At 41.5% G+C, this 275,462-nt stretch overlaps 1 protein-coding gene and 2 non-coding genes across 3 annotated transcripts; 1 reads left to right on the plus strand and 2 right to left on the minus strand.

The window, feature by feature from the left end:
• Positions 1–9,795: 9,795 nt before the first annotated feature.
• Positions 9,796–237,834, minus strand: LOC125004483 (voltage-dependent T-type calcium channel subunit alpha-1I-like). Its single transcript, XM_047579108.1, has 38 exons — positions 236,570–237,834; positions 177,422–177,836; positions 148,433–148,544; positions 143,171–143,304; positions 122,884–122,981; positions 109,634–109,793; positions 100,622–100,964; positions 99,495–99,587; positions 89,808–90,147; positions 89,309–89,715; positions 81,377–81,528; positions 78,780–78,965; positions 77,549–77,666; positions 77,152–77,307; positions 74,330–74,417; positions 71,344–71,510; positions 67,035–67,105; positions 66,306–66,807; positions 65,763–65,863; positions 62,818–62,941; positions 61,540–61,608; positions 54,388–54,566; positions 52,441–52,567; positions 51,390–51,515; positions 50,778–50,867; positions 47,770–47,962; positions 46,640–46,791; positions 44,746–44,855; positions 41,535–41,668; positions 39,153–39,223; positions 34,508–34,586; positions 34,011–34,132; positions 32,259–32,711; positions 21,753–21,893; positions 19,528–19,659; positions 17,410–17,554; positions 14,337–14,563; positions 9,796–13,016 (listed from the first exon to the last, which is right to left on the minus strand). Exons 2-38 carry the CDS (start codon positions 177,820–177,822, stop codon positions 12,360–12,362), a joined length of 6,960 nt encoding a protein of 2,319 aa, XP_047435064.1. The 5' UTR covers positions 177,823–177,836; positions 236,570–237,834; the 3' UTR covers positions 9,796–12,359.
• Positions 237,835–262,745: 24,911 nt separating this feature from the next.
• On the plus strand, positions 262,746–262,817 carry trnap-ugg. Its single transcript has one exon. It is a non-coding gene; the product is annotated as a tRNA-Pro (tRNA).
• Positions 262,818–274,524: 11,707 nt separating this feature from the next.
• Positions 274,525–274,596, minus strand: trnap-ugg. The gene has a single exon. It is a non-coding gene; the product is annotated as a tRNA-Pro (tRNA).
• Positions 274,597–275,462: the final 866 nt, after the last annotated feature.

Below are 275,462 nucleotides of genomic sequence, written 5' to 3' on the forward strand. Positions count from 1 at the left end.
TGTTTGGAGCGAGCCATGAATTGTGCTCTAGAGCCAATAAGGGCCGCTCCCTACAGGCTACTTGAACGCTGTTAATGTGAACTAGCGACACTTTTGGGGCTGACACTAATTCTGATATGGCTTTAGCAGAGCATGAAAATAATTTGAATTCACAGTGGGAGCATAAAATTAAAAAAGAAAATCTGACCATGACGAGCATGCTGAAGATCTAAGCTTCCACTAATTTTGACTTCTCATGGGATATACACCAATCCGCCACAACATTATAACCACTGTCAGGAGACGTAAGTAACACTGACCGTCAACACACTAGAAAAAGTGTAAGCTGACATTTCTTATAGGCCTTAAGCAATGAGAGCTGTTGCGATACACCAATCAGCCACAACATGATGACCACTGACAGGACCTGGCATTCATGTTACTTAGACATGTTGATTGACACACACATGAAAATGGTATAAGAACAACTAAAAATAAAAACAACAACAAAAAAAAAAAAACAACCTAAAAACCTAAATTCACTAAATGTCAACTGATCCGTGGGATGATCCACAGGGCCCCCCTACTAACAACATTTTATTGCCAGGACACCCTCAGAAGACCCATGTCTATTCTTTGATGAGTCACAATTGGACATTTGAATCAATTTAAGTGTTAATTTCTTGATTAAATCTTCATTTCATTTATTGAGCTCTATATGGCAGGACATATTGCACATGCTACATTCATATTGATAATTCCTACGTGACTTTATTTCATGCCTGATCCCATTAAACTGATCAGACTCTCATTATAGGTGTGCTAAATTAGATTGTGTGCCTTCGGTTCATTTACAAGCAGCCTTCGATAGAGTGTAGCTGTCCCTGGAAACATCCAGGTGCGTGAGAAAAATCCTATAGCCTGGCAGAGGTGTGTGTGTGTGTATGTGTTTTATCAGATGGACTTCAAATTATTAAGTCTTTTCATCTTCTGTGCCTGTAATAGGAATGAAAAATGTTAAACCTAATATTTAATGGAAATATATATATAAGATCATAACCTAAATCCTAGTTGAAAAGTGTTGTTAGTGGGGGCCTTTGGGATCCTAAGGATTGAGGGGAGGGGCCTCTGTGGATCATCCCACAGATACTTGATCTAGTGAATTTGAAGGCCAGGTCCTGTTTTACAAACGTTTCCCATCAGAACACTGGATTGTCACAAGATGGTGTCATTTACTACTCCAGTCAGTGGTCATAATGTTGCGGCTGATCGGTGTATTCCCTAGGTCCCTAGATTCTCATAAGTCTAAGCTTTACATGGAGTTTAGCTGTAGCGTGCTAACATGCCAAATCAAAAATTAACCTTGTAAAAATATCAATCTGCTTAACTGGGAATAGCATTGACACTGTTTGTCTGAAGAAGCCTTGTCGTGGTGCGGTGCTGATGTGAGGACTGATGTGTTTGAAGCCTTGGCAGTGGACCTTATAGGTGCATGTTTTCGGTCACGCTTTGCAGTTTGTTTTACTTCCTCCACTTGTGTTTTTCCATCATTGGGATTATATTCACTTGTCACCATCTCCTTCCTTGTGCATTTTGTTTGAGTGGTCCTCCCTCATTAGGCTCACATGTCTTGTTATCCTGCCCAGCTCAGCCCTTTGTCTATGTAGCCTTGTCTCTGTCTTGTCAGTTTGTTTTCCTGTTTCCCCTTGATGTCTACCTGCCTGTCAGTCTACTCGGGTCTGTGTTTGGTGCCTGAGGCTTCCGATAATCAAACTATTTTGCAGGATATTCATTATTTTACAGTTTTTTTTCCCCACCATGCTTTTCAACCCTTAGATGGCATTAGAATTAATGCGTTTTATGCTATAAACTTAAAAAATCTCTTTCATGTTTTTATTGCATTTCAGTCAATTATTTGACATGTTCATTTATCACTTTTTATTCACATTTTTATCATAAAACACCTTTTAGAAAGGTAAATAAGGTCATCCGATAACGATCCCAACACGAGAATTATTTCACATTTTACCAAATAATAATGATAATAATCATGTTATATAGCACTTCTCTAAATACCCAAAGACTACTGAGGTAGTTCACCACCACCAGTCACAGCTGCCCTCCATCCATTCCGGTGGTGGTAGTATTTTGATGATGATAACACATCACTATCACACAACATTCACGGATGTGAATAATAAGTTCATATTTTATAACGACACATATATTATGAGGTATGGCACGTTGAATGTTGCTGTGTAAAAAAATAATCTTCAGAGTGCCGAGACTGCTGGCATTAGATGTGTAGATCGACAATAAATGTACCGCACAATCACAGCTGATAAAAATCAAAAGATTGTGCAATTAGTTTAAATAATTATAACCATTACATCCAAATCCTCTATCTGAAGAGGTCATGAAGATTAAACCAGTCAAAGATCAACCAGTGGACAGAAGCTTGATCAAATCTCAGCTGCTCTGCAATGCACATATGCATGTTTGGACAGTTTTCTTAGTTTATTTGCTCATTTAAATACAATGTATTTTATTTTTTTTTTAAATAATGCAAGCATGCGCAGCCTTCCCTGAAGCCTAAAGTATACACCGCTAAGAGGAAAGAAGTCGGCGAAACTTTCAAGTGAATGATCGACTATGGTTTCTGGAGCTGGATGCCAAAATGTAATTAAGCTATGCTCTCCGGTGCTGCTGTGTCCTGTATTTGATGGGTACTTGAAGGAGACATGAATCATTTATGATGCACAGAGAACAGAGGGAGGAGATGAGAGCACGGTTTTTGTCCTCACACCCCCCTAGTGGTTTAATCCAGGCATGTTTAGAAATGTAAATATTCTTATTCTGACCGACATTATGTATGGATGTGCTGCAGGATGTAGTCTGATTCATCCTCACCCTTCTTGATGAGAAAAGTTTATTTATTTATTTATTTGCTTATTTATCTGCTTTGTTCAAGGTAAATTTTTAAAAAATATATATAGTTAGTTTCTGTTGGGACTTGTGAGATTTTTGAGCAAAACCGTATAAAATATATTTCACTAATTACGTTTCTTTCAGAGTTGGCAGCTCCTCACCGTAATGGCCCAAGCCTGGGTGAGATCAGAGAGGGGGAAGGATGAAAGGGGAGAACAGTGGCATCAGAGGGATGAGTGGAGGCACTTAATGGGGATATTAATGGAGCTGAAGATGGAAAGATGAGGCGTTAAAGTATATACATAAAAAACACGTATACAGAGGTAAGACAATACAAGGAGCTGGTTTAGTTTTATATAAAATTTGCAGCAAAAGGTGACAACAACTCCTGCATCGAACACATTCCCCTTGGCCAAATCATTCAAAAATACAATATCTCTTTCCACTGCTATGTTGATGACACCCAGCTTTATCTCCCCCTCAATCCTAACGATCAACTCAAAATTCATCAACATCTGCAATTGCATAAATGAAATAAAGTCCTGGATGGCAGAAAATTTCCTTCAACTAAACAAATACAAAGCCAAAATCATTCCCTTTGCCCCCCCTGATAACATAACATCTGATTTCCAACAGTCTCAGCAACCTTTCCAACCTCATCAAACACCATGTGAAGAACCTCGGTGCCACCAAATTTGATAAACAGGTCAAGTAAGTAGTCAAACCTTTCCTCACCTTCCCAGACCTAGAAAAGGTCATCCATGCATTCATTACCACCCGCGTGGACTACTGCAACTCTCTCCGCGCCTTTGTGATTGCTGCCCCCAGAGCGTGGAAGAGCATCACCCTCTCTGTCAGACTAACCCTCTCCATTGACTTTTAAATCCAGGCTCAAAACTTACTTTTCACCTTAGCTTAAGTCATATTTATCTTTGTTTTATTGCTGAATTTGTTGTTTGTTGCCGTTTTTGTTTTGTTTTTTCACTTAATTTTTGTACATTAGTTTGGTCAACCTCGGTTGTTTTTAAATGTGCTTTATAAATAAATTGATTGATTGAAAAACCTCTGACATTTTGAACAATGTGAATTGTATTTTTTCCTTTTCCTTACACAACACTTTTTGTGTCGAAAGTAAATGATTTAAAATGGAGCAGAAACAGCAGGGTGATGTTCATAGCCGCTGGGTTGAGGAATTTGCACCAAAGTGCCAAGAGTTTGTTTGATATATTCTTTTAAACATGCAAACTGAGCCTGAGAAGTAACTGGAATATAGATGTGAAAAGTCAGAGTGGATACTTTGCTCTTGTACTCTCAACTGTGACTGCAGGGAAGGAACAGCTGCTGCCCAATTACTAAACTGGGTCACACAGGTGTATCTCATTATCAATACTGCCATACAGAGCAACACTAAAAAAAAACAAAACAAAAAAAACAAAAAAAACCTGAAATTTGTCATGATAATTTCAAAGGAAAGGGTCCAACACAAGTTAATAAAAGTAACTACTACAGACTACACAATGTAGCTGATGGCGAGATGAAGCTTCTTGACGCCTTCCAGCCAAATGGTTCAGATAATATTGTTCATTTCTCAAGGTGCACATTCCCTCTGTGGTCAAACACTATTAGACAGCCTAGATGGATTTATTGTTAATTTTATGAATTTGTAGTACACTCAGGGCATCCTGCAACAGTGCATCCACGGGAAAGACTGCAAAGTAAAAAGAAATCAATTCATCTTTATAAATGCATTTCATGTATCTTTCATGTCCTCATTCACATTATATATATATTCAAACTGCTGCATGGGTTCAGCCTAGGTAAGGGGCAGTGGATTTGCTTGTGCAACTTAAGGGCTTCATTCATTTTTTATTCAGAAACCCAACATGTTCCACTGTGCTCGGGTTCAGACCATTCCTATTTTAGAAACCCTTGCTTTGGAGAAAAGTTATTTTGAAAGGTGCAGATGAGGCCGAGGTGCACGAAAACTACCACAGCAAGTTCGCACAAGTTGGGACGAATGATCTGAAGCCTCTCCCAGAACTGAACGGGAATGATGGAGCCTACCAAATATATTTTGACTGTGGCTTCAGGTGTCCCAGTGAATTCTGAAGTACAAACAGATCATGTAAGTGAGAGTCATAATTAATCCATACAATAAATGCAGATTTTTCATCATCACAACATGGTGTGATCCTTGTTTTGGTAGGGTTTTTTTTTTTTTTTTTTTTTTTTTTTTTAATATAGTATTAGTTCTGTCAATTTCATTATTATAGTTGAGAAGATGTGAAATTATGTTCCTGCAGTGGATATTTGTGAATTATTTACTTGGACTGGATCCAACCTAATTCACTTCTGATTATTTTCACACAGTGCATGAAAATGCCTCAGCATGTATGAGGGGTTGTTGTTGTACCTCAATTATTTGGCACACGACGAACCCTTCACCCTTAGATTAAAAGAAAAGACGGTGAAATCATACACTGTGTTGAATGAGAAACATAAGACACGTGTAATAAGGTAACTGAGAGACAACTTTATTGAGAGAGATCAGGTCAAAATGTTCCCATGCAGGAGAAAACTTTCTCCTTCTTAATAAGCAGCAGCATAACAAAATGCACTTCTGTGTCACACACAAACCAACAGCAACACTGAGAGGCAGTTCAGGCACCATGACAGCTCCACACAGTTGCTGCAGATTTGTTGGCTGAATATCTATGATGAGAATCTCCCGTTCCACCACATCCCAATGGTGCTCTCTCTATTGGATTGAGACCTGGTGACTATGGAGACCATTGGAGTACAGTGAACTCATTGTCATGTTCAAGAAACCAGTTTGAGATGATATGAGCTTTGTGACATGGTGCATTATCCTGCTGGAAGTAGCCATCAGAAGATGGGTACACTGTGGTCATAAAGGGATGGACATGGTCAGTAACAATACTCAGGTAGGCTGTGGCCCACCATGCTCAGTTTGTATTAAGGGGGCCAAAGTGTGGCAAGAAAATATCCCCCACATCACACCACCAGTCTAAACCACTGATACAAGGCAGGATGGACCCATGCTTTCATGTTGTTTACGCCAAATTCTGACCCTGCCATCTGAATGATGCAGCTGAAATCGAGACTCCTCAGACCAGGCAACGTTTTCCAATCTTCTGTTGTCCAGTTTTGGTGAGACTGTGTGATTCCTGTTCTTAGCTGACAGGAGTGGCACCCGGTGTGGTCTTCTGCTACTGTAGCCCATCTTCTTCAAGGTTCAATGTGTTGTGCGTTCAGAGATGGTATTCTGCATTCGGTGGTTGTAATGAGTGATTATTTGAGTTACTGTTGCCTTTCTATCATCTCCAACCAATCTGTCCATTCTCCTCTGACCTATCCCAGTAGATCAGCAGTTTCTGAAATACTCAGACAGCCAACAACCATACCACCTTCTAAGTCACTTGAATCCCCTTTCTTCCCCATACTGATGCTCAGTTTGAACTTCAACAAGTTTTCTCGATCACCTCTACATGACTAAATGCATTGAATTGGAGCTTTGTGACTGTCTGATTAGCTATTTCTGTTAAGAAGCACTAAAGTGAGTGTATATTTATGTGATTATTGCATTTTCCCATCTGTTTCCATGCCACTGCACACTGAAATTCCCAAGGGATAAATAAAGTATCTACCCATCCATCTATCTATCTATTAACATTAATGACTTGGAGTCATCTGCTACAGAAAGGTGAGTTGCTGTACAGCTGGATTAAGCGTAGCATGAACAAAGTCCTGTAGTGTTCACTGTGTGTGGAGCTGAATCAGTCAAAGAACTGCCCCCCTCTTCTCGGTTTTTATGCTCTTCTTCACATGACGAGCCGAGTGAAACCAGGTTTGCTTAATCAATCTGCTGCTGCTGCAGAATGACAGGATGTCACCTGGAAGAACGCAAAAGACACAACGAGCATGCGCTCCAACACATGCTTTTTTTGTGTGTGTGTTAGGGAGAACATTTTTATATGGTACCTCATAAAGGACCTGAACTCAAATCACACTGTTACATACATTTCTTTGCATATCACTGCGTTTCCATTTCCCCTAGAAATGCACAAAACTCAAGCATTGCAATAAAAAACTGGTAATGGAAACTCCTACTTTTCGAAAAAAAAACAAAAAACTCTCAAATATCTAAAGCTAAAACACTTTTACGGTCTTATGAGGTGGGTTTTCAGATGTGCCGATATAAAAGTTTATCGCAAAAAAGGTGCAATTCCCTGTAACTGGCATCACTGGAGATGACAAGACGCTTTATTTTGCAAAAAAGTGTAATGGAAACGCAGCCAGTGACGATCCACTAAGAAGGAAAATATTGATATAACTTATCTGACACGCACAGAGTGGCTCTGCCTGCGGTGGGGTCTCTGCCAGAAATCTAACAGAAGAACGAAACCATTTTCTTCCAGCTCCATTGACGACATTGATTTATTTAAAGGAAGACAATGACAGGCCTCATTTTCAGCGGCGTCGCCCCGATTGATTTCGCTTTCTCTTCCACTTTTTCTCTTTCTTCACATTACCAGATGACCACCCCATGTGCACCGCAAAAAAAATTAAAAATTAAAAATTCAAGCAAAAAGAAATGATTTGATCGAGCATAATGAATTAACACTAATATTTTCTATCTTGAACAGATCAGTCTACTGAACATTCCTGTACTAGTGTCTTGTGAACTCAGCGAGTGAGTCTGATGAGCATTATGTGTGTTTTATTGCTTACCTTTTATGGAGAAAGAGGTATTCCTAATATTCCAACAGTTAGTCAGAATGGATCAAAGTGTCAAAAGTTTTTGTATGCACACTGGAACATCTTACATATAAAATACAATAGTTTTACTTCTCATAGATTTGTTTTTAAATGTTATTTTACATTAAGAACATTTTTCTTTTTGTTGGCGCGATAAATTAATGTGGTTTAAATATATAAAATTCATTATATATGTTGTTTACACTAATTAAGCTGAGCAGAAAAATATCAAAATAATACTATAATGCTATAGCGTAACATAATTGTTAAAATGTGTTCACTTCTGATTTAGAAATTAACACTATATTTGAATAATGTTTGAAGGTATCATTTAGTTGCATTTATTTGTTTCTCCGAAGAAAATGAAGCTTTGAATTTTGACATGATATCAACCTAATGACAGCACGTACTTACCCTCAACACAGCTGTCGAACTAGCGAATCAGGGAAATACCCTTTTTAAATGTGTGCTCACGTTTAACTTAATGTGTCTTTTCTTAGAGGTCTTATTTGACCTACAAATATGTGTCACTACAAATAATTCTGGACACTGGTATTGACCACGGACGCAACCTTGAGCAACAACAACAAAAAAAAGAGAAATAAGAAAAAATAGCAAATGACATTTTGAAAGAACAACTTCAGGAGCCAGACGTTGTTGAAAAGCTATCTCACGTTTATATGACACTAGAATGACATTTAAGAAAACAGAGAAAAAAGAAAGAAAAAAACACATGCATCTTGGAGAAAAGAAAACTGTTTTGGAGGAGATGGAGGAAGTTGGGAGGGGCGGGGGTTAAGAGGGGGGAGAAAAGAGAACACACACACTCTGGAATACATGAATACATCATCATCCTTTCAGTGACCTTTTGAATCTCGGTGACATTTTATTTTAATACATGGATTCATAAATATAATCTTCTCTCAGCATATTGCCTATCTATACGAGTCTCATACATCTAACTGTACATCTACGGGAGCATATTGCATATCTTGAATAGAGGTGGGGTAGTCAATAGTCATTTAATGCTCCGGCTTCCCTGTGGAACGGAGATAACTGATGTGAACGAGCGTTGAGGAGGAGGAATGAAGACAAAGCAGGGAAAGAGATAAACACTGAGGTTTCTTCTGTCTCGTCTCAAACAACCACAGAAACATCCTGCAGCGTTTTGACATTGACATCTTTGTATGATACGTGTGGCTGGATGTGTGTGCTTCAGTGTGTGTGATGTGTTACGTGTTATGTGATGTTGTGAGTGAGTGCATATACTGTAGGTCCACCTGAGGTCTACCTTGTTGGGATTTCAAAGATTGTGACACAACTGTATGATGGGTCATCACAATTTGTCAAAAAAGGACAAACAATGTGCTCAGAGTTACAAACTACATCAATTTGTACCACATTGCTTGCTATATCATAGGCTATTTTTTATTTTATTATCATTATTTTTTTATTTTATTTTATTTTATTTTTTTAAATATCTTGCTACACTCAAGCAGACCTGAGTCAAATCATTTGGGTTAAAAAGCAACACACACAACTCCAGGTAATATGAATTCTTAACATAGATACACAGGACTCTTTAGACTAATAACTTTATTTTATGGCCAGTTCATTTAGGTTAGCTTCAGAGGAACCATGCTTTATGGATCTTTAAAGGAAGCTGCGTCTTGTAGACACATTCCTTGCAAAGAGTCTTTTAAAAGACTGGCTCATTTGGATTTTTTTGTTTTTTGTTGTTGTTTTAGATGCTAGTCTGGGTGTGACTCATTTTATCTGAGAAATAATCACTGGGAGGAATTAACGTAGGATTAATCACATTTTAGTTGTGATAATGATTTTGGCTGCTACGATTAAATGAATCTGATCGTCTGTGATATTTACATTTAAAATGCGGGTTCTGCTGCAGTTTCTCACCAAGTAGTCAGCCAACCACCAGGGGGCGAATGCAAGGTTCAGGCTGATGTACTAAGAAGGGCAAGTCATCATGTGACTTGTTTTGAGTGACGTGAAACAAGAACAAGTTATATGCAAAGAGTGCAACTGTTCAATCATCTAAAGAAATACACAATCCAAAGTATGAGGAATGCACGGAGGCCGAAGGTGTCCATCTGACACCCCGGCAACCAAATGTGTAAATTTTATTTTTCATTATTAAGCATTTATCCTAATTAAAAGTTTCATTTCACATTGACAACTGTTCTAATATTTTTTTGTTTAAAAGTAGTGCAATAAAAATATGGATGTTTTCCCTAACAGGATGAATAATCGTGATTAATAATCGTGATTAATAATCATGATTACAGTATTAATCAAAATAATCGTGACTATCATTTTGACCGTAATTGTGCATCTCTAAATGGTAGGGTGAGATCTGATTAAACTCAGACTTGGGATAGCCGAGTGTTTATTATTCTGAACTATTGATTCTAGATAAATTTTGTGGGAAAACATGGACATGGACCGTTTTAAAGAGTTGGTCAATGGATCCGATTGATTCGCGAACGTCACGATTCTAATTGTTTTGTCTATTTTAGAAGGGTGGCCAGCTCGAAACAATCCAATGTTAAAGTCTGATTCGTGAGGGCAGTAGATTAGGAGAGGAAAGAGAAAAAGCAATCAGCCGGCAAACCACTAAAAAATGTTAATTTAATTAGCTACTTGGTAGCATGTCGACAGAAGTTTACTTTCTGAAACACTTAATGAGAGGCTATTTTAGGAGCATTACTGAGCCACTTAACGAAGGAAACAAATCTAATTCTGTTCATGCCTATGAGAGTTGATTAAAAAAGTCAAATATATGTAACATTTGGACTGGTGCTAACCTTTGCCTTTAACATTTTTGTCATGAGGGAGGACATATTGATCCAATAAGCCTTGGCCACAAATTAAATTCAATTCTTTGGATGAAAAACACTTATATATATATATTAACACACCCAAACGTTAAAATTATTGTAGAAGTATTTCAACTGGCATTAACCTTTGCCTGTACCACATGTATAAAAGTGCGTATTTCAACTGATCTTCTCCTAACCTAACCTAGTGTTTTGTTCATATGAGCCACCATCGCCCTCCAACCTCCTTCTGCAGACGTTTATTGGTGTCTCGACCTCTCTGCTGGTGGCAACACCTTCATATAAGTCATGACGATTGTCACAACCAAAAAAAGGAAATGTGTGTCCTTGTACATGAGTCAATTGATGAAAATGCCCAATACCTTTGCAGTCTGTGAAGTAAAGACGTGTCGCTAACGATAAAGATACGTTATCTTCTTAACCATAACATGATTGGTGTCCATGACGTTAATCAGCTGATTAAATATGATGACACTGTGCTGTTTCTTCATCTGCTCCAAGACTCATCAACTCAGATTGTTTGACCATTTCATTTGCAGGCTAAGCTACATAATCTAAACTGTCCATCTTGAGACACTGTGTTTAACACAGATGTTGAAATTGGGAGAAATGGCTGAAAAACAGACCGCACACACACATATATACTGTATATGTATATATTTATATGTAGAATATGATCCCAGAATAAGCTTTTTTCCCTCATTTTGTTTTCAAACTTGCTTGTACCTTTAGAAAACTGTGTGCGTGTTTTATGTGTGGAAACCTTATTTCAGGTGTTTGAACTGATTAAGGTCTGTCTTTCATTTTATAATTAGCATCAGTAGACATGTTTTAAAGGAACACACTCCTCTACAGAGAGATTTTCTGACACTCTGGGAGGTGGGAACAGTTTTTTTTTTTTTTTCCCAGTAGTATTTGACCCAGGTCTGCGCTCAATACATTTTAGCCCTTTCATGGGTATGTAGAAAGCAAGTAAAAGATTCCACTCTAAAAATGGCCAAGTGCTTCCACTAACTACCCCTCATGTATTCTCAGCAGCGGTCAAATAACCATTCTTCTTTTCAAAGAGGCTCTTTGTTAGTTTTCAAACTAGCCAGGCTTCATGCTTTGTCTTTCACTTTCTCACGTGTCTACATTCATAAAAACACCCTACGGAATATACAACCTTTCAGTTTTCCAATACCCATCAAATGTGCTAAAGAGGAAAACGGCTGATGCTACTGTTACTGATGGATATTACAAAAAAACTGTACAAAGTTCAGTTGTTCCTCATATGAAGCCTTGGTAAAGTACCCTCTGTCCACTATTGACAACACTGTTTTTGCACAAGGGTTGAGGGCACATTAGGTCAAGCGAGCCCTGTTCCTTAGAGAAAACTGAATTTCTTTGCAGTTCCATCTAAATAACACCGTCTTAGCAATGTTCACAAATCACCGCAATTGTCAGACCTGTCCCTCTAATGGCTTTCTGAGTATTTTGTCCACATGGCGCAAACGTAAGCCCAGGAATGCCACATCTTTAAAGGCTGAATCCTGGTAATGCTAAAAGGCTAAACCGCTTTGCCATTATTCTTAAGACCTGTCAAAGGGCGATCACGCATCCTACGGGAAGAAAGGACGTCAAGACTCTTTTGAGAAATGACTTATCCCAAGCATCCAACTCTGAGGAGGAAACAGAGAGAACGGACGATTCAAAGACGAGAACATTTCAGCATCGGGTTCACAGGACATGTAATAAAAGTCTCTACCTGTTCTGTTCAAGGTTCAGAAATGCAAATGTTTCAAAGAGTTCCACTACAGAGAGGCAACAAGTGTTTCATCTTTTTTTCCTGGAGCCTTCATCTGTGGGCTGACTGGTGCTTTTCATGCTGAAGCCCGTCAGGTCCTCCTTCTCACCTCTTGCCATTCCCTCTCTCCAGGGATTGGACAAGAAACCATGGGCATCTATGGCGTATGAGTGATGGGCATCTTTGCTCCGTGCAGATAGATTGGTTTGGTCCAGAGAGCCTGTGCTGTTGCTTTTCTTCACCAGCGGGGGTGCAAGAGTGTCCGGAGTGAGTAGCGACGTCAGGGAGAGGCTGTTCAGTGTTTCTGACAAGTGTTCAGTATAGAAGGTCTGGCGGCAGCCTTCCTTGCCCGTCCCCACGTCCTCATCTGAAGGGTCCATGGAATCCTGTCGCTGGCAGCCGGGGCTGGTGCTGCCGCCGCCGCTGCTACTCTGGCTCCTCTGGTGCCGCCGGGTGGCTTGGAGATTAAAAGTAGTGCTGCGCCTCTTTAGTGAAGAGGGGTGCTGGTCTCCTGTTTTTTGTCCCTGTTGGTGTGATGGGTGGCTGGGGAGAGGGCAGAGGAGAGGCACGGGGAGATCCGGATGTTGAGGCGGGGAGATGCTGAAGCTGAGGCCTTCTTCCAGTGTGGTTTGGAGGCTGCTCTCCGAACTCCCCGTGGCAAGGGAAGAGTCACTGTGGGACGGGTGCTGGAAAGAGAAGAGATAATCATTTTTATTTTACCATCTAATCATGTTGGTTTGTGATTTAAACTCTTACAGTTCCTCGTGACCTTTGCAGAACAGTTCTTTGATAGGTTATTAGATGAGTGGAGGTCTGCTGGTCAAAATGGGAGAAGTGTTTTATATTCTTCAATTTAAAGGTAGGTATACACTGATCAGACATAACATTATGTCCACCTTCCTAATATTATGTAGGCCTCCCTTGTGATAATAATAACAGCTACAAGTCTGTCAGTGTTGGACTAAGTTGCGTCGGAACTGGTTGGAATGGGCACTGGCTGTGTGTATAACATGGAAATGGGTGAAGCAAGACATGTCTTTTTTTGAAGACACAACGCTATGTGTTGGGCAAGACGTACGACACATAGCATTGTGTTGGACGTCAGCTTGTTTCTTAATTTTGCCGTCTTCCAATAAAAACGCATCACACTCCTGGCACCACTACTCTTTTTCTCAGAATTCGAGACAGCCGGGAAGAATAAAAGATTACAGCAATAAAGAGAACGAGAGGGACTAGCAGATAAAGACGCAAAAGACAGACAAAGTAAAAAGAGATGCATAGAGCTGGAGCAAAACAAACACAGAGAGTTGAATGGCCAAAAAAAGAAAACAACATGAGAGCATGTGAAAAGCGTGAGCCAAGAACAACAGTGGCGGGCTCAGGGCCGGTTGGGATAATTAGCTGAGTGCCACAGAGCTTCACTGTAGCAGCTGAGGATCACAGAGGCACTGAGGCATGCACTAAACAAACAAAACAGGTAGAGGAGGAAGAAAGAATAATCCATCTCCATGGTTACAAAGTAGCACAAACTAAAATAAGTGTCTTTTCATTATTTGTTTCATGCAGAAGCCAAATGAGAGGAGGTGTTAGTTTTTTTCGGTTTGGTGTATTATCGAGCTTCAACTATGACTAAATAACTTCTTCGGAGTTTCACACTACAGACGGAGGGTAGAGGGTGGGGGAGCGTGGTGAGCAATGCACCTTACTGCACTTTCAGCAGCATCAGTAAAAGCAATACTGTGTTAGTAATTAGTGTCTGTGTTAATGTTTTAGCCATATGGTAAGTTATGTTTCGGTAGCAGGCTTCCAGATCACCAAACTTGGCCTCACAAGCTTACTCTACATTATCTGTAATTTGGTAAGTCCCATCTGATGGTCTGATGTGTGTTTTAAGCATGACAACAGTGGATAACAAAATATCCGCTGGGACTGTTCCTTCATGTATTTGTACAGCACCATTCATTCGACCAACCATCAACACAAACCCATTCATTTACTCATAATACCTGAGAACTCAGGGGCCTGCTGTTGGCTCCAGGTGAACGGAGAGAGGCCCAGGAGGCTGGGGAGGCCAACCTGGATGGCCCTCTCTCCCCCGGGCTGACACCTTTCCCAGGACTCTCGGGATGAGCAGCGGCTGCAGGGTGGAAGAAGTCCGCTGGCAGGTGGAATATGGGTAAAGACTCATGATCACGCTCAATTTCCTCCACCTCACATCTTCCCCCATTACCATCTGAAAAGATACAGTTGGATTTTAATATAACTTTATTAGTGGGAAAGTTCATATATGTCTGTATTTCCATTTTTTTGCCCTGGGATATCTTTAGCAAGGAGACAATCAATGACACTCAAACGTTAAAGCTTGAAAAACATTTGCTTGGGGGTTTTAGATTGTTATACCCCTCTGCACTTCTACTGACTTTGCAGCGGAAGTGCAAGTGTCTCTGGCTTCTGTTTAATTGCCTTAATCAGCCACAGCGGAGAAGATGCGAGTAAAAGGCATTGTTGAATCTTTGCAGCTGCAGAGAGTCACCACATCTCACCTGCTACATTTTTGTTGTTCATTTTAATGCAATTGACCTTTTTTTTTCTTTTTTTCTTTTTTTTTTAAACTCGTGTCCACTTTATATTGTGACCCTCAAGCCAGGTTGTAACGTCACCTCCAAAAGTTAGGCATAAATTATTGTCTTCTGTGTATCTGTGCTGAGAATGCTTTAGGCCTACTCCACCACTACACAGATGACACACTACTCTATATATCATCTTTATGGAAAGATCGATCTTTAGTTGAAGTTATTCTGTCAACTTTGTTTGGGAAGTTAGACACTTGATATGGCCCAAATGTGCCTTTCAGGACTAAGAGGGAACATGTCTCTGGCTGTCTCAAAGATTTAAAATGTAATTTAAGGTGATCCTCTGCAGAAGGGTGAGCACAAAATAACAGATCTCTATGACTTACAAAGCAGCATTTTATTTAGGCATCAATACAGTGAAAACACAAAATTAGAGCTTGAGGGTTTTAATGTCTGATTAAAACATCAAAACTTAATTAACTATGCGCCAGACTATAAAGGTGACAACTTAAAAGTGATAACACCACTTGGATTTAAAACATTTCATGAAACTTAGCATTTAGGTACTCGTGTAACAAAAATGATACTGTTTGTATTTCTCTTTGCTGGCACCAAGCATGCCTTGTAAAGAGCTGATGTTAAGTTCTTCATTGACATTGTGCCTATTTTACAGACTGTGAAATAGTATTTGCCAGTCCCCCTGAACTGACTTTGTATTGCTCGATCCGCTCTGGTGATAACGGTCATGCTGCAGGGATCGCTGAGCGGTCAGGATACGACAACGTGTCATTCATTACCATCTCTGTGTGTTTGACTTCCATTACAATTAAAGGAGGGATATATGAGGCAGTCATCTGTGTGGAATGTGGAACATGACCTTGTGTGTCTGTGCTGATACGAATCCTCTTTTTATTTGTAAATGTTGAGACAGAGTGGCGGCTTAGTGAAGTGGTGGTTAAATATTGTGTCAGTGAGTGGTCATAAGGGACTCTGTTAAAGATAACAGAGGAAGTTTGTAAAACATAATCATGGGAAGATATTTTAATGTAATTATAATTAAAAATTTGACTTTAGTTGAATGAAGAACGGCAAACAGTTGTAATGGAAATATTGGAATATATATATTATAGGAATTTGTTCAAGAAAAATTACTTTAGACTCAAACAACTATAACTACAATGACAACTTTAATTTGTAACGATATCATTCATTATTACACAGGATGGGATATTAAAATCCCAAGATAAGAGGCACAATTACACACACATTTAGAAGCCCAGTCCAGCTGAAAAACCAACCAGCAGGCTAACCATGTGACTTTAAACCGAGAGATTAGCTTAGCCCTACAGCTAACTACTAAAATACTCCTAGATTTACTCGGCTTCACTTTCATTCTAGCCCACTGCTCATTAGTTGTGTTATACTAAATCCACCCTGGGGTACCTCATGTGAAAGAGAATAGTACATTCTCCCACAGTCAAAAGACATGTTAGTGACCATGATTCTAAAACTGGATTTAATTGGGTAGGACTGTGAATGGTCGTTGGTGTGTTTGTGTTACCACTTCATGTTGCCACCCCTCACCCAGTGGCTCCTCTAAGGGGTAAGTGCTAATAGATGATGATACATTATTGACTGGCATGTTGTCAGTCTGAGTGTAGTGATGAGAAGAAATGAGGAACCCATTGCTCTATTGTGGTCACAGACTCCACCAGGTTTTGTTAGCATATTTGGATCATAAAAAATATAAAGTTTCCCTCTCGGTTTCTTTAGCATTAACTCATGCTTTAACTGAAAACATTAAAAGAATGAAAAAGAAATAAAGGTGTATAAAAGTTCCATATTATTTTATGATAATATTAATAATATTATATTATATTTTCTTTATTGGTTAGTATATATTTTTTTTTATTTTTTATTTTTTTTATATTTATTTTCAAGTCATTTCTTTCAACATCAGCTGTTTTATTTTCTGGTATTTCCTGCTACTTTTAAACCTAGTCTACAGAAATGAAGGCAAATGTTTACTAAGCTTTGTTCAGCTTCTTCTACAATACATGTTAAAAAAAATTATGTAATGAAGAGATATTGAACTTTAAGACAGGGGTCTTCAGCCTGGTGTTACTTATAAATATACAATATTATTATTTAATATTGCACTATCCCTTATCCCTTTACCAATATATATTGGATTCATGTTAATCTCTGTTGAAAGAAATTTAAATTTGTAAATAAAAAATATATAAAAAATGCCTAATCAACCAAAGATTTTGCGGCCCCCTCTGCAGTGCTGCCGCAGACCTTCTAGGGGTCACAGACCCCCCATTGAAGACCTGTGCTTTAAGGGGTATATACTGATGTTTAGGTACAAAGCACTGAGCACACTCCCCTACTGTTTGTTTTTGAGTATTACCTAATGTGTTATTAAGAATAAATTAGTTTATTCCAGGACCTAGTAGCTCACAGATTCATTCAGTACAGGATAATCGTTACATTTACTCTGTACCTGTGCAGCGTGCCAAGCTCTGCTGTTCCTGCGAGGGAGGATTCAACTGTGGATGGATGCCCACCTCCAACAACTCCTGGGCGCCCTCCTCGCTCCCTGAGCTGGAGGGCAGCTCCTCCGAACTGTGGGAGTCACTGCTGCCCCTCTGAGAGAAAGATGAGAGGTGTAAGAGAGAAAATTGAAGACAGAGCAGCGAGTAATGGAGGCGGAGGGGAAGAGACACGGAGACGCAGAGAGAACAAACATGATAACCAGGTGCGCCGATGTTCACTGGAGCAAGAACGATATCGAGCTGAAGCCTTTCATTTCCCTTTGTCATAATGGAAATCTGAGCACAATTTGTTTCCAATTTCAAAAAGCTCCCTTTTCATGTCCCTTCCTTTATCGGTCTATACGAGTCTGATTAAAATTGGATGTGGTAAAAAAAAAAAAAAAAAAAAGAAAGTGACGGCGGGCTTCAAAGCTTCAAATTGCTTGGCTGCTGTTGTTGGTTTGTAAACTGGATCAAATGAACTGCTGTTCAATGTCGCGGCGATGAAACGGGCCAGGTGGAAACAACTGTGAGTGGGGGGGCAAAGTGTTCACGGGGAGATGGAGATATAAAAGACACATTCTCTTTCTCTGTTTCATATGCACGCACATATACAAGTACATCTAAGTATGTCCACGTCAAGAACACACTGGGAGACAGGTGTTTTAATTAGCAGGTAAAGGGTGTAAATAGTAGTTATTGATGATAGGGAGAAGGAAGAGGAGCCGTGACATGAGCAGTTACTCCCTGAAGACTGAAAGACATCTACCTTTGTGTGTGCCTGAATAAAAAAAAAGCTACATTTATCAGCGTATAATATAAGAAAGGCATCGTTAACACATAGCCATTTTATGTACATTTGTTTAAAGTAAGTGGTGATGATACATATTACCAGTTCGTAGCACACATACTGTAAGTAGAGCTGAACCTGTGGTACATGAGGTCATGAGACCATGACCACTAATCTGCTTTTGACAAGATTTTGTAAATCTGGCCACAGGGGCTGTTTCCATAGACAGTATAAAGATGGAGGCTGAACTGTTCCTCAAAAGTGAAATCAAAGCAAGTGGAGAGCCCTTACCTGCTATATATGTTCTATATTAAACTCAGCCTAGTGATGTTTCTAAATATACATTATTGTTATCATTTTGCATTCAATATTAAGGTGCTCAAACAATACACAGGTTCACATATTATTATTATTTTTATTCCAATAAGTGCAACAGTAGTGTGGCCGTAATATTGTGGCATGTATCTAGGATTTCACTTGGGGACTGAACAGGCTCTTCACCGATTGTGGGGAACCTGACAGAGTCAGCGCGTAACATGCGGCCTCGTGATTGGCTCAGCAGCGATAGGGGTGGGGCCTACTGTTTACAGGGGGCTTAGATTATCTTGTGTGGAGCTCTGTGTGAAATGATAGACATTGTCATCTGCCTCCATTTATCCTTTCAAAAATATATTGGATTCATTTTAATTTATATGTAAAGAAATTTAAAATTCTGGGGGAAAATAATAATAAAAAAAAATTGTCTAATCAACCAAATAATAATCAACCCCCGTATAATACACGTCAGATACTTTTTTTTTTTCAAGGGTTATATTCCGGTCATTTCTGGATAAGTTTCATTTTAGTTCCTCATTTGACTCTAGAGAAACAGGATGTGACATAATGGCCACTACCAGTTGCCATGGCAACCGCTCCATAAAACGTGAAAGTTATCAACAACCTGAAATTACCAAAGAAAACGAAATGCAAATTAGGTGCATCGCTGCCATCTGGTGTTTAGTTCTGGGTCTCAGTCGTTACGTTACGTCTAAGTGAAACAGCTCGACCCCTAGTGGACAAATTAGGAATAAGTGCCAATTTTATTTATACAGTTTATGTCGTGCAGTTTGTGATGTGCAAACAAGAAGAATCCAGCAGACACTCTTCGTGCAGGACAGGTAAGAAGTCATTTTGATTGTGACTTAATCAGAAACTATAAATCTGCAGGCAGTATAAATTTGGTCTGGTTTCCAGGCTAGAACTGCCTGATGTTTTGGCATGTGAGTTGAGACTGTTTTGTGTGCACGTGCGAGCAGACCTGGCTGTCCCTGACCAGCTGGTAGCCGCTCGGTTCATCCAGGCTGAGGTCATCGGGCAGAGCCGGAGATGAAGACTTGTCTGACAGCTGCTCCGACATCAGCGATACCTGCTCCACCTCTGCCAGTCGGATCTGCCCCACAAACGCAAACACACACAGCAGCCACAGTCACGTCAGAGCCGTAATTTGACATCGAGATGTGAGAAGAAGGAGGAGGAGGAGGAGGAGGAAGCAGAAACTTGGTCTGGGTGATGGTGACGGGAGATTTTATGGAATGTGGAATTATATGAATACGTCCTTTATTTATTTTCTAATGACATTTCTAACGAAAACAAGCAAAAGGTTTGTTATTTTGTAATACATTTGAGAAAAAGCACATTTTTGCCTTTGCAATGTTTGCGGTACTTTTGTCGGACAGAATTAAAAGGAAATGAATCACATAAGTCACACAAACGATCATGAGAATTGCTTTTTCAGCAAGAAAAAAACAACTTCTCAAAGGTCTCAGATTTTACAAGTGAAACATGCATTGCAAAAAAAGTTTTCAGTGTGTGTTATTATGTTAAATATTTAATTTGACAAAATACATTCACCCCAGTGTGGAGAGGTTAGCTCATATTATGATATAACATGAGGCTCAGCTTTAATATTTAGGAACAAAGAAAGGAGAGAAGACAGGAGGAGGATTTAAAGCTAATCTCCCTGCGTGTACTTCATCTGAACACTATATATCTCAGTACAGATGTGAAGCATCATTACATTTATGTCAAAGCCTCTCGAGTTGTGTCACGCTTGCATCATAACAGCTAAAGTACACACTGTAGTCCACAAGCTGCCATGACTCATGCGGTGACTCATGCAGCCGATGCCGCTCTGCAATATTTATTTATTTTTTCCACCTTTATCTATCCAGGTTAGTCAATTGAGAACAAGTTCTCAATTTGCAATGACGACCTGGGCCAGAGGCGACAAACACAGAGAAATACCTATACACATAGGCTGCACAAGTCGTTACAAGATACAAGAAAAAAAAAAAAAGTATAGTGTGTAAGAACATTAAGGCAATTAGAAACGTAAAAGTGGTCATGGACAGTTGAATGCAGCAAATTTGTGAATGGAAAGAGAGATCTGAGTTGTAGGCCCTATTGCAAATGGCTCCAATCATTAGAAGCTGCAAACTGAAATGAGAAACGACCAAAAGAGGTGCGGGGTCTGGGGCTGATTAAGTTAATGTAGTTACTGGAACGTAGGTTGTGTAGAGTTTAAGTCGGGAGCGGAGGTAGACTGGAGGGTTTTGACAGTTATTAACTGAACTGGTATCAGTGAATCCATCTGTGACATTGGAGTACAAGAGTATGAGTTGTAATTATGGGTACCCGGGTACTTCTTCAGAAACAGTTCTGTGTCTCTTACATGAACATCAACATTACATCATCATAATCCAAACTGCTGTTGGAAATCTTAATAACCTTGTACAGGTAAACAATGTTTTTAGCAAACGGAGTCATGCACAAACGACCCGGGGGACTGGAAGTGATGCGGATCCACTGCAATGTTTGATCTGGTATTTAACTGTTTTGGAGACCTACACAATATTAGGAAAGTGGTCTTAATGTTATGCCTGATCGGTGTCATGGCAACAGATGTTCAGATTTGGAACGAACATATAACTGAGTTAACACCTGTGGGCTATGGTTAGTTCTGATGTTGTTTAAGTGTTGTTAAAAAGAAAACATGGAGATGTAGGAGAGAGAAGAAGGAGAAAGAAAGAAAGAAAGAAAGAAAGAAAGAAAGAAAGAAAGAAAGAAAGAAAGAAAGAAAGAAAGCGTTATATAACTTGACAGAGGCACGGCTGCAATGTAATATATCACTGCCTCAGGGTCCTGCGAGCGTTTTTGAGGATGACCCCCTTGACCTTTTGGATACAAAATATTACCACTTCACTGTTTTATCTGTTCATTTTGGACCTGAAATCATGTGATAATTAGTGAATTTATTCTAGAGCTGCAGCAGAGCTTCTCAGACAACTCGAAAACCTCACGCCTCGGGCCAAAGCTGTCCACAGCGCGCAGGGATAAAAATGGAAAATTAAAGTACATGGCTTTCTGGTGGGGGACCAGAAAGGATCTTTATTAATATGCCTATATGATCTCAGGTAAAATCCAAACCCGGCTAGTTATTTATAGCTTGGAAGGAGAGAGTGTGTGTGTGTGTCCCTCACTCACCTCTTCCGGATGACTCTTGCAGTCCTTGCAGACAGGAGGAGAGCAGTAGTGGTGAAACACCGAACCAGAGAGGTTGTCAATCATGTCCCCCTCCAACGAGTCTTTAATCAGCAGTGACACGCTGTCCAACCACTGGCTCTCCTGCAACACAGACACAGCGTTGACCTTTTGTCCTGCACCGTAACTCCGGCCGTGCACTGAGCATCTGCTGTGTGATAATGAGGAAGAATAAGAAACGGACATAATTCAGGAATCAGAAGCATTTAGTTGTAAACCCACTTAACGGCATGTCGCTGCATACAGCCCACGCAAATTTATTTATTTGTTTTTTAATTCCACTTTAGTTTACATAGTTAATTTACATGTCATTTCTACAGTGCACAAGTGTTGTATCACCCAGTGTTACCGTCCCTAAAAGAAAATACAAATAGATAAATAAACAATAAAAAATGAACAAAAAATTACAATAAAAAAAACGTGAACAAATTGAGAAAAACAATGTATGTACAAATAAATAAACAACAACAATAATAATAATAATAATTCATAACTTAGTTTGTGTATGTGAATGAAGATCACACATATATACAGCGACAAATGTACAGGCTTTAAAAAAATAAATTATAGATGTAGTAACACACAGGTGCCACAGGTGGTGGTAGATCTGAAGTGCCACATGAACCCGGCTTATCAATGAAACACTGTCAACAACAGAGAGCTTTAGCAGCACGGGGCAACGAAAAGAATTTACACGAGAACTTCAAAAAGAAGGTTTTGAAATTTCAATATTAACCCGCGAAGATGGCCGACAGCCATTTAAATTGCGTAACTGTTTAAAACCCTGTTTATGCTAAACCCTGCTTATTTTTGAGAGTTCAAACTGATACAACGGTGTCGTTTATTGATCCGTTCTGACCACTCGTGCTTAAGCATTTACTGATTGTGCCCAGCTGTTGTTGTGCGTTTAGTGAACCTGCTAAAGCGAAAAAAAAAAAAAAAAAAAACTACTTTGAGCACATACAGTGGGGGAAATAACTATTTGATCCCCTGCTGAATTTGTAAGTTTGCCCACTTCCATAGAAATGATCAGACTCTGGTTTTTATGGTTGTTTACTGGTTATGGGTATAGACAGAATATCAGTCGAAAATGCATAAAAAACACACAATCTAAAAGTTATAAATTGTTATGTATTTTATTAAGGGAAATAAGTATTTGATCCCCAACAATTCACTTAGAATTCAGGCTCCTACAGATTGGCTGGTGCGCATGTGGCACACAGCTGTGCTCAGTCAACTAATTACCAATACTCCTGATCTTAACTCGTCATGTATATAAAGCACACCTGCTCTAAGAATCAGTTTCTTACATTCCAACTTCTACAGCATCATGGGCAAGACCAAAGAGCTGTCAAAAGATGTCAGGGACAAGATTGTAGACCTGCACAAGGCTGGTATAGGTTACAAAACCATCAGCAAAAGGCTTGGTGAGAAGGTGACAACTATTGGTGCCATTATTCGCAAGTGGAAGACCCATAAAAGGACCATCAACTGTCCTCGGTCTGGAGCTCCCCGCAAAATCTCGCCTCATGGAGTGAGGATGATGATGAGAAAGGTGAGGGAGCAGCCTAAAACAACACGGCAGGAGCTTGTTAATGATCTGGAAGCAGTTGGGACCTCTGTCACCAAGAAAACAGTTGGCAACACACTGCGCCGTTATGGATTGAACTCTTGCAGTGCCCGCAAGGTCCCCCTGCTCAAGAAGGCACATGTACAGGCCCGCCTTAAGTTTTCGTGTGAAGATCTAAATGACTCAGAGAAGGCTTGGGAGAAAGTGCTGTGGTCTGACGAAACCAAAGTTGAGCTATTTGGCATTAACTCGACCCGCCGTGTTTGGAGGATGAAAAAACGTGAGTATGACCCAAAGAACACCATACCCACGGTTAAGCATGGAGGTGGAAACATCATGTTTTGGGGCTGTTTTTCAGCAAAGGGTACAGGGCAACTTCACCGCATTATGGGGCCAATGAATGCAGCCATGTACTGTAACATCTTGGACAAAAACCTTCTTTCCTCAGCAAGAACACTGAAGATGCCTCGTGGGTGGGTTTTCCAACATGACAATGACCCAAAACATACTGCCAGGACAACAAAGGAGTGGCTCAAGAAGAAGCATATTAAGGTCATGGAGTGGCCTAGTCAGTCTCCAGACCTTAACCCGATCGAAAACCTGTGGAGGGAGCTGAAGCTCCGAGTTTCCAAGAGGCAGCCAAGAAACTTGAAGGATTTAGAGACTGTCTGTAAAGATGAATGGGCCAAAATCCCTCCTGCGCTGTGTGCAAACCTGGTGAACAACTACAAGAAACGTCTCATCGCTGTGCTTGCCAACAAAGGTTTCTCTACAAAGTACTGACTTGTGTTGTGCTTGGGGATCAAATACTTATTTCCCTTAATAAAATACATAACAATTTATAACTTTTAGATTGTGTGTTTTTTATGCATTTTCGACTGATATTCTGTCTATACCCATAACCAGTAAACAACCATAAAAACCAGAGTCTGATCATTTCTATGGAAGTGGGCAAACTTACAAATTCAGCAGGGGATCAAATACTTATTTCCCCCACTGTATATCTGTATGTACCGGTATGAAACAAATAGGAACTAGAAATAAAGGCCTCCCTGTAACAAAAGCCTGCCCCCAATACTGGCTGGGTGCTCTGGACAGCTAAAAATTAAGGCCCTGGCCACTATTAGAGGAAATACTGTATCTGAGCGGCAGATCTTTGCCAGAACATAATCAACGTTCTTGTGGACGGCTTCCAGGATATAATATAATTAGGAATCTCATTAAAGTCTGTGTCTTCTACAACGTTTCATTTGTTTCCTACGTTATTTCAGAGTTGCACTGATCTTCTCGTCTCACTTCAGCAAGATCATTTAATTAGTTTCTCAAAAGACTCAGCGAGTACCTACGCCTGTCACTGCTACCGTCACTCTCCGTACAGGAACAGGAACAGGAAAGGAACATCTGTTATTGTTAACGTGGGAAAGGAACCATCAGTCTCATGATAACACGCAGCATCCGTACGCTACATCTGTCTGGTACAAGTAGCATCTGACCACTGGCTCTTTTCTATCACTGTATCAGTTTCCCATTGAAGTTTCTCCAGTTTTCTCAGGATTTGTCACAGGCTCTCGTGTGAATTTACCCCTTTCTCTCACACTGGACACATTTATTATTTTATACAGTAGCTACGTTGCGTGGCAGCACGTGTCGTCCATCTTTGTAACCTGCTGGACACAGATACCGAGATGCGTTGTTTAATTAAGTATCACGCGTCGGAGCTGGTGTTATTTTAAGCTCCTGCTGACAGGTGCTAGACAGAGAATGGTGGCTTTTGCCTGCTTTAAGCTGAGCAAAAGGGTAAGGCAAATGTCGAGGCTGTGAGGCTAATTGTTCACTGATCCCGTTAACAGAACGACGTTAGCCCACGTCTGGTGACCGGTAGGAGCCGAGGCGGCTGTGGCTCAGAACCAGAACCAGAGGGATAGTGGTTGAACTCCGTTACATGCGAAGGTGTCTTCAAGCAAGACACTGAACCCTAGGTCGCTCCCAGAAAGGGCTTTGAGTAGCAATATAGGCCATTTAGTGGCACTGGAGCATCGGTTAAGATTTTAGCATCAGGATCTGATAGGATACCCATGGTTTAAACGTGAAAAATAAATTAAATGTTAATTAACTGCTTTTTTTTTGACGAGTCTTTTAACAACTGCTTCTGAGAAGCAAAGGCAAAATAATGATAATTTCCTCAAGAAGAGAAGTACACATAAATCCATTCTGCAAATCATTAACCAAATAGCGTAATTGCCAAAGTCATGTCTGAACGTTTTTCCCGAAATCAAGAAAAACATAATTTTTAGCAAGCACATTGTTATTTTTATTGATATTGGAACAGTTGTAGGCAAGTATGCTATTAGGATAATGAAATATTTCATCATCAATGTGAACACAAGCCTCAGGTGAATGTTTCGAATTTGACAAGCATCAGGTGTAACTATGATACTAAATGACATTACTTGCTATGGTCGAGACATTACCAATAAGAATGATTAGATGAATGGATGATGGCATACAGTAGACAGACCGAGAGATAGATAGGATCATAATTAAGGAAATTGCGAAGTGGCTCCAAGTGTTATCTTAGCTGTAAGAATATCAGTGGCCAAGATGAGTCAAAGTGGACTCAGGGGACGTAGTTCACTTCATTAGTCTGGTGTGTGTTTGTCACACGATGATGCATCACCAGCAATTAATAAATTTGTGAAGGACTGCCAGAGGAGCAGGGGGCTTTGACCCCAAAATATAAAATACAACGTATCAGGCATAACATTATGATCACCTTCCTAATATCATGTAGGTCTCCCTTGTACCTCCAAGAAAGTGTGTGTGTTTGTGTGCTACAGTATTGCAGAGGCTCTATTTAAATTATAATACCACTATCAGTCCCCTTCTTGCTCAAGTTGCATCTTTTCACTCTGCTCGTCTCCTGCAGCCGTATCTAAAGTCCAGAAGTACTCTTTCCTACTATTTATCTCCATACAAGAGTGACTGCTAAAGGGTGTGAGCTGAAGAGGGCAACTCCAGCCAAACAGCCCGTCCTTGACAGCATCCACCCATGTACTGTGAGCACACACGGTGCGCATTGTTTCAAGTGCTTAGAGACGCACAGCGAGGGGTGAGGCAGCCTGATTGATTGGCCAGGCTGGGGGCCTTGGTTGCGGTAAATAGTGCCCATGACCCTGTTTGATTCGTTGTAGTGCTATCTGGTTTCTCCAACCAAAAGAATTCACTCAGTACCTATTTCACAGACACGCTTTTCACTCAGATCCAATAAACAGATGCAGTTTGAGGTTGTTTCTATTTTCTCAAGTGCTTGCTCAAGGCACCTACGCCACGGACATGAGAGTGGATTCAAACCAGTGATCTTATAACGTCTAAGACTGAAATCCACCTCCCCAGAAATGTTACTGTGCACCATCACCGGCAAGAGCAGTGATTGATCCGCTTGGTACTAGCGTTTTTCCGCTTTAGTATTTCTGGCTACTTCTACATCTCTGCATTTTTTGAATTGATTGTTTTGGATTAATGAAGATAGAACACATCAAGGAAACGTTCACTGAGGTGGTTTGAAGGTACAAGCATTTGTTCGACTCATATTTCGGTAAATGTTTCAATCCAGGGATATCTGTGCTGGAGGGTTTTGATGACTCCTAGTTTGTGTTCCAGGGGGTGTTGGGAATCAAATAATAAATGCCGGTCAGTGTCAGCGGGTTTTCATATATACTTCACTGCTGAGGCTTCAGTCTTCTTCTACGTGCACCAGACAATCCAAGAAGGCTAAACTATGCCCGCTAATGTCCTCCTGAGTGAACTTGATGTTGCTGTCCACTGCATTGACGTGTTGTGTGCAATATTCCACCTCCTCTGTGTTGATCTTAAGACAGAGGAGGAGGAGGAGGAGGAGGATGAGGTGATCTCAGAACTGATGAAGCTACTTGGGTGAGCGGCGAAATGTCTTCAAGGGCCCATGGGACTGTCGGTACGGTGACCAACAGGACCGGGACCCAATCCTCGAGGTTGAGGACATCGGAGTTATTGCGTAGCTGGATGTCGATTGGTAGAGATGTATGGTCCCCACATGAGAACCAACAGCGAACCAGGGCCGACTAGGATGGAGTGGAGTTGACTAGGACCTTAGGTCTGGCTCCAAGCCTTGCCCAGGCTTCATGGGTCGGGACCGCCCGGGAGTCCGGCTGTGCAACGTTGAAGATGATGCTATCCAACAAGCTCTCATCCTCCCGGATCTGGTAGAGCTCGGATATTCTCCTCTCCAGTTCCAATATTTTTTTCACATAGCCGAGACAGCCAGGCGGGGATGGAGAGGTAAGTGGAGCCATTTCTATCCAGTGATGGTGACGACACAGTTAGCTGGAGGACAAGAGTAGCTTATGCTCCGGTTGACAAGCAAGCAACTAAAACTTGGTTAAAAAAACAACAATCTCTCCAAGTCCAGCAGAGCTGCAACAGTAATTCATAGGCACTGGAAATTCTGAATCTTGTTGGTGAGCATAAACTGCACTTTACAGACACTGTAAGACTAACTACTGTCTGTTTTTTGTAATTACAAAACTAATACTGTCTTTCCAGGACAGACAGAAAAGGTAAAATTTGTTCAGCTGGTTACCATTAACTTCCATCCATAAAACCCTTTTCTCTCTTTATGTTGTTTTCTCATTCTCTGAGAACGTGCAATCTTCACGGTAACTAACTAACATAATGTTTGATTAACAAATCCCCTTGATCATCTAGAGCTGGAGTCATTAGCAAAGAGAGTCTGTCTGGGAGCATGAATAATTCAAAGGTGATCTAAATAATGTGTACAGTATTTTGTTGTGAGTTAACAAATACTGCACCTGAATTTATGCAAATATTTTATGAAACTGTTTTCATCATTAGTATAACACCCCAGAGATAGAAGGAAGGAACATTTAGACACTGCATGGTCCCTCTTATGGACTCTGGACCTCCTCGCAGGAGTTGTACATCGATTTTTTATAAAACACCAGACCACTCTCCACAGGGAGCCTCAGAAAATTCTGATCAACTAAATCCAAATGGGATTCTCTGGCTATTTAGTATATTCACAGTAATAAGACTGAACTAAGTTGGTGTTTTTAATGAGAATTGGGTGTCCCTAGGCTTGTTTGCCTTTTTTTTTCATTAGCTCCATCTGTAGGGGAACATGCAGTGAGTTGGTAGGGACTCTACTTTATATCCTCAACATATTTGATTATTATTTGCCAGAACCAAGAAATAAATAGATGTGAATCACTCTGCTACCTCTTCATTGATCAGGTTGATTAAATAAGACTGTTTTTACACTTCTTCACATTTGTTGTGATTGTATTTTTGGATTGAAATAAAACCGTACATAATTAGAGGCCCTGCACTGGGCTTTTATTCTGAAAAGCCCGCTTGCTTGCTCGCTTGCAGATCGGAGCAGAAATTTAAAAATTCTGTGAAACTAGACAGGCACTTTGAAAAGAGTTCCTCCCCTTTCCCGTTCCATCGCTCTCTTCTTTTTCTCTCTCTCTTCCCGGGTTAAAAATAGCCCACCAGTAGGCTGACAGACAATGAGCTACAAGCACAATGAGACTGGTGCTGGTGACTTCCACCCACTCACAATCTCACTGTGTCTTTGGACCGTTCTGCAGTCAGCCTCCCTCGCCGATCCCTGGTTCCTGCTTGCTCATTCAAAGTCATTCTTTAAGATGGGTGACAAAGCTAATTTTCTTGCCTGTTAACCAAAGTACAAAAGATCGCTTAAGCTAATTAAGTTCACACATTGACTGTGTATGGAAGAACCAAGTGGAAGTGAGGATGGTTATTGGCATAATTTATTATTGTCGTTCATTTATCTCATCCGCTGATTCATAAAAAGTCCAATGTTTGTTAAGTAGTGAAAACAATTATACACACATATAGTATACTGTATACATGAATATACAATCAGGCATAACATTATGACCACCTTCCTAATAATGTGCAGGTCTCCGTTGGAAAATGGGCCTTTAGCGTTGCTTATGGGGGCCTTTGGTTCCTATGGGTTGAGTGGAGGGTTCTCTGTGGATCATCCTACAGATGCTTGATCAGTATTGGATCTAGTGAATTTGGAGGGCTGCTCCTGTTGTTCCCGTTAAGGACTGTCATTGCTATGGGGTAGAGGTGACTGTTTTGGTCTAGGTGGGTGGTACATGTCTAAGTAACATGTACCACCCGGAGCCTTCTCCGAGCTTTGCTAACTACATCAGCACATTTTTTTTTTTAGCTCACTGTTAGCCCAAATTTTCTAACTCCTCCTGACAGTGGAGGTGGAGGCCAAAACTGAGCTAAAAGGAGAATGAACATGTATAAAAATGTAACTGTGTAAGACTGTTGTTCTTTTAGATTCTTTATGCTTCTCTTGAGGAGCCAAAAAATCACAGATTAGAAACATTATTCTATTGTTCCTTTTAGTTTTATTACAGGACACAGTCAAAGATTGAACATCAGTAGCGGGTTACCGTTGGAGGGAACTCCTGGTCTTTTCCCAGCTTTGTTTTCATGAATGTATCTGCTGTAAATTCCAAACCACTAAACAGAAATCAACACAAACAATATGTGAGAACAGCTTTGGCTTTGTAGGTTTAGAGCTTAGCCGGCACTCAGAGGCAAACAACCATCTCCTAATCAGTGTTTGTGTTTACGGGTCATTTCTAATGAGCCACAGTGGGGTAAACACTCCACCGTAGACTAGTTTGGTGCAAACACACCTTTAGTCATTCGGGGAGTGAACACAGTCACTGGCTCATTGCGACAACCTCGCATTTTTCCAAACTGCTAAGTGACTGCCTCCTTTCACGCTCTCTGCCTCTTTGGATTGCTCTCAGTTTTTATTTGTTCTATTTTTCTGTTTTCATACTTCCTGATTTCTTTTGTTTTCCTCTCCCCTCTCCTTTGTCCCTACCTTTGGTACATTCTTTCTGCCTCTGCAACTAAAAATACCTCTTCTCATGCGCTATAATTTCACGTTCCTGTGATTATAAATGTAGCTTGTACTCACCTGCTGCGCAGCAATCAGAGACCCAAAGAGTGAGAGCCAGCACAGCCACTGACCCCACTGATGGGATTTTTAGAACAGCGACGCAGGCCATTTAGTATCTTTGGCCGCAAGTGCACGGAGGTCCGCTGCATGTGGCGGCTCGTTGTCTTTTAGCCGCTATTTAGCATGGTCTTTTGCATATGTGTGAAATTCCCCGTGTTTTGCACAAGTAAGGCAGCGGTGTGATCGTGATTAAAAACCAACTCCAGATGCTGTTCAGTCCCACCAAGCCCGGGCTGGATGAGCAGCAGCAACTGTTGCAGCAGGTGAAGTTAATTAAGTCTTAAAATAACCAGAATAAAGTGTCAGTCTTGTACAGGTTAGTTCACAGCCTGTTTAGACAATGCTTTGTAATATGTGTGGTTGCAAATAGGGAAACCAGCAATTTGAAATTATTTTTGTTTTTGTGTGCATGTTTGCTATTTTTAAGTTTAAAGGGATATGTCACCCCTATGTGAATTTTGATCACCCATTTATTCCCCTGAGTCAGATAGTCCCAACAAACAACCAACAAGAAAACACCAGCTAACTAGCCTAGCCAACAGCAGCAGGTAAGAAGTGATGGGATATGCGACTACACTTTCAACCAGCACTCCCCCCTAGGAAGGAAAATACATAATACATAATCTATAACCGTAGAGAAATGGTTATGTAAAATGTTCAGAAGAAAAATAAAATGATTGAATATTAAAAATAAAATGAAATCAGTGTTTCAAATTACATGTCTGATTATTTCTGAAATTCCAGTTACTAAATAGTCACCTTGGTGCTCTGGGAAATGTTACATTGTTTTCTTATGTTTTTTAAACCAACAATTATTCTATTTAACACAATGAAAATATTCAATATATTAACTAACAATAACAAATCTGTATCATCAACCCAGTCTCTATAATTAATTACCTATTCTTTACTCCATATTAATCAAGTGGTTTTTCATCTTTTAGATATTGAAAAACATCTGCACAGAATATTTCACAATTTCGATTAGCCAAGACAAACCGATTAATCTTCAGTGAACCAAGGAACTGGTTTGTTCATTAATTATTTCAGCACCCAGATGCTGTTTTTTTTTTCATTATCTGGGTGAGACAACGAACTATTGGGGGACAAAACAACACACATGGGTTGTCACTATCTGAAGTGGCACTACAGTGTTTTTTATAAAAACGCACCGTCGCAACCTGAAATTAGAGTGGTCATCCTGTAGGTGACTGATGACTCTTCTGCTTGGCACTACTCTATGAAATCAGAAATTAGGGTATCGTTAACCACAACTTAAGCTCCAGGTGAGAAGAGGCCATGACGTGGAATGCCATGCTGCAAACAAATATATCGCCATGCTAATCAGTCTAGCAAGTATTTCTAGGCATCTTGAATATACACTGACCAGCCACAACATCATGACCATTGACCATCTTCTGACAATCCAATGTTCTGCTGGGAAACTTTTGAACCTGGCATTCGTTGTTGGATGTTACTTGTACCACCCACCTAGACCAGACTAGGCACCCCAACCCAGTAGCAATGACACTCCTGAATGGCAGCCGCCATCCCACAAAAGGAAGCCACAAAAACAACTTACAAAACATGAAAAACAGCACAAGGTGTTGACCTGGTATCCAGATTCACTAGATCCCAAACTAACCAAATCAATAATAATAATCCACAGAGGACCCGGCCCTCAACCCAAAGGACCCAAAAGACAAAACAGGACACCCTCAGAAGGCCCATGTCCATTATCTGATGAGTCACAACTGTTTCAGAAGCTGTTACTCTCTTGAATGTCTCCGGTTCACTTTACCTGAGCAGGAGAGTAGAGTCGACATCTGTGGTGTGTGTGTCCTTCATGAGCTGCACTGCCTCCCCCACCGTCTCTCAGAGGCGCCATCAGCCCTCCGCCCTGGCCTCCAACCGTCCCACCCGTGATCACACCGGATGCCCCAGCGCCTACACCCGCCCCGCCCGCAGCTGCCGCGGTGGTGGCCCCGGCAATGGCCCCGATGCCCCCCATCATGCAGCAGAGGCCTCCCTGAGCCAGCTCCAGCTCGATCTCAGCGTCCATCTCTGCGTCCTCCTGGGCCTCCTTGTTGGAGTCGTCCAGATGCTTCATGAGCACTGCGACCACCACGTTTATCAGGACAAACTGAGCCGTGAGCACGAAGGACACGAAATACATCGGGGAGATGAACTGCAGACCGGCGTGGCAGCCGTAGTCACCGCCCGGACGATCTGGTGGGCACTCCCTTAGCGTGTCCTGGTGGATGGAGAGGAAAGCAAATAAAGAAGGGGTTGAAGAGAAACGAAGACGATGAAGACGAGTTGATGGAGAAAATGGAAGAAGGGCATAAGAGATATTGAGAAGTTAGAAGGAAGGGGTGAAAGAGATGGAAGAGATGGGAAGTTGATCTATCAGATGTAGAAGTAGAAGAAACAATTATTCCCTTTGTAATAGAATCCATTGATTATTGACCTGAATGTAATGTCTTTGAATCTCTTGCTATGTCTGACCAATGGCCTAAACACTCGAAACTTGGTTTATAATGATATAAAAAGAAAGAAAAGCACTTTTTTTTAATTGTTTGAAAATTCAACCAATAAACCAAATGATGAACTAATGGTCTGTGGATTATTAAGATAAAATCATGACTTGGTTAAGAATTAAACTTTATTCATCCACAAGGGAAATTGCTTGGTCACAGTGGCTCAGTCGCACATTAAAAACTAGTGGTACTCTTGAAAACCACTAGTTTAATAATAGAAATATACATGATATAAAAATCATAAAAAAACATATAAAAATCATGATAAAAGAATCATAAAAAAACAAATATAAAAATAAAAATTGAGTCAAATAAAATAAAATAAAATCGTATAAGGAAAAAAACAAAAACAAAAAAAAGTACAAATTTCACCTTAAACCGAGCAGGACTAAACCAGTATTGGACTTGCATGTGCACATTACTTTACTGGAACTATTTAATGGAAAAACATGTTTAAGGAGATTAATGTCAGTGCTGAGCACACTGTCAAACTTCCACAGAAAATCAGTTTTATTTTCTTAACAAGTCAGTCATACTTTCTAAGAACCTAATCAGCACTGATTAATGGTCGAGTACGAGCCGTGATAAAATTTTTAACAGCTCCAGGTACTTGGGTGTGTGATTGAAGAGCGAGAGACTTGATTGAGGTGTTAGAGGGAGAATGAAGAAAAAGATCAAATACACACATTTTCAGAATGTAAATTGAAATCTTTATTCATGCTCCGCAGGACTCGAGTGCACATTTACTCTTTCGGTTTCCTCTTTCCTAAAGGACATGGTCATTACTCGCTAATTTCCACCGCCTAAATACGGCCTGGATAAGAGATTGAACTGAAGACCTTCAATTTTCTCTGATTCTTTCTGTGGTGTAACATTGTACAGCTCCTCTCTATTTTTTGGGGATAAAGTTGCAGAGGAAAGTGAAAACCAAAGATCTTCCCAATCTAAATGACCGCCACGGACATCTCAATGCGGCAAAACCGCAATCTGAACTAGTAGAAGAAAGAAAGTACCTTCATGATGCCATTCCAGTTGTCCCCAGTGGAAACCTGGAAGAGCGTAAGGAAGGCCATCCCAAAGTTTTCAAAGGTTGCATGGCGACTCATTCCTTCACAGGGGTAGTCAGCATTGCACACTGGGAAGAAGGATCGTAAGGAAAAAAACAAAAGGGTAAAAATGCTCTTTGGTCAAAATGCTTTTTTGTTGCACCTTTCTGTGTCTGCCCATTAAGCAAGAAATTAGAAAAAGGAGACAGTTTGTTCAGATTAAAAGACTTCAGGGCCAAGGAGGAATCCAAGCAAATCCCTGTACTCTTTTTTTTATCTGGTTCTCCATTGTCATTACAATTTAATTGTGTACTGTAGAGCTGTAGCAAAGCTAAATTTACAGTTTGGACTCATGGCAGAAGGGTTGCCCTGGTGGCTTCTACAAAATACACAAAGGTAAACCCCACCCCGAGTATTTACTGTTGACAACATCTCAAGGGGAATATACTGTCTGACAGACTTACCTAGCTCTCCAAACAGTTCAACCCCAAGGGCGGCATAGATGAAAAACAGCAACATGAAGAGTAGGCCCAAGTTTCCCACCTGTCACACCAAAAGGAAAGATTAGATGTTATATACCGGGATTAAATCATGTGTTATCTCTAGAGTTAGGTGAGGGGATTTCTACTCCTACTGCTGTATAGGGTGTAAATCAAAATGCTGGATAAACAGTGCCTTCGGTGCAACTACAACACATCGGAATACACTGATCAGGCATAACATTATGACCATCTTCCTAATATTGTGTAGGTCTCTGTTGTGCCTCCAAAACAGTTTTGAGGCTCTAGAGGCCATGGGCCTTCTGAGGGTGTCTGGTAACACAATGTTGTTGGTGTGTTGATGGGTGGATGTGAGGGGCCTAGGTGGATACCGGTGGATACTTGCTCAGTTTGGGATCTAGTAAAATTTGTTTTTCGTGTCTTTTTGAGTTGTTTCTAAACCGTTTGGCTGCTGCCATCAAGGAGTGTCATTGCTTTGGGGTTGGGGTGCCTGGTCTGGTCTAGGTGGGTGCTACATGTCTAAGTAACATCCACGCGAATGCCAGGTCCGCAGGTTATTTCTCCTGTCAGTTACTCTTGTTTCTGTACTTAAGATTCAACAGCAAAGCTGATATATGTCAGGATTTCTGCACACACGACTATTCCTCACAAAACAGGACTGGCATCTTGTAAACGAAACCCATACATTTCATAATATATATCTGAAAGGGGGCTTCATTTACTGATAGTTTGTGCATTTTGTGAATGCAGCACGCTCTGGAAATGTCATTAAACCAAACAGGCACATCCTGGAGAGTCATTCTGTTCCACAGTCGTCGGAAATCTTCTGTGCTGACTTCTCTTAAAAGGCGAGAATGCGCGCGTCTTAAAGCGTCCGCAAATGGTGAGGCAATGCAAATGTGTAAGGAACCCCCAGGGGTGTAACGGCAGATGCTAGCAGCATACCATTAACTAAGTCACTGCACGGTGGAAGGCAGTGGGGTGCTTTCAAATATGTGATTGTAGAGATTTATTAGAAAGGCAAATAAACTGAGACCGTCCGCAGACAGAATAAGATGTATAGTTTTTTATGGGAGGAGAAGGCGACTGGAGGAAGGAAGTCGAGAAATAATGAGGGCAGTAGCTGGTGAGGTTAGGCGAAGCCTGGGGAGAGCTCTCTTTGCCTCCCCAGTTGTGCATGTTGATGTTGCTGGTGGATATTAAAAGCCGTGACTTGGCCCGAGGCGGCTTGCAGCATGTAACTAAAACCCATTCGATGTCTTTAGATCCCTCGAGCTGAGAATGAAAGTGCACCGCTGGGATGAGGACGCCGCGCTGTGTGGAACAGATTGCATGAATCATTGAAGCATTAAAGATTGCTACCAGGTAGCCGAAGGTCATGAGAAACACATAGAGCAAACTTAGTTACTTTTTGGTTTCCATAGCAAACGGATCTCATCTGCAAACTTTTGAAACTGTTTACTGAAAATGCTTTTAGTTACACATTTAGATTCGTTAGATCTGACTCAGACATCTGCGCCATGCTGGGACATGTGTTCTGTTGCTACTGAGTGAAGGTTTTGTGCCTAATGTCAAACATGTCACGCTGACATACTTGAATAAAACGCAATTTAACCCACTTCGAACTCAAGAGAAAGAACGCCTCTCAGATAAAATAGTTAAAATGTTCTGTAAAAAAAAAAAAAGTTCAGTGGAAAAGGTTTTTAATTGATTATATTTATTTAGAAACAGATCCATCACAACAGACACACCATGACATTTGTTAATTATCCAGCCGAGAAGGGAGCAAGAAAGAGAAAATACAACAGTGGATGTGTGGATGTGTGGATGTCATTTAGACCACCTACTTAGACCAGAGCAGGCACCCCCACCCCACAAAAATTACACTCCTTGATGGCGGCAGCCATCCTCAGCAGGATGCAGCCTCACGCTGACACACACATGGTTTATAAGCAACTAAAGAATATGCGTAAAACAGCACAAGTTGTTGACCTGGCCCCTACCCCTTCAACCCATAGCACCCAAAGACCCCCAGTAACAACATCCTATTACCAGACACCACAGGACACCTTCAGAAGGCCCATGTCCATTCTCTGATGAGTCTCAACTTGTTTTGGAAGCACAAGGTATACCTACACAATATTAGGAAGGTGGTCATAATGTTATGCCGGATAGGTGTACTCAACTTACTCTAACATCAGTGTGACACAAAACCTCCCCGTAGGGTTCAGACAGAGCACTGATTAGGCAGCAGTGAACAAAATAAAAGCATCCTTTACAAATACATCTAATAAGGAGCCATTTAGAAGAGAGCAGACAGTCCACATCCATTAGTGCAAGAGCTGAGTGTGAGAGCTTCATGAAGTGAGAAATGTCAAACAGTGACTGAACTTTCGTTGCCCCCCCACCCCCCCTCTCCATCTCTTTCTTTTTGAGACGGCAAAAGACGAATTACACCCTCGAGAAGATGCAGAAGGTGAATAATGACATGTCAGTTTATCTTGGCGCTGTGAGATGAAAAGAAGTAACTTTTTTGTACATTTGGTTCTGTGACCTTGTGAGCTCATTTTGAAAATCTAATATATTTCAACTCTGCATGCATCGGGTTTGAACACTCACTCCACTGTCAGAATACATACAGAATTAATAAAGCTTTCCTGGTTACACCTCTGCTTAGATGTTGACAAGCACAATGGAAAGATTCATTTTTTCATGACTCCTGGTGTCAGATTTCATACCTTGTTCCTTACGTGTGTGAACAATATTCAACTGAAGTGATCATAGGGTCCAAGTAACCAGCAACAATGCGGCACAGAAGTGACGCATAAACAGCCTCCTGTTTGAGAGCTGCTCTTTCAATTGTACCTTTTTTTTGCGAACATAGACTGTATATAAACATGGAAAAAACGCATCCCCACTTCCTTGCATTGGCAAAGCAGAGTCTACGGGCGGCGCCATCCTGTGAATTTGCAGCCAGGATCTGCGCAGAGCAGAGCCAAACGGAGCTGCGTTATCGATGACCCGCCCACACTTCCTCCAGACTCACTCGCGTTTCCGTTTCAATTAACACTACGCTCTGCTCTACTTCCGCCACTTACAAGAAAATGTTGGGTTAAACACTGTGCTTATTTAATTATCTAATTTTTTCTCTCACGTTCCCATTTTCCGATGGGTATGCTTCACGGAGTGGTTGGCATGGCAACTTGTAATGATCTTGATGTCACGCCCTGTTTCTATAGCATCAAATAATTATCTAAAACTAAACTTATTGCAAAAATTAAATGCTTGAGTACACATCAGTATTATAGTAACTACCTAACTAATGACTGAAATCATCCTTGAAATACATTTATTTGAGTGTATTTTAGTGTTTTAGTTTGCCCCAAGTCCCATTCACTAAATGGAGGGGGGGGAGCTTATATGACCTATACTGCAGCCTGTCACCAGGGGGAGCTCTACTTGGTTTGGCTTCACATATGAGGAGCTTTTACCAATTCCCCTTCATTGTCTTTGTTTTCATGCTGACTTACGTTTTATTTATTGTTACAAGCCTTCACTACTATCTATGGCACTTTCGGGCAACATTTGCTGTTTTTAAATGTGGGAATAAATTGACACTGACAAATTCAGTGTATACACAAAATACAGGACAGATGACACATTTTTGGCTTGTGATGCCAGACTGTGCCCTCCAATTTTGTGTAGTGGAGGACATGTTCAAAATAGTGTTGGTGCTAACCCTGGAAACAGAAGCTTTTACACTTAAACACACAATTACTCTCGTAGTACTGAGGAACAGAGGCTTGAAAATGGCTTTATTGTTACAGTGTGTCTGTTTTATATGCTTGTGATATGGATTTAGCTTAAAAACAGTGCAGAATGGATTCTTTTTGAGAATGCCAAAGGAAACCTGCACTGTGTAAACTCCTGCGTAGGTGTGAACTTGGCAGAAGTTTGTGATCTTCTCTTTCAGATACCATTTCATTCACATCTGTAAAATCCTTCTGCATCTATCTAATGGAGGTAAAGATTATAACCGGCCATAGAAGGTATTGTGGTGCTCCTGCTCCACAGAGCGTGTCCATATTTGAAAAATCTTGCGGCATTTCCCCCGAGTTCCTCTAGAGAGTTATTAAACTTTCTTGAATCCCCTGGACATAAAAGCAGTTCTGAAAAAAAATCCCAGGTATTCCACAAATTAGAGGGGAGGCAAAAACTTTATTAAACATTAATTTAAGCAAAGACTTCAGACCAGAAGACCAGAAAGTCTTCGGTGTACCAAGGGAGCCAAACATTTTAGCTGCTCTTGTCTCATTAACAGTTTTGGGAATAAAAAAAAAAAAGAAAAAACTTAAAGCAGTAAAGGTCCTTTTCTGAATTAATGAGTAGGGGCAGCACAAAGTTAGCGAGGTTCTGTGACATTGGCGGCAAAAACTTAGTCCAGCCTCGACTCCCTTAAAAAGGTCGTAATTCTCAGGGAGCGATTACTGACGCCGGTCGTTTATCATCCCACAAGTGTTAATTAACTCCTGGGTGATAAGCCTGGGGAGGACGCATGTGCATGTGTGTGTGTTTGTGTGTGTGTGTGTGTGTGTGTGATGGTACATACCTGAGGCAGCGCCTGAACCACCGTGTCAAGTAGGGCTCTCATCCCGGTTGCCATTTTCAACAACTTCAAAACTGGAGAGAGATAACAGAGGGTGAGACAGCTGCACACAGATTATATACTTGGAAATACACGAGTGTGCGATGATGTGGACGTGTGTGTTGGGGGTGATAAACAAACACACACACCCTACACATAGTGAGAACATAAGGGACAGAAAACACAAGCGACACCTCGGGGGAAAGGGCGGAACACTAGGGTACGAGATAAGAGGTACGCGACTGAAAGATAAGAGACGATCAATAGATGGAATGGATTTCCAAACCCTTCATAAGTGACCCCCACCCACAGTTCCCAGCGGTTCGATATCTGGAGGACCAAGGCTGAGGATGCGGACGGTTACACGGAAAAGAAAGAAAACATAAGCTTTTTTTCTGATATAACCTCCTGGGAGGGGAATTTTTCAGACGACTGATTGTAGGAGTACGTGTTTGTGGGAAAAAGAGAAGGTTGGAGCAGCCCTTAACCAACACTAGAGCCTTAGAAATCATACTATCTGTCCAAAACACCAGGAGAAAGTCAGCACAGTATCTGTATTTTCCTGGAACCATTTAGAGAACTTTCTGATGACACCATCTGGTTGCATTTAAGTTTCTGGCTTGTACTTAAGCATTCACTTTACGTGGCCTTAACATCTGTTTGCTGCTACCCATTTACTGTTGCTACACCCGTGAGTCTTTTCGATTTGAAACGGCATTTGAGGCAGATTAAAGGGCAGCAAAGTGGAAAATCAGTGGATTTTTGAATATGTAATTGACGTCTGAAGTAAAAACCAAGCTCCTTATCTGATCTGGATCAGGGTTAGGGATGTAGATGGCCTACCCTATGAGGTGATAAAGACATTGTCCTATAACTGTTTAATGTGTATTAGGGAAGGGTTAGGGTTAGGGTTAGGGATCAGCAAGAAGACAAGTTCTTAAATATGCCCTTGATGGCTACACAGATGAAAATCCTCCGAAGCTAATGATCCAAGCAGAAGACAGTTCATTGTATTTTTCGGGGGGAGAGTATTGCACTACTTTAACAATATCCGACCGGCATGTCCGAGTCGATCGCTTTGTTAAAGGTATGTTTAAAATTCAAGCTACACTGAGGAAGATCGGATGATGCAACGCTTTTTAATTTTTCTTTTGACATTCATAACATCCGTACAGAGTGGCAAAAAGTGTCACGAGAGGGGAGCGAAACCAAAAAGCGAACAGTAGCCTTCACACTCGTCATCAGATGCCTCACTTGATTCCTAATTACCACTAGCTGCCTTTTAATTAGCATATTACCCATGGGTCCACTCAGCGGTCCCTGAGAGGTGTTACAGAGGGCACAGGGTGATGGTATGAAGGTGAGGATTAAGTGAGATTGATGTAATTAGCCTTTATCCTCCTCAGTGTGAAGTTAAGAGGAATCGGTGCGACCCAAAGAGCCAGTCCTGTAATTTTTCTATGAATAACAAGAACCTGGGTGCCATTTGAGAAGCATATTCACAGGGCGAGCAACAGGAATGTTTTAAAAAGATGTGTGTGAGGGTTATAGAAAAGCTGCTCCAAAACAAATTATCACTACTAATACTACATCTAACAGAAAATACAAACATTATGATTAAAGTTAATGCTAAAGGCCAACAGTAAAGCTCCTGCATAGTCTCAAATAAAATCAGGAGTCTCTGTTAAATGTCAGCTCACATTGAAGCTAAAATGTCCCCAATTTTAGCTTTTTATGAGTGGGAAAAAAAAATGTTGCAGACTACAGTTATTATGGTAGCCAGTAGCGCTGCTATTGACATTACAGACATAGCAGTTTAAATATGTTTAAATGTGAATTAATATGTCAAAATAAACGCAACAGTTATTGTCCCTGTTCTTCATTTCATCTTGACAACATTTATGTTTTATTTTTTGTCTCTGAGCTGTAAATGTCCCCAGATTTCCACATCAGTAGGCAGTCCGTACCCGGGGTCATGCAAACCCGTTTTACTACTAGTGTGGGATTATTCCACAATATTTACTCATCATCACAGTAAAATAGTCCATCCTTAACATTAATTCCAATAAACTTTGTTCTTGTTCACCTCGAGAACACATTTCTCCCGGAATATGTAACAAACTTCCTGCTTGCGCTAGAACTGCAAATTAATCATCTACAGCAAATTAAAACATCATCAGGTTAGAGGATAAAGATTCAAATTTAGAAGAAAATCTATCATGCATGTTTAAATACAATCCTGGATGCATCTGCATATGAGGCTATTAAATAATTAAAAATGTGCTACATATAATCTTGATTGGACCTCCCTTCTCTCAGAAAATGTGTACATGTGTGTGTGTGCACCTCGTGCTATCCTGAGCACCCTCATGATCCTGATGATGGTGGGGTTGATGGGGAGGGAGGCGTTGATCTCGATCTCCTCCAGGGTGATGCCCATCACCGACAGCAGCACAATGGCCAAGTCCAGCTGATTCCACCTACGAACACACACAGAGTCAGGTGCAATGAATTTTCAATGTGCAAGAATCTATGGAAGTTTGCCACAGTGATGAAGGATGATCATGAATTTGGAGTTTCAACTGGAAGTGTGGCTCTGGGCTTGGTGGCTGCACACACCAGGGTCTGTGTTATGTTAATTTTCCAATGAATATTAATGGTCTACATCAACTTGGTGCATAATTTGCCTCAGTCTCCCACAACTGACTTGGCAGGAGAATGGGTAACTGCCCACCATTACCTGGAGGTCTGCTTCTGTCATGAATATTTATATCAACACTAGAATAAGCGTTTGAGTAGCATGTAAAAAAAATAACAGTCTCAGTTTTATGGCTTGCTGTATGTGTTATGTTGTCGTCTTAGCGGTGATTTGCAAGCTGTTTGTTGAATGTGACCTTGGCACCAGAGGCATGCATTGATCAGTGTCAAGTCATTGTAAACCACAAGTTTTACTTAACTGTTGAAGTGTTTAAGATCAACAAGAAGCTAGGTCGAGGGTGAGATTTATTTGTGACTCATTAGAAAATTGACATGGACCTTCTGAGGGTGTCTTGCGGTGTCTGGTAACACAATGTTGTTAGTGGAAGCCTTGGTTTGAGGGAAGAGGCCTTGATCAGTTCAGGATCTAGTGAATTTAGAGGCCAGGTCAACAGCTTGTGCTGTTTTTCATGTTTGTTAGAGATGTTTCTTAACCCTAACCCTAATCCTAATCCCGGGCATCAAGCTGACTTAAACCCTCCATACAACCACACACACACACACCACCACCACACACAACCCTCACCCATCACCAGATCTAGTTCCATTCATCTCCACATTCTCATACCACATTACAGGTATCCATCGCACCATCAAACACAACCCACCAGTTTTCGGCCCCAACACCCAGCCTTCGAACACCATAGAATCATTTCAGCCTACAGAAGAAACAAGAACCTGAAATCCATCCTCATCTTTACTTTAACACAGACATCGTTACAAAAAATATGCTCTCCTTCCACCCTTCCAGCCTCCCACTTTCATTTGCAGATCAGTAGGCCTGTGCACAATCATTTTCATCAAAAACCCATAACCTCAACCCTAACCCTAACCGCCTGTTGGGAATAGCTGTTACCATCAAGGAATGTCATTACTATGGGGTGGGGGTGGTACATGTCTAAGTACCATCCACACCAATGCCAGGTCCAAGGTTTCCCAGCAGAACATTGAATTATCACAAGATGGTCAATAATGTTATGGCTACCCTCTTTTGATTTCAATTCATTAAATACACATTCTCCATTGTTTTAGTTTTGCAGACTTTCTTTAATATTAAGTAATTTCATTGTAGAAATCCCAGTCTGGGACGCGCTCCTCCACAGCGTCTCGTCCTAGATAATATCAGAGCCCCAGAATAACGAGAACTGGCACACACCAGGCTCACAGTGTAAACACACTCAAAGCGGAGTTCCCTAATAAAGCCAGCGGTTTCCAAAAACACACAAGAGGATGAAGAAAGGAAATGACAAAGGAGAGAGAGAGAGACAAAGAGAGAGATTAATTCAAATGCAGGATAGAAGGAACGGAAAGACTAAACACGTTTGTGTTTACAGAAAAAAAAAATACAAAGAGGACGAGACAGACGGACACGGGAATTAAAATAGGCTGGAAGAAGTCATTTTGAGAAGAAAGGGGCAGAAATAACCAACAGCTATTTCCTCCGGCACTCCTGTAATTCTGGGATCGGAAGCTGCAATAATAAATCTTACATAGTACAGTCAAATAATATTTCCCTGTCACCCTCCCAGCTGCTCCACAGGCTTGTATAAACAGCTGAGAGAAGAGTTGCTGCTGGGTTGTTAAGGTGTTGGGTGTAGATACTGAAATCTGTTGAAATTCAAAGGAGGACCTGAGAACCCTTAAAAGGAGTCACTTACTTACACAACATCATGACCACTGACAGGACTGACGTTGATCATCTTGTGACAGACAATGTCCTCAGAAGGTCCATGTCCATTCTCTGATGAGTCACAACTGTTTTATTGATGAGACTCTAAGGAGACTTATACAATATTTGGCAAGTGGTCATAATGTTATGCATGATGGGGATATATTTCAATGATTCAACAGTTTGCTTATGGATGTCTTTTGTAATCACTTACTTGACTATAGTTTTGCATTCATGTCATAAATCGTCCATTGACTTAAGCGATACAATTCGTCCAGCAATATAATATTTGCTCATGGTGACTGAAGCACGACTGAACAGTGGACAAGTCACCAATGAATGAATGAAAGCTTGGAACAAGACCTGCTTTTGTCACTAAACTCATAAATTCAAATGCTTTCAACTTCACACAAAAATACATCCTTGCTCGGTTGTATCCAGGGAGTCCTGTGCTTTATAGGCCCACCATCCACCCTGACAGCCTCCCTAGAATATCAATGTTACATACATGCGGGAGGAAAATAGGCCTGTAAGCATAATCCAGCCAGCAATTACTTTTTTTTTCTCCCCAAAAAGAAACGGCCATAAAAGTCATTAGAAACATAATTTCTTGGAGACAAGGCTGAAGGAACAGCAGTTCTACTCGAGCGGTTGGACGTCTTTACTCACCCTAAAGAGCCGGGACGGATTTAAGTTTTGCCCTTGAATCTCAAATCTTATAGATATGGAGGCTGTAACATACATCTGAAATAACCATTCAATGTAATGTTTAAAGGTTGCAAACCTTACACTCAAAAAAGGTGTGACTCACTTTTATTTACTTTGTTTACTCATGTCACATGACAGGATGTGTTAGTATTGAATTTAGGAGTCCCCCTTTTCTGGAAAAATGTATTACCTTTCATAGGGGTTTAACATTTACTGTTATTTTTCTTTGCCAATTAAAGATCTGTATTCAAAGCAGGTGTGATTTGCGATCCAGTGATGGAGATGTTATCCAGTGAGTGTACTGCAGTTTAAAGCATAAAGCAAGCAATTACAGCCCCATTAGGAAAACCTAACCACTGCTACTGTATTAGAAATAAAACTGCATTAAATGTAAATACTATCGAAAACGCAGCCTGTCCATACCTGTCCTTGAAGAAGCGCCGAAAGCCAAAGGCGACCAGCTTGAGAGAGGCCTCGATCACAAAGGTGGACGTGAAGAAGTAGTTGCAGTACTTCAGAGCGGTCTCCAGAGACTGAGTGTAAGAGGAGGTTAAAGAGGGACACGGGTGAGAAAGACAAGACTGGAGGCACTAACGGACACTGGGGTCCTTATTTTAACAACTATAAATGAAATATGTTCCCTATGTTCTGCAGTTCACAGCCAAAAGAAAAAAAGTAAACAGTAAGATATTGCAAACACATTTATTACTTTTCATTTTAAAACGTAACCTTTCTATTAGATTAGAAGAGTTCAATTGAGACATATAACTAAATTATGTCAGACTCTAGGGAACATTTGTTTTTCTACTAGACTGGCAATAATGAGTTTGATAAAACTGGGGCGACCTCCTTATTTTATTTCTTCTACATCTTCATCCCTTTCTCTCAGTCGACCAATATTCTACTATATTTTATTTAATTACTTATTTATTATCTGTCATAGCCACACTGATGACAACCCACACTGTTTTACCTTTCCCCTACCATAAAAAAGGGACCACATGACTCATGATCTTGTCACATTGAACATAAATACAGCTATTCTCTTAGCCATGTACAAAAGAACTTTAAATGTATATGTCATGAATGAGCCCTCGCTGTCCCATCGCTGCTTTGTAAAGGTATCTTAGAAGCTGTTTGGTATTCAAATAGTTTCACAATCTTGCACAGGCTCGTTATTAGAGCCATCTAGTATCTGAAGACAATCTGAAGACTTTCAAAAACCCCAGTCAAGTAACACTGACAGGCATTTTGAAGAAGGCCATTATCTCAGAAATGGGTTGAGGCGTCAATATTACATATGTTAAATATAATCATAATAACATTCATGGTGGATAATCCAAAGTATTTACGCAGTATATAAATAATTTGGGGAATTTTTATATTTTTTTTACAAAATTTCAGTAGGCTACTGAGAAGGACTTTCAACGTCTGTGACATGAGCCTCTATCAGTTCCATCAGGTCAGCAGACAGCTAGTTGAAAAGATCTTATTCTTAGATACAAGCTTCAAAGAAAAAAGGTTGAGAGCCCCTGACATAGATTATTCTATTTCATCTGGCGATCATCTGCTTTTGTTGGGGGGTGAGGGGGGTACATTTGTCATAAGCTAATGAAATCTGCCATAGCAAGGGATAGAAGGGGCGGCTGAGAGGGATTTTGTGTAGTATCGTCAATGCACTTTCAGAGGGTTTGAGGCTGTTACATACTCCCCTAGAAGACTGCGAGAAACAAAATGACGTCCCTCGTTTGGGAGTTCTTGCAGCTTGTTCTTCAGCCTTTCTTTGGCACTTGAGTTTCTCGCAAAGTATAAATTACCTGGTTAGAACTAACGATTTTTCTTGTTCTCGCAGTCCTAGGAGCAAGAACAAATTTCTTGCTTCTTGCAGAGTATGTAACTAGCTTTTTTGTTGTCATTGCCAAAAACGCCAAAAGGTGAGCAATGTCTGGGATGCCTTCCCATTTTTCCTCCCGGGGAACCCCTAAAAGTTCTTAGGTTTGCATGCTCCAGTGATGCACCGGTGCAGGAGGGGAACAAGAAATTTATCCAGCACAGGAGTACAATTCACGAAGTAGCTGAGCAGACTTTCAACAAAGGTCTAATGAATGAAAGAATTAATGAATAAAGGCACTCGATTTGTTTCCACTCCTTCTGAGGATCACTTAAACATTTCAGACGTCGGATAAATGTTTAGGTGTTTGCTGAACATTTTGTTGCTGATTCAGAGCAGCAACTTTTAACCACCACAGCCACCGATGCCTCTGCCTCAATCCCTCCATCCTTCCATCCCTCCATCCTCATCAATAAGCATGATCACCTGCGGCTGGCTGTAGTGCTCCAGGGACATGGTGATGACATTGATGCAGATAATAAAGGTGATGACCAGGTCCAGGTAGTGGCTGGTACACAGAGTGTGGATTGCCAGGCGGGCACGGCCGTAGGACGAATAGTACGGCAGCTTCTGGGCCTCTGGGCAGAGGAAAAAAAGGGACATAAGGAAGTAGAAAAACAGTAACAGGAGGAGTTTAGGATCAGTCAGAGAACAGGAAAAATGACTGATGCAGAGGAGAGGCATGAGTTCGATGAAGAAAGAATCCAAAAGGCATTGAATAAAGGCACTTGTATAATTTCTTGAAGATGTTTCACCACTCATCCGTGTAGCTTCTTCAGTTCTGAGAGACTAGTGGGAAATTGAGGTTTAAATGGGAAAACTCTGTGGGTAAAACCCACCAGAAACTTGCTTGACCAGAAACTCTCAGAACTGAAGAGGCTTTTCGGATGAGCAGCGAAACGTCTTCAAGAAATTCTACATGTCCAGTTGCCTTTATTAAACGCCTTTTGGATCACCACGACCTGGGTGACTGAGAACCTTCACAGACATGATTAAGAAAAAAGAGAAGGAGTATGGGAAAACGTGACGCAAGGTGCAAACAGAATGATTTATTTATGTCACCGGGGGTGAAATGTGACGGGTGAAATTAAGAAGAAGGCAGAGAGTGAGATAGAACTGCTGGCTGATATGAAGAGAAAGTTTGATAAGTGCCCAAGAGAGGTTAAGTAGGTTTAAATGAGTTGAAATAATGACTCATCCAAAGGCTTATTATTACGTGTAATAAAATATGTCATATTTGAAGCCATTTGGATCATACCCAAAGAGGCGCAGTCTGTCAAAGAAATGTCAAACTCCAGTTTATTAACTTAATATTATCTTACATCTCAGTGAGGCACTTTTTAAGAGCGGACGTTAGTAATTTAGGTTAGTAATCTTTATTGTGACATTTGCTCCCTTGAATTATTGTTCCTCTTTTCTAATATTACTCCGGTGATCCCTCTATCATCTGTACTTCTGTCCACTTCCCGGGAGGATTAAATGCCCCTTCCTCCTCCCTCACATCTATTCCACAGTCCCATGACTCCCACTTTCTTACTCCTCCCCAGTGCCCTTACTTCTCCTCTTCTTCTCCATGCGACGCTGGCGTTTTTCCTCCCGCCGCCTGGCCTCCTCCACCTCCTGGTGCTGCCGGCATTTGTGGAAGTTCTCCACCACCACGCCCACGAACATGTTGAGGACGAAGAAGCTGACGATCAAGAGGAAGGAGATGAAGTAGAGCAGCATCCACGGGTTGTTGTTTGTTGTCGGCTGGGCGGGGAAGAGGAAGGGAGGAGAGGGGAGGGAAAAGAGGAAGTGAGGAAAGGCAGGAGTTGTTCTGAAAGTAAAATGAAGATAGATCCAGGAATTCCAGGAACAGAACAGTAGAGTACAGGGAGTACAGTACAGAAGAGTGTTAGGGCCACCTTTCATGCACTTTGAGAAAAAGTTGAAATTTCAAGTAAAAAGTCAAAATTTAGAGAAAGTGGAAATTTTGAGAATAAAAAAAGTCCAAATTCTGAGAAAAAAATTTGAAATACAATTTCGAGACAAATTTTGAAATGTTGAGAAAAAAAGTTGAAGTATGTTGTCATGAAGTAGATCTTCAAACTACCAGTACCATATTTTGGCGTATTTTTTAAATTTAGCCTTTTTGGTCAAAATTGTATTTCAACTTTTTTTTTTGCAAATTTTCATCTTTTTTTCCCCCACAAATTTTCATCTTCTTTTCTAGAAATTTCGACTTATTTCTCGACATTTCTATTGTTTTCTCAAAGTGCATGATGGAAATAAAATCCTCCTCATTTCAAATTTCTCATGGGTCTAATACGGCCCTAATACTCTTCAGTAATTATGAGACAAGATACTGAGTGAAACATCGGCTAAAAAGAGGTTAGCCGAGGTCCCAGAGGCCCTCACTAACAACATTGTGTTTCCAGACACCACAGGACGCCCTCATTTAAAAAATAAATGTAATAAGCAGTGAATGATGTCTTCTCGGCTACGTTGTCCATTCTGAGAAACATTAGACACTTGCTTCCAACCATGTCACTACAGACAGGTCTCCAATTACTCCAGCCGCTCCACACCACAGCTCCCAAAACTCCTGGAGCTGCCACCACTCAGGAAAGATGACAGAAAATAAAAGAATAGTCAGAGCGGGGAGACAATGTTCGTGATGACTGGGTATGGAGGTAGGTATTGTTGGGGTTGTCGTTTATAAAACAAAACAAACAAAAAAAAAAAAATCGAGTTCAGGTGCAATAAAACCGGAGATGAGAGTCAGATTTTCAATTTGGAGGAGTGTTGAAAGTGCCGGCTGGAGTGTAGATGGGATTAGTCATTCAGCGTGTTGGACTGCAGCGAGGCTTCTCCCTGAGGCAGTGAATCTGAATCATCCAGAATAATGCCCACTCTTTAGCAGAGTCTCTAATAGATTTTCAAATAAACTAATCTAAACGTACCGTGTTCACAGAAGACTAATCCACATTATGCTAGTGGGCTTCCACGTCGTGTGTAGATCACACAACCCATTCATTTTTCCCCACACGTTATGGGTAAGTTAATGCTTGGCAGTACAACCATCAGCCAGGCAGACTGCAGTATCTGTAGTGGTGTCAGAACTGCTCCAAGAAAAGGAATCTAAAGATATGTATCCATATTTCTTTAGATATAAAATGTGATGGCACACGTTTTGCATTGAACCCCAATGACAAAGCTTTTGATTTAAGTGCCACTTTATTACGGACTACGTTTAAGAATTGATGTTAAGTGCAAGCAGCAAACAGAAAGTTCCTTGAAGGGAGGCTGGGTTTCTTCTTTTTCTTTATATAATTATACATATTGTATAGATATAGTGTTTATTTAGTTCTATTTACATTCCTGATAGATTCGATTCAAATCTGCTGATATTATTGTACTGTATTTCATAATACTTTTACTACTATTATCATTACTACTACTATTATTATTAACAATTTATTTATTTAACTGTTATTTAACTGCAACTAAGCACAGTGACCAAGTCATTTCCCTTATGGATCAATAAGTTTAAGTCTAAAATCTTATATTCAATTGCTGAGAGAAAGCATAGAAAATAAAAGTTAAACCCTTAAAGCCAAGGCCTTTTACCTGGAATTACATGTTATGTGTTTTACTAGCTAATCTCGTTTTAACGATGAACTGAGAGGGTGGCTATGTCGGAGAAAGCTCCAGGAGAAGGTAGTGCTCCTGTGCTGCCATGGGAGACGTCTGAAGCGATTCTGTCATCTGTTCAGGATGCCTCCAAGATGTGTCACTGCGTAGGAGTTCTGGGGACGTCCAAACTGACAGACATTCAGAGGAGCAGAAGGAGGGGTTTTATGTCCCATCTGGCATAAGAAAGCGTGGGATTCCCCGAAAGGAGCCAGAGGATGAGCTGGAAGTTTTTCTGCAGGCATGGAGCTACAATCTGCTCGGTCTGCTGCCACAGCTAGGTGGACCCAGATAAGTGTTTGGATAAATAGATATAAATTATAAATTAAATGGCGAGATGGACATCAAAGAAGACTGTACTACTTCACAAACTGCACAAAAAAATACCACTGGGCAGAAGAAGAGTTGGGTCTGATTGAGGTTGCATTACATTCCAGTGTTTGTTTGAACTAGCCTTGATTAGGGTTAGGGTTACTGTTAGGGTTAGGGTTGGGGTTAGGGTTGTGCATGCCATCGGATACTCCTACAACCTATCAGAGCCATTTTGTTGTAAACAAACTGAACCTCATGGTGCTCAGACAAGGTGAATGACTGCATTGATGTTACCCTTTTGTCTATAACCGTATAAAGCCAGCTCAAAATATTTGGTTGGCGGCAATCCTTTGCCAGACCAAGGTGTCGCCCTTTCCCTGTTTTGTGGGAGGGTGACGTTAGGATGGTTCTACGCTAGCTTGGAACCAGAACAAGACAGTCCCTTCTTGGTGTTTTGGTCCACACCAGAGTGTGACAACTTCATTCGCATCTTCTCAAATGTGATCAAACACACGGGACCAAACGCTCCACAGGTTAGAACTGGAGTCCGTCTATGTCTGCAGTATGTATTTGTTATTACCTGCTGGTCAATTCCCACTGCGTCCAGTCCATGGTACATGATGTTGACCCAGCCATCTTTGGACGCCAGCACAAACAGGGACATCAGAGCCTAGAGGGATTCAAAGGTTAACCATTAGCTTACTTACTCGGTTTTGTTTTTTATGTTCCTGTTGTTGCGTGTGCTGTTAATATGACACATTATGTGGTGTTATACCAATCAGCCACAACATTATGACAGGGGAAGTAAATAACATTTGCCATCTTGTGATAATAAAATGTTCTGCCGGGACACTTTTGGTGATCAACTGTATCCATTGTATCCATTGGAGCAGGCCTGATAAACAGAGGTCCCTACTTTTAATCCATAGGAACTGACAAGTAGCTATATTAAAAGATATGGATACTAATGTGTCAAGTTTTATTGTTGTGATGTTGTGGTAATTAACACTCTGCTTTGATTAGGACTCCTTTTTCTAATAGCCTATACATGCAATGTACAGAAGCAATAGAGATTGTCATATACCCAGTACTGATTACCATTGTGTGTGCATGCATCCAGATTAATATGTTGAAAACAACACTGACGGGATGCCATGTGTTGTTGTTATTTTTTTTTCAATCTCTCCTGTACCTGCCCAAGGTTGTCAAAGTTGTATTTGTGGTGAACCCATCGATAGTTGGCAGCCAGACAGTCAGATTTATTCGTGATGTTCTTCACGTCGAAACCCACACAGTAGTAGAATTTGCCTTTGAAGAGCTAGGAAAGAAAACATGCACACACACATAGAGGAAAATGAGAGACTGAGGCACACAAAGATGAATTCTGATGAATCTAAGACAAGCCATTGTGCGCACAGCCGTTGCTTACCCGCTGCTTTTGAAGTAATTTCATAATTAGTGTCTGCGACTGGTGTGTCGATGAAGCTTAACTGAGCACTCAAAGAGCACTTGATCTCAACAGTGTGGTTTCTCCGGAGAAAAGATCTTTTTAATTCTCAGTCGCATCAAAGATAAGATAGGAGTGAGTGAAGTGTTGCAATGCAGCAACAGTGGATCCAGAGGCAGTAACAACATGAAATGTAGTTAGGAAGAACAAGGAGGGATTGAGTGACAGCTGTGCAGTGATATAGCTCTATATGATGTAGCCCTGATATAATGGTTTGATAAAAAAAAAAAAAATGTAAATATCCCTACAATGCATTGTGAGAATTGGTTTATCTTTTTCTTTATTTTTGTGTACAATACAATGAACACTTTACCCTCTTTGTTTGGATCCGTCATGCAAAAGTGATTTTTTTTCTGGTACAGGACTGATATTGTGGTGAATCATTTTATGACGATGTGTGCACAAGGATATGTGGAGAGCAACACTCTGAGTCTGGTCATAGTTTTATCCCCAAATTAAAGTGAGCTGTAAGGTTTATGCTTAAGGACATGATATATTTTTACTTCTGCCTTTACTATTTGGCTTTCCCCTTCCAACACTCCCTGTGATTTGAGAACATGGAATCAATGGAGTCCTCATTGTCGAGAGCATTACTGGTGCCCAAGAAGCCCCCTCTGACCATCACGTCATCCGTCAGGTCATATTATGCTTGTATTACTTCCAGGGCCAGTTACTTAAAAGAAAAAAAAAAAAAGAAGAGCGGGAATTAGATTGGGAGTACACTGAAGATTTTTACCTGAACACCAAGAATGCCAAAGATGATGAAAAAAGCGCAGCAGATCAGGACGATGTTTCCGATGGGTTTGAGGGATGTGATGAGGGTCTCTACCACCAGCTTCAGCCCTGGAGCTCGACTGATGACCCTGGAAAACAGAGACAGAGAAAGACAAGGTGAAGTGGGACGGAGAGTACTACAAGTTTGTCACAAACTCCGCAAAGACAGAAATCTTTCTCACTCCACAGACTGGTATCGGCAATACCGATCCAATACCGATACTTTGTGTAAATACATCCTAATGTGTCCGGTTAATCTAAAAAAAGTATTGTATTTCAATTCATAGTTTCATAAAGAATATAAGACATCAGAGTAATTTATTTATGTATTTTAAACTCGCATTTAATATATAGCCGAGCTAATATAGCAACAGAAAAAACTTATATGCGAAAATGGTGTTTCAAAGACTAAAAAAAAAAAAAAAAACGATAAGTAAACGATAAGTAAAATAATACCATCATTAAAATAAATTATTGTGTTGCCACAACTCAATAGTTTAGTTACTTTCCACTGTGTTCCTACATCACCTGAGATGACTGAAGTATCGAAAAGACCTGGTATCGGAAGTATCGATATTTCAGTATCAACATTTCAGAACAAAGTTCTTTCTGACCAAGTTATTTATACTCAAATGTCGAACTCTGGAGAAGTCCTCATAGGGCCCTTCCACTGCAGCATACGCCGCACGTGCTAAGCATTGTGGGAGATGGTGGAGGTTTACGACAAGAGGCACTTTTCTTATTATTTTCAGACGTCATTTTGACGGCCGCGTTCATCAGATCACGCTGCTCATCCAGCATGCACCGACACACAGTATGCAGATCTCTACCCAGGAGAGATTAGCAGTCACCCTGTTTATATTAGCATCCGGGCGCTCGCAGAGTGGCTGCTAGCATATGCAGTCTGCTTTTCTGCATTAACCGCACCCACTTCCAATTTCTGACCAATCTGTGTATCCTAGTGCATCTACCACTCAGTGAGGTAATGTCAAACCAGAGGACTGAGGGCACCCAATCGATGTTGTGAGATAAATTTTAATGACAAGTAAAATGAAATTAATCCACTTCACACAAATTGTGTTTATTTTTTCCATACATATCTCTTCCTCCTCCAGTTGATGGAATGTAAATTCATGACTGGAAATCCACATTGTAGTTGAGAACTCATTAACAGTCGCCGTTAGTTCTGAGCCAGTGACCTCGGGGAGCACTTGTACTGAGCGCCAATTAAACATATAGAATACCGTTATTAAATCAAAACAAATGACTGTGAAAGAAATATGTACATTTCCTCACTACAAAGTAATTAGGAGGTTTTTGCTCTCCTCAATTCACTAAGCAGAAGACTGGGGCTCTTTAGAGAAACTACATTTTGACAGTTTTGAAAATAATAAGTGTAATTGCTTTCTGGGGTAGTCTATAATTAGAAGATCAGTTGCACTCACACAAAGCTGGAGCAACCAGCCGTTTAGCTTAGCAGAGCAAACATGACTTGAATCTAATGCAGCGAAATCTAAAGCTCACTAATTAATGTGTTATGTCTTGCTGTTGTGAAATGTAAAAGTATAAATTCCCTGTCTGACTGTGGGTTATGTCCCAGACTATTTCTTGCTTGGCTGGGACCAGTAGCTGTGGACTCAGCATGTTGCCTGGCAACTGCTCAGAGAGCCGGGGTGCAGTTTTGATGTTTTTTTGTTGTATTAACTTTGAATAGAGTCAGGTTAGGTGTCATGCTAAGCTGACTTTCTTCTTGTTGTAGCCTTGTATTTAACGGAGATATGAGAGAGTTCATTGATCTTCTGATCCAACCCTGTGGTGAATATTACCCAGATTACTCAGCTATTCATTTAGGAAATGATCCACAGTGATGTGCTGGAAACAAATTAAGTCAGGTCGTCCATCGTCTCACCTGAGAGGGCGCAGCGTCCTGAGCAACCTGAGAACCCGAAGAACCCCCAGGATCTTGGCCCCCCCTGCCATGGACACCACAATGTCGATCAGAGACACAAAGACCAGGAAGCCATCTAGGATGTTCCAGCTGCTCCTCAGGTAGGCCGTCTCCCCCAGGTACAGACCCATCGACACCACCTGGGGGATGAAGGGGAAAAGACGTTAGAGACGGGATTTTAGGCTCTTTTGAAGGGACGTTATGGGTCCGTTGCTTTCGACGAGCCATACAGAAGCTGATTTTTAAATTTGTTTATTTTTTAAGATGCCAGGCTGGGGTTAGGGTTGGGGTTGGGGTTGGTAAAAAAATCATTGGGAGGACTGTTTGGGTAAGATTTGAGTCAGAATAACTCAAAGTTAGACGTCTCACAATATATTTGTGGGTACATCTGAGCTTGACTTATTGATTCTAGCTAGATACTTTATTGTGTTTGTTCTGCTTTTTGGCTGCCTGCTCTCTGTGTCTGTATCTACTTCATGGGTAATTCGGTAAAAACCGCCTCCTTCCCCTTCTTGAGGCTGATGCGTACTGAGGTACTCATGCAAAGACAATGTGGAAATCTCAGACAGCGTCATGTGATATTTTGATGTCAAATAAGCACCAATGGAAATGAGGATACTGTGTGTGCATGTGACTCGTTTCCAATCGTTCGTTTTGAAGAGCCGGTTGGTAAATGCGGTTCATTCACGAACCTCACAACTCTGACGCACTGAATCCCACACATGCAATGCAGCAATGGCCAGATGCGCACATGCACACGCACACACGCAAGTATACTTTGATATTCAGATTCTCATTTAGCCTCCCGAACGGGTATTTTCATTTGATAGCGGATACTTTCTAGCAGAGGGGAGAGGAGAGAGGATGAAAGGGATGGAAGGACGGTTAGGATGACACGGGATTAGAACCAAATTACGTCTACTACAACTCAGCAGTGGGAGTCTACACCCTAGGACTGTGTTGTAATGCATCCTGTGGTCAAAATACCAAGGTATTATCATTTGAAAGACGGTGGAATCAAACCCGTACTGGTTTATTTGTATAGTTACTTTGAGCATTGAGTTTTGTTTTGCAGAATATACTGTAACTAAAGTTCAGAAGGAGTATTTTGGACTGCTGGGAAATGCACCACTTCAGCTGTCTTCCCAAAAATCCTCTTACATCAGGCCCTTCTAAACTGTGAACTCGCAAGAGACGGAGGCCAAACTATTAATACGGAGCGCATTGTGACTGGAGCTGCAAACTCTGAAGGCATCGCGTATTTTTCATTTCTCCGCTTTAATGGTCCGTCATCTTCTAGTTGCAGCAGGATGGGAGGTGCCACTCACTAGGCGAGCTCCAGCGGGGAGCGAGTAAGAGAGGAACAAGCAGAAATTTCTATGAGCAAAGAAGGGTACGGTGGGAAGAGGGGCGGCAGATGTGGTAGATAAACTAATTTGAGGAAATGGTGAGAAAAGAAATCAAAAGTTGGAGGAGGCTCAAAGGGGAAAAATAAACCGAAAGTTTTTGAGATCAAAAAGGGTTGGAGAAGAAGGAAACACTCGCTTGACAGATGTTTGTGGCCGCGGCATCATTTGACACCTGCTGGGTGCTTTCATGGCGCGAACGAGCTGGAGGGGCTGTCGTGTCGCAACAGAACTTTGCCGCGGAGTCGGCTCATCTGTCTTGTTTTGCAACAACATGAGAGAAAGAGAGAGAGATGGGGCCATTCAAGAAAACTTGTGTAAATGCAGGTGGATGCTTTTAGGAAGGCAGCGCTTTAGGTGACACGCTTTTGAAAAATCCATTCGTGCTTAGTTGTGGCTGGCTTTAGCTGAATTGTGAAAAAATGTAAGAAACACATATTAAAAAAAAATATTAAAAATTAAAAAAAAAATAAAAAATTCTTCAGCAGGGACGTTTAGGCTTTCTGGTAACCTCGTACAGTGGCTGACACCTCACAGCAAGAAGGGTTCTAGGTTCAAAACTGTCGGCCAAATGGGGCTTTCATTGGTTTGCATGTTTTTCTGAGCTTGCATGTTCTTCCTGTAGGTTTTCTGCAGGTGCTCCAGGGATTTTAATTGACCATAGGTTTGCATGTGAGTGTACTACGCCTTTAAACCAATGATGACCGGAAAGGCTCTACAGGCTTCTCTAGGGAATAATAGGTAAAAAAAAAAAGAAAAAAAGAAAAAAGAAAAGCACAATATTAATTTTGCAATTCAAAACTATGCAGCAGATGAGACTAAAAGTGGAAAAGGCTATGAACAGTTTTCAGGTGTCTATTCCTTTAATGGACTGAGTGAAGTCTGTGACCTATGGCTATGATCTGTTCATACACCGACCAGGCATAACATTATGACCAATACCTAATATTGTGTAGGTCTTCAAAACTGTTGTGACTCATCAGAGAGTGGACATGGGCTTTATTACCCTGTGGTGTCTGGCAACAGAAAGTTGTTAGTTGGGGGTCTTTGGGTCCTATAGGTTGAGGGGAGTGGCCTCTGTGGATCATCCTGCAGATATGTGATCGGTCTGGGAGGCCAGGTCAATGCCTTGTGCTGTTTTTCATGTCATGCCTGCATCTAGCTGGGGATGACTGCTGCCATCAAGGAGTGTCATTGCTCTGGGGTGGGGGTGCCTGGTCTGGTCTAGATGGGTGGCACATGCCTAAGTAACATCCATATGAATGCCTGGTTGGTGTAAATTACTGTGAGATAACATATTTGCAACATGTTTCTTATGAGACTACAAACGACTAAAGACTTTGTCCCTGCCACCAGGGAATGCTTTGTTGTTTATGAAACTCCTGTGTGCAGTACTGACAGTACGTCCCACCCCTTAACAATCACCAGCACCGTCATCACAGTAACGCAAAGATAGTGACGCCAGCAGCACGGTACCAGACACTTCCATGTCAGCTGTTGCCACGGCGTCCTAACTCTGCAGGAATAATGCATAGAGAAGCTGGGAGTCAAATGGTGACAGAAGAAACATACATTTAAACAATGCATTAAAGAAAATGTGGAATAAACACAAAGTGGCAAAGGCTTCTATCAGAACAGTGACTGAAGTAATCCCTACGGTGTTCTACGTGTTTGACGGCTAACAAAAAAAACTCAGTGAGAAGACATTTCAACTGTCACACTCCATACGGCAGACCTTTTGTCATCTTTTGGCAAACCGGTTATAATAGGTCACTTCTGTTATTAATAGCAGCTGCCTCTCCTGCAGCTCCCCTCAGGACTACCGGAATGCCGTGAGGCATCCATTAAGCAGATCAAATATCACCATGAGAAAACATGATGCATGGGAAATCTATAACACGTCCGTGTCGCCGCTATTGTCAGAGCCGGCCTTTCTCCCCTCCCACTACCAGCTTTCACTTGGCTGAAAGGAATGCTATGTAATGAGAAATGGAAATTTAAATTACTCCCACCACAAAAACATGGGTGCTGAGCGCCGGGTCAGGTTGGCCCACAGCGGTGACGGTTCTGTTGTACAGTAATGTGTAAAGACAAATAAAGCACTTTACTTTACAGTCAATTTGATCGTAATTTGATTTTGCAGGTGGGACAGTAATTATAGTTTCTGTTGCTGCAGGTTTTTTTTTTTTTTTTTTTTTGAGGAAATTTGGATTTTAGAAGCACAGCCGCACTTTAAAAAAGGAAATGAAGAACCTACAATGTAAGAATGGTGCAGTGCATGCCACTTTATGCATTCACAATGACCGATTTATGCAAATTTATGTACAATTATTTTAAAAGTCCAGAACAAAGACAAATGCTCCTGTCCTGGTCTCCAGCCTGGAATATTCTCCAGAATTGCTACAAAGGTACCGCAGGCCCAGAGGACTTGCTGCATCTGCAATGCAGGTTGTCTTGTGGCGAGTGGTGGAGGAGGAGGAGAAGGAGGAGGAGGCTCTCTTCACTGGATGTCGGGGCAGCAGGTAGGTGGCGTTTGTTACTTGAGCGCTCTGAGATGTTCCTGATTTCCCAAACTGTGAGTGGTGCTTAAAGTCATGCATATATGCATGTGCTAATCTCGCCTCCAAAAAAAAAAAGGTAACTTTAACTCTGACTGCAATAATACTGATACATTAAAGCTTTTTCAAACACTGGTAAGTCCTCCCATAAAATCTGACCCGAAATGTGTGCGTTTGTGGACAAAGCTTATTGCTTCATTTAATTGTCTTAATGGTTGTAGTAATTATACTGTGAGCAAAGGAGTTATAATGACACTAATTCTACATTGGTTGGAGGTTGGAGTGAATGCATGTAGAGGTGCATTAATGCACCAACATAATCATGGTCTCAACAGGCACATTTGAGTGTTGGAGTATGTACGTTGATGAAGTTCATCCCTGGCTGTGCTGCTATTACTCTTGTTCCTGTCTAAGGCTTCTTCTTTTTTACCTTTGGAACTACCTCACAAGCACTTACCGATAGCATCTACTCGGTGCATTTGGTGCGAGCGAGTCTGGCACCTTGCTTTCGAGCTCTGAGTACCATTACTCCTCACCATGCACCATGTGTGCCTCTGTAACAAGTGTAGCGACTATGAAGGCCACTTACTAAAGTGCACACCAGAACTCTCACGGCCAGTGTTACTTTGATAGATTTTATTTATTTATTTCTTCCCATTAAGACCGCATTTAGACCTTTCCAGTAGCAGCAGACTAATACCAGACGTCCCTCAAAGTTTGACAGATGGACTGTGAAAAATACAGACACGGAAACATGAATTAATACCTTTCAGCCAGATGCACTATTTTCTAACTTTTCCATCTGGAGCAAGTATTTAAATTATTGATGCTTGATAATTAATTAGTAAGTCTAAAGGTGAAGTACTCTGGTTTATATTAAAGAGGTGCAACACTTTATACCTACTGTAGCGATTAGTCAAAAACAGTTTGAGCAAACGGTGGCCTAAATCCTGCTTCCCTGTATTCAGACAAATGATGGATGATGACCATAATAGCTCCAATTACATGTTTTTGTAGACTAATCTGCAATGGAAAAATGGATTTTTTTAATTTTTTTTTATTCTTGTCTGGCCTCGTTACAGCCAATATAATGTGGGTAGACTTTTAAAGAGACATTCAGTTTTCATACATCATGTCTATTTACATCTTATTTGAATTTCAAGGTAAGAGATAATGCGAGATAAGTTTCGGCGATGCGTGTTCATCGATCGGGCGTAGCATTACGACCACTTTCCTAACATCGTGTAGGTTTCCCTTGCGCCAACAAAACAGATGTGACTCATTAGAAAAAGGACACGGACTCTCCGAGGGTGTGTGGCGGGTCTTTGGGTCCTGCATGTTGAGGGAGGGTGACTCCGGGGACTCTGTGGATCAGGCTTGTTTCGCAGATGCTTTATCAGTTTGGGATGTGGGGAATTTTGGAGGCCAGGTCAACACCTTGTGCTGTTTTTCACATTTATTTGAGGCGTTCCTAAACCATTTTGGTGTCAGGCTGCACCCTGCTGTGGATGGCTGCTGCCGTCAAGGAGTGTCATTGCTATGGGGTGAGGGGTGCCTGGTCTGGTCTAGGTGGGTGCTACATGTCTAAGAAACATCCACACAAATGCGAGGTTTAAACGTTTCCCAGCAGGACACTGAATGATTATGTACTTCCAGTGTCAATGTTCATAATGTTATGCCTGATTGGTGTATATGTTTCTGTTATTTACACAGTGCAACGGTGGAACACGACACAAGACCATAGTGCTACAAACCACATGCCACAAATGCTGAAAACCATGACCTTTATGAGGCTAAGATTTGGTGCAGGGCTGTTTTATTAGAATGCATTCTTTTCCATTAGTGTGCCTAATGAACTGGAACGCGTGAGCACTGACATTACGTCAATGTGTGTAAGTGTGATAAGCGATAAGATCGTCCTTATCAATTTATTTAACATGCTCCCCCTTTTGTTATCTCTGGCGCCACCCTGAGGACTCGGAGGTCAGGTTAGAAACCACGGGGCTACGGGATATAATGTAGAAGCACCTTAAGACCCATCTTTAGTGCTTGGCTTTCAGTAGCATTAGATCTGTTTGCATCATCCTTAATAATGGACGATGCATGGTCACCATGGGTGTTAATGGCTTGTCATTTGTTGATACGTTGATGTTGATCTGTATTTTCTGTTTTATATGACATGTTGAATGTGAAGCACTTTGGTGCAAAGGTTCCTTAGAGAGCTACATGAATGAAATAAACTTCAGCTTAATGCATGCTGCCACAAGTACATTAAGATAGATACGTGTGCCAGTTCATGTAGAACTGAAGGCGTGCAAATCTACAAAAGCTAAGTTTACTGATAAGTGACGGTTCCGTGAACAGTCGGACCTTTTGGTTTGACGGCGGAGGCCGGTCGGCAGCAGAACAGCCACTGATTCATCTACGAGTGACTGAATGACTGATCGGAGGGAAAGCGAGTAAATAAAGACTGAAAGAGAACGGATAGAGATGTAAAGGAAATTAATAAAGTCAAGTTCAACCTGGGGCCAGCTGCGTACTTGCAGCATGTGAACTGTGCACCACCGCAGCAGCCGAGGCGATCTACATATCACTGCCTTCATTATCTCTAGGTCATAAATAAATCACTATAGGATTTCCACCAATGCGGAAAAAGGCCTGAAGACACAAGGGCCTTAATAATGGATGATGCATGTCTTGTGGGTAGCAGATTAGTGGATTAGAGAAAGGGACGTGTGTGTTTGTGTGCACGCGCGTTCGACGATGGGAAGTCCAGGAGTAGCTAAAGGCCAGCCGAAGAGTGATAGCCTTCTAATTAACTCCATTATCTGGCCGCCCATCGCTAATGGGACACATGCGGCTGATTAAGCTGCCGACAAGTTGCAAACTTGTGGAGAAAAAGGACAGAACTCAGATGAGAAATGGGAAGAAAAAATGGCGAAAATGGAGAAAAGGAACGGACTGTTAATGTGCAAGAGATCGACAAAAGTTTTAAAGTGTGGGGGGGAGCGACACTGCGGGGCTGAGGAACGAAGAGTAGATATTGAGGTGAAGATGGGAAGAGACGCGGGGTCAAGGCGAGACTGACGGGGGAACGAGGAGCGGAACAATAAAGAGGAGAGATGGATGTGAGAGGGAAAGGGTTTTACCTTGACGGTCATCTCTGCAACGAAGATGGCAGTAAAGATGTAGTTGGAAATGGTGAGAAACACTCTCTCCTGTAACAAAGGGGCAGAGGGACGCAAGCGGTTAATGACTAATTTAGCTTAACAGTGGCAAAAGAGGAAGGAGACAAAGGGCCGAAAGAGAGAAAGTTTTAACGGCACTTGAGGGCTGTGACAATCAAATTTAATCAGCTGCGCAAAAAAGTTGGCCGACCACAGTTCTTAGTGTTTTGCTGTTAAATTACAATTAGCTGCTAAATTAAAATCCTCAAAAGAACGACTTGCTGCGCTTTAATTTGAACTAATTCATTTTACTCGATCACTTGCTTTGAAAAGCGCTTAGCATTCAGAATTTTGGGTGCAGCAAGATCGCAGGGATTTGGCTTAAGGCCAGAACACAGTGAAAACATGAAGCAAACAGGATTCATAAAGTTTGCATTGACTGTGTCCGGGATGAGGAATGCATCTGATTCTGCGTTAACAACAGTAAATATAAGTGAAATGAACATTTAATTGACAGCACAGTGTGTCCAACACATGCAAGTAGTAACTATGGGCAGTGCATGCTCTAAGTGATCAGTGTCTTTTATTTATTTATTTAATTAATTAATTAGTTAACTATCTTACACCTATTTTTTTTTTTTTTTTTTTTTTTTACTAGTGGTTTTCAGGAGTCAACAGTACATGCTCTAAGTGATACGTGTCTGTATTTTATTTTATTTGTTCCATTATTCTGTTCTATTATGCTATACTCTTTTTTTATTTATATGTTTTTGTGCTTAGTGTCTTTATTTTATTTTATTTTATTTTATTTCATTTGACTTTTATTCTATTCTATACTTCTTTTTTATTGATGTTTTTCTGTTTTAAAAATTTATTTATTTATTTTTTATTTAACTAGTTCCTTTTATTCCACTATTTTTTTGCTCATGTTTTTATTTAATTACTTTTACATTTTATTTAATTAATTAATTTATTTTGAACTATTCTACACCTTTCTCCACTTTACACGATTTTTTACTAGTGGTTTTCAATACTCAACAATACATGATCTAAGTGCTCACTGTCTTTTAATTATTTTATTTACTTCTTCATATTAATTTTCTATTTTTATTTATTTAATTAATTTTTATAAGTCTCACACATATTTTTATTTTTACTAGTGGTCTTCTGAATTTTTTCGTATGTGCAAATGAGCTAATGTGACCAAGCCGTCTAAGTCTACTGAATGATTTCCTAACATGGGGCGATACTTCTTCTTACCAGGCTGCCTTGCAGGATCTTCGGCCTCTCCAGGGCCACTGTGATGCAGTTGAGGAAGATGAAGACCAGGACCACGTAGTCAAAGAGTTTATGAGCGATAATGGACTGGCAGAGCAGCCTGAACCTGACGGGAGACAAACAAAAGAGGAAGAGACATACGTGAGGAAAACCAGTTCAACAACTGTCTTTAAGCGTGTGTCTTCATACCCTCAAAGTTCTTGCTCAGAACAAGAACAAATGTCTTGCTTCTCACAGATGATGTAACAAGCTTCAGAATCCATGCAGGTAGGAACAGGACTGTATTTTGACTGGCACTGAATGTGAAATTGCTTACCAACACACAAACCGTTCATCATGGCTAAATTAGGGTAAAATAGAAGATTACAGTGAAACGAAATGAAGAGCAACTTGGGAGCAGTTTGGAAGCCAAACGAGCTAAGTAACTGTAAAAGACTCTTCCCATTGCCAGTGGAAAGCCTTCTCCTTTAAAACAACCCCAACACATGGCCTCACATGTTCTCTGTTGAGATTAGATATTCTGCTGTAATTCTTTGGTTCAATTAATTAATTGGTGGTCACATATGGGATGCGTACAGTACTCCATTACACTTAGCAAACATTTTGTCTCATTGGTAGTCAATGGAGGGCCACAAATAGCTTGAACCGTGCAGAACTTAAAATAAATAAATGAAAATCTGCCCAATTATCAGGCATCTTGTTAGGCAGAGTAGCTTCTGTCTATGTGATGTAATGAACTTATAATTAGGAAACTTGGAATAAAAATGCTAAATCCTTTCAACCAAAGTACATGATCTGTGGAGGGGAAAAGAAAATATATGAACGGCTTTCCAAATTTGCTCTGGCTGGTTTGCTCTCTGCTCGTTTATTTTTTATTTACTTTGGCCTTCTCTCTTGATATTGCCTTCCTTGGCGAAAACTGTTGCTCAAATTAAGCAGCCGGAAAAGTTTCGCCGCTGCGTTTCGCTCACACTGCGCAGACCTTCGCAGCCAAGGGGTCACTAATAGAGATTTTGTCACAGAGAGCAGTTTCACAACAACAACAACAACGACGACAACGACGGCAAAATAACTGGGAATGGGCCAGTGTGTGCGCACTCTCTGAATAGACTTTAACACCCATTGGCATCTGCAGTGTTGTCAAATTGTCAGCTCCAGAGACAGCGGAGACAGCGAGCAGCTTCCCTCGCACATCTCATCTCATCTACAAAGGCAGCCGAATATACCTACTGCAGCACCTGCTCTCCGGGTGAGGAAATCAATTCGCTAATCCGACTGCTTTTCCTTCCAGACCTGGCAACTCGGCACCTTTTATCTATCGATTCAAATCTGGCAAACCCTGTCCCCCGATATTGATCGTGGCCGGCGGCGGTGCCACTTATCCCACATGAGACACAACTTCTGATGTTGGCGCGTATCTCCTTCGGTTTGTTTGCCTGCCTTCCTTTCCCTCGCTTTAGTGCACTTGCGAGAGCGAACGCCAGCTAACACATACCCAGGCGTACGTAGCAGGCCGAGGCATAAACAAGGCAAAGATGGGCATATGCTCACACACACCCACTCACACGCGGGCACATATGCAAAGTCATCCAAACACATGTACGAGCGAGCGACATGATATTGCCAGGGATAAGGCCTAAAACTAGTATGCACACTTGCGCATACAGACACAGGCACAGCCCTGGCTTGACAGATGGCACCTGCCAGGATGCCAAAACACAGCCCTGGGGCCTGGCTTCCCTTAAGTGGCTATGAGCACACAGAGAGTTGGGTGAGTGAGCGAGCGGATGACTGAGTGATTTTTCTTCCAGAGGCGTCTTCTACAAGCAATGAATTTAAGGCTGCCGGAAAACATAACAAGGGCTCGGTGGCTCTGTCCGGAGAGAAGAAGTGCCACGCAAGAAACTTCACTTTGCTGAACAAAGATTAACCGTGGAAACAGTTTCAGAAACACATTGAGATGCTTCTGGCTGAAACGTTACGTTATATACTACATTTAGAGATGTAAGACCTCCAGAGAACAGGGAGAATCATACATTTTCTGTGACCACTTGTCCTCTGGAGGGTTGAGGGAGGGGGTTGGCAAACTGTAACCCTAACTGTAACCCTAACCCTAACCCTAACCCTAACCATACCTCTCGCAGGGCTAACACAAAGAGACAGACAACCATTCACACTCACACCTACAGCCAATTTAGCATCACCAGTAAACCTAACGAACATCTTTGGACAGTGGGAGGAAGCCGGAGTATTCAAACGGAACCCACGCAGACCCAGAAAGGCCCCTGTCGGCTGATGGATTCGTACCGAGAATCGTGTTACTGTGAGGCATCAGTGTGAACCACCACCACATCGCTGTGCTGCCCAATTTGCCGGATCATACCGTGTAAAATTGAACCACACAGTGTGAATATGCTGCAATGAAGACTGAGGGCATCGACATTTGCATATCTTACCCAAGAAATGCTACTGAAAAGTCTATTTTGTTTCACTATTTTCACTATAAGTCTCACTATTAAATTAGCCACAAATTAAGTTAAAACATACTTGTGTTTTATTTGCCAGTAAAAACTCAACTACTATTCTTCATGCCGTCATTAGTGCTTTTTGATCAGATTTGACTTAATATAGTCTGACAACATGCCGACATGCTGATCGGGCATAACATTAAACCACAGACGGGAGAAGTAATACCATTCACCGTCTTCTGACACTTCAAGATGGCTGCCGCTGCTTTTGCCTCCTTTGGGCCCATCTGCAATCCTTCTAAAATCACCAAAATGTTGTTTTCTAAAACATTATTAGCTTGGTGATTTTGAATAAGGACATGCAATTCATTTTTTGGTTTGCGATGTTATTTTTGAGAGCTACAAATGTGAATGATTTATTTATTTGAAAGGTTATCTTAAAGTGTTGCGGTCACTCACTTGTTCTGAGGGGAGAACATGTAGACAGACCACTCCTCTCTGGATTCACACCAGTCGGGCTTGTAGACCTCCATCATCTTCTGGATACGGAAGCACAAACTCTTCATGGGGGAAAATGGAAAAGGTGTGAGAAGAAGGAGCAGCATCCAAACTACTTTATTTCATTTTCTTCAAGTAAAAAATATACTTGAGCCCTTTTCCACATAAACCCTAAAATAACTGAGTATGTTGACTACGACGGATTCGCAGGGATCTCTGGAGTTGACAGGGTAGAAAGCAGCTGTATTTCTACTCCCATAACAATAATGATTTTATTTTATTGATTTATTTTTTATTTTTTATTTATTTGAGAAAGAAGAATTCCGACTAGCTGTATCCCTGACTGAATCCCTAAAGCTCCTCTCTCATTTTCTGACAGAACATTCAGTTTCTCCTCTAAACCTTTATTTTCAGAATGGAGTGCCATCACATCAACTCCGTTCGTGACCAGAGTCTAGAAGTGACGATAACTGACCTACAGAAAGCTACAAGTGCACCACTCACATAGTCTGTTTCTTCATCAAGGTCGGCTCGGTCCTTGCGTGCGTTGACTTGTGGGAAAACCTCAGCCATCAGCTGAGCGTGGTGAACCGGTGCCTTGCCGTTGCAGTCTCGGTGGCCCGTTCCTAAACCGCTACCGGCCCCAGACCCTCCTGTGAGGGACCCCGCCGCCCCTGACCCGCTCCTCCTCCCCCCAGGATCTGGGTGGCTAGGGGGCGGGTACTGGGGCTGTCCACCAGCCTGAAACAGCTCCGGGAGCTCCAAGGAGAGCGCCCGGCGATCCCTCCGTGCACCGAAATGCCTGGAGAGCAGCAGCGGGGGCGGAGGCGGATGATGAGGGGGCAGAGGGTGATGGGAGTGGTGTTGGTGAGACAGGAGGGACTCCTGCTCTGCAGCGTAAGTGTAGGAATGTGGGGAGCGGGTGCTGCGCACACGGAGGCTGCCTCCCACTGGAGGGGCCCCGCCGTACCCGTAGCTCCTCCGACCCAGACTGTTTGAGCTAGACCTGCAGAGCACAAGAGATTAAAGATACAAAAGGCGATGAATATTCATGGGCAATTAAAAGCAGACTCAACGCTGTCCTTTATATAAAGAATTTAGGCGTGAAACTAATGAGAGCATGAAACAACAGCAGAGGCCTGATGTTTCCGTGGCGATAATTCTGGCTTAATGAAGGTATTAAATATTCATTACGGCTGAAATCAATAGCTGAAAGTAAATCTAATTCCCTACCTGCGACTCCACGCAGACTGTGGGTGGAAAGGGCGCCCCCAGTTGTGGTAGTGGGAACTGCGTCCGTGGCGCTAGAATAGGAGGAGTGATTACTGAACCACGGCCGAGCATCAGGAACCCAGGGAACCAAAATCAGTACTTAACACAGTAAATAAATAAGTAAAAAGTAAAATCATGGAAGCTGCGGAAATGCCACCAGCATCTTTACTGAAAATGCAGCACAGAAACCTTTTTATTACACAGACTTGTTTTTTTTTTTTAATTATTATTAAATTGTTCAATCAATGTAATACAATTGTGTCTTGTTTTGTGACTCTTATACATTACTGGGTTTTAAAAACAAGTTCCAGTTTTGCAGTTATTTCTACTGCCCATAAAGCTAAAGCAAAGGAAAAACACAGTGATTCTGGACAATTGATGACCATTGTCTGTATATATTATGGATAAACCTATTGTGATGTCATCTATTGGATTCTGAACCTCAAAAATGAAGCCTGAAGTGGGTGGATCCCACGGTCGCCATATTGGATGAGCGTCACTCCGCCCACACTCAAATACTCCAAATATGGACATCACGTTGGGGTGGAGCTAAAGCAAGTTGGTTGTTGAGACCCACCCATTGAACTCTCTGCTAACTGTTAGCTCAGGCTACCACCTGTCACTCAAAGCAGGAACGCCCTTAATTATGCAGAATTTTAAACCTTAAAAAATAAACAAATGAGTCAGAAAAAAATAAAAAATTCCCACCCCCATGCAGTTGTCATGAGGTTTGAAATAATCTACTGAGACCAGTAGTTTGGAGCCTCAAGTGGCTACTCGATGAACTGCAGTTTTTTGCACGTCCACATGGGCTTCATTGCTCAGACCTGGAGGTTTCCGCCTGGTGATGACACATATGCATCTGACACATTGACGTTGTGGTCTAAAATTGGTACAGTGTGTTAATGTGTTGCTATACGGTTCTGAAACTGGAACTGCTACCGTATGCCACTCGTTAACAACAACATATGAGAGCATGTCTGAACGAATAGTATACTGAATCTGTAGTGCATTGTTAGGTTTGATATGCAGCCCTGCGAGTGTCAGTTCCACTTCCAGCTCTGTTTGTTTCCGTGTGTCTAAACCCCCTGAGCCCGACAGACCTAATTATATATTTTACTCATGAAAACGTTGAAATGTCTTGAAGTGTCACCTGTTAAAGCTTAAAGTCGTGCCATGTACAGGAGAATTTATGGATCCGTTTCTATAGAAACTGCAGGGGAGCGTGTAAGCTTAATGTTAAATAGCACTTGAGTCAACGCAGCACTGCCCTGCAGATCACTCAGCAGGAAAGAAGAGTGTTCGTGCGCCTGTTTTCAGCAAATGTTACTGTCGGTTCAGATGTGTTCTTCATCATAGAGTGTAAATGAATTAGTTAATTCAAGTAATTTGAATTGAAGCTGCGGTGTAGTGGTTAGAGAGGCTGAAGACACCCACCACCCCCCGTATTCCATGACTGAGGAGAACTTAACCCACAAATTGCTCCTCAGGCACTACCCAAGTGCCAGTCCACTGCTCTAAGTAGACTTTGTGGATGAATGAATGGGCCAAATCCCTGAGGGATCAATAAAGGAGTACTTTTATTCCATTTCTATTTTATATACCCCGATCAGCCACAACATTAAGACCACTGACAGCAGATGCAACCATCTGGTGACTATCCAATTTCCTCCTGGGAAATTCTTATACCTGGCGTTCGTGTGGATGATACTTAGACATGTACCACCGACCTAGACCAGGCCAGGCACCCCCACCCCATAGCAATGACCCTCCTTGATGCCAGCAGCTGTATCCAGCAGGAGGCAGCCTGACACAGAAGCACACACAAAAACAGTTTAGCAACAACTCAAAAAAATGGCACAAGGTGTTGACCTGACCTCCAAATTCACTAGATCCCAACCTGATCAAGTATCAGTGGGATGTTCCACAGAGGCCCCTCCCCTCAACTCATACGACCCAAAGACCCCCAATAACAACCTCCTGTCCTCACAGGACACCCTCAGAAGGTCCATGTCCATTCTCTGATGAGTCAGAACTGTTAAGGAGACACAAGGGCGACCTACTCAGTATTACGAAGGTGGTCATAATGTTATGCCTGATTGGTGAGCTCACAGTATTTATCCAAAATGCGCAAACTGTGAGTGATAAAAATGTATATGAATAATTTTGAAAGAAAAACAGGGGGACTGGTTGGTTGAGCCGTGAATGTCTTCTCAAAAAGTTTCTCTCCTGTTGACAGCTTGAGTCTAGTAAGGATTGTTTCTGGCCATTAATGGTACATTAAAGAAACATTACACGTGGAAAAACAGGATGTCGGCCAGTTTATGCCAAACTGTCTATTTCGTATTTGACCGACCTTAGTCTGTGTTTCATTTAGAACTTAAGATCTTACCTAAATGAGTGGTGAAAGTACAGTTACCTTTTGTTTTAAATGTGATGAATGTCGTCTATGGTAAGCTTATCAATGAATGCTTGGTTTATGACTATAATCTAAATATTAGCATACTTCTTTTTCTGTCTGACCAACCAGACCCATGGACAAATAACCCCAACAGAGAAGCACCATCCAGTAGACTGATGAGTGCTGATTGTACTGCGGCAATCTAGAGCAATGCATCAAATCCCAATTTGCAGCTGCGTCCAACTAACAGCGTCTGAGTGAAACTGAATGAAAAACCTATTAAAATGAAATAACACACCCGGCAAACAGATGGAACGGAATCAGAGCCTGAAATATGATTTCAGACAGAGAAAAGGGCTGCTCACGGTCCAAACAAAATACACGTGAATCATGAAATACTTCCTAAACGGCTCTCTTGAATGGTTATTACTGCAGTGCTTTAGTTGAGTGAGTGATGTAACTGGTGCCTTCTCATATCAGTAAACTTGTCCAAGTGCTCAGAGAGAAGAGGATGAGGCTTCACGGTGAAGCGGATCCCCTACACCCACTGCATGTAACACTGTAACCTCAGCGCTTCACCTCTCCACCGTTTTCACTCTCCTCCTGTCGTCCTGTTGCTGCCTCTCTCCATCAGCAACTTTCTCCGTTCAGTTCTCCTTCTCCCTCAGCTTTTCTATGAAATTAATAGAAGTTGCCATGGCAACTGTATGCCAAGCCAAAGGCTCGCAGAACTGTTTTAGTTTCTCTCCCTCCCATGGTCTTGGTTTAATTTAAAACCTGCACATATACTGCATGTATTTGTTATGGCGACTCCAGGGTGCAATTATCTGATTTGAATATGGAAGTGAGGGGTTCGCTGTGCGGCAGTTGTAATAAATGGAACATATGCAAGAAAAAAGTGCTCTTTAAGAGCGATCAGTGCAGCTGAGTTCTGTGCCACCCTCTGGTTTCCAGGAATAAACCTCCTGTTAGCCATAGGGGAGAAGCTACAGGTCAATAGGACGTATAGATGCATTCATTTCAAGTATGGTACAACATGTATCGTCCAAGTATCTTTGGTCATGAGAGGTACTTTGCAGGTTTTGCTTTTCTACTTCTACTGCATCTTTAGTACATACATGCAATGATGCTGGATGCTTTGGTGGCTACTAAAAAACGTCAGCCACAACATTAAAACCACTGACAGGCGAAGTAAATACCATGACCATGTGACAATCCAACGTAGCACCCACCTAGACCAGACCAGGCCCTAGATCCCAAACCAATCAAGTATCGATGGGATGCACAGAGGCCTCTTTCCTCAACCCATAGGACCCAAAGGCCCCCAACTAACAACATCCTGTTAGCAGACACCACAGAACCCCCTCAGAAGACCCATGTCCATTCTCTGATGAGTCCCAAATGTTTTGGAGGAACAAGGGAGACCTACACAATATTAGGAAGGTGGTCATAATGTTATGCCAGATCAGTGTAATCAGCTGTTGGTACAGTATCCATTAAGTAATTAGAATCATTTTATTTATGATCCTAATATGTTTTATTACCCTTCAGTCCATTATTTGTCTCTGTGTAAATATGGAGCCACATTTTAAATCAAAACCTTAATCACATCATCTCATTTATCCGTCCTCTGTGCTTGTTTTTGTTTATCTCCTGGGTTGGGTTTTTTTTTCTTCGTGTTATCAAATTAAGTGAATGTAAAACACATTACGCTTTCATCTGACAAACATAATTGCACTGAATTAAATTGCACTTCCACCGCGGCAGGATACACATCTCGAGCCGGTTTATTTATAGTCAATGCACACGTGTGTGTGTGTGTGTGTGTGTGTTTGAGTGGCTGCGAACGATTCCGGTGCGTCGACGTACCAGGGAGAGGGAGCGTCTTTCCAGGCTGTTCTTGCCCAGACTCATCACGCTGCTCTTTCTGGACTCGAAGGTGAAGCTCCGTCTCTCTGAGGAGTAGGATCCCCTGGGCCCAGAAAGGGCGCCAAGCTCCAGGTGTCCATTTGGTGTCAGGGTGCAGATCCTCGGGTCTGGAGGGAATTGAGCAGAGTGACTTGTCAAAAGTATGTTTGTTCTCCTCGTTTTTTCTTCATGTCATCTATTCAGCATATCATAACCTCCCATCAAGTCACTGGGGAGGTACTCCTGTCACAAGATGGCAATTCTTTATAACTCACAGATTATCTATCAAGCTCTCTTGTCTATCTCTATATTTTTATCCAATGACAACCATTGGAACCATTGACAACCTCCAGGTAACCGGCTTCAATCTGCTATGAGTTACGTAAGGTGGAGACAGCCGTCATGGCAGTAACCAGGCGAGATCTCCTTATTAAACTGAGAAAAGGAGGAAAAATGTCAACAGAAATACATTTAGAAACCTCAGAAAGCTTAAGACGAGCTTTAGATATTGAGGGTTAAACAAAAAAGTGCCTTTGTACCTTCTAAAGGGATCACAAGAGGATGATGACAACTTTTGCATCATGTACAAATGTATTCTTTTGTAACATTTTCCTAACATTCATAATACTGTACATGACAATCATTATCTGTGTGATTTAATATTTTAATACTTTTAATACTTTTATTTACTATTTTTCATCCTCATTATTTTTCTGCCCCATACAGTGAGCTCAATCCAAACAGCTTTTGGACGCTACACGTTAGGGGTGGGTATTGGCAAGGACTTCGCGATATGATACATATCACGATACTTCAGTCCAGAACCGATACATTATTGCGATATATTGCGATATTCTACACAGTTCACAGAGAAACTTCAAATGCAGCTAAAAACACAAAACAAGTGAGTCGAAAAGTGAGTGAGTCAAAAAACAACATTAATCCAAATGATCCATTTCCAATTTATTGCACTTGTACAGAAAAAGCAGTGGTGGAGGTGCGGAAGTCGTTCACGATCGGCCCAAAATATGACTTCGGTATCAGTAGAAACAATATTGTGATAAATTGCCATGGCGCTATTTTGTCACATATGTTTTTTCCACCCCTACTACACGTATCATCATCAAAATGGGTCTCGCTAACAGCCACCAATGGCCATAAACAGCAGCGCTGCTAGAGATGCAATGCATGACAGGATAACACCACCCATTGAGTGACCATCAGATGGTCACTACTTTTGCATTTTATGGGAAATTTTGAGTCCCCTGTGTAGGGCACAGAATTTGATTTATGGTTCCCTATATAGTGGTGTAGGGGTTATATATATATATATATATATGTATATACATATATATGTGTGTGTGTGTGTGTGTGTGTGTATATATATGGGTATAAGGGTATAGGGGTATAGGGGTATACAGTATACAGCACTATATACAGTATATAACACCTATATAGTGCCATATATTGTGGGGTTATAAGGCACACAGCCTTTGACTCTTATTCTCCCCAAAACAAGAGAGATGAATAAAAGAAATGCACAAAGAGCAGAAGCAAACATCCAGGGGGTTTGTCGACGCTGTGTAAGGAGGCAGATTGGACCTTGTTGTCTTTGCATACCAACAAACAGGCTGCTGGGTTTCATCTTCTGCTGACACTGCACTGCAGGGATCACTCAGACTGTTTTCAAGTGATTCCTCCAGTCTCTGAACTCGTGTTTAATCCTATCTGAGCCGCTTCGACTGCTCGGTCTATTGAGGAAGACTACTGTATGTGGCCAGAGCAGTTCATTGCAGGCTCTGGTTAAAGAGAGAGTTGATCACTGATGTTTGAAGACTGCTCGCTGACACCACTCGGGTGTTTGTGAGTTTATGAGATTCTGACATGTACTCCTGTCCCACTTTGAATTTTAGCTTTTGAGTACATCAGTTCTGCCTTTGAATAAGCCTCGGGGGAACACGGAGACTTCTGGCTGAGATGTGAATCTTGAGAATGTCTTTCTGCTTTGAAATAAATGGGAAAAATCACGGCAAAAATATAACAGGAATTTATGGGATTGGATGACCAGCCCATTTCTGTTCTAGAGAACACAAGAGCTTCTGGAGCCAAGGAACAAGCCACCCTCTCAATGAAAATGAATCTCCTGGGGAGGAAATTTGTTCAACCTAAGATCAGAGCAGTACTCGTATTTGGCCAATACTGAATATGAAAAGATCAGATCAGATAATACACTGATCAGGCATAACATTATGACCACCCACCAAAGAGTTGTGTAGGTCTCCCTTGTGCCTAATCAGAGAACAAACATTGACCTTCTCAGGGTGTCCTTTGGTGTCTGGCAACAGGATATGGTTAGTGGGGGTCCTATGGGTTGAGGGGAGAGGCCTCTGTGGATCATCCCACAAAAACCTTGTGAATTTGGACACCAGGTCGATACTGTGTGTCCCCCAGCTGGGGATGGCTGCTGCCATCGAGGAGTGTCATTTCTATAGGGTGGGGTGATCGGCCTGGTTTAGGTGGGTGCTACATGTCTAAGTAACGTCCACATTAATGCAAGGTCTAAAAGAACACTGAATTGTCACAAGATGGTGAAGTTATTTACTTCATCTGTCAGTGGTCATAATGTTATGCCTGATCGGGGAGAGGTGAGCGTGGTCAAAGACAGCTTTTCAATGAATCTCACCTTCATGATGGCTACGCTTTTTCTATCATTAGAGGTTAAAGTAGTCGACCATCCACCTTTGGATTTAACAGTGGCACATCCAAGCACCCAAACTGACAATAAAGTTAAATCAGCACCTAAAACATTCGCTGTCTATTATACATTTCACAAAAACTGAAACATGCTGCTCTCGTGAAATTTTATGGAGGACCTGTTGCGACTGCTTTGTTTCAGCGACTGTAAGTGAAGCAAATAAACTGAGTGTTGTTATAACGTCGTCCTTACCAGACAGCTTTATGGAGTCGTGTTTCTCGCTCTCGTCAAAGTTGGAAGAGGAGTGGTCTTCGTCGGAATAGGAACAATTTGCATCACCCTGGAGACGAGGAAAAGAAAAAGGCCTATGACAGATGACACTGTAAGTGTTACACTTAAGTCTCTGAATTGACCAGTCCAATAATGCACTTCCTCCCACCATCTATCAACTATATTTGATATTATATTTATTATATGCGTCCTGTCTGCAGAGCAAATCAGTAGAACCTTAAAACAACAAACTACTCCAGAAACCCCTCACGGCTTAAAATTGGCTTCAACTATCCCTCTTGTGAAGCTGTAGACGGCCCCGAGAAAGGAAAGACACCGAGAGGTAAGGAGGCAGACTGAAAGACTGATGGCTGTGTTTTCCTTTGGCATTTCCGAAAGATCAATCAAAGGCCTTTGCGATGTGTGTCAGTGCTTCCCCTCCAACTCCCCTCCAACATATCATAGCGACGTGCCACAAATATGGTAATGCTTTGATCCGTGCATGAAAACACAAACGGGTTAGTGAGCCACTCGACAATTTTCCCAATGATGTCGTCTGTGTGTCTGACAGATTGACAGCATAATTTCTGCACATTTGCCCACTGAGAGTGATGGCTTCAGAAATTATTCTGTATTTATTACAGCATTATTATGTTTGGACTGCCGCTGATAAATATAATAATCCTCGGCTGTTTTTGCAGGGGTTTTTCTTTCGGTGACAGTATTCAGGGACTTAGAGTCATAGTCATTACATGTCAGGCCTGACACGCAATTTATTATTTACACAAAAACAGGTTAAGTAGCAATAACCACACATCCACAGCCTTTTTTTTGACACATTTCTTTATTTTATTTCTATTAAAGTGGATTTGGGTTGCTGTACACAACTACACCGATCAGGCATAACATTATGACCACCTTCCTAATATTGTGTCTGTGGTGTTAGTGGCCTTCGGGTCCTATGGGTTGAGGGGAGGTGGCTGCTGCCATCCATTGTATATATCTACTTCTGCCCTTCCTCTAAATTCTTTATTCTGATAGTCTAATGTTATACAGTTTTGTTATACAGTTTTTCTGTTCTTTACACTTTTATTTTTATGTGCTTTATCACTGAGTCCTGTATCAATGAGCAAAATGACCATAGTAAAATTCCTTGTACGTGCACTCATACTTGGTCAATAAAGCTGATTCTGATCAAGGAAATTCATTGTTATAAGGTGGAGGTGCCTGGTCTGTTCTAGCTGGGTGCTACATGAATGAATGCCAGGTCAAAGAGTTTCCAGGCAGAACATTGTATTGTCACAGGATGTTATTTACTTCTCCTGTCAGTGGTCGTAATGTTATGCCTGGTTTAAATTACTGTGAAATAACGTATATGCAACATGTTTCTTACTACATTAATGTCTAAAGACTATGTCCCCGCCAGCTTTTATAAAATCCTTCTGTTGTATTATATTGTCAGAAGATGGTCAGTGTTACTTTACTTCTCCCGTCATAATGTTATGGCGAATTGGTTTACGGCCTATTTCTTTCTTGATTTAGCCTAAATGTTGTATTGCTGCATGTTGTTTTCTGTTATGCAAAACAAAAGGACCAATTATTCCAATGGCCAGCAAGCTATTACCTCTGTAGAGGGGTCCTATTAGAGGTGCCAGTGCAAACAGGGGAAAAAAAACCTCTGCTGTATTCTAGATCACCCTGAGTGTGTAGTCCCCAAACCATTTACTCTGAAAGCACATACTTCTCTCTCTCTCTCTCTCTCTCTCTCTGATATATTGCCAGTTTCACTGTAACCATGAAATTACAAATTGTGAAATAAGCTTCAAATGTAAGTTTAATTATCAATACCATCACTTTATTGGTGTGGGAGGCACATGTTACGAAAAAAGAAAAAGATCACCGTGTAACAGAAGAACAGTGCTGTACTACATTTAAGGCTTAGTTAGAGGTTTGGTTTGTCACATCAGCGTGGGCAGTACGTTAGGAGAGCCGTGATGGCAGTTTCCTTCTCTTTCAAAACAGGATGCTTTCAGGCACGTAATTTTAACAGGAGGCAGAGAATTGACTTGAAGCATAAACATGGGCTGTGTTTAAATGCACACGGTGTAAAATGTGAGACATTATGCAGCCCACGTAGAAGGCTGGACTGATTAAAAATGGTAGCGCAACCATTTCTTTTAGATGCCATGAGACGGCAGACCAAAAATGCAGTTCAAAGCGTGTCAATCTGCTTGGTTCCGTCATTATAAAAATCAGCAGGCGCAAATGAAGCTGGGGCTTATTTCAGTTGAAAAGGTCTCCGTCAAAGGTTAAAGTCTACATTTTGAGAGCCACTGACAGATGGACGTCAGCTGCTCATAGGAGAGGAACGAGAAGACGCCATGCGGGGAATGACAGGAAGACAAACTAAAGATGGAAGAACTGCCAGAGCACACCAACATTTTCCATTTTACAGCCCTTGTCAAGTAATTATTCAGTTTCTAAAGTGCACATGTAGTGAATAACTAACTGCAGGCCAAAATCTTTGGCTGATTATACATTTTTATATATTTTAAAGTTTTTCCCCTACAAATTTAAATTTCTTTGAATACACATTAACAAGAATCCAATATATTTTAGTAAAGGGATAGGGGATATCTTAATACTGAATGCAAAATGACAATAATAATGTATATTTATAAATAGCACTAGGTCGAGTTTAATATAGAATACATATAATAGGTAGGGGGTCCGTGGATCCGTGGCCAGAAAAACGACCAGAAAGACCGCTATACTAAATTACTGTGTGGAATGACTTTCCTTACCTCTGCCTGAAAGCCTTCAACCAAAATGGCAACCAGCAGGTTGAAGAGGACATAGTTTCCAAAGGTCATGAGGGCAACAAAGTAAAGAGCGGCAAGTGGAGAGGTGGCTGCCATACCATTGTATAAAACCACATTCCAGTCCTCCTGGGTTAGAATCTAAGATAATTAAATACAAAAGAAAAATTAACAGCACAATTGAGTGAATATGCCTACAGATTATTACTAAGTTTCATTGTATTTGTATTTGTTGTTGAATACAGCTTTTACTACCAGAGTTGTGTTTTGGTCAAAATTTTGATTCAAGCAACAAAAATTCATCATTATCAGTCATCGATTCCCAACAGATATGACTGTGTCATCTGCGTATGTATAGAGAAATGTACACCATGATAACTACCTGGAAAACTGTGACAATGGCCCAGAGCAGTGAATCAAAGTTTTTCCTGTCTGGTACTGTGTCTCCGGTCTCCGTCTTAAGGCTGAATTTGCAGCCAAAGATGTGCATCCCAAGGATACTGCAAAACAATATAAAATATAAAATAAATGAATCATCTGCTGTGTGCCTCTGTGTGTCTGTGTGTTATTTTTGTTTCAGAAACCATGATTATAACTCCTTGTTTTGGGAGTTTTTCATAGAGAGGCATTGGATAATTAAGACTTTTTCTCTCAGCCACCTTTATATGCAGCTCTTTGTGCAATTGTTGCTACTGTAACAGTTTCTTGGCATCTTAACTAAAGATAAATTTAAATGTCTAAATGCAATGGAACCCTGGAAACTGTTACATAAGATTGCACCTGCACCTGCTTGTCATTGTACAGCACCACACTCAACATTTACAAGCAAAGGCACAATTGCACACAATTACCTTTCGCAATTACTATTTCAAGAAGCAGTAGTAACTGCCAGAAAACAACATCGGCATAAAAATGGTGTCTAAAGGTTATCAACATGAAAATAAATTAAATTACCAAAGCGAAGGCACATATGTCATCCCTGAACATACGTAGGTTTATTATAACTTTGACTTGACATATACAGTAGATTCACTAACTACTTCCTTTTTTCATCAAAACGGATTAACACAATACATTGTGCAAACCTATAGTGGAAATTGGGAATGGAAAGTGTATGTGTATGTATGTGTTTGAACACACAGACTCCAGTTCGGAGTATGTATTGGGATTAACTCAGGGACATCTTTCTTCGCCTTACGAAACAAAATTACAAGAATTGCCTCGAGTGGCAAGTGAAGCAAAGACAAAGACACCAAGCGCCATGGACATTGATCATCCACGAAAAGACCTTTTAGACTTTCAAAGTGTTTCTGTGTCAGTGCTTGAGCGTTTACAGACGTGCCCTTGTTACGTTGCTCTACGTCTTTAAGTGTGTGCTTGTTAAAATCTAACCAATTTGTCAAGTATCCGCTTGTTATTTTGCACTCAGGGTTAATAGCTGCTCCGGAATACTGTGACCTTTTGCAAATCAATGGCAGCTCTTAAGCAGGTGTACATAACTTAAAAGACAGAAAAACAGAATCCGGCACGTACGAACAGTTAAAAACATTAGCATAAGAAAGAGACATGTACAATGGAAGGTGTGGCACACATAAATGTTTGTGCCACCTTACCTAAAGATGAAGATGAAGAGCATGAGCAGCATGCAGAAGGTGGCCACGTTGTCCATGGTCTTCATTAGAACCACCAGCTGCCTCCTGAGAGCTGGCATGAACCTCACCAACTTCAGTACCCTGAGCAGCCTGAAGGTCCTCAACACGGACAAGCCGCCGTCGGACTGGCCGACAATCTCACATACACTGAGGGGAAAAACAGAGACCAAAGGGAACTTTAGAGGAGCATGACTAAATTCTGACTACACGATTTACATCAAATAGTGAATCAAAAGAGGTTTTCATCTGCCGTCCTAAATCCCAGGTGGAAGTTAAGCCCGGAAATATACCAGTACCAGTACTAATATTTCTGAGAATGGGAAGAAAATGTGTGAATGGAAGCTGTTGCACATTATACTGTATGTAGATAAGGCAAGGACAAGAACCAGTGTATAACTCTGTGACGGTTCTATCATAGTAATCTAAAAGGTGTTTGAAGAAAGGCATCTGGACGTGCAGAGTTTCTTGAAGACGATTCGCCACTCATTCGAGTAGCTTCTTCAGTTCTTCCCACCAATCACTCAGAACTGAAGAAGCTATTTGAATGAGTGGCAAAACGTCTTCAAGAAAGTCTACAAGTCGAGCTGCTTTTCTTTAACCAAGTTTTGGACTGGTGTATGAAATTTAGATATCTGAAATAGACTTTTTGTTTACTGTAACTTCAAATGTCAGTGTTTCTGCTTAGAATTAGCCCTTTATATCTCCACAGGGACTGTGTCCTAGCTCATTGAGACTGCTGTGTTGCTCTCCCGTGTTTCTGCAGAAGCCCATAATAGATAAACCCAACACTTGTTCAAGTCAAGGCTGTGTCATAGGTTATACTACATCTTAAAGATTTGAGACTTGCAGTAGGGGTATTCAGGAGGTTTTCAATTAAAAAAAAAAATGCAAAAAACTGTAGACAGTTATGTGGGTAGATTGAACCAGAATGAAAGAAAGAGTACCGTCAATCAAAAATTTCAACATACACCAATCAAGCATAACATTATGACCACTGATAGGAGAAGTAAATATCAAATCATCAAACTTTGGACCTGGCATTTGTGACATTCCAGAGCAGGCGCCCCCCACCCCATAGCAATGACGAGCAACCCTTGATGGCAGCAATCATCCCCAGCTGGATGCAGCCAGACACAGGCACACACACAAAAAGTGTTTAGGAACAACTAAAAAAAAACGAAAGGAAAAAAAACCACAAAGAACAGCACAAGGTGTTGTCCTGGCTAGATCCCAAACTGATCAAGTATCTGTGGGATGATCCACAGATGCCCTGCCCCTCAGCCAATAGGACCCCAATATGTCCCCCATTGTGGTGTCTGTCAAACACCACAAGACACCTTCAGGAGACTCGTGTCCATTATCTAATGAGTGACAATTGCTTTGAAGCAGCAAGAGATACCTACATAATATTAGGAAGGTGGTCATAATGTTATGCCAGATTAGTGTGCAATCAAACACAACAGCAAATTCACAAAAACATCCTAAGTAAAATGTATTTATACTGTAATTGCTTGTCATGGCACTCATTCAAATACATACTGGAAGGTCAATATGTATTCATGTTCACTCAGACTTTATTGAGTCAACCTGTTTCAACACTGAACAATGCAAGATGTATATATTAATAAATCTGGGGAAATACTTGGATTAATTAATGCATCCAGTTAGTAGCCTCGTTTGGGCATTGAAAAACCTGAAATGAAATGTTTAAATTTAATTGCCGTTTGCTGCAGCAGTGCAACCACAGAAAGTTTCACCTTATGGTTGCTTTGTGTTTTCGTGGGTGTTTATCATGAAGGCTTTAAAGAAATTTGTCTTCTAATGGTGGTAGCCATCAAAGGCTCCACTCGGCAGATCAAAATAGCGTCGGCTCCGAATTGGCAAAGACTGAATAGGGGCACTTTTACCTTGCAGCCCTGTATGAATAGCTGAGGACATTCAGATAGATGAAGAGAGGGAAATTGGTAGGGGAGTAAGAGATAAGAAGACAGATGTAGATATGTTCAATCAACATGTATCTTCTGTGATGGGCTGTACATTTGATCTTGTTCAGTTTCAGCTGCTTTGATGTGTATTTGATCTCTGGGTTATAATGGGGATCACAGACAAAGGCGCCTAACCAGATGAATTGGGGAGAAAAAAACAGCAGCAGATCAAAGGCATAACCACTCACCTGAAGCTCCAGGCAAACACAACAAAAGACAAAATCTGTTTTCTACTGTCTGACGCTTTGGCATCCAAATCCATACAGGTAGTACATTTCACCCAGGTAGACCGCAGATGACAATCTGACAAAGCATGAATTATTTATCAGGAGGATCTCTTTCCATAACTGTCGGGCAAAACCAAAAAAAATGGTATGATAGCCGAATTACACCAGTCAATATTTGAGAGAATAATACCTCTGTCCTCCAAAAGCCACTTCCCTTTTGTTGATTTTCTTTTCCAAAGCACACACTGCATACCCATAATATCAAATTCAGATTGTATCAACTCATACTGCACATTTAGGCCTACAAATATAAGAACTATACATATGTAATCCGTTTCAGTTGTACCTTATGATTACGATGACTCCATCAAAGACGTTGTAGGGGTTTCTCAGGTAGTTGAACGAGCCGAAAGCTGTGAGCTTGAGGATCATCTCCAAGGAGAACATGCTGGTGAAGACGATGTTGCAGATCTCCAGAACGTTAGTGAGCTCGTCTGGCTGGCGGAGACAAATAAAAACAGACAAGTACAAGAAGAGAACAAACACAGGAAAAGATGAGAAGTGAAACATAGTGAGTCGATAGTCTAACATAGGCACAGTGGCACAAAATCAAATGTTGCAGGTGGATCATGTGACAGAAATACCAGTATATCTGCTAATTTTACTATTTCCAGTAAAAGTAAAGTTCTTTTATTACTTTCACTAATCCTTTAGGTCCAATTGAAGTTTAAAGAGAAATTCAACACAGCTGCTGAGACTCCAACTCCAATGGTGCCTTTCCAGAACAGCGCCACTACACCACCAGCACACAGGTATAAATGCTTGGTTGGTTACGACATGGGCCCCAGGTAGACCAGGTGAAAGGGCTATCAATCTAACTTAAGTTTAATGAAGAGCTTTTTGAATTGTGGTGATTCTGTAGATTTTCATCTCGGAAGATTATGACTCTGCCCAGCTGTCAACTACTCAAAGATAGGCAAAGAGGTAGATGCTGAGGTTGGCACTAAAAGCTGTAGCACACTTAGCTACAAGTCCATTTGCCTTTCTTTGGCCCTTTTGGAAACACCCTTAACTATAACTTAATATCCAGGGTTCTAAATTAACCTTTTTAATCACCAGCCAAACAGAATTTCCACTAGCCATTTTTTTATTACTTTACTTACTTTACTGTTTAGTTAGTGTCAAAGAGTCCATTTTCTTTTTTTTTTGTTTGTTTGTTTGTTTTTTCTTCTTTGTGTTTTCTGGTGGACACTGTTCATTTCCATGGTTTCTTGAACTGGTTGCACTGCAGACTGTAATGTGCGCTCAGCCACTGGGTGTCTAATACGTCATTAAGTAGTATTACGGCAGTGTTCATGGGAAATGTAGGAAGTACTGCCAAGGGGACGTATAAACGACCGAGAACAGTAGAGAGGCTCTGATAGACATGATTGCCTCATGCAACACTATCCAAACTGGCTAGTACGCTTTTATTAACACCTGCCAAAATGAATTTTAACCCGCAATTTTAACCCATAATATCAATGGGTGAGTTATCTCAAGATTCACCCCATGCTTACAACAGAGGAAATCATATATAGAGAGAAAAACTGTTTTGATATCAAACTTGTACACTTGGTTGTTCAGGTTGTTCATGGTTGTAAAATATAGATTTATTGTTGCAAAGCATTACTTTTTATTGTGTTATTAGTTACAATACTCAATACTACTCAGTACATGCAACACAGAAAAAGTCTAGCTCATTTTTTCTACATTTGTGGAAACAAATGGGGGAAAAAAGACCACCCTGCTTTTATGGCATCTTGCTCTTTCTCCATTGTTCCAACCTTTCATCTTTCTTTTGTCTATTTGTGAATCATTTTTGCTCATAGTCATACGCCATCCTCAAATGCACAAATCCGATTGGCAAAGAGAAATTATTTTTTTTTAACAATTTGAGTAATTTATCCTCACAGCTGCTCCAATTCAACACAGCAGCAGGTATTGAACTAACACAATTTGTCCTCACCGGTCCACCTTGAAAACAAGCTGGAGGAATAGATTTCTGTTCTTTTGTCTAGGAGAGCCGGTTTTAATGTAGCCATTTAGCCCTGGAAGTTACACCATCAAACTGGCTGGTAATTAACCGTGAGAGCAATAATTAGCACTTGATCACGCTGCCAGTCCACTCAATCTTGTTAACACTTGAAAAGTTGGCAGGGACGTTTGGTAGTATTTAAGAGTATTTAAGCCTTTGCAGTATTTCGGGTAATTTCGCATGCTGTCGTGTTGCTAATATGCATCTGTCTTTCCTTTTCAGTTGGCAAAATTTGAGTTGATCTCTCTGGCTTTGCTCAATATGTGAAAGAACACACACACATACCAAAGGGCTAGGTTTGGCAGAGTCGTGATTTCCAGCGCATCACTGTTCCACAGAGTTCCTCTGTAACTTCTGTAGCGACAATTCTGACATTTTCCCCGTCCCAGAATCAATAAGCACTGTGTGTGTGTTGCGTTTACATGTCTATGTGCGTATGTCTGTTTGTAATGCTACATTGTAATGTGTGTGTGTTTTGTCTCTCCTAATGAGTGTTTAGCAGTGTGAAAACATGGGCTAATGATGCGTGCCCACCACTGTCCAGACCAGCCAAACAGTGTCGGCAGCCCCTGGAGATCCATTACTGCTCTCATTACTGCAGACCTGGGAACAGATCTAAAGGCTGGTGTTTTCCGCTCGGCTGATGTTTGGGATAAAATGAGAAATTTAAATCTCACTGAAGACGTGAAGTTGACTAACAAGAGAACAGTACAGTGATTTTTTGTTTTTGTTTTGTTTTTAAAAAAGGTACGATATCAAGAAAATAACAGGGAACATCAGATACATTTTAGATTATAATGAAAAAATAATTTAGTAAAAAAGAAAAGTATATAGGAGGTCACATGTGTTGCTTGTTTATTTTAGACGTCTGTTTCTTTCAGTTGAACACCAACCAAATTGTTGATTTTTGAGTCACCACCAGAAAAATAACGACATTCATCTTATTTTCAGTGCATTTCAGGTTATCTAGTGTATGGCAGTTCCAATTACACAGCGATCGCACATATGCAAGTCTGAAGTTTTTGTACCTGGTATTTATAAAAGTCCAATGAAAAACAACCATCCACCCAGGTTGATGCCATCACACCTGCAGAGTTTAAAAGGCTGCAGACATGACTAATCTAAGGACATGACTTCCCAACTGTCAGAAAAACACGAGTATTTTATTTCTTGTTCTATCAGTCTAAGTGGAAAGTAATGAGAAACCTTTTATTAATGCTTTTAGCAGTCAATACACAGTGACTATCATCCCTGTTGTGCAACACCTTTTTATCTGTTCCATGCAGTATTCCTGTCATAGTATTTAATCAAAACCACCTGCAGAGGTTGCAGCTGCTTTGTGAAGGCCACATTACCAAGGAGTTTAACCCTGTAGGGATTTCCAACAATCCTCAGGTAACAGAGGAATGATATATTTATTAACAACTTCTATATTCGCTGCAGATGCTTAGGAACTGACAAATCTAGATCTTGTGTATAGTTCAGATTTGCTATTCTTGATTTCTTGTCTTCCACAACCTAGTTAACTGATTCTGTAATTGTGAGGCCTATGAACGCCAAATATAACTGGGATCTGCCTCTAAATCATTTCATTTTGAACATGAGCCAAATTGTATCCGAGTATCAGATGAGACAGTGACGACGTCGGCTCTCATCAGTTCGGTCATTTCCTTTCGTGTTTCAGTCTTGACATCATGGCACAGAGACACAAGCGTTTAGCCGTGTTGTTTGATCTCCATCCAGCCCTGTCTAATCTCCAAAGTTCCCGTCATGCTGTTTGCATTATTAATTCCCAAACAGCTGTTGAATTCTCTGGAGAGTCTTCTCAGTTGAGCAGTTCATCACATCCAACGGGAGATGCGATGTGGGAAGAAATCTACAGAATCTGTAAAATCTCACATTACCCGATAGTTTGGGCTGAACATTAATGCAGAGGAAGGTCAAGGCCAGTTATTGAGAGGGATATATTAAAGTACAAGCCAAAGAGCTATTCTTCATTTCAAAAATAAAATAAAGTCATCAGATGTATCTGTGAACCTTGCCTTCCCATAAAGATTTTTTTTTTTTTTTTTTTTTTTTTTTAAATTGCATACATTTAGAAAAGATAATAAGATTATAAAATAGCCATTAAAACTCTCATCTAGTTTGAGGCTATTGTTCCCAAATGGGTCTGATCATTTTCCTTGCCAGGTTATGAAAAAACAGAAGTAATACATATGCTAATATTTGGCCTGTCTCTAATTGGGCCACTGATAACACATGTATTTGCTTGATGAAGGTAAAAAAAAAAAAAATTCCCACCTGCAGCTGGTGTTCAGGAAAAAAAAAGCTCAAAAAGGTTTCACTCTGTAATGGAAGTGAAAGGGAATCAATGTGTCAAGAGTACAGTATTTGTTCACTAAATACTGTTTCCGATACATAATTTATCCAGAATGATGTAAGTATTATATTATGACCACCTTCCTAATATTGTGTAGGTCTCCCTTGTGCCTTCAAAACAGTTATGACTCATCACAGAATGGACATGGGTCTTCTGAGGGTGTCCTGTGGGGTCTGGTAACAGGATGTTGTTAGTTGGGGCCTTTGGGTCTTTTTGAGGGGAGGAGCCTCTGTGTGATCATTCCACAGATACTTGATCAGTTTGGGACCAATTTGGAAGCCAGGCCAACACTTTTTACTGTTCTTAATGTTTTTCTTTTTTTGTTGTTGTTGTTGTTCCTAACCACTTTTTGTGTGTGTCTGTTTTTCATGTTTTGGCTGCAACCCGCTGGGGATGGCTGCTGCCATCAAGGAGGTGGTGGTGTCTGGTCTGGTCTGGTCTAGGTGGGTGTCTAAGTAACATTCAAGTGAATGCCAGGTCGAAAAGTTTCCCAGCAGAACACTGAATTGTCAAAATGGCCAATGTTATTCATTTCTCCATAAAGTTGTGGCTGATTGGTGTAGAGGCGTGTTTCTAATACTCTAGCCCTGCGAAAATGGACATTAAAAATCCATGTGCTTGTGTTCATTTTATTTATTCACTCTCCAAATTATGTCTGCTTGGCTGCCAATGTAGCTGGAAGCTGAAATCATACATGCTGATACTCTGAAAGCTAAAGAATCCTAAAGTGTCAAAGGTTATGTGTAAGCACTTCTCTCCAGGAAGAGGATCACAGCGCTGAGCCAGATTAAGTCTCTGATACCGCTGTTCAAACAGAGGGAGGCATTATTCCAGTTTGCTAAACAGGCAGTGGATCCACAGACATTGCAGCTCACTAGTTCCTCCCCATTAAGGCAGCAAAGTTTCTCTCTCTTGTTCTGTCTCCCTCTATTTTTAGCCACCCCTGAGATGAGAGACGACCCACCACTGCGGCGGTGGCAGGCGTGAGTGGGCGATGGTATAGCGAGAGCAAGAAATATTGATAGAAAGACAAAGAGTTCACAAAGCAGAGTGGCAGAAAGAGACAGGAAACAGGAAGAACAAAAAAGGGGGAAAAAATGAGAAAAATTAAAGGAGGACACGGAGGATCACTTTTATTGCTTGGAAAGCTTGAGGAAAATGATCTGAACCAAAGTTCACATTCACAAAATGGATTCATTTTCTCATCACCCAGCTTACAACATGCCTCCTAGCCGGGGTGCAGACATGCTGTCCTCTAGGCTACGGAATAACACTTTACAGGCATTATAAAGGCAAAAGGTGGAAAAGGAACTTGAGGAAGAGAACATAGAGAGCTTTAGTCTGCGGAGGAGTGTGGACATAGAGTGACAGGGAGAGAAACTCAAAGAGACTGTGGATGTACACTGCAAGCATCATGGTTGTCGCTTCACTCCATAAAAACTGCAGGCACAGAGAGAGGTGGCAGCTCATTCGTCCAATCCTTCATTTTTAACTGCGATGGATGGCCTCATTCATAAATGTAGATGGAGAGTTTCCTAATAGACGTAAGTAGACTGATCAGTCACAACATCAAAAACCAAATAACACTGACCATCTTGTGACAATACAATGTTCTGCTGGCAAATGTTTGGACCTGGCATTCATTTGGATGTTACCAGACCCCACCACCACCTCATAGCAATGTCACTCCTTGATGGCAGCCGTCATCCCCAGCAGGAGGCAGCCTGACACAGGCAGACACAAAAACGGTTTAGAAATGACTCATGAAAAAACACGAAGAACGGCACAAGGTGTTGACCTGCCTCAAAATTCACTTGATCCCAAACTGACAAAGTAAAGGTTGTATAACCATTTATAAAGCTTTGGGATTCCAAACCACTGCAAGACCCATTATCCACAATTGGCCAACAGTGGTGAACCTTCTCGGGAGTGGCTGGCCGACCAAAATTACCCCAAGAGTGCAGTGATGTGTCATCCAAGAGGTCACAAAAGATCCCACAACAACATCCAAAGTACTGCAGGCCTCACTTGCCTCAGTTAAGGTCAGTGTTCGTGGCCATAAGAAAGAGACTGGTAGCAAAAAGAACATAAAGGCTCATCTCAGTTTTACCAGAAAACATCCTGATGATCGCCAAGACTTTTTCGAAAATACTCTGTGGACGGACTTTACATCTGGTGTAAAAGTGTTTTGCCCGGCCTAGGGATACCTAAACATAACATAAAAAACAACTCTCCCTCTTCCACTCTTATGAAAAGGAAACAAAGAACACGGAGTGATGCAGTCCAAAATGAAGGGATTTATTTATCCAAGCGAACATAAAGTCTTTGGGGTGAGCATTACCTAAAACAATAAACAAAACAAGCTGGATTGAAAACTGACTTGCCTAAACCAAAAGAAAAAAGGAGTCAACACAAAAACAGGTTTCTAACCTCACTCTCTACCAACAAAACAAGAGAAAAGAAGGACCAAAGTAAAAAGGCTATTCACCCCTACTAATATGGGACTGCGAACTATTACTACTATTTACAATATTTACAGGACAGATAAAACATCTAATCTGTACATAACCGAGTCAACACGGGTAACAAGAAGGCCAGATCGGGTTGGCGTCGGAGAAGATCGCGATGCGGGGGATGCAAGGCAGCCAAGGCGAGCAAGCGAGAGAGACCTGTGTCTGTTGCCAGCTCCACTTTTGAAACCGCAGCCACAGCATTTCAGAAAAAGAACATCATAGCAAATCTGGTGGTGGTAACGTGATAGTCTGTGCTGTTTTGCTGCTTCAGGACCTGGAAGACATTTTTTTTTAAATGGAACCATAAAATCTTCTGTCTACCAAAAATTCCTGAAAGAGAATGTTGGTCCATCAGCTGAAGAGAACTTGGGTTCTGTAGCAGAACAATTATTCAAAACACACCAGCCAGTCCACCTCTGAATGGATGGAGAAATCCAAATGAAGACTTTGGAGTGACCTAGTGACAGTCCTGACCTGAATCCTATTGAGATGCTGTGGCATGACCTTAAAAAGGAGGTTCATACTCGCAAACCCTCCAATGTGACTGGATTACAATGAGTGGGTCAAAATTCCTCCACAGCACTTTAAAAAGACTCATTGAAAGTTAACACAAATGTTTGATTGCAGTTGTTGCTGCCAATCGTGGCCCAACCAGTTATTAGATGTAAGGGTTTGGATTTTGTTTTCCTTTTATTATGAAATTCTTAATTTAAAAACTGCATTTAAAAACTTTGTATTTTCCATTGACTAACATAAACATTTAGGTGTGACACACTTGCACAAAAAAAAGACAGAAAAAGAAATCAGGAAGGGAGCCGACACTTTTTCACACTGCTGTATTCAGTTTGAGAACCTTCTCTTATAGGATACCTTATGATTGTTTGTTCAAGTCATTTTCTCACCATGTAACCATAGAAACAACTGAAAAATAATTTCCTAAAAGAAGATACATGAGGATAGGTTCTGAAACTGAAAATTGAGTTCTCCATTAATTAATAAATATGAAGTTGTTTCCATCGAAGTGAGTGCACAAAATATGAAAAAATGTAACGTTCTGAGTCTCATGTTTAAGGCCACTCACGCATTACATGGGGCAATGAGTTAGCATGGTGAACAACAGCTGCTGAGGTCTTGTACAGTTTTAAAAAGACCAACACTAAGACAAGAGACAATATATAGAGAGAGACGATATAGAGATATACAGTTCATAGAGTCACACAAATACAGATAGAAGATGGTTAGGGAGGCTAAGGTTGGTGACAGAAGCATTTGAAACAGAATAAATTTAACATTTAAGTCTAGCTGTACCTGCTCGTGGTGCTCGATGCCCATGCTGACGGTGTTGATGAGGATGGCGATCATGATGCCTCGGTTGAAGTACTTGCTCTCCACGATGCTCCATAACTTCATCCTAATCTCATACCATAGGTCCTTGCATCGCTTCTTGGGATTACAACCCACATGGTTCCCTGAACTATGGCGGCCTTTATTCGCCTTCTCTTTATCACCAGACTGTACGCCCTCCCGGTCTGTTTCCTCCAAGGCTCCCTCTTCTGTTTCATCATTGGCTGCACTGTGAACTGGTCCCATACCGTCACTGAGCATCAGTGCCGCGGCACACTGAGGGCAACCATCTGTGGCAGAGGCAGCGGTCAGGGCCACAGGCCCAGCGGGCGAGGAGTTCTCTGGTTTATTGTGATGCCGACAGGGAGGACCTGATGGGATGCAAAAAGATGGATGGTGTTAAAGAGTGAGCGTGTGAAGCATCTGTATACTACTTTCTTTAAAGATCTTTACAGCTACACACCGTGTCTCAACACTGCTCTCCTCTCACGCCCTCCACGTCCATTGGCTTTCCTCTCCCTGCCTTCCCGCCCCCCTCTCCCTCTACCGACACCCCGAAAGCCACGAGGTTTCCCCCGCAGAGTGTTAAAAAGGGCAACAGTCTGTCTCCGGGCCTTGCGGAGGATGTGGCAGACCAGCTGGAAGAGCTCTTCGTAGCAGTCCCCGGGTTCACTGGCCAGAGTGGAGGAGGACGAACACCGAGCTCGCTGCTCCTGCATCAGCTGATGCTCCCGCTGCTTGGTCTCTGAGAACTGGGTGGCGATGACCACGAGGCACAGGTTGATCATGAAGAAGGAACCGATCTGGAGAGACGAGAGCATGAATACAATATAAAGGGTCTACAGGTCGAAGTAGACTACTCCATGCAATGATCACTTCTAAGCAAGTGCTTCTGACTATTCTCTGAAATTACAGACTGATTAGATTTATTTGTTTATCCAGAGCAGTTAGGCTACTGCTACCGCTCCACTGTTGGTCTACTGGGCTGAACAGTTACACACATAATACAATCCACTCAAGAATTTGAAGACATTGAACTGGGGCTCTTGTCCAGTTTCTTGTGAGTATATTCCAGAAATGTCACATTACAACCTGCAAATACTGATCTGAACTACCGGGAGAGACGACCTCTTCTTTCATGATGGTGTTGTAAGTCCAACAGTTTCTCTTCCTTTATAACCTGATGCCAGGAAGTCATCAGGGGATTCAGTTTGAAAAGGACACCTTCACAAAAATACTTGGGAGGTGAATGAACGAACCAGGACAGCAACAGGTTTAACCATTGTCACTGGGTGTCATTGCAAGTGCAGTGTTTGGACTTTGACAAGATGTATTCTCCTAAGTGTTGCAGGGATGTACCTGCCTCACAATCTTTTTGACGTCATGAGTGATAAGTCTTTAAGTCACATAAAACTTGATAGAGACATGATGAAGTATCATTGATACTTAATATACTGAAATCAAGTGTAAAGCCATTAACAGCCAAAGTTAAGTATCGTAATGTAAAAGTTTGCAATTGCTTTCCATGGACAACGATCAGTGACTTCCATTTGTAGTATCAGTACATAGTGCAGTACATATGTGTCCTGTGATAGAAAGCTGAGAAGCTGAAGACCTGTTAACTCAACATGAAGCTTGGAGTCAGTCAGGCTTTTGGTCTAGTGAACTTTCAGCCTGTTCGTGCACACAAAAGAAAATTAAAAGTTATGTAGTTGTTCTAAATGTTTTCTTTCACGTTGCCCTTCTTTGACATGGGCACGAACGTCAAACAATCCATGCCAAAAACCAAACCAATGCACCGCTGAGCTCATGCATTATTTAAAATGCTTGAGGGTAGGACTGGGTCTGTTTGAATAAGACTGAGAGACGATAACATGAGCAACCAGAAAACTGGACTTGCGCACTGCTATCAACCCCCTCATGATTAATCAAGGATAACAAAGAAAATGGTGAGATCTAAGTATAGACTGAGAAATAAAGACAGATGCAAGTGTCAGAAGAAGAAAAAGAATATATCACAGTCTCCCATTTCTTAAGTCATGAAATAATCACACTTAATGGCTAGTTGGAAAAAAAAAAAGTTTTGAAGCAACCATTGCTTAAACATTTGGTTACATTATTTCAGATGTACACCAATCAGGCGTAACATTATGACCACTTTCTAATATTATGTCGGTCTCGCCTGTGTCTCTAAAAATGTTGTGACTCATCAGGGAATGGACATGGGTCTATTTGATCTTGTGGGTTGAGGGGAGGGGCCTCTGTGAATCAACCTACAGATATTTAATCAGTTTGGGATCTAGTGAATTTGGAGGTCAGGGGTCTGTTTCACAAAGCAGTTTTAACAAACTCTGACAACTATAAAAAGGCAGCATCAATGGAGCCCCGATTCAACAAATCCCCATGGCAACAGGGAAGCGGAGGGCTATGTTTTTCACCAACCTCGAAGTGGAAATCCTAATGCGCTCATATGGTGACTTTCAACACGTTTTTAGAAAGAAGTCTAACACCGCTCCAACTGTAAAAAAGAGGGAGACGGCGTGGGAGAACCTTGCTGCTCGGTTCAGTGTGTAAGTTTAAATGTGGTCCTTTACAATCACAATAATATTACAGGGGAAAACTGCTTGAATTGTAGCCTATTCATTTATTTTATGGGTGCAATCCCGAGGGGGAGAAGTGCACTTGGCAGCAGCTTAAGATGAACTATAAAAGCATTGTTCAAACAGGTCAGACCTCGGCATGGAGGTACCTCATTCTGATCGTGTTTTACACTGTACAGTAAATATTAAGTGGCTATGTGACCGCGCAGCTTTATCCCCAACATAATGCTGTTTTCACACACATAAATGTCTTCTCATCTATATCATGTTCTGTTAAATACTTAAGCCTGTTTAAACTAACACAGACTTCTACTCAGTTTAACAGAAAGAAGGCAGGTGCCCGTAGTGTGCCTAATGGACGCCTGAGTCATTTCAGGGTTAATGAACTCAGAGTTTTCACTAAACCTGCTTTGTGAAACAGACCTCAGGTCAAGACCTTGTGTTGTTCTTCATGTTTTTTTGAGTTGTTCCTAAACCTGTGTGTGTGTCAGTCTGCATTCTGCTTTGGATGGTTGCTGCCATCAAGGTGTGTCATTGCTATGGGGTCTGGGTGTCTGGTCTGGTCTAGGTGGGTGCTACATATCTTAGTAATATCTACATGAATGATTACCAGGTCCAAAAGTCTCCCAGCAGAACACTGTGTTGTCACAAGATGGCCAATGTTATTTACTTCTCCTGTGAGGGGTTTTTATGTTGTGGCTGATCAGCGTATGTGAGGAAACTGTAATGCAGACTTGCAGTTCTACATGTTTTAAGCTCCATTCTTGCGAGAGTCAGCAGGTGAAACATTAAAAAGGAGAGAAGGAAAAAACGAAGAAAAAGGGCAAGGCCACCCAGAGAAGCCAAGACGATGTGGAAGAAAGGGGAGAGAGAGGCGAAGGGATTTGGAGGGTAAAATCTATGACTCTCTAGGCCGTGATCAATGGTCGTGAGCCTGATAACCCCATTCTGCTCCGTCTGAACCACTGGGGCAGAGCCGATGTGTGTGTGTCTGTGTATGCCAGTGTGTATAAGAGTGTGACTCGTGTGTGTGTGTGTGTGAGACTGATCTTCATCGATTGATGATTGAGATTTGCGGTCAGAGCGACTAGATGAATTTTTTTTCTTTTTTGTTATGACAGCTCACAGGACTCGTGGACAGAACGGGAAGCATTGGGTCCCAGCACCCGTTGGACATCTTCACTGATCCCATCAAATATTTATACTCACACTCTACTGGAGCTGCTGCAATACAATTAGATTAGCGTGTGTGTTAGTGTTAGTGCAGCAGTGACTATGTGTTGGAAACCCCCGGTACGTGTGAATGACAGTGAAGGCATGTACTGCATGATTGTGACTGAGCCACAATGTGAATGAGTGGCAGAGATTTATGAGCCTAAAACCATTAAAGCTGCATTGATTGGTATATTTATAAAGAAGCAGGCTCATTTAAGGTGGCAGCTGAGCGAGAAATCGAGAGATATAATACCTGCACTGCTATTCCACAGAGACTTTAAGACTCTGTTAGCTCATTGTTGCGACTGCATGACACATTTAGTGTTTGCTTTTTTAACAAATACTGTAGGTCCAAAGTACACAAAGCAGAAACCATAACCACAACCCAAGACATGTACATGTTGGTATATTCAGTAATGTACCAAATGAATCTGAATCTGTCAAGACCATAGACTGTATATAAAAACTGGCGTGAAGCCAAAGCAAGTAGAGCTCCTCCTTGTGACCATCTGCGTATAGGTTATAAGCTCCACCACCTCCATGTTAGTGGATGGGACTTGGGACAATGCTGGTACATACTTGAGTAACTAAAATGCAACTTCTCAGAAAAAATGTGCACTTATTTAACGCAGCAAACTCGCAAACTCAGTTTGGCCGATGCAATGAAGTGGGTAGTAGTAGTAAAAAGTTAATTACTCAGCACAGCCACGAAATAATAAGTAGAATAATGAACTGACATGTGTACACTAGAATTCAAAACTAAGACAAGCTAGCTAGGGTAACTATAGACTAGTGATGGGCACGAAAAGATTTAATTGATACCGATGCCATTGTTGATTCTGCTTATCGATCCGATTCTCTTATCAATTCCTGCTGGGAATTTTTGGTCTAGAGAAGATAGGAGTTTGTGGTTTTGTGTAAACAACAGAAATTTTATCGCATTTCTAAACAAGAGATAAGAGCTTGTGTAAGAAAACAAATTGGTCACTGGATCTTCACTAGCACTGCTCTGCTGAGACTTAGCGATAGCTGCACTCATTGACCAGAGACTGTCGAAAACATGGCACTCTCGGTATTTAATGCCATATATTGTCATCAAATGAAGTGAAGCCACACTTTTAGCAGTTTCAGTCTCTCCACCATTCCATCTTTCTTGTCGTCATGTGAGCGTCGCTTGATGTGAATGACGTGCTTCGACATAAAGAGGATTCTTCTTCTTCTTCTTACATTTTATGGTGGTTAGTGAACAACTTTTAGGTGCATTACTGCCACCATCTGGGCTGGGATCTTTTTATAAAGATTCATAAACAGAATCACTAAGGGGGATCGATGAACATGAAGGCTAATGATATCGATGAACTGAACCAGTTGGAACCGGTTCTTTTACAGAATCGAGGTGTAAGGAGCAGTCAGGTCAATGTCTGGAAACATTCCTGTTGTTGTTCTCACTACTCTACCAGCGTTTCTGTAATTGCTGGTGTTGTATGTTGAGTATTCACAGCGAATGTGTCAAACTCAAGCAGACATTTTCTTCCCTTGTGTTTTGTCTATTTGCATGTTGCGGTGAGTTGAGCTCTCTTGGCAAACAAACAAATCAGCGCATGGGCTGCACCCTGATACCAGGTATGAGCGAGTTCATGGGGAAGATTAAATGGTGGCAAATCTGGAGGCTGGCTACTCTGACCGTGCAACTAAACAGGCCCAGGGTGGCATTTCTGAGAGCTACACTCCACATGGCTGAGCCATTTCCTGCACAAAGCCTTTAATTCCGCTGATTGTTTTTGGATAAACCGCTGTACATGATGGTAATCACCATCTCCAACTCTCTCCATCTTTATCTCGCTTTTTTTCATCTGTCTCTCCATCTGTCACTTCTATCTCCCTCTCCAAAAGCTTTCGTCCCTGTTTTCATCTAGGTCCCTTCTAGCAGCCAGCCACTCACTCTTCATCCCACTCTGCCTCCGTCAGTCTCAATTCAACACACTTAATCTGCATGGAAGTCGTGTGAGTAAATTGCCAACGCATCTCCCTCTTGGTTCTGCTTGCCGCCTTCCATCTTTGAGTACTCGGCGTCACGCAGCATTAAAGAAAACATAATTAAAAGTCTCCTCATCAGTCAGTGAGACGAGGACAAGCTGAGATATATTCGCAGAAGTTTTTACCCAGAGAACAGCGGCGGTTAAATCACTTTCCTCCACCGAGTCTCTTTGTGAGACAAGCCTTGAAATGTGCCGTAACGAAGACGACAAGAGCATGACTGTGAAATCTTTCTGCTGTGGGGAAACAAAGACAGGCAAGCAACAACTGCAGGGAACAAAATCCAGCTATACGGCTTGGTCTATCACATGGTGAATTACTGTATAACAGATTAATCTTTTATTAGTGTAGATTTGCCTCCTCCTTTAGATAATGTGTCAGACATTTCTGCTTGGGGATACAAGAGGGACCATTTCTGTTTGAGTTCCACCGTAATGGAGGTGAAATTGATACAGAAATTGATGGATGGTTCAAGTTATAAGACGCTGAGACAAAGCTAAAACCAAGTGAACTTGTTCTTGCTCTTCATTCATTGATATACTTCATGTGTTGAAGCAAACATGAAGACAGACCATACAACCTTCGTGAAGGAGGGAAGGTTACTGGACTGGGCTGCATTTGTTTTAACCAGCGTAGTCTGATTATCTGGAAACACTTAAAGACTGGTGGAAAGTTAAGGTTTATTTTAGGAAGATAAGTCTGTGAAAGTTCTCAGTCATCCAGGTCAATATATCTCCTAAAACACTGGTCTTGTAGAGTTTCTTGAAGAAGCATCTAAGAAGCATCTTCAGCTCTAAAGAACTGGTGGGGAGTTGAGTTTTAAAAAATCAGACACTGACAGTTTTTGGACATTAACAGACAGTGGTTAAGCAAGTTTCGCATGGGCTACACCCACAGAAGCTAGTTAGATGAAACATTTTCAAGAAACTCTCGAGATAGTCCACTTGCCTTTCTCAAAGGTTTTGGGATATTCATTTTAGGAACATCTGTGGGTGGTGGCCACCTGAAACTATCATGACTAGGGTCTGTGGATGGCACAATGTCTGGATTTATGGGATATTGTCCAAATTAATTTAGGTTGTATCGTCTTTTCCTTATTAGTGGTTCTTTAATGCCCCATTCACGGCCGGAAAGACTCCAGACTTAAGGTTCAGTTCAGACTGATGCCTCCCAACGAGAAGGTCCGGGTTCGAGTCAGGCTCGGGCCTTTCTTGGTGGAGTGTCCATGTTCTCCCTATGTCTGCATGGGTTTTCTCCGGCTACTCTGGTTTCCTCCCTCCAAAGACATGCTTGTTAGGTGATTGTATATTGACTCGAGCCATGACTGTGAATGGTTGTTTGTCTCTGTGTTAAAACTTTGGTAGGCTGGAGACCTGTCCAGGGTGTACCCCATCTCTCGCCTAATGACAGCAGCAACCCCCTGTGACCCTAGTGAAGATAAGGTAGTAGAAGATGTGCCTGTCTTGTCCTGTTTAGTACTTTCTGCATAAGCTTGCACACTTTATGCACAGTCTCTTGTACGCTTTCACACTCTAATGTCACTATGTACTGCACCTATTTGACCCCTTTGTAAAGTAGCTAAAACTGTGTCACAATCCACCTCTCCAATTTAGAGAAGGGGTTTCTGATTTAATTGTGATTTTAATACTCTTATGTACATATTTCATAGCCTGGAAGTTTGACCAATTTCTGTGTAAATGGCTATTAATGTGGCGGAAAACTGGTCTGGAATCACTGCTTTCCACAATGACACCTACGCAGTGATACATGTCATCTGAGCTCTATTTAGTTGCATTTATATACAACAAAATGGCTCCGATTGGTTGTAGGACTATCCAGTTACATGCAGAAGTTATTTTGTTCTCAGTATTGGCTGAAACACGCCCCATAATGGGAGGATGTGTTACCATACTCATATTCTAATAAACACTGAGCTCTGCTACATAAGGTTAGATATTTTACAGTTAACCAGATCTCCTTTGACCTGTTGTTTTTTTTTTTATTAAATACATTATTTTTTTTATCAGTGTTGTTTTTGCTTTAATTTAATTTAATTTGCACTGCAGTCCATCACCACCTCCTGGTTTCTCCTTTTTCATCGATCCATCCCTTTCATATCACTACTTTCTCTTTCTCACTCTTTTAAGATCACTCATCTTTTCCCACTTTACACATCTCATTTCCATATATAAATCTCCCCATTCCCTCCTTTTTTCCCCTCCAATTTCATCTTCTTGATTCAATTTATTCAATAGTCCCCACCAACCCTTACTCTTGCCTTCAGTTATTCCCCCCCATTTTATTCTCCTGTCTCCATCCTTCCTCAGCGATGCTTTCACATCAAAAGGCGACACCATTATATCCCAAATTGTCTGCAGCGAAGCAGTTTTAGGGGCTTGATGAGGAAGATAATGTCCAACAAAAGCAAATTTGGTATGGATGTGCCCTTCAATGTGTGTGCGGAAAAAGAAGTGTGAACGCGTGTGCGGGTTTCTGCGTGACTGAGAATAATGAGCAGAGTGACAGATACATGAATGATGCTCAGTGTACGGCTCAGCGAGAAGGAGGAGATGAAATGAAGGCAGCAGGGGAGGGCACAAGGGGGGGCCGGGAGGTGGCAGAGATAAAGGGAAAGGAGGGACGGGAGAAGGTTTAGGAAAAGAGGGTGAGACTCGGAGGGGAACGGGTGAGGCGAAAGATGAAGGAGGGGGAGTTTGGAGGGTGGAAACGTAGATTTAGCTGAGAGTCGAAGATTGATCGACGGTGGGAAAGAGTGAGGAAAGCATGGTGCAGAGAGTGATGGATTCGAGGAGATATGAGGATGTTGTGAAAGATGACGGGGTAAAGGATGAAAGAAGTGTTCTTGGGGAAAGAGTAAAAGAGGCAAAGCTCGTGTCTGAATCTGAAGGCAGGCAATTAAAAGCGTAATAAAAAAAAAAAGACAAGACAGCCCCTGGGTTGGTGAAGAAGCTGGGACCGGCAGTCACGGCGCGTTATGAGAACACTTTTACACACATATGCATGCGCTCAGTGACAGTGACGGGCTAAAAGAGAAATATATTGAGGAAAACATGCGCCAGTGCTCACGCACAATAGCATATATGCATACATCCACTGAGGCGCACATACATATAGAGAGAAGCTAAAGGAGTGGAATTAAAAAGTGTTTCATCAGAACAAAGGGGGATTCTTCAGGGACTTCTGCTCAGATTTCATTGTGACACTGACAGATGAGTGTGTGTCTAAGGGGTATGTGTGTGCATGCATAGGTCCACTTGTGGGTGACAGAGAGAGAGTAATTGTGCATCATTATTCTTTCTTTGTCTGTTTTCCAGCTTTGAAAGGCATTCCATCAAGCTCGTGTGTCTTAAACCACCTCTTTACCACTAAACCACCATCTTAAAATGTTAAAATTTAAGATTTTACTCTTAGTAAACTTCACACATATAGTTTAACAAAATAAAATGTTATCCGAGATTTGGTTCGCATTGACCTCCTGAGACCTGAGTTTTGTTTGGTATGCATTTTCTTCTTCATCATGTCATTAAGAACTATAAAAACTAAGCATCGTCTTTGAACCAGAAGTCGTTTTCAGAAATAAAAATTATGTCCTCATGTGTGGACACGAGGATTATTTCACTGAGTATTAGAATATAGTCACCGATATGTAACAAAATATAGAAGCAGCTTTCCTGGCCAAGTGTGTTTGCACATACAAGGAATTTGATTCACTTTGCTCAGTGTTACAAAAAAAAAAGAAAAAAAAAACACTTAAATAAGCATAACAATAAAAGTGTAAGAAAAACTGTACAACATAAATTGCACTTTCAGAATAAATTTCATGTCTGAACTCAGCTGTGCAAAAGCTAAAGGCTAAAAGCTAAAAGCTTAAGTTCCAATGTCCTCAATCGAGTAATTGCTAATTAGCAACGTTATGGATTCTCACTACTATTGATAGAAATTGCATATTAAACTAGAAAAGTTTCAACTGTAACATTGGATGAGGTTTTGTTCCTTGTCCACTTTTGTTACGTGATCAGCTGCAGAATGAATCCACTGAAATGTCCGCTATCGTGTTATTACACACACTAGTATCTAGTTATGACCATAAAAGTTTTAAAGAAGCAGAATAAGCTGCTACAAATCTTAAAATTCAATGTACCCATATGAGGACGCAGGGTCCCAGGGAGGTTAGGTATCTACTTGATTTTCTTCATTTACCATATGCTGTTAAACTGAGATGATACTCAGGGGCATGTGTAAATGTGTACGTTCCAGTGGAACCACGTGTAACTCACAATTATAAGCAGGATGAAGTAGATGAAGTTATAGAAGGAGTGAGCATCCATCACATAGTACATGATCTCCACCCAGCCCTCCAGAGTGATCACCTAAAGGCAGGGGAACAAGTGACAGTAAGTTAAATTTCACAGGAAATCTGTTCTGAGGGTTGAAAGCACAAGTGTTCAATGAATACTTTCCATTCATGGATATTAGCTTAGTCACTTTTTGCCAAACAGTCAGATGAGAAGAGTTTACTAAAAGGCTACAGCCGCAGCTTTGCTTGCGATCGCACTGAAAACTATTGGAAACGGCTCTCCTTTCTCCAATCTCCAAAGTTATACCGATACTATATGTCATGTTTGTAATTCCTATTAAAGAAAACTAAGGTGTAACAATTATTATTTGCGAGGCGTCAAGACTGGAAATAGCAACTTGGTGGAGCGCGCGCTGGTTGCCTAGCAACTGTCTCTGGCTAGTAACAAGGTGTCAAGGTGCACAACCTGCTGTAAAACGTCAAAGTTAAATATATTTTTTATACGTAAAGTCTGTTCGGGTGAGCTCTGATTATGTGTTGCTATCTTTGGAAGGAGCCATACTAGGCATTTGCCTTTGTTTCCCAACTTTTGTGCTAAGCTAAGCTGTGGCTAGCTGCAGGCGGAAAAATTTAAATGGAAAATTATTCCATTCAGGACTATTGAATGGACTCCTTTTTAACGAGCTAATGAAAATCTCACATGTTCACGGAATGTCCTTTCACGATTTAGACCGTAATACAGCGCATATTGTTCTTTGCTATTGTGCGGGTATCTTCCAGGTTTAAGCCATGTCCCAAATGCATTCAGTGTTGACAGCACTGACAAAGACATGAATGGGTGTGGGAGAGACGCCGAACTTTATCTCTGAAGGATTATTTCACTTGTAAATCCAGGAAGAACTACAGCACAGATACCGTCTTAGCTATGTGTATGATCATATTTGAAACAGTTCTTCTAATGCTTGAGCCCATTTGAAGCATTGAAATCTAATTTATACCTTATTAGCTGCCCCGAGATTGAACAGAATATAAACCAGCAGGTGGATAAAAAGTCAGGTCAGGATAATGCTTTGCTTCTAAGTTAATAAAAAAAAAAATAATACCCACCTGAAAAATGACAATCCAGGCATACGCGATGTTGTCGAAGTTGATGGCACCTTTGTGGGGGTTGCTGTACCCAGTATGACACCTGGTGTAGTACTGGTTCCAGTTGACACACAGCCCCGCTACACTGACGCTACCGTTGGCCAGAGGCTCGGGGCTCAGGCCGAGCGACTGACGGTACAGGACGTCCTCTTTGTCCAGGCAGCACGTCCTGCCTCCCTCGCGGCGGGCCGGGACATCGGAGCAGGACATGATGCCGTTGTCGATGGGCAGGGAGCAGATGAAGGGACGCTCGTCATCCTCATCAGCCATGTAGTAGGGCCGAGGAAGACTCATACCGGCAGTGCTGGAAACATTGCGGAAGATGACAATGAGTACAACACTTGTTATCGAGTTTGGGATGTAGTGAATCATGGGTTGTTGAATCTTCTTCATGGGTTCTTTCTGAACTGTGTCTGTGTTAGGCTGCATCCTGCTGGGGATGGCTGCTGCCAACAAGGAGTGTCTGGTCTGGCCTATGTGGGTGCTACGAATCAATGCCGTGTCCAAAAGTTTCCCAGAAGAACACTGTATTGCTGTATTATTGGTCATAATCTTATGCCTGACCAGTACATATTGTGATTAGGAATAGTCTCTGACTGTGCTTCATCTGAAAATCAGTTTCGCTTTTATTATGTTTAACAGACGTCAGGGCATTGGAAGTGATAGTTTACAGGCATTAACATGATTATCAAATAGATCCATATACAGTAATTTCCTTGGGAATTTCCCATACGTGGCAGTCTAACATAGACATACTACACTCTAGAAACAAACCAGACCAGACAAATGTATCTGTACATGTTTAAGTACGCATCTAAGCCACTATGCCACCGAGCAAAACTGACTGACCTTCACGGCTATTTCAAGCTTTCCGTACGGTGTGAAATTGGAACTGAAAGCATGATGATCACAGAGGGATGAGTGGATGAAAGGTTAGAGAGACAGAGAGGGTGGAAAGACATGCACATACAGAAAGATTATATTTGTGAAGTTTCACTGACAGAAGAAGGATAGTAGCAATGGAGAACAGTCAGATGTTTGACGCTGATCCACAGCCATTGTGCTTCTGTGCCTGATCATTTCCTGATTTTTTGTTTTGTTGAGTACTCAACAGTGTCGGCTGTATTCTAAAAAAAAATGTATTGCCATCAGTTTGGTCATGTTGCACTGGCAACGAAGGCAGCCCAAGAGCGAGCTGTCGGACCGGCTGTTTGGTCTTGCAAATCGCCGATTTCACCCACTTTGTGTGAACTTTTTCCTTCTGTCCCTCCTTTTTTTCTTCTTTCACAAGTAGCAGAAAGACAAACACAGGCTGTCAAACATATTGGGGGCTGGGAACTGCCAATGCCAACCAAAAAAAAATTAAAAAAAATACCACACAAATGAGAGCAGCTAGAACAAAATCTACAGCAGCGTGGATTTGTGTTGTTCTTTTTAAAATGTACTCCTGATTTGATTTGACATGTTGTTGTTGACTTCTTGTGAAATTCTTGGAGTATTATTAAGTAAAGAATATGGACATACAGAGAACCAGTACAGAGTACCAGTGTTAGACTTAGGTTTAGACTTAGACTTAGACAAACGAGGGAAAATAATTGATCATAGTAACTTAATTAACATGAAAAGATGAGCTGTTATACAGCTGGATAGAATAAGGAGTAAAGAAAGTTCTGTAGCGAGACACAAAGTACATAGTATATTTTTGTGTTCAGCATGAAGTAAATGAATGTAACGGTTCCTGCAAAGCCACAACTAGATCGGTTTAATAGCTTCCCACAAGAGCTGCAAGTTAAACTAAAGTTTCTGAAAGAGAGACAAAAGAGGCAAGCAATATCAGGACCGATGGATGATGAATGAATTTTTATAGGAAAGTCGGGGACCAAACTGAAATAAAAAAAACAGATAATGAGGGTAAACGTAAATCTTAGATGAACAGGTTCATGAAGAAGTGGAAGCCATTGAGAAAAAACACAACCAAAGAAGAAGAGAGTGATATTGACTCTAAGAAAAAAAGGAAGGTAGCGGTTAAAGACCGAGAACAGCAATCTGAGAGTGGGTTGCTATTTAAAGGGCAAACTGGAGAATGAGATACGATTGAAATGTGGCGTTGGGCGGCAATTACATCTGACCTGGTATTTGAGGAGGCTTGATAGAAAAACAGCATTGTGCTACCGTGCCTCTCACTTATTCTGTGTATTTGTCATGCTCTGTGTGCCTCTGTCATCGACAGTATCTCTGTATTGTGCTGCAATGAATGGTAGCTATTATTGAGCCAACTGACCTGATCTGTATTTTATTCCGTTTTGCACGATATCTTTCAACAGGCAAATGATTCCTTGCATTTCTCCCCATAGTACCAATGGGCCATGGCCAAAAAACTGTGTTAGTTAGTTTGCCTACTTCAGATAATGCACTCATATAATTTGTAGATGTTAGGTGGAGGGTGAAGTGGTGTTCAGCCACTAAGAGACATGGAAGGAAATGTATTTCAGACCAATCACATTGGTTGAGTTCTGCATTATCGTGACGAGGTGCACATTTTAAGGCTACGTCATAGGGTATGCCGTAAGGTACACAGCTTCACGGCACCTATGTACCATGCAGAAGCATAAATCTGGCCTAAGCTTATCTCGGGCAAAAGCATGAAAGGAAAATTTACTGACAAGCTCCTCTCACTGTATCATATTGATACAAGCAGAACTGGCTCTAGACGTAGGTGATATAGACAGTGTTCGAGGGTGCAAAGTGCTGGACCAGGCCCTGCCACAATCCCTCAAACATGAACAAATGAATGAATGAATGAATCCACCGTGCAGTGTGGCAGAGTGTGTGGGGTGATGGGATTGCTCTATCGGAGCTCATCTTAGATAGCGATCTCATAGTCTTACTGACAGACGCCAACAAGGAAAAGAAGACGATATTGTCGTCATGAAAAGGCTGTCCAAGCCCTCAGGGGCGGATTTCAGGAAGTTGAGAAAAGAAGAGGCGGAAAAGAGGTCCCAGTGGAGACATATGTTGTCTTTTCTAACATTAAAAATGCTGTTTGATGAGGGCATAATTCACCCAAGGCACCAAAGTGGCTAATGCCTACTCTGGCTACACATATGGTACATTACGGTCATTTTGTCAAAGTATCTTGGATATACTTGGTTTAGACGGCAGTAATAGATGCCGAGAGTCAACAATACACTGACACAGTGATAATAAGTAGAGGCGTAGGACACAGGGCCTTCACCCAGGCCTAATGTGCCATTAGTTCAGGTTTATGCATGACGCTATTTAGTTAGGTTAAGAAAAAAGATCCTGATTTCAGGTTAAAATAGATAAAATGATGAAAAAGAGTGAAAGCAATCAGAGCAGCACAGGACATTTGGCTATCTTCAAATGGTGCCTATTGTTGTTGTGGTTGGGTTAACAATGGAGGCAACCGCAAACCTGACGCATCACTGTGTTGACGCTAAATGATATGTTGTTCATATGTCTGCAACCCCCGGCAGTTTTGACAAAATGCCAGTATTTGAGCCGCTGGACACAAAAGAGGGTGCTAGGTTTTAGATAGGTTTGTTTTATTTATATGATCAAATTTCCGTCGGCCCAGTTTCTACCTGCAGGAAGTCTTCAGTAATAAATAGTGTATATAAGTCTCTTTTTAAACATAGGTCTTTTTTTCCACCGAGTGTAAACATACTGTCATAGTGTTTCATTAAATGTAGACACAATTGTTTCTGTCTGATTACTTTGAATTTGTTTTATAGCTCCTTAGTCCAGAGGGTCCAATCTAATGATGGTTACAGGCCAAGCAAAGCTGGCTATCTGCATCAAACAAAATGCTACAGCAACCATTAGAAATTGAAGGACAAACAACTCTCCCTTGAAGACATTTTAGCCAGAGAAGGCAGATGGTTTGAATAAAATTAAAAGGCCACATCTATGTCACATTGGAAAATCCTTCTTTGAACAGGAGAGGTGGACTCGGATGTAATTTGCCATCAATCGACAACACAGTCTTATCATCTCTCCTCAAGAAGTTTCACCTCTATTCACACCTGGACACTGGAGCCTTTGACTAACAATGGGTCATTAGAGTATCATTCATTGGAGAAAAGGGACAGGGTCAAAAAAAAAAAAAACTACAAGTGAGTATCTGGTCATTAACAGACACTAGTCAAGAGAGTATCTAATGGGTAACAGCGCCAATCAATCCTTTAGAACCGAAAATGCTACTTGTATGAAACGTCTTCATGAAACTCTCCAATTGCCTTTTTTTCCCCTTTTTTGGAAATAGTGTCATCAGTTTGCATTGATTTGTGCCACTAATTAAAATCTGTGTGTTTCAGTGTGACACACATCCAGAGATTTCCTGTTGCGTCACATAGATCACACATTGCTCATTAAACTGTCAAAACTTTCACAAACTCCCTAAAACAAGATATATATGTTTTCCCAAGAAGATCCTTTTAGACGGTGGAAAATGTACCTCAACCAGAAACCAGTATAGTGAAAAGACAGAAGCAGGAGCTTAACGTTTGACTGGATGTTATTTGAGACTTATATGAGTGTAGCATTAATAAAATGAGAAATGTCAAGTGCCCCTCTATTCCTCTCTCTATTCTTAGCGCTGTTTGCCTGTCAGGAACACCGGCTCAGCACTCTCATTTCAGAGCTCTGCAAATTTCTGGTTTCACTGTTGTGCGTCTGCATGGATGTATCGACCCCCCATATCGCCCGTTTGTATTTTTGTTGCAACACCAAAACAAAGTTGTCCATCCACTCAGTCCACTCTCATGCATGTGACTGAGCCAACATCCAGCCACTGCAGATATCACAGCCTGCCTCATTACCAGGTCAGATATCGACTGCGTGTCCTTGTAAGCCGAGGTGATTACGTTTGCCACCAGACGGCGTCAGACGGACAGACAGCAGTCATTTCACACCTGAAGGGACGTTGGACTCCTGACAGCGGAGGCACCGGCCAAAAGCCGTACGTTCCTGCTCTGGTTCCTTGAAACTCCGCAGCCTGATTTACATCAATCATGCACTGTTTGCATCAGCACCGTGGTTAAAAAAAAAAACAAAAACGCTTGTGATCATGCTTTACCATCATTTGATGAGATTACTGAATTAACTCAGGTGGATGTCAGTGCATCCCATGATTACGTCCCCTCCTCATCTCGGTTTTTGAACTGGTTACTATGGTGATAGGCTACCCCAATCTCATCAGATCATTATTTTCCTCTCTCTGGACTCTGCAGTGCAAACCGTCGTCCAGCCCACTCTTCCGTGCAGCCAAGCCGGCCTAATCAAACACTCGGCCAAGGATTTGGTCTCCCTGGGTGCAGACAGAATCCCACTTATTGTCTGAGCTCTGTGTTTTTATTTTTTTTTTCTCACAGTGGTATTAGCTGTACTCTTAATCGTGTCACATATGGGAACAAACCTGTTGAGCTACTGGCGCCTAATTCCGACTTGCTATTTTCCTCCGGCGGTTACCAGGGAACATAAAAACATAATTCACGACTGATTGTTCATCACTGACAATTTATAGTTTGCCTCATTTTCTCAAATGTCAAAGTCAGTCACGGAAATCGCCTCGGCGTCTTTACAGCTGAACAAACAAGAGAGAATTATAGCTTGTTTTCACTTCTTGGTCGATCTACTTCAGCGTCCGCTGCATGGAAGTCAAAAGTTGCTGACATCTGACAGACAGCTGAGACTATGGGTGCAGGGCAGAAACATATGCCGCCCACAATCTAACACACGGAAATACAAAAAAAAAAAAAAAAAAAAATACTAGCACTGTGCCTCTGAAGAACACAAGCAGAGAGTGAGCCTAAATCAACAACAAAGCTTTTGCACACCTCTGTCTTTGAAGCGACATGACAGCAGAGAAATTGAATTTCTGATACTTCGGCCAAAATAAATAGCCTCCAGCCGCTGAGATAGAGAAACGAAAAATACCAAGACATGTATATAAAAAAGTGATGTAACTGTAAAGGTTACAGATGGGAGGAAACAAAAGACACAGTACAGCGGTGTACCTCCCAATCTCCCCATATTACCACCTAATTTCTATTTTTTTTTTACCCCGCCCTTTTTTTTCAGAAACGATACTCTAGAAGCATTTAATAGAGCTTGTCTATAAAATAACATTTATAGTACGCACATATAGTTGTGCATCATTCGGTCAAGAAAAAACCCTTTCCCTGTTATGAATAAGCCCTGTAAGAGATGTCGATATATCATGTCCTTGTAGTTAACTTACAATTACACAAATTTAAGGAAAAAACATATATTCATGTGGTTAAACAGCCGAGGATGTTTGCAAAGTTTCCATGTAGGGTAAAGTTTTTCATATTTCCTGCTCAGAGAGATATGCGGGCGGTCATATTCTGAAGTTTGCTCATGACACAGCAGTGGTCAGATGCATCAGCAGTAGCGATGAGTTACCGAACAACCTCTGCACGAATGTGAAGAAGTCAAAGGACACGACTGTGGGCTTCCAACGTCCCCCTCCCCTTGTCCCTGCACGCATCGGAGGATCTGCGGTGGAAGTGGCGTATTGCTCAAATACTTGGGTGTCCACCTGAGTAACGACCTGAGCTGGAGTAATAACACCTCCAGTCTGGTCAGGAACACGCCCCAGCGCCCCTGCTTCCTCAGATGGCTGAGACGTGGCGGAGTCGGGAGCTCAGTCCTCACCTCGTTCTACAGGTGCGTGGTGGATCACTGCGTGGCATGGCAGCTGCTCAGCTGCAGAGAAGAAAGCTCAGCGTGGGGCAGTGAAGGACATTTACACCTCCAGATGCAGGAAGAGGGCAGAAAGGACCCCAATCATCCAGCACACGCACCCTTTGTCCCCCTCCCCTCAGGCAGGAGGCTACGGAGCATAAAGAGCAGGACCACCACACTGAAGAACAGCTTCCTCCCAGAAGCTCTAAGACTGTGTGAACTGCACAACCCACTATGTTGCACAGATGTACTTCTGCTGTTTTGTTACTTCTGTTTTGTTGTTATTTATCATTATTTATCACTCATCACTTTCTTTCTTTTATTTATCTTTATTCTTAACTATACTGTTTATTTCCATCTATACTATTTTACTTAGTATCTACACATTATAGTTACTGCAGGAAATAATCCAGGACCTGAGTGCATGATTTCACTCATGCTTCTTCATGGTTGCGAACGACAAATAAATATCCTTGAATAATGACCATCATCTTTATTTACTGCACCTTCATGCACTGCTGCAAACAATACGCCGGTGGCATCACTCCACATGTTACCTGCAACGTTAGGGAGGGGACAAATAAATAAATGAATAATTCATTTAACATGCGTGCTCTGACTGAATACGTGCCGTCTCCCCAAGACTTCAAGTCACGGCCCAGGAAATGACAAACAGCAGCTGTAGCGCACCCCAAGTGTCGTCGGTGTTTACTTGACACACACAGCACTCTAAAGCGACTGGACCTTAAGATGCCGACAGAGGAGTGGTGGATTTTTTTTTCAGGTTCTAAGCCCTTATACCTTATTGCATCTACTCTGAAATAAAGTTAGGTTGTTTAACAACAGAGTAGCAGAGTCTGAAGGGAGCGAAGAAGAAGAGCGCCAGTTCATAATTAAGAAGCAGATTTGATTCGGAGATCATCATATTTGCTTTGTGGAAATTTGCGATAAGCATCATTATATTAGAACCGGAGCGGCAGAGGATAGAGGGGGCCTTCATTTCACTGTAAATTGAGGAGATGATGTAATTAATGTTCACACAGCAAGATGGTAGACGAGAGAGGAGAGGTGACAGACACATGTATATATGTAAGTACTTATATACATAGCTGCAGCTGCAGCTGCAGTTTGTTTTATGCATGTTAGTACTTCCACAAGCTAAAAAGTGTACATTTATACCATAGATCATAGGTGTTCAACAGGGGGTCCACAACCCCTAAGGGGTCCGTGGAGGTACTGCAAGGTGGTCGCAAAATCTTTGGTTGATTAGACATTTTTTATATATATCTTTTCATTTTCACCACAATTTCCCCCCACAAATTTTTATTTCTTTAAATACATGTTAACACGAATCCAACATATTTCAGTAAAGGGATAAATGGAGGCAGAAGACGTTATCTTTCAGTCAGCACTTCACTTATTCAGCGATACAGCTGCTTCGACAGCACCATTTCACACAGACCTCCGCGCTAGCTGAGACCTGTCAGTCTAAGCCTCCTGTACACAGTAAGCTCCGCCTCTATCGCTGCTGAGCCAACCACAAGGCCGCATATCACACGCTGACTCTGTCAGGTTCCCTGCAATTGCCGAGAGCCTATTCAGTCCCCAGGAGAAATCCCAGATGCACGCTGCAATGTTAGCAGAAGAGAAGCTAACAGTGCAGCTCGCTCCCATCAGTCAACTACTGAGGCCAAAATGGTCAGTCACTGTCCCTACTACATTTAGCTATGTCCAAAGTTATAACTTCACCATACTGTTGCACATGTTTGAAGTAAAATATATATATATATATGTTTGAAACTGTGTATTATTTGAACATTGAATGCAAAATGATAATAATGTATATTTATAAAAAGCACTAGACCTAGCATAATATGGAACACATAGTAGGTAGCTGGTCCCTACTGCAAGTAGAGCTCCCCCTGGTGGTTGACTGTAGTATAGGTCGTAAGCTCCGCCCTCAGTGTTAGTGTAAGTGACTGTGCCCAACACTAAATCAAGGATAGTTTCTGTCATCTTATATTCAAATGTGAATCTTTCTGATACGAGAAACAAGATGTGACATCATGATGACTACAGTTGCCCTGCGAACCACAAATTATGATATGCAGACATCACACACACACACTCTGACAAGTGGAAAAACACCCAGCGAGACAGACTAACATGCCGTGGATCTCTGAGCGTCACGTCGTCTCCCACTCCTTCCCACAGACTGACGCATGGACCAGAATTGTGACTCACAGTGTGAAGTTCTCCTCTGGGTAGCAGCGGTTCCTCAGCAGCCCCGCCCACAGCTGCACCCCGATGATGCCGAAAATGAAGAAGACAAAAAAGCAGAGGAGGAGGACGTTGCCCAGCATGGGCAGAGTGTCGAGCAGCAGGTTGACCAGGATGCGCATGCCTGAAGAGAGAGACAAAACACTTCTGTGATGACACATCCCGCGATGGCCTTCAACACTAAACTAAAGGTGACACATCTCTAATGAAACAGCGCAGCGCATTCGCAGTTTGCGGCATTTTTTCAGAGGTCATGGTCCAAACAAATGTAGCTTTTAACTGAAGGTCGCTAATCTATACACTGTTTACCTGTGTGTGAAATGGTTTACTTTGGCGTTTAGCCGGCAAAGCACCTGGATTCACACAAGCTTTGTGAGCTCAAAAATAATCCATCTTGCTGATCCATAAAGGTTTGGACCCATCAGCATCATATGAGGAATTACTGGCTGCTACAGGTGTATTTTATTACTACATCACCATCTGTGGTGGTGACAGAGAAGAGGAAGCTAGTCCAGCAACCGAGTGTTATAGAAGGTTTATCCTCAGACCTGCCAGGCATGATTTTGGAAATTGCCAGTCCTTTGCTTAAAATTCACAAGATTACTTCAGAGATTGTTCTGTGTAACAAACAATCACCAGTACACCAGTCAGCCACAAAATTATGACCACTGACAGGAGAAGTAAATAACATTGACCATCTTGTCACAATTCAGTGTTCTGCTGGGAAACTTTTCATCCCGGCATTCATTCATGTGGGTGTTACATAGACTTGCACCACCCACCTAGACCAGACCAGACACCCCCCATCCCATAGCAATGACACTCCTTGACGGCAGCAACCCTTAGGACCCAAAGGCCCCACCACAGGACACCCTCATGTCCGTTGTCTGATGAGTCATAATTGTTTGGGACGCACAAGGGAAATCATTTGAGTACAAAAACCAAACCCAGACTTCTTTTTTTTTTTTTTTTTTAAACTAAACTAATCTCCATGTGGTTGACTAGCCCGTTGGTTGTCATGGAGCCGTGCTGCTACTTTAAATCCACACAGCCCCCCCCCCCCCCCCTTCCACTCCCATGCAGAAATGTAATGCTTATGCTTCCATTTCCATATAAGCAGCCGGATTATCATAATTGGCTAATCAATCACTAATCCCCGCATTAATTGTGATCCCATGGCCCATTACTTTGGATCCGAGCTCTATGAAGGAACCAAACCAGGGGTTAAATTCTGTCTGTAAAATGACTGAGGATTGATGGAGCAGTTAGCCGGCTAATCAGGGTTAAGTGGGCAGGCGTCTTTAGGGGGTCTCTCCACATCGCGTAATAAGGACGTTCTGAAGATGCAGAGGACAAGAGAAACCCAAACATCGTCTTTAAACAGTGACATTTTTGTGAAAAAAAAAAAAAAAACAATAAAAAAAACTTCTTATTAAATTGAATTTATAAATTCTCTCTGGACGTTAAGGGAACGGCCCCATTAGGGACACAAGAAATGGTTTAATTCGCCATCTTCACACTGCACATTTCTCACGATAATTTAAATCTCCCTTTTGGGGGAAATGATTTAGTTTCATTTATTAAAATATAAGCACTTTTTCCTCTTTCATCCAATTTGATATAGAACACATGACCTTGCGTGAACAGTTTGATGAACAGAGTTTGCTTTTTTGACTTTAATGATGAATAAGTCGTTGGTGCTGAATTCCTAAAAGTGCAACCCACATGCTAAAAACATTCTTCATTTTATTATTATTATTTTTTTTTCTAGTGCATTTCTGTTAATAGACTTGGTTCAGCCTTTAAACATTTAAATCGCATGATTGGCTTTAACCCCGCTCTCTAAATTGAATCACACCTACTTTTGCGATAATTGACTTTAACAGTCTAACCCTTGCAGTGCTGAGGGCAGATATTAAGCATCAGAGAACCTGATTTCCTTTGAGAAAGTTGAAACAGACGTCTCTTTTCATCACGCTGATTAAGTCTGTTTGAAGTCAGTGGGCAGGGAAAAATAAATCAAGCTATGGGAAAATATTATCATCACAAGTTATTCATCAAAAAAAAACTAGACAAATGCTAACAATGGGCTTTTAAAAATAGAACAGGAATACAACACAGGATAAAAGGATCACATATAACAGATTTGTTTGATTAAAAATGGTTCTGATCAAGAGAAAATAATTAAATCTATTGGAATAAAAGAATTGGCCTGATTAATGGGTCGTGGTATGTAACTGATGCTAAACTGCAAAGCAAAGGTTTGTTTTATATAAACTTCAATTATTTAAAATAACTCGGAGTAGAATATGGGAGCAGGTGCAGGTGGATGGAACGAAATGTTGGGAGTAAAAAGAAAAGAGAGGAGAGGTATGTTAGAATAAAAGTAACGTAAAAGAAAAAGGAGACACAACGAGGGAGCTAATGACTTTTTTTTTGTGGTAAACATGTCCAGCCTTTTAACCGGTGGCCACTGGGAACCGGACATGGATAATTTCCATTAGCGACATTAACCGACTTTCAGATTCGCCAATGAGCATGTGCGCAGTCATTTGGGAATTACGTGCCTCCGCATGTGCGAGTGCTTGTGGTTTCGTGTCACGTCACATTTCACCTGCAGAGTGTTTATTGGTGTATTTATGGGGCGCATGCACAAGTGTGTCTCTCCCACGGCATGGAGATTGAATTATCCCTTGAGATGAGCCCTGTGGTAAATTGTCTTTAATAAAGAAGAAAATTGCTTCTTTACTCATCAGCCAAATAAAGTTGAGTGAACCTTTTGGCAGCTGGTGCCACCGCAACGCACAACGATGTTTGTTATAAATTGACCTTTTCATCCTAGGGCCTCTGTGGCTGGCGCTGGTGCAAGATAAGTTGACAGGTTTGTATTTATGTTGGTAATTGTCTTGTCGATACTTGATAAAGCTTAAGTGACTCATTGAGTTCCAGTTGAAGGGAGATTTCAATGCTTCCCTGAGCCAAATCCTGTCATCAGAGAAAAAACTAATATGATTTATGGCCAGGCCTTTTCAGCATTTAAAAGTTTAAGGATTTAACTCCAAAATCAGAATTCTGGTATATTTTGCATGTACATGACAACTACTGCGTAGAATAGTTATGTTTATAGAGAGATTGTGGTTATTGTTGAGACAGAGGTCCTTTTTCATTGTTGTCGCAAGCTTGACTAGGACACCTGCGCTTCACTGACTGTGACAAAACAAGATGACTACTGCGAAAATGCAGTGTTGGGGACAGGTTGTCGTACAGTACACTAACAATAAACCATACTCTAAGTATATTGTGCTTTTTGGGTGTTGTGATGCTTAAGCAAAAGCCTACTGGCATGTTAAGGTATTTAACATATTCAAGATGTTAACATGTGCCCATGCGCACTCACTACTTAGCAAAAAAACATAAAATGTCACCTTAAGCTGATGGAAATGTCAGTTTTGCAGATATATATATATATATATCAACATATTATACCCATCAGACATAACATTATGACCACTAATGTTGTGTAGGTCTCCCTCTAGTTGTGACTCATCAGAGAATGGACATGGACCTTCTGTCCTGTGGTGTCTGGTAACAGGATGTTAGTGGGGGGTCTTTGGGTCCTATGGGTTGAGGGGAGGGGCCTCTGTGGATCACCCCACAGATACTTGATCAGTTTGAGATCTAGGGTTAGCCTTATTGTTAGGAGCCATGGTTAAGGTTAGGGTTAGGGTTAGAACCTTGTGCAGTTTTTCAAGTTTTTGAAGTTGTTCCTAAACTCCTGCTGCCATCAAGGAGTCTGGGGGTGCCTGGTCTGGTCTAGGTGGGTGCTACATGTCTAAGTAACATCCACACGAAAGCCACATCACAAAGTTTCCCAGCAGAACACAGAATTGTCACAAGACGGTCAATTCACTTTCCCTGTCAGTGGTCGTAATTTTATGGCTGATCGGTGCATTTAACCAATGGTACTTTAAAGTAAAATAAGTAAATAAATAAATCTAAGAAAAATATCAATCAAAAATACCTCTTGTGAAAATGATTTCCATGAGCCATTGTCAAAAACCACTATATTTCCATTAACCGCCAATGTTTTCATTCACGTCTAATGAAGAAATTAATGATTTAAAAAAAATAGTTGTTGTTGCATAATTGAAAAGAATAAATAAAAAAGAAGCTGTTTTCATTTTGCCAAACGTGGCTCACACCCACAAACAACCATTCCTTGTGGCCCAATAAAGACCAAATACTCCGTATTACATCCTCCAATATCTGAGTTACGGGAAGTGTTGCATTTCATTCAGTTTCAATAAAAAGCTACAAGAGATTTTGGCTGGTGACATGAAACAATAACCACAGGCAACTAAAATATACCATTACGTGTTGCCAAAATACAGTCCCAAATGTGACATCTGTCTGCATGCTGAAACTACCCAACTAGCTTAAGTGTCTAGGAAACAGAGAAGCCCATGATGGTGCCAAGTGCTTTTTTTTATATTTTATTTCTTTTTTGTTATTACCTTTAGATTCAAGGTCTGAGGAAAATAACGACGCTCTGATTTATGCCCCATTCTGAGGCACTTCCCTTAAAAACTATTTATTACACTTGTGTGTGAGTGAGCGCTTTCTTGCTTGTCAAGCCATCTGCATATTATTAAGACGTTTAAAAAATGAGCGCGATGGTTACATGACCCCTCTTCCTTTTCTTCTAATATCTAATCACCCCCCCGCTTCTCGTCATATCTCCCTCACTCCAGAGTCCTCAGTCCTCTCCGTCCCTCTCCCCTTTTATCTCTATTCATCCGACGACTCCCTCCATCCCTTGCACTTCCTCGCCTCTATCTATCATCGTAATAGCCTGCTCATCTGAGTTCCCCCGCATCTCTCTCCTCTCATCATCCTGCTCTTCCTCTCATCCGTCTTCGCCTATCCTTCACGGGCCCGGATAATCCCCTCCTCCCCCACTTCATTTATTTCTCTTGCCGCCTTTTTTCCCCCTCCTGTCTCACCTTATTTTTCTTTTCTTTCTTTTTTTTATCCTTCCTTAACCCAAATGCAATGTCCTTATTGAAAGGATGCTGAAAGAACTACAAAGAGAGCATCAGCCCTTTGTGTCTATTTTTCTGTCGTCCTCGGGATTATTAAAAGGGTTTGGTGACTTTCTTACAGCGCCTCTTTTCTTTCTTTTTTTTTTCTTTAAAAAAAAAAAGCGAAGCATTTCTCCGTCGGCCTCAATTACTGACAAACCAACAAGAGACATTTGCTTGTGGTGTTAGGAAGGGAGCTCTGCGAATAGAAACGTCCCCTCTGCGCACCGAACTGCCAGATTAAAGCCGTGAACATGGTTCAGACTGAAATATGACTCACCGTTGCTGGTGTTCTTTCCTCCTAACAGAGATGCACTGAAAACAACCAACTCATCAGCAAATTATGTCCAACCAGCACAAAAAAAAAAAGGCGCAAGCGATTAGGGACGTAATAGAGGTTAAACGCTTACAACTTTTGTAATGCCGAACTCAACATTTGCTTTGTTGCATGAGCTTTAAAAGCTAGTAAGTAAGCAGTTTTGCTATGGCATGTCTGTAGGACACTGGTATTCAACAGGGGGTCTGCGGAGGTACTGCAAAATCTTTGGTTGATTAGACATTTTCCAGCACAATTTTAAATTTCTTTAAATACATGTTAGTATGACTCTATGCGGAAGACGTTATCTTTCAGTCGGCACTTCACTCATTCAGTGATACAGGAGCTGTCTCAACAGCGAACAGTTTTACACAGAGGGCCACACTAGACCTGTCAATCTAAGCCTCCTGTACACAGTAGGCCCTGCCCCTATCGCTGCTGAGCCAATCACAAGGCTGCATATCACATGCTGACTCTGTCAGGTTTGGCCCTGAGCCAATTCTTTAAGGCAAATATTATTTGAATAGTTTAATATTGAATGCAAAATGCTAATAATAACATATAAACAGCACTAGGCTGAGTTTGATATATAGTAGGTAGGGGGGTCCCTACTTAACCTCTCCATCAGTTTGGGGGTTCCTGGACCTGAAAAATGTTAAAGACCTCTAACGTAGACTGTCCTAGCCTTCTCTGTTCGGATAACTGGGTGGTTTAATTCAGAGTTTTGTTTGAGGGTAAAAATTGAGTTCCACGGGTGAACGAAATAAAAGCAAGGGCTCTTCCCATGACAGTATCCAAAACGTTAAAGAAAGTCAAACGCAGGGTTGTAGAGGTTCTTGGAGACGTTTCATCCAAGTATCTTCTTCAGTTCTAAAGGGCTGGTGGGGAGCTGAGGTTGAAACAAATGGAAAATCCTTCTCTGAGATTTAATCTGCCATCAATCCGTAACACAGTCTTAAGGCCTGTTCAGATGTTGTGTTATGATGCCATGTGGGCGGTCCGATCACATAAAAGACAAGGGTGAACACCCCCAGGATGCACTGAGACCACATTTTAGAGATCTGATCTTTGACCACGTTTGGCCCTTAACATCTGTCCTCAAGAAGTTTCACACCTCGAGACTGGAGCCTGGAGACTTAAACCCCAACTCCTCACCAGTCCTATAGAACTGAAGAAGCTCCTTCAATTGCTGCATTTCCATTAACTCCAGAAATGCACCTAAATGTCGCAATAAAACACTGGTAAGAGAAACATTAAAAAAAATAAATAAATAAAAAATCAAATATCACTAAAAAACTTTTGCGCTCTCCTGACGTGGTTTCTCAGACGTGGCAAAAGTGCTACGGAAACACTTTTTTTCACATTTCCCCATCACCAGAGATGACGCAGGGGGTCATGTGACCAGTTCTGACGTCCATCTTCCTGGATGGTAGTAAAGTCTCTCACGACAAGAATTTAGGAGAATTATGAGATATGAGAGCAGTGTACCTTTCAATGGAAACACGTACAAAGCACAACTGTACTTCATTCAGATATATTGCTTTTATTTAGCAAATTACTGTAATGGAAACACAGCCTTCTTTAACGATTTTTTTTTGGATACACCATGACCTGGATGACTAGAACCATCACAGACATATTCACATGACTGCCTTGTAAAGAGTGGAGATGCGTTCCACCTGCAAGTGGACCATGCAACATCAACAAAAGGCTTCACAGTGGCCAGATGTGATTACTTGTGGTGGTCGGCTGCTGGATGATCTCTCGCAAAACAAAATATCGATCTTTAATGTGACACATAAGCTTTCCTCAGAGGAACGCTGTGGATCTGTCATAGACCTTATCTCACTAAAACCCATTTGCTCATCTCAAGATCAAGAAAAATACGTTTTTACAAGGCACGGCTGATTCTCAACATCACCATTTCCAGCAAGCTAGGATGAGCCTACTGGGAAATCTAACCTCTTCAAGACAACAAGTACAAATGTTTTCAAGGCTTAAATTGTAATTCCACATTCTTGCTGAAGGGACTAATCTAAGCAGAATTACGAAAGGTTTTAAATCCAGCGTCCTCTAACCAAACCAAACCATTGACCAACCATATTGCAACCACAACATGAACACACACAGAGAACGCACATAAATACATGATGAGGATGAGTGGTTGCGATCAAGCTGTTGCAACTGATGGACTCCACCTCCCTGACTCTACCATTCAGAATTCAAAAGAGGAGACCTTGAGGGTAGTCTATTCCTCCCTTTGAATACAAAATAAATCACTCTCCAGAGAGAAGAAGATGAAGAGAGCAGAGAGGGAGTGGACGCAATGGGGAGGAATCGACATTTGTGGGCTGACCCTGCCTGAACCGAGCATTGGCAAGCGTAAACTGTATGAAAAATAAAGTCGCTATAGTGATAGAGAGGGTTTGAGTGGGGGGACATGACAGACGGGTTGCTTAGAAAAAGAGATGTAAAGAAAACAAATGGACAGGAGGTGGGAAAACACTGGGACAAAAATGAGATAAAGCAAAACAGAGTGAGGGAAAAGAGACTGACGGACGACTGCTGTAGCAGAAAAAAGTCAGTGGCTGATGCATGTTCATGTATGTTCTGTGTCAAATACAGAAATCAAGCAGCGCTTCTCCGTGACCAATCAAATTGGCTTCACTCGCTTTCAGAGAAGAAGAAAAAAGAAAAGCTGAGTTTATTATGATGCAGATTTACGAGCTGTGGGAGGTTCGGCAATTATAAAGGAAGCAAAACAACGTTAACTTCAAGCACCGCCATATCCGACTCAGAGAGCACTCGTAGCTTCTTAAAATGATTGCCTGCTAGGTACAATTTAGGCACATAAAGCACAACAGCAAGCAGTGGCAGGCTCTGATTATTCTCATCAGAAAGGACAGCGGCGGAGCGGCACTCTCAGAGTGGAAGTGGAGGAAGAAGCTGGAGAGCTCCCGACAGTTCAGCGACACCTGATCGTTTCAGCGATGGGGGCTTCGTTGCCGGGGAGAATTTGCGTGGACTGGAAACTGCTCGCTGTGGATGAAATTACTTTTTAGGAATTTAAATAGCCCCTTACACTCAGGGAGGCATCTGAAACAAAGGCTGAACAGAAATTAGGCGTGACCTCCCTCAGAGTATGTGCCAACATCGTAATCCAACACGGCAGAAATGTTATCAAAAACGAAACACGTTTTTTAGGTTTATCAGACACATTAGGGGGCTTTTACACAAAGTATCAGTATCGGATTGGTATCGCCGATACCAGCTTGAATTTTTACTCAGTATCGGATTGGTGACTTTCTACTGTCTTCCTGTTCATGTTATATATTACTCCAATGACTCAAGTATCATAAAGATTGGGTGTCGTTATCGATATATATATCGACCTGCACATCACTAACATGAACAACATACGGGACTTACGTTGCATGTGAAGCCATTTGTATGGTTCACTAATAAAAATTTACATTATTGCCCCTTTTTAAAAAACTCATGTTGGTGCTCTTTGTTTTTTAGACCACAGTTATTCAGATTTACAATTATTTAAAAGCAGTTAAACCCAGATCAAAACACGCCAGATGTAACATGAGCTAGCTTAACTTTGTAAGCGCTAGCTAGTATTTATTCGCTGAAACTTTACCTTACATACATTTGCCCAAGTAACATCACAACAGCCTTTTGTGTCATATTTCAATATATGAACTGCATAGGCCGCTGCTATCTCATGAAATTTCGTGGGAAACACTGCATTCCTTCCATTTATTTTTTTTAATTAAGTGCATAAGACTCAATGGCGTAACTGCACCTGTAAACCACCAGTCCTGCTCATGAAGGGAAAACAGCTGGTGCACAATCAAAACGGCATAATTACAGCCAGGACAACGAGGCGCTCGGGTTCCTGTTGCATGTGTGGTGCCGCAGTTACAAAAGGTGCTGGTTTCATGTGGCCCATTTTCTCCAGTATGAATAATGGCGTGGCGTGCTGTTGGTGTGGTACGCATTTGTTGTGTACACCAACAATAAAACCAGGAATCTGTTAGCAACAAGGAGCTCTGAAAACCCAGACTGAGGCACACAATATCAAAATACAGAGGATTATTATTCCATTTTTGACACATTCAGGGCAGTCTTTACTGAAAATGTACGATAAAGGATAAAAAGATGGCAGGGTAAACTAACGAGAACAAAAACAAACTAACAACTGAGTGTCTTTTTATATCTATACTGTATAAACTCGAATTTGACAATTGCGCCAGTTTTTCTTATGTTAATATAGGAACTAAAAACCACACTTTCTCTAAATTCTATCTAAATATCCACAAAACCTCACACCACACTACACCTGGATCAAGGATCTGGAACAGGGGTGTTAAACAAGTGTGAAAATTACATAGAAGACTGAAATTTTCTTTTATTCTAAAGTAGCTGCTATTTTCTCCTAATTTGTCCTAGTTGAACACACATTTTAGAGTAGTGCAACACTTAGACTAAACTGTGGATGGCAGCAATTCACCGAAATTTGCATACATTTTTCTTAAAAGATTTCATGCATAGGTAATTAAATGTAAACATCATGCAGTTGCCATTTGGAGATGTTATTATTTACAGGTTTTTATGTGATTATTTATTGGCCCAGCCAGCTTGAGTTCAGCTTGGGCAGTATGTGGCCTCTGGAGTAAAATGAATTTTACACCCCCTACCTGGGACCTGAACTCCTCTCCTAAAGAAAGTCCAGCTGATGAAAATAAATGTGCCGCATTGTTAAAGGTGAACTGTCTGTTTTGGCCGCTGTTGACGGATGACGTGTTTCCACTTGTCAGTGCCTTAATCTGAATGATGCTTGTAAAATAAAAAGCAGCTGTGATGCATGATCTCAGATCCCTCCGTCTCTAATTAGTGAAGTCGCTTGTGAAACGCACTGTCTTTTGTCACTTTATCTCTTGTTATCACTTGCAGGCATTCGAAGTGACTGTTTTATTTCTAACCAGCCTGAAGATATTTCTGCAGAAATCCGGTGTCTTGTGATGTGCCTTTTTTGTGTTTTAAATTACTTAAAAGACAAAGAAAATAATCCCACGCCTTTTATGTCAACTGGTATGACCATGCACCAGTCCACAGTACCAACCACATCATTTCCTTGTGACTGGTGGTGGTAGAGCCTCAGTGTTAATTAAATGAAAACGTCCAGACGTCTTATCCCTTTGCTCTTATCCAAAGTTCTGTCTAATGCCATGCAGTAATCACTGCATATAGATGTAGAACAGTGATTCCCAACCTGTGGGCCAGGTGATGCAAGTGGGCCACCAAATCATTTCCAAATGATGACGCCCTTTTTGCCTTCAGAACTGCCTTAATTCTTTGTGGCATACTTTCAACAAGGTGTTGGAAACATTCCACAGAGATTTTGGTCCATATTGACATGAAAACATCACACAGTTGCTGGAGATTTGTCGGCAGCAACTCTATGATGAGAATCTCCCGTTCCACCACATCCCAAAGGTGAAGGTCTATTGGACTGAGATCTGGTGACTGTGGAGGCCATTGGAGTACAGTGAACTCATTGCCACGTTCCAGAAACCAGTTTGAGATGATATGAGCTTTGTGACATGGTGCATTATCCTGCTGAAAGTAGCTGTCAGAAGATGGTCCACTGTGGTCATAAAGGGATGGACATGGTCAGCAACAATACTCAGGTAGGCTGTGGCATTTAAACCATGTTCAGTTTGTACTAAGGGGCCCAAAGTGTGGCAAGAAAATATCCCCCACACCATTACACCGCCACCATCAGCCTGAACCGTTGATACAAGGCAGGATGGATCCATGCTTTCATGTTGTTTACGCCAAATTCTGACCCTGATATCTGAATGTCGCAGCTGAAATCGAGACTCATCAGACCAGGCAATGTTTTTCCAATCTTCTATTGTCCAGTGTTGATGAGCCTGTGTGAACTGTAGTCTCAGTTTCCTGTTCTTAGCTGACAGGAGTGGCCCCCGGTGTGGTCTTCTGCTGCTGTAGCTCATCTTAAGGTTCTCAAGGTTCAACGTGTTGTGCATTCAGAGATGGTATTCTACATTCCTTGGTTGTAACGACTGGTTATTTGAGTTACTGTTGTGTCTCTATCATCTCCAACCAGTCGGCCCATTCTCCTCTGAGAATCAACATCAACAAGACATTTTCGCTCACTGGATACTTTCTCTTTTTCCGACCCTTCTCTGTAAACCCTAGAGATGGTTGTGTGTGAAAATCCCAGTAGATCAGCAGTTTCTGAAACACTCAGACCATCAGCCCGTCTGGCACCAACAACCATACTACGTTCAAAGTCACTTAAATCCCCTTTCTTCCCCATTCTGATGGTCGGTTTAAAATTCAGGGAGTTGTCTTGATCACCTCTACGTGACTAAATGCATTGAATTGCAGTCATGTGATTGGTCATGACATCTTAATATGATTCACTAATGTTTTAATTTAGTTTCTTTGACCACTGATGTACAGTCATCTTGGATTGTCTCTGCTCTGCTGTTACATGATGAAGGCTGAAGTCATTTCCAGCTCCCAGGTTCAAAACTACACACAAAGAATCCACATTCAGCTTTCATGAGCCACAATGTGGAAAAAAGTAAACAATGCATTTCTGATGAGTTCTTTTGAGTAAAACCAAAGGGCAGCTTTTTTTTTTTTTTTTTTTTAGCACTGGCAGTTGTGTATTTGGGTGTAACATAACACAGAGTGACCTCAGTACACCTGGAAAACCCACAAAAATGCCACAATGCAAACCAGCAGTACGGCTCCTTGCTGTGACATCACATAAACTGCGAGTGACAGTCTGAGCTGTGTCTGACAACATTGTGAAACATTTCCAATTTCTGGCAATAAATAAATAAATATCACGCAACACTCTGCAAACTTTTCAGACTGTCTTACGGGGACAGAGACCCCTGAGCTTGCAGTGAAATAGGAGACGAAATCCCACAATAGAGCATTTTTTTTCCCCCAGGCCAGGTAATAAACCGTGGAGGTAAAGGTAAAGGCTACAAGCTAAAGTTATTTTGCTGACCTGACCTCAGTGGGCAGGAATACAGATAACGCAGTTGTATGTAAAGTGTCAACTGAGTCAATATCTGACCAAAAGCAGTGGTTTCAGTTGGCGTTACCCGGTATCTATAACTAGCTGCCCTACAGGAATGTATTGAGGCAGGTTTGCAGTTTCAAGTTAAATTATTCTAGCAATTTTTCTTCTTTCTATCAGTCATTTACACCTAAATACATGTGAAAAAAATGTATCATTTAAGTCAAGTTACATTTAAACAGTTTGCGTATCAGATAAATTATCTTCCTTTGTGTCCTGAAGCGACTGAATATAATCACAGCTTTCGTCAGTGTAAATCCTATTGAAAGGAGCAGGTGTAGCAGCAGTGGTAAGTTGCTCTCTTTCACAGTGAAGGTATTTAAATAAAATGAGTGTCAAGGATAGCTCTCTGCAGCTTAGCTCAGTGACGAACATACACCATTCAGCCACAACAACAGGAGAAGTGAAAACCATTGCAGCAGTCATATATACAATAACGATACGATAAACAAGCCTGAAGTGCTGCTGTGACCAAGCGACAATTGAGTGGCGGGGTCTCAATGCCCGACACCACCCCCCACGCCCATATTTGGAATATCCGCATGTGGGTGGAGTAAAGCTCATCCAACATGGCAAACCGCTGGCCATGCCCACTTCAGGCTTCGCTTTCAATGTTCAGGATGTAGTGGGTGACGTCACAATGGGTTTGTCCACAGTATATATAGAGTCAGTGGCTGTGACTTACTTGGCACCCTGTTAATGGCTTTGAGGGGCCGCAGTACCCTCACTGTTCTGATGGCGGTGAAGTTGACGTTCTGCAGGTCCAGAGAGTATTCAACCATCCTGGGGGAAAAAAAAACGAACACAAAACATACAGAGACAAGTTAACCTCATGGGGAATGATGGGGAATTCAGAAAAGAATTAAGAGAGAGGCCGATGCAAATCGCCACAACCTATGCGATCATCATAGAGGAGCAATTAACTGTGACCGTCTGACTTCGGTCCATTTAATGACGTCCTCCCTTCAAGTTTGCTCCTATTAATGAGCATAAAACGAAATTGCACACACTCTTGCGCAGTTGGGGTCCCGCTGTGCCAAGTCTAATATGAATTAATGGGGCGGAATGTGTGCACCAGTGACGTGGGACATCAAAAAAAAAAGTCAGGTGAGGACTGTAACATTAGTTTTATCTGCGTTGGAAGGAAGAAAGCTTTGACGTCTTTGAAAACGCCGAGACATTGATTAGTTTGCAGCTCGGCATGAACATTAACGGACGAGGGCGTGTTGCTTTACATGGCTTTACAAGTTACAGTGTGCTGCTGTGGCAGTAAAATAAATAAATAAAGATACTCAGGTCGAGGAAGATGTCAAAATACAAGCGAATGAGTGGAAAAAAACTCCCGTCTATGGCTTTTAGCACGTGTGGGGTGCAGCATCAAAGTGTGTCCTGTTCGTGAGATTAAACGTGCGACCATCCGAGATGAAAGCGGAGCCTAGTGGAGGAGGGAAAGGCTGGAGGTGGAGAGAGTAAACACGCCAGGAGAAAGACTAGGTGTGTGATAATGGAGACAGAAGGGAAGCTCGGGCATATTGCTGTCTGACCTATTTTGACAAACTTATCAGCGGGAAAACATACCTCGCCTGAAGAATGTCAGAAAGACAGAGGGAGTCAGGAAAGCCGTGGGAAAGAGTTATAAAAGACAATAGAGAGGGGAGGGAAAAAAAATGACAGGCAAGGGTGAAGGCACGAGACGAGGACGGATAGATCAGAAACCAGAGTGAGTAAAGCGCAGAGAGTTGATTAAGTGCAATATAATGAAGGCAATAAAGCAAAGTTGAGAGCGAGACAGAGAGAGCCTGAGGGTTTTATCAAGTGTTGGAGATAATTACGTTAGAAACACAGAGACGTGAGAAATATGCATATACCTGGCTGAACAAAGGAAAGCTGCTCTCAAGCAGAGATGGAGGGGGCATGGTCGTCAGGATGTGGAGAAAAAAAAAGAAATTCAGGCAGGTTTCAGGTATTTGACACAAATATTCCTCACCTAATTAAAGGTATTTGGCAGCAGTGATGTTCGATATCACTGATTTCCTTTTCAATGCTGAGTAAAATTCAGGCTGGTATCGGCGATACCGATCCGATACTAATACCATGTGTAAATACACACTAATGTGTCTGGTAAACCTAAATAAAACTCATAGTTTCATTAAGAATACAAGACATCGCAAGTTATATTGAGGTAGTGTCCTCATTTACTATATAGCCGAGCTATATACAACAACAGAAAAAACTAACAGAGACACAATCATACAACATATGTGAAAATGTATAACTAAAAAGAATAAGTGAAATAATAAGACCATTAAAATACATTATTGTTCAACTATTAAGTACTACTTTAAAATGAAAACTTGACCATCTAGTGGTAGCTATGGTTAAAACATATTTGTTTATGCTCATTAACGTTTCTAGTTTGATATAATGCAGAAATTTAACAAATTTTATCAATGGCAACGAGCTACAACGTCGCTAATTAGCAAGTTTGAGGATGTTGGAACTTAATTGTTCGCAATTCTGTCTTTGCACAGCCATGTTAAGGTATGGCGTGACTTTATTATAATGTAAATAATAAAAAAAAATCCCAGTGTCCACATAAGAGGACATCATTTTTTTTCTTTTTTCAAACTACTTTCTGTTGAAAGATGATGCTTAGTTTTAATACATCTTAGGTTCTACTGATCCCAAATACCTTGGAGAAATTAAAAATGCAGGCAAATAAAAGCTCAGGTCTCAAGAGGTTAAGCTGCACTGACAGCACCAACCTTTCCGCTCAAAGTTTAAACTCGTGGAGCGTTTGTTTTATTCTCTTCAGTCCAGAAACCAAACCTCTGCAGCTCTGCCTCAGCATCTACAGCATATTACTGTAACCTTGCAGGTGACAGGACCAATGTCCCAAATAGATTACACGAGAAAAATAAACAAATAAACAAAAAAAATCAACGCACTGGCAAAACATGTTGAGTACAAAAAAGTTGAGGTCAGAGTTCATCGAGTAGCTGGATGTATCAGTGTGTGACCACACGTTTGGCCGTGATCTGATTTGACAGGTGTTGTTTTTCAGTGGAGGGAGCAGAAACCAGCGTGAACACATCATCCACTGGGTACAGTAAGATGAAGGGAAAGCTCCTTTCATCTGGGGGTTTACGCTTTTCAGCCACAGTGCATATTGCGAGAGCAGGACAACAGCAGTAAGTCTGTGTAACTTGTTTGCTTTCCACAGTCGAGGTAGCAAATAACTGTGTAAAAATCGTCCTGTAACCTACGTTATATATAAAGACATGATTGTAGGTGGGTCTGTGTTCTTTGTGGGTTACTAACAGTTAGTGGTTGAGGCTCCAGTGAGGTCAGTCGTCAGAGCATGCGGTCATTTTGCATATGATTCCATTTGTAGAGCAGGACAAAAAAAGTTAAAAGCCCTATTCACACGGGACTAGTTTTACCTTGGGACCTCCGGTAGTTTGTAATAATCACACAGGACGTACACCGCAAATTACCTGCCGTAATTCTCGTAACACAGAGGTCCTCTGATAAAACTAATCCAGTGCGAATCAACATCACTGTGATTTAAGGGCGAGTTTTTACTTTTTTGAGACTTGTTTGATTTGCGGAATCAAATCTGCCTCTTGCCTCTAAGGACTCATGAAGGATGTGCTATAATTCAAAGTCTGGACAGATGTTAAAGCACAAAGTCGAGATGTGGCTGAGCTATTCGCCCGTTTACACAGATGGAAGCGTTAATGCAACCATTAATGTGTTCATCGGTAAAGGTGGGCCTGGTTTAAACACTGATAAGTCGCTATTCCCGTGTGAATGCGCTACATGGAACACAGACAGAGTGGGTAATATCTAGAGATGTGATGTTCAGGAACGGACCGAATCTATGGACCACCTCTTTAAAACCAAAGGTGGGAACCGAGTTGCAAGTTGTCCCTTTCGTTCCTCTTTTTTTGCTGTGCTTCACACACAAACACTGAGTACCTCAGTACACCCTGTTTTTTTTTGCTGTTTTTTTTTTTTTTTTTGTTTTAACACACCAGGTAGAGGTAGTCCTGCGTCCAAGTACAATCTCACACACACTCTGACACACACTAAGTAGAGAAAGTGCTCGGGCCAGACTTGGGGCTCTCAGAAAGCTGCGTCAAATCACAAGGCCGAGGCCACACACACTTTGACGACTGACACTCCTGAAGTATGTAGTTATGTAAACCGTGAACACACACATACACACACACACTGACTCTCAGTCACTCTCAGACACACAAGGCTAGCTAAATTTAGTGTAAGACTTCTCTGTGTTTGAGTTACGACTGCCTTCGGACCAAATAGCTTCATGAATAATTGAACAGAGTAACTCAATTACGTTTGTTTCTAAGAGCCCTCAGACAGATTCCTAAACATCTTTCATATCTTCTTTGCCTCTGTTTTTTTTCTATCTCTAGTTTCTCTTTTATTTTCCAGGTCTGAATCGGGTCAGACTTGGCTTTACTCCAGTTAGTGAATCTAACTAATAAGTTAAATATTGCAATAAACAAGTGGTTAAACACATGTTCATTTGTTATGTAGCTGATATATTTCATGCACATGCTATGATGACGTTTTGCATTTTTATTTAGCATTTCTAACTAATATTTATACAAGAACACGATTGCAATAGTTTGAATGTCTTAATATGTCAGGGGCGTCATTTTGCAACGCAATTGTGTACACATGGGAAGATGTCATAATGCACCCCCCAAAAATGATCCAACATGAGTTCTGCAGTAACATTTTTACTCAAATTGCAAATGTCCATTGTCAATATCTCCATATTCATTTTCAGGATGCTGCAAAATGAAACAGTAAAGCACACTAGAGTTGTTGATTTTTTTTATTTATTTATTTTAATTCTCATTTAAACATGTGGGTCCAATTCTCACTGGGGGTAAACTGCAGAATGTTGACGAGAATATTGGAGTTGCAAATTAAATTCTGCGAATTGGACGGGGCCTGCTTGGAGCCACTCTTCACAGCGTTCTCACTTTATTTCCCTGATTTGAATCGAATGAACATGATGTTCCCAGCAGCGGTAATTATGTTGCCATTGCGCAAGTGATCTTCAGTAGTCACATTCACAGCGGTCAGTGTCAAACAATGAATACACATTCTCAGGAAAGCCTGTTGATAAGTAAGCGCAGAGGTGAAATTACAGAAGTGCTTTGAAAATAGGAAATCGCATGGAAAATAGCCTCAGAGTGGCAGGTTTTTAAAAAACAAATATTACAGGTCCTTGGTCTCAAGTTCCTGTTTTCATCGTTGTCGGCATCTGAAGAGTTGCTTATTAACCTTTTATGGGGAGAGGGACCATATTTGCTAACATATTTTAAATTGCATCCCAGTGCCTCTCAGCAAAGACCAAGGCACCATTCTTAGGTCAAATGTGGTCTGCAAGGTCCACCTCAGGTCGTGATGTCTGATGTCTGCACAAAGATCTTGGGTCCATTGGCCAACCGGGACCTTTTTATTTGGGGTTAGTATGTTCTCCATGTGACTGCGTGGGTTCTCTATGGGTACTCCAGTTTCCCCTCACCATCCAAAGACATGCTCGTTAGGTTAAACGACCCTCCAGAGAACAACAAGGCGACAAGAAGTGGCCAAATGTTGTCCATTGTGATTTGGTGTATGCTGACGTGTTTCTGAATCAACACTTATGTTCTCTTGGTCTAAATAATGGGTCATGAAGGGCAAGGAACTATATATGGTAACTTAATTGACCTTGATTTTCTATATGAAAACAGTCTTGTTATCTTATCCTAACCTTATCTAACCCAGTCCTTATCCAACCCTAAACCAAACACTAACCCTAACCCTATCTAACCCTAACGCTACAATTACACTCTAGGGTGGAGATTTAGAATTTCATCGTATTTCAATATTTCATTGAGTGTCCTATAAAGGGTTAAGGGGCCTACACAAAAGAAGAGACTGGAAATGAAATTCAGCGTGTCATAGTGGTAACAAGTCAGCTAATCTTAACTTTGAAATTACACAATTGAGTTAATGAGCAACTGGAGCAACAGTTGATACAGTTGCTTGAGGTGGCAGTAGCTCAGGAGGTAGAAGGGTCGTCCAATAACCGATTACTAACAAAGAAGAGAAGATATTAAAAGAAAACATCGATGCTCAGCACTTTGTAAGTATTTTGTATTCTCTTCAGCAATGAGAAGAACAAGGAGGAGTTTTGCAACAGATGGTCTGGCCCCCACTGGGTCTTGATGTCAACATTGTGGAGTCTGTCTGGGATTACACAGAGACACGAATGAAGGAGCCTAAATCCTCTGTGGAACTGTGGCAAGTTCTCCAATATGCTGTGGAAATCCTCTGCACAGAGCTTGCCGTATACATTTTATACATGGGTGGACCTGAAGTCTGAATGAAGCTTTGACCCTGTCTGTGTGCGCTTCCAGTCAAAGTGCATCCACCATCAATGTGAACGCATGACAGCCAGTGTGTTCATTTAAATAAAAGTGAAATATTCAGTACTCAGGGGTGCAGCCTGTGAGTCGTCATCCACAGCATTTTCCAACAAATACGTTTTATTCTGCCTATGCATTTGTTTCCTCCTCACTGGAAAAAAAAACAAAAGAACATAATAAAGTCTTTTTGACCACAGAAATGAAGGTCTACAGACACTGGATTGAACTAACTAATGGTCTCAGTGCTGACCAAACTACAAAAGAAAACTACCACTACTGGCATGTATGCACTGTATATTCCAGTTGAATGCCACTGTGACAGAGAGCAGACGTAAATTACCAGTATATGTTCTGCTTGTGTCAATCGGAAAAATTTAGGGCAGGAAATAATAACATAAATAATAGTACATTTTATTTGCGGACACGGCCCCAGCAGAGGACGCTGCTGTGCAGGGGAGGATTATCAGCTTTCATTTATAAGTTTTCCTGTGTCCAAAATGTTGTTGTACATAAGTTAATAAATAATACATTTTGTCCCCACTGAAACACAGTTTTCATTTCCTCCTCTTTTGTAGTGTAGTTGTGTGTGGATAGTTCATTGTTTGGGACCTGACGTTTAGGGCCCCAGAGCACTTCTTATTGGCTGATTCTCACTGGCTAACATAGCTAATACACGTTTCATTCATTCACTGCATCATGAACCGAGCTCACCACCTGGGTAGTGAGCGATTTAAGACTTTGCCAGTTGAGCGGAAGTTGGAGATAAAAGGTTGGGGAACACATTAAAACTAGGTCATTCAACCAGGAGTGGTTTAAGCAGAAAGGGTGAAGGTATTGCTTATGGTATTTCTGGACTGCATTGCAAGATTTCCTGCATGGCCCTATCAGAATTTCCAAACTAAAACCATCACTGGTCACCTTACACCTTAGTACATAGAAATGAGATAAGAGGGACAATGGGTTAAATGAAATGAGCTATTTTTTTAGTCTGGATTTGAAACATGACAGAGTTTTTCGGATGTCAGGTGGGCTAATGTACCAGCAAAGGACAGCTGGGCAGGTGGTACAATAAGTCGGAGTAAGTACGGGAAGGTGTGTATAATTAGCGAAGTTCAAACAGATATGATGGAGCCTGGTTTTGAAGTGCCTTGAAGGTCAATGCGGGATTTTATTAGAAGACAATGGAGCCGCTGAAGAACTGGAGTGATGTGGTCCATAGAGGAAATTTGGGTGATGATAGAAGCTGCAGCAGTCTGGACCAGTTAAAGTTTAAGGAGAGTAGACTAAAAAGACTGGAGCTGCAGTAGCCGATGCATGAGGTGACGAGGGCGTAGAAACCAAATTTTGTTTGGGCTGTCAGTGAATATGAAGCCTAATCATCAGGAAAAAGCTGCCGATAGAGTGTACTGAAGTATAAGTTGTAATTAACATTGCAGCATTAGCTTATGCATGGAATCCTACATGTAATTGGTGCTAAGACTAGCCGTATATCTGCTGCATTGACTGACAGATGCAAAACTAACAAGCAAAGCACACAGATAACAGTTCACCAGCAACATTTTAAGTGCAACATATACTGGTGAAGTAATATATAATTGGTGATGCAGCCAGTGGATGTCCTCAGAAGGGGCCACGATGCAACTAAATAGACATTGTACGTTTAAGCCATTCTACTCCCAGGACGCCGGTCTAATAGGCAACAATAAACTAATGCGGCAATTACCAGAGAGCACTAAATGTCTCATTTTATGCCAGCAGTCCGGGCTAAACTCCTTCTGGAGAAGATGGCATCAATTATTAAAATGAGATGAATGGAGGCAGTGGATTTTCTGTCCCAGAAGTGGTTTGCAAGGCTGAGAAGATGGAGGAGGGAGACACACACATTGACATGGGCACAAAACCGACACACAATCATTTACAAAATGATTGCTTTTTATGCTTTTTTACTAACTTTATACCTCGCAAACTCTTCAGTCACTCCCTCCTGCCTCATTTTTTTATTTCAGGCCGAGATTTTTTATTTTTTTTATCCTCTGTGAGAGTGTTTGTGTTACTTTCCATTCTGACTTTCCTACAGCGTGTCATGCGGTGTCAGAGCTCTAATGAGCTATTGTTACATCTCCTGAGTGGGGGAGGGCTAGGATTGGGGGGTGGTTACAGATGCTCATACACATGTCCCAGTGTGTGTGTGTGTGTGTGTGTGTGTGTGTGTGTGTGTGTGTGTGTGTGTGTGTACGTGTTATATGTGAATATCTCGTCACAGGCGAAAGCCAATTGTCTACTGGAGCTTTTTGTGGTCACATTAACCATCTGTCGCATGAATATCCATTTCTTCCTGTGAGACTAAATATAAAAGATTAAGTGGGTGAGTGAATTGTTGGCTACAACTCTCTGCCACAAAAGTGCTACATCATAATCTAGCACAACAGACTAAAACGACTGCACCAGGTTTAAAGAAGTCTAGGGGATCTGTCACGCTCAATGAAGACATCGGTAATAGTTTCACCTCCATCTTTGTAAAGAACTCTCTTCAGCAACAAGAAGAACAAGGAGTTTTGCAACAGATGGTCTGGCCCCCACAGGGTCTTGATGTCAACGCTGTCGAGTCAGTCTGGGATTACAAGGAGACGCAAAGGCAACTGAAGGAGCCTAAATCCTCTGGGGAACTTTAGCAAGTTCTTCAGTATGCTCACTGTATACATTTTATACATGGGTGACCTGAAGTCTGAAGGAAGCTTCGACGCTGCCTGTGTGCACTTCCAGCCAAAGCGCATCCACCATCAAAGTGAACACATGACAGCCAGGGAGTCAATTTAAATAAAAGTGACATATTCAGCATTCTCATACAAATACCTGGTGATGTATAGGACACCTACTTTACAATGTTTTACTTTACAATACTTGACAATCCACAGACTACCGGCTAAAGATCAAAGTATCGACCAAACTGCTAAAAGAAATAGAAATTACTACTGACGCGTAATCTGTTTACATTCCATTGTGGCTTTATCTGCCACAAATGTACTCAAATCTAGTCAAATTAGCTTCTCTGTGATACCAGACTGGTTCCCATGCTTCATTTACTTAGCGCCAAAGCAACTGAGAACCATTTACTCAGTAACCTCGTTCATCATCTTCCCCTTAAGCTAATTAAAGAATGTCATGTTCAACAACGGCTGCAGTAACTGAGCAGTGGAAACAGGAAAGTATAAGGCATGTATGGATAGAATAAAAAAAACATATACACATACTTTAACTGCACACACTATTAACCAACAAGTTACGGTAAAGGATGTCACTGGTTATTCACATTTTGTAGTGTACTGATTTAAATTGAGAGATAAGTTGAGATATGAGTTTTTGGATGCCATCATTTGCTTTATCATCTATTTTAGTCCAAAACTGTCCAAATACAGTTTGTCTATGCAGTGTCACTTCTTTTGGTAACCTGGGAAGTCACTGGTCATGAGATATATTGCTCTGTAAGACACCAATCACCCAAAACATTATGACAACCTTCCTAATATTGTGTAGGTCTCCCTTGTGCCTCCAAAGCAGTTGTGACTCATCAGAGAATGGACATGGACCTTCTGAGGGTGTTTGGTAACAGGATGCTGTTAGTGGGTGGGTATTTTGATCTTATGGGTTGAGGGGAGGGGGCCTGTGTGGATCATCCCAAAGATAGGTGATCAGTTTGGTCAGCAAAAACATCCTCACGGCATTCTACTTCTATTTCACAGAGAGCATCATCACCTTCTCCTTCACTGGTTCCATTCCGTCACTTCCAAGATAGAAACCAGCTGCTTGGTGCAGTGAAGATCTGCTCCAGAATCATTGGACACCCTGTAAGATCCATACTCTGTGAGCAACAGACTGTAAGGAAAGCCAGCAGGATCCTTCAGGACCCATCACACTTGCTCTTTTAACATTCGAGCGGCTTCCCTCTGGATGTCGTCTTCGCTGCTAAGGGTGTAGGACTCGGAGGAGGAGGGCAACCTTTGCCCTCAGACCTGTCCTCCAACCTTAAACCTTCCTCTCTTGGGAATCTTGACCCAGAGGAAAGCTGGACAGGACTCCAATGCACTGCACTTGAACGTATTCATGTTTTTATTCTTGTCTTTGACTGCTCAGTCTGCTTTTTAATTGCCCCTCTGGGATAAATAAAGTCATATGAATTGAATTGAGTTGCTATGGGGTGGGGGTGTCTGGTCTGATCTGGGTGGGTGTTACATGTCTAAGAAACATCCATAGTAATGAATGCCGGGTCCAAAAGTTTCCCACCAGAACGCTGTATTGTCACAAGATGGCTATTGTTCTTTACTTCTCCCATCAGTGGTCATAATGTTGTGGCTGATCAGTGTGCATTGGTGTAAGACATTCCCCGCTGGCTTTGCTTTTAATACCCTAAGGCTGCACCCATTTATTTATTTACAATCTGATGAAAAGAAAGACATCTGAAACCATACAGCTCCAGTGAGTGTTTTTTTTTTTCTAACATATGAAATATTGATACCGAGATATTGTCATCCTGTTTGAAAGCCTCAGCCTACTTTTTTTTTTTTCAGCTGTTTTGGCAGCGGATTACATGGCCTGAACAAAGTGTGAGAGACTGCTTGTCAAAACAACAAACCAGCCTTCTCCCTTAATTCTCAGCGAGGTTGCAGAGTGTTCTGTTTTATTGAGTAATTACAACATGATGGAGCGCCTGATGCAGCGCTACGGCAGCACGCGCTGTTTGTCTTCATAGCTGAGCTGCCTGGGTGGCAGGTTCACTGAAAGCAGCGAGGTAGCAACAACAGTGGAGCAGTGAGTCACAGGTTCTGCATATGTCTCGCTCACCCAGAGGTTAATCGTCTTCCATGTCTGATGCAAACCCTTTTAACTACCAATAGTATTTCCATCTATTAAATCAGTAGCCTTCTTGGTCCCAACAACAGGAGAAAACATTGATTTTGATAATGGGACGTTTAAGTCGTATTGAATTAGAAAGGACACCACTGAAGTACAGCGGCAGCTGAAGGTCAAAACTACACAAAAGAAAACGAACTGAGTCGGACGCCACAGTCAGACCACACAGTGGTTAGAATTCCCCTTTGGGCAGAAAAACCTGTGGTTGAGCTTTCTCACCTCCTAGTAGATGACAATCTATTATCAAATGATTATAAATCTATAATAACATAAACTGATCTGCCACAACACTATGACCACAAATGAAGAATATATTGATCAGATCGTGACCACGGACAGGAGAAGCAAATAACATTGACCATCTTATGACAATTCAGTGTTCTCCTGGGAAACTTCTGGACCTGGCATTCATTCATGTGGATGTTACTACTTAAGTCAGTGGGAGATGAATTTTTGATTTTTTTTTTTTTTTGGACACTCCAGATTCAGCTGAATTATCTGCAAATTTGAAAAGTAATAATAATAATAATAATAATTAAATAAAATTAGAACCGGGAGGATAATTCAGACTATGGAAGGACAGAAATCATAATCAGTAGATTTTTTTTTAAATAGTGAGGAAGAGTGTCATTTTGCAGCAGAAACAGAAAAAAAATTAATTGAATAAAATCCCATTAATTTACATCACCACCAGTTCTGACCCTTGAAATCTAAGAATGGATTTTTCAGTCTGAGAAGAACAATCGTTTTTGTAGTAATTCTCTTAGCAGCTGAAGTTCCGTGCAGCCCTTAGCCACCAGTTGCCAGTCACGAAAGCTGTACCTATAGCTTCAACAATAGGGGCAACACTGTAAGTAATTAGCTGGCTGAGATAGCACAGTGAAGAGTCGCGCGATTCGGCTCAGATGGGTAATTCTCTGAGCAGCGGTCGAGTAAGCGCGCAACAGCCTGAGCATCGGAGGACAAATTCCCAGTTGTCACTCTCACAATGGGTTCGATAAGAATGCATTTAGAGTGTAAAATATGTAAATTTGTGAGCCCTGACATTACGTTTTGATGTCCCTGCCTTTATGAGCCGGATCGCTTGGATTTTTCATTCACAGCAGTCAAACACACACACACACACACACACACACACACACACACACACAGATCCCGTGTTCGCCTCCTCTGCTGCAGAGAGCTGGAGACAGATAGAGGGCGTGAAGGGAGAGGGAGCAGAGAGATTAAACGGATCCTGGGGGAGGAGGCGCGGAGCTCAGCCTGCACTCACAGATAGCCTTTCTAACACGATCCCCAGTGGCACGCACACATTTAAATGCACAGTAAACACAATTATTACATCTCACACACACGCAAACACAAACAGGAACATGAGAGGGCAGATTCTCTACTTTTTTTTTTTTTTTTTTTTTTGAAGTGGAGGGACATTAATAAATCATTTTAGCCACATACTCAAGCTCAAAGAGAAATAAAGCTAAGAAAACTCTGGGGTGAACAACAGCAGCCTCAGTAACGTACATTCGTCCACACAAGAGTAAAACATATCTCCCCACGTGTCACGTGTGACCACTTGTGATCGGATCCGTTCCGCTCTCCGTGCGCAAACAGACACCTACGCGATCCGGGGTGCAGCAGGAAATTGAGCAAACAGCTGCTGACTAACATGATTGCTCCCGGTGCCGCTGTTTCAGAACGATGAACGGCTCCATTTGTTTTCCGTATGAGCTTCTGCCGACGTGAAGCTAAATGAGTTCTGCTGTAATGTGCGATGAGCTGCGAAGTTCCTCCGTCACTAAAGCGCAACCATTAGGCTATTATTATTACTAATGTGTCTCAACCACCCGTCATGTTAGTTCTTTGGAGGACCAAAGATTGAATAAAAAATAAATAAATAAATACTTAAAGTGTCCATATGAACAGTAATGTCACTGCTGTGCTGTTTGAATCAGTAAATAGGGAAAAGCTCTGTTAAAAGGCAACAGAAGAGTCCCCAGTAGAACTTGTAGGGTGCTGTTTCAGAGTTCACATAAGATATTTGAATTAGAGGCCAGATGTGTGTTCACTTTGCTGAAAGAATGTAGTCACATCAAAAGCCCTATTCACACACCAGGGGACCTCCGGCAAGTTGTAATGAGGGGCATGCCCGTAATTAGTACAGTAAAAATTACACAAATTTTTTGTTTTCCATTTAGATGGATGACATCATTAAATCAAGCAGTAATGTGTTCATCTGCAAAGGTGTTACTGATTTAAGGCCTAAATACAGCCAGGTCGTTGATAAAAACTATCAGAAATAAATTTTTAATATCCATTATAATTTGCAAAGTAACTAAAGCTGTCTCTGTGAGGCAGAAAGTAGCAGAGCCATAACAACGAAATGTGAATTTGAGTAAAACACAGAGTTTGTTTATCCTAGTGCAAATGCACCTACAAAGATGTACGGGTTAATCACAGGACGTTCCAGCTAAAACTAGTTCCATGCGAACAGGGCTATAGACTGTATAAAGATGGGCGATGGAAAGCTCCTCAAAAAGTGAAGATAAGCAAGTAGAGCTCCCCCTGGTGGCTGGCTGCAGTATAGGTCATGAGCTCCACCCCCTCCATGTTAGTGGATGGGGCGTGGGACTAAAACTAAAATATACATCCAATAGATTTTCTGCAAGGATGGTTTCAGACACTTTGTGTAGTTAATATGATATGGATACATGATACTGATACATGATAAAGTATCGTTTTTTGATAAATTAAGTTAGTTATTTGATGCTAGAAAAACCGGATGTGGCATCATGATGAATGATGTTTCCATGCCAACCACTCCATGTAACGGTGCACTAGGACCATTGAGTTAAAAAAATTACATTTGCTTGTAAGTGGTGGGTATAAAGCACGTGGGTGGGTCATCGACACCTGATCCGTACTGTACTGAACCGTACTGCTCATACTCTCCCCGAGAAAATACCATCACATTCCCCAATGCAAGTAAATGGGGACATATTTATATACAGACTTTAAGGGCGTATTCACACCAGGAAAGTCCGATAGTTCGGGTGCTTTGGTCCGGACCTTTTTTAAAAAAAAAAAAAAAAAAAAAAACTTGGTTCGGTTTGTATTCACATTGCATTTTTTGACAAGCGGACCAATCTTATAAACAAACCCATAGTGTCCCATAGCTGCTCAATCACTGGATAAAAATTATTAGCAGGATCTTTGGCAAAGTTTTTTCACTATAACGCGACACTGCGTCTGAGTCCAGGTAAAGCCTGCCTCGCACATTCTCTCATGATTTGGCCTAGACGTCGGCATTTTTGTGCGTCGAGCAGCTGATATATGCTCTCCTCCGACCATATATCGAGGAGGCAGTACGTCTCTTCTGTGCCCCATTTGACCCACGGCTCATTCTTGGTATAAAATAGAAATGAATGAATGAATGAATGAAACGACTTATGACCGATCACAACATTGTAACTTATTTGCTCCTATACCAGTTAGCGATCGATTGGGTATTTAACCCTGCACTCTGAAACGCTTTGGTCACACAAACTTTACACCAAGAAAAAGCGTGTTTGTGCCTTTCAGCGCTCTTGTGTTCTTAACCAAACCTACTGTAAGCAAAGACCAAAGAAAGGCCCATACCTATCTATCTATGGGGAGATAGACATCATATTGCAATGATTTTCTTGTGGAAGGAGAGTTCACACAAAAATCGAGCTTTCAAAGTTGACACAAAATCATTGCGCTCACATATTGTTTTATACAATCTATGCACACGGCCCCGTTCGGCTGCAAAGGAAAGCTAAGCGGATACTGGTGTGGAACTCACGCTGCTCCTAATCCCTCTCCTGCGGCTCGCCTACCGTTAGTGTTCACAGCACACTCGTTCCCAGGGGAGAAGTGTTTTATCGCACACCCCCCCACCCTCCAACCCCTCCCACACGCCGCATGCGGTGGATGTAAGACTGGGGAGTAATTTGGTGGTGATGGTGGAGGAACCTCTCTGCCGTGCAGTCACTGAGACTTGGGATGCGGAGCGTAGAGATGAGGTGAAAGGTCTCTGGCTGCTGCTTAAAGGATGATCACTGAAGGCAAAAGGAGAAGAAGGAAAGGTGCTGGAACACATATGACGCAGAGGGACTGGAGTGGGGGGAAAAATGAAGGAAACCATTGAAGAAATGGGATAAAAAAGAAAAATAAGCATTTTGCTTTAAGAAAAAAAACAACAGCCATCCTCAGCAAGGATGCAACCTGACACAAAAATGGTTTAGAAACAATTAAAAAAAAAAGCATGAAGAACACCACAAGGTGTTGACCTGGCCTCTAAATTCACTAAATCCCAGACTGATCAATTATCTGTGTGGGATGATCCCCAGAGGACCCCCCTCCCAACCAATAGGACCCAAACGCCCGAAATAGACAATGTCTATTCTCTGATGAGTTACACCTGCTTGGGAAACACAAGGGTGACCAACACAATACTAGGAAGATGGTCATAATGTTATGTATGATCTGTGTGTAAGCCTTAGGTATAAAAGCTTTTTAACACCAACAATTGTTTGATTTTCCTTCATTTGTGATGTGGAATTCTTTCAAGCATGTCTGTGTTTGTGACTTATCCTGTACAGATATTTAAAGTATGGTATTCCAAAGATTTCATTGGAAACTATCACTGTGTAGAAGCATTGTTACAATGACGTAATAAGTGGCATTGTGACTTAGAGTACAACCATATCCAAGCTAGTTTACAAACTCAAAGAGTTTAAGATCCTATTTAAATATTATTACTGGAATGTAAGATCCAATTTATCTGCAGCTTGATCCTGTTGTCCGTGGCTGGTCATTTATTTGGACGCACGACGTCACGCTCAGTCGTGTTATTTGGAGATTCTTCAACACGACGCCTCTTTAGAAAAACCTGAATGAGATATTTTTACACAGCCTTCCCCAGACGTCCTGCTGGTGTCTTCGCCTCTAAAGGGGGATCTGTTTACTGATCACAGGGGGTGCTGCTCTGCATGCTAATGATCTATTTAAAAATCTAGGGGACATAATAACGATAGGACGCAATTTGATTGTTTTGAGCAATCAAATCACTTTAATTACTTCAACTCTTATGTGCCAAGAGATAATGTGCTGCTAGAAAATGGGAGGTTTTTTAACGCTGTGTTCTTTATTCTGGCCTCCATTGCTGTGTCAAATTATATCAAGTAGGAGACTTTTGTAAAAAAAAAAAAAAAAAATAGTCTCTGGCAGATGTTCAGTTCAGCCTGGTGGAGTCTTTTCCTTAGAGTCTCGAAAAAATCATCAGGAGTCAGCAGCATCCCAGTGCACAAAGGTCACCACAACCCCAGTCTGAAGTATAAGGGCTACTGTTCTTATCTTTTATACTTTTGGGACTTCACAGGTCACACCTTTTGACCACCCCCTACATTTGGGGTACGCCCTGATACCAGCCCCTCATTTTAACCAATTACACCATTAGAAGTTGTCTTGTCACCGTTGCTGAGCCACGTGACCTTGGGTGCCAGGTGTTCTTACTGTGTTGTGCACCATCGGCGGGAGCATGTGGCCCTGGGAGCCTAGTGCCTCACTCCTTAATGCACCCTTATTTTCTAGTCCACTCTTAAGCTGATTTTTTTTATTTTTTAAATAATAAAGTTTTTTGCAAACAAACTGTGAATTTTACCAAGTGTAATAAGTGAAACCATCTTCTACATACACACATGCTCTTGAGAGGAATACAGTAGATATACTTTATATATACATATATATTTCAGGGCTCCCCCTTTGTGTTCTAGTAGCATATACCTGGTGAAGGCCCATCACATCAAACATCATATTGTAATCAAACTAATGACACTATGATCAGGCATGTCACTGTAATTCAACTATATCATTATAATCAAACATAATCAAACTAAAGACATTATAATCAGATATATCATTGTAATCAATACAACCTCATAATCAAACATGACGTTATGGTCATTATGTTGCGTCTTTTTCATTTATCTTCTTTTTCGCACGTCACAGGCTTTAAGATTATACTACACCCTCTAATATCTCACTATCGCGTACAATTGCTAGATGCACTGAAAGTGAACTTGAAGTACGCACCCAAGAAGTGAAGTGTGTTAAGGAGCTTAAACAGCAAATGGACTGGGCACAATCCATTTTGGGTGTGACAGAAAAACGGGGCGACCATACAATTTTATAGCCTTATATGTGACTTTAAAAGGAATGCGAGAGGAAAAAAGGAATGCGACAAACACAAAAAAGCAATCGCCTGAGTGGACACATGTAGATGCGTCATTTGGCAACCACTGTGTATGGTTGTCAGGATGAGCATTATTTATTGTATTGCTGTTACCTTGAGAGCTTTGAAAAGCACCCACAAATAAAATGTAGCAGTGGGTAGAGCAGCCTAAATTTGGACTCAGGTGAGAGTAGTGTTACTTTAAGATAATATCACCAATAATAATGAGTCTTCACAAGTACTTATGTCTGATTTATTTTTCTAGAAATTGTGTAATCAGACAGACAAAAGCACGCTCTGTACATGAGGCGTATCTATATATATAAGAACATTTGTAGGGGGAAATTATATATATATAAATGTGTAATCAATTGAAGATTTTTGAAGATCCTTGAAGATCTATGAGCTACCGCACTGAGCCATAATATTCATCACCAGTGTTTCCTGAGTGAGCTTTTCGTCTGTGTTTACGTGAAACAGAACGTTGGCATGGAACAAATGAAACAGGTGTGAGAGCACCCTTAATACATTTCGACAGACTGCTACTTTCAAACCATTTTTACCCTCTATCTTAAGCAAAGCTAAAACAAAGGCATCTGTACTTGTTTTTCTTCTTTGTTGATTTATATCATATTTTTAGTAACAATCTGCAGTGTAATAATTATAGCGTTAAACAAGAACTACCTCACATCCACAAGACACAATGGAAGGAGGACATTTGGAGGAAACTTAGAAGCTATGTTCAAATGAAAGAGGATTATTATACAGAACCTTATCTAATACTAAACTTCAGGTCAGAGGTCCTTGTGTGCACAATAAATCTATTAAGATCTGGTATATTGCCCCTGGTAATTGAAGTAGGTAGGTATAAGGGTATAATCTCTGAAGAGCAGCATATATACATTTGTAATGTTTGTGTGTACGTTTGTGTAATTTTGATGTTGTTGAAGTTGAGGGGAAGAATTCGGATTTATATCTGAGTATGATAAGTTAAGTTGGTTCTTCAAGGGGATTTATGTTTAAGCCATATTTATTGAAAAAGCACGGACATTAAGACAGTATCCCAGATAAGTGTATAATTTTATATTATGCTTTTGTACACTCACCGGCCACTTTACAAGTTACACCTTGCTAGTAAAATGTTGGACCCCCTTTTGCCTTCAGAACTGCCTTAATTCTTTAACAAGGTGTCAGAGACATTCCACAGAGATTTTGGTCCATATTGACATGAAAACATCACACAGTTGCTGCAGATTTGTCGGCTGCACATCTATGATGAGAATCTCCCGTTCCACCACATCCCAAAGGTGATGGTCTATTGGACTGAGCTCTGGTGACTGTGGAGGCCATTGGAGTACAGTGAACTCATTGTCATGTTCAAGAAACCAGTTTGAGATGATATGAGCTTTGTGACATGGTGCATTATCCTGCTGGAAGTAGCCGTTAGAAGATGGTCCACTGTGGTCATAAAGGGATGGACATGGTCAGCAACAACACTCAGGTAGGCTGTGGCATTTAAACCATGTTCAGATTGTACTAAGGGGAAATAAGTGTGGCAAGAAAATATCCCCCACATCATTACACCACCAGCAGCAGCCTGAACCGTTGATACAAGGCAGGATGGATCCATGCTTTCATGTTGTCATGTTGTTCCAAATTCTGACCCTGATATCTGAATGTCACAGCTGAAATCGAGACTCGTCAAGCCAGGCAATGTTTTTACAATCTTCTATTGTCCAGTGTTGATGAGCCTGTGTGAACTGTAGTCTCAGTTTCCTGTTCTAAGCTGACAGGAGTGACACTTGCTTCTGCTGGTGTAGCCCATCTTTTTCAAGGTTGGACGTGTTGTGCGTTCAGAGATGGTATTCTGCATTCCTTGGTTGTAACGAGTGGTTATTTGAGTTACTGTTACCTTTCTATCATCTCCAACCAGTGTGCCCATGCTCCTCTGACATCTGCATCAACAAGGCATTTTCGTCCACACAACTGCCACTCACTGGATATTTTCTCTTTTTCGGACTATTCTCTGCAAACCCTGGAGATGGTTGTGTGTGAAAATCCCAGTAGATGAGCAGTTTCTGAAATACTCAAACCAGCCCATCTGGCACCAACAGCCATATCACGTTCAAAGTCACTTAAATCCTCTTTGTTTCCCCATTCTGATGCTCAGTTTAAACTTCAGCGAGTTGTTTTGATCACCTTTATGTATCAAAATGTATTGAATTGCAGACATGTGATTGGCTGATTAGCTATTTGTGTTAATAAGCAATTGAACAGGTGTACCTAATAAAATGGCAAGTAAGTGTATATTGTACAGTGTCTTGAAAGAATGTAGGCTGGGCAATATAATATATAACAATATACAATAATAAATAAACAAATCAATCAATCAGAAGTCTTCCTCAGTTTAAAGTGACTGGTCAGGAGTTTGTATCTATCCTTGTCTAGTCTATTAGCATTGAAAGAAGACGTTCAAAGGAACCCAGAAAGAGCAACTCTGCCACTGCCATCAAGGCAGATTGCAACAGCTGCCCATAACAAGCGCTCTGAGCAAAATATAAGCTACCGACCACAAGGGAACAAAATAACATATCAGGCGTATTGTTTCAGGGTCAGGAGCCTGGTTACGTTCTTTTAATAGGGCAGTAACGGCTGAACTAAATAATTAAACAAAACTATACATACATTTTGCGGTAAAAGAGAATGTACCAACATTTCCCCCTTAAAGAGTCATTCAGAATAAGCGATTTTCTCCCGTCAGCCAAAGGTTTTGGCCCATTTTCATTCAAGTCATCAGTAACGGTGTGAACCCATGCAATATTTATAGCAGGGAAATTTCAGCTGATTCACCCAATTTCGTTGGTGTGATTAGCTCAGCTGAATTGCATCATTACTGATTTCGTCAGCCGTGTCCCAGGTGAGAGTCGGGGGACTGTCAACTTGTTAATATTTAACACTGCGCTACATATTTAACACTGACATGAGCTACCGGGAAGACAGAGAAAGCCGAGCCAAAAAAAGGAGATCTGGAGCCTTTAAATAGACCTACAATAGATCATAATTAAATGCTTGAACTACCAAATAATTCAAACATGCTGTAAGAGAAAGCTACAGTTTCGATGAAAACGTGTGTTCAAATTCATGTGGAATTAAACACTGATAGTATCCGGTATTAGGCCCATGAATAGCTAAGTAGACTTAAGAATATATAAAAATACGAGTGGTATCCCGTTATGTAGACACAACAGCTTTCATAGACTAACCGCTTGGGAGTACGTGAAGTTGCAAATGCAGTCTCTTCAATACTCTTCTTTTACAGAAATTAGACCAAATGAAGTTAAACGGGAGGTCCTCACCCAGCCATGACGATAAAGAAGTCCAGCCGGTTCCACGTGTCTCCGAGGTAACAGCGTCGGCCAAAGATTCCCAGAGCCACCATCTTTATAACCATCTCCAGAGCAAAGAAGATGTAGATGAATGCGTCAAAGGCCTGACAGAAAGACACAACAAGGAAAAGTCATATACAAATATGAATTCAACTCCAATTGAAGTAGGAAAAGACATAATACCTATAAGTGAATCTATTAGTTAACCTTAGTAAAAGTGATATAAAGTGAGTTTATACTCATCCATAGTACAGGGTACTGTATGATATTATAGAAGAGTGTGCTATTCAATGGCCCCAAATAGAGTACAATTAAACTAGATCAGTCTGGGAAAGAGATCTGCTGAAGGTATATCTCCAGTCTTATAGGGTACAAATAGACGGAGCTTTGCATTATTGTACTGCAAGAAAATGGCACTGGTGAAATGAAATATGTGATGCTGGAAAGTGGTCCAGTATATCAAGCCAAAACAAAATTAAGCATCTTGTCAAATCCTTGGCACCTAGCCTAGGTTCACTACAACATTCCTGCCAGTTGCCAGCAACATAGACTGGTGTCTACTGGGGGGAACTGTCATGTTTGATTGACTCATCTTTACCAAATGGGTGGTGTTGTGTTTGGGTGCCAAGATATTCACTCTTCAAGATTTCTCCAGCCATATTGTTGAACTTGGTTGAACTCAAATCCTTCCAGCCAATACAATAGATACACTCCATTGTTGCTGATGAATGCACTTCAAGGTAAAATCATTTAATTTACATGTGTTATCTCATCTCATCTCATCTTCACCTAATCTTCTACTACCGCCTATCCTCACTAGGATCACGGGGGTTGCTGGAGTCTATCCCAGCTCTCATCAGGCGAGAAGCGGGGTACACCCTGGACAGGTCGCCAGTCCATTACAGCAACCATTCGCACTCACATCTAGGGGCAATTTAGAATCACCAATCAGCCGAACGAGCATGTCCTGGGAGATGGAAGGAAACCGGGGTACCCGTGAGGGTTAGGGATAAGGGACTTCGGATGCAAATTAGCATTGTTGTTCATAACTGTGCACGGTCCCTACCCAATTAAAATTTAGGGTCAGGGTTTGGGTAAGTGTTCAAGTCTGGAAAACAAAGAGCAGGAAGTTAGAACCGAGTTTGTATCAGTCCTCTCCAAGAACGGGTTCACAGCAGTCCGTTAAACTGCTTTAACTAAGCAAGAAGGATCTTTTTTCTTCTTGTTCATTCTCTGGGCATCCAGAAGTCAGTATCATAGGATTACTCTGGTGGTTCTCAATCACGTTTCTTTCGTTTCTTGAAGACGTTTCATCCAAGTAGCTTCTTCAGTTCTGAAGTTCTGTCATTTTTGGACAGTCCGCTGGGTGGATGTTCGTACGCTGCCGTTGATTTCTGCTCGGTCCCCATGATGTTATCTTGGAGATGAGCTGCCTGGCCATTCTGGAGTGCTTCCATCACAAATTAAGGTAAGATGAAGGTAAACTGGGACAGAATCCAGCATAAGTGTGCCCACCAAATGGATACTAAGCCAAGACAAGTAACTTCCTATCTGAACCTGCACCTCTGCCAAATTCTCCTCCTTCAACTATTCTATCTTATTTTTATTCTCTCTCCCTGCCAATTCCATATCGCCACCTCCCATCTCAATCTTCTCTCTATTAAACCTCTATTTCTTTCCGCCTCCCTTCACCCACCACCCTCTCTCCATCTGAGCAGTTTGCCCTAAACGGTGGGGTAATGGAAAATAATTTGTTTCAGCAATAATCAGAAATAAGCCACAATCAACATCCCCCCACCTCACTCCCAGCTTTAATCAAGCGGCTAATTAAAAGAAGAGCGAGAGAGAAAGAGGGGGAGAGGGAGAAAATCTAAATAAATCAAAAGATCCCCGCTTGCTAATGCATGTTATTGCTGTTGTGAGCAAAACGCCTAGATTAGCTGGTGTTCTTTTCTGTGTATACAGGGGGATTAGAGATGAACTGACACGCTTGCTGTTGCCTGTAATTTGATTACAGTGGGAAGCACTGTAGGCAACACGATCGGAATCTGAACCATTGATGTGGATCTTCGGTTTGTCGGTCGCTCACCGCTGAAAATAAGCAATGTGTTCAGTGGTCCTGGAGGAGTCACGGCACCAGACCGGCCTACAAATGCGGATGAAGAGTTAACGTTTGCAACCTTGACCTTTGGCACAACAGAAAGATGGATGAGTCGCTACCTTCTCTAAAATTTGCCAACCCAGGGGAACTGAAAATGCCAAAAAACACTGTGACATTTCTGAAGTCACACTGTACACTTATTTTCTGTCTCATCATGTATTTTCACTTATACCCTTCTATATCTTCATACAAGTGGAAAGGCAGAATAATGCGGGGATCACTAAAGTTAGCAGGATCCAGCCTCCAGGGACCATGAAACCAAACCAAAAATGTGTCGTTGTTGTTGTTTTTGTTTCTGTCTTGAAATGTGAGTAATTTCACAAATAATAACAATGACAAAGCACAAGCAAAATTATGAATTATAGATTTAGAGTTGTCTTTTATCCTACACAGACAGGCCAACACATCAAAGAGAGAAATATGAGACACTAATGAGTGAACAGCTCTGTTTGTATGGATAATTTATCATCCACTGATGTAGCCCTCAATATTGGTTTATAACAAGTATGTTAGCATTAGCATTTTGAGATAACCCCCCCAATAAAAAAAAGAAAACACAAATCCCATTCATGTTTTTTAGAAAAAATAATATTGTGTGAAGATGGAGTTGTTCATAAAACATTTTTGTGTGTGTGTGCCTGTTTCAGGCTGCATCCTGCTGGTGTCAGCGCTATGGGGTGGGGCTGCCTGGTCTGGTCTGGTCTGGTCTGGTCTGGTCTGGTGTGTTCTAGGTGGGTGGTACATGCCTAAGTAACATCCATATGAATGCCAGGTCCAAAGTTTCCCATCAGAACATTGTATTGTCACAAGCTGTCTTACTTTTCCCGTTAGTGGTCATAATGTTGCAGCTGAAGCCCTGACATCTTTAAACTCAAATCAGAAGTCACAATATTGAATAATTCTGCTTTTAGAATGTGGGTTTCAGACGTGGTGGATTCTGTCAAAGATTGTAACTGTAATTGTCTTGTCGTTCTCAAGGTTTGGAACTGATAATCCTGCATTTCCTACTTGGAACACTACCTGTGATGGTAATGGAACAAAATGGAACTGCTATTTGGTTTTTGATAATATTTCAGAATACAATCTGAAACAACATACAAAAGGCACGGAAACTGAAACAGAAAGCCTTCAGGGTGAGTCTTCAAGCCCATCTAAAGCTTGATTTGGCGCCTGATTCCAATATTGTAGTGAAAACTGAAATTTCAGTCACCATTTAAACCACTTTTTTTCCATTTCAGCTTTTCATCCATGCAGCAACACATTCTAGTCGACTCCTTACTAAGCCTTGAGGGGTCTTCAGTCCACATTTGTTAGAGCTTATAGATTTTGCTGGTGAGGCAGCATTGAAATCATGGCATTGAACAACGGATTTTCTGAGAGGAAAGTATCGACTGTGGGGCTGTAGCCCACTAAATCCATGCTGATATTGAATAGGGTCTATATAGATACTTGGAGGAGAAATTCTATTAGGTCCAACTCAACAGCCACCTCCCCCAGTGAGCTCAATCAATCCACTGTGTGTGTGTGTGTTTGGTGTTGTATGTGTTCGTGTGAAAATGTGAAGAACTGGGTGATTCAGCGAGTGCTTTACACCACCAGGCTGGAGACATACGTGCACACGCTTGAGCACAGATGTTACACCCACTCAGGCCACATTTGACACCGGCGAGGAGGGATTCTGCACCTTGCCAGATGACGGGAAAAGCTGCCAAGATGCCGTACGTGAGAAAGTCATGCTCGCGGCACCATAAAGACCACATGCTAGCAGTGAGTCAGTGCGTGGAGTTACCCTGCAGGCTCCGGCACTGGAGCCGCACCCCGAGGAGAAAGTGAGACGAGATTGAGACGAGGAAATACAGATAGTCAATTGGCGTGTCCCATAGGTGCTGGCGTGAGTAAGTTAGAATGAAGGGATACATGTGCACACCATCTAGAACTGCATTCATGTCTCCTTTCCTACACTTTGTGGAGAAAAAAAAATCTTGTTTCACACATGCAAGTTTAGAATATATGCATTCCTACGTAGACTATATAAATTAGTTATGAATCATTGTAAACGTGCAAGGTCCAGTGTGCACATTTGTTTATGTGAAAACACTCAAATATATATGTCACAGGGATCCAAGAAAACAAAAAATGTTATGATGTTAGTGGCTGCAGCCTGGTGCGGTGAAACAATCATTTCGGATAAATCCTAATGTCTGAGTCACTGAGACTCCCAGCATCCTGCAGATTTACATTTGGCTTTTCGATATTCTTGAGAAAGGGAGAAGTTCGGTGGTCATCAAAGTCATTAGGGTCTGCGCTCTGGGGAACATGAACTTGGCAACACAGCAAGCTGCAAAATGAGATATTTTACTCTTGTGCCAAGTACTATCCAAAGCATAGACTGTATATAAAGATGGAAGTCAAAGCAAGTAGAGCTCCCCCTGGTGTCTGGCTGCAGTATAGGTCATAAGCTCCACTTCCTACATGGCAGCGTATGGGACTTGGGCCGAACTAAAACACTAAAAAAGTTCAAAAATGGGTTATGTAATTTTAGGTAGTTAATGTCATATTTAATGTCATATTCATGTGTTTCAGATAATTTTTGTTTTAGTTACTTATTTGATGCTATACATACAGGATGTGACATCATGATTACTACCAGTTGTCATGCCAAACACTCGGTCCCGTAAGTTTTAATTAAATGAAAACGCAAGTGAGTCTGGTGGAAGTGCAGGGGGGTCATGGATAACGCAACGCTGCGTTGCCCCACTCTCAGACTGTACTGCACAGACCCTGGTTCCAAACTCACAAAGTGGCGCCACCCATATCCCAGGGAAAATAGTGTCAGGTTGTAGAAATCAGAAATCAGGGCTGGATGCCATATAATTTGCAGTCAATAGTCCAAAGGAAGTCTAAACCCATTATTTCAAATCTGTACAAAAAAAAAAAAAAAAAAACTATCGGAAAAATTATGTACAGTTGAGTTGAGACATATACACAAGGTTACATACATGCTCTGAATCTTGGGAGTTGCATGAATGGCAAATTTCTTATTAAAAATGGATGCATGTATTTGTGTGTACCTGTAATATTTGGCATCGGTCTGAGGAGCAGTCGATGTTCTCGCAGGGCTGGTACATTCCCAGGGTGACGCAGTTCAACAGGATCACCATCATGCTGACACGCTCGAACCACGTGGAAACACATCAGGTTAAGGAAGAGCAAAACAAAGAGTGAAACTGAATCTAATATCAGCCAGACATTAATAAAGATCACTGACAGAGTTGAGAATTAACAAAAAAATGTACAAATCATCAAGATAACTGATAAATGCAGGGGCTGGTACTCCAAATAATATACACAAGGTTTTAACATACAGGGTGCTAATTATAATACTCCACATCTTTTATTGCCACAGTCACTCTTAAAGCCTGGTACTCGTTTGCACCAGAGTGGTTTTTTAACCCTAAAATAAAGTCATAATTTGAACTGATTTAAAATCAGTTTTGGTCAATCAAGTTTTTGTCGATGAAGAAGACAATGATTTGTGAAAGACATGAATTGTTTTCAGATGTACTTTTAGACTTTGTGACACAAGTGTTTGCCTTCTGAATGTGGAGAAACTCCAGATTTATTTAGTGCTGCTGTAATGGCACACACCTGTGAGAGTCGTGCACAAGTAAATTCCACATGTAGACAAATTTCGGTGTTGCTGCACATTTATCCATGAAATAAAAGTATATTTATTTATTTTCATTTTTGGATTAAAAAATAAAAATATAACAAATAAAAACCTTTTTCGTTTCTGGTTTTAAATGCAAATTTAAAATACCAAAAGAAAACAAAATGCACGACTGCAACAAAACCAGAGAAGTGAAAGATAAAATCTAAAACGGTCAAATTTTAAGGCCCAAAATAGCTTTTTTTTCAATCTCTCATGTCTAAACTGCCTCTGTCTGCAGCAGCAATGGCAACTATAAAGGCAATGAGCAATTTCCCATTTAGCTTTATATCGCCAATAATATGCATGGATACGCAGGAGAATAAAGAGTAAATTATAACGATAAAGTCGTAATAGACGACATAAACATGTTTTACATAAATAAAGATCACATTCCACTGCGACTACCCACGCTGCACGCTGCTTGACAAACGACAGCTAATATGTGTGATGATGTCGAGTAGCTGGAGAGTACCAGGGCACGAGCGGCGCTCTAGTTTCAAGGGACGGTTAACGGAGCGAGGAGAACATGAACAACCACGCTGGCACGAGGGAAAACGACAAGAGCCATGTGGGGCGATTCAGTATGCATTAACTGTTTATACAGAGAGGGGAGTTCGCTGCTTGGCTAACAAGCGTGTCAAGGGGGATGGGCTGTAATAGCCCAGGAGGTCCGACTCCTTCCCCGAGGCTGTACGGCGCAGGATGCTGAAGAGCTCCCCCAGCAGCCTACAACACACAGCCTGCAGAGAAATCAGAGTCAGAAGAACGGGGAATAGGGAGGACACTGTTGTTCTCCGAGCGCACTACGCTGCAGAACAGACAGAATCCCCAGAAAGGATCAAAAACGTCAACATGTTTTTTTTTCTTGGCCTCGCGTGAACCTTTTCCACAAAGAGGCGGGCTACTGAAGATGCCACGGCGCAGATAAAGATAGGCCGTGAGTGGGCAAAAACACATGCGTGCATGTAAACACACAGACGGAGGCGTCCGCGCAAACGCCCACCGCGCGCACGTGAAAAACAACCAACAAGTTCAAAGAAACAAACGCTCGCATTCGCCCGCCCACACTTGAGCACACAGTCGCTCGCTGCCTTCGCGCAGGCACCATCATTCACGGAAAGAGACGCGTTCGGCGCGACGGGGAGCCGCGATTAATATTGATGTCCCGTGGGCTAATATATGTAAAGCAGATATGCGAGACAATGTTAGGAGGGGAGATTTGTCACATAATACTCGTTGGTTCCAACCTCACACACTACAGCTGTCAAACCCAATGTCACACGCGGCACTTAACACACCGGTGAGGTTGTTCTTTAATTGGGTTACACCGACTAAATATTGCTCACAAAATCGCTGACTGCCACATTCTGGTTATTAAATAAATAGTCGGGGGCACACAGGAAGCACCTTCCTAAGAGAGATGCATATTGTACATACACACACACACAAAAAAGATCCATATCTACAAATGCAAAACCTGCAATATTATTCTTCCACTTCACAATTTACAGACTATGTGCTGAATTTGTTCAGTTGTGGGTTTTTTTTTTATGCAATGCTCTGTATGTTATACTGTACCCTGCACGCAGCTGTCACCATACTCACTTCTATACATGGCTAGCAATCGGGCAGAACATTATGACCACCTTCCTAATATTGTGTACGTCTCCCTTGTGTCTCCAAAACAGTTGTGACTCATCAGAGGATGGACATGGACCTTTGGAGGGTGTCCTGTGGTGTCTGGGAACAGGATGTTGTTAGTGGGGAACCTTTGAGGTGGAGGGTCCTCTGTGGATCATCCCACAGATACTTGATCAGTTTGGGATCTAGTGAATGTGAACGCCTTGTTCTGTTTTTCTTTGAGTTGTTTCTAAAGTATTTTTGTGGCTGTGCCCATGCGTCAGGCTGCATCCTGCTGGGGGCGGCTGCCGCCATCAAGGAGTGCCACTGCTATGAGGTGGGGGTGTCTGGTGTCGTCACACAAATGCCAGGTCCAAACATTTCCCAGCAGAACACTGGATTGATGCTATTCACATATCCTGTTGGTGGTTTTAATGTTGTGGCTGATGGGTGCATATTCTAATACAGCACTGAGCTGAAGCAACAGAATTTCAATCTGTGTATATTTACTGTGTGAACGTGAATGACAATAAAATCTGTCTAACTGTAATATTTTTGGTCATTAGAGTGGAAATAAAATTAAAACTATGCAGCTGACTGAATCAAATACGCTATTTACTGTGAGACAAAGGTGTTGGGCAATTATGTGCCTTAATCATTTAGAGTTTCTGTTTCTAATTTTATCGAACTGTTGGTAGCGACATGTGGCAACATAATAACAGACAACAAAACAATTTGGATAGAATAGAAAAAAGGAAATGTAAAGTGCTATTAATGAGAATTAATGTACGCAGGAAGTGTTGTAAAGATCTTTGACCTGCACAGATCAGTCATTATGTTCTGTATCCATTTAACAATGACGCTGATCACGTCTAAAGCATTACCTCACCTCGCTTCAAAGCATATATCAAACATTTATCGAGGAATTTCCTTAGATTTAGTCGTGGATGTAGCTGCTGGTTAATCCTAAATCTCGGCTGATGATCAAACGTGACATTCAAACCGTTTGATCTCTGTGCATGTTGTATATTCCACAGTGACTGACAGGCCACATCCTCCTTTTAAATTCCTTCCTTAAATATTGGGATATTCCTTCTTGTGAAACAATATGTTGCTGATATTCGTAACAGTGTTGTTTGATGTTGATGTTTTTCTTCTTTTATACTTAGTCATCTTTGGAGTTTTTTTCCTCCTTTTTGTAAAGTGGTTAAGCATGGTGCTTTGTGAGCAGAGTGGATTAATTCTGTTGTTAGTTTGATGCATTAGTCACATATCTGGATGTGTAATCCCAGTGAGTCAGATTTCCTGAATGTGTGGGCAAAATAAATCTGACCCTGATGCTGACACAGAGTACCCTGTGTGCGCAATTTTGCACATAATATACTGTAATTTGTCATGGTGTGCTAAATTCATTTTGATATTAGTTTGAAATATTATGATCTTTTCACGATTACACAGATGGATGCGTTCTCTTTGCAAGGACATCCGCTGACACAACGCATTCCCTAGAGCCTCACCATCTGAGCTAAGTCCTTAACATTAACCCATACCCTAATACTAACCACAACGTATTGTAACCTTCACCTTAAAGCCACGTCTTCACCCTCAAACAGTCTTGTAAAGAAGGGAAACCATGGCCAAAAACGTCCTCACTTTGCACAATGTCCTCGCTTCAAAGGTGGAAAAACTCGAATAGTCCTCAGAAAGATAGTTGCACAAGAACACTCACATGAACACCTTTGCCACTTTGATTTTTTTTCTAGTCCTTCTTAATGAGGACGGAGATACCATCCGCAGGTGTCACAGAGCTTGTGTGAGACCCTCCAGACCATGCTTGTGAACACACCATATTTTGCGCACACACACACACACACACACACACACACACACACACACACACACACACACACACACACACACACACACACACACACACACACACACACACACACACACACACACACCCCTGTGAGTAGCATGGCTTGATAAAACTGCAGGTCAGCTCTTTCTCATTGCGCCCGTCTAAGTAATAATGACAGCCTTTGCAGCTAATGTTATGAGGATTATCTCAAGGTTATTCTCTCTGCCAAATGCATTCTGTAAAATCAGCCCCGACAAGTTTCAAGAGCGCCGGGCTTTCGAGTTGCTCTCTCATGCACCCCGTTCTATACATAAGCTGCCTTTAACAACGCGCAACTGCCTGTCTGTCTCTCGCCACTTCTGAAAAATGAGTCAATTAGTGTAGAAGCCTTGGAGGAGGTCTTTTTTTTTCTCTCCCTCTCACACACAGACAAATCTGCGCGTACTGCGCATCAACACTGGAAGGAAAACGAGATGGGATTCAAAGCCCAGTGCTCTATTACAGGCAGGGTGTTCGAAGATGATTAACTCAGAAATTGTTTTATAGAGTTGTTGCAAATCCAGATATTTTTCAACCCTCCCTTCGTTCGACCGAGGAGCTGTTGCAGAGTAGCAAACTGCTTCATATTCATCCAGCGGCTGTCACTAACTACCACAAGCTCCTACAGTACGAAAGTATGCAACTCTGGATAGCACCATTAAAATATTCTGTATGACACGACCACACACTTTTGCACTATACACCAATCAGGCATAATATTATGACCACTGAAAGGTGGTGGTGATGTTTGGATCTGGCATTTGTGTGGATGTACCTTAGATACGTAGCGCCCACCTAGACCAGACCAGACCAGGCACCCCCCATCCCATAGCAGTGACGCTCATTGATGGCAGCAGCCATCCCCAGCAGGATGCAGCCTGACACAGGTACACACACAAAAGCAGTTTAGGAACAACTCAACAAACCTCCAAATTAGGACCCAGAGGCCCCCACTAACAATGTTCTGTTGCCAGACACCCCAGAAGGTCCATGTCCATCTCTAATTAGTCACAACTGTTTTGGAGGCACAAGGGAGACCTGCACAATATTAGGAAGATGGTCATAATGTTATGCCTGGTGTATATCATCATAGTATTGTATGCATTATTGTCTGCAATGCATATATTTGAAGGTATTCAATTTATTGTCGCAATAAATGCACCTTGCAAACAATTGTTTTCTTCTTAAAACCTTTTTTACGTTGACTCTAGAGCAGAGGTCCAAAACACAGTTTGAACCGAAGCTCCAAGACGAGATGCGAACTTGGGTACATCAAAGAACGAGCATGAAACAACTTCAGAGATCATAAAAGGCCAGATAAACTCCAGTGACAGTGGAGACCATTACCCAGAAGATTTGGATGGTGCAGAAAGCACCAGCGTGACAGAGCTGGAAGGAGCTGGGAGGCTGAAAGTGAGCAGCAGCAGGGGCTAAATGAATTCTTAATACCTCACTGCGTGGCGTCACTCGTTCCAAACCCTCTCTCGGTGTCTCTTGGCCATTCTCGTTCCCCTTTTCTCTCTCTCTAGCCTTCCCTCTCTTTGTTTTTTATTGTTTCCAAAGAGACACGCAAGAGGCAAACGACCTCCGGTTTCCGTGGCAACCGATCGACTATCAAATGAAGTAAATCGTCACAGCATAGAGAGAGAGGGAAAGGGACGGCAGGGGTTATTTTAGTTTGCAGCTCAACGTCGTCAACTTAGGTTCTGTGATGTCTTGAAGCGTCACTTTCCTTCTGGAATATTCTGCCGCCGCTAATGAAGCAGCGGAAGCTGTGTTTACACTTCAAGGCAATGCATTTAGAAATTTTGATAATCAGGCACGGACAAATAAAGAAAAAGCGGAGCGCCTCAAATTCAGGTAAGTAGGGAGGAGGTACGTCCTTAAATGCCTGTTGAGACAGTTGAGATAGACCCGAGAGAAAGTGTGAGAGAAAGACGGCACGAATGTGAAAGGATTTACTGTTAAAGTTTAGTTCGGATCTTGTATCCTTCAACCAGTCCAAATCAAATGATTTACACTTGGGTATAATTACATGTGCAGTAGTACTCAAAAAAGTGACCCAGTCTTGTGCCTAAGACTGGGCCTTAGGCACAACACAAGATCTAAGTTTTATTTGTGAAGGACTAAAGGTCGTGGCCCCAGCTGGAAGTCTCTCAGGTTTAAAATGGTTTTGTATACAGGTTAACATTTGACCATGCAAAGAATGGTCACCTAACAAGGCTTTAGATCAGTTTTAGAGATTTACTTTTAGCCAAGACTGACTATTAACCACTCAAATGCGATTGACCTAGATCTTCTCATCTTAAGGACCTGATCCAAGTAGTCTGAAGTGATATAAACTGGTAAGAAGCAGTCATGAATAAACCAAAGAAGCTCCTCAGATCTTCAAGAAACTCTACAAGTCTAGTTGCTTTTTTAAAAATTAGAAAATAAACAAAAATAAACAAAATAAAAAAGGGTGGTTACTTTACTGCAAAAAGAGCCATAACCATCCCCAAAATTGTTTACACTGGCACTCGTCCACATGAAATCGTTGTCTGTTTTGCAAGGCGCACGGTGTGGAGTTTCAAATATCAGACGGGTTGACTAAGACAGTTGAGGTAAACCTGGGAGTGGCTGTGAAATAAAAGGCATGAATGTGAAGGAGGACATCATATCTAGGATTTGCTGTTCAAGTTTAATCAGTGGAAAAACAGAAAAGTAGAAACCTGCAATTTGTGATGCCCACGAATGTTAAATAGCCACCTCAGAATTTTTTTCAGATCTTTTATCCTTCAGCCACGATGAGTCCGCATCAAATTATATTACACTTGGGCAACTTTCTAAAATTCTCATATATGCAGTAGTACTCCAAAAAGTCTGATGAATTTTTATATGTTAAGAACTCAAATTCTTTTCCACAAATGTAACTATCGGGTTTAAAATGGTTCTGTGTACAGTTTTATATTTCTGACCATACAAACATTAGAGAAACAAGATTATCCACCTAACAGGGGTTTAGATGAGCATTTAGAGTTTTACTTTTAGCCACGATTGACTAAAGTAAGTAGTTTAAGGTGACATAGACCAGCCATAAGAAGAACCAGTCAGGCATATGAACATACAGAAGAGAATTAGGTGGAAAGAGATGCAAAAATAAACCAATATAAAAAAGGGTGGTTGGCACATCATAGGACAGGAAATTAATAAGCTTCTGTCAACCAATAGAAACAATAACCAATTATATTTGCTACTTGGCATGATTTGTCAATCATTGGCAAATATAAAAGAAAACTTCACCAAACACTTGCTTTGCTGCGTTAGAAAGTGGATTCTTCTGAACTGGATAATGGATTAAGCTCCTTCTAAGGCTCAGTGGCAAAGAGTGACACTTGAATGCGTTGCATTAGACTGACATGTAAACTACACAGAAAACATGTTCCTGACATATATTGGTTTGAATATTTCCACCAGAGTGTATTTTCAGTGTTTTGCAAGAGTGATATCCCTTTTGGATTGCTTTCTAACCCAGAGGTAAAAGGTAAGATATCTGTGATTTGTTTTTCTTTCAGTGCTGCTCCAACAACCAGTTATTTGGATTTACAGTTACCACTGTAGTTGTTTTCTTTTTGCACACATTTACATGACCTCAAACTGCCTTTCACTCATAGTTTACCCGTGCCTTCTCTACTCTATCCTCTCCCCCACTATTGTGCAATGTTCAGAGAGGTTGGCAGGTCTTTTCTTTCCTGGAATTTTCCATCAGGGGGTCTTCGATCCAGTGCAGCTGACTGGATAAAGGGAAGATGGAGTGTATTTGTGGGGCATGGGTGTGTGTGTGTGTGTGTGTGTGTGTGTGTGTGTGTGTGTGTGTGTTGGACAGCAGTAAATGTCATGGGATATCACACAGTAATGCTTCACAGCATCTCGCGTCAGCTCGCCTTTTTCCTAAGCTGTCATGTCCGGGGAGTGCGCGTGGTCAGACACGTGGAGGGTAAAGGTTGTTTGGATAATTGCCAGAATGACAGCGACAACAGAAGCTATTACTTGTTCTGCGGTTCGCTGATTGCTCATCAGCCTGCTGCCTTCTGCGCCTTAAGTCATTTCAGACTTTTGTCTTCAGCCTAAATTATGGTTAAAAAAAAAAAAAAAAAAAAATGTTTAAGGGTAAAAAATGGAATATGAAGTATATGAAACCATCCCTCAAAAGCATAGACTGGGCAGAACAGCTCCTCAAAAGTGAAGCCAAAGCAAGTAGAGCTCCCCCTGGTGGCCTGCTGACTGCGGTATAGGTCATCACCTCCATCCCCCTCCATGATAGTGGATGGGACAGAGACCAAATTATAACATGAAAAGCCACTCTGGGACTTAAATCTCACATTAGTTAAATAGCAGGAAGACTTGGCTTAAAAATAAGGTTATATTGTTACAAAGATATCATCTCTATATGCTAGAATGTCACTACACCGAAGCGTTTACCAGCACAGGCTGACTGCCAGAGAGGCCTACAGGGGTGGGGGAGTGAAGGAGAGAGGGGCCACCACCACCAGCTACCCGAAGGGAGATCACACACACACACACACACACACACACACACACGTACTGCAAAGCAAAATACACACAAATTAGAGCACAATAAATATTAAACATGCAAATAAAACTGAAGGAAATCACCTGCACACCTACGACCAGTCCACCTGTACTGGCATTGACAGAACCCCGGAATAGGACTAACTCAAAGTTGGTTTACAAAAACAAAGAAAACAAGAAGGAAGGAACAAAGATACAATCACTTCCCTGTTTCTGGGAGTTGCACATTATACATCCATATGCAATTTCCCTTCGGGGATGAATAAAGTAATCTATCACACATGACGAGCGCTGCACAGACGAGGGGAGTGAGCGCGGTGACTGGTCCCCTTTAGTGCTCAGCCCTGCACCTATACAGATGCAAGAGAAGTACTAAGCGCATGTGCTAGAAACATCTTTAACAGAAAAACAGAGAGCATACCTTCACTGGACATGGTCATTCACGGAGCAAATGCAGGGTCGAGAGCGCGGAAAATCTACCGCTGGCTGCAGCTACATTTAAATAGGACCAGGAGGTGATAGCCTCACCTGTAGGGAATCACTGATTTGAGGGGGCGTGGCCAAACAGGTAGAGAAGGGAGGGGGGGTTCCACCCATCAAACATTCATGAATAGAAGTTGTCAAATTACTTTACCATTACGGCCTCTTGTCGATTATTGTTTCCTAACTGAGTGCGATTTTGTCTTGGGATGTATGCCTTACTAATATATATATTTGTTTCCCACGGGGGGCCTTTGGGTCCTGTGGGTTGAGGGGAGGGGCCTCTGTGGATAGGGCTCATTCCAGTGTGACCACTAGATGTGAATGCCAGGTCCAAATGTTTCGTATCATCCCCACTCACTTTTCCTCTCAGTGGTTTTAATGTTGTGGCTGATCGGTATCATGTAAATTTTCTCTCTGTATATATATATATATTACTCAACTCTCCACTCACATCTCTGACTTGTCTTCCTGTCACTCTCCCCCTCTTCTCTTTTCCCAGATGGTCAGTGTGCACAGCTGCCATAGGATTCTTTGAGACAAACTTTGCCCTGTTGCTGTGGTAACCAGTGCTGATCATATATGTGTGTGTGTGTGTGTGTGTTAGGACTCCTGTGTATCATATGTGCATTTGCTGTGTTTGGTTTTGTATGCGTGTACTTACACTATATTGTCAACAATGCACATTTTGACCAATCAAATCTTGAGTTCATCATGTCACATCTTAATTGTAGAGACTAAACTTAGATAAAGTGTTAGTTAGCTGCCATCCATCCATCCAACCAGACAACAGTTACCAGATACCACTTTTTTTTATCAGTGTACTGTGAGTTCATCTATCACTTCCTGGAAATGGAAAGAGTTCGATAAACTGCAGTGACATGGAGTTCTGAAGGCATGGGAAAGGATAGATAAAGTCCCAATAGTTTACTAACAGCTGCCATCTGAGGTGTCTTTTAAGCAGTGTCGGTGAGATATGGGGAATGGAAGCCACAGGTAAAAAAAAAAATAAATAAATACCCAGTGGACAATTACAGATAGGGCCCAGACAGGAAACGACACAAACAAGCAAACAGAATCTTTCTTGAGACCATCTGGTGAGATTTTCTGTGCTTTCCGTTTTGCTTTCTTTTTGTCCCTTTTATTCTCTCTTCGTGTGATAGCACAGTGGTAATATGACACCGATTAAGTGTGTAGGTTTTCCTCTCATGCCCACAACCACTGTTATGTGCTATTTTTGCCATCAAGTGTTGACAGTCTTATGAAACTCATGTCGTCTTCTACTACCGTTCATCCTCACTAGGGACGCGGAGGTTGCTGGAGTCTATCGGAGCTGCCATCGGGTGAGAGGCGGGGTACATCCCGGACAGGAGACCAGTCTATCGCAGGGCTAACACATCATAAACAACCATTCACACTCACTCTCACACCTAGGGTCGATTTAGAATCGGCAAGTTATCCAACGAGCATGTCTTCGGAGGGCGGGAGGAAACCGGGGTACCCAGAGAAAACCCACACAAACACATGAAGAACATGCAAACTCCACCCAAAAAGGCCCAAATCAGTGCTAACCACAGGGCCAAAGTGCCGCCCCTACAGACTACAGACTGAGGTCATGGTCAAAAAAGTCTTCGCATCATTAGAAACAGGCATAAGATAAAGAAAAAGCATTTCATTAGTTGAATTATTACAATTAAGGCATTATTTATGATTTACCAAAGTTAAGAAGAGGTTCAAACCAAGGATCACCTTTAACTAATATCTAGTACTAGTACTAAATTGGTCATCCTTAGGCTGAGTGGGACCCAGCACAACCTTTAAAAACAGTGATTTGGATTTTCTGGACCAAGGCGCTTGCTTCTCTCTTAGCTCCACCGTCTATTCCTTCAAGCTCAAGTTAGCGAGTCACTCTGGAAACCTTCCGGCGTTATTCCCACCACCAAACAAGCCAACACCTTTGAAAAGGTTACAGATGAAGCTAAAGTTAACATTAACAAGGTAAATGTGGGAGTCCCACCATATTTCTGCATGCGAAACATTTGACAGCTCATCTAAATGTTTTGTTAAGATTCCAAACAGACACAAAAAAAAGAAGACAATTTGTCTGGAGGCTGTTCTTTTTGGTCCAGATGTGCCCTTGTCATCTGCAGTCGTGGCCACAGCATATCAAGATGGCACGTTCAACAAATGCTGACCAAAGTCACAGATGCCGCCAACAATGTCTCCGAAGGTGCTTTTATGGACTAATCCTTGAAACACCTGTGAAGGAAGGAGGCCACCTGATGACTAACAATGAAGCTCTTAACGCCCTTTCCCACCCCATAACGGTCTCCTGGACACCCTCGGCTGGCACATACCTGTGCATCCCCACTCATGTCGTCACCAGTATACATACCGATTATGAGTGCATAACCCCTACCATCTTGTGGCAATACTATGTTCTTCTGGGAAACTTTTGGGTTTGGCCTTCATTCGTATGGATACCGACCCATGTAGACCAGACCGGGCACCAACACCCCATAGCAACGACACTCCTTGATGGCAGCAGCCATCCCCCAGCAGGATACAAACACACAAAAACAACTTAGGAACAAGTCCAAAAAAAAAAAAAAAAAATTTAAAATTAAAAACAGCACAAGGTGTTGACCTGGCCTCCAAATTCACCCCAAACCGATCAAGTATGTGTGAGGTGTGCTGGAACAAGCCTGATCCACAGAGGTTCCTCCCCTCGACCCAGCAGTCTGCTGCCAGACAATATCCATAAAAAGCACCACAGTGCTAATGAATATTGAAACTGAAAGCACTGCTGATAGCAGTATTGATTGAATCTCAACAATATCCACCATTCTGTCTGCGTTGCAAAAAAATATGTATATATAAAAAAAACGACTTAAAGTTCAGGAGAAAAGATAAGTTCTCCATCCTCAAAAAGTCTGTGAACACACATACACGTTGTTTGGCTCTACGAAACAATCCCTCATGGCACAGGAAAACGGTATGTGTAAATATATCCCCGGCGTAAGTGTTTCAAAGTCCTGCATATTTTTCCGCCGCTTGGCATCATTAGAATCTGACTGAGGCGTAACAAGGTGACACATTAATATTTATTATTTGACTAAGAGGAACAAAGAGTGCTATCTGTAGGGACAAGTGTCACTATCAGCGGGGATGAGAGGCTTCCTAGATTGAGACGCCAATTTCGATTCGCAGTACAACACAACAACACACACAGACACACACACATTAACGCATTAAAACATGCCACTCAGCTGTTCCCTGGATAGCGTCACGCAGACAGAAATCATTGGAGGCGAGTGTTAATGACAGACTAATGAGTGTCATTTACCAAACTTGGGAAAATGACTTCATTTGAGTCTATCTCAGTTTAACAGCCTTTGCTTATCACCAAAATACTCATGTACACTTTTATGTGTGCGCTAGATTATTTCTGAAAAAAAAACTTCTGAAGCAAAGGCAATACATAAAATTCTGTCTAAACTCGTGTTCTTTTCTTACCATATGGTTGGTTTTCAATCTACATATTGTATGATCTGTCTAAAAGGACTTCTTTTATTTTTTTTTACATTTCTCAGTGCAGATTATTACAATACTGTATTATCAAAGTGTGAAATGTAGCTGCGTGACATCTAAACTATACCTTCTGCTCAGAATCCTGAAAGGCAATGTTGCACATCTGACGAGCCTGTCAGGGAATCACGGCTGCCAACATCTGGCTTCAGCCGCCGCGCTGACGAACGGCGGCCCACGCCGCAAGTCTTTTTTTTCTGCACACGCAGACTTTGGCACGGATGTGATGCCGTTTGTCGTTTCAGCTAAATGCTGACAGTAAACGGATGAAAAAGTTGGAGTTAATTTGTCTGTGCTTTCAGTTAAAAGGCTGCGAGCAGAAGAATATTTCTATAGTTTCCAATGTGGGATGTTGGATTGGCATGCTCAGCAGTAAGGGATCTATAAATTATAACCCGATGACACTTCCCCTTATGAAAAATTATTTAATTCATCATTTATGTAGGTTCAAATGTGCAAAATTTTGTTCTGATTCTGAAGTACATCCTAAAGCAGATGCAATTATATTTGGCCAATGAGATAATATCAAATGTCTATTAGAGAACAGCCAGTATATAGCAGTATGAAGCCTAGGATATAGCACCAGTACTATAAATCCCAGAATGCTTTGCAAGGGCATTGCCACGTCAGTCAAGACCTCCAAGTGTCCCCTACTCAGTGATGCCATTTCTATGATAATTATCGTATTTATATGATAGTTTCAGGAGTTATACGATATAAAAGGGCAAATACGCGACAGTTTGCCATTTGACTGACGCTGAATGTAACAGTTGTTTCATTCAAATGGCCAATACTCCATGTTAAACCCTTAGCTTTGATTTTAAGTGCACAGTCCTAGGCCGACATTCATAAACAGTTGTTTTAGTAGCTACAATGGTTTAGGTTAAAATACGATCATTTTAAAGCGACAGTACGATATTTCTTTTTTTTTTTTTGCCGTCGTTGGCCTGTGAAAAGGTTTCCATTAAAAATGAACAAATGAATGAAAAGGCTACATATACACAGAGACGCAAAATTTTATTTGATTAATTTAAATCAAATAACGTGTTTATAATGTTTAGCTTGGCTTGTTCCAGATTCAATGTTTAAGCAAAACTCGAGTTTGCTTCCATAAAGAAAAGTGCACTACCGGTCAAAATTTTTTTGGACACATCTTCTCATTGAAGTCAATGAGAAGGTGCATGAAAGATTTTGACTGTACAGTAATAAGAGTATATACAGTATAGTATACAGGATATACAGTACAGCATATCTGGTCAGAAAGGGGAAACATGCATGTTTGCAGTCAATATTTCGATAAATACCAGGTCCTGTGACTTTGTGCCAGTTTGACTACAATACTAGTAATACTACTAGTAAAGAAGGACCTGATTCCTCTCTCTTGTTTTGGTATTTGCTGTTCAAAATTAAATTAATACTAGGAACTAGTGACATGCAGATCGATACTGAAATATCGATACTTCTGATACCAGGTCTTTATGCTCTAAAATCGACTCTCAAATCAAAATATCGATACATTTGATACTTTAGTCATTCAAGGTAATGTAGGAAAACAGTGGAAAGTAACTAAACTACTGAGTTGTGGCAACACAATAAACCTTGTGAAACACCTCAGATTAAACTACAACACAGAATATGATGCATTTATGATGAGGAGGACAGAAGAGGAGAGAACAGAGTCAGAATTAAGATACAAGTTTTCATTTTATAACGGTTCTTAATAGGAAAACAATAATTTATTAAATGGTCTTATGTCACTTAACTCATTTCTTTCGTGTTCGAAACACGATTGTATCATTTGTATCATTGTGTCCTCTGTTTTTTCTGTTGTTGTATTAGCTCGACTGTACAGTAAATGAGGCCACTACCTCAATATACTTCACAGCTTAAAATTAATAAATAAATAAATTACTCTGATGTCTTGTATTCTTTATGAAGCTATGATTTGAAAGACACCACTTTTTTAGGTCGGAATTTTACTTGCGTCGGAAAGGAAATCGGTGGCATCGAACACCTCTACTAGTAACATTTAGTTCATTCATCCATCCTCTACAACTGCTTATCCGAGGGTCAGGGGTTGTGGAGGCTGCAGTCGATCCCAGCTGGCACTGGGCGTGTGGTGGGATGCACACACACTGGCACAAACACGGTTCACACTCACATGCACACCCATGGAACATTTGGAATCGCCAATTAACCCAACCGGGGCACCTGGAGAAAATAAATGCAGACACAGGCTCCAGATGGCCGACGGGTTCAAAGTCTTCTTGCTGCAAACAGAAGTACGACACGCGAATCAAATGAGAAATGATGCCACGCTGCTTTTTAATACCTCCTCCTTGTTATTCTGCCCTAATCAAATCAAATTAAAATAGCTCTACGCCACCGTCGTGTCCTTTGGGGGATAGAGGTAAACAGGAGAAAGTCGGAACGAACTCATAACCTGCATGGGGTCAGACCACCCGACTTCCATACATCACCATGGCGACACAGACGGCACAGAGGCAAAAGCGAGGGATGAAAGGATGAAAGGAGAAACAAAAACAAGAGAGGATACACTCACGAAAAACACAAAGGCGCCCACATACGCATCCGAACCCTACATTCAGAAACCCGCCATGCTAATTACTGAGTCTGCACGTTCTTTAAAGGCTCCCGCTCACCTTGCACGACCCCTCACCTGTTCACACACAAACACACACACGTGCGCGCCCGCTGTTGCACACCCTTGCGCTACGGGAGCCAGTGTGTTATGTCAGCACCTGCAGGCTCGGTGGGCGATGCCATGCTGACGGTAATGTGTATTGGCAGCAACCAGCGTGAAGGCAGAGCGGTGATACGTGACATCAGTGGCGTGGTGCTGTCTGGACCGGAGGGGGTCAATGCGAAGAGGACGAGACACGTAGCGGCCAGGTAAAAATTAAATTTCCGCGGTCGGATTTTGTGCGTGATTAATTCAAAGAAACTTTCTGAGCTCAGCTGGTGAACTAAATAACTGCACGTTTCAAGGCGTCAGCGCAAATGCAATTAGTTCGAGATCATCCTTGAGTCTTGCTCCGCACGTTTACTTCCAAAGTGAGATTAACGGTCACTTTTTGTGGAACCGGTAGGACTTCTATTGCCTTGACCTTCCACCACCTCCTCTTTTCTAGTTTTGGTGTTTCTTTCTTCTCATTTTCCACAAACTTAGTTTCAAATTTTGACTTTTTCTTTGTGCAACACTTTTGTTTTATTTATAGACATATGATATTTCTGCCTTTCCTGTAAATCCCTGGTGCTGCTGCTGCTATGTCACATTTGAAGTTCCCCTTTTGGGAATTGATAAAGGTACATCTTGTCTTAACTTGCATGCAGTGGCACCATATCCAAGGGACTGAAAGTTAAAAAAAAAAAAAAAAAAAAAGAGACAGAAACTTATGAAACCATCATCGTATAAAATATTATTTTGTAATATAATAATAAAATACAGTAGAAAAATAAAAGTTAGGCAGGAAAAGTTAAATATCCGCTAATCAAAAGGTAAATAATACAGAACAATTGAAACAATTGAAATTAAATTCAAATGAGCGAATGGTACATGGACCGACCCTTCAGCTGTTACAATGAGGGGGTGAGGCCCAATGTGATTTTTTTCATGGGGCCCAAAATTCCTGGTGCCGCCCTTGCTTGCGTGTACCTGTTCTCCAGTCAAACCAGTATTGTATAAAACTAGGTTATCAGGTTCTTCCACCATCCGTCAAACTTAAAGCGTTGGTTTCACTGACGGTCAAAGGACAGTGATGTTTTTATAGTCCCATTAAACGTATTTCTCACTATCGCGAACCCATTGACATGAACAATAAAATGCAGCGCAGAGGTCATTACGACCGCCATCAAAATTAATGTAACAATCGAAAGGGAAAAGGCAGCGCCATTGACTTGAAATAAATCACAGAGTGTACAAGCTACCACTTTGGGTAACTGATTCCAGATTAATTTGATATCTCTGCCTCTCTCTAGTCCACTCTTACATACGTTCCCTCCCACACACACACACACACACACACGCACACACACACACACACACACACACGCCACTAAGAACTGAATTCATTAAACTAAAAAAGTACTTTTGCTCTTGTTCCACGGCCCTCGGACGTTTCATTAGGCCATCTCGTTTGTACGTGTCATCTGCAGCGGTGGCTCTAAGTGAGAGTTAGAGATGTAAGAAAATGATTAACTACCACTCAAATGAAGGGTTGCTTCTACCCTGTGGAATGAAATGGGTTCTGCCAGAGAAATGATAACAGACTGTGCATAGCGTATGGGCTAAAGGTTTCAAGCTAACTGAAACTTTTCATGAACCAACAGAAAGATTCTGACCCCGAACACACAACGTTTAGTGACACATAACTTTGATCATTTTGCAGATTAATACGCGTTTAAGAGATGATTTGATCCTACAAGTGTCTAATCGAACCAAAATGAGCTGGAATCTGTCAGCAGAAATCAGTTCAACACATGTCCCCTCCTTCTGTGGCACACTTACATACATAAACACAAAAAAAGAGCATACGAGCATTCACAAACATATGCCTGCGCACTTAGCTGCTTCTATAATCTCCATCTAACACACGCCTTGAACAAAACCGTGAGCATAAAGAAATAGCTTTTGGCACATAATCCGGTTCAGATCATATTTTTCTGCCTCAAACACACCATGAGAGTGATTTCCTTGTGGGTGCTTAGTAGGTGGACAAACCTGCAAACCAAGAGAATTGGGTGTATAAATGAGTAAACGAGTTCATGAAACCAGGACGCTCTGGTACGGTGGCGAATTAAGCAATTTTAGCTGGTGAATGGCATCGCTAATGTTATTTCTCTTCCATTATGTGGTAACAACAGGAACAGAAGAGGGACGAATAAAGAGAACAGCAGCATTTAACGGTCCAGCAGCAGAGAGGAGGAAAATGGAAATGAAGCAGTGATTAGGGTGGGGAGAAAGAATATTCACAGGAAACAAATAATATAAAAACCGAATATGTAAAGATTCAAGGTGAGAAGGAGAGCAAAAGAAAAGAGGAAATGACAGATCCTTGTTAGGAGCCTTTCCACCTGTTTGATGGGTAGGTACAGTTATATTAGCATAATGATTAACAGCCATATTAGCATAATAATTAATACCAGTATTAGCATAAGCACCACGACTGGGAGAGGTAGGGGGGGAACCAAAGAGACAGCAAGACAATGAGAGAGGAAAAAGATGTAGAGGAACTGGAGAGGATGGGAAGAGTAATTATGAACTCCTGATGAACGTAATTCCCATCACAACTATTGACAGCTTTGGCATTGTGCATTTTAGCATGTCTTAATAAATATGCTTATTCTTCATCCACGCAGCATCTCCACTGATAAGACAGGCGCGTCGCAAAGAGGGAGACAAGCTGTCAGTTTTATTCCCATCCGGCTCCATAAGTGGAAGCACTGACCACTGCACACAAACTGGCAAACAAAGAAAACCATTTTTTCCAAACCTGTAAATTAAACATAGCCTAGCGTAACCAGTAATACGATTGTCAGGTCTGAACAGAAAGTGAAGCGAATTCAAATCATTTTAACCTAAAACTGGGTTGTCAGTGTGAGCTGGATAAGAAGGAAAATAGAAATGAAATTTACAGGATTGGAAATGGTTGATATATCTAGCAACACCATTATAAAGGGAAACTCATTTTCCAGGCCATGTCACTATTACAAAAAGGCAAGAGAAATTATTGTCACCACTTGTGACCCATAAATAGAAGATGTGAAACTAAGAAGAAGTCGTCTGACTGGTGATCCTCACATTGGTAGGATGAACACCATGCCAACACGCAGTGTGTCTATACAATCTGATTTCATCTGGCAACAATAAAAGTTGCTACCCAACAGATATGCTGTTGTAAATACGCCGATCAACCACAGCATCTGAACCACCTTTCTAATATTGTGTTGGTCTCCCTCGTTGCCTCCAAAACAGTTGTGCTTCATCAGAGAATGGACATGGACCTTCTGAGGGCATCCTGTGTCCTGTTTTTGTGTGCTGTATACCACTCGGGATATCTGTTGCCACCAAGGAGTGTCATTGCAATAGGGTGGGGGTCTCTGGTCTGATCTAGGTGGGTGGTACATGTCTAAGTAACATCGACATTAATGAACGCCGGGTCCAAAGGTCTCAATGGTCAATGTGATCTACTTCTCCTGTCAGTGGTTATAATGTTGTGTCTGATCTGTGTATGTCTCCCTTCTTATTCTGTTACAATGACTAAATAACCTTTCCAATACCTCAGTAAGGTCTTATTTTGAAAGAAACACAAAGACTATATATGTATATATATATAAACACTTGTAGACGGTTCAGTAGGACTTAAGGCCATAAGCATGCCGACTCCTCTAACTGATGGAAATTTCATTAGGGTCAATCAATATCAAATGCAGTATTTAGTTTGGGGCATCAATTGCAGTTTCCCCCTTGGGAATCGAAACAGTGCAATATTAATTGCATCATCCTTCAAACCTTCAGCAAAAAATAACATTAACTTAAGACATTAAGTGTTGCTGGTTAGGGGTAAGATGTTGAAAATGAATGATAGCAGACCAACTAACATTGCTGTGCTTCTATGTGAAATTATTTACAATAAACTGTGTGATTTGTGACTGTTTTAGTTGGTTTAAGTTGGTTCTAATGGTTGGTGAACATTTAACCAACCCTAGACAATTATACAGAGTCAGGTAGTGGGTTTCATCCTCAACATCCCAATGTGAATTAAAAAAAATATGGTTCTCCAAAGTCAAAGAAGTCAAGCCATTGGATGGAGGGCACTCAGTTCCATGGCAAAAGCTGGTCTAGTCACACATGTTAAGGTATCTGATTTATGGGCCTATGTTGAATAAAAGAAGTGGAAAAAGAAACAGCTTTTACCATCTCCAGAAGTTCCCTTGTGGTTAAACCAGTGTTGCCATCAATCTTTCAAATGAACCATCCATCCATTATCTGCAACCGTATATCATGTAGAGGGGGTTTGCGAGTGCCTGGAGACCATCCCAGCTGGCTTTGGGAAAGTGCCCAGAGTACCTCCTCATCACAGCCTTCACAAAGACACAGAGCACCTAGACAGGACCTATGGAGGCTGCAGAACATGTAAATCTTCTTGCCGCAAGGTGACAATGCGCCACAATACTGTCGTGTCCTCTTTGTTGCGCTATAGTAACACTATAATAAAGAATGACGGTATGCAAGACGACCTTGTTTCTACCTCTGATGTTACGACCATCTATGACCAAACCAAAACTGGGAGATGCATTGCCACCAAAGCATTTTTCAAATTGGATAGAATTTGTTGAGCAGGCACCTTGAACAAGCCAGTCCAGTTTAGCTGCATTATCATGCAGCTATCATTAGGCTGCATCAGGATATTTCACATCTATCCCAGAATCTGCACTGAATCTAAATAATAATGCGTGACACAGAAAAAAGGGCAAACATGAGGGGTTATTAATTACACAACCTGATGCATATGGCTACCCCTCCACCCAGACACTCATTAATTAAAATGTAATTACCTGGATGGAAGCTACACTTGGAGCTCAAATCAATTTTTAGAGGCAGAAGTCTTGTCCAAACAGCCAGTTACAGACATCAGCGGCCATTAAACTGCTGCTAATAGCCAAACCATTCAACGTGCCTGGCTATCTCATGGTTTGAAGTGAACCCCCTTCTGATCAATACAGTTAAAACCAAGGAGATGGTAGTGGACCTGCAGCCCGTAACCATCATCAGGGAGTTTGTAGAGGGGTGGTTCAGACCTATAAATACATGGGTCTACAGCTGGATCACTGAGCTGCCTCCATTTCCTCAGGATGCTGTGGTCATTTAACATCTGCCGTAAGCTGCTGGACATGTTCTACCAGGCTATCATTGCCTGTGGCCTCTTCTACGTTGTGGTGTGCTGGGGAGGCAGCACTAAGAAGGAGGACACCACACGGCTGGGTGAAATGATACAGACAGAAGAAAGGACCTTGAACACACTCTGGACCTGTCCGAAACGGACAAGTTGAGAAAATTGTTTGTCCCTCAGGACGAACTACTCTACAGCACCTCCTGTTTCTATGTGATGAAGCTTCCGGACACAGAGTTTCCACAGGATAAATAAGGAATCAATCAATCCATCCATCTTACCCACTCACTTACCTACCTACCTACCTACCTACTTACCTGCTCACCCACACAACTATCTACCTGCCTACCTACTTGTCTACAGAGGTGTGGACAGGTTTGTTGTTCTGTTTTTACAGGAACCAAATGTTAAATTCAAAAATGACCTTGTGAAAAAACAATCTCACGCCCAAACTTTATCCAGTTATATTAACATACTGAACGCAGGTGTGTGTGGAGATGTCTATGAATGAGGGAGTTTGTGTGCGTGCAATACTGCCGGTGGCACAGGGGGCCACATGTGTTAGTCCAGAGGAGATTGAAAGCGAATTGGAAACTATTAATCTGACCTTCCCTTCCTATCAGACTTGGTTTGGAGCAGAATATATATTGACTCTGCATGCTCTGTTTCTCTTGGAGCAGCTTCATTCTCTTCTCTCCATGTCTTTATCTTTCCTCGCATCTCCCACCTTCGTTTGTTTTTATTATTATTATCATTATTTTTTTCCCAATTGGCAAGTACCAGGTTTAGAGTCACATTTTACATCTCAGCTTTGGAAATGGTCTCTATTATTCCCTTTTCCGCATGCTGCTCTGATTATTCTCTCTCTGTGTGAATGAACTCAGCTGTGTGTCTGCCCGAGAGCTGGTTAACATGATATTCACAGCTCCGCACTCACAGTTCTATTCCCACTTTCAGCCCAGCATCGGTGGAATCACGCAGATGTGGATACAATGACAGTACTCCCCGGTGGAAACGGCTTTGTTGTACAAAGCAGGGATGAGAAAACCCGCCGACCATGACGCGTTTGCTTTGACGTTTCCATTTCTTTTGCAACGCTGCGGCCCATTCAGCATGGGAAATGTACACTTTAAGAAAAACAAATAGCAATTTCAGAGAATTTAAGACTGCTGACAGAAGTATGAATAAGTTACATATCGTGGAACCAGAAAACTGGTTTAAAACTGGAAAAAAAAGCCTTAACTAAAGCATGTGCTGTCAAGCTTGTGGCCCATAGGCCAAAATGAGCCCATCAGAGGGTCAAATCTGGCCCAAAGAATTAATCTGCAAAGGAGGAGTAGAAGAAGAAGAAGAAAGAAGGAAGGATGAAGGGAGGATGAGGAGAAGGGTGAGAATGAGGAACCGAAGGTGGTGAATGAGGAGGAGGAGAGAGGGGAAGATGGAAATGAAGAGGATAAAAATGAGAAGGAATGAACAAGAAGAAGAAGGAGGAGTGGGCGGAGGAGAAGCAGAACTGAAAATCAGAAAGGAAGAAGGAGAAAGACGAGCGGGAAGGTGAGAAGAATGAGAAAGAAGAAGAAAGGGAAGAGGAGGAGTGGAAGAAGAAGAAGGAGAATTGGGAATCAGAAAGGAAGAAGAAGAAAGACGAGCGGGAAGGTGAGAAGAATGACAAAGAAGAAGAAAGTGGAGGAAGATAAAAAAAAAAGGAGGAAGTGCATCTTAATTGAAATGCTTCACAATGTTCTTACTTGCACTAAACCAAAGGAAGAAACTTATTATGCCATTTTGTTACTGGCTCAGCCCCCTTGAGAGCAAATTGGGCTGAATATTGCCTCCAAAATAAAATAAGTTTGACACCTCTGGTCAAAGTTATTCCCTCACCATTGTCTCAGTACTTCAAGTCAAACTTTACCTCTCCAACCACAACAGCACTGACATAATACAGCAGGACTCAAATCAAATGAATCCCCATAGTGTGCGAGGTTTGGTAGCACTGCAGATACCACTGAAAATCTGATTGAGAAATTCTACACTGTTTGTTCGTTACTGCATTAATTATGTCTCTGTAATTTGCATTTTGTCATTTGCTAAATTAACATTGCGCTGGAAGCCTGCCACGCCCGGACGTCCCCTGCCCACAATTGTTTTGTTAGGGATAGTCTGTTTGGAGATGCTCCATCTGGATTTGCCAATGATGACAAAGATCGGTCCAGCCAATCAAAGTGTTTGGACGGGATTTATGCTGTGATAGAGGAATAGTAACACCAAGATGAAACACGTCATTGTTTCTGTACGCATTAGTTAAAATACACCCGGTGATGAAACCCAATTGACCAGAATTGACTGTTATGTTAAAAGAAGCTGCTATAAAACACATTTTTTATCACCTGTTACTTGTGAAAACATCATTAGCGAACCAGTAGTTGTGATGTAAAACAAAAGAGCTGCAGGCCTGTTTGTTGATATTCAGCAGGCTCAGCAAAACTCTGGCAACTCCTCCACATGACAGAGACATTTGAGTTCAGCGCAGAGTTAAAAATATCTTAATTATTATTCTTTTGCACAGCCTTAACAACAGTCTTTTTTGAAGGGCACAGGATACCATTATTCCCCTATTTGATAATTAGATTTTTGTAAGCAGCCCAGACGTGTTGCTCGCTTAAGCTATTCATAGCCTCGTTGTTGCAGCCACACTGATTGTGCAGCCACCTAATTGCGAGAGCTGTTGTTTCATAAATTGGCGAAGAGGCGCTATGTGAGAAGTATTCTTATGTGTAAATATAATTAATGTTCATATCAGCATACAGTACTTATGCTCAAGTGCTTGAGATAAATTATATCTCTAGGGTTGGCAAAAGACTGTTTCAAGTATATACACTTGAAATCTCCAAATCCACGGCATGAAGCGCACTCAAAAGGATGTGGATCCAAGCGATTCTGATTAGAAAAGTGGATTTATGACAGGAATGTTGACATCTGGACATATTAAAGTAAACTTATCAGATATAACTTTATGACCAGTGTGCCTGGTCTGGTCTAGGTGGGTGTATACCTACATACAATCAATGCAGAATAATATCCTCTATCCGGTACGTGATTCAACATTAACCATGACAAATATAACCTTCACTAAGGTGAATCAGTTGAAGAGAGGAGCTGATTCAACTTTGTGTTACGTTGCACTGTTTCCCCAGGCATCTCTAAAAATGTGGCTACTAGAGCTTGAATCGACTTCTGATTTTTCAACTAATATGAGGTGAAACTCAGCGTCGACCAGTCGTGACATAACACATAAAAACAAAGTAGAAAGTAATGCATACATATTGTAGCGTCTCACACAAAGGAAGCTACGGAGGCGTCTCTGAAGCTTGAATAGGGGCTACTGCCGGGCGTAGATGACATCGACACCATAAACCCAGTCAGTCTGACACTTTTAATATGCGGCTCTCACTCTTGGAACTCTCACATGGTGCGTTCACTGACATCAAGGACAAAAACAAAAGCTCTACAACCACAGCAACAATGTCAACTAATTGAACACAACAGAACTGAACATAAACACATGAGGTTATAAATACTTTGCGCCGGAGATCTATATAAATCAACACCATCAATAGCACTTAATAGTACTCCACAGTGTATTGTCAGAAAGGATAATGTGGCAGGGTTTTTTTTTTTAAAAAAGAAGGAACAAAAAGCGTTCCATCTCCAAAGCCATGTATAGCAGCTAAAGGTCTAATAACTTCGACACAGAAATTCACCAACACCTTGTTGGTGATGTCATCGCAGGGAATTTGGTGAAGTTATTCATTGACTGCTGTCAAGAACATTTGGATAGTTCCTCTGCTAACGTTACTAGGATGCCTTTCCAGATGATTGTATAATGCCGTAATACTTCTGCTGTATTTCAGGACTGACTTAAATATTCTGGATGTCACAGTAAAATATTCCCACACACTTGATGAACCTTGATGCTGCTTTGCTGCAAAGACCCACTGGGCTTAAAGCGTTATGGCACAGCAGTGAAGATGGTGCAACTCCCAGTGGCTGCACATATCGATGTACTGCAAATGGTCTTTTAAATTAGTACCAGTTAAATCACTAGTTTGTTTGTCTTTGCCTTCTCAAAGGACACATACATTTTTTTTTGGTTGAAGGCAGACAGATGAAATGAGCCTGGCAGATCTGCTTAAATGAGCAGATGAGTCTACTAGCCACGGTTATCACCAAACTAAAGTGATGGGGAAATGAAAGACAGGAGGTAATTGCAAAAATTATGTCCGACAGCGATTTGGAATAAGTGCAGAGCGACAAAAGTTTGATCTGCCTATTACTGCGGATTGCCAGAGGCGGCCGTTCTTTAATGTCGACTGCCAACTATTCGCCTCTGTGCACTGACAGCCTCCCTCTTCCTCTGCAAAATGACTTAACACAAGGAAAACTCTAAAAGATTTACTGTTCAGAAGTGAACACAAATGATTGAGGCGGAGGAGAAAGTGGAGGGAGGGGTAAGTGGGCAAGCAGCTTCCACCCAACTCCTTAAGCCATAATGACACAAATTCGCTACAGCTATAAAACTCTGATGCAGTCCATTCAGACCCATTCCTTAACCACATTCTCTCTTTCATTTTCTATTAGTTCTTCAACTTGAAACCTTGAAATGTGAGTGATAGGGATACCTTTCTTACTATAAGAACTCCCTTTTTCAAGTTCTACCTCGCTCCTTGATTTTGTTTGACTGCCCTCAAATCTTGCACACAGGTCACTGCGGTGCACTCAGCTGAGTCAATTTTTCCATTCCCATCCATATCACTGGAGCTTCACTGACCCATCTCATCCCCCCCTGTCTGACTGTTAGTGATTTGATGCTGGAGAGAGATGGGGACTTGCAAAAATTATATATATAAAAGCATGTCTGAATGGAGAAGAGCTTTAACTAGTAGCACTGTGTGTTAAAACAACCGTTTACATATTTTCAACCTTATCTCTATAAGCCGAATTATAGAGATAATTTCTGGATGAAACCGGATATAAAGGAATATCAATGGAACAACATTTTTTTTAATGTTCTGCATGTTTCTGGTGCTTAAAAATCTGTTGTTTTATGGAAAAAGTGCATGTTCATGACAAGTTCAGAGGATGTTATGGATGACAAGTCATTTTACAGTATATTGTCTGATATAGATAGACAGCCAGGGTATTTACTTTATGCAGTAGAAAGAAGCAATTCATCAGAGACAAGTCAAGGCTGCAGCTGCACCAACCTCGTAAAAATTACATAGCCGACGGGAATCATCCAGAAACAGAGACTCATGGTACATGAGCTCTAGTTTCTCTTAGATGTCAATAGAAATTGAATCATTCCACTGCTGTGAGTTTCGGCGTGGGAATTTTTTTATTGGACATCTGATATCAACCTTGTAGGAGTGTGTGTGTAGGTTTAATATATAATGTGTTAGTATTCGATTTATGTTGTTGTTTTTGTCCAGTTTTAAAAATCAATCAATAAGTGACAGTTGCCACTGTCCAACTGGCAATTTTTTTCAAAAAAAAAGGAAAATTGCTGCTTTCTTTTAAGTACTTATTAAGTAGTGGACATGCAACTAACAAACTTCAAAATGTACCATATACTGTGGTTAACTATACGTTTGATAAGATACAGTATGGGGAACATTTATATTTTAAAAACTTGTGCATAATAACTACAGCAGACTACATAACTAATACCAATCATGGGAAAAACTCTGAAAGTGACGCCCAGGCTTGAGATATCTGATTTAACAGGACTTGGTTATACATCCTCCATCCAGGCAAACAAACCACCCCATAAGAAATAATTAATGTAAAACTTTAGTCTTTCAAACTGATGATAATACATGCACTTCTCAGCTAACTGCAAATTGAAAAATACTAAACTGAACACTATAATTGTAATTACTGGGAGACAGGCACGTACTTTGTCAATATCCCTGCTAAGTACACACACACACACACACACACACACACACACACACACACAAGGACAAGGAATGAACCCGGCGCATTCGTATACACAAAGAGGACTTCACTTTCAGATCAATACACCGCACCGCTCGATGTGAACACACTATGTGAGAAAGTGGACCTGGTCAATACCAGCCCTTTCACTTTAAGGGCGTTACGTGGACACACACATTTCTGCACACGAGTACACAAGTACACGAACCCTGTATTCACTCATATTTCCCTCCCACCGAGTTGCAGTGATTGGATTGAACGCTGAGTGATGGTGAAGTAAAAATCCAGCTGCTGTGGGGAAGACAAACTGGACAAATTGTTCTCACTAAAACTAATCTCCATTAGCAGCACGACTAAGCAAAGGAGTCATAACTGCAAAAGAATTATGACAGTCCCCTTTCTTGGACCTACTCCTACCCCTACCCCATAACTGGGATGACTTAGCCTGCAAAGCAGAAGCTAAACTGGCATTGAATGCTACGGATATCACACCCCAGGTTTAATTTCTGGGCTCTTATAAGCTTGCTATATTCAGTGTTTGGCAGTGAGTGTTCTTTACAGAAGATCAGCCTGCTGTACATGCAAAGGGTTCACCTAAATACCTGTAGTTCTCTCACATAAAAGTGTGACTTTCATGCATAATTATGCAACTTTTATGATTATGCAATCATTATTTAACAATACCTGTTTTTAGTTTTTTTTTTTTTTTACTGGCTGTCTATCTAAGCATGACATAAAATCTCAGTGTAGTGGAGAGAAAATTACACGTAGTTCACTTGTGAGCTTCTCAAGGAAAAACAGGAGATGAGTGGAATACTTGTAACAGAGACATGGAAAAAGAAAGACCGAAATAGGCCAAATTCAAGACACACTATCAAAGAACAGACTCTCTTCTCAGATTCTCCTTAAGAGAAAGTTTCATTTAGGCCCAAATGAATGACACGACTACTTTGCTATGCCTTCTTTCTCTCCGTTTTGTGTTAAAGTCACGTCACACGCAGTCAGAAACTAAAATAAGAAGCCAGATCTACAAAGAGAATACTTCTGACACCACCATTTTTGTCAGTGTCACAGAAAAAAACATAATATCAGCTGTGATACTAATAAAGGTGAAAAAAAATTGCAAATGTAAATAAAAAATACTCCATTCTAAATACCGGCTGAAAACAGAGACTTTATGTCTTCCTATAAGTCTACTTTTATACCTGTTTTCCTTTACTTTTTTCCATCCTTTCATTTTTGAGAAGCAGGCCTAGAAATATTTCATGTTAAATCAATAATATCGTGTTTGTGTGCACACGAATGGATAGGTTAAATGCAAGTGAGGTAAGGCATACGGATTTCTATCTCCCCCCCACCCCGTCCCTTCTTTTTCCCCCCTCCATCTGTCTCTGCTTCACTGCTTTTTAAATAGTCAGTCATTTATCTGCGTTTCCACACTGTCATTCTCAGGTTTCACACTCGGCACTCCTACTACGGGTTTTGCGCGTGAGTCACACATCAGCAAACTGTAAGTGTTTCTCTTGAGAAGCTTGATAAGTTGCTCCACCTGGGGGGAAGCTAACACAGCGGACTGCCTGTACTGTACTTTTGCACTCCTGTTATTACCTACACAGGAACAGCTATAGTCTGAGTGTGTTTCTAACCTAATAAGTGAAGTAATATGAGCATGGAAAAGTCTGAACCATCTAAATTAAGGTCTAGCCATTCATTTTAATTACGTCAAACTTTCTTTTGGCTTGCTAGATCTAAATTACAGTCTATCTATCTGAATTAACCTAATTTAATCAATAAGTCCGTGCACGTGCACAATTTTTCAGCTATCAGGACAGAGGAGCACCTCCGTCCAGCCTGGTACTCCTGTTTGGTAAGTATAGCATGTTTCTTTGTGAGGTCTGCTGTGGAAGTACAAGTGCAAGAGTTGGCCTTGACTCTGCTCCAACATCTCATGCACGCTGCTCCACCATGGGAGGCAAGATCAATGAAATAATAACACAACCGAGCCGACTTTTCGGCCAGAGACCATTCGGCTCAGATGTGGGGCTGCTGCAAACTTATCAGTTGAGTTGAAATACCCAAAAGCCAATGTCTGTTTCAGCGCACAGCCAAATCCATCACTTATTAATGGAAAAATGCACTTTGATAGAGGTTATAGCTTTCTTAATGGCTTCATTATAGCCGTGAAATGGAAGGATGGTGAATGATCACATGGCAATGGAATATGATGAGAGAGGAGAGCGCTCCGGGAGGCACTTTCATCGTACACTGAAAAGGATATGGGCTGGAGACCATGCGGATGCACAAGCTTCGGGGACACGTTGTCTGCTTGAGGCAGAAGAAGACCACAGGTACCAGCTCGGGATAGGGCACCACTAAGACACTGGTATCACTGCTGCCATCATCGTCATCATCCTCCTCACACTCCACCTCCTCCACCTCCTTCTCCATCCGCTCCTCCTCAACTATCCCCTCCTCTTCTATTTCCATCTCTTTCGCCTCCTTTTCCACGGGACGTGGCCGGCGGTACGGAGAGGGCCCGCGGGGGGACGAGGTAGAGACGGCATCGCCACTGACGCCTCTGACTATGGCGGCCGTCACCCTGGAGATCGTCGCCGCAGTCGTCGGTGTCGCTGCTGTCGGTGTCGCAATGCCGGAGCCCTCCTCCTCCTCGCTCGTCATGGCCACCCAACGGTCTTGGATGAGAGAAACAGAAGAGACGGAGGAAGAAGAGTTTTAATTCAAACTCACGGATCACGATTAGTAGCAGTGGGCTTACATTTTCCCCGACGAATAAAAAAAAAAAAGATTATTAGAAAGTCCAACACTGAGTCATCCTATCAACATTTACAGTAGGAAGAGGTGAAATTCATGCAGAGAAAGGATGCCAACATACTTCATTTCCATGGATTAATCATTCGAAGAAACAAAACGTGGGTGTCGGTGCAAGCCGAAGGTCCTCATCAAGTGTTAAAGTGATAAACACATTTACATTCTACCTTTAGATGCATACATACTCATTTTAAAATAAAATAAAAATAAAAAATATGCAAAAACAACTGTATCTTTTCAAAACAAAACGCTGTTAAGAAGATTGTTGTCACTCCTTGGGCTGTGAGAACAAAATTACATCATTTTGTTGGGAGCTCTCGCAGCTTGTTCTCAAAATATCAACTGAGCTTTTTTCTCGTGTCATGTCCGGCAACTATTCTGTGATTGGTCAGAAACCGGAGTGGATATGGTTAATGGGGAAAAGCGGAAATGCTGATCCCTCCTGGGTAGAGATCAGCATCGGGTGGGTGGATGGTGAATGAACGCTGTAATCCAACGGGCATGGTCGTCAAAACGACTAGCTGACATCTGAAAATAATAAGAAAATTGCCTCTCATCGTGTATCTCCGGCATTGCCAGCAACGGCCCTGTAAGGACTTCCCCAGAGTTCGACACTTGACTTTCTCGTGAAGTGTCAAATACCTGGCCAGAGCAGACAACTTTCTTTCTTGTAGTCCCTAGGAGCGACAACAAACGTCTCGCTTCTTGCAGAGCACGTAACGAGCTTAAATCTCAGCATCGCAATCAAAATGTGATAGGGGATTTGTGGGACCCAAAATTCAACTCCTCCCCACTGTCAACATTTAAAATGAGAAAAAGTCTGAGACAGAAAGTTGTCTTCAAGCTCAGACCCCCAAACCGTACTGTAATTTTGTTGTATTCCCAGTGTAGTTGATGTCATTTATTGTCAGACAATGAAACAAGTGTGAAATACTGATTTAACTGTGTCTCATAAATACTACAGGGTAACAAGGATTCATCCTGAAGCCTTGTATTTGGCTATATTGACAATTTTAACTTGCGGAAAAGGTTTATGGTGGTGGAAATGTGGCTTATATCATTGTTTTTAAAGCTAATCTGTTCCCCCAGGCACAGAAACACTAAACTAATGTTTCAGGATTTCTACACTGAAAAACGGCAGAGAAAATCACTGTATAAGATTAAAAGGAGTGTCGCAATGAAGAAAAAGACTGCGTTGAATGCGGCTGTAAACAGTAAAGAGGAGTAAATGCCAGAGTGGTCCAATAAATGAAAGCAGCTTTTTTGTTTTTGTGACAATAACATTTTACAAGCCACGTCTATGTGCCTCTGTTCTGAAATATATCTGAAAGTCTGATGAGACAAAGAAAGATGAGACAGAGAAAAAAGAGCAGAGATGAGAGCGTAAGGGCGGAAAAGCTGAAGCTGAAAGGTTGGCAGGAGGAATAACTGAGTGAGGAAAGTCGGAGTGAGTAAGAAGAGTTCAGTGGTTTAGTCGGAGCCTTACAGCCGAGAGGAATCAATACTGTGCAGCTGGAGAAAGAATAGAGGGAGCAGGACTCCTGATATGACTGAGTGGCACCTGCCCATGGATTTCCAATGAGCAAGAAGAGTGTACCACTCTTGGTAAAAGCTACAGGAAGCACCAGTTCAGTCACGGACAAGAATTGCCGGAGGTCCTTAAAGTGGAACGTGTTGATCTGAGTAGAGGTTGGACGACAAAAGAGAGGCCTCACACAAAAGACTGTCCAACGCCCGCATTGCAATATGCAACTACAATCAACTCTGGCAAAGCTTGTAGGATCACCACAACAGAGAGAAGGTGGAAAGTTAATCATAGCAGAGAAGAATACGATACTGGAACAATAAAAGTCGCTGAACTGAGGAATGCCAGAATTCTGAGTTTTCAGCATCTTAAATGGGCTGATTGTCTTGTCTCTGGTAAGATGGCATAAAAAGTGTATTGAATCCCGTTGGGGAATTAAATGTTGCAACAGAGTAATAGCATCCCTGAAAGAGAAGGGAAAAGATGCACATGACGAGAATCTAAAAAGAAAAGCAATTAACATACTGTGGGAACTAAAACAAATATGTGCAAAAGAAACAGTTGTGGCAGCCATATGTTGCTGAAAATGAAAGCGAGTTAAGTGTTAATTAATATGCGACATACTGAATTTAGAGCGTAATGTATTCACAACTTCATTCATGTTGTAAGGCTTTGTTCTGTCGTCGTTCTGAAGAGATGTTTGTCTGTTAAATATGTGGAATGTGTTATCTTTGATGTCAGATTAGGTGATTTGTCAGGGTGATGCAGCATTGGAACAGGTAGCTCTTTGGGGTATGGATGGCTACCGAGTCAGGAATCAGAGTTAGACAAATAAAGAAAACACAAAACCGCCAGAGTCAATAAACCTTGAAAGTCCATCAAAAACAGGAAGCATGTTGCCCCTGATTCCCGGGATCCAAAGGACTGAGGTGCACACAGATTTTTTTTTTTTTGGCAACAATTCTATCTTTTTAAACTAGAAGTGCCCATATTTGTACTAGAATGTGGAGCTGAAGAACACCTAAGGGGGGACGTTACATAAGCTCAGTCTGAATAATGTCTGACGAAAGTCTGGCAACAGAAGTGTTGCCACATGCGAAAAGAAGAAATACTATGCTGTCACTTTAAAACTATCGTACTTTAACGCAAACTATGGTATGTACTTAATCACCTTGGAAAAAACACACCCACTAGGAGAGTGCATTTAAAGTCAAAGCTATTCTATGCACGTGGAACTGCAATAACCTGAGGAGTAAACATTTGGCCATTTGAATGAAACTGCTTTATCCGTTAGCTGCATTTTCATTCAAAAACCCAAATATCGCAATTCCCCGTCATCGGCGTCACTGGAGATGATGCAGGGGGGTCATGTGACCAGCTCATTCACAAAACACCTTTCAATGGAAACACGTACAATTTGGAATTGTGCTTTATCAAACCCTGAACCCTTAACCCTAACCCTTTCAGAAATATCGCTTTTATTTTGTGAAAAAGTGTAATACAAACACAGCCACTGTCAATGAAACGGCAAACAAACCTATATTTGCTCTTTCATATCATACAGGCCCTGAAACCACTGTATAAAAACAGTATTTAACGTATATTTGGCATCACTATTAATGGAGGCCTTGGCTCATATATGTTAAAACATGGCAATTTCAAAATGATTTCAAGCATATTCCAGGCACTGTTTGAGTAGCGTGATTCATATCTTAGAGAAAAATGAAAATGTAAAGTTTTCAGGCGATGGTCCACAGTAGTATTAAGCAACTCGAGTAAGAAAGAAAGATACAAAGTTCTAATGGAGTTCAGTTTTCTATGTGCTGTAATCCCAAATGTGTTTGAAATACGTAGATTATATCTTGGATCTTTGAGGCTTTTGTTATATCTCATAGCTATAATTAATACTTTTAAGCAGCGGTTAACCCTTTGCACACAAATATCTTAATGATCAAGCAATTATTAACCCTGAGGTGAGGTTTAAGGGAGACCCGGTGTATGATTGGGCATCGTTCCCATTAATCTGTCGGAGCTAATATGATGAGAATGAATATAATAATCATTTCTGCCTCGGAAATAGACCAACAAAGGAGAAGCAGGACGAACAACGTCCCTAATTATCCTAAATTATGTCTTAACGAGCAGTAATGATTCATTCAATAAAAAAAGTTGACTGTCTTTTAAAAAAATAAACAAAACCGAAAAAAAAAAAAAACTGTAAAACTATTAATTTGAATAACAGGGAGCAAGATAAGACCTTAATATGTCAACATTACTAATTTGCCAGTGGCCTTAAAAAAAAAAAAGATGAATAACTCATTGCAAAAAACTATCACGGTCTACGTGCACGGCCGACAGTGAACTAATGATCCGTGGATCTGAATCATGATGTTAAATAATAGCTCTAATTTCACTGGGACAACAGACAGACGTTTTGCATGAAGCAGGCAAATTACACCTCGCTGCAAAGGTGCGACAAAATAATTATTTTGCACTGAAACCTATGTTTTGTTTTTGGAAATAATGAATATTATACAGTGTTAAAGCATTTATAATGCTATTAGATAATGTATGTGTTCTTTTTTCCTATTTTTCGCCCCAAACCTGGTAAACTATGAATTTATCCATCACTGTTTCTGACTTCCATTGGTTATTTTTCTGCCTTAGATATAATGGCTTGGATTTCTGGCCACAAAAGGCCATAAAACATCACGGCCATCTCCTGGATGCTGTAGTTAACTCTGAGTGGCACATACGTGTGATTAATGACACGTGTCAGGCACGGATTGCCCTTTACTGATCACATGTCGGCAGCCGGCTCGTACATCACGGGCTCGCGCGAAGAAAAGGGTCGCAGTAAAGACTGCCACTCCTAATCTGCCATGGAGGGAGATGGAGGGAAGGGCATGTGAAGTGTACGCGAACAAATACACACACTGAGAGAAGTATGTTCAGTGAACTGTTTAATTTAAAAAAAAAAAAAAAAATGTATATATACATATATTCACATGTCATGATTTATTTTAGTTCCAGCACCAATCAGGGTAATGCATAGGAGAATATATATGCATTTGCGTCTTACTGGAAAGGCTCAGAAGGAATTTGTTAATTAGTTTAGTGTGTCTATTTCATGAACAGGACCAAAGGGAGGCTGGCGGACTTCTAAAAGTTTAATGTTTAATGTGTGCGTGTTTTAACGGTATGCGTGTTCTGGCTAGCGTTTGGGATTATTTACATTTCACACTAACATGCACTCACATCTTCGTCTGCAAGCTGAGCTCTTTTGACAGACCTGCTGTATACTGTAAGTGGTTCCTATAAACTCACATTGTATCCAGGGCCTTAATTTTTCACTGTCCTCAGCTCCTTAGTAGCAAGACTTCACGAATTTAAAGCTGCAAACTGTACATTTAAGTGCGCATCTACAAATACGTTTTCATGCCGTTGGGACACACCAAGCCGATGGTCAATCATCGGTCCGCTGCCCTCGCCTCTGCAGCGCGTCCCACACCGCTGGCACAAGCCAGCCCCTTGGTGATGGCTTCTTGGCTGATTGAGCATGTTCAATCGCCAACGAAACCTGTCAAAGATTGAGATGAATCTGACTGGCTGTTCAACTCCCAATCTCCACCGCTGCGCTGGTTTGCCAGGAGGAGAAGTAGTTTTGAAGAAAGTAAGCAAATGCACAACTCAAGAAAGCATATGTACAGTAGACTCTTTTAATCTTCAATTGCATCTCATCAGAATAATATTTCGCAAGAAAATGACCATCTGGGTGGATCGGACCAACTGATCAGCACGGTTCAGTGGAGGCCAGCATCAGTACAAGGGTTTGTAGCTCTTCCTTGCCTCTTAGCTCGTCCTAGGTTTTCAGATTTGTGATGATGATGACAGACTAATGACACTTGGTGATACAAAAAGTACTTTCCATGCATTGTGAGGGAGGAGCTGAATGCAGGCAGAACACACACTCGCACAGAACACGCCACATACAGTACTACACCAACTCCCCACAGGTCCCGTAGTTCGTACAAGGCTGCACACTCGCCACTATACACACCTGTTCATACGTTTTGCACACTCACGCATTCGGCCCAACAGGGGTGTATCTACTCCCTGCTGTTTTTAAGGGCACGTGGTAGGAAAAAGGTCACCGGATGCAACTGAATATTGTTTGCTTTAATAATACAGTAGTATTTGTAAAGTAATAAACCTACATTAGGGTGAAAATATATCTTGAATAGTTCTGAATGTGGGTTTGTGGTTAAATGTCATTTTTGTTGTTTCTCTAGGTAGGAAACATTTCTGTTACAGTTAACTGCGATATTTGTTTGCCACACCCATTGGGAGGGGCTCGTCATTTATAAGGCCGCCACTTTGTCCATGTTTGTGCATGTGGAGAGATGGTGCTGCAATCTGTGTTGGTGAAAGAAGAATCTCTTTGAGTAGTCTGAACAGCCACTATTTTTTGTAAATAATTTTTGTAAATATTTTTCCCACGGTGTTGGGAGACTGGTGAAATAAACATCCCAAAACATAGTTTCTTGATGACGCCATATTTTTTGTCAAGAAGAACCCCGCTACACTCATGCAGAAGTCTTTGAAGTCTTAGTGGTTTTAAGTGAAACACCATAGTTAATTTTAACGTGGGTTTAGTATAACTTAGCGATTCTTTGACATTTAAGATTTCTAATTGTGTTTATATATTGTTGATTGTTCCCAAACAAACTAGTGCACAGTTAAAAGTTCTTATTTTTATTAACTCCACTTACAGCTTACAACTTATAATTATGAACAATCATGAAAAATTCAAACACATTTCATCTTTTAAAGAGCACTCTCAATTTAAAGACTCTTCCTTGGCCTGGAAGACGTTCTACAACCATGTCGTCAAACTGAGCTGCACCCTCCAGGTCTCGTTTGACAGCCACTGAATTATAATATGTTGTTTGCGTATTGCAGCGATTTCAGAAAAAAGTTGTTCAGCGCTTATCAGCTCCAAATTTGACGTGAGCCGCCCAGTACCAATTATCATTGTTCAAAGCAAAGCGAGAAGCAAAACACAAGCGCTTTTGCGGTGTAATTACGCAACCCCTCGGATACTCTGTGGGCTTCAGAAGATAAGGCATACACAGCAAATGGCTAAAGAGGACAATTACACAAAGCAAAAGTTGTGAGGGCACATGTACTCGCATATGAAGTCATGCACTTCATGGCAGTTTGCTGTAAGTACCAGCATCTACGGCTAACAAACACAAGGCTAATACAGCTACAGAGTCTGAAGCTAACAGCTAGCTGTGTTGACGAGGTGCCGGTCCTCATTAGCGAGCTGCAGATACACACTATTGACACACATATCAATAATAAATGTATTACACCCAAACTCATCACAAGTTAGACAGATGAACACACTCCCACGGACCGATGCACTCTCATTAAGACTGTACCGCAAATTCACACGGCCACAGCCGAGCGCGCTCGTCCATCCGCAGGAAGCAAAGAGCGAATGTGGCAGGCTCGTAATGATGCCGGCTAACTGAGATGAAAAGACCCCCAAGGACCACTAGAGCCCAGTGCTGCTCCCACTACCCACCACCGGCACTACTTCCCCTCAGCGAACAGCCAATGCCACGCGACCATCGACTTTCCCATACAGAAACAAACACTGACAAACAAGTGCTTTTCCCCCTGCTCACATCCAGCGTGCACAGTCGCCCGGTTCAGGAATTGATTTCTAAGCCTACTGGAGAAGGATGACCATCAGCAGTTTGGGGTTCAGTGCGTTTGGGGAGTTTTACAGGCAATAACGGTTCAACGAGATTTAATCGAAAAAGAAAGAGCGGGCATTAGCGCGTGTTTCGATTGTATCATATTCCTCTTTGTTTTTTTGCGTCACACTAATCAGAGGCTTGGAATGAGTCTTCAAATGAGATCTGACATGGTCTGCTCTCCCAGAAGTGTGGATAAGCAATGATTTTATTTATTTATTTATTATTATTTTTTTGTTCCTGACAGCTGTTATTATTTGTTGAGACTTGTATGCACAACCATCAATTATCAAAACCACGGGAAGGTTGTTGTACTGTGCAAATAGTGCCGCCGCCGCCGCCGCCACCGCCGACGCCGCAGTCAAACACATTCAAAGCGCCCAAAAGGAAATCACTATTTGTTGAGAAAATATACACCTAAGTCCAATTTGAAACCTAAAAAGCCCTCTAAAAGTGCCAGTGTGCGCGAATACGATTTTTTTTTTTCTCCCCATCAATTTTCAGCCTAATTACGGTGCGACTCTTAAATGAGCACCAATGAGAGTGATTGCTGGAGCGGGTTTATTAATGCATTATTGTCAGGCTGTGGGGGCGCATGCGAACGCATGACTCACACAGTAGATTAGTTTTTTTTTCTTTATTTTAGGGCTAATTGAAAAAGGCAAAAAAAAAGAAAAGAACAAAACACAGAGAAACCATTACTCATCTGTCATTCTGCCTATTGATGCAATCGTCCCGGAGCTCTGTGTAAACTGTGAGTAAATCTGCTTTACTGTGACACATTTGATGAAAACCAGGACAAAAGCGAAGTGTAACTGGATGCCGAGATGATGCAAATATGTTTTAGTTCAACCTGGAAGATAAGTTGGGGATTTAATGTAGGATGTGGAATGAATTTATAAAAGAAGAGGAAAAGATGAAGTAATAATAATAATAAGTAAGGAGGAGGACGGGGAAGATGAAGATGAGAAGGAGGAGGAAGAAGAAGAGAAAACTGCCTCTTAATTGAACATTTTCATTATGTACTTATTTGCATCAGAAGAATCATTTTTATTATTATGCTTTTTTGCTATTGACCTACTGACTTGAGATCAAACCGGGCTGAATGCGACCCCTGAACTACAATGCGTTCGACACCCCTGCTTTACAAGCTAGTTAGCCGTACGATAACGTACGATAATAAAACCACAAACGTGCACAGTGAGTTTGAAAACCTTCTCCTTGAACCAGACAGGAGGATTCGTCTTAGCATAATTCCAACCCGTGGAATAGAAGAGAAATTATGCTAAATGTAAAATGTTAGAGAGGGCACCATTAAAATAATTGAGAAGACTAAATTTGTCGTTAATGGAAAGCAAAAGTCCTGGGTGGTTTTACCACTGAGGAATTGCACAAGAGCGTTCCCGATGCTTTCTTTATAGTATATAGTTGCTGACTAAATGGATTTCTTTTCTTTATTTTTTTTACAGAGCAAAAAAAAAATATGTATTGACTTTCAGAGATATAAATCAGAGATACAAAGTGTACAGTTTGTACACCAAGCCAGTTCCCAACAGTGGAATAATGTACTTCTTTAATCCACAGATGCTGTGCTCACTTAGTGGCAGAATCGGTGGCTGTGGTTGAATATATCCGCTGCCTGGTCGTATGTCTTCCGTCAATTAACCATAGTGTGTCTTTACTCCGGATACACCGCGAGCCAGCTGGCCTGAATCCATGGACCGCAATTAGCTCGCCTCTCCATCTCTCAACAGGCTGGAGGAGAAGAAGCACCGCTGAGGACTGAGCGGCTGTTTGACTGTGGAAGCCGCGCGGCGAACAAATCGTTTCCGCATAAACACTTTTCTGATCCGTCTCTACCTCTGCAACGGTTCCCTCTCGGGTGAAAAGCGCGTGTGACGGCCTCTGGGCTTGTGCTATTCGGGGAGTCGGCGTAACCGGTTAGGGCTTCAAATGGTTTGCTCAAACCCTTTTGACTGTGCCTTCCGACAGCCTGGGCGCTTGATGCGGCTTTCAGCTGTGGTCGTGTGCAAGCGTGTCAGTGTGCCAACTCTGGAGGTGTAGGATTTTATGCAGCAGCTTGTCATTTTGCATTTGTTTATTTTGACATTGTGGAGCGCTGGCGTTCCCGTCTATGACCAGATAACCAGGTAGTGCGAGTCCATACTATACAGCGCATATGTGTACTTGTTGCATGTTCTATTCTTACCAAAAGTGGGTGTGGATATACATCTGTATGCACGATTACTGACATAATAGGTTCACATTTTAAGCAAATGTCTGATTTATTAATATGAACTGTATCTAAATAATACTAATAATTGGATTTGAAAAGTAAAAATCTGCAGTTTTACAGTTGTAGTGTAGAAGGGGAAAGACTCTCCGATAAAACTATGTCTTTGTGCATCTTTTTCCAAGGACCCCCAAACTGACTGAGAGATTAAGTAGGGCCCTACCTACCTACTATACGTGTATTATATTACGTGTATTATAACTTCAGTGAATCCGAGTTTTGTTGAAGAGAATGTACCATGAGAGACTTCCCTAAAGCAGGTCCACAAAACTGAATTCTATCAAAATCAATCAACTGAATAAAAAACTAACCATTGATGTGCAGAAACTTGGGGTCTGGGGCAGCTCCCGACTCTTGCTGTTGTGCCTACGTTTCTTCCTCCTTATTTTATTCCACATTTAAGAGTAGGAAGGGGATGTTATGACATTTAAATGTCTAGCTTAAACTTACAGAGGATATTACAGCATAAAATATAGTTCCTTTAAACGCAAATGGTGCAGTTTTAATGTAAAACGTCAGAAGTGTTATGAATCCTTTATTTTCACTAGTAATGACCAGCAGTGTAGGCAGCACTTCACCAGCCGTGTGTAGCCACTGACAGAACAAAGGCTTCCCGGTTAAATTTATTTGACTTTTACGGTGGCATCAAATTGTTTCCACTTGCTTAATCTTTTTAATATTTGCCATTCCTCACGCGCCAGCTTCCCCTTAAGAGGTCCGTAGGTATTACAGGAGATGACACCTCCTTAAATGAGTTGGCATTTTCATAAGCCGAGGAAATACCCCGGTGCTCTGTACGTGACAGCTAACAGAATTAGTCTTTAATTGATAGGAGAGTCATCCCATAAACCTGGTCGACACAATAAAGGGGGGCCAGCCAGGGCTTTTGGGGAGGTGGGGGGGTGGGGAGGTTAATTGTGGAGCTCGCTGTTATTTACTGCTACTGTACGGAGACGGGGGAAAGAGAGAAACGCTCTGTTAATAATTTAAACTTTTTTTAAATGATCTGCAGAGATGATGAGGAAATTGAAATGTCGGAGCCAAAGAAACAAGGCCACGTAAAATTAAGCTGAAAATTACAACACACGTGGCTCATGTTACAATCCAGTGGTTGCAGGTTTCACACTACAAAATGAAACGCTGCATTTTTGCCTTCTACCACCAGTGGTTTGCCATAGTTGCTGTAATAATCCTTGGTCCTGCATCCTGTGCTGCATATATTCATCAGGCGCAACATTATGACCACTGACAGGAGAATTCCATCTTCTAACCATGCAATGTGTTTCTGAGAAACCTGACTTTCATGTGGATGTTACTTAGACATGTACCACCAGGTACCCCCACCCCATAGCAATGACACTCCTTAGGATGCAGCCTGACGGAGACACACACACATTCACACAAATACTCTCCAATTTCACTAGGTCCCAAACTGATCAGGTATCTGTATCCACAACCCATAGAACCCTGCGCTACTGCCTCTCCACAAAACAAACTAAATAGCTCCACGCTTACTCAAAACATGAACCTGTGTTGGAAGAAGGCTGGTTATTGGCTACATCGTGCAGAGAATATTCCTAGCTTTCAAACGGAATCAATTTAAGCATGGTTTATTTGTTGAAAACCGATGTATGTAAGTTCAATTCAATTCAGATTTAGCATCAATAAATATACAAATTGTCTCAAAATGCTTTATAAAAACCAGCCTGAAACCTCCAGAGATGGCAGTAATAACCGACCCAACTGTTTAAAGGAGGTTAACGTTAATAACAAAAGGATGTTGCTTGAAGTTAACATTACAGGCGGTTTACGCTTGTGCATCAATTTGACGCCACAGCTACAGCCCAGACCCTGGACAGAGCCTAGCGCCATAGCCTGAGGTGCAGCTCTCCAGGAATGCAACTATGCAGAGAGCGAGAGCGAGAGCGCTGGTTGATCTGCTTAGTAGTAGTGTAGTGTCTGTTTTAGTATTTTCAACTGCTTCTCCACCTCCACCTGGATCAATAAAGATGGAAGACGCGAAAGAAAGGTTAGGTGTGGAGGTTCAGAAATACAAACATTTGTGTGAGTTATCTTTGGCGAAATTTCGGTGACAGTTTGAGTCGCAAAGGTTAAAAGTGAAGCAGGAAGTGGAAAGTGAAAGTAGAAATACAAATATTACCCGACTGCTTAGTGTTTGGCTGGTGGTGGTGGTGTTACAGAGTGAGTCAGACTGACAGGGGGCACAAGTACAAACGTCTCACTCCAGCGTAGGCTACGTATGTAGAGTACATCACCTAGTACTGCAGTACTCTGAATGAGCCTTGATATAGCTTGGTTTACTGTAGTAGTAGAACTATAGTGAATAATGTCAAAGATAATTTGACTGTGGTCTGAAATGTTATCCCCTCAATTCAAATTAATTTAAAAAAATACTTCACAGACTCAACAAGCTCCAATACGCCCCAGACTGTACCTGGAAACTTAAAAAAAGACAAAAAAAAAAAAAAACACACACAGCTGAAGAGACAAACCAGTGAGATTAGTGGTCCAATTAATTTGCCTCCGATATTTCCAGGTTCCAACATGCGCTGCTGTGGCAGCTGAAGCAGCGAGAGACGCTCATTTAGAGAAAACTGAATCTAATGAGCCCTGAGCTCGTTAATTCCTAAAACCAAGGAAAATGTCAATGACGTAATCTGTCAAACTGCTTTACACACGTTACAGTCGCACACATGTGTTGCGTGATACTCTTAAGCCTCTAAGGAGAAAAGAACAAGAACCATCCAACTGCTTTCATCCATTATACATCAATCACATTATCTTTCTCTGCGCACAAAAAAAACACCACATTGCTACCACACATGCCGCTATCACACACTACAAAGCCGCGTCACCACATGTCCATTTATTTACTCCGAGCAGACCGCTCTAGTCCTCCTGTGTAGTTCGCGTTGATGCGGCCGCTCTTCACGCGCTTCATGTGAAGAGCTACAGTCAGGTTTCTCCTTTGAAGACGGCAACAAGACGAGGAATCAATGACTCTTCATGCATCACACAGCCGTAGGAGCAGCTTTTGTGCGTCTGGATGTAGTAGTAGTTTCTTCTTTAGTCCCTCGTGCACAAGTGCTCTGTTCAAGAGCTGTACACCTTTACACCTCGAAAGTGCACACACACACACATACACGAAGAGGAATCCAATTTGCCACGGTACGCTGCACACAACTCTCCTTATCGCCCTTTACCCTCTGCCACATATATAAATATATAGCGCAACATGCGGTGCAGGCACACACTCCTACATATCTTCAATTATAACCCAACAAACACGAGAAGGGCCTAATTCATGCTGAACAAATTCATCATAACCTGTTTCCGGCTTGCTAAGAAGGTCAGGGTACCTGAACTAACACACTCTAAACCCCACTGAAACATACGTCTAGTCCAAGAAAAGCTCACTTAGATAGGAACAGTGAGAATCTGGAGCAGGTGATCCATTACGACTCCTCTGTAAATATGCCTGCAGTGGTATGATACAGTTGTCTTCTGGGTTGATTCTAGGCGGTTGCTGAAATAACATCAGTCAATACGCTGTGTCTATTAAAAAAATAAATGTATCAATGAGCACAGAGACAACCTCTGATGTTCTTCTCTATTTCAGGAGCAACATTCAACACTTGCATCCGACGAAGGTTTTAACTACCAGAAGTCAGTCAACGCTGAGATTTAGCATTCATTCGTTTTCTGTAACCGCTTGTCCTCTGGAGTCCTGCCCAGATTCAGACCCAGAGCCTTCTCTCTGTGAGGCATCAGTGCTGACCAAAATTTAGCAAACCTCCATAAAAAAATGAATAAATAGTTTCAAAATGCAGAAAAAAATAATCTTTTCCACTGTGTTTGATTTACAGGAGAAAAAAAACATGCGCATGGACACATTGCTCTATTATTTCAACAGCATTAAATCTGAAGTCAAATCATTGTGTGTTTTTGTGCGTTCTCCTCTGCCTGTAACATGGAAAGATTTTGTAGCAATGGAAGGAAATCTGACAAAATTGGGATAAAAAAAAACTGTAACTCAAATGCACCTTTTTTAAAATCTAATTATTTTTTTTTAAGAATGAAAATAAGGATATTTTGGCATTCAACTCGAGCCATCTCACCATAGAGATGGATGAGCAAAACCGATCCAACGATCTCCCACAAAGCAACATTCAAAAGGTTCAAGGAGACAAGTGCAGTGGTTTAAAAGTCGACATGAAACGTCTTAGAAAATGATTTTGCTCTTTGAAAGACTACAAAAGGAGTCACTGGTGAAGCAAAATGTCAGTTCGATCCAGCTCAGTGTGCTTTAATTAATTTAGATTATATACTTGTTTTCTTATCTACAAAACTGTGAAACAGCAAAACTTCTTTCTAGACAATTTCCACAGCTGCCACTCACACATTCTCTACAACCGATGCTATCTGCTCCTTTAACTATAGCCGCAGTGGCGCGTCTGATACCGATGCCGTCGACTGCGTGAACGCGACGGGGTGTCCGATGGGTTGCACTGTTTACCGTTTCGCTTCCATTCATGGCGCCTCCCGCTGCCAGGCACGCTGGGAAAGAGGCTTTTTCTGGAAAAGCCCAAACTCAATTTTTGAGAAGTGTGGGAATACTTCAAAAAGAGACCTGATCAAACAGACGCTACAGTAACATAACCACTTCAGAGAACATCCAAAAGCTTTCCAAACTCAAACAACGAGACAGGAGTGAACGGATCTGGACTATTTTTGAATTTCATTTCACGTGTGCGTTTCTGTGAGTCAAAGTTGCATCCTCTCATTGCTCAATGAGACGCAGACTAGGACAGATTCTAATTGGCTATCGTGGCAATGTCGATTTCCAGCGCATTTACACTCGTTGTTTGTCTACGGTTAAGCTCTAAGTGGTTCTAAGCAGCACTGAAGGTATTGAAGTTAAATCATACTCAACATGCAATTAAACGACAGGATATTGTAAACAGCACCTGTCTTTACGAGGGATACGCCACACCTATGTGAAATTTAGTCACTCAACATATTCCCCAGAGTTAGATAAGTAAGAAAAAGTGTTTTTAGTCCAGGCATTGTCCTAAACCGGCAGCACAGCTGTTAGCTTTAGCTTAGCATAGGCACTGCAATGTAGTGTTGCCAGTTAGCCAGTCGTTTGCAGCACCTGAAAAACAGTCGCACTGGTCTGTTGACAGGTGCTGCGTGGTGTCTTTGTGCCTGTCAGCAGTGCTTTGCCGGAATATAGTACCAATGACTGGCTAATCGGCAACACTACATCACAGTGTCTATGCTAGGCTAAAGCTAAGAAGCTGTGCTGCCGGATTAGGGCGATGCCAGGACCGATTTAAAAACGCTTTTCCTCACTTATCCAACTCCAGGGGAATACAGTGAGAGGCTAAATATCACATAGGAGTGGCGTATCCCTTTAAGTGCATTAATTATACACTAAGTGAATCTAATACCATCATTTTGACAAATCTAACGTTTGACATTCTTCCTTATGACATTCATTCGTGGTCAAATTTGATATGATAAGGAGATGTCTGAATAAAAAGGAGAAAATTAAATAAAATGAACAAGATTAACGTATGTACAAATTATGTTATGGTCCACCAACAGATCGATCTATTCGTCTGAAAATGAGAATGTTACAAAGTGCATCTCCCCAGAGATGCAGCAAGCAAGACCACAGGAGTTGTGATTAGTCCACTTGCTAGTAGCGTATTTCTGCTTTACTGTTTCCGGCTGCTTCTCCGTCTCCGTCAGGAAGTATACACAAAAATTAACCCAACTGGAAAAATAGTCACAGTGCGGACTAGCGTTTGAGTGGCGTCGTTCCAGAGCGAGCCAGACTGATGAGCACTCACGTATAAATGGATGCACGTACGTAGGTTTCGTGGAAAGGTTATAGCGTCCTGTTCCGCAGAGGCATAAACTCTGTGAATGTGACTGAGTCCAGCCAAGTATTTCTTACTAGCTTCTATAAAAATGCTAGTTCACATTCACACACACAGCGTTTTGTATCAGCCAGGTCTGAGCATATCTGTCCCAGCATGAGTGACAACCGTGCGAAATGTCCTCTCTTTCCATAAAATGTCATCACATCCAGAGTGTAATGATCTGCACAGACAAATGACAGGAGACAAATGTACAAGGTTTCCCAGATGTCACTTGTCAGTGAAACAGGTCGGACATGACCCTGATTTTTACCTTTAGGGGTGTTGTCTTTTTTGATACTGAATAGGTCTCTATTCTGCTTAACTACACCCTGCTGTTTCTGTTTACTTCAAAACGAACCGATGTTGCTCCTGGAAGCATGAGACACATCCCTCCACGCCTCTGGAAGACAGCATCAAACAGACTCCGAGCCGACTAAATTTAAAGCGTGGGGAGGATTCATTGCAAGAAATAAAAAGGACAAAGGACGGAAAATGGACAGTGATTTAAAAAAAAAAAAAAAAAAAGCGTAATATATTATTTCCCCAAATTAGTTTTTACAATGGACTCATCCCAGCCTCTCTCGCTCTTTATGACTTCTTTAATTAACGGACTGATTCAGCTCCGGGCTTTCATTCAGTTAGCCAGACACGATACAACACAGTGGGGCGCTCCGACTGCCCTGGAGAGACAAAGAGAAGTGGACTGAAGCGAGGAAAAGCCAAGGTGGGGAAGAGAGAGAGACTGGGATGAATACAGAAATGTGCATAGGTGTGAAGAGGGAGAGAAGACAGAGAGGGAAACAGTCGGTTACAGAGTTGGGGGTGGAGGGGGGGAAGGGGAAGGGGAAGGAAAGAGGTGTCTTGTCAAATCTGGCGGCAGTGACACGGTAAACGCAGTGGGACACTGACATAAGCACCAGTCTGGCAGGAGGGGGCAAACAGTGGGGCTTCAACAATAATAGAGAACTGCAGGGAACACGGTGACTGGCTGAGAGCCTGTTGAATTATTCAGCCCCGTTCAAGATTTCGGCCGGACTATTTTAGCCCGTCTGTGTCCTCTTTCGGCTGGGACAAGTACCTGGATTTGTGTGTTTGTGGTTTTTTTAGGTGGGGGGCCATTTTCATTTCCAGCCCACAAACAACTTGCCACTGCTGAGCAAATCGACTGACTTGTGTGTCTGAAACAGTCTCTGTGTGTCTGTGTCTTGTTTTCTCTGATTTCACTCGACTGTTAATTGGAAGGTCAACGTAATGCTCATCCGGACCGACTGGTTCCATTACGGTGGAGGGAGAAAGTAAAGAGAATTAAAAGTGGAACAGGGCAAGAGGGACAGGCTGTGAAAGACTGATTTCTCCTCATTCAATTAAGTGCACGGAGAGAGAAAAAATAAAAGGAATGGGTGAGAGTTGAAGGAATTTGGGGATGATATTTAATTTTATTCACCAATTGTGCTCTTAAAAGTTTAGACTAATATATTAAAAAGTGTAAAGCCTAATTTTAGCCATTCTTTTATGTATTAGTTAACTTGTTGACTGTATATAAAGATGGATGACAGCACAGCTCAAGCCAAAGCAAGTAGAGCTCCCCCTGGTGACCGGTTACAGTAGTTACAGTTACAGTGGTTACAGTTTTTTTGTCCTGTTTTTGTCATAGTTTCTGTCACTTTAGGAAGTTAATATAATACTCATGGATGTTCAAGTGTCCATTTTTATGACAAGTTTCAATTTTGTTATGTTATGTGACGCAAACAGGATGTGACATCGTCATCATCACCATAACTAACAGTTGCCATGACAACCGATCAAGTGGGACCTTGAGAATAGGGAAAAAGTGAAGTGAGAAATTTTTTTGTAAACTGGTGAAGGCAGAGAAGAGCGCTGCAATAACAAAACACAAAAGCCAGGGAGTGTAGAATGGGTGGGCCGCCCATATGCCCAGGACGAAGGGTCATTTTGCTAACCAATCCATTTAATAGCTTCTGGCGCGTATGAAACATTGGAGAAGTAAATGGTTTGTATTAAATGCAAAATGGGCAATGTAACGATCCAGTTTCCTTTCTCCTGACAGCCATTCCGATACCTCAGCCCGTTGACAAAATCAAGACCTGACTGGGACAAGTAAGCACCAATACCAATCCACCATCACACCTTATGCCTCCGATGTCTTTCTATAGGGTTACACCCTGTAGAGACCCATCAAAAGCCTGTGGTGGAATTGGGATCATTTTTAAGTTTAAGTATAATTTTTTAGGCATTCGTATTTAAACGTCATACGGGGTTGAATACAGAGATGGGGGGAGGGGTCATCAGGTTCATCAATTCGCCAATATTCTGACTTGACAACTCGGGACTCGTGGGGGGAGGTCATTTGGAAATTTTAAGGTTTGGCTTTGGGCAGTGCCAGATCAAAGGTCAAGAGGGTCAGTGTGATCAATAGGTTTCTTCCTCTTGGGTGCCTGAATGTGCTTGGTGTGTCAAATACAGCAAATAAATTTGACCAATGTCCATCTCAACAAAAACAAAGACTGGTTTGATGGATGGTGGTCAATAACAGCTGATGTGTTGCTGTGCTGAGATGAAGACACAGTGCTCAATGCAACCAATGCTCACAGGTCCTCGTGACCGCCAATGAAAAGAAATAGGTGCAGGATTCCTTGCTGTTAAACTCTAGACTGATTGATTTTACCCCACAACCTGAACCACTGTAATAAAGTAGGATGTCAGCTCTCTCACAGCTCAGTAAGTCTGAATATAAAACAGGCCATAACAAAAATAAGGCCATAAATCATTTTTTTGTTTTGTTTCGCTCATTGGAAACCAAACGGCTATTATTATTTCATCCGCTCCTGGCTCCGTGTATTGTAAACTTAAGAGTGTCCCCACGGTTCTGTTGTTGTGTGTCACATGAATAAATGAGGGTTTATACAAGAGCTCATTCCAGTAATGTTTGTACACCTGGAACGTTTTAAAATAGTGTAAGCTGTGTCTTGGTCTCCTGAGTTAGTTGTCCACTATATTAAGATTTTGTACAGACTGATCTAGGTTTTGAGAGATCACAGAAAAAGAATGGACTGAGATTTTTTTCCAACAAATACAACGAGTATTTTAAAAACTATTTTAAAAATGTGAAGAGGCAACAACTGTTTCCAAAAAGTACGTCCAAAAAGTACGTCTATGTCTCAAAGTCTAAATACTAAATATGGTATTAACATGCTCTTTGTGACCAGTTGTGACCACTTTGGGGTGAAAAACATACCTGCCGACTCATTTTCCCAGGTATTTAGGCCATTTCCTGGTGACTACTCTTTCTGTTGTTTCTCCTTTTCAATTTGCAATGCTCTCAGAAATGGATCCATACGTCCAGACATTCTCCAAGTTGCCAGATCATCTCTAAAACACCACATGTACATGTCTGACACCACGGGAACGCCCACTGAATGCTGAATGAAATACACGGCTAACTTAGCTAAAGTGTCTAGCCAGGATAGTGTTCCAACTAAAAAATTCCAAATGCACTGTCACACTTTAAGCCTCGTTGGACTGAATAGCTTCCATTTATGTGTGCTATTCACCGGGACAGAGGCCATGATTTCTGCAGGGTTGAAGTTAATATTGGACACACTGGGAAAGATGATGGCAGCCAACATAGGAGCCTCTTAGGAGCATCCAAAAGAAAACTACCCTAGACAAATGTATTGTCTTTGGAAACTCAACCTTTCAGTGCTCAGTTAGGTCCTGAGAAGTGGTTAAAAGGTGAAAATAAAGTTCCCGGCAATATGGAACAGTGCATGACACCCTTTTCGTTGTTCTTTTTTTTGTAACTGGGCTTCTGGTGTTTGTGGAACAAGGGTGAAGAACATCATCATCATCTGATCATTCAGTTCTCCATGGTGGTGCGCACTATGAGAACTTTGGATAGGTTACGTGATTATCATTCAGATGCCAGCATTTTTGATGATGGGCTATTTTCTGTGTGAGGATGAAAATCCCCATCCATTAAAGTTATTCAGTTGAGTATTTACACCGATCAGCCTCAACATTATGACCACTAACTGGCGAGGTGAATAATGTTGACAGTCTAATGTTCTGCTGGGAAACGTTGGCATTCATGTAGCACCCACCTAGACCAGACCAGACGCCCCCACCCCATTTGCAATGACACTCCTTGATGGCAGCAGCCATCCCCAGCAGGATGCAGCCTGACACACAAAAACGGTTCAAAGAAAAGTAAACAGCACAAGGCGTTGACCTGGTGTCAAAATTTACTAGATCTTAAAATGATCAAGTATCTCTGGGATGCACTGGGGCAAACCTGATCCAGGATCCCAGGACCCAAAGGCCCCCACTAACAACATCCTGTTGCCAGACGCCACAGGACAACCCCAGAAAGCCCATTCTCTAATGAGTTTGGAGGCACAACGGAGACCTACACAATATTAAGAAGGTGGTCATGAAGTTATACCTGACCGATGTATATAACCACATCTGATGTGTACATTACGTGTTTATGTGTTGGCATGTGCGCGATTTCATACATCTTTGTAAAAAAAATCAATGTTTCATACTGTGTTTTGTATCATCAGTGCGGCTCTCAGTGTCTCCTCCATTAGTCTAGATGTGAGGCTGTGACAGTACCAGATCGCTAGGATCTATGGCTGGTAAAAATAGCCGGTGAAGCAGCTGTAGCGCTCTGTCGGCTGGTACCAACACAATCTGTCTGTAGTCACACTATCTGTCTGCAGTGCTAAGGGACACAGGAAGCCGTGTCCATAAATCACTCTTTTACTTCCTGGGTTAAAGGATCGACGGCAACAAGAGAGCTATTAGGCGCAGTGTAAATATACACAGCCTAGTTAGCCCGTGCAATATGTCACTGTCACTAAGTGGGAGAACTGGGAGATGAGCACTCTGTTACGGGTTCCATTTGTTTTTGATCAAGATGCGGTCGTAGTTTTCTAAAAACATCTATTAATACACATTCCCATTTAGCTAAATGTTAAGTCTCATCGCTGACTGAAAACAATGGTCACTGCACTTGGAGCGTAAAAAAATACTGAAATAGGCAGAACCAAAATTAATAATTAAAGAGAACATGGTTTGTCTGTAGTCGTCTAGTGAAATGAGTTATCTGTTTCTCGTTGTGATATGGTCAACAGTTTTTGGGTCATTACACATGTGTTTACACATGACATACAATTTAATCTGTTAGATGCGAGAGTGAGCAAGCCGTAATGAGGGAACAAATGAGGCCCAATTTATTTTTCATAATCCATTTTGGTCTGATGTACACAGTAATTTGAGTGCCACAAAACAAACTCATAATATAACAATATATACTTTTCAATTTTATTATTAAGGTCTTTACGTACTTTACGTAAGAATTCAATTCTACTACATTTATTACCGTTCAATAATATGAAGCAAATATTAAAAAGCTTCAAAAGCCTCCCAAAAGATTTATAAGGTCATACAGTTTATAAACCTCACTCAGTATCAAGGTTAGGATAAATAAAGACAATTGTTCCAGGCAGCTTTGATTTGAAAACTAATTAAAAAAATATCATAAGCTAATAGGACTTGCTAATATTAGCATAAATGGATTTCTATGACTGATCAGGCCTAACTTTATGACCACTAAAGTTGTTTAGGTCTTCCTTGTGCCTCCAAAACAGTTGTGACTCATCAGATGATGAACATGGTCCTTCTGAGGGTGTCCTGTGGTGTCTGGTAACAGGATGTTGATAGTGGGGGTCATTGGGTCCTATGGATTGGGTGCGGATCATCCCAAAGATAGGTGAACAGTTTGGGATCTAGTCAATTTAAAGGCCAGGTCAACCTTTTGCTGTTTTTCATGTTCTTTTTTTGTTGTTGTTTTGAAGTTGTTCCTAAAGCATTAATCTGTGTGTGCTTGTGTCAGACTGCATCCTGCTGGGCATGGCTGCTGCCAGCAAGTCATTGTTGTGTAATGGTGGTGTCTGGTCTAGGTGGGTGGTACATGTCTACGTAACATGCACACGAATGCCAGGTCCAAAGGTTTCCCAGCAGAACACTGTACTGTCACAAGATGGACAATGTCATTTACTTAACCTGTCAGTGGTTTTAATGTTGGCGTTAGTTACATATGGAAGAAAATTCCACCCAATATAAATCCAATGATTTTTTACCCTGGTATCTCACTTTTGCACATTAAGCACACATCAAAGCACAAAGGAAGTTAAATTAATATAATTTTACGATACAGAACAATTTAAAAAGAAAATAATATAAGACACATTGTACTAAAAAACAAAAATGTCAACATAATGGTGTCCTTTCGAGAAATGTCAGGGGTTATTCGGGCAAACCCTCATGGGATCAAGGAACTCAGAATCTTTGCATTCATTAAGCAATTCATCCTCTGGGGCTTTGAATGTTTGTAACCTTCATTATGTGGCACCTAATCACTCAATAGTGGCCAACACATCTGGGTCCGTACTAAAGTGGTGGCCAAACCAACCATGACACAATCAATTCCAACCCTTAGGCCACATCACTAGGATGACTAAAAGAAATGTCAGATTAAGAATCATCTTTGATTATTGTACCAGCCACAGAGACATGCACCCATTTACCAGTTCATTAGGTGCACTAGTGAAAGTTAATGTGTTCTACTATAACAGTCCTGCACTAAATCCCTCGTCATTACTGTTACACAGGGATAATGTGTCGTCTGTAAATGTGCGGCAGGCAAACGGAAACCGATCTGCAGACGATGCAGAATCCCTGGCTCAGCATCTGGCCCTGACACATCTGGAAAACAAGGTCAGTCACGTTCGAATGCTGTTCACAGACTTCACTTCAGCATTCAGCACCAGCATCCCACCTGCTCTCTCTCTAACTGGCTCCTGGATTTTATTACAGAAAAGCTGAAGCCAACCCCCTCCATATCGAACACTGGAGTCCTGCAGGGCTGCTTGCTCGGCCCACTGCCGTTTACCCTGCTGACCCACGACTCAACACAACCGTTGCTGCCCTCATGAGCAACACCAACGAAACACCGTACAGAGCGGAGGTGCAGCGCAGGTCCAAGAGCTAACATGAATATGTGATCATTTGAACTGTCATTTATAAGCATTCTTGTAAAAATAATGCTCATTCTGTATGTATGATAATTATGCATTCTAAATAAATTTGTGGACCTAAAATTGGAGATCAATCGATACAGTTTTTTAGGGCCGATACGGATTTATTTATTTATTTTTTTTACATCAGTACTGGTCGATGGCCGGTATGTGCTGCCAATTTTTCTGAGCCAATGTTTGGAGCTGATACTGCTTTTTCTTCCTCAATTCACGTGGTAAAAATGACACAATGATAACAAACAGGTTACAGGTTTCAATTTAACTGGAAACCTAAACATTTATTGAACTCAAAGAATATTTAACGCTCCTATGCATACAAAATAAAAACTAAACAGGTGAAAAGAGGTAGAGCACAAGCAGCGGTAACCGTTCGTAAACAAAAATAATATATTTAGGCTTCACACGCCAATGAGTACAAGTATTTCACACCTCTGTATGTTTTTATTGACGTATCGTGGAAGTGACAATAAACACAACTTGAATCTTGAATATTAATAATGCTTGGTTGATGTTGATGTTTCAGAAAGGAGGTAATTCAACTGTATGATGATTTTGGAGGTGTTGTGGCGTTGTTAAATCAGGCTGAATCAAACACAAAAGCGCGTGAGTCATTTAGCCTCACCCAGTGACTGAAACAGGGCTGTCAAAGTAATAGAAACATGTATCGGTACAATATTGCTACACAATGAAAGAAATGTCTCTTGTTTATTTGAAACAAACGTTCAATGTCTTCATCACCTAAGATTTAGTGCAGCGCTGTCATATCGTAGTGAATTACTTTCCACTCATGTACTAAATAAACTGGAAAGTAACTGTAAGTAATTGTGAGCGTCTTCCTTTGTATTTAGAGACATTTGTTTCTCAGTTGTGGAACTCATCTAGCACGGCATCCTCCGCTACAGCAAATGACAGCTCGTCACGTCAGTGAGTCACCCTCCCCGCCGGGGGCTCCTAATGGCTTGGATTTAGTCACACACACACACACACACACACACACACACACAATAGTGTCATCAACAGCGTTTGATTTCAAATCAGTCACAGAGAGCAAAAATAGGACCCCGGTCACTCCCTCCAGCTAGGACTCAGAGACTAATGAATCAACGGCAGCTGAATGCTGCCGGAGGGACACATGCACACGTACAATGGAGGGAAGATCAGAGGGCGTGGAGGAGGTGCGGAAGGTCAGGGATTGCCGGGCTGCGAGAGATTGTGGTGAGGTAAAGACTGAGAGACGGAGAGGCTTTCGAGCAAGAGGTATCTAATGAAAGTGGACGAGACGGCGGTGGTGAGACGTGTGCGGATGCGAGAGGGAAAGAGGGAGAGGAGAGCGGTGTGAGATGATGGATGAGAGACGAGGGGAGGGGAGGAGAGGGGAGGGGAGGGTGTGCTGGGGTGATGTGACAGATACCTCGTGAGAAACGGCGGGCCCGGGGCAAAATAACTCATCGGTAGAATTACACAGGAGGGACCCCTGCATGTGTGATTGTGTGCAAGTGACTATGCTCCACAGAGACAGATCTGTGTGTGTGTGTGTGTGTGTGTGTGCGCCTCATTTGTGGAGCTATGTACTACTGTATGTGCAAGATGTGTGCCAGGGCAAGGAGCCATGCGGCGAGAAGCAGCATGAGCCAACAGTTGGGGAAAAAGGAAGGATGACATCAACCCTCCTGAGAAAAAGGCGCACGGAGGGAGATGGGGAAGTGAAGGAGATAGAGAGGAGAAGAATATAAGTGGGCTGAGAAATAATAAAAGGGAGGGTGTGATGAAGAGGGCAAGGGGGAGGATGAAACAACCGCTACGATATAAAGAGGTGTGCCAAGGTGAAAGATTACGAAGCGAGGAACTAAGAGCTGCACACACACACACACACACTCTCACTCACTGCTAAGCTCATGCTGACTGACAGATAATGATGTATTGACATAGCTGGCCTGCAGGTGAGAGTCGCAGCACCTTTGCAACAGCGACTAATCCAACAAACTGAGACACACAGGGTCATCGTACTACAGCATGTGACTGGATATTAGGGGGGTGTGGAAAAAGAAACATCAAGGTTTCTGGATTCCTGGGGTAGTGTAGGCTCAGCTGTCCAGATTAACAGGAAGTGAATAAATCCTTTCACAACTTGCTCTTGTGCAAAGCGCTGCATCATATATATATATTTTTTTTAGTAATTCCCGAGGCACACAAAGTAGTAGTTGACATGATCCGCGGCTATTTCCTGCTGGAACAGGGCCCAAATCGGCATCACTCTTTTCTCTGCTGGTCACTACCACTGATTCACCGTTCCCATAGAAGATGAAGAGGCTCGAGTCTCGTCACTGTGAAACCTCCACCTCCGGCATTGCTGCACCAACTGAGTTAACTGTCCGTGTTTGAATGGTGCATGTGGCAATATGCTGGTTATGGATTCCACATCTCAGCGACAGGATCCAGTATCCTGGAGTCTATCCCAGCTGTCACTGGGCGAGAGGCAGGGTGCACCCTGGAGAGGTGTTACAGTCTATCACAGGGCTAACGGATAGAGAGACAGACCCCCATTCACACGCCGATTTAGAATCATCAATTAATATAATGATCATGTCTTTGGATGGTGGGAGGAAGCCAGGATACCCAAAGAGAACCCGCACAGGGAGAACTCCACCTAAAATACTTAAACTATTAAAAATAATTACGACCCAAGTTGCCAAGTTACTACCCAGCTGATCACATAAAGGGTTAGCACTGATGCTTCCCTGCGTGAAAGCCTTCTGGATGGAGTTTGCGTGTTCTCCCTATATCTTCGTGGGTTTTCTTCAGGTACTCCGGTTTCTTCCCACCTCCAAGGACATGTTTGCAGGGTTAATTATTGATTCTAAGTTGACCATAGGTGTGAGTATGTCTCTGTGTTAGTCCTGTGATAGACAGGGGACTTGTCCAGGGAGTACCCCGCCTCTCACCCGATGCCAGCTGGGGTATTCTCCAGCAACCCCTGTGACCCTAGTGAGGATAAGCAGTAGTAGAACATGACATGAGATGAGATGATCACAAAACAGAGAAAATGTGACCGCACTGGCACCTTGTTGTTGCTGTCTGTCAAAAATATTCGGACCGACTGGACACTTTAACTGAGTTTTAACTGTTGTTGGAGGACCCCAAGCAGACATGCTCCCATGATTTCTGCACTGCTTAAATTCCTACAAACATTCTCGTCACTCGTCTGAGACAGACTCCAACATGGAACCAAACACTGTCTACAGCAGGGGATGCCATGTACAGAAAAATGCTTGACACAGAAGTTGTCACATCTGCAATAAATCCTTAAAACACTCTCACAAGGCTAATGATTTACAAGCTACTGACTCAGTAAGGAATCAAAAGGCATGACAATAAAAAAAGGATTGTTGAGAATAGCACAGAGAGACACGTGTAACGAATGCCAGTCATCCAGGTCTTCGTATATCCAACAAATTTAAAGAAAAGGAACTGGACTTGTAGAGTTTCTTGAACAGGTTTCGCCACTCATCCGAGTAGCTTCTGTGGGCATCTGTGGCGGTAGCTCATCAGAAACGTGCTGGACTAGTGTCTATTAATGAGCAGATGCTTCCACGCTAGTGTCTGGTGAAACATCTCACAGAAACTCCAGTCTAGTCCAGTCCTTTCTTTAAAGTTTTTGGATAAATCATAGATACAGACTTCACTTCAGCATTCAGCACCATCATCCCACAACTACTCCCTCTCTAATCAAGTCCACTGGAGTCCCGCAGGGCTACTTGCTCGGACCACTGCCATTTACCCTGCTCACCCACAACTGTGCAGCTCCAACCACAAAATTAAGTTTGCCAGTGACACAAGGAGTAGGTGCAGTGCAGGTTCACAAACCTACATGAATTTGTGGTAATTTGAACTTTAAAACTGTCACCAATATCCATTCTTGTAAAAAATAACGCTCATTCTGTAAGTATGATAATTATGGTGTGTTCGACTAGTGCCTGTTAATGACTAGAAAGTCCAGTCTTTTCTCTAACATTTTTGGATACATCATAGATAGCCAATACATAGGCAAATATACAACTTAATTACAATTCATCAACTTACCGTCAAACTCTTGCATTTCTAAATACATCAAGGAGCACGTCGCAACTTGTGAATGTATGAACTTGTGAACCTGACTGAAAATGTCAGGATTTTGCACACCACAAGAGGTTATATCATATTTTGTTTTCTCGTAAACTTGCTAAACAAGACCCCATTTCAAGGCAGTAATAACTCTTGCCTTACAATGCTAATATGCCACAGTAACCCAGTTTCTACCACATTACTACTGCTGCTGAAATGGGACGGGTCAGGTGCCTGATTATGTGTGAAACCACCAAATGTTAACATGCACACACACACGGACATACGTGTGACTGGAAAGACAAATTATCATAGTGGAGTTACACACGTGTAAAGAATATAGAAAAGACTGAAAGATCAGCAACAAAGGATTGCAAGGAGAAAAATTATGCAAAGAAGAAGAAAAAGGGAAAAACAGTGAATGGATGGGAAGGACATAGAATATAGACAGGGACAAAGCTGGCAAGAGCAAAGAAGTGTTAGATCTTTGTTACGAAGTAAGAAAACTTGGAAGGATTGTGGCGTCAGACTGAGATTCAGACAGGTGAACGAATAGGTAGAGAAAGGGAGAACGGGCCACGAAAGACCCCACAAGTAAGGCAGAGGGAGGCCAGTTGATTGGGAGGTCAATTAGTAAGGACGAAGTCAGCCAAGCAGCAAGCTAGAGCATCGTTACAGAGGAGCAAGTGGCAGATTGAACCACAGCCGTATTCAACATGAAGACATCTGCTCGACTCTCACTCTCTCTGTCTCACCTACACCTGATTGTTGTGCAGGCTGTCAACTCACAAGGAATCTGTACAGCTCTGTACAAGCAGTATTTAATAATTAAAAAACAAAAACAAAACAACCAATTTCAAAGTTTGAAATGAGGATTAGGATCCATCCTCTATGCACAGTTAAACAGGCTGCACAAGGCTTAGACGTACAACCAAAGAGAGCTGTGCAGATAGATACACAGTGAATGGCAGCAGAGGATTTGTGTTTCACAGCTTGGAAAGTGTAGTTAAAAAAAAGAAAAAAACACACTCATACAGGAGGACACACAGCAAAACTGCACGTCCAACCCACGCGCTCACATGCCGTGCTATAACCAGCTCAGTCCTTTTATATCCGGCTCTGTCAAGACTTTTACCCTCGCAGCCCACATATAGGCAACATGCATGAACAAATAGACGGTCAAATTGTGTAACATGCTGGTTTTACGTAATTGTGCAACACACCCACTCCACGGGAGCTGACGGTTTGCAGAGCACTGAGGTGAAGAGGGAAGAGCCAAGAGAGAGAGAGAGAAAGCTGCTGGAGGGAATCCATGACAAGGGGAAGTACGAAAACAAGGAAGAAATGTAGCCCAGCACAAACAAACAACAACTCATTACTCCTTGGATTCAGTGAGTGCTTCCTGTACAGTAGAATATACAAGACTAATAGCTATTGCTTAGAAGTGGCACAGTTGTTGCTTGGCCAAAAAAAAACTGACATAAGTCATCCAGTTGTTGGGTAATAAGGACAAACATTTACATATTGTCTTGCTGTTCAGACTATATCAAAGAAATAAGCTTAAAGTCCCAGTGAACCATTAGAGAAATCAGCAAACCACAGTGATTTAAAGTTTAACATCTGCTGCAGCTTGACCTTAGGTCAGGCATACACGCATACATGACCCAAGATGTGTAGAATGGATCCATAAACCAATGTCCCATTGATGTCCACATCTGAGCATCAAGAAAATCAACTCCCTGTGTTTGCAAATAAACGTGGGATGGAAATTTTATTTGCCACAATATGTCTGCAAGCTTTCTTGCATTCATAGTGAAGGATGAACATACTGACAACAGACATGAAAGTGTGTGACCGGTCTCTGAGAAAACTGTCATTATTATAACAAGCGAACAAGAGTTGGCTTCCCCGAGTTACATGCTGAGTATTTCCTCAGCGGAGTCATTAGATTCGGAGTAAAAGCTTGACAAAAAAGAAAAGTAAATGAATGGCATTAAATAAAACCAGGGTGGTTTCATAAGGAAATGACAAATACATGACTAAGGCTCTGCCTCCTTGTTAGGTGTGGTTGGAGTAGGCGTACAAAGATAAATGCAGGATGAAGGTCTGTAAAAAGGTCTAATATGAAGAATCATTATGCTGATAATCCAGGGAAAGCTGCTACCAAATATCTATTGATCTCAGCCATATTCCATTAAGCAAAGCGCTCCTGGACTCAAATCTCATCAGTTACATTTGGAAGAGATGGCCCTTAAGCTACGTTCACCCATCATGGAGAGGAGCTACAAGCTCAACGATACATTTTTAAAGGAAGCGATAAGCTGATACTTGTTACTATACGTGATGTGCGCATGATATGAAACACAGACGGGATTAAGAATGACAGACCAGCTCCTTGAAGTGAAGCCAAAGCAACTAGAGCTCCCCCTGGTGGATGGCTGCAGTATGGGTCATAAGCCCCGCCCCCTTCAAGTTAGTGGATGGGACTTGGGCCAAACTAAAACACTAAACTACATGTCAAATGATTTTTTTTAAGTATGGTTTCAGTCATTTAACATAGTTAATAGGTAGTTTGAATTTCCCCAGTGGTGATTAATAAACTATCATCTTATCATAATGCTGATGCATACTCAAGTGTCAGTTTTTCAGATTAGTTATTTGACGCAATAGAAACAGGATGTGACATCATATCAGATGCCATGCTACCCCATCTGTGAAAGGGGTCTTGTGAGACCGTGAGAGTTGGAAATGCTTTTTGTTTTGTTTTTTTTTTAAATTGAATACAGTGTATAATCCAACAATTCTTTGTAACTGATGGGAACATAGCGTTAATTAAAGAAGAGTGAGTCTGGAGGAAGTGTGGGCGGGTCTTCGATAATGCGGACCATACTGCACAGGCTCTGGCTTCAGACTCGCAAGCTGGCACCGCCCATACCGCTGGGAAAATAGCATCGATTTAGCTAATGGAAGGAAGAAGGGATGCATTGTCCATATTTATATACAGTCTAAGATATTAAAGCTGAGCAAGATCCAACTACTTCATTTTGTTGCTTCACAGACCAGGCAACCAATTGTGTCCGTTTGCTCTCCCTGTTCCAGTGTTACATATACAGTGAACATCTGTGTTGCTTGGATGATGCTCCAACCGCGACAATGTGGAATGCGTCGCTGAGCGAACGGTATATTTTATCGAACGTACCATTAGTCTCACCGCATTTGATCTCCTCTAGGATTTGTGCCAAGCTGAGACAAAGTCCTCTATAAAAAGTTCCAATTAAAAGGTTTGTTATTCCCTTAAATCTACTTAGATATTTATAAACAGTATTATGGTCATTAGTTAGAGTACTGATTACTGATAGGTAGGTGCTGCTGGTTTGGTGGATGGATGTATCTGCTTCACAGCAGGGAGGTTCCATGTCTTTAGAGTTTGCATGTTTTCCTCATCTTTATACGGATTTCCTGGGATGCGGAATGTGTTAATTATCCGCTTAGTGTCTGGAGACTACAAATTGCCTTTTGGAGTGTGCAGTAGTATATTCTGCATCGCTTCTTCTCCCTTCCCTTGACTCACCGCAGCGCAGGAAAACCAAAACGAATGAGGGTGCGAGCTCCGAGTGATCGGTCAAACACCAACAGTCATATTCAAATGCTCCCCTTCAGTTTGATGGAGCGGGAAATGCGAGGCGATTGCATCATCCGTTTGTCACCAAGCAGGGTGTCGTGTTTCCTTCCATCTGCTCCCGGTGAAATATGTGATGTTCCACCATCTATCACAAACGGATTCTCATTTAGTCGGGATGCCTCTGCTCAAGCTGTGTGACAGTGTGCCCCGAAAAGACGGCTAAGATAAGAAAACACGGATAAACCAATATAAGACGCGCTCAGTGGGCCATTCCGTCTCTCTCAGTACTGGGTACGCAAACTTTACATACATGAACTTTGAAATTTTGATGGCGTAGACGTGTACTGCACAAGACAGGTCAGAGGTCAGAATCGCAAACTGGAAACACCAGGAGAACATTAAGATTCCCACAAATGCTGTTTCTAACCCTAACTACCTTCCACCATGACTGCACATAATAATACAGGCAGATGTGCCTTCCTGCAGCTTTGGATAAAGAGCACAAACACTGTTCAGGCATAACATTATGACCACCTGCCTAATATTGCTTAGGTCTCTTTTGTGTCTCCAAAACTGATCAGAGAATGGACATGGGCCTTCTGAGGGTGTCCTGTGGTGCCTGGCAACACAGTATTGTTAGTGGTGGACTATTGGGTCCTGTGGGTCCAGAGGGGAGTAGCCTCCATGGATCAGTCTTGTTCCAGTGCGTACCACAGACACTGGATCAGTTTGGGATCTCATGAATTTTGAGGCCAGGTCAGGTCTGTTCTTCATGTTCTGTGTCGTTTCTAAATGATTTTTGTGTGAACCTGTGTCAGGCTGCATCCAGCTGGGATGTATCCTGCAATGTGACTGCTGTGGGGTGGGGGTGCCCAGTCTGGTCGCGGTGGGTGGTAAGGCCCACATGAATCGGTCCCAGGAGAACAAGTCACCATCTTGATTGGTGCAATTTGAAGATGTAACAAAAATGGTTGCAGTTAATTTTGGTGAAAGTTGGACCTTCTCAGGCCTCATGATTGTGTTGTTTCAAAAAACTACTTTATCCAAAAGTTGAGCATCCAAATATAGACTTCTGCATTTGGCAGATCTGCAGTAAATGAAAAAAAAAAAAGTGCAGGTGGCCAGAAATGCTGACATTATAATGAGCAGTCTTGGTGCAGAAAAAGTTGGATGTTGGATCATACCATAGCATGCACCACATGTACCAAATTGTTGTCTGGCAACAGTTTGGAATATCGCAGCTGAGGCTTTCATCAAACATCACAAATGGTTTTGGTGGGTGACGTTTCCGGATATTTTTCAATCCGAACTCATGAATAATTGACAATGGACGGTCAGAATAGGCAATAGAGTCACAGACAAACGTGGTCTTTAAAAAGAATTTTCTTTTGTTGTGTATTTGCGAACTGGCAGACCGAATGTGTCAAGAAAAGTTGATCTATGTAATGTATACCAATAAAAAAAAATGGTTCAGGAGCAACTAATAAGACATGAAGAACAGCACAATGTGACCACAAGACACCCTCAGAGAGCCACACGACTGTCATAATTGTTTTAGAGGCACAAATAGACCCACACAGTTTTAGGATTTAGGTTATGGCTGATCAACGTGGGAAAAAAAAAATGCTATGAAAAAAAAAAAACTATGATGTGTGTTTCTGTGTTTCCTGTTGCTTCATCAAAGGAGTGTGACACATTCACGTACCCTCTCTCTAAACCCCTCCACTCATCCCATTTCCTCTCTTCTTGTACACCATTACCGTGGCCTGGCGCTGGAGTACAATGGCTCCTCGCTTTGCTTTCAATTTTGTTGTCCTCCCTTTCATTTCCGTCACTCATTGCTCTGCCGTTTTGTTATGATTAATATTTCGCCGCGTCACAGCCTCTCCCTCCTTTCCTGTTGCTTTCAATGGCCGCCTGCCTGCAGTTTTGATATTTAATGGTCTCTCGTTTCTTGTCTGAGACTGTCCGGTCTTTTTAATGTACCAGGCCGAGAAGAACAGCGGGTCCATGTTTTGTTTTGCAGCACTTTGTTGTTGGCGTTCAAAACCCGAGGTGATGAACCTTCCACCAGGAGGGGTTGCAGCAGGGATTACATAGTTGTTAAAGGAAGAAAAATCGATTTTTCTGCTCGGTTGTTCCCCTTCCTCCTTAAGTTTCTCAGCTTAGTTGTCTTGCATGTCCTCTTTCTGACTCACTGCTGGAAAGTGCTAAGCTACCAGGGACTAGTGACGACTTTCTAACAATGGCAAACATTTCTGCATCTGAGGAAAAAATAGTCAAATCTGATATAATTCATTAGCCTAAAACATCCCGAAAATGAATCCTGACTGTGATGTTATTCAAAGCTTAGTTGTTTAAAGTGGGGATGAAGAGAAACACAGTCATTCAGAATAAGTATTAGTATCTCACACTGGTTCCTGCTTTGGTTCAAATTGCTGTAAACTCAAGTTGTTAATCTTGTATGTTCAATAACTTTCAAACTGATGTACACACACAAGCACGTACAAAGTTGTAGTTAAATGTGTCATAGGCCTAATATTATGACCTCTGACAGGAGTGAATAACATCGACCATCTTGTGACAATTCAATGTTCTTCTAGGAAACCTTCAGACCAGGCATTCTTGTGGAGTTACTCACACATGTACCACCTGCCTAGACCAGACCAGCACCCCCACCCCACAGCAATGAGACTCACTGATGGCAGCAGTCATCCCCAACAGGACGCAGCCTTAAAAAACATGAAAAAAAGCAAATGGTTTTGTCCTGGTCAAAATTCACACGATCCCAAAAACACAGGACCCACTCACAAAAACGCTTTAGGAACAACTCAAATAAACATGAAAAACAGTACAAGGTGTTGACCTGGCCTTCAAATTCATTAGATCCCAAACTGATCAAGTATTTGTGGGATGATTCACAGTGTCCCCTCCTCTCAACCCATAGGACCCAAAGACCCCCCAACTAATAACATTGTGTTTCCTGACACCAACAGGAGACCCTCAGAAGACCCATGTCCACTCTCTGATGAGTCAGAATTTGTATTCTGCATTTACACATATTTCCACTCAATTTTCTGTTTTAAGTAACAATACACATGCATATACCCTTGCAGTACACATCTGTTGCTCTGTTATTTCTTTTTGTCTCAAGGGGAACTTGATTTTCCTCCGGCACTTCAGAGGCCCCTCTTCCGAAACCGCCATCCACTTCAAGAGTAATAGCTCCAATATCGCTCTCTCGTTTCTGCCGCCTGCAGCGGCACGTCCTTAAGCATGCATTTCTGTCCGTCCCCACTTCAATAAAAGCTGAAATAATCTAGATTTACAGCGGCTTTGCGCCGCTTCGGCCGTCGAGAACGACTCCTCCGCTTCCCGGTTTCCCAAATAAACCCACAGGTTTCCTTCATCGCCGCCGCCGCCACAAATGTTCAAACTCTTCAAGCCCAGGCCTTCACTGTGAAGAGATATAACGGGTGGAAGAAAAGTGGAAAATAGCTGAATTATTTGCAGACGGCGCTTCAAGCAGGAGCTGAACATGAAATCACTGCTAGTGTAGAGGCAATGAAGCCTATCGACAAAATTTGGCGAAACAGCATTTGAACAGTAAAGAAGGCGACATTTGTCCTGAAACATTTTTATTTTGAGTCAACCCTTGCTCATACCTCCAGATTTATAAATCATCTCTGAGTTGATTTTATCTTATAATATATTATAAAACGCCCTGGCAGTGTTTTGGACAGCACTGCCAATAAAAAAGTGTTGAGTATGCCAGAGAATGACAGGGAGAGGAGGTAGATGTGGGAAGGGGTACAAACAGATGGAGATAACACAGGCTTAAATAAACAAGTTTTTTTTTTTTTTTTTTTTAAAAAAGGGCGAATTTGATTAACCGCAGAAAATAAAAAAAAATACCTGATACAAGTGATTACATGACATGCTGTGCTTTGGAAAAAAAAAATGCATAAACATCACTCCTGTTCTTTTTGTTATGGAACAACAAAAAGTATGAGCTCTAATTTTTGCACATTGTCTGCGGCGCTTGTGATTCCTGAGTGTTAGATCTCACGTCAGGTTAATCAGCCCACAGCTGAGAAGAGACGAAAGCTTTGCTGAAGAAAATACAAATTATCTCGACTTCTCTGGGATGTTTCGGAAACGATAGTCGGGCTCCTGGTGTTGGTTTCATGCTCACAAAATAAGACATTAAGGGAGGTCTTGTGAAAGGGGGCTGATGAGAATGCTGCGGCTGAATCTGTGGCGTTAATTTTCGTAAATGTTAACAGTTGGATGATTAAAGAAAATGTTACAATGGCCACAATTTTAATTTTTTGTCGCTTCCTTAAGCATTAGTCCGAGACGAACAACTCGTATGAAGCACAAGACGCTTGAGAAGAGTGAGCCAGGTGCTGGCAGGTTAACTACACATTGTGCCTGACCAGACAGTGTCTACTGATTGTCGACATATTGCATTGCGCCATTGTTTTTTGTCGTCCAACTCCGTTTACAATACCAGTAACCACTATCAGTTTATCAGTTCAGCTCCCTTGGATGTAAATGCCATAAAGTCCTGACAATCATTTGATTAAGTCCATCACGTGCTGACATTTCCCAAGGAGTTTAAACACAAACACACGTTCACACTAATTGGACTATGTTCACAAGGACATGGACTGTCTACAACCGTGAAAGTCTCCCACAGCTGAACATTACGTCTGCATGTGCTAGGGAAAAAAAGTCTATTTGTTTTCCCCTTCGGCACTGCATTGCCTGATCACTCAAACAGAGAAGAGAAACAAGTTTACAAGAATATTCCTTGTCTGAATGAACTATAATAATCACAGAGAAGCTTATTTTACACTTCTTTTCCAAGACAAACAAAAGCTTTTTTTTTTTTAAAGTGTCATTCTGACATATTTAATTTTTGTCCAATTATATTTTCGGTGACGATGGTGATGATGATGATGATCAGCATTTAACCCCGAGACAGATCTGATGCGCCATCTCCCTGCACCAGATGAAATTGGATCATATCTGACATTCAAACGCCTCTGCCAGGGCTTGATGCAACACTCTGCGTGGGAGTGGAACTACGCGGGAGCCATTGATTACCTTGTGGGTGTGCCAACGACCATATTTTGCTCCACAAATAACCATGCAATAATTCTTTCAATCATAATTTCAACCATGCTCATTGCTAGTGGCAAACTTCTCACACAAAGCAGCAGAAGATAGAGTTTGCTCGCTGAGCCGGGTTAACTTATGCGTTACGCACCAGTGTACAAAACACAGAAACTTGTGGAAAATTATTTTTGGTGCAGCATTAGTTGGGGTTGCCAGTAGCTCAGGAGGTAGGTCAGCAGTTCAATTCCCCCCTATCCTCAGCCTGCCCATTGTGTCCTTGGCCGAGAACCTTAACCCACCTTGCTCCCATGTGTGTGTGTGCGCCATTGGTGCATAATTGCGAATGAGTGATGTTTGGCGGTGGTTGGAGAGGCTGTTGGCGCGGATTAGCAGCCTTGTTTCTGTCGGTCTGCCCCAAGGCAGCCGTGACAATTGAGGTAGGTAATTGAGTTTACCACCACCAGGGTGTGATTGTGCGAGCGGATGAAATGTGTATCCCATGCAAAGCAACTTTGAGTTGCTCCTAAACGATTTTTGTGCATGTGCACCTGTATCAGGCTGCATCCTGCTGGGTACAGATGCTGTGTCTAGGTGGGTGCTCCATGTCTAAGTGACATCCAACGAATGAATTCCAGGTCCAAAAGTTTCCCAGCAGAACATCGTATTGTCACAAGTTGGTCAATGTTCTTTACTTTTCCTGTGTGTGGTCGTAATGGTATGTCTGATCTGTGTATCTGGCTCAGAAAACCTGCTAAGAAAAATAGCTCATGGTGTCTAAAGTAATTTTAGAGAAAGGTGTGCAAAACAAAGACTACAAAATGAGATGCTGACATTCTCAGGTATTATTTGGGGAAAATGTGGACTCTATATCCACAACACATGTATATTTTCTTTTATTTTCGTGCCGAGGAGGTAAGCACATCCCACGGATATGGTGGGCTTTTTTGACATATGATATGCAGAACAGTATCTTCTGTAGAGAAAAGTCAACCCACTCAGTTTAGCTAGTAGCAAAAATAACTTTTTGTGGGAGTTTCACATATTTTCTACATTGGCCCCAGGCGTCAACCTTAATTTTTAACGACTCTTTCAAGATCCAAGTTTTCAGAGCTTTGATGTGTGTACTGTCTGCTTCAAATTGTCACAAAATGTTTGGATGCCATTTAATAGCTCTGCACTTTTCCTGTTTGAGCCGCTCGTTGGAGGTCGTGCGAGTCTTTAAAAGGTTCTCTCTCATTTTAGCTGTCCGACAGATGGCCCCCCATTATCTTTAAGCTAGATTTGATAATGACGGAGAATTCATAGTTTAATCACTGCAAGCTGTCCGGTCCCTGAGGAGGCAAAGCAACAAGCCTCTCATTAACATGTCCACCACCATGAAGCCGTCTTTGGTCAGCGAGCCAAACCTGTCTAATGTTGCTGTGGCCAAACAACTCTATTTTTATTTCATCTTTCCAGAGCTCATCCTTTCCCCAAACAGCCCATCTTTAAAACTACAGCATTGGTCTGATCTTCTTCCTTTGGAAAGCAAAGGCCATCTTTGTCATGCAGGTCACATCTGCACACTCTGGGTCTGATTGACGTCTTTGCATGAAACAGTCTCGGCTTAGGATACTTTCAAATAAATTTCAGATCTTTTCAAAGAACGCCAGACTCAAAGACATCCTCATCACTTTTCTTTTTCTCTCTGAAGACCTTGGATGATTACACCACACACTTCAACGGTGAAGAGAGCAGCAGAGTCTAGGTGTCAGAGGTTTGAATAAGAGGGGTTTCACCATAATCTCTCAAAAGGTTTTGCTTTTTTTTTTTCATCATTGCCACCAAATCTTGAATGAAATAAAAACAGGTGTGAACCTTTTTCAAATGGCAGATCGCAACAGGATCCAAGTATTTCTGGTCACCTTTATGAGGAGGAAATCTCGAAAAAGTCAATCGTCTCCAACAATGGGATGCTTCACATGTAAATGTGGAACAATGGCAAAAAAATGGACAATGGATGTAGATGACGCATTGGTTGCACTTCACCAGTACACACAAAATATTCCAGCGCCTTCTGCAGATTGGAGCAAAATTATTTTAATGAACAAGGATGAAAATCACAGCAATCACAACAATGGCAGAAAAATGGTAAGAAAAACACAGTTGAAATGTGCAGCAGTTACTGGACAAAAGGGCGGCGGGCTATCACTGCTATTTAACGTCTTCTACACTGACAATGGGCTAAAGAAAAAGAAGGGAAAGAGAAATAAAGGCAGAGAAAATTGTCTTCCCTCACCAAAACCACTATGGACAATTGCATCCAACCCTAGCTGGCCCAAACCCTTACACCAGTGGTTCAGCGTGTGTCTCCCTGCCCTGGCTGCTGGGCAAAATCCACTTTCCCTATAATTGTCTTCAGTCTAACCATTGATTAGTAGGCCACAAGATGCCAATCGCTTTAACTGCACTGACGCACAAAAAAAGAACAGTAACAAGATGAAAACTTTACCAAACAAGTGCACTTGCAACAGAAGCAACGCAAGGGTAGAATGTGAATCTGGCGGTGAAAAAATGTTCCAGAAGTGGAGTCTGACTTGAATGTGTGCAGTCCCCAGTGAGAATAACTTTCACAACAGAGGCGTTACCTGCCCTCGGTCAAGCATGTACGTTTCAGCAGTGTGTGATGCAAACTGAAACCCAAGCATCTGAATCACAATAGCCCCTGTAGTGGGTGTGTGTCCACACATGCACATGATGGATCATAGTCAAAAAGGTAAAGAGGGTCAACCTCCACCATCTGGAGTGTGACATGCCCACTTATTCATGTCTCCCTCCTCTTCTTTTCTTTTTGCTCTATGCTACCGTTCATCCAAATCTCACTCTCTCTCAACACTGAGCCAACTCTTTCCTACCGTCTCACAGCCGAATGCACCTTGGGACTACAGTAACTGTTGGCAGATTCAGAAGTGACTTTACTCACAGGAAGTTTTTTTTTTTTTTGCTTTACTCTGCAATGCTGCCATTTTACTGCAGCTTGGCAAAGGTGAAGCTGATGAGGAGTTCAGATGAGACAGCCTTTTTTTTGAAAGTACAAAGTGTCCGGCCAAAGCTACCCCAAGCATTTTTCTTTTTTTTTTTAGGAAGATTTACAGGACTTAAAGGGGCACTGCAAGCATTTGATGTTAAGGCTGTGACATGCTGAGCTGAGGGTCAGTTGGGCTTTCACAGGCTTTTTCGAAAGTCGACTGCACTAAGTCGGTCAGAGAGATCACACTGATTGGCTGTTCAGATTAGAGAATTTGAGAACACACAGATATTTTCACGACAACCCAATCACCAGTAAGTGTAGACCAACTGATCAGCAGGATTCAGTTAACAGCTCAGTATGCAGATATTTGTATGTCTTCCTAGTCTTCCTTTTCTCCAGCTAATGGGGACTTTGGGTCCTAGGGGTTGAGGGGCAGGGTCTCTGTGGATCATCCTACAGATAGTTAATCAGTTTGGGATCTAATGAATTTGGAGGCCAGGTCAAAACCTTGTGCTTTTTATCATGTTTTTTGAGGCTGCACCCTGCTGGGGATGGCTGCTGCCATCAAGGAGTGTCATCGCTATGGGGTGGGGGTGTCTGGTCTGGTCTAGGTCTAGATGGGTGATAAATGTCTAAGTAACATCCACATGAATGAATGCCAGGTCCAAATGTTTCCCAGAAGAACAAGAATTGTCACAAGATTTTAATGTTGTGGCTGATCAGTGTATTTACATGGCGAGATTGCTTGCAGTGAATCTTTTGTTTTTACAGACTGATCTGGACCGAGAACATCAGAGTCAGAGCATGGCCAGTTCTCTTTTATGATACTGTATGTTTCTCATAATTCCCCTAACTTTGTGGAAGTGAAACAGACTCTTTTGATTGCTCATCAAAGGAGATTACCTCAAATTGTAGAAACATTTGCAACTTTTAATGCTGTCATTTAAATATTACATCTTGTGAGTGTTGCTAAAAATCACTGGATTAGGATAAATCTTCCCTCTTTTCAAGTTTACGTTGAGTTTGTAGAGATTTGTTTGACATCCAGTAAGTCGAACACTTTCTGCTTCCGCAATTATCGAAAAAGAAATGAGGTTTTCCTCAAAAATGTTCTTTTGTCCTGCTTCAAATGATTGCTTTCATTGAGGCTTTAACGAAAGAACTGATTAACGGCTTTGTCAGTAAAAATTCCAGAGAATGGAAGGAAAATTCATTCATTCATTCATTCATTTTCCAGAGCTGAATTTGTGAAACGGTGTTTTGTTTCTTTGTAATAACAGATAAAAACGAGACAAAAAACACAATTTGAAGACATGGAACCCAACGTAATTGTCATTTTTATAATTATGAAAATTGTTAATTTTATGCATTTATCTGTGTATTTAGGTTGGTTGATCGCTTTGCAATCCACTACAGCTGAGAGTAAAAGCTGGAAATAGACTCGTTCACTTGTCTTTATATTCAGTCAATGGTAATAAATGCCAGTTTAGAAGATGGTTTGGCTTTTATATAAAATAATAATAATAATACATTTGAACCCAAACCATAAACTTCCGCTAAACCTAACAAAACTGTGACTGAAAACAGGATTAGGAACTGTACCTCTGAGCTGAGTGTAAAGAGCTGAGTGGCTGCAGTGCGACTATTTTTCACCCAGGTACAAATAGACATTCTGTAACAGTAAACCAAAAGAAAAATCAATATATCACATGACTTATTCACTGTGCTGCAATACAGGCCTCCAGTCGTTTTCTTTCTCATGTTGCCCAGGTTCTCATATATAAAAGTCACATGGATTTACTGTAAGAGTGCCTCTTATGGTAGGATTTCACGTAAGCCATAAAAACCTCTCAGAACTTAATTTAATTACCTGTGATACATGAGTGCAGCGTGACCGCTAAAGAAAAATGCCAGCTGAATGAATATTGTGAAGAAATGGAGTTGTCTATGAGGACAATTCTTCCACTGTTTTCATTTTTCTAAACTAATTATCAATTCCTCTTATAATATTCTGGATGATTTTGTGCTTTTTAACTGGAAATTAAGAAGATACGCATGTATAATAGTAGTTAGTATACATAATGCATTTTTGATTATTGTGGATAATTCTGTTGACCATAGAGAGTTTGGTTCATAGACTGTTCAAAAGGGATTAAGGCAAGATAATAAGATAATACGGTAACACTTTCTATGAAGGTTGTATTTATAATGCCCTATGAATGCACTCATAATGTTTTATAAGGTGTCTATAAAGCATTATAATGGTCATTATTACCATCTATATATATTCACAAGTCGTCATAATCAACTTCATGATGCATTATGACAACTGGTTATGAATGATTATAATTTTAATCTGAATAGTGCATTATAAATATGTCAATATCTGCCTAGTCACTTGTTAATGTTATGATGCATCATAACTACTTTGCTTTGCTAAATGTGCATAGTGATGCATAATGAGTTTTGACTTCGCCTATAGTGCTTTATATCTGTCCGCGTTTATTGAATGCCATCAGATATTATTTTAATATCGTTTTTATGTATATTATTATTATTGTAGAAATGTCATGCTTTAGTCCATGACCCCTGACCTCAGACCCCACCCACCCACCTCCGTCCCCAGCTCCTCCCACTGTCGTAAAGCATTGACTGTATGTACTAATCATAAAGCGTATTTTCTTTCCTTTCTCCGCTGAGTCCTCTCCAGGACAGGTAGGTTGTCTCTCTGTTCTGCTAATGTTTTGTGAACTAATGTCTTACTTTGCTTACATGAAGCACATCGTTTATATATTAATGCAATGGTTTTGAATGGTTTCAATCATTAAACGCAAGATAATGAAAACGATCTAATTTGTGAGTTAAAAACAGCCGTGTCCGGTAACTTTCGTCTAGCTAGCTTAAGCCACCTGCGGGTAATCTGCGGTGCCTGCACGATATGCGGTAACATACTGTCTCATTAGGCTGCTTTAAACAAAAAAACGTGATCTGCTTGTGTGTTTTCAATCAAACCTTTCTGCATAAAAAAGCAAACCCAGCTAGAGCACTAAAAATTTGCCTCTGTTCTTCTTGTAGTTGCTGTCAAACCATCTCCTGACCTCTGACCCTGAATCACCTCACCAACCCAAAGGCGATTTTAAGAGCTACATCTCTAGGACCACGCCGTGCCACTTTTGTGGCCTGTTTCATGTGTTTGTGTAATGTGCTCAGAACATTGATAATCATTCTGATAATGTGTGTTGGTTAAAATGAAAATAAAGTGAACTAAATGCATTCCTTTTGTCTTTACTGTCCAGGCTCTCATTTCATTTATTGTGCCTCATATTTGTTTATAATAGTCTTATATCCACAACACCTCATTTGCACTAATTTACCTAAAGCTGACAAATAACACCTATGATATTAACATTGTGCATATGGGGTAAAGATGCCAGACTTAGTTCATTGCACCTTTTAATTACTCATAGTAACTTATATCTGTTAATAATAGTGTCATATTCTTGTCACTTTACTTAGCGCTGACAATTGGCACTTATGAAATTGCATAGCGTTTTATGACTGTGTGCTGTAGGGAGATGTATACATTATTATAACTTTATTACATATACTTATAACTACGGATATAAAGCACTATAGGCGAAGTCAAAACTCATTATGCATCACTATGCACATTTAGCAAAGCAAAGTAGTTATGATGCATCATAACATTAACAAGTGACTAGGCAGATATTGACATATTTATAATGCACTATTCAGATTAAAATTATAATCATTCATAACCAGTTGTCATAATGCATCATGAAGTTGGTTATGACGACTTGTGAATATATATAGATGGTAATAATGACCATTATAATGCTTTCTAGACACCTTATAAAACATTATGAGTGCATTCATAGGGCATTATAAGTACAACCTTCATAGAAAGTGTTACCGATAATACTTTATTGATTCCCATTGGGGAAATTTAACATACTGGAACCGCTCCACAAAAGTGAAGTCACTGTGGCCTCAACACATGGAGTGGGTGCTCTACCCACTGAGCTAAACACCACCCCATTTATAGTAGCTCATTTGTGTCCTCCGTTTGTTTTTTCTGGCTATGAACTAAATGAGGACACAACCTCAATATAATCTGATGTCTTGTATTCTTTATGAAGCTTTGATTAAATATTTTTTTTAGGTTTACCAGACACATTGGGGTGTATTTACATCAAGTATCAGTCTCGGATCGGTATCGCCAATACCAGCCTGGATTTTACACGGATCGGAAAGGAAATCGGTGGTATCGAACATCACTACTGGCTGCAGTATAGGTCATAAGCACCACCTCCTCCAACACTTTCGCATTGCCCATATCCCCTGTCCATATTTATACAGTCTATGGTTTGGATACATGCATACGTTTGTAATAATTCAGCAATATCGTAACAACGATCATAATTGTTTCTCATGATCTTTTTTGTTTTTGTTTTTTTTTTTTACACATTGTCTTAAGGAGAATATATACTGTTATATCTTCCGAAATTGTAGCACATTTAAAAGGAAATACAGCCTAACAACAATCAATTTTGTTCTTACACTGACATAGCATTTAGAAATTGTTAAATTCTGTACATAAAAATTTGATGACAGATTCGATAAAATGTCTACGATAAAAGAGTGGAAGAGTAAAGTATACCTTGCATTGTCTTGTGAGTTGACACTGAATAAAGAGAAGAGAGAAGAGAAACTGTGGTTAGCCCTAACGCAGCTTTACTCAAAGAACCCAGTGTTACCTTGGAAGTTGCACACAGTAAACAATATGTTTTAATATAAAGTGATGTGAGCTATCTATGGAACAAAGAGTTCAATGTCATATGTCTTGGATTATAGAAAACCCCTGTTCCCTCAGTGATTCTGTTTCACTCTGCCTGTCTGTAAGATCAAATCAAAACCACTGAGAGGTGATATGAGAGAGATCTATAGTGCAGTCCCTGATTGTGGAGGTTTTCACAAAGGTACTGAGGTGAGGTCAAAAGGTCAATACAAAAAAAACATAATGTAAGGATGAGTGTAACACTAAATAATACTAGAGAAACTGTAGGGATCAACTGTGAGGTTAAAGTGGATTTAAAGTTGTGATTCCGCCACACTGTTAAATATTTCACTTTCATTTCTTAGAAGCAGAAAATCAGCAGAAACAAAAACAAGCATATCACCAGCAGAAGCTTTAACCTCTAAAAGCTGCTACCAACCACTTGGTGATCAAACATAGATATGACTATAAACCTGGTTTGAAATATGAAATGATCCACATGACTGGAGGACGATTGAGAAACTCACTTCAATCAGTTTTAATCATTTATCGAGCAAAAAACAGCCAAACATCCCATGTTCTCAACGTTATGACTTTTTTGGTCTTTATAAAAATATTACGCTTTTTTAACCATGAACCTTTGATCATACAAATAAAAATATTAGCTGGTTATGTAGCAGTTTTCCCTTGGTTTAGTAGGCATGTGGTTTTTCAGTTTTGGTACTTGGACGTTCAATTAATTATAAATATATTTGTACTTAATGTCGGCCATAATGTCGATATTACTATAGTAGATCCAAGCTATTTTGTAGTAAATATTGTAAACATATGACAACCCCGTCACCCTTCGTGTCAAAGTGAACAGTATATTAATACTGTCTAATAACCATAACACTACTTCTTTCAATCATTTTCTCATAGTAACAATAACTTTTTTGAACCTAATAATAATATCCATCACAACAATGTTACAATGTATCTAATATGGACCTAATTAAGTTTGGTCATTAATTAGCATAGAAAATGTTTAGTTTGATTAAATTTCAATGCCTTGTGCTGAAGGTAACTGGTAATGCTGCTGTATTATTTATCTGAAAAAAGTTTCTCACGCCCACTTCAATGGAAACCTAAGGTGTATTGTGATATACTCTACATAGACACGCATGAACAAACATTGTTCATAACTTAACTGCATGCACTGGAAAGAAAAGTTGCCTTGACAGCCATTGGCATCTAAAGAGTTCTTGTCTGGAAAAGAACAAATAGGAACACAACAATGAATCCAAAACACTAATTGCCATCTAATTAGACAAAAGTCAATAGTAGTCCGAATACTGATGCTTGTGTCTTTGTATAGTGTGCATTCCAGCATGCCTAGCAGCGGGAGCCACCATAATTATGGACGAACCTGAAGTTTGCATTGTAACTCAATGCTTTATGTAATTAGCTTCTATTACCGCTTTCACATCAAAAATAGCAGGTTGACGCAGGATTTGCAGTCCCAGGTCTGACCTCCAACTGTGAGAGCTGTGTGCCTGGTTTTTTAGACATTTAAGTCCACTGGAACACTGCAAGGTAAACAATGGACAGCATGGTGCGTCCCATGCTGCTCCTGCTCAAACTGTCATTTATCAGGATTTTTTTTTTTTTTTTCGCTTTCAGTTCGTTGAATAGATCAGTCAAACCCCTACTCTTTCAAAAGGCGGCTGGTATTTGAATAAATCGCTGTATTCCACACAATGTCCGATATCTGCCGCCGAATCCCCTCTTCTCCTGGGATGCAGAGCAGCATATGGATCTCACAGTCTTGCCAGTGTGCTGCCATGATCTATATCATGACATAGGGCTAATTCACCTATGCGCTTCCATTAACAATCATATAACACCACATTTTATTTATTTGATTGAAAAAATGGACAAAAAATTCTGCCTTTTAAAGATCGGTCTGGGGGGACCAACAGGAAGACTGATCTAATGGGAGTAGACCACAACTTTGCTCTGTTTTTGAGCTCCTTGCAGCCCAAAAACAAAAAAACTAAAACTACACTAGCTGGCAAACTTAGCTAGTGTCTTTTGTCAGGTCACTTTCGGGAGCTACTTGTCCCCTGGTTAAACATAGCAGTGTGATACCGTCCATCTCAGACTGAACAATTGCCCCAGCCTCCCACCAGCCATGAGTCATGAGGAGGACGGCCAGAGCTGCCAAAAACAGACCGATCAACACTTCAATAAGAGTTATCTGCCTCTCTTTTAGAAATGGACATTCCCAAAAACAAGAATGAGAGATGCTGAGGTTGTCGTCGGTGTGCAGGTGAAATGATACAACAGTTTTACAGATGGCTCCGGAGCAAAAATAACAGGACAGTGTGTGCCAGTAGAGGTGGGTGGATTCAGTTTGGTTCCACAGGCAGAGACAGGCCAAGAAAGAGGGAGGAAATAACAGAAAGAAGAGAGGGATTGAGGAACACAAATTGCATACTTCCAATAATGAAAAAAACAGTGAATAAAATTAAAACCACAGGCGTTTAGATTCAAGCGTGCAAAGTCTGGCTGTCTCAGAAGGCCCTGTGTCTCTCTTGCTTCACGGCTCCCTTGTTTCCTCTTGTTGCTCACCTCTCTCTTCTGTCTATCTTTCGCTGCTTGGCTCTGCTTTAATTATCAGCTGGCTGCCACAGACACTGAGTAACCACTCCTGACAACCAGGTGTGGAATGACAGGGATGCACACAAACACACACATTTCATGCACCCAGTCACACACACACACACACACACACACACACACACAGATTCACACTTTTACAGGATGCACGCAATGGTGTGCCTCCATGAACATAAACAATGGGAGACACCGACAGAAACGAACAATAGGACTTTCTTTGCCACAAACACTGTGGTTCCGCAAAGCGAAGCGGTGGGAGCAGCAAACAATGAGGGCGATGTTGCAGACCGGTTGGAAATGAGAGCGGAGGCGGGCGAGGATTAATTACAGGTGCAAAGGAAATGGAGAGAAGAGCAAGAATGAGAGGACAGGAAGAACATGTGAAGAAGGGGGATTTGAAACAAACAAAAAAAAAAAAACAGCAATACCAAGGAAAGTGCAAAAAGTAACCCTCTTTCAGTAGAGATTCCTCTGTGTCTCTACATATAGGCTGGGATGTGCCAACACCAATGGATGTCTGACACTGCTCCCACATACACAAGACGCAGTGGTTGGTTGTCAGCAAAGGTCCTCTGGCTCAGAGAGAAGTGTTGGACATTTTGAACATTCTTCCATAGACTTAACCCTACCTGAAAGACGTCCAGGTTCACGTTAGCCTATGAAAAGTCTACAGCAGGAAGTGTCAGGGTGTTTGTGACATGTTTGTAATATGTAGCATGGCACTACATGCAGCCTTACGGTTTAGGAACAACTCATTCACTAGATCCCAAACTGATCAAGTATCTGTGGGACGTTCCCCCCAAACACCCACACTAACAACATCCTGTTACCAGAAACCACAGGACAACCTCAGGGGACACATGTCCATTGCTTGATGAGTCACAACTGTTTCGAAGTCACAAGGGAGACCTACACAATATTAGTAAATTGGTCATAATGTTATGCCTGATAAGTGTATAGTGTATTGCGTGTATTGTCCAAGAGACATGGCACATTTTGGACAGTTGGACAGTCTAACACAGGGCCAATTTAGAATTGACAATAAATCAACCACGCACGTCCTTTAGAATCTGTAAGGAAGCCAGAGGAGAGAACTCGGGGAGATTCTACACAAACACGTGTCCAGAAAGCCGGTTTGCACGAACCAGAGACCTTAAATCGCTGAAACCAGGCCTCCACAGCCTCCATCCCCTGGCACGCCCAACAAGGAATCACAACAAACAAGCTTCACAAGCAACAGTGACAGCACCTCCGTCACTTATTAGGGGCATACTGAATATTGAACAGAAGTGTGTATAGTGTGTGTTTTGTATTATTGGTATAGTTCGTAGTCGCGCTAGAGAATAGTGCCGCCTCATGTTTGGCTGCATTCAAGTTGCATCTGCGTTGCATTGCTTTGTCATCGCGTTGCATCACATGGAAGTGCCGAACTTCAAAGAAAATGTGTGCCATACGCGACACTGAAGTAATGAGCAGGAAAATTCATATCGGTTGTTCTCTGGTGTAATGCTCAAAAATTAATAAATGACTGACGGTCTGTGATATTACCAGGTCCCATTTCAAACAGTCACACACTGGCTCCATCGCTGGGACAAAATGAAACGGAGGTAGTTTTTGGAAGTATAAATAAGAAAGCGGGGATGGGCAGGACATTTACATAAATATAGCTCGCAGGGAAAAAATAAGTTCACATTTTGCAGTCAGGGTTGTGTTCATTTCAAATTCAATGTCATGACGCTCGGTTGAAGCATCGTATCTATGGAGATGCCATTAGAACAAACATAATACAACACTATAATCTTCACTACTTGAGGGTGTATTGGAGGTTGTCTCAGTGCAAGTTTTGTTTGCAGATGGCACCAGTACTGAACCTTCATGCATACCGCTTTCCTCCTCTGCGCCGACGCTTGGCAGAAAGGAAATACACAAAAAAGATGACTCGAGCAACTCTGTAATCCAAGTATCTTCCCTACAAATTAGCTGTCAAACTGGCAGATGGTAAAAACGCACAGTGAAAGAGCGAGAACGAGAATGTATGTGATGACGAGAATGTAGATGCAATTAAAAACTGCAGAGATCCACGGCCCCACGTATTCCATAATCTCATTGCGTTGGTATATTCTATCAATTAGCCTTCAGAAACCCTCCGGTGGCAAACACGCAGTTCTTAATCAATCCATTTGATTAAGGCGTGGGCGTGAGACAACTAGTCGATTTTTTTTTTTTTTTTTCTTTTCCCCGTGTGTGATTACTGCTGCGCTGCTGGACCAGAAATGTCAAACGTCTTCTTTCTCTTTTAATCACTTTTGCATAAAAGTCTTCTTTTTTTCTTTTTTTCATCTCATTCCCCACACAAAATGTTCACTTGCGTGCACGCACATAGCTGCTTATCAGTGTGCGCTGTGCGGGATCCAGCCCACAGAGGAACACAGTTCAGGCGCTGCTGCTGCTGCTGCTGCTGTCGCAAAGTCTCAAAGCACAATTACCAAGCCAGCATGGGAATACTGTTCAAAGGACTCTTGAAAAAGGACAAATCACCTTCCTCTTCTAAGGTTTATGTAATGACATTAAGCACAAGAAAAAAAACATTACTCCCATATCAAGCAATGAAATTCACTTTCCACGATACTGAAGGGCAGACGCAGACATTTTCCGAGCAGCACTTTAAAGACTGGAATGTTTCATTTCACCACGAGGTACATGCACGGATCAGGCATAACATTATGACCACCGACGGGTGTAGTAAATAATATTTACAGGGAAACCTTTGGACCTGGCATTCAGTCGCCTGGATGTTACTTGGACAGACCAGGCAACCCCTCCTCATACCCAGTGACGACTTCCTTCTCAGATTCAATTCAACTGAACTCACCGAAATCAGAGATCTCCGTTTTTCAACGCCACCTCCATGCAGATGTTTTTTTTTTCTGACAAGTAAAAGTGAGATGCGAGCGATGCGTTAAATTCTATTCTATTCCGTCCACACCCACTTCAGGCTCCGCTGGCGTCGCTGTTATCTCAGGTATAGCTGCTAGTCTATCTGGAGCACGTAGGGGTTTGGAGATGTGTCTTCAGCAAATTGACAGACGGAAGAAATGTAATACATATTCCCATTTGGTGGATATCATATCTTTTATGATTCAGTCACTGGTTTTCCCTTGTTTATAGACTCTTATTAAATCTAATACTTCTAATCGCTCTGGAAGGCCAATTACAATTAAACTCAATGAAAAGATTTGTGCAAAAAACTCAGTTCTCACTGTTGCACGCCTCCACTAGTCAGTCAAGGTGGCCTTTGACATTTTTGGATATAAAATGGACATCACTGTATATTAGAAACTGGTGTGATATTTTTAAGAATTCACTTATTTTTCCATGTCTTGTTGATGTGTACATGTGCAGATATTGTACATTGCTTTTATTCATTTCATATTATTTTTATATGACTATGTTTTGAAATTATATTTAGACAGAAGAGATGGTGATCGACTTCAGGAGAACAGCAAGTGACGCCAACAGACTGAACAAACTGATCAGGAAGGCTGACTCTGTCATTGGCTGCAGACAGGAAACTTTTGAAGGTCGTGGTTGTGGTGTGTTTTTCTTTTTTTTATGTGCAACTGAGCTAAGCTGACCAAGCAATTTCCCCCGTGGATCAATGAAGTCTATCTAAGTCTAATCATCATGTATCATTGAGTCCAAGTGAATGTGCCAAATTTAAAGAAATCCATCACAGCATCCCTGAGATATTGCAGGCAACGGCTAGTGAGAAGACTAACTGATTATATTCAGCTGTCAGCCACTAAACTTTTTTTGAGACACAGTGTAATTAGCAAAACCTAAATTATGACTTTTACATTTTTGATTTAAAAAATATTAGTTGTCTAGAAATACATTTTCTAGGAGTCAGGTTGTCGTCAGTTCAATAGTGGGTTAAGAATGAGCCACTTTCTTTTAGCGTATGATATAAAGTGTATTTTTCCCTTGTGTGCAATGCTGTAGTACATTTAGATTATCTTTAAACTGCTGAGGGATAGTGGCCAGTTGTCTCGCCCTATATTTGGCCATTTAATGATGGAGGAAGTGGTACAAGCCGGCTCAGTTATTGACCCGAGAAGCAACAAAGGTTTTTTAAACTGATATTCACAACATATTCCCTAGAGCCGTTCCGTATTTGGCCTGTGGATGGAACAGTTCATCTAAACATGAAAAATAAAAGATGGTGTTGACCTGGCCTCCAAATTCCATGTCCATTCTTTGGCGAGTCACAATTGTTTTGAAGACACAAGTGAGACCTACACAATATTAGAGAGGTGGTCATAATGTTATGCCTCATCGGCCGATGGTAACATGAAAACCCTTCTCTCTCCAAGCTGGTTAAAGAAAAATGACTTGATACTAAGGTCCATTTGAATATTAGATGTATTGGCTTTGCATTGTGACTGGAAGTGACCAACCACCTCTGAGGGAGCAGTCTGGGTGGGAGTTGAAGAAGTGCTCCATCGGTGTCAACTCGTCATAACGATTTGCTGGTACTGGGAGCACGGCCTCCATAAATGAGGGAGACAGAAGTCTAAATATAGGTCCGATGGAGGGGGAGCACAAACACTCCACGACAAACACAATTAAGGCTGGGTCAGAGACAGACCAGGAATAGCATCTCATGCACAGGCCCTGAACAAACACACAGAAATGTGCACACAACGTGAATGAATGTTTGAAAGCTAAAAAGTCCTCGGTCCCAGAAAAACCTTATGACAAAAAAAAACATTTGAATCCCATCTGAATTGTAATGTGTTAATATCTGCACCCTGCATGGTTTGGCAATATTTTTGTTGTCAAATGCCCCATGATGGTGGTGAAAAACAATAAAATACAGTTTACTGGGAAATTATATTTACAGTACGAGACTGCCCTGTCTACTTGTCATTTGCTCTGTTCATCAGCTGCATTCCCCGAGTGCCTCTCCTCTACTTGTCAGCCCCCCTGGCACTCAATTCTCCCTGCACCACTGGGCTGCACAGAGAGACTGTGTGTGTTTGTGTGTTTGTGCAGGTAGACTTTCCCTAGTAAGAATATTTAAAGCCTTTCGGGACGCTCGGCTGGATAGCGGAGACAACCCCCGTGCTGCACGAGCGAGTCGGTATCTGTATGGCGGGTGCATGTCATCCTCGTCTCCAGAGGGCAATGAGATGAGATCTACGGGTCAGGGTCAGGGGTGCTAAATTATGAGAACATATTGATCCAGGTAAGCCTTGCAGTGATTGAGGGTTGTTTGTGGACAGTAGCTCACCAACGCCGGGCTTGGAGTGCTGCATTGTTGACAAGATGAAAAATCTCCCAATTTGTCTTGGAAAGTTGATGTGGGACACACTTTCCTCCCTGAGTGCAGCCACTGTTCTAGTATGTGGTTTTAGGGAACAATGTAGCTAAATAGTAGGATCTTAAAGTGCAAATCACTTAAAGTTGCTAAGTGCAATTTCCTGTGACATCAGTAAGGTTTTCAATTGTTACTCCTGATCTGACACAATCGTCTAATATTGTTCAGTGTGTGATTAGACAGAAGAATATCTGAAGTTTCTCCATAACCTAGCACAATCTTAAATGCCAATTTTAAAACTCATTAGGCTAAGCAGCAACACCATGATGTTATTCAAGTTATATTCACGCCTTTAGATGAGAGTGCTCGTGGTCCTCTTAGAAATATATCCTTAGTTAAAGTGATAGTTTTAGTAGGCTGCAGACTGTCCTGCCTTGGACAAGGCAGGGTTCCCATTGTCTGGTCAAATTTTTAACCATTTTTCTTTCTTTCTTTCTTTTTTTATTGAAGGCTTTTAAATAAATGCTCTTTAAACTCAAGTTTAGTGTAGAATGTTTCGAGCCCATAAGCTAACATATTGATGCTATATGCATTACTGCATCCTCCAAACGAAGCGCCACGTTTTGCTCTCCACTCTCTGCTACACATTCAATACTTGGAAATCAATGGCTCCACCTGGAAAAGTTAGCATTGACCATTTTCTGGACTTCTTGTTCATCTTCAATACAAACTCCCTGCCCCGTATCTGTGGTGGAATCAGACATATCCTGAGGAATTCATTAAATACACCATTTTACCTTGAGTCTTATACTTCTTTGAGTAAAGCAGATGTCTACAACTAGATCTGATTAAATTTTGGTCGTCACTGCATAACATTTGGGTGCATGCATAACAAAATGCAGCTTGGCATCTACCCAGAAGTGAATATCAAATGCTATAGGGCCAGATCAAGGTGATATCTTCTTGCTACACAATCCATGGGCACTGAACAAATGTGCAGTGATTAAAATAGCTTGGACATTCCACAATAGCACTGGGTTTTAATCAAAGAGGGATACTTCGGACTTACGTACTTTGTAGTTCAGACTTTTCAAGTTCGACAAGATGATGCAGTACGGTCATTCTATAATTATAACTACTATGAGCCAGTCCATACAAGTTCCCTACCAATGCATCGACTGATGATGTTTCACAAGTCCACAAGAACACAAGCACAGATGCAGGCACAGATGCTAATTTAAGGGCACTTAAACATAGTGTCTATATGTGTCCATTGATTTCTTGTCTTTGAAAATCTTTTGGATTTGTTTTATTAATGTATCCAAAAGATGTAGAAGAGGTTGATGGGTTGGACTTCCCAAAAACAATGAATCAATCATCAATTATAAGCCTTTCACGGTTCCTGTACCACGGCTGTAACCCTTAATGATAAAAATGCTAGCAATTGTTTGTCGTATGCAGACACGGCCAACTCCTCTGCAAACTCTAAAGTTATTGCTAACACACTTGCCTGCACGTGTTTGCAGAGATGTCAACAGGTATTCTGAAACGTAATTCCATCTTAAGAGCTGGAAATTTTCTAAATCAAATATCAACAAGTCTTGCGCTGTGTCAACCTTTACAACAAACGTCTCACCACCTCCACCACTCCGGGAGATTTCAAAACCTTGAATAAAACGAGGTCCATTGAAGCAGTGAGTGCCCAAACTGAAGGTGCATCTGTCACAGAAACTGCTAAATTATTTAACACAGCACAGGAGTAAACAGTCTTTGTCAAAAAGGGAGCTGCAAGTCAAAGCTCGCTGAGGAGGGCAGATGGAGATTTCACAGATACGCTAAAAACATGAATTTACATGCTCAAAAACTGAACTGAAGAATTACCGCAGCACCTCTGTTACAGGCTGGACTAAAAATTAACATAAAGACACTCCGAAGGTTCAGTTTTTACAGCATGACTGTCCAAGGCCAGTGTGAAGATGAGACCCAACCTGAACTTAGCTGCTTTTGGCATTTACATTTAGAAAAAGCCAGAGAATGTCTTAAACTTATAGTGACCTGTTAAGATATATCTAAAGATGTGTTGGATCCAAAACGGAAGAATAAGGTCTGAAGATTTCTGCACAGTTATGTATAATCTAAGACACAGCTTTAAGACACAGTGTTCAAGACAACTGTTTCCATTATTGTCCTAGATTTCTTCAGCTGAACATTTTTTCACAGTGCCCCTGACAAACTGGAATCACTACTCTGGGTGCATCCCAGTGTGTCCTGATGCAGCTCAGGACAGTTATGACAGCCTGACACCGTTCTGAAGAGAGTAATCCTTCTCCTGAGAAATTATATCATACATTTCCATCCCACACGGCATAGCAACATAATGGTACGTTTATCCCATAGGATGTCTACCTCTTACAGGAAAAACATGCAACACGCTTGCATACTAAATATATATTAATTATGTCTCTGTAATGATGATAGCTAGTACTGCTTGAGTAGTGCAAATCATTGGGGTGGGAATTCGCTGACAGCATTGAATTTCTAATGTTGTGTTTTCTTGTAAAGACTTATCCTAACATTTAGTGTGCTTGCATATTACTATCGATATTAGTACTAATTACAGACTAACTTGGTCTCATTCCTCTTTCCCGACTCTTCCTGGCACATTATTATTGGTACCCAATAATGTCCTCAGCTGTAGATCAGTTTTATTTGTTGGCCCGAGGTACAAACAAAATCACTGTGCTCATAAAGACACCATCCCTTAGCTTCACTTGTGGTTAACAAGTCCACGGCAAACCATTAAATACAAGATGAGCAATTGCTTGACCCAAACATTAGAGATGAAAAACATGACAAAGAAGTGACCAGGAAAGAAAAAAAACTAGTAACAATCCCAAGGTGATCCTGTTTGCCTTTCCTCCAAGATAATATCGAGCTCTGCACTGTGGGTCACACACACACAACCCCAGAGCCAATAACTGTGATTGGACTGTGGTCGATTGGCCTGAGGCCCCCCCAAACACACACCCTCGACACCACCACTGTGGGGCCAGAGGAACGTGTCCGATCAGGTTGATTCAATGGATAAGGAGATAATAAGAGGAGGTGACCTTGAGGAAGCGTTTGTTCGGGGGAGCTCACTTTCACCCCGTCGCTCTCACAAATGCTCTCCTGTGTTTACACGGTGACATTCAAGCTCGCTGTGGTCCGTGTGATTCTCTGTTTGTGTTTGCACTCTTTATCAAGCAGCATATGGGAGGTCTTGTTGTTCCTGCTGCAGGCCAGGACCAGCTTCAGAACGTAACATGCTGCTTTCCATAACGATGCCTCCAGAAGCTTCTATCATATTCAGCCTTACCATATTCGCCCTCCCAGAAGGTTCACTATTGTATTCCCCCAAATGAAAAACAGTCGATTAATAAGCCGAGTGTCTTATAATGATCAGGACAGGGATGAAATCTCAGGACATAATGTACATTTCTACCACTGGAATCTAATATTCATCTAATCATGCCATTCACAACACTTTCTCCAGATAACTCTTCTAAAATATTAACCTTTGTTGTTCTTCAATCCCCTACGGCTGTTGTTACATATGGCATGCTTACAGATATTTCACAGCACTGATAAGAAATGAAAAGTTTTATTCCATGGAAGCCCTCAAGGCTTTTATAGTGAATAAAGGTCCTGGTCACTATTAGAGGAATACAGAATATCTTCTACATAGTTAAAGGTGCTAGCTCATAGTCAACTCCCTTAAGACTCTGAAGAAAAAAGTAAAGCCAACAAGAAAGCCACTTTTTTTTTTTAGCAGTGTGTTGCAGGGCAATAGTCCCAACACCAAATATAACAAGCAGAGACCAGCGTGATCAGTTTCGCCCTGGCAACAAAAGGTTTGTGTTTAATTAATGACTGGCACAATACTCAAGTAAGCCTTTGGGGATGTTAGCTATGAGTATTGGCCAAAACGACGTACTTGTGTTTACAGACAGACAATGAGCAACAAACAGGCTATTCTCAACACCAAACAAGCACACACCAAAGAACTGGTGAAACGGTCATAAATAGATCATCCGGCTGAAGGGGCTGGAACCCGCATTAAGCCACAGTAAAACCACACAAGCCCCGCGAGCCGCTGGGTTCAGCTGCAGCCGTGCTGAATGTGTGCCGCTTTACATCTACGAGCCAAGTGAGTTTCCTCTTAAACCCAGGAGCTGGTGATTCCCAGAAGACATCTGGAAGGTTGTAATGATTCATTCCTTCTACACTGCAAGCGCTTTCTGACTGAGCACATACACCTCACCTGACGAAACATCCAAAAAACTTGGGGTTTCCTGCAGAACTGAAGAAACGTCTGAAAGAAACCCTACAAATCCAGTTGCCATGATTTTGGTTTTTTTTAGCTTGTTCTTTGGATATACCCTCACCTGGATGACTAAAAACAGATTACGTTTCTTTTATTTAGCCTCCGACTAAAGTGGTTAGGTTCAAAATAAAAGAAATTTGTCGACACAACATAATATAATTAAATGGGACTACAAACCCCAGCAAATGAAAATGGTTCTGCATGAGCTAATGCTGAATACTATACGAGTCATAAAGCTAAGATTGAGTGTGGGACTATTTGGATGCATTTGTTTTCACTGGTGCATCTAATGAACTTGCAAGCAAGTATAAACATCTCTTGTGTATAAGATGTGAAATGAAGTTTGGATTTAATTTCGCCTGTACTACGCTACAAGTTAAATTACAAAATTGTTCCACCCTAACAAGCAATTTGTCAGGTTTGCACCACACACACATAAAAAAAAAAAAAAAAAAACTGTGCTGGTCTTAGCTCACCAGTCACATTCTTGTTCACCCCTCCCACTGCAGTATCCTTTGAGGGATCCAGGCCTTGGATTGCAACACAGATCCGTTTTAATGTCAGCGTTTGGTCTTATTTCCCACATCATAGTCCCCATTACATCTCATACATTTCAATTTCCCGTCAAAGGCCTGGGATTTGAGTTGGAGTGTGTTGGCAGCTGGGCCTAGTGTGGTACGCTCCCTTTCAGAATAAACACCATATGTAGTTTCAAATTGGGTATGTGGCCGATGTGACATCAATTTCTTGACAGACACTTTCTGCAAAAAAAAAAAAAAAAAAAATATATAATATATATATATATATATATATATATATAATATATATATATTATATATATATATATATATATATATAGGCAGCGATTGAGTCACACAGCCATCACTGGCCTGGCTCTTCAGGAGACATCTTTGCTTTGGAAAGCTTTAAATCTCCAGAGACAAAGATGAAACCGCAAAACTTGCCCCTGTTTTTGAAATTGGCAGATTATGTCAGTATACACCAACCAGGCATAACATTATGAACACCTGGTCACGTGGTCATAATGTTGTGGCTGGTCATCTGTATGTAGCAAAACTGAGAAAAATAGTTTTGAGGTGCTTTATGTATCTACAGTTCTTTATTGTAGAACAGTGAAATAAACCACAGCGTCTGTTGGTGAGGGAGATTTCTTCCCCAGGAAGAAGAAAGTGTGAAACTGGTGCCCCACTGACACAGAGGAGTTTTGGGAAGAAGATAATGGTGGCTGTATGGTGAAAGTAGACAAGTGAGTCAACGCCACTAAATCCCTATCATGCCAAGAGAATCAAGACAAATGGGCAACATCCGTCACATAGGTGACATCTGTTAAATAAGCGCAGCAGACTGATACATTCAATCCACAAGAGGCTCCGTGGCCGGACAGTAGATATATTGACAGCCCCAAACACGTGAATCAGTGAAATAATATATAATTACCCAGAGACCCATTTTACTGGCATCTTCTTTAGTTCCACTAAAACAGGGTTCAGCATATTCACAATTGGCAAATACACCATTACTGGCAAACAGCTCAGCTGAGGCAGTGGAGGATTACTATGCCACTTGAACAGTGGCAAGATGAAAGCCTCAGTCCTTCTCCCACCGGTCACAAATCTCTCCGGGGGTTTGCACTGACAGCCTTGTGGTCGCACGCCTACTCTCTTCACTTGCAGGTTACAAAACCACCAACATGGAGTCTGCAACGAGATCTTGCGTGCTCAGCAAAACTCAAGCTGGGAGGTGAACGAAAATGAGAAGACTTGGCGTGGTGTCAGGGTCTTCACAGAGATGCTGCCGTCTGAATTTTTTTTTTTTTTTGCACGGGGAAAATGAGTAATGAGCAAAGTAGGACTTCTCTTTCTGCTCATTGTAGATTGAGATCAATTGTAATCCTCTCTGGTTTTAAAAGCTACTTCCTTCTTCCACCCAGTCACTATCTGTCTATCCATCTATGCATAATCCCATCATCACTCTATCAAGCCCCTCAACTGTCATGCATAAGTGATTAGATTAATTTTAAAGATCAAATCCTTCTATGAGACCGACATCATCAGTATTTCTATAACAGCCACGGACTTGTACATTAGTTACAGCTCAATATAGGAAAGAAAGCCTTGTAGCTGGATGATCTCACATCTAATCTGCAGCAGTAAACCCCTTTGGTTGAAAAAAAAAAGAAAAAAAAAAGCCTGAAATCAGTTGAAAGAGCGCCCCCCAATGCCCGTTTGGCGGTGTTGATTCCTTGCCTGAGCAACTATTACACAACTACTGTATAAATGTATTGCGCCGACCAGTCACTACTTTCTTGAGCATTCGCATCCTTTATTTCTCTGGAGGAGTCCGCGTGTGCAGGAAGAGTTATGACTGAGAGGGAGAGAAGCTCGCCCGGACCTGTTGACCCGGAGCCACGTAAAGAGAATATACTCATTACCCACTGCGCGTTCGCACCGGACATCTTCATGTAATTGAGGGAGCGCTTTACTCTGATACGAATTCGCCCTTCGCCTCAATGACCGGCCCCGATTTAAAAAGCTCATTACACGTTGCGCACCACTGGCCACGAATAATCAACAATCCCAATAAAGGCACCCCCAATTAACATGTATCTGCCGCTTTCGTCTCTGCGCGCCGTCCAGATCTTGTGTCTTTCCATTTCGAAGTTGGTTTCTCGTTTTGTTGCCAAGGGGTTCTTTTCATCAGAACTGATCGCAATGGTGGTTTTAAAAAAAAAAAAAAAGTGTTTCGCTTGTGAACAATTATAGATCAAGTTTTCTGTGAGAAGACAAGAAGATTCGCCTCCGTGTTCAATATTCCCCGCACCTGATTGCATTTATCCAATTCAACCTGAATTCAACATAATTCGAAAAACAAGAAATAAACAAAGATGGCCAAACTAAACATTGCTCTCTCTCTTACCTTTTCAGACATTAAAGAAGAGCTCCCCTCCAGTTGTTAGCAGGAGAATAAAAAGCCTGGTAATCCGTATATATTAGCTCTACTTTCCAAATTCCTCTCCCCTGCTCTCTGTAACTCCAGAGCCTCTGCTGCGTCTCCGCCGGAGAGGTTTGATATCCGAGCGATTTCTCCCCTCAAACCCAAAGCAAATATCCGTACAGGGGCATTCCTGTGTTCAAAGCTCTCCTGTTGAACGTCTTCTTCAATCCCTTTTTTCTGCTTGCACATACATTTGTAAAATAGCAGTTCACACTGCACAAACGCACAATGAGGGGGAGAACAAATAAGCCGGTGGACTGGACACCTGCGCGCGTCAAACCCGGGCACGACGGTGCGCCTTCGGAATCCACGTGTCTTTCATGTCTTTCCTCCCGTCCGGTATTTTCTGAACTCCCGTGATCATCGACACGGAGGGACTGCCATTGACGAATTTCCAAGAATCCGCATCCAAGTTGACAGGGGGAGTAATGGCTCCATCAGCGCAGACTGACGCGCTGCGCCCCGGAGACTGGAGAGGTTATAGGCGGCTCTGGGTGGCAGGTCGACGTCGTTGCACCGGAAGATATCGGGAGCGTTCGGGGAGAGATAAATGAGAATAATCTAAGAAGACAGACAGGGGTGTCTTTTGGAAAGCTCCCGCGTCTTCCAGCGCCTTATTCTCCACTTTCAATCCATGAATCCGCGGCCCCTGCGAGGTTCCTCAAAAATCGATCTCCTCTGACGACTTCCAGGCAAAGCAGCCACCAGTTGGCTCTAAACTACCGTCTCCCCAAATTCCTCAGCGGAGGGGCAAATTAGGCTTAGTGACTCGAAAAACTGTGAAGCCAGGCATCTCGGAGGACGAGAGGATGCAGACTTGCACTTGCCTGTTGCGGCAGTTCGTTAGGTCCCCGGTGCATATTTCACCGCTTGAGCTTGAGCAACATCGACGGGCTCCGCGGGCGATTTCTCCTCAACGAAAGAAACATGACAGCCTCTGAGACACGGAGCGCTCTCCTGCGAGTGCTGAACGGTCGGGAGTCCGGAGAAAAAGAAGAGGAATCTGGTGTAACGTCATCTATTACTTTTAGTCAACACTGGTTTTTATTTTTTATTTTTTCCACCGAATCCAGGGGCTCCCGTATCTCCACTGAAGGATACAGGTGGGAGGCGAAAGGGCCTTTGAGGTGTTGCAATATTTTTAGGGGAGGTGTACGAGGAGAGAGAGAGAGAAACTGGCATCTAAAAAGAGAGTGAGTGAGAGAAAGAGAGAGGGTGTGGGCAGAAGACTGAGTCTCAGACCAGCACAGTAGACAGCCACCAGCCAGTTCTTCATGTGTTGATTGGAGATTAGAGATGACCTCTCTTTGTAACCACCAAAATAAAACTAGAATAAAACCCAAACATGGGCTCATTACACATGGAAGAGACTGGCAGATGGACACAGGGGCCCCACACAAGGCCTACTGGAGGTCACGGTAATGGGCGAAACATCAAATAACTTGTCATTTCCAATGAACACATCGTTTGATTTTCCACGTCCTCTGTGAAATCTCCGGAGTGATTGTGAAGACAGTGCCTGCAAGTTCAAATCAATTAATTTACCTTGTGACAGTAAATAAATGTCAGCCGCTGCACCGGTCTGTTACCGCTGAATTCACTTAGCCTACTGGGTGATATTGATCTTAAACAGACACTGGGGTCCTTGGGGCTTTGGCTTCATGGCAGATGAAAATGAAAATCCACACAAGCGAGCGTAAAATTCAGTTTGACCCATGGTCTACACCCCAAATGAGAGTAAAAGTGCAAGGACGTTGGCTAGCATACGGCTTTAAGGTGCAAAAAGCTATTGTGTATTGTAGGCGTTCTGTTGCGTTAAGAGGAACCACGACATATTTTAGATTTAAACGTGTAATTCAATTCAATTCTATTCAATGGTGTAGCTACGGCACAGCTGGCAGTAGCTTATTTCGACATTCGACATCTCCGCAATTTTTGAATTGATTGTTTTGGATCAATAAAGATGGAACACAAAAGCTCAGGAGGTAGAGCGGGTCGTCCAGTAATCGAAAGGTTGGCGGTCCACCCCATCGCTAGTCCGTCCGCTGTGTCCTTGGGCAAGACATTTAACCCCAGGTGTAGGCTCCCTGGTGTATGGTTGGTGGTGGTCGGAGAGGCTGTAAAGCGTAAATTGGCAGCCATGTTTCCGCCCCCAGGGCAGCTGAGGTAGTTTACCACCACCAGGGTGTGACTGTGTGAGTGAATGAATAAAAAGTGAATAATTGCAAGTGCTGTGAGCATCTAAAAATGGAAAAGCGCCATGTAAAACCAATGCATAATCATTATTATTATCATAATTAAAGAAAGATTGACTGAGGAGATTCAAAGGAAGAACTTGTACTACTTGAAATTCAAAATTTAAGCGAAAATTTCAGTCGGCATTATTGAAAGTGAAGCAGGAAGTAGAAACACAAAATTATCCCGACTGACAAAAAGAACACAGCGTCAACCAGCATTTGGGTGGAGGTTTTCAGACTGATGAGAGCACAAATGTATAGGCTACGTGCTTAGGTTTAAACCGCAACTTCATTACAACTAGCAATACTACCCTACGTCACTTGAGCACCACCATCATCACACCAACTTTACTAGCCCTTGTAGTTCTGTTGGATCTACATCTGGTTGTCTGGGCCAGGCTTACAGTAATATTTAAAGGGTAAAATATATGTTTTTTGGCATCAAGCAGAAAACAGGAAGGCCTTAGAACATTATATGGATTGTCATAATCATCCTTGATGATTATTACAGTTTAATTAGTCTACTGGTTAAGGTACATGACAGCAAATTGTTATAGAGTGGATCACTTCTCGCTTTTGTGTTTTGGGCTGCTCACCATCTTGCTGCTGAAGTCGTAATGAAGATGGATCGTACTATCTCCCTGGTCCATGTATCAGTCAGTGCTGCAGCACCATCAGCATCAGTGCGGTTAGTGGAGTTCTAGCAGAGAGCACTACAGGCAGTTAAAGGGAAGGTATGTCACTTTTTTTCTGGCGTAATTTGGTCCAGATTCAATAATAGCCTGTCGGCATAGTGTTATGAAAGAACACTTGACTTCCGTGCCTCCTCCTGGCAGCGTTTAAAGGCTTTATAAAAACTGTCCTGTGACGGAAGTTTTCCACCAATTACAGGCCATTTTACAGAAGTTGTCCATAAGTCGCACATGTTCACGTCTCATTGCCAATCAATAACTACTCTGAAGTAATGTTTCAATTTGTTCACGACAGAAAGTTAAAGTACTTTACCTGTGACTCAACCACGGTGTATAATTGAATAATTGCTTGTTCACGGGGAGGAGGAAAAAGTAGAAAAGCTTGATTGACGTTCATTTTTTTATTTGTTTCTCTTTTTATGCTCGTCTGTTCAATCTGGTTCATTGTTGCTCTTTCATCCTCCTTCTTTTGCAGTGGCAGCCAAAGTGGCCTGTAATTAAGCTAATAAGCTAAAGAAAATGATTTCTCTCTGGTTAAAATTTGCTCTTTTTTGGGATGCCTTCGCACTGGCAGTTACTAGTGTCTGAAAATTACTGTAGTTGTAAGCTCTTTTATTTGGCAGTGCCCTGAACTCCACTTTGGGGACTTCTTAAAATGATTGTGCTGATCTGAGTGAGAAGCTAGCGGGCCACGCAAAGTTATCCAATCCAACAATGGAAAAAGTACCGCTCTTGTTTTGTCTTGACGTATTGTCTCCTTTAGCACAAAGGCCCATAAATCTCTCCCACATCTAGTGTTGAGCCCTGTTTTTTATTTTTATTTTTTTAATATAAAGACCGATACGCCAACAGTTAATTGACCAGATGCTGAGTTTTTTGTCTTCAAAAATCAATCGTCTGTGGTTGCTGTAGCGTCTTGGCATTTCAACAAACACTGCATCTTCTCCCCTGCCTACTTGCATTTCCAAAGTGAATGCCAGGGAGTTATGAGCAAACACGGGGAGTCGAAACAAATTACGCTCCACGGCCACCTAAGCTAATGACATATCCGGGAAATGTGCCAGAGATCTGTCTCTTGTTGTATTTCCTATATGGTTTACAGAAGGTACTTTCCTGCACAAGAAAAAAATATATATATTCTTTTCATCAAGATGCAATATCAGGATGATTGCTGAACTGGATTAGAAATAAGCTTCAAGTCGAAAACAAAGTTACAATCCTACCGTTTTTGGCTCGCCGAAATTTGCACAAGACGAGTCCTTCAAACCTCCTCGGTCGATCTTTCTTCAGTGTGGTTCATCTTTATTGATCCAAAACAAACAATCAACTTGAAGATTACCGCAACATATAGTTACATACATGTAGAGGTGTCAGGCTACGGCTTTAGGGTCTGCGTAGGGTCTGCGCTGTTGCCATTGACGCAGAAGCATAAACCGCCCATAAAGACGGACCGTGAAGATTTATTTGTTTGTGCACCAGGCAATAAATATGTTTGCTTCTACTGTAATTTTGTCACTCATTTTAACACAGAGGTCTAAGGGGAACCAGCCAAGGAAGTGGACAGACAGTGTTCCACTCGGTTGGCGCCTCATAAATAACCCCTTTAAAAACTACTGGTTACCGTCAGTGTGTGTGCAGTTTAAAGAAACGTAATAAGTTTTTTCCTTGGTGCACTTGAGATATGCCGAGTTGTTATTCTTTTCACAATCCAGGGTAGTTACTTTTGGTCTGAGCGACAGTTTGAAATATCTAAAGCAGTGGTTTTCACTGGTTTTCAGGCCAAAGACCCCCAAACTGATGAGAGACTGAGTGTGGACCCTACCTGCTATGTGTTCCATAGTGCCATTTATAAATATACATTATTATTATCATTTTGCATTCAATATTCAGCTATTCCTTATCAGTTTAATAAAATATGTTAGAGTCATGTTAAAGTGTATTCAAAGAAATTTAAATTTGTGGTGGGAAATTAAATATATACATAAAAAATGTCCAATCAGCCAAAGATTTTGCGACCCACCTACAGTACCTCGAGAACCCCCTGTTGAAAACTTATGATCTAAAGTGTAACATAAGAGAGAAAAGCTGCAACTCCTCACATTCAAAGTACAGACATGAGAGCTGCAGCTGTTTATTCTCTCCGATACTGCAGGGCATTTGAAAAAGAATTTAATTATTAGTTAGCAAACTGATTATTCAACTTATCCTCTCAGATCTAGTCCAGAGTTCATAAACGAGGTTGAAATTGGACAAATGAAATGTGGCATCTTTTCCTCTGCAGCTATAGTTCTGTTGCAGATGAATGCAGAATAAACACTGGAATAGCAGCAGCAGCTGTAATGTTTCTTACACCTCTCCCTTTGGTCTTTTATCAAACAGAAGTGGATTGTTTATGTCAGTAAATGTAGGCAACGTTCAAACAGAGAGGCTCTGTTTGGGACTTCAATATATATTTTTTTCCTTCCTTTTTTTTCCTTCAAACCAACCTAAGTGTAAAACAATCACAGCTCCAGGTGGTAAAACAGCACACTTACAATAAGTCTCTCCCCTCTTCTTAAATCTCTAACACAGCGTCTTAAAGGGACACACACGGAAGCACAGCGGAGGTGACAGCGTGCTCTTTCAAAATCTTATTGCGTTTCACCTTGTATCTCGCTACTGCAAACAGAACAAGGAAGGTCAGGTGGCCTCCAAGACGCCGGAGAGCAATCCCACCCTTGAGCCCGAGTCGTCATTGTGCACCTCGGTCACGTCCCTGCCGTCCACTCAATGCCCACTTGTCTCATTTTACATCAGGTCCTCATACATACGTGCCGGTGATGGACCACAGGGAATAGAAACCAGGTGGAGCACTGAATTATGGCAAGCAGCATGAAAGGCGCTCCGATTGATTTTTTTTTTAATCATTCTGCGCACATGCTTGTCCAGAGCAAAGTTTGAAGGAGAACAGCGGGATAAGCTAAAGGCAGGAAGAGTGACAGCCAGTAGCTCTTCTCTGTCCAGCTGCAAACAAGCAGGTAGATGTTTCATTTGTTACAATAAAATTTGCTTAGTTTAAGAAATAATGCGTCCGTCTTTCTGCCTTCTTAAGTAGTTAACATCTTTTAAGAGTTGGTGCTCTTCTACAACAGCCCGTGTATCTGTGATAATCTCCTCGGATAAGAGACAGCGAAGAGTCGCACCTACATTATCTGAAGCTCTGGCAGTGGTAAAGGGAAAAAGAAGAAGGAAAAAAACATCTTTATGAAGGGACTATAAATCATAGTTGCTTTACCTTACACATAAAATGATACTGCTGGTGTGCATATATGATATTCAGATACAACACACACGTAGAGTCTCTCATGGATGGTATCAGAACAAGGACAGTCATACATCATATCCCATGTTAATGTCACACTGGTCATTACTAGCTCTTGTATTTTCGTTTCTGTAGAGCACAGACAAAAGCAGAGATAATAAAACGCAGACGACAATTCAAGCGAGGGTTGCGCGACTTCTGATTTTTTTTTTTTAAATCGACTGCGATTAAAGTCAAGACGACACCCACTAGCATCTGATGACGTCAATAAAAACACTGAGACTGCTCATATGCTACACAGAGGGCTCTCCAGATATGTATAGCCTGTATAAAAACAGGCTGCGTCTCAGCAGCGTAGGATTTTATTTTATTTTTTTTAACTATTCCTCTGAAGCCTTTCTCTACTAATAGATACAAAGAATTATAGCAAACATAAACAAAATAAAATCAATAACAAAGCTCCTCTATTTAGACTAGGCAATCTGTTAAAAATAAATAAATTATGCACATGGTCTGCACCCATTGTTCAGTTATTATGTTTAAATTCTGGACATGGTTTGTTAAAATCCATCTCAGTCATTTTTTTTAGCTGACTCTGAATTTATGAATAAGGGAGGAGGTAAAGGCAAATTGTGCGATTCCATTTCAGTCCAAAGAGGAGGATCAGTTGTTGAAAAACAACATGTTGGAGACATCACTTGTGCAGACCAATAATACAACTTTACGTTTGGACATTTCAGAGCCCCACGATCAACTGGTAAGTACAGCACAAGACAAGTATAGTCTAGCATTCTTGAGACTAAATCTGAAGGTGGTTGTAGGGGGACATTGTGACCCTAACCCTAAGGAAAGTAATTGCGGTACGACATTACATTTACATAGGTTTCATAAATTTCCACAGTGAAATTCAAAAGCAAATTGTTGACGTGCAGCCTCCTTCTCTCTGACACCACATGGTTTTTGGTGAAGTTAACTGACTTATGCCAAGAGGATCTGGACCGTTCCTCTGGTATGAGGACAGTTCCTGCAACGACCCACTGGGCTCCTCACCTGTCTTCTTGGAGGCGTCCATGTTGTTATTGATATTGAGAAACTGACTTAGTCAACTAGTCTCTAGTCAGCCAGAGAATTAGGCACTAATTTTAACCCTTTAAGACCTGAACATCTGCCTGTGCATTAAAAACAAAAAGCTTGTGGTATTTTAATTACCGTAAACTCCCCAATGGAAGTTGTGCTTTCTGGGAAAAAAAGACTGGGGAGCGCCAGGAAGAGAGAGTTGTTTGGAGGAAAACAAAGTTAGTTATACCCTTGAGATGTCACAAAGGTCTTCCAGACAAAAGCACAACTTCCCAGTGTTCAGCCACACTTTGAATTTTGTCAGAAGAGCAAACCACTGAGTTACGGGAATTCAAAAACCGGATGTTTTAATGTGTCACCAGCGATACCTTCAGGCTTTAAAGCATTAATTTGGTCCATACAAGCTTCAAACAAGTTTAAAATTAATGAAGATTAACTAGAAAAAAAAAGATATTTGGCATCAACTACCATGGTAGAAAACTGGACACTGAAACACGTATTTCCACATTCTTCTTCGCTGAATATTACTATTATTAAACTGTACATCAGAGCAATTTATGAAAATTATCTTTTTGATTTGATTATTAATCTCAGTTTGCTTATCCCAGTCACAAACTGAGAAATGCTGAGCACACATGAAGGAAGACCCCCTGACGAGATATCCTGGTCAAAATGAGGACTATAGCTGCAGTTTGTCTAGGTCACCTTTTTACCTTTTTATGGCTTAGACAAGGTTTAAAAGTATCTATATAATCTAATAACCAAAGTCCACATCTCTCTTGAAACCTCTATAAAATGTAAATATGTATGGTATCGTATGTATTTGTTTTACCTTGATGGGTGCAGAATGACACTTTGTGGATGTAGTCGGGGTCATGGCCCATTAAACTGGCTCAGCAAGCGGTTCTTTGCAGATGAGTTTGGTCCTTCCCCATTTCAACCCACTTGTGGTTCTGCGTCAGTTGCTGTGACCTTGATGTTGAAGTGTCCTGAAGAAATGGGAACATTCGTGTCTCTGCGAAAAAAAAAAAGGAAAGAAAGAAAGAACACTGGAATGAGGACACATACTGTCATGGATCAGCGACATCGCAGAGGCGGGATTTGTGACAAACAATCTGCCCATTACACTTCATTCATAATATTTTGTCCTTTCTGGCATTGAAAGTATTGCCCCGCAGCTGTTTGTGTATTCCAAACCAGACCGAACATTTTTGTTTGCTTGAGACAGTACAAATATGATTCACGTCATATAAAGTGATCAGTCAAAAAAAAAAAAAAAACCTAACCCTGCAGTTTGGACTGAAAATCAATGGACAATGCACAAGGACAATTAGGAGACCCCAGCAAAGAAGCTAATGCACATTCATCCGTGCTTGAAAGGTCAGCTATCACTCTCAAAAACTAAAAAAAAAAACAACAAAAAAAAAATAGATTGTGCTTCTACTCCACAGAGCATCATGTGATGTTCCTGGCATCCGAAGCAGGACAGAAATGTGGTGTAAAATGTCTTTTGTAATGGTAATGAAAGGTTTGCAATGGCTCAAGTGAAACTACATGAAATCGTGGAGCAGGAGTAATCATCCTTTTTTTTCCTGTCCTTGTCCTTTCAGTTTTACTTCAGCTGTGGGAGGCATCTCACAAGTGTGTCACTCCAGTATTAAATTGCCCAATGTTAAATGTGGATCAGGTTCAAATTTGTTCTGATGGAAATTAATTCAATTCCTTTTTTTTTTACCTTGTCTGCTGATTGATTATTGAAGGCTCTGAAATGCCATAACTACTTCAGCGTTGTTATTTTTTTTTTTGTCATTGCGTCCTTTCCTCATGGTCACAGTCCCACATCTTTCTAATCCCTAATAAGGAACCACAGAACAGGAACAATGGACGTTCGCAGATCCTGAATGACAGAATAAGAGGGTTTTGGACAACCATGATGTGAATAATATACACAAAGACACACACAAAAAAGATTACACTCAAATCTTCTTGTGATTAAAGTATCTGTGTGTCTTGTATTGATCTTAGCAAGCTTATAAAGTCCATAATACCGTGTGTACCACAAATAGAAATACGGCAAAAAAAATACTGTTCTCATAATTATTTATTTTTACTTTTATTCTGTAGCCTAAACAGTGGTGCAACGATTTTAATGCGAGTTAAAATAAAAGATTGACGATTGACCTCTATGTACAAACAGTAAGCCTACAGTTAAAGTGGCTAGTGCCATTTTCTACTTTTTACCAGAATAATGCACTTTAAGGCTAATTAATAAATAATTAGCTTGTGTTAGCAAATCTAATGGGCACAGGTGAGCTGGCTAGTAGCATGTCCTGCAATTTAGGAGAAGAAAATGTACTTTAGAGCTACATGTTGAGTAATTAATGATGAGTGTTAGCAGACTTTCTAACAATCCCTAGTACAAGTAATCTGGCTAATAACACTTTCAGTTATTTACCTACACTATAGGTAATATCACACTTTAAAAGTAACTAGTAATGAGCCCTTGTGTTGACTGATGGCCATCCTAAGTAGCTAGCTGACATTTTCATTTTTTCTACAGCAGTTTTCAGAGGCACGTGCAGACTATACAAGAAATCTTGTGCATCTTGTTCTGCAGAAAGGTAGAAAGGTGAAGTAAATGGCAACAACTGACTGATGAATTGGATTTTTTTTCCTTTATTCCAAAACAAGCTTTTTTTTTCATAACTAGTACTCGTCCACTGTTATATCAACTGTCAACTGTTATATGTAATATATAATATCTCTAACGCACAATTGCTTTAAGATACCTGGCTCATATACAGAGGAAACAAAGACATACACGACATATATGGTTTATGTTCTGTGCAGTGCAGACAAGGGGTTCCATTACTTTATGTGTAAGACACTGGATCATGGATGTTTTATACTGAGCATTGTAATGAACGTAACTTCATGAGCTCGATTCATTTCTCTTTTGAGCATTTCAGTTAAAGTTTAGGTAAGTTTATCTTCATTCATTTAAAATGACAGCACTCACCTCTTCCTGGTTGTCTCCTTGGCATTAAAAGCATGGCCTGATCACCTGTTTGAGAACTCATGGACCAAACCATTGTGTGAAGACAGCAGGGGTGTTTAGTTTGTTTTTCATGTGATGTTGTTACCCTCTAAACAGCCTCTCCCCTCTAATCACCTGTCACAGAGAGGGTCTTCAAACAGGTGTTGGCCGTTGTCTCATTGTGACCTGCTGTTGTGCTATAAATGGCATAAATGACCACTTTTTATGAGGTATGAAAAAATACATGATTAATTGAATCCCTCAACGATTTTTTTTAAATAAAAGTAACACAATATATATTTATAGCAATTCACAGATGCATGGACTCTTAATATTTTCCTGTGCATTACAGTTTTAAAATAAGGTATCGCATAATTTGTGCATATGTTGCACATGTAGGAGTCAGAAGTTAATATTGTGTTTGCACTGAAGGGCACATATGAGCTACGTAGATTTGATATGTTGTTGAAAATGGAGACAAATACTTTGAACAGTGATATATTATTATTAGCTACATAGATTCGTTATAAATTTCTATATTCTAACAAAACAGAGGAAAACGCATGGTTTACATTTACACCGATCAGCCATAACATTATGACCACTGACAGAATAAATAAATAATGTTAACCATCCTGTGACAATTCATTGCTCTTCTGGGAAACATTTGGACCTTCATTCATGTGGATGTTGCTCAAACATGTACCACCCACCTAGACCAGACCAGGCACCCCCCCACCCCATAGCAAGCAGCCATCCCCAGCAGGATGCAGCCTGGCACAGAGACAAACACAAACAGAAAAAACACAAAAACATTTTAGGAACAACTCAAAAAACATGAAGAACAAAACAAATGACCTGGCCTCCAAATTCACTAGATCCCACACTCATCAAGTGTCTGTTGAATGATCCACAGAGGACGCCATCAGAGGGCCCATGTCCATTCTCTGATGAGTCGCAACTCGAAGTAGGTCACAGTCTGTCTGTCTTTATTGCTCACCTCACCTGTGTCCAGCTGTTTTCATTACATATCATCTCTTTTTTAAATAGTCTGCTTCCTCTGTTCATGTCTTCCCTTCGCTGTCAGTCTCTCTCTCTCTCTCTCTTCTCTAATGACACTACACTGAGACCATTAGGTGGATAATTAAATGTGAGACTCATTCATCCCCCTGGTGCTCTACAGGCCCCGACGGTTCGTGTTTGTCTGTGTGCATGTGCGTCTGTTCTTTGTCCATCTGCCCTTTCTCCAGCTCCCCCGGAGCAGAGCATGCCTGCTCCTCCTTGCGACAAGGGAGGTGAGGACTCTCCACCAGAGAAGGAACAACACAGAAGGAGCTTTAAACTGGCCGCCCGTGAGAATTAAAGAGAGATGACAGTGTTTAGTCCTCTACTCCTAACATGGTGTCCTGGGTTGGCTGGTTACATTAACTGATGTGTTTTTTGTTTTTTATTATCAGGTCAAGAACAAAGCGTTGCAAGAAGTAGGTTACTGGTCCTGTTGCATAGTGATTTAGGGATTGGCGTAGTGATTTTTATCATGCTAATGACACAGCGGGTGACGACAATAAACAAAATTCTGTGCAAATGCAATATATACAGGGTCGACAATGCTTCCGGGAATATCAGAAAAACAAAATGCAATTTAATGTAGTTTTCATTCACAAAAGTTGGCAGAGAGCGGCGCACCAAGCTAAACAAAAGAAGGACACCAAGAAGGACTGCATTCCCCGACCGTTTTATGAGGTTCACCTTTCTAGTAGTTCCATATGCCTGTATATGCATACCTGGGTAGACTGCTATACAGTAAATAGGTTGTAAGGAAGGAATGACCTCGCACACCAAGGTGCACCATGTGCATGTGGAGTGGCAGGGCGTCCCAAGTCAGGATGACGTAACCAAAAGAAGACAAACACGGAGACTATATAAACTACACCCGAGATGTTTGTCGTTTGGTTTTTCCAGTTTGAGTTTGTCTAGTAAACTTTCCTGTGCGAAATAAAACACCGCTAAGGCTGTAAAGAAGGACAAGTCCATGGCTTCCATCTGGTTTCTTGACTTCTGTGCGATTTCTAATACTCATTGGTCTCACAGAAAACATACCAGGTTGGGCCTCCATCTGCCTGCAGAAGATAGACAGACATGATTAACAGCAAGACTCATGTAGGCTGAGGTACAGTATGATACTCAGTTGATTCTGGGCCACAAACAACAACAACAACAACCTGAACCACTGACACACGGAGCGAATGATCCATGAGTTCATTCTGCAAATTCTGACCCTGCGACCCGAAAGTCACACCGGAAGTCAAGACTCATCAGAAAAGGCAACGTTTAGCCAATCTTCTTCTGTCCGGCTTTGTCGAGCTGTTATAAATTGTAGCCTCAACATCCCGTCCTTAGCTGACAAGAGTGGCACTCCATTAGGTCTTCTTTCTGCTGTAGCCTTCGTCCTTCTTCTTCTTTAAGGTTCAGCGATTTATGCTTTCAGAGACGCTCCGGTTACTTGAGTTGCCTTTCTATCAGAACTATCTGTACCAACCTGGCCCTTCTCCTCTGAGCCCTGTCATTATACAAGCATTTTTATTCAGAGACATGCTGCTCACTGGTTATTTCAACTTTTTCAGACTTTTCAGTGTGAGGAAAATCCAAAATCCATGCTACGTTCACGTCACTTAAATCACCTCTATCCCGCCCATTCTGGCTCTCATCTGGGCCATGTGATCAATTGATTAGACATTTGCAGTGTTGGACAGATGTTCCTAATAATGTGGTCAGTGAGTGATGCATTTAAGGCACTGGTTTTGTGCAGGTTTGTGCAGAATGGACCCACTGCCTGTTTGTATTGCACTTTACTGCTTTCTGCTTTTACTGTTAAGACCTCCCGGTGGTCCTAGTGGTTTGGAATTGGCACTCTCAGCGCCGTGGCTCTGGTTCAGCTCCCGGTCAGCAAACACCATTTGGGGGGATGTGAGGTGTCGTGGTTAGATAAGCAGCTTGGTCACAGGTTTGAGCCAATTTGATCCCCTACTGCTTTTTGGTGTACATGGTCCTTTGTTAGTGAATAGATGAGCCAAATGCATAAAAGAAATTCTCTGTGTCGGCTCAACATTGTGTAAATTATTATTATATAATTTTCCAACCTCAGTTAAGCAAAAAGTCCTTGTGTGGAGTTTTGAATCTTTGAAACTTGGGTGTCATAACAAAATGTCTTTGAATGCACCATTTGTTTTATGTTGTTTTAGATATATTTTCTTCTTCCAGCCAGAAAAAAATGGAAAGAATAGTCTCTTAAATCCACTGAGGCCCAGGGGTACTGTTAAGCCTTAAAAGGTCGTAGGGAGGATAGAGAGAGGCAGTATTGAGGTTGTATTTTTACTGAGTGATTCCTTTGCGGCCGTTGAGTATTTTCATCTCCATCATGTCGGTCAGAGTTAATATTAGATGCATATGTATGCAAGTGTCTCTTGGGCAAAGTACGAAACTTGTGCCACGGTGACGCCGTTTGTTGGAGAGCTGCTTTCAAGCTGGCCCATGGCATTTTGAGTGCATGAAAGATTAAAACCCGACTGAGAATGCATAACACACGTATGAGCTTTTTAGCCTCAAGACATAGGAGACATTTGTGTTTAATTTGTGTTATTGACACATTTGCCATTTAAAGTTCGTGTGATAAGCCTTTTTTAGCTTCAGTCAGGCAGTTAATCGTTGGTCAGGATTTGAAGAGAGGCCTTTGTTAATTTCTACCTCACATATTTGTTATCTTTTATGAGCGAGGACGATTAGCCTGCAGTAAGATAGATGGATGGATAGATGGATTAACAGAACGCTCTCAGATGCTTAAATAGACACTTGTACAGAATGTTGCCCACACACATGCACCACAAGTAGCATCGCGAAAGTCGAGCCAACTGCAGACTCATCATCATCAACACCTACGGACTTAGCCTACCTGGACGCGCGCAACATGCTCCCGTGTCCCAGTGTACAACGAAAAAAAAACACTGGCACACACTCACAGACACGCACGGTTAAATGGTGCTTTGCAGTAATGCTGGCAGGCCAAGTGGTGAGGTTACTCCGCACTCAGCAGCAACTGCATTTCTTTTTACTGAATGCCAGCCAATAGCTCAGCTCTTCTAGCCTTGTGTGTGTGTGTGTGTGTGTGTGTGTTAGCGTGTCCGTTTGCCATTGAACATCTGTCAACACACACGTTAAATCCATGACAGCTAAACACCTGTGTCCCCCACATGCATTATTCATCATGTCACATGAACGTCATATTATAAAGCTGCATTAGCATGCACGCATAATGCTTCCCTTTGTCCAATTGGGAGGTGCTGGACCTGCTCCAAAGCCTGTTCCCTGGCTGCGAAGCCCAGATTAGTGGCCTCCGACTGGGATGCAGCGGCACGGCGAGGCGCCTCATCATCCGGGAGCTCCGGGGGAAGCTGCAGGCCTCCGAGCTCTTCTGAAACAGTCGCACTTAGCGGCGTGTCTTGCCTCTCTGTTGACAAACGGAGAGACTCGTGCTCTTTTGTGCATGCGGTGATACTTTAATGGACAATTATAATGAGTGTGCATTTCGGGCTTTGGCCTGATTTGCAAGAGACATCTTGACAAGTGACAAGGGGACATCTTGACAGTGTGCGCACAATAAGGCCGCTGGGCCTCGTGTTCACTGCGCTTATGACGCTGCCTCAATGCTCTGACGTAAAGTCGGGATTTAGACTGCGTTGAGGATGCAGCAGCGTTAACCATCCTATTACCTTCAGTGTTTTTATCCTTGGGGTCAATTTGACCCCAGAAATTACCACTTAAAATCCCAGGGTCTTTATTTCTTTAGTTAGTTTGTTGACAACCCTAACACCCCGCATATACACCCAGAGTACCAGTTACATGAGATATGTTTAACTGGCTCTATAAGTACATGTTCTTGTTATGTATAACATTTGCTATGGAAAACTATTATCAAGAATATATTGTGTTAGGGTTAGGGTTAGGGTTCAGTGTTGTGATCCACACATAATCGGAGGGTTAATGGGATTTTAGATCAGATGTGATCTGATGGTAAGTCAGGTTTTTCTGACCTTTATATCAAATTTAAGATGTTGGCTACCTTCTGGGCAGATGTCCAACTTTGCACACAATCGTGGTTGTAAAAATAAGTCGCTGAGAGGGGAACAAGTCAATACAAATCCAATTTTGTGTCGATAGGTCTTTCCATCTTTGTTTGGCTGACAGTTTCCCTTCTTTGGTATTTCCGAAGATATACGTCGATCTGCCACACCATTAAAACCACCAACAACGGAGATAAATATCATTGATGTTGTGACATCTTCTGGTAAACTTTTGGTCCTGGTATTGATTACTTTGTGCCTTGGAATTGCTTAGTTCACTGAAATAACTCAGGTAACAACAATCATTTCATGTATTTGTTGGTGTTGGACGACCCTGCTACAGTTTGTGTATGATGTGTCATTAAGAAAAGGCACTGTTGTTGAGTTTTTCACAAAGTTTGAGTTTCCTAAATTAATAATACCAGTAGTTTCGACGAGAACAAGCTGTTGAACATATTGTAATCCAAAATATCTTCACAGCAAACCATCCTGTTGGTTTCCGGAGGAAGTTTTGAGAGCTCCAATCGAAACGTTACTTCCAAATTAGATTTGCTAGACAAAGTTATGCTCATGTGTTCAGTGAGACACTGTATAGACACAATTTGGATTTTAAGAACTGTAAAAGATCATTTGAGAGTGACAGGTCCGAAACAGTGCATCAGCATCACAAGGAGGTGACGCGCTCGCCGGCGTCTTGGCCTGGAGTCCCGTAATGATCGCTTGGCTCCGTCAAACGATCTGCTTCGTTTACGACCGCTGCGGCGTCTGTGAGCACGCCAGCAAATGTCACAGTCACTTGTCTCGACCCCGTCCTGTCTTTCTCAACTCCCGTCCTTAACCTCCCTTTAGATAGCTAGATTGCGGGAGATGACAAGAAATTACAGAGCAGCCGAGTGCAGACTGGTAAATGTCAAGAGAGACAGAATAGGAGGTTTGACGGTGGATGGGAGGAAGATGGAGAGTGTGTGTGTGTGTGTGTGTGTGTGTGTGTGTGAGGAGTGAGAATACGTACTGTATAAGAAATGAATAGAGAAAGAGGGCAGAGGTAGAGGAGTAGAGGGTGAGAAAGTTTGTGTGTGTGTGTGTGTGTGTGTGTGTGTGTATAGGGGGTTGACATTTGAGACGAGACCAGATTGGTGCTTGGACCGTGGTCCCTTCGCTTCAGGCTCTCTGTCAGCTCATTTACAGGACTGACAGACCAGAGGAGGAGGACAAGGGAGCTGCAGGACGGAGAGTTAAAAAGGTTAAAGCAGGTAAGAAAGAAGAGATCATTTATACGGACATACTTAGAAAAACAAAAGTGAAGAAGGAGAAGACGAACAGGAGAAATAGAAACTTAATTCATAACCAGGTTTGGTCAAAGCCTCTGTTGACTTCAATGCCCAGAATCCTCGAGGGCGCCATCAGGAAACTGCCCGCAGCGTCCTCATCCTTCGTCCAGCTGTTCAGTGCTCATCTATGCTAAATGGTAACACTCTGTTCCCCAATACGAGGTTAAGAACACCAATCAGGCATAACATTATGACCGCCTTCCTAGTATTTTGTATCATGAGATAATGGACATGGGCCTTCTGAGGGTATCTTGTGGTGTCTGGCAACAAGGAGTGTCATTGCTACGGGGTGGGGGTGTCTGGTCTGGTCTGGTCTGGTCTAGGTGGGGGGTACACGCCTAAGTAACATACACATGAATTCCAGGTCCAAAAATTGTCCCAGCAGGAGACTGAATTGTCCCAAGGTGGTCAATGTTACTCACTTGTTTTCCTTTTCGTGGTTTTAATGTTGTGGCTGATTGACAAATGGCATGAATGAATGATACATCAAACACATACAGAATATAGAATTATATTTAAGACTGATATATAAGATATATAAGACTGTAGCACACCAAGTCAAAGTCAGAAATCATAGTATGGACAATATACTTACTATTTATAACTCTAAACATTTTATTTTTGGTTGTGAAGCCTTTGACTAAACAGCCACATTACTCAGGGCATTTAAAAAGCATTTAAACCAAAACTATGTATGTTACTTCAACATCTGGTTTAAGTGAATGTTTTATTACTTCACGTTGTCTACTCACAACAGACTGTGTCTGATAATACAACGGCGTGGTGGAGCAGGGTGGGTGTTCGGGTGGGCAGTGGTGCTGTGTGATGGGGGGATGGAGGCCCTGTGGGCAGGCCAACTCCTGTGGACGTACCATCTGGTGCCCGTGGCAAGCAAGGGCAGCGACATGACCTAGACCGTGCAGACCGGTATAAGAAACACGGCGAGCTCAGCACACAGAGAGGATGACAATGGATGCAGGAGTGCACGTTCTTTATAAAAGCTGGGGTGATTTGTATTTGAGGAGAAAAATAAAAATGGTGGAGTGAATAAATATTGATGCTTCAGGCATCCAGAGAGCAAACTTCCTTATAGCGAAAGTGTTGAACATGAGAATTAAACCAATGATATGAGGTTGACTTCAGATATGTAAAGAGAACCTATAGTTAAATGTATTTAACTTTATAGATAGATACTTTATTTATGCTGTGGGAAATTTAATATCATCGTTACACAGAAACCGGGAGGAATTACTGTCGTGAAAATATGTGTTAATATGAAATGTACATTGAAATGTCATATACAGTATGTACAGACAGAAAAATGTAGGGGAAAATCCATATGTGTGAATATATATATATATACAGAATAATGCATTCAGTGTAAAACGTGTGATGAGTGCCTATGATAAAGTGCTATATAAAAACTAGTGCATTATTATTATTATTATTATTAAAATACGGACAGTGTCTATACATGTCGATAAATGTGTTATAAACAATATACAAATTAAACCGCACAAGATACATAAATACTGTATGAAATAAATATGTACTTACACAAGATGTGTAATTTGCTAAAGTTATTGTATGTGCCATTCTATCACACCTTTAAAGTGAGGACATTTATGCAAAGTGAGGACATTTTGTCTGTGGCGCTCATTTCTTTACGAGGCTGTTTGAAGGTTACAATTAGACTGTGATTAGGATCAGGGTACGCAGCGTTTGGGTCAGCTGGAATGGTTTATGGTAGAGGTCATCAACTGCGTTGGTCCAAGGGCCAGAATTTATCTCACAGACGCCGTGAGGGTCAGAAGCTCTCGCAAAATAAGATAAAATGAATACTGTATCCAAAGTAATATATTATTATTTTTCCTGCAAAATAAGTGCATGCCATCAGTAAAGAGGCCTAGTGATGTGACCATTAACACTAGTTACATGATACTGATATAAGTTATAGGAGACACTTTAATTAAACTTTAATGACACTTAACACACAGAGTTTCCAAAAAGTGCGGCAACTATTGTTGCCAGTGGGATTAAACGGGTTAACAGACTCATATCACCATCGCCACTAGGGGGCAGTGCATTTATGCAGTTATGTGCAAGTGTAGGCTTCATATTTCATAATGTTTGTACACAGTTTTTATATTTTTTGTACCGTTATGTTAGTACAGTGTTTTATATTGGATTTGTTTATTGTACTGTGTTGAAATTTAGCATGTAATGCTAAATGCTCTGGTATATTAACAATACATCATAGATAGAAGGGAAATTAGGTATGTATGTATGTACTGTTCATTGAGATGCACTGCCCCGACCAAATAAATAAATAAATAAATGAATAAATAAATATCTGTGAGGCTGTCAATCCCTGTAATGTTCCATTTTTTGACTTGTCCTCAAGAGTGCGACACACGGTCCATTTAATCTCACCACATACAAAAAAATGAACTAAATACACAAGCATTAGGGGAACCGCCTGTCAAACCAGTCTTTAGAGGACTGGCTGAGATTTAAGCATCTGTCCATCCTGATGTTAAAAGAAAAAATAGTGTCAAAAATGTAACTTCTCCCATTAAGCTAAAGCGAGTATTTCAGTGTTGTGATTTTCTTGTTTTTACCTTATTTGTGTTCATTTGTTCACAAGCTACTTTAATGTAAAGGGTAACATTTCTAATACACTTAACATGCTAGTCCCTGTTAATGTTGACAGTTGGTATTGAGACGCAGCAATTATGTGCTATTGTGTGGGGACAAAAGCCCGAGCATGTCATGGTTTGCTGGTGGTTGTGTTGCCGGACCCGGGGGAAGGGGTGGCAGGAGATGAGGCAGGAGTTTCAAACGAAAAAGTATTTAATGAAAACAAGAAAAGGACACTAAAGGCACTGCAGATATGGTAGGTAACTGAAACACAAAGCGAAAAACTACAAGAAGACATGGACACTGGCAAGACGACGACATGGCAGGATGAGAAACAAGCCTGATGAGTAAAGCGATGCGACAGGCAACTAAAGGGAAGGAAAGGCAGGGCTATATATGCAGAAGAGGGCAGAGGGTGACAAGACACAGGTGAAACTAATCAAACTAAGCAATCAAGGGAAAACGGAGCGACACGAGACAGGAAACCACGGAAGAACTTTCAAAATAAAACGGGAAACTAAATACAAAACCATAACAAAGCAAGGAGATTTGTGAACAACGACTATAGATAAAATAAGCATGTGAAACAATAAAAGAAAACTTAAATGAAAGCTTATCGTCAGGTTTGAGGCACAACTTACTTTCCAGAGGGCATTTGTTGCTTCAGATTAAAAACATAAATCAATACAGGAACATATTCTTGAGTTCAGGACATATAATTCATATTCTCGGGGCCGGATGGAGAGCTGTGGCGTGGCCGGATGTGACCCGTGGGTTCCCCGGTTTATGGTAATTACCTCATGACATGTGTTAGCGGGGCCGCCGTGTGTGTTGGTGAATGAAGCGAACGTAGCTGCACCCTCGAGGCTCGAGGCTGGTGGCTGTCACACGCAGAGCAAGTGTGCCCATGGTGTGACACGGTTACCCTGTCGAGCAAGGTGTCTGATGGACAGTCTCTCTGTATGTGTGTGTGTGTGTGTGTGTGTGTGTGTGTGTGTGTGTGTGTGTGTGTGTGTGTTTCCCCTCTGCTAGTGCTGCTGACTGAAAGCTCATTTGCTTCCACACGTCTCCGTTCAATAGGAATGCAGCGCTTCACTGACCCCTGCTGGTCAGAGTCAGTAGTGAATTTTAACTGTCTTTATTTATTGATGATTTAGAAATTTGATCTCTTTTACTCTTTCAGTAGTTGGCATTTTTATTGTGCTATTGGCAGAATTTCATCACATTCTCTCTCGTCTGCCTTTTACCGTTTTTATTATTTTAAGTCTGCCTTTTTGCACTTTGTCCTCTTATGTTTTATTCCATTCATTTGGAGTTTTTACCTGATTTAACCTCACTGCTGTTGGCTTCATCCAGCGTTTCCTTAGTTTTTGCTCTTCTTTTAATGAATGCTGGTCTTATTCACAAAGCAGTGCTTCGGGGCTGTGTTTCTGCGTGGGGGGTGTGGGGGGTTATTGTATAAAACACAGTCCTTTTTTTGCATGTGCAAATTGTCGCATGCTAATCTTCTTGAATTCATTTTGAAGCATAAAATGATCACAGTGTGTCATCAACACCTTTTAATTTAGTTGTTTTATGATTGTCAAAAAGTTAATGAGGACAATCCATGTGACGTACCGACCATTTTGCCTGGATTAACTTATGTACACAGTTCAGGTCCATATAAAACAATTGCTATTTTTTTTTTTTTTATGATTGAAGTTTTTTCTTCAGCAAGCAACACGATCATCTCGGTGAGATGATGTAGAATAGTCCATAACTTTACCCTAAAAGCTGCTTTCACATTATACTTGGGTTCATTGTTCTTCTGCGCGCCCAGTGTTCCTGCCGTCTCTCTGATAGATCTGTTTTGTTTTTGCAGCCCGAGGATAGCCGCTTTCACTCGCACTGAGAGTTTACTTCGAATGCATCTTGTGGATTCAGCTCAAATGCAAATGTGTACACTTGGAATCAACTCAGAACTTTAACCTGATTAATTGGTTAAGACATAATCAAGAGCAAACACACCAGTCCATAAAACCACCTTTGCATGCAGCAACTATACAACAAAGAGCTCTAATTCCTGCTTCATTCTGGCAGTAAAGGTATGAACATCTTCACATTTCTTACAGTATACTGTACATTACTGTTTAGGAGACACAACGGAGAGTTACACAACATTAAGATAATGATAATGTTATGATCCCTATGGGGCTCGTCCAGGATTTGAACCTGGAATCATACCTCTAGACCAACGAGCCAGATGAAGGAGCTGTGCCGTGTCACACTGGTCCCGTTAAACAGCATTGACAGGCTAGTAAAAGGGAGAAAACCCCGCCAGAAAACTTTGGCGAGGTTACGTTTGGTGTCCAACACAAACACGCATGTCAAATGGTTAAACTCAGGTGTCATGTCTTCCGGGATCAGAACCTGGGACCTCTCACACCCAAAGCACAGAGCTAAGATAAAAGTAGACCATCATAGTCACTTTAAACTTTCCTTCTCCTGCCGATTCCAATGCCACATGACATGTTAGTTGTTTTTCCCAAAACATGATTGATGAAATCCATTTTTCATGTTGATGGTTGACTTGGAAAGAGTTTGGCCTGCAGGCCTATTTACTGACATTGCGAGTCCACTTTTTCCCAACCCAAACTCCCAAACTCCAAATTCTCTAGATCCTAAACTGACCAGTTATCTGTCGGATGTACTGGAACAAGCCTGATCCACAGAAGCCCCTCCCCTCATGTCCATTGTCTAGTCCTTTGTATGCTTTACATTTAAAAGCATGCATGCATCACTCTGCTACACCTGAGCAGTGAAACAGAATTTAAATGATGAACAAAATGGAAGTTCTCTGATCACTCCTGCTGTCTGAATTTGAAAGTTACAAAAAAAAAAACATTTTGACAGATTGAAGGATTTCATTGTCTAGAAAATTTGTATAATAAAATGCGAGTTGGGAGCTCTGGGGCCATTTCTTTCGCATTCATTTGTTCCTCTAAGTGTCTGATGTGGTCGCAGGGAGTGAAAATGGTTTCAGCAATCATCAGATGGAATTTTTTCTGCATGATTTGCTTGCTTGCTTGCGGCTCACAGATTTCTTTGAGTTTCATTTGGGCAAAGGGAGCTTTTTTTTTTCTACGGTGCCGTTGGGCTGAAAATTCATTTTTCTACATGCTAAGCCCGGACGAATCCTTACCAGGAGAAGAGGCAGCGTCAAAGATTTCAGTCCTCGTCAATGTGGCGACAGTGGCTACTGGTTGTAATGTTAAATGTACAAAAATGTACAAAAAGACTCGCCAACTACTCCTTACTGTTTAAATTATACCTGCTAAACATTACAACACACAAGTCACATGTGAAATCATGTGCCTCGATTTGAAAGAAATGGAGTATTTACCTGTGACACTTAAAAACAAAAAATAAACTGTGTTTAGTATGACTCATTGACTCTGGGACCAAGTTAGATACTTCATTTCTCTGTGTGAACGAAAAATGAGATCAGTTCCTGTAATGGAGACAGCGTTTCGAGATAACCAAGCCTAGTCGGGCACCGCGATTTATTGCTGCTTATCAGCTGACGTGTCTGGAGACAGAGTGCATTGTGTCATAAAAACACGGCCACTGGAGCAGGAAACAACAAGGGCTAGCAGTCTGTCTGTAGCGGGGGCGACCTATGTTCCCCGGGTCCATAGCCCTAACCATAACCCTAGCCCTTTTTTAAAATAAGAGTCATATGTTCCTCGGTCACATACAAAGCAGGGAACTTAGGACCTGAGGAACATAGGGATGATCCCATCTGTAGCTAGCAAGTACAAATATTATGTCAAAGGACCACTTTAACCCCAGATAACAGCTGTTTAGCTAAAAGCTAATATACTTGCAGATTTTAACTTGTATTCTGTCAAAATGCTTTGGCTCAAAATAAAAGAACAGTGGATATGGCAAAATGATGTTGGAAAAATAATACACTGTTGCAGTTCAAGCATTACTCAAGTGCCTGCTGTTAGTATGCATCCATGCATCCATCCATTTTCTATAAGTGTCCGTAGTCAGGTCACGGATGCAACAGGCTAAGTTTATTCCTGACATCCTTCTCCCTCTGCACGGACTCCGCTTCCTCACGTGGAATCCTGCAGATATTCAGCATTTCTTGCGTCACGCGCTGCTACAGTATAGCATGTTAATAGCTGTGTGTCCATCCCTTCCTTCTCCCTTTCCCTCCTTTGAGTTGTGTGTTTCCGGCCATATTATTCATCGGTGGTTCTGGTCCTCTTCAACCTGCCAAGTCTTCATGGCCTGCAGTTACCCACTCCTACCTGAATGCATCGCTCTCCAACCATTCTTATATTCAATCATTATAACCGTTAACTCACCTGTAACAGAACAACTGCTGTGACTAACAGTTTTATTCATATTCATTAGCAAACTGTCGTGCAACACACATCAGCTGGATCTTCTAGACTCGACACGATTTAGCCAGAAGTATGATGTTTATCTCATTCCTCCTGTCCAAAAGACATTTAGAAGCCCAGTCCAACTGAAAACCGAGCTACCGGCTAGCAACCAACAAGAAGACACCAGCTAATTAACCTAGCCAACGACAATAGAACAATCCACAATATACACAAAAAACTTTGCCATAAGTGTTACAGAGACATGGAGGATGTATACATAGCTGTATGAGAAAAGAACAGAAGGCTCAAATGTAAACAGAAATTACAGGGATTACGTGGTATTGCAGAGGCAGTATGGGTAAAAAAAATAACAATAAATATCACCAGGAGGCAGTTGCAGAAAAAAGGCATGAAATGAAATGTGCTCAAATAAGAAAGTTCTTGGGAAAAGAAAAGAACTGTGACACCTGAGACTATTACTAAATTGAATTGAATTCCAGTCAGTCAGCACTGACGCCCCACGGCAACGACGTTCTGGGTTCGAATCCAACGGCAGACCGGGGCCTAGTTTGGATGTTCTCCCTGTGCCTGCGTGGGTTCTCTCCAGTGTTACTAGTTGATCATTAATTCACTGTTTGTCCTTCCTACTCTGTTATTTTCAACCACAAAGATAGTGTTTCTGTTGAGGTAATTACTATCCCCTTCTGGTGATTTACCGGACACGAGCATCTTAGATGTAACAGGAGACACTGTCAAGGTGTTTGGCGTCATAGGAAAGAGGCTTTTTCCTATTTGTGATTTAGTTATGGTCATTTTCATCAGCATTTATGCCAAGTGGACATGTATATTCTTAGCTCTGGGAAGCCAGCCAATCGCATTATAATCTCTGTCTTTGTGAACATTATAAGAGACAAATGTTTCTCTGCTGCACCATTGAGATCCACCCCCCCACTTTGAGTGGTGAGATGCTGTAGAGATCTCCTATTGTAATTACAGTACGCTCTAATACCTTTCAGTATTGTGTGATTATTACGTGTCCAGAGTGCTATCTCCCAGACAATTCCTCCCACAGTCTGACGACGTGCTCATTAGGTTAATCTGCGATTCTAAATTGGCTGTATTGGTGCAAGTGTGGATGCCTGCCTGTCTCTTTCTTTGTCGGCCCTGTGATAGACTGGAGATCTGTCCGCCCAATGACCACCAGGGCAGGCGCCGGCCCCCAAGCGACCTTCCAGAGAACAAGCGGTTACAGAAAATGAATGAATGCATGAACTCCAGACCAGGGGAGATATGTAAGCGCTGGCAACGCCCGCTAAACGTCCCGGGAGGTATCCCCACAAGGTGACTGATCCATTTCAGCTGGCTCCTTTCAACCAAGACGAGCAGTGAATCTACTCTGCGAGTGAGCTCCTCACAGCGTCTCTAAGTCAGGCCCCAGTTGTATCCGTGATAGCATTCTTTCAGCCACTACCATAGATGAGGACTGCAGTCTGGATCTACTGAATTATGTCTAAACCTCGGTGGTCTGCATGAAAACAAATGTAGCAACGCATAATAAATTGTTGAGTTTCTTTTCCGTATCACATAATATACGCAGAATTATCCACCTCTGAGGCCCACCAGATTGTGTGTGTTTGGCTGCGTGGACATACACTTTATACGAGCCTGAGCCACCGTTCCTTCATCCCTACACCATCTCCCCGTATCCCCCTCTCTGCTTCCACCCACCGAAATGAGATGAATATGCATGTTATTTAAATGAGGGTCGGGGTTTTGGAATAACAGGAGACGCACGGGAATTGTCGCCATAGTGACACGCATTTTATTTAAGTGAACAAACAAATGCAGGTTTACCGTTGAACTAGACTGCAGACATGAATGGAAACTGGGATACAAAGTGGAATCTGAACCACCCTGACAGGCCCTGATAACGCATTCTGACATCATCCTTAAACTCTGGGACTGTTGTGGTTTCTTACCACACGGGAGCACTTTTATAGCCATTCGTTTTACAGCTACCATCGGTAGCTAATGATTTATTCGTCCAGAGCACGGGAGAGCTTTAAACTGTTGTTGGCAGATGCAGACGGATTATCCATCATTATGTCCAGAACAAGGCCCTGGACAAAAGAGGAAGCTGACGAACACAAAATAACCAAATGTAATATTTGTTTTACTCAGGCCCATGTAAACTCATCCATATGCATGTATATACACATCTAAAACAGTATGACATGATAGGTCTCTGTGTCTGAGAGTGTCCTGTGGACTTTTATAGCTTTCCATGGGCTCGTTGGTCTAGGGGTATGATTCTTGCTTTGGGTGCGAGAGGTCCCGGGTTCAAATCCCGGACGAGCCCTTGATACTATGTCTTTTTCTTGATGAATGTTGGAAACACAGTCTTCAGTAATCTAGTGGGTATACCCTGAAAACCTAGAATGTTATTAGTGGGGAGTGGGGTGAATTTGGAGGCCAGGTCAAGACCATCAAAGGTAATTGCTGCCACTATATATTGTATTTATTTATTTTTTTTAACACAGCATTATACTGTATATTCATATTATTATATAACTTCAATATCTTTCATATCTGTTTCTATCCGATGAAGGTAACGGCAACCGAATTTCCCCAAGGATGAGTAAAGCATCTGTCTCTCTACTGGGAAATGGCGCGAGGAGCTCGTTCGGTAATTAACCCTATGTCACATACGCACAAAAAATAAAGAGAAAAGCTGAAGCAGAGAGATAAGACGCGCTGTCCTCCTGCAAAGTAAGGATTTCAGAAAGACAGAAGAGCTGCGTATTGTCTCTAAACAGACTGCAACACACATGAGCGGTTGCAGCTATAAAGCTAGTGAGCAGGACGCTAGACGTCACAAGGAGCTGCCAGAAGCAGCTAACCAGGGCCTGGGTGCAGCGCTGAACCGAGCCAGATAACTCTTTCCAGGGTGCCGAACTGAATGAAGGAAAGCCGAGCAGCAAAACGCTTAACCAGATGCGGTCTGACTACATGTGGCTGGGAAACTGTTTACTTTTTGAGGAGCGTAAGCTGCTTTACGCCCAGTACGGGCCCAAGGATGTAAATGTGAGACAAAGTTAAATCACCATGTCAGAGCTTTGACACTGACAGCCCACGGCCCAAAGACACTGGTGATGAAGTGAAGGACCTATATCAGGTTATGAAGATGGATGTGGGTTTTTTTTTTTCTTTCTGGCCAAGTTCAACCCAGTCCCAAACATCACGGTATCATAGAACTGGCATACGTACAAACATGTAAGCAAAACCTGCAACAAGGAGGAGGAGGAGAACTGGAACACTGGTGTGGTGTGGGTCGTTGAGGAGAACAAGATGAGGTGAGCACACATTAATATTTCACAAAGCTTTGTGTCATTCTTTGTTGTGAACTGTATCAGACCTGGAGAGAAATTAGTTTTCTGTCTGCAAGTGCTATAAGCCTCACGGTTAATCCACAATGTGGGGCACATGTGTGGGTTTGAAAGTGACGCCAGAAATCCTCACGGCTTAGTGAGTGAGCACACGCCACGTCGTTCTCAGTGCCCTGTGTTCGATACATGCTCAGGGAAACTGCCACCGCCTTGTCACCCCTCTATACTTTCACGCACCTCCTGATTTACGGGAAAACAAGCCCCTGTGGTGCCATTAGCGGCACACATTAATCCCCCCAAAAAAACAGCAGAAAAGAAGCACTTCACTGAACCAGGCACCTCCACCCCACAGCAATGACACTCCTCGATGGCAGCAACCATCCCCCAGCAGGATGCAGCCTGACATGGATGCAAAACTTATTCAGAAACGACATGAAAACAGAGGACCCCACACCACAGGACACACTCAGTCTCAGCGTACACCATGATTTCCTCATGTGTTCACAATACTACATGCATCAGTTGTACACTGCTTGGTGCAGAGCTGCCATTCAGCATTAATGGCCCCAATAACTCTGATTTTGTGCTTGTGTGTCGATACTGCAAAAGGAAAAACTGCATTTCTGCGAGTTGCGTGCCTTCTAAATCTGGAGGGTGACTGACCGCATATGGAAGAAGACGGAGAACATACAAGAGCATTATGAAAAAGAGTGGACGAGTTTTAAGTTGCAGGGACTAGAAACGGGAGCGATCCCACGTTTCGCAAAAACTGAATGCGATCACACCTGTCAGTCAAGCAAATCATACAAATCATAAATTTGCAAAAACAAGAAGTGATCATCTTAAAAAAAAATAAATGTATAAGAGAGGGAGCGAGAAACAAAGCGCTGCAGGTGAGTGGTTGTGGAAATGCAGCCCAGGCCGATGCGGTTTAACACCGCGGCCGCCGACACTCCACTCACAGCCTCTGTGGTTGGCCGGCCATGAATGCCACAATGCTCGGTTCCCATGTGGTGTTCAGTGGGGATTTCATCCCGTGACTGGCCTGAAAAGCAAATGTGATTCTGAATAAAGCAAAAAAAAAAAAAGAAAAGGAAAGAAAAGAAAAGAAAAGCAAGCCCTAAATAATCAGCATTCCCACCATGAGGGAACTGATGAATGGACTCCATGTACCCTGGATGTATGGTTTATTATAATGGCAAAAGAATCGGTTGCCAAGGTGACCTGCAGATGTGCATCTATTGTTAGGCAACCCATTGAGAAGGATCAGAAAAAATCAAAAAAAAAAAAAAATCAACTGTAACTATTCAAATAAGACAGTGTGACACCCATGAGATGCCCCTTCCCTTTTAATGACAGAGGTCATAAAATTCACTTTAAACAGATGGAAAGGAGCCGCACATGTCTCAGAGCAGAGCCCCTGTTCAGCATTAAAAGGCCCATTAACTGGCTTTCATAGTGTGACTGCGCAGCAGTGACAGTTGCATCTTTAAGGCGTCGAGGGACATGAAGTCTGCAGAGTGAGTGAGTGAGTGAGTGCACACACAGACAAGGACGAGATGGATGTATATGACAGCACAGCGACTGATATTGATCATAAATATTCCACGAGTATTTCATCCTGGCTGTTTACCTCGGTTCTCCCAAACCTCTACGCCAGATGTGCTCTGGGGGGGAGGAGAGAGAGGAAAAGAATGCGAAGACAAAAAAAGAAGGATTTGGAGTTGTTTGACAAAACAGTTTAGAAATGTTCTCTCTCTCTCTGACTTCTCTCTGTGTGGCACTTCCTAATATTGTGTAGGTCTCCCTTGTGCCTCCAAAACAGTTGTGACTCATCAGAGAATGGACTTCACCGGTCATAATGTTGTGCCGTATGGTTGTATATGGCAATGCACAGCAGGCAGTAGGGACCCCCTACCTACTATATGTGTTCTATTAATTAAATGTGATTAGATATGATTCAATATGAATAAATATGTCAAAATAAATGAAACCGTAATTGTGGTGCTAATACTGGGCCATTTATGCTACAATATTTGCTCATCATCACAGTAAAATGTGGTTACGAATAAAACAAAATGCGTAATATCTTCAGAATTTTGATAAACATTTTTGGTCGGCCCTACATGCTAACATCGTAGCAGTGAAAAACGAGCAACACGTTGGTTTCTAAGCGCTGACTCTCATCAGCATCGCTCTCTTCATCCCCCAAATCTTTGGTTTCGCCTTCGTAAGTTTAGTTCACGTTTCGCCGTCAGACAAGATCGCGGCGCCCTTTAAAGGGACTGAGACAAATCACCGCGCCCGTCTGTGGCAGCGATTTCACGCCACTTGAGTTCGGAGTCATTGCTCTCACCTGCCAAGCCGACCAAATTAAAAAGGTGGCCAGATAAAAAAAAAGAGGTCTGAACAGGCAACGTCCCACCTCTAAAGCGCTGGTTCGGTTCTTAATTTCGAGTATGCTAATTAAAGCACTCAGCAATTAGGGTGAATCGTATACATATTTATGAGATTACACACCTGAAAAATAATCAGGATTTATCTTGATTAGCATCTAATGATGATGGTGACTGCTGGCTCGCTGTTCATGATGCTACTTACACAGACACAGTTCCTCCATGTACCTACTATAACTACAGTATGTAGGGTTGTTTTTTGACGTGACCAAGTAATATACAGTAAAATAGTATTTGTGATATTTAAATCTAGAGTGTGGGACATGTACAGTAAATGAATGCCCATTATATTCAAGCCCTTAACAGAGAAGTTCTCAGAATACTGATGGTTTATCATTTCCTGGTAAATCTCTTGGCTAAGGCCATCGCTTTTCTTCTTACATTACGTCTTCTATATTACGGCACATTAAAGTTCTTGGATATAGTTCAATTACAGATATTAACAATAATTTTTCGAGTGAGAAATAAAAGCCTCCCTGGTGGTTTTTGACGTTTTTGTGTTTGTTTGTTTGTTTTTTCAAATTAAGAGAGGGAAGAGATAATTTACATTAATTTCATTTTAAATTTTGAATTAAAAGCAACAGCCAGTGTGAAATACAGACGTGTTTCAGTTTTCTGTGTGAAATTATGGACTGGACTGTGTGATAAACTGAAGTTATGTTGTTCTATATCAATTTTCAACAAAGCCCTGAAATGTAAGATGATGCAAGATTATAAAGAAAGGAGATAGAGTAGCTCGAGGTGACTTAACTTGGATGTTGTTGCACTCTATTGTGTTTGTTGCCGTTTTTTTTATTTGAATAGTTTATTTAGCTTTGTTATTTATCTGTAGCTATTGCCTTCTGCCTAAAGCCTTTTTGGTCAATGACTGAGATGTAATGCTGTGTATTAAATCATGGAAAGTGAAAATAATGACTAAGAAAAGAAAAGAAGAAAACATAAGAAAAGGAAAAGATGGTTATGAGAGATAAATGGAGACAGAGAAACGAGGGTTACAGAAGTAACCTGGGTTCTGTGAATTCACTGTCTCTGCTAGCAACGATGAAGTGACTGGAAAGTGAAACAGAGCAAAGATTATAGACTTAAAAAGGAGGCGATCGATAGAGAGGACAAACACAGATTACCATCGGTATAACCTTTCGTTGTTGCAGTGTGCTGAAGAAGAGAAGGCAGAACTGATTGACTCCTCGTTGTCAGTACAAGAGACAAATGAACACATTGTAGGTTTAAGGCGAAACACAGCTTCATTAACACCTCTTCTATCAAACTAGTTTTAAAAAAGTGGTCAAAATGCACATTTAGGTGTTTATTTCACACTTTGTCTATGTTACACCTCTAATTTACTCCTAAATTTGCTAAAAGTTAGCTTTCTAAGCCAGGTCGTAGCTCTGTGAGCCTTGACTCTACCTCAGGTTACCAAGCACTGTTGTGAAGCTCTTTCTTTCCTACAGAAGTCTGTTGGGTCCAAATGTGGTCATATCATTTATATTGGCAACCAATCGTGAAAGTAGAGGCCATAAAGGCCATTCTTTAGCTAACCTCGAACTCTCATTGGATTCGTCCACAAGCGTCCCGTGGCCAGTCTGTGTTTATCTGTGAGGGACATTTAAAAAATGGCATGAAGTCTTATCTATAAAGAATAGTGCAGCACAAATTAGCAAGAAAAGTCAAAGAAAAGAGACCCTGTTCACCCCCATAGGACTCACTTGCATGGGTTTCATGGTTCTCCCAGCCGAACGTGGCACTCTGACTCCCTCTTCTGGCAGACATGAAGACCTCTGCAAGTTGAGATGCATCCTCTGCTGTCTTGGTGTCATGCTCTTTGATCCAGACCTCCAGCTCCGGATGGACCATCCTCAGAAACTGTTCCAGGACAATAGTTCTGTAACGTAACGAGCGTAACTTTTCCTCTCCTTTCACAGGCGGAGCCGAGTGCGCACTCCTGCACGCGCCCGACGGCACGTAATCAGCCGTGGTCACGAGGTTCCCTAAAAGCTCATAAATATTCAATAAATATTAATATATGAAATGAAGTTAAATATCTGTAAAGATGTGCAAATAAGCAATGTGCAAAATGTATTGTGTAAACCATGGTGAATAAAGTGCCATTGTGCTATCAAGTGCAATGTGCGATTATTACTATCACTTGTGCAAAGTTGTGCAAATAAATACCGTTACCACATGTGCAATATAAACAGGTAACGAAATGTGCTTCGTTACCAAAAGATACATGAAGGAGAGGGAGAGGGGAAGTCGGACTCATCTGAGTTCGTCCGTCCGTAAATTGTCTTTGGTAAAAGGAGACGACCAGCGATGGATCATCGTTCATGTTTCACATTTGAATGAACTCACTGAAAATTTAATCTGATATTTTGAAACTACATACGTTAATGCGATTATATGATGTGTGAAAGATTTGAGTAGATTCGGTTTTGGTACATAGTGGTTTCCTAAACTCAGACTCAAAATGAGTTTTTCTGCTACTCTGAGCCAGAAATCTCCACTTCAGCTGCACTTACACATATCAAACTTTTCAGATTATTTTTAATTAATTAATTAGTTAATTACCCTATTCACCTGTAGTGTCTCACCTTAAGAAATACTCACTAACATGCTCTGACAAATTGAATACACTTTCCTTCCAGTAAGTAGACATTATTACTTGTCAAATTATTGCAGTGAAACCCATGGAACTTAAAAAACAGACAGTAAAAATGATTTTAAATCACGACTTGTTATGTTTCTCTGAAATTGTGAAAAGTCAACACCTACGATGACCTTAATAGATTGTGAACAACAGACTAAACACATACAGCATCAAAAAACAGCCAATACAAAGTGGTTCCCTGCAGTCTGCTGCCATCATGTGGCAGCACTTAAAGACTCAACCCTTCAATCAGACATTCACGCACCACGGGGACCACAGGTGTGAACATCTGCACTTCACAGCTTTACAGCTGGTGGTGGCTAAATGTTGCTAAATGAAACTGCTAAATTTTTTCACAGTGTAAGATTCTAGTGGAATGAACGACAGAGTCATGACTAAAAACTGGTGTTTGCAATAAGAAACCAATAAGGAGAAAGTATTCAGTAAATTCATTGTTGCATAAAACAGAATTAGCCTCATTCTGTCCGGCCTAGTGTAAACACGGGCGCTACAACCTCACAGGTAGATGCTGTTTAAGACAGACAGAAGGACAAACAGCAGCGTAAAACCACAGATGACACATTATCCTGCTGAAGAAATCTTTAATGTGAAAGTCATCACCAAGTAAACCATGTTTGTTGACAGGAACTGAACTTCCTGTTGACGCGATAGACGTGCTTTCAGTGCCTGCGCTGATTACCTTTGTGCAGTTAATCATCAGTTTAATGTGCTGGAATCTAAACTGCACTCTCTGGAAATCTATTACTAGATTGGTTTTTTGATGTTTCATTGCTTTTTGATTCAATGGGAAAAAGTCCCGTGATGGTCGGATTCCTACGAATTTGCAGCGTTATGAGCGTTGGCTCAGCGTTCATCATGTCAGCCCTCGCTTTGTTTATTGTTATGTTACTATGTCGCTAGCGTAGCAACCTAGCACACAGCCTGACATAAGCAGTTGACCCTGTACTGTGCTACTGTACAGGTCCACTGATGTGTTGTCATCATGACATGTCACTGTGGGGGATAACAAACCGTAATTACAGTGGGGGAAATAAGTATTTGATCCCCTGCTGAATTTGTAATTTTGCCCACTTCCATAGAAATGATCAGACTCTGGTTTTTATGGTTGTTTACTGGTTATGGGTATAGACAGAATATCAATCGAAAATGCATAAAAAACACACAATCTAAAAGTTATAAATTGTTATGTATTTTATTAAGGGAAATAAGTATTTGATCCCCAACAATTCACTTAGAATTCAGGCTCCTACAGATTGGCTGGTGCGCATGTGGCACACAGCTGTGCTCAGTCAACTAATTACCAATACTCCTGATCTTAACTCGTCATGTATATAAAGCACACCTGCTCTAAGAATCAGTTTCTTACATTCCAACTTCTACAGCACCATGGGCAAGACCAAAGAGCTGTCAAAAGATGTCAGGGACAAGATTGTAGACCTGCACAAGGCTGGTATAGGTTACAAAACCATCAGCAAAAGGCTTGGTGAAAAGGTGACAACTATTGGTGCCATTATTCGCAAGTGGAAGACCCATAAAAGGACCATCAACTGTCCTCGGTCTGGAGCTCCCCGCAAAATCTCGCCTCATGGAGTGAGGATGATGATGAGAAAGGTGAGGGAGCAGCCTAAAACAACACGGCAGGAGCTTGTAAATGATCTGGAAGCAGTTGGGACCTCCGTCACCAAGAAAACAGTTGGCAACACACTGCACCGTTATGGATTGAACTCTTGCAGTGCCCGCAAGGTCCCCCTGCTCAAGAAGGCACATGTACAGGCCCGCCTTAAGTTTGCCAGTGAACATCTAAATGACTCAGAGAAGGCTTGGGAGAAAGTGCTGTGGTCTGACGAAACCAAAGTTGAGCTATTTGGCATTAACTCGACCCGCCGTGTTTGGAGGATGAAAAAACGTGAGTATGACCCAAAGAACACCATACCCACGGTTAAGCATGGAGGTGGAAACATCATGTTTTGGGGCTGTTTTTCAGCAAAGGGTACAGGGCAACTCCACCGCATTATGGGGCCAATGAATGCAGCCATGTACTGTAACATCTTGGACAAAAACCTTCTTTCCTCAGCAAGAACACTGAAGATGCCTCGTGGGTGGGTTTTCCAACATGACAATGACCCAAAACATACTGCCAGGACAACAAAGGAGTGGCTCAAGAAGAAGCATATTAAGGTCATGGAGTGGCCTAGTCAGTCTCCAGACCTTAACCCGATCGAAAACCTGTGGAGGGAGCTGAAGCTCCGAGTTTCCAAGAGGCAGCCAAGAAACTTGAAGGATTTAGAGACTGTCTGTAAAGATGAATGGGCCAAAATCCCTCCTGCGCTGTGTGCAAACCTGGTGACCAACTACAAGAAACGTCTCATCGCTGTGCTTGCCAACAAAGGTTTCTCTACAAAGTACTGACTTGTGTTGTGCTTGGGGATCAAATACTTATTTCCCTTAATAAAATACATAACAATTTATAACTTTTAGATTGTGTGTTTTTTATGCATTTTCGACTGATATTCTGTCTATACCCATAACCAGTAAACAACCATAAAAACCAGAGTCTGATCATTTCTATGGAAGTGGGCAAACTTACAAATTCAGCAGGGGATCAAATACTTATTTCCCCCACTGTATATCTAATACTACATATCTAAATATACAGACATAGATTTAGAAGTATTTGACCCCGAGTCACTTCTTCCACAATGATGCACTCCCTTTTTTTTCTGCCCCGTCTGCTCCTTGAACCAACGTTTTGCAACCACAACTTACAGTCTTGTGGCACAACAGTGTGAGTGTTATTAATGACTAATGATGGTTGACTGAGTGATCCCTTTGTTACACGTAAAACATATAAAAAAAGGTTGATATTGTCGACAGAAGGCAGAAAAAAAGGGAAATATACGTACGATTTATAGAAGAAGAGACACTTCTCACATCAGTCTGTGATTGATTGGGATTTAGTGACTTATTCCAAACATGCAAATGATACATATATGTGAGCATATAAACAGAAATGATCATACAAAAAATGGACAATATTACAAATTAAATTTAAAAAAAATTTAAAAAGCAGCAATAACTTTCCCCTTCTCCATAAACAATTAATTATTATTATTATCATTATTATTATTATTATTATTATTATTATTATTGGTTTAGTGAATTGGGACAGTGCACATTAATCAACATTTATGTGATAGTCATCAGTGTAAATGTGCCGGACTTTGCACAAATGCTAATTTTCAGCCGTCGTCCCGAGGCAGCTACACAACACAGACAGAGAAGACTTTAAAACGACAATCATACAATAGACAATTACAGAACCAGACACAGACAATGTCAAAACAAACCAAAAAGGATAGACAGATAGACAACATGAAACAGACAATATTAGGACAAAACATTTGACCCACAATTATTAAAAAAATAAATAAAAATAAAAATCATTGATGGACCAAGAGCCAAAGACTGTGCATTAGATTAAAGAAAACTATCCAGGCTATGTGTGTACATGTCTGATTTATTTTATTTTTTATTTTTTTAAAGTGAGCAGTTGTTAGTAACTTGTTCCAGGAGTGTGTTCCTCCTACAGATATGACAGTTTGGGAGATTTTAGTTCTACGCCTCTGTACATTTCAGTCACCTCTGTTTTATTTATTTTTTGACTGGTGCCATCAGTGAGTGTCATTGCTATGGAGTCGGGGGCGTCTGGTCTGGTCTAGGTGGGTGTTACATGTCTAAGTAACATCACACAAATAGCAGGTCCAACGTTGCGGCTGATCGCTGTAGCTCCACTGTCTCTTCCCATTTACGTTCCATCCGTTCCTGCCTGTCTTGTTGACATCCTGTCTCCTTCTGTCCTTCTCGTGGCAGGATCACGACTGTTTGTTCAAGCTCAAAAGACTAACAGGTTTTTTTTGTTGTTGTTTTTTTTTTTTTAAATCCCACTATGAGCTTTAGTTTAAGAAGCGACACCGTGGCGACATCAGAGGATGGAGAGATTAATGTAGAGAAGCCAGTAGAAGAAGAAGACAACGTGCACCTTAAAGTACTGCAGGTGAAACTGGTTTAAAGAAATTGAAAATGCTTCTTTAATGAGAAACTGATACGACAGGAAATTAAGAAATAAATTTCCATACACATCCGTCCATACACATGTGAGACAGTAGAGGGCGCTGTTATGGTAGTCATTAAAGTTCCCTGTTGGTGGAATAGTATAAAGGCAACTCTGATCTCCAATGAGGAGAGGACCACACACACAGACACGTAAGAAACTCTGCCTGCTCCTCTTCTTCCACCAACCCCAGCTCCTCGGCAGGTGATCAACATCTCCGCCCGTGTGCGTTTTAGTGTATACACACAGATGACAGTCTGCTCTGCCATTTGAGCTGTTGTGTGCACAGACAGTGTGTGTCCGTGTGTCGTACGCTGGCTACTCCTTGCTTGCAGAAGAAACACGTGTGTTTGCAGGAGCGTACAGATATATGTGTGCGTTCTTTTCTTTTTTTTTTTTGTCAGGACCAGTTTTGTTTTTGGGATGGTCCACACCCCTCTGATTCCACAAAACCCTAAGAGATACAGAGTTTTTTAAGCACTTGAAATCTTTTTTTTTTTATATATACTTTATGATAATTAAACTTTGGATAACTGTGTAATCATTTATCAGTATTACTTAAGACCTCCTACCAACTAATTTAGGCAAAAAAAATGAAAATTTCCATCCAAAAAAAAAGTGATTTTTGATCATCCTGTAAAGGCAAATGACATTTAGTTAATGGACTGATTTTTCGCAAGACTTCCGTCTTGTGTTGCCGAGCTGCTGTGTAGACATCAGAAATGAAGACAGACTTGTTGGTTTGGGCATGCACAGACACACAAACAGATGGACGTTTTAATTGTGTTGTGTTCTGTCGTTTGCTGGTTTCGCTCTGTATCAACGGTGTGCACGTACTTTCAATTTCTTAATCAAAACCTGTGACAGTGACGTTACTGAGGGAAACAATCCGTCCTGTGTGGTGGCGGAGTGTGACTCGGGATAAACCAATTTACTCAAGTAACACGCAATTTAAAACAGTGTCTCTATTTTGGTCTGTGTGTTGCGTTTAAGAAGTGCATCTGTGCTGCTTGTTACTGCTCGTTTTAAGGTGCACACGCATACGAACAGTTTAGAAAGTGCGACGCCACAATGTTGGACTGAGCACAACTTTAAAATGACTGTAAAATCCTGCTTTAACGTCAATACACCAGTCGGCCACAACATTAAAACCAGTGACAAGAGAAGTAAATAACATTGACCATCTTTTGCCAATTCAGTGTTCTGCTGGGAAACGTCTGGACCTGGCATTAATTCGTGTGGATGTTACTTAGACATATAGCACCTACCTAGAACCTAGAATAGACCAGGTCCCCCCACCACAATTACAATGGCACTCTTTATTGGTACTGACCTGGCCTCCAGATTCACCCCACTCCCCACTAATAACATTCTGTGTTGTTAGGGTGCACCCACTGGATTACAGGAGATTGTGTTTCCAATCAAAAAAAGGGTCATAGTGACAAGGGCTCGTCCGGGATTTGAACCCGGGACCTCTCGCACCCAAAGCGAGAATCATACCCCTAGACCAACGAGCCCATGGAAACATGCAAAACTCCACAGGACAGTCTCAGACACAGAGACCTGTCTTATATCAATCCCATCTATCTATCTATCTATCTATCTATCTATCTATCTATCTATCTATCTATCTATCTATCTATCTATCTATCTATCTATCTATCACATGTGTCAGTGGGTAAGAGGTGGGGCACACCCTAGACAGAGACAGACAACCACTCTCATTAATTCATTCATTTGTGTGCATAGTAATATAAGAGTTACCCACATGCTGAAAGGTGAAATCTAAAAGTAAAGGCTCATGTTCTGGGTCATATATGTAATATGCGCCCTGACCCATACATACTGCATGTTTATATGAGCTTAAAACTCATCCATAAGTTCATAGTCAAAACTAAAGTGAGTACTAAAGAGTAAATGATGCAGATTTACACTCCAGTTCATCATGAACACAGGTTAAAATCAAATCCTGCATCAAATCCCCCTTCATGAGGGTCTTCTGAGGGTGTCCTGTGGTGTCTGGCAACAGGATGTTGTTAGTGGGGGGGATCTTTGTGTCCTATGAGTTGAGTGGAGGGGCCTCCCTCTGTGGATCATCCCACAGATACTTGATCAGTTTGGGATGTAGTGAATTTAGAGGCCAGGTCAACACCTTGTGTTGATCTTCATGTGGTTCCAAAACCGTTTTGTGTGTGTGTGTCTGTGTCATTTCTATGGAGTGGTGGTGCCTGGTCTGGTCCAGGTGGTCTGGCACACGGATGAATGCCGGGTCCAAACGTTTCACAGAAGAACACTGAATTGTCACTAGATGGTCAATGTTATTTACTTCTCCTGTCAGTCATAATGTTATGCCCGATCGGTACATCCATCCAAACATCCATGA

Source organism: Mugil cephalus, chromosome 2 (assembly GCF_022458985.1).
Source record: "Mugil cephalus isolate CIBA_MC_2020 chromosome 2, CIBA_Mcephalus_1.1, whole genome shotgun sequence".
NCBI classification, from domain to species: Eukaryota; Metazoa; Chordata; class Actinopteri; order Mugiliformes; family Mugilidae; genus Mugil; species Mugil cephalus.

Excerpts from the sequence above, each read along its gene's own strand:
- LOC125004483 (XM_047579108.1), bottom strand. The coding sequence starts at position 177,822 with ATGACGAGCGAGGAGGAGGAGGGCTCCGGCATTGCGACACCGACAGCA. Across the intron at positions 34,587-39,152 it reads TGGTTCAGGCGCTGCCTCAG|GTGGGAAACTTGGGCCTACT; the intron begins GTATGTACCATC and ends TTGGTGTGACAG. Across the intron at positions 34,133-34,507 it reads TGAACTGTTTGGAGAGCTAG|TGTGCAATGCTGACTACCCC; the intron begins GTAAGTCTGTCA and ends CCTTCTTCCCAG.